Source organism: Alligator mississippiensis, chromosome 10 (genome assembly GCF_030867095.1).
Source record: "Alligator mississippiensis isolate rAllMis1 chromosome 10, rAllMis1, whole genome shotgun sequence".
In the NCBI taxonomy this organism is placed as follows: domain Eukaryota; kingdom Metazoa; phylum Chordata; order Crocodylia; family Alligatoridae; genus Alligator; species Alligator mississippiensis.
This window is the reverse complement of record NC_081833.1, coordinates 27775149-28057957: the sequence shown is the minus strand read 5'-3', so window position 1 is coordinate 28057957 and position 282809 is coordinate 27775149. Positions and strand designations below refer to the sequence as shown.

The following is a 282809-nucleotide window of genomic DNA, read 5'->3' as shown; positions in this document are numbered from 1 at the left end:
GCTCATGGCCACCCACACTGCATTCCAGGGCTAGATGCAAGAGATGCTGCAATCAAACCAGCAAGCCCACCCAGCTGAGCTGGAGCAGCTGCAAGCAAAGCTACAGGGCCTGCAGCAGGAGCTGGATGTTGGCTACAAGAAGAACAAGGAGACCGTGGTACAGCTGCAGCAGCAAGTGGTTGCAGTTGAGATGCAGGGGCTGGACCTGGAGCACTGGCTACAGCAGTGCCGGGCTCTGAAGAAGGAGGTAGGGAGTCCCTGGGCTCCAGGACACTAAGCAAAGGGTGGGGGCAGGGAAGGGGTTCCACCGGGGAAGCACCCCATGGATGGGCAGTACAGGGATTGCAGGCCTCATTGTGGGCACTGGCCAGAGCCTCCCAGTGCCACTGCAGCCTGTGACTTGACCTCCCAGCTGTCATGTGGCACCCACAGATGCTGTACTATGAGGAACTTGGCCAGGAGCAGGAGCAGCTCCGGGCGATGTGGGAGTGCCTGACCACTGATGAGAGCAAGAGCAGCACCAAGGAGAGCAGCCTGGACCTGGGTCAGAAGGACCAGGCCTCATTGAGCCAGGCCAGCACGCTGGAGGGCTGGGTGCAGAGTCTGGAGCAGGACCTCCAGGATGCCAGGATCCAGGTGAGTGTTGGGCCCCCTCCCTCACCTCCTCCCTTGCCCCTGCCTCTGCAGCATTGTCCACAGTCTCCTTCATGCCTATTCCTGCCAGACAGAGAATGACCTCTTGGCCACAGCAGTGGGGACAGTGAAATGCTGCAGTTGGGAGAGCTGCTGGATGAGATTTCAGGCACCAGGTGCCTTCCCTGGGTCACTAAACCCAGAGGTCTCCTGAGGATGGTACTTGATGCCAAAAACAGGTTTCCAAACCATGCACCTATTCCGATAACAGATACCACTAAACAGTGGTGACGCATAGAGGGTGCATGGGGGCTCACATGCACCCCCTGAGAGCGCTAGTGCACCCCCTGACCAGCCACGCTTGCCACTTAGGTAATGGGCAGGGGGGGGGGGAGGGCGGCAGGCAGGAGCACTGGTGTCCCCACTGCAAGCACCGGCTGATCATTGCAGCCGCTCCCAGAAGTGGCCACAGCCGCTCCCAGAAACAGCTGCAGCAATCGCCCACAGTGATTGACCATTGTGGGATTGGCTGTGGTGGTCTCCCCAGGTCAATGGGACTGGTCACAGGGGGGCACCAGTTGCCAATGCCACTAAATCTTTCACCTTGGGCCTATCCTGGATTCCATCACTTCAGCCCTACCACATCACTCCAGCATGCTCCTCTGAGTCACAGCACGATGAGGGTCTGGCTCTGGGGTCATGCTGTGGCCACTGGCTGGTGCATCTCAGTTTACTGCACACTGACCATGTCATGGGCTTGTCCTCTTTCACATACTAATCCTTGTTTTTCAGTCTGGGCCTGTCCCAGAACGCAGCTCATCTGTGAGATGATAGTGATGCCCAGCACCCAGAGGCTTGGGATGCTAGGACTCTCCAACATAGGCATGTGCAGATGAGGCCAGGCAGTGGAGGGCATAGGGGCATGGGATGCAGTACAGGACTGTATGGGTGGAGACGGGGCTAAGGTGGAAGAGGCTGTGGGGTTGGGAATGCATGAGCTCAGCAAGACTCAGTCCCCCTTGCGTAGGCTGTCCAGTGGCATGAGGAGTGGCTGTGGCAGGCCCAGGAGGAGCTGGTGCAGACCTGCAGTGCCCTGGAGGAGGAGGGCTGGGCGGTGGAGCAGCAGCATGTGTCAGACCAGAGTCTGGAGGCCAGCATGAAGCAGGCGCAGCAGGAGGAGGAGCAGAATGAAGTGGCTCGTGCCGCCCAGTGTGAGGAGCTCCAGGAACTGCAGCAGAGCCTACAGGACACCCAGCAACGCCTGCAACAGGCTGGTGAGGAGCCATGCTACTGGGCCTGCCTTGGGACAGCAAGGGGCATGCCCCAGCCCAACCCAGTGCAACCCTGGGGGGATTGCCACATCACACGTCATTGGTGGCTTCCCCACAGTGGGGCCTGGCACCCTCTGACCCCAGTGCAGGGAGAGGCCTGAAGCCCAACCCTATCAAGACACCACAGGACCTGTTGTCAACCCCCTCACCCCCACAGGACAGATCCTCCATAGGCATCACCCATTAGCTCACTGGCACACTGTGGGGTGGGAAAGGGCTGGCCTGGGCCCATGTACCACACTCCCTACCTCCCCTCTGCTCATGACCCTAGGATGTGTCACCATGAGCAGGTCCCTCTCCTGCCTGTGAGCACAGCAAAGCCTGGGCCAGGATGGTGTGCACACCTCCCACATCTACCATACAACACCCTCTCAGCCTTGCCCCAGGCCCAGCACCCTGCCAGCCTGGGCAGGGAGCAGGTCTTCCCTGGCCATGCACTGGGCCAGCGTGTGTCCCTCCAGTCACCAAACCCACATTCTGCTCACTGCACACACATGTACACAGACGCGTGCCATTCCCTGCCCTCCAACAACCAGGCCCAGGCTGCAGTGCATTGAACCCTGCACATCCCCATCCTTGTGCACCATTGTTCTCAAGGGCCTGACAGACTCAGAGCTGGGGCTGGCACTGTAGCTGGGCCAAGACAGGGGCAGGGCAGGGCAGGGCAAGGGCTGGGTACCTACTGTGAGCATGTCCCATCTGGATCCTGCTCCACAGCCCAGGAGCTGGTGCAGCAGGAGGAACTGGTGTTGCTGACCCAGAGCAGCCTGCAGAGTGTGCAGAAGCTACTGAGTGAGCGCGTGGCCGAGGTTGAGCAGCATAAGCAGGCTGGCAGGAAGTTGGAGGCAGACCTGCGGGTACTACAGGACCAGGTGGTCAGCAGTGAACAGGAGGCCAAGAACAGCAGGTGGGGGCTTTGGGGCTCTGCCCTCCCCACTAGAGAAAGGTGGGGAGTCTGTAGCCCCTGAAGAAGGTACGCCTGAAGTTGGTGGTGTCTTGCTTCCTTGGGAGGGGGAATGAAGTGCTGCTGCTGCCTCCTATCCACCCAAACACCAGTCAGCAATTGAATGGGTTGCATCCAGACCAGGCCCTGTTTCCAGGGCTCAGCATGCAGGGATGTGACTGAGGAACATTGCAGGAAAAGACCTGCTTCCTCACTGAGCCTGCACATGGGCCTCAGCAGCCCATGTGGGAGGTGGGGGCTGCACACCAATGCATGTCTGGGTGCTACCTACATCCTGCCTTTCCCAGGTTGTGCTGGGTGCTAGAGGTCCAGCACTGCCCTGTCACCCCCAGGAAGCTGCTCAAGCACCTGAAAGTGGAGCTGAGCCACTGGAAGGAGAAGCACCAAGTGGCGATGCAGCAGAGCCTGCAACACCAGCACACTGCAGCCGTGACTGAACTTAAGCTGGAGAGCAGCCAGGAGCAAGCACGAGGTCTACAGCAGAAGGTGTGCACCTTGCCTGGCATGTGCATGTGGCCCATGCACCCTCCCCTCCCAACACACTCACACACCCCAGCTCCAGGGGGATGATAGCACCAGCATCTACTGCACCAGAGTTGGGCTTGGGTGCCTGTAAGGGAATGGCGTGCCCACCTAAAGGGCCACAGCCAGGCACCCGCAGGCTTCCTGCCATGTGCAGCGGTGTGGATGCCCAGTCTGGGACCAGGACTCCAGGTCTGGCCTCTGCCTGCAGCTGCAGGTATAGGAGGTGGCTGTGCTACTCTTTTGTGTTCCCAGTGTCTCCCCCTCCCCCAACTTTCTACTGGGTAGCGGGGGTTGTAGACAAGTTTGCATGGGGCTGGAGTGGGTATGAAGGGAGCAGGGGCTCACCAGGAAAGGCTCCCTAGTGCAGCAAGCTGGGTGTCTGCATGTGCTTAGCAAGCCTGGCTTGGCAGAGGTTGTTCCCTCCACCCTTCCTATGCTGTCACCACAGCCCAGCTGCAGTGCTGGGCCCCAATCACCCTGCTGTCACCCTAGCACTGATCCTGCCATTGCAGGGCATCCAGGGGCAACACAAGTAGGTGGGGAGTAACATCCCCACCACTGCCTGCCTGTTCCCCCATCTCCTCTCTCTTCCTGCTCCCTGACTCCCAGCCACATGTTTTGAGCAGGTCTATGACTTGAAGGGGCAGTCGGAGGAGCTGAGTAGCCAGGTGCAGCGCTGGCAGCAGCGGCACCAGGACAGGGCCCAGGCACTGGTGCAGCGGGACGAGGACCTAGTCATCTGCAAGGTGGAGCTGGCCACACTGCGCGAGAAGCTGCATGGAGTAGTGGAACAGGTAAGTACTGCCCTCCACACAGTGTAGGGAGCAGCCCCCCCCGGCCCAACTGAGCCCGGCCACACACGACCTCCAGGGCCACTGTCCCAGACCTTGTACAAGTCCAAGGGGTCTGATGACAAGGGGCTTGCCCTTATAATACCCCCTCCCTTGGCTTCCTTGGCAGAGAGATGTCCTACAGCGTGAGGTAAACCTGTTGCGGCAGAAATTCATGGCTTCCAGTGCTGAGGTAGGATCTGTGCACACACCGACAGACAGACACACTCATTCCCTGCAGAGAAATGGCCATGGACGTGGGGAAGCATGGCTGGGGGTGGTTGCTCCATTGTTTTCCACCATAGGTCTCTCTGCCCCTCCCGCTAAGGCAATGGCAGAGAAAATACAGCCTGCAGAGTCATTTGGCCCTGCCCACGGTGGGTCCCTCGGCCTCACTGGGTGGTGCTGGGGCACCCCCATCCTGTGACAGCCTGCAGCTCACCCTGGGATGCCCACACAGCAGCAGCAGCCCCCAGCCCCACCGGCTTGGTGTCCAGTGGAGTGGAGTGGCACAGGGGCAGCAGGAGTCCCAGTGAGGGTGCTGCATCTGGGGCCAGGGCCACGGGCCACTCTCCCTGGAGCTTGGCCCCGGCCCCAGATGCAGCTCTCCATCCTGCTGCATGTGCTCTCAATGGAGACTGGCCCCTAGCCCTGTCCCTGGATACAGCACCCTTAACTGGGGCTCCTGCCACTACTGCTGCCCCCATGCTGTGCCGCTCGGCACCACTCCACCCCATACCTAACTGGCAGGGCTGGAGACTGTTGCTGCTGTGCAGGCATCCTGGGATGAGCTGTGGGCTGGTATGGGGCAGCAGTGTCCCAGCACCACCCGCCTTCCCCAGCCCTGGCCTGGTTCTGGATGCTGCAAGTCCATGAAAGGACCAGGTCTGCTCCCCTCTCTCTCCTGCCTGCAGGCTACGTGCCCCAGGCCAGGAGAGGGGACAGAATAGGGGAGAGGGAGGAAGGCTCAGTTCCCTTCACTTGGCAAACTCAGCCATTACACATGACTGTCCCCTGCCCTTGCCTCCCCTGCTTAGCCCCCCAAACCTCCTCTGCAGGGTTCACAGCCCTCCTCTGCCCCCTGTGGGTGCTTTAATCTGCTCCCTGCATGCCCCTGCCTGTGGAACTTGCACCCACCCATCTCACTCCCGAACACTGTTGCCTGGGGCCCCATCCTGCATAGGGAGTTTTAATGAGTTGTTGTGCAAGGGGGTAGGGTGGCAACCTGGCCCACAATGGCTCAACAAAACAGTATACATGACCCTCAGGCCCAAATAATTACCCACCCCTGTGCCCACCCCATTGGAGGCCACCACCATTGCCCTCCCAAGGCCCAGGCTGTGGTACAGAAACTGCTCCTACTGTACCCCTATCACTTGGCTGACCCATGACAAAGTGCCAGGGCTCATTGCAGATAGTAAGGGCTCTTGGCCACCTGCCAGCCCTGGTGCCCAAAGGGCTGTGCTGCTTCCCTTGTAGATGGAAGCCCTGCGCTCCTCGCTGAGAGCAGCACACTCTGACAGCTGCCGGCTGCGCCATGAGAATGAGCTGGTGTTGGCCAACTTTAGTCAGTGGGCAAAGGAGCAGATGTGAGTGAGTGGGAGGGAGGGGCTGGTAAAGCCTGGCACCCATGATACCCAGCACCAGTAACAGCAGGAGCTGGGCTGGTCTGGGCTCCCCACTACTCTCAGCCCAGGGGAGACAGATTATGCTTCCTCTCTGTGCTTTGGTTTCAGGCAAGTGAATGAGAGGCTGGGGCAGAAAATCCGGGAGCAGATCAAACAGGTTGCTCAGCTTACCGGGGAGAAGGTGTAAGCAACAATTGCCCTGCTCGGTGGAGCAGTCAGACCCCTACAGGGAGGGGCCATTCGCCAAGCCTCAGCATCATGAAAGTGCTTCACCCTACAGCCACAGGGTGGGGTCTCTGCCATATGGTCTGTACAGCCTCATGTGCACAGAACAGGGGAACAGTGGGAGCTGCCCTGGAGCAGGGCCTGCCCAACCCCCACAGACTGGATCTCCTGGCACGTGCCCTCCCCTACATCAGGGCTGTGGCCCCAGGTTTGCCAGCACACAGCTCCTGCAGCACCCATGGCACTTGCCAGCTGCAGGGGAATGGAGCCAGACATGGGTCCTGCTGCAAGTGTCATGGGACCTACTTGGCAGGGCTGTGCCCCCTGCCTGAGGGAGGAGGGCAGCCCACAGCCCAAGCAGCATCCCCTTTCCCTCTGTCCATGGCTCAGTCCCACCTCTGCCTGCCCTTCCCACAGCCATCTGCAGGAGGAGCTGACCCGTCTGCACCAGGAGAACAGACATCTGAAGGCCAAGAGAGAGCAGCAGCACAGCGAGTGGGACGCAGGCGGCAGGGGATCCATGTGCAGATGTTCACATACTCAACAGTGTCCTGTGAAGGGGGAGCCCTGTTAGGCCAACCTCAGCCAAATGTCTAGCCTTCTCCTCTCTCCCCTCCACACCCACCTGCCTGCTCACCTTTGGCTCAGCCACCTGATAGAAGTAGGCAGCTCAGATGCACTTGTGGATGCTGTCTCCATCAGTGCCATAGGAGGACAAGCTCATACGCTGCTGCACCAGAATGTACTTCAGCTCTGGGCTGGTGGTGGTGGGAGAGAAAGAGTTTCTCATAGGTTGCAGTGACTCAGGCATCCCAAAGACTGGGTTACATTAGGTAGACTCAGGATGGTAGAGGCAGCTGCAGTTCATTCACTGAGCATGCCCTGATCTCCCTGCCTGGCAACCACGTGGCTTGGCTGGATATGAATAGCATTTTGGTCAGCAAAGTCGTGAGAGAAAAGCAGTTTCTTAGTAAAGTCAAAGAAATGCACACAGCACGGCCACACAATTAACCAGGAAAATACTTCAGGGCTGGAGAATATTACTCACACCAAGAGACTAAGGGAGTGTACCTGTTTAGCATATCAAACAAAAGATCCAACAGTAACAAGATCACAGAGTGGATCTACATGTGTGCTTTAATGTGCAGCAGCCTATTTTACTGCTCATTAAAGTGTCACATAAGAAAACATGCTAAGAAGCTAGTATGCAATAAAATAGGCTACTGTGCATTAAATATCACTTAAAAGCCATGGACGTTTGTTACTGTGCATTAAGGCAGCCTAATGTGCATTTGTTTAATACCTCACGCTGAAGGTGCTAAATTCAATGCACATTAGGAAAAGCACTTTAAGGCATGTGTAGACATACCCACAGAGTATAAATATTTTCATGGGGCAGAATACCAAGTGCTCAGGGGCTCTTTGCTCTAGTGAAGAAAGGCAGAATTACAACCAATGGCTGGAACCTGAAGCCACATAAATTCAAGTTAAAAATTAAGCACAAACTTTTAATTGTGTGGGAGATTCACTATCACTGGGGTGGATGGCCAAGCAGCTAAGGTGTCTTGGTACAATTCCAGAGGACTTGTGCTGAAGGACACTCTCATACATCACCATTACCAATGGGTACCTGACCTTTCAAGTGAATGGATGTGACACTAGGAACATTGTTCTCTTGTGTGCCATTGAACGTAGAAACTGTCATGTCTTAATCACAGCAGCCCAATGGGCTGTTTGATTTGGGAGGACCTGGGACCTGTTCCACCATGAGAACAAACCCCCAAGGAAAGTAATGGATTGTCCATCTCTTGGTGTCTTCACTTATAGGCTGGATATCTATCTGGAAGAGATAGTTTAGCCACATATGAGAGCACAGGTTCAGTGCAAAGAACGGACTACCTGATGGTCTCCTTCACAGGAGCCATCACAGTGCCCATGTGGTTGCCTCCAGGAAGAGCATTCAGATCTTCCTGCTCCTGATAGTCCTGTAAAAGGGCTCCCCAGTGAACTTTTCCTCTGATTAAGGATGCTACAAATGTTATTCTAGTGGCTGGATGCTCCACAGTGGTGAGAACAGAAGACGGCGGCTTTGACAGGGCTTCTGATGACTTCTCCCTGCATCAGCAGGAGCTACCTGAAGGGGATAAGGCAGTTCTCTTCAGTTCTTTCTGCAATACTTGTCATTTGTCCCGCAGCTTAAGTCCCTGTTACTTTTCCTTGCAAGCCAACCCAGGGCAGGTTGGAAATGCTGCAACTAGAACCTAATGCTTCCCCCTACAGGTCCCCGGTACTCCTGTTTCCCAGAGTGATGTGGGGCTGCAGTTTACTCCTGGGAGCTGGTTCTATGCTCTGGGGATCTGTATCTTTTCAGCTCCCAACATTCACGCTTCTCTGCCAAGTCAATGCTGCATGCAATGCAGTATTTATTGCAGCAGCATGGTTAGCTGTAGCAGCTATGTTTGCACCTGTCTACAAAAGTAACACCCAGGGCTGCTTCCTCGGCTACCTCCTCTCAGTTACACTACTGGAGGTGAAGGCGTTAGACTTCCCTGTACTGTTTTTCCTGCACTCACTGCTAAACTGTTTTTGAAATCCACATTGGAGGAAAAGATTAATCTTCCATGGGACTCAGGAATGAGATGCAAAGTGTTTTCTAATGATCAGAGCAGAGACTGAGAATCAGGTTGCTTAGACTCTATCCCTAGTTTTACGTCTGCTTTGCTGGGTAACTTGGGCAGGATACATCATGACAACTCTCAAAGCTTTGGTGCCACAGCTGTGGAATGGACTATCCACAGCACTCTGGGCTATCGGGAGGTGCATTGTACTATCATGCAGTAGAATTCTGATGTCTGTACATGAAAGACAGCAGGAGAAGTACACACACTCACTCACACTGAGGCAATGACCCACCATTCCTGTTTGGAAGGAAATAGATGGTGGTCAAGTTTTGTTTTTTATCCCAAACTTGGTCAACTCCTAGACTGCATCAAAGCTTAGACCAGTGCTGACAGCAGCTGGAGTGCAAACTCTGCCTGCCCCATTGCTACTAGGTCAGGGAGGGCAGCCAGCCTATGAGATGCCTTTGCAGCATCCATGGACAGAGCAGCAAGATCCCTAAAATTTACTATTCAGTTGCCTTGATATGGGCTGGACTCTACACAGGTTCTCACTCACTATGCCTGGTTAATAGGAAGCCAACTCCTCTGGACAATCTTCACCACCACAGGGCAACAGAATACCTATAGACTCAACTGTTGCTAAAGCTTCCTGCTAATCACCCTCATCACATCCCCACTGTTGGCAAATTATTTATGACCCAGATAACTTATTCCAGGCGGACCCAAACACTCAGCTTTATATTTTCTAGTTTCATAATTCCTTGCCTCAGGAGATTAAATCAAGCTAATTGGGGTAGAACCTCGAGATGGAAGAAGTTGATGGCTATAAGTCTTATAAAGCTGAGAAAACTACTGACTCACCCCAACAACCTCAGACACACCCTTCACACCTGGAAATACATCAGTGAGGCAGCTTGGAGCGTCTTCTTCTGCTCCAAGTCTAGAGCACTCAGAGTCCAGTGTGTCTGAGAGCAGCCACTGCTGGATTCGTCTCACTGGTGAACTGCATTTTGAATGCATCTGCAGGCACAGGCAGGTTGGGCAAACTTGAGTATGTTGGTGCTGGGTATGGCAACCTCCATGTTGTAGACAAGTCCTTAAAGACTTCTTGGGACCCTGGGTCTTGACATTCCCATGAAGACTTTCCCCTATCCAAAATCACATAGTATCAATCCTGGTATCAACCAAGGCCCTCCAAACCATGGGTATAGCTACTTTTTCTTAATGTGGATCACCTTTACCGCTACTATAGCTAAATGACTCCCAGGGCCCACTCACACACCTCTCCCTGAGGGGAAAAAAAAAATGTTTTCTGTTTGGTAAAAGGGGTTTTCTGTAAGGTAAATGTTCAAAAGGGCATTGGGGCAAGGCTGCAGTCCATGTTAACCACAGCTATTTGAACCTGCCTGGCAGTTCGGTTAACACTCCAAATGTTAACTCAAAAGAAAACTTCTCAAGTTGCTCACCACGCAAGCATCTGCTGTCACCAAAGGGTTCATTCCCACTACTGTGAGGAAATACACATCAATGCTTAACAGCCCTTTGCTGGAGGTTGTAGTCTCATAGAAAGGAAATTCTCCCCCTCCTCTGGGTAGTGATTGTTAGCACTGCATTCATGACCCAGATACATTGCTCCAGCAGGACCCAAACCCTCAGACCAACCACGACTTCTTTAATTTGATAATAGGCAAATGTTATTGATACACAGTGATAGCAGATAAGAGCAATGCAGGCAAAGCAAAGAAAATAACACCCCTAAATTTACATTTACCAGTTCCAGGGAGAGGGAAGGTGTAGCTGACCAGTATGCGAGCTTTACCCTGTGGTTTGGGGAGCGCCCTCAACCTCCAAGGCTGCTGACATCTGACATTCAAAAAAACAAACAAACCCCTCAACAAAAAAACCCACAGGGTAAAGCTCACATACGATCTATAAAAGCTCCAGTTTCCCCTGCCTCAGCTACCAGGAGTCCCTGCATTTCTGAAGATGAGGGTATCAGACTTCCTGCTGCTTCTGTTGCCCCTCTTTGGAAGGAGCTCAAGTAAAGCAAGTGTTTCTTCTGCTAAAAGACTTTAAAATAAGTTTGTGTGTTTTTTAACTTGAGCTGATTGTTGGGAACTGATCATTTATTACACATGAAATGTTTCATAAAATGTTGGTCATTTGATGAAATACACACAGGATTGGTTCAAGCTTCTGAGGATGCATGCTTCAAGTGTCCACAGCTTGGTGTTGCCCCACCATGCAGAGTTCTCCTACCTGTGGCCCCCAGGGCTTCCAGAGTCAGGTGCAGCCAGCTGTGCAGACTGTCCCAGGGTTAGGGTCCAGGTGCTTTCAGAAACTACAGCTCTAAGGCACTCACTCCTATGACAGTGCTTCCAGACTGCTGGAAAATCCTGAGGCATGGGTCTAACTGGGGCTTGATTCACTGCTATGCAGCAGGATGGTTGAAAACCCTGAGCACTCAGGGTTTATAGGTCTGTATGAGGGACACTGGAAGCCCTGAGAATCCCAACTGGGGCTAGGGCTCCCAGGGTCTATGACCCCTGGGCATCCATCTCAAGAGGAGAGTTCAGAGCTCAGTTCTCCCCTGGGCTGCTAGTTTTCCAGGCCAACTGAGTGTCTGCTACCCTGGGCAGCCCAGACAGCCCGCTGATCTGGGAGCCTGGAAGACTATTTTCAGTTCCAGGCCAGTCAGAATTGTATTGCTGTCCTGGAGCCACAGGTTTCAGTGGCTGTTGGGTCCAGGGAAGATTACTGCATTTGGAAACACCAAGCACTGCTAATGTTTCTTTTTGAGATCTCCAGGTCGGGGGAAATTTCAAAATATAGGGCTTCCCTCCAAATGATGCTGCAAACCATCCAAGCTACTTGTGAACCAGACAGCCTTAATTTCAGTCTGTTCTGCACTTAACCTCCCTGAGGCACTGGGGAAGGATTCAGTACCACACTTCATGAAAAGTTCTTGATGTGGCAATAAGCTTTTCCTCTTGTACTTGAACTACACCTACACCACATGGCCAATGTACAGGCAACCCCGCTTAGCGCTCTTAATTGGTTCCTGAAAAACTGAATGTTAAGAGAAACGAGCATTAAGTGAAACTGAAAGCATTTGACAACCCAAGATAGCAACCGTCATTGTTTATAATGACCCAAGATGGCGGCCGTGAGCGCTATAACAAAACTCGCTGAGCGCTAAGTGAAATCAGGTATCAATTTAAAATGAGCGTTATAGCAAAATAGCACTAAGTGAAATGGCGTTAAGCGGAGGTTGCCTGTAGTCTAAATCCATAGCCATGATAACATACACTTTCTTTTCAAATAATTTCAAAGACTTTTCTGTTACCTTTGGGAGCTGAGGAAGATCAGGAAGGGGACAAGCACAGGGCCAGATAGGACATAATCTAGCATGGCAGCAACAGGTCCTGGAACAGATGAAGCTAACCAGCACCCCATTAGCCCATGTCCACAGGCACTATGCTCAGGGTTCCCCCTGGCATCTACTCTCAAGCCCTTAGCCTGAGGCAGACCTGAGAGCAGCTGCTGGATTTGAACTGCGTTTAAACTTGGAGCAGCCTCACTGTCAAACTTCCAGGTGTGGAAGTGGGCTGTAGCCTCTGTAACCACTTAAGTCTCAGAAGTACTCTTATCTAGAAGAGAGATCTGATCTTGAGGCCACATGCCTTGTCTACCCTGGGCAAGGGGGCTCTGTTGAAGACCTCAGTCTATCTTGTGTTTAGTTCATGATGCTGCTGCTGTGGATGGCAGTATGGAGCAAAACTGCCTCAGCCTCCAAGGAGACACTAGATCAGAAGTGTCCAACTGGTAGCTCTTGGGCTGCATGCAGCCTGCAAAGCATTAAGATGTAGCACCCAGACTCCCACCTAGCCACTGTTGCCCCTATTGCTCTGGCTGCAGCAGCACCCAGGGTCTTGGGGATCCCCCTCTCCCCACAAGTTCTGCTGCTTTACCCTTTGCCAAAAGGTGGGTATACGTGGTGCAGCACAGCCTGTGCTTCTAGGGAAGCCGGCAGCCCAGCATGCCAGTGCAGTGCAGTGCCATAAGAGCCTGCAGGGAGCTGAATGGGAGACAGGGGCCAACACAGCACAGGGGAGTGCCTCCTCACCCACCCCCACATGGTGCAGCAGGGTGGGGGAGCATCCCCTTGTGCATAATAGAGGTGGGGGCACCTGTACACACATGACCCCCTCTAGTGTTGCCCCTGCAGTGTGTGGTCACTGCTAGGGTGGCCTACGCAGGCATGTGGCCCCTGACTGCTTTGAAGTTAGACCGTCCTACTTTAGATGGCAAAGTTCTTGGGCTATGAGCCACCTGTTTGGGATGTGGACAAATGGAGGACTTGTAGACCACACTGATCCCAGACTTTTCATCTTTTTGGCTCTTTCCCTCAAGCTAACAAGTCCATATACATGGCTTTTTCATATATTTTTCAGCTCTCAATTGCACAGAGGTACCGGGGTCCTTAAAGCAGATTGATGCCAGCAATGGGCAAGTGTTAGGAGTGAACAGCGGAGACAATATTTACACACTATATGGAAACACTTAGGTTCAGCTGCCGGGATCCCTGCAGCATGTCACAGTGGGCCCTGCTGGAGTCTGGGGCGTAAACAAGGTTAACATTTACAAGCTGGTGGGTGGCACCTGGCAGCAGGTCTCAGGTATGGTATGAAATTGGATATGTCCCAAGGAGATGGTCAGTAGGATCCCTGTCAGGATTCTGTGCCTGATTTCAAATTCTTGCCCCAGACTACCAGGACGCCAGTCCAAGAGGCCCAGCCTTCCTCACCCCAATAGGTGGGTTTGTCATCACAGCCTGATCTGCAGGCCACTGCTCCAGCTCCCTTCTTTGTGTTTCTTTGAATCCCCTCTAGTTTGTTGACCTCTCTCTGGTTAATGGGTTGTAGTGCTTGGTCCCCAAGCAGCCAATTGCCACCACCAGCACAAGTGCCACCAGCACTTCTCTCAGGGGGGTCACAGCCAATCTCAGGGGACGCATGTGCATCCGTGTGCACCCCCTACGCGTCGCCAGTGGTGAGCATTTCACTCTATCTGGCCTGGCAGAGCAGACTGGCATTCTGAAGATGGGTAGTGCTCTCACTGTGTTGTCAGGATAAGATAAAGGAGGTAGGCAAGTGAGAAGAAAATCTCTCTTTCCACTTCGCTAGTCACCAACCCAGTTCTGTCAAACAGGGGTCAAGTCTCTGGCTAGGGGCTGGTAGTTCTGCCCTGATCACCACATACCCCACTATCTCAAATCAGAGCAATGAGATAAGTACTGCATCCCTGCTAAACTGCACCCAGGTGCAAAAGACATCTTTTCATCCACAGCCCTTCATTCCTTTCTCTTGTTCTCAACCTCCTTCAATAAATTATTCCCCTCCTTCCTCCCCCCACAGGGGACTTACTCACCCTTCATGAGCACCTGACACTCTCAGAAATGTTTGTCCTCGGAAGAGCTCCTACATGTTCTCTTTGGACTCAGGGTAAATTTCCATGGGGGCACAAACCAAATAGAAAGTTCCACCCAACTAATGTCAGTTTCTACTGGAAAAGTGCAAGTCTGTCTCCTGAAAAGTTTTCTTTCTACCTCACATCTGTCCCAAGCTGTGCCGCTCCCACCCTACGCTTCACTCACTACTGTAGTCCTCTCTGTTTAGGGCAAGGGTGGTCAACCTGCAGCACAGATGCCATAAGCAGCCTTTGTGGCATGCAGCATATCAGGGAGGGAACAAATGGTACGGTAGCAGATAAAGTGAGAAGCAGAAAGCAGAGCAGGAGAGCAGGAAGGTGAAGGGGACTGGAGTGGCACTAAGGAAGGTGGCAGGGCTAATTTGCGGCATGTCTGCCAAAAGGTTTAGCCCTACTGGTTTAGAATATCGGTTCCCAACTTTCCTGGACCGGGGGCAGCCTCCATAAACTTCTGAGAATCGAGTGGCACCCAATTTCAGAAACTAGTTTATATATTACAGTGCTTACCCCCTTGCAGAGGGACTGGCCTGGCAGTGACAAACCTGAGCCTGCGTTTACCTGTGCCCGTCCTCACATCTCACTTATCTCCTCACACCCTGGGACAGCTTTGAAGGATCCTGTGGCAGTGCTGTGCCCCCGCCCCAACCTCACTGGCTGGGAACATGACCCAGAGAAACAGCCTGACACACCTGTGCCGGTTTATTGCTCTAACTAGTAATACCCGGCAACTGCTTCAACTCCCTTGCTCTCCCCCTTGCTAGCAAGGCGCCTGACTGGTAGGTTAGAAAAAGCCCTGAGCAGAGGGAAGAGCAAGATGGCTCCGAGCCCGGGTCACTTTTCAGACATCACAGCTGCGTCTTTCTTGGGGCTGAGGTCGCGGCTCCTGGCTTGGGAGCTGCGCAGCGCCAGGCTGGCCGAGGCCGCGCTTGCCAGGTTCCTGGTCCGCTGCCCCACCAGCTCCAGGAGCCTCCCAAACTTGTCAGCCTCCCTCCTCCAGCGGGACGTCTTCCTCTGCTGCTCATCCACGAACTTCTTCCTCAGGTGCTCGTGGAAGTGGCTTGTCTTCCTACTTCGCTGCTCCAAGTGCTTCGCCTTTGGGACAATGGGGCCGGGCGCTGAGCGCAGGCGGCCGGGCCGGACCGGGCCGGGCCGGGGCAGCGGGGAGGCCCCGGGGGCCGGTTACCTCGAGGTCCTGCAGGCGCTGCGCGCTCGCGTTGTCGCGGATGATGACCGTGGAGATGCGGCTCTTGGGCAGGAACCGCCGCGCCGCCGCCTCGCTGCCCGCGAACACGCTGCAAGAAACGGGACGGAGGAGCCGGGAGGTGCGCGCCCGCCCGGGAGCACGTGCGGGAGCGGGGCGGGGCGGGGCGGACCTGAACACGGCGATGACGGGGCTGCCGCGGGGCTGGAAGAAGGTGACGCGAGGCCGCGCGACCTTGCGCTCCTCCATGCTGCAGCGGGGCCTCCCGCTCCCCTCCCCGGGCTGCGCGTCACAATGCCCGCAGGGACGTCACAATGCCCACGGGGGCGGCGCTGGCGACAGACAACGGGGATTGTCCCTGCGCGGACGCCGTGGCCGTTGCCCCGGAAACCGCGTGGCGTGGGGCCGAGCTGGGCGCGAGGGGCGGGGCGAGGTGAGTGTGGGGCCAGGCTCCGCCCCTGCCGCCGGGTGCTGGCTGACGCGCACGTGTGGCCGCGCGAGGAGACGCGCCGCGTGGGGGCCCCGGTGCGCATGCGCCCGGCGGGTGAGGGCGGCGAGGCGGGGCCGGGGCCGGTTCGGCTCGGAAGCCCCTGGAGGCGGCGCCTGCTCTGGGCTCCTGCGGCCTCGCGAGGGGCGGTTGTCTCTGCTTTCTCCAGTGAAACAGCGAAGATGCAGCCCTCGGCCGGAGCTGGCTGCTCACGTCTGCCTTCATGAGTGGGGCCTTCGGAGCCATCCCCATCTTGTTGAGGCAACCGTCGGGATACGGCCTGTCCCGCATCACCGCGAGCTTGTACCTGGGCAATGGCACCGCTGCCAATAACAAGCTCCTGCTCTTCGCCAATCAGATCAGCACCGTCATCAACGTGTCTGTGGAGGTGGCAAACACTTTCCACCCGCACATTCAGTACCTGCACGCCCCGATCGCCGACAGCCCTGCTTTCCGTATCTGCGATTACTTTGACCCCGTGGCGGACAGGATCCACGCTGTGGACGTGCAGCAAGGCCGAACGCTGCTGCACTGCGCTGCGGGGATCAGCAGGTCGGCCGCCCTGTGCCTGGCCTATCTGATGAAGTACCGCTCCATGTCTCTGGTGAACGCCCACGCCTGGGTCAAGTCTTGCCGCCCCGTTATCAGACCCAACTATGGGTTCTGGGAACAGCTCATCCAGTACGAGTATAAACTGTTTGGTACAAACACAGTCCGCATGATCAGCTCTCCGCTGGGAATGATCCCCGATCTCTATGCGGACGAAGTGAGGATAACCGTAGCCTTCTGACCATAGCTGGCTTTACAACATCCGGTCAAGGAGCCCCGAAGGAAAACTAATCATTGACATCTAGATCATGCTTGGAACTTGGAAAATAAACTCATTAGACCAGCAAGGGCTGCAGCCTAGAGCTCCCTGCTGCTGCTAAAAATAGAGGAGATTAGCTGATAAGGAGTAGGCTTTGGGTTTTTAATATAAATAAAACCAACAAAATGTAATCTATGCAGTTAGAGGTTCACCTGTCAGTCGTTTTGGGCTCTGGCGGGAGCTTTGGGAGCTGTGTTAAAGCTACAGCCTGTGTTTAGAAAGTGTCCTTTTATCCCCATGTAGCCAGATGTTGGCAGGCTCCAGCTCTGTGTTCTGCAGTGGATACCAGCTGCAACTCAGTGTCTGGAAAGTTGCCAACAGTATTGTTTTTCTGAATTAGATTCTGATGTGGTCTGACAAACTGCCCCCAGACCCCTTCTCATTGCTGCACTGCACAGATCCTAGGAATGGAGCAAGTCACTGCATCCCACATCACAGAGATGTAAGGAGTCCTTTCCTTTTCTGATATTATCCCCTCCTCTTATTACCTCCAACTCTTTTGCTTGAGGACAGCTGAGCTGATCTCCCTTCAGAGAGAGCCGTACCATTTAGGGAAGGTGCTGTTCAAGACCCTGATTTCTCCCATACCTGTAACTTCTCCTTAAGGTGCTTCCTTTGCAGCAGTGCCATCCTTCAAAGGGAAAAAGGAAGCCAGGGTGTTGTAGGGATGGTGATGATTACCTGAAGATCAGCACCCATCCTAAAAATGAGAGGCCTGATTCCCTGAGATTCTGGGCACTTAGCTCAGCAGCTGTCAGGACCAGACCCTATATTTTTAATGTTTATCACTGCACAGTGAATTCATCAGGCCATTGCTCTGGTTGTTTTGGCTTGGACCATGACAGGTGCTGTTTCTGTTGGTAATTATTTGGTTTAGCATCTGAGACTTGGGATGGCATGGAGTACCTCCTTGTTTTTAAAGGGAAGATCTGTTTAGTCTCAAGACCTGAGAGTTGTTACAGAAAATGAAGGACACCATGTCCACTACAAGACCTCTCTAACCTGGCTAGTGAAGGTCTTTCACAGCTTCCTGTAAGTATCAGAAGTGTAACCTTATGTCTACTTGTTTCCAACACAGACTTTAACCATGCTCTTGAACTGTATAACAGCTCTGCTGCAGGGCAAGGCAGAAGCATGGGTCAGGGACACTGTCTAGTCTTATTCAAGGTGCTGAAGCTTGTGCATCTTGGAGACTGTAACAAGGGGCCTTCTCGGGTCCGATTTCCCAGTAGCCCACCCACCTGTTTCTGGGCTAACCACCCACCTTCTCGTCTGCCACACCTTGTAATTAATTATTTAATTGATGTTAATAAAGCAGGAGGTGCCCATTTCTTGCCCTGATGCCAGGGAGGTGCTATCTGCAGTTCTGTTCCTCCCCTACACCACAGCCCAAGCCTCGCAGATGGCCTCCAGATGTTATCAATATCACCAGCCCTGCACTGGGCCCCAGTATCCTGCTCTTTGAACCCCACCTGTATCCCTCCATTCAGGCATCCTATTCTGCCTTCATTCCAGGCTACATAGCTCCCTGAGCTGCTTCCCCCTTATGGGTGTAGTCCCCCGGGACCTTTGGCTCACTGCCAAAGGTCAGTCAGAACCCCAGGCCCTCAGCTCTTGGGCATCCCTCATGGTGGGCCCCCGGCCCTTCGACCCTTCCGGTCCTGGCCTCAGCATGGACCAGTCAGGGGATGGGGGGATGTCAAGACAGGTTAAGAGTCTATGGCCCTACTCTCTCTCTCTCTCTGGGGTCCACCTTCTAGACCCTACAAAGGGGGTAACCCATCCAGTTATGGGGGCTAGGGGTTAAGGCACCCTAACCCGCTTTTCACCAGGGTGGTAACTGGCCTGCATTTCCTGGGGGCTCACGCACCACTGAGAGCCCCACCAGGCCACCCACTCCTGTGCAGTTTTAGGTTGTACCCAGGACCAGGAGCCTCCTGACCATCCCCTACAGCTCCTCCCTTACCTCAGGAGATGTTGTTGCCTTGCCTCCCAGTAGCAAAATGCCCTGTTTTATGGGCAGCCCTGAACCTAAAATGGCTGCCCTCATCAGGCACCTGCTGGCTGCTGTCTTCTGGCCCTTGAAGTGGCAGGCACAAACTGCCCTGCCACAGAGACCTTTGACATTTCAGTCCTATTTGATTGACGTATAGCTGATCCACACATGAAATTCTTGCAGTGGTGCAAAATTACTATGCCACCTCCTATGATAACACTGTTGCAGTGCAGCGGTTAGTCCTCCAGTGTAATCCTGCAGTTCCCCTGCCCACCCAGGAAAGATAGTTCAGGCCAATCTGGTGAGCTATCTGCATGCAGGTCTAAGAGCAGCCAAGACAATAGGAACAGAGCTGGTCTCAGCCCACTGCATGTCTCAGCTTTTCAGCTCTTGCCTTGTTTTCCCAGCAGCCAATCCCATGTGCAGCAATAAGGAATGCTACAATGATCCAATTCAAACTTTAAGACCATTATAGAATGTACGTTTAAATGTTTGGTAAGGATTTCGCTACATCGCACACACAAATTGATGGTTAATCTACAGATACCCCCTTTAGGGTGAGGAGAATGTCACTGCAGTCTGCTTTTGGCTTCAACAGTATCATCCACACTGCTGAGATCTGAATATAGGAAGACAGACCAGGGCATGTGTTAGTGAAATGCACAGCACAGCTGGCCTTCCCCTGCATAGACCCAGGCAAATTTACTGCCTTCCTTGTATGTCACAGGTCAGCTGGGGACTGTGAGAGTATCAGCCCCTGGACTGTTTGGTTCGGGATTGAGGAGGCAGAGTTCGAGAGTGAAGCAATGGTAAATTTATTATAGCTTACACGCACACAACAGTTAACAGAAAGATAAATGCAATAAGCAGATAATACAGTATTAGAGAGCTAATAGTAAATAATAACAACAGATAAGAACAACAGATAGATAGATCAATCTGTCGTAGGCCAGCTGGGCACTGCGAGGGTATCAGCCACTGGGCTGTTTAAAACAACAGCTAGACAGACATGGGTTGGCAACTTATCGATAGTCCCTCAATGCCAGGTGCGCGTCAGGTGATTCCAGCGAAGTCAGGCGTCCCAGATTGACACTGTCAGAGGGATTACCAGGGATGATCTCTTGATCAGGATCCAATCCTCACTCACACCGGGAGTCCGGGTCCGGGCTTGGAAAAGTAACTACTGTCCTGTTCCCTCCTTCCTGCTGGTCACCTGACGCACGCGCTTTTTATACTTAGTCTTATGCTAATCTGTTAGCTTTGGAGCCACTCACAATCTTGCCCTATAGCTGTTACCATATGGGATTAAAAAGTGTTAAAAATTATTATAAAAGGTTACTACCCAAACTTGGGTTTATCCAATAAGCAAATTACAACGTAGCATTTTCAGGTCTGAAATTAACATTACTCCACCTAAATCCAACCCCTTTAGATCTCTCTGACTATGCTTTTTGAGACATGCTTTCCTGGAATGTGCTGGGTATGCCAGGCGGTTGAATCCAATTTTTATCATCAAGGCTGAATTCTGAGCAAAAAACTGTTAGGTTAGCTAATCTTACAGCTATAGCTTTGTTTTTGAGGTCTAGTCAGTTTCACAAACAGTTACAAGTTACATTTGCGGGTTACAAACTTACAAGCTTTTTATTAGACAAAAATTCCAAATGCCTCTAAGAAGCACATATTTATTGCCTATTAATGTCTTTGGTTCTGGCCGTCACACTCATAGTAAGCCAGCTTCACTCATCCCTGCTGAATAGCAGACCAGCCATTGGTTCATCCACTGTATGAGGTGAAAGAAAGTCAGGAAACTCAGCAGGCTGTATGGAGGAGTCTAAGGAGATGTCGTCTACCTGAGCCCCAACAGCTCTGATCTCTGTATCCTAAAGGAAGACTGTTCAACCATGATACAAAACCAGCAAAGTCACCAAACAAGCAAGATAATTACACTTCATTCATCTTCCAGCCAAACAGCTGCTGACTCCTACCGCAGTGTCTACAGGCATGATGGCAGAGCACGTAACAGGCTTAGGCCCCCACTAGGACACAAACAGCTTTTCATGCAACCATAGCACCACTCAAAACGCACAACAGGCCAAACCATCATGTGAATAGTTGTAACTCACTCTATTGTAGACATAATGCTCTTGCTGCAGGAAGCAGTACTAGATCCAGCAATCTTGAGGCCCTGCAACACTGCCAATGAGTACTTTAAGTCCATGTAGGACAGAGTGCTCCTTGCACAAGCTATCTGGTGTGGATGCTAAGAACCAAGCAGTTCCGTTAGCAATAATATCATCTTTGATGGAGATATACCCTAAGGGCATGTCCCTACAAGCGTGCATATACAGGGGCATGCATTTCCCATGGGACAAATAGCAGTGGCATATATTTATGCCATTACTATTTGTCCCCCAGGCACACCCCTGCTTCTGTGCTCTGGTGCGTGGCAAAGGAACCTGTATGGGATAGGGAGGCTGGGACCAGCACCTGTGCTAACTCCAGCATCCTTACCTAGGGTCCTGTGGGCATTCTGGGGCAGCAGTGCACTGAGGCAGCTGCTCAGAGCCTAGCTGGCAGCCAGATTGTGGCTCCTGCTGGCCAGCACTGGTTTGTAGTGGTGCACACTGCTGCCACATGTGCCATGCTACTTTTTTAGCAGCAACTTTTTTTTTGACAATGAGATCTCCTGGTGTCAAAAAAAGGCGGCATTGCAAATTAGCAGTGCAGCACACAGGTTAACATGCGCCATATGTAGATTGTGGCATCTCAAAAGGCTTTGAGGCACTGCAAACCACACTTGCATGCTTGTGGGGATGTGCCCTAAGAGGTCACCATGTTTTAACTGTCCCTCAAGGCAGCCATAGAATCAGGCCCTCACGTGTGGTGTTTTCCTGAGTAGTTTGCCAGATAGCTACACTGAGAAAGAGAGCAGCTGCCTAGCTTCTGTGCTCATGTAGGAGAAGGCTTCGTTATTTTAGAACTAGGGAAGATATGTCCAAGAGATAGGAGTCTAGGCTTCTTGGATGTGGGAAGAGAGGCAGCTGGAAGGGTCTGAATTTCCTGAAAAAGGCTGGCAAATGAAATAGGGATTACTTGATTGAACATCATCTTTCATGTCACAGAGCTGAATTCTAACAATGTGCCACCAAACCTTGCCAGGCAGCTATTCACAGGAATAACTTATGGACAATTGAGTCCCACTGCATACAATGATAGAGAGTAGAGCACCTCTCATTTTAATAGCAAAGTTATGTTAAGCCACAGGATTCAGCTTGATCTACCAGTTCAGCAGCAGTTGACAGCAGCAGGTAAACTAATAACAGCATAGGTCCATGAATACTGAGTTCTATTAACTGATCATCAGTGGGCACATCTACACGAGATACTTATTGCACAATAGACTAATGTACTGCACAGTAGAGTGTCATTGTCTACACATGTATGGCATTTACTGCGCAGTAAATCAGTCTACTGTGCAGTTAGCTAGTAGCTGTAAATACAGGTACTAGATTAACTGTGCAGTAGTTACCGCACAGTAGCACTCATGTAGACACTGACTGGGAGTTTGCTCCCAGTCAGCCACGCCAGCAGGGGGCCAAAGGGGCAGGGGAGTTCTCTGTCCTTGGTTCTGATCTTTCTAAGCTCTGGGACTGAGCAGGGGGTTGGGCTAGATGACCCCAAGGTCCCTTCCAACCCTAACTTTGTATGATTTTCTGATTTCATAGAAAGCACCAGCTCTCAGATTTGTATCACAGCATCTAATGAAGTGAGCTCTTGTTTTAAATATCTTATGCATCTCTGATTTAGTTAATCTAAGGTTCATCTCTATCCTGCTTCCAGCTCACACATGTCATGCAAAGCTCCCAGTTTCTGGTGAATATTGAAAAGTCTTTGCCATGAGGCAGAACAAGGATATATGGTAACCTGACCATATCACTGCTAGACATAGTGATTATTCCCATTGTCCTTTGATATGTATGGATTATACAACAATGACTACATTGACAGAAATTGCTCATAGACATGCCACTGTATGCTGGACTCCTGCTAATATTCATTAGCTAAGCACATTCGGTTATTGGAAGGGAAACCTCTTAAGAATCATCCTGGTACTGTAGAAAATACTGACAGTGTATTAGTCCTCATCCCCCTGTTTACCTGTGGCAGGTTAGAATGATTTTGGTGTCTTTCGGCAATCTGCTTTGCAGTTGTGCCGCAGGGTTGAGTGTTCAATTTTAAGAATTGGTTAGACAGGGACTTAAATGGGATGATTTAAATAGAGATAATGCTGCTTTGAGCAGGAGTTAAAGCGGATGACCTTTTGAGGTCTCTTGTAGCCCTACTTTTGCTCTGATTTCTATGAGGTAATCAAGAATTTATTTGTTCTCCCATAAAAGGAGGTACCAGCATAATGCTATAAGCATCCCTGTACTATCCGGTGGATGGGTCATAAAGCCACTACAGTGAATTGTCTGCAGCGGAGGCTGAACCTGGATAAGCCACAGTCTTCTGCTACTAGCAACAACCAGTAAAAGTATGGGTCAGTGAATGATGCAACACTGTAGGTTGGTCCACAACAAAGCTGTCCCAAATACCAGGTGGATTAACACTACCCAGAACATAAGATGCCCAAGTCTCAGATGTTGTGTGCCCAGAAAGAAATTGTGATGTTTGAACAGAGCATCTTGAAGTTCTCATGTCATTGTCCAAAACAAAGAAGTATATTAGCAGAGCCTATGATAGTCCAGTGTGTGTTAATAACCACGTTCATAGATTCATAGATTCATAGATGTTAGGGTCGGAAGGGACCTCAATAGATCATCAAGTCCGACCCCCTGCATAAGCAGGAAAGAGTGCTGGGTCTAAATGACCCCAGCTAGATACTCGTCTAACCTCCTCTTGAAGACCCCCAGGGTAGGGGAGAGCACCACCTCCCTTGGGAGCCCGTTCCAGACCTTGGCCACTCGAACTGTGAAGAAGTTCTTCCTAATGTCCAGTCTAAATCTGCTCTCTGCTAGCTTGTGGCCATTGTTTCTTGTAACCCCCGGGGGCGCCTTGGTGAATAAATCCTCACCAATTCCCTTCTGTGCCCCCGTGATGAACTTATAGGCAGCCACAAGGTCGCCTCTCAACCTTCTCTTGCGGAGGCTGAAAAGGTCCAGTTTCTCTAGTCTCTCCTCGTAGGGCTTGGTCTGCAGGCCCTTGACCATACGAGTTGCCCTTCGCTGTACCCTCTCCAGGTTATCTGCATCCTTCTTGAAGTGTGGCGCCCAGAATTGCACGCAGTACTCCAACTGCGGTCTGACCAACGCCCTATAGAGGGGAAGTATCACCTCCCTGGACCTATTTGTCATGCATCTGCTGATGCACGATAAAGTGCCATTGGCTTTTCTGATGGCTTCGTCACACTGCCGACTCATGTTCAACTTGGAGTCCACTAGGACTCCAAGATCCCTTTCCACCTCTGTGCCACCCAGCAGGTCATTCCCTAGGCTGTAGGTGTGCTGGACATTTTTCCTCCCTAGGTGCAGCACTTTGCATTTCTCCTTGTTGAACTGCATCCTGTTGTTTTCTGCCCACTTGTCCAGCCTATCCAGGTCTGCCTGCAGCTGTTCCCTGCCCTCCGGCATGTCCACTTCTCCCCATAGCTTTGTGTCATCTGCAAACTTGGACAGAGTACATTTCACTCCCACGTCCAAGTCGCTGATGAAGACATTAAAGAGTATCGGTCCAAGGACCGAACCCTGCGGGACCCCACTGCCCACACCCTTCCAGGTCGAGACCGACCCATCTACCACGACTCTCTGGGTGCGACCCTCTAGCCAATTCGCCACCCACCGGACTGTGCAGTCATCCACATCACAGCCTCTTAATTTGTTCACCAGTATGGGGTGGGATACTGTATCGAAGGCCTTCCTGAAGTCCAGGTATACGACATCCACCCCTCCTCCTGTGTCCAGGCGTTTCGTAACCTGGTCATAGAAAGAGACTAGGTTGGTCAGGCACGATCTGCCCGCCACAAACCCATGCTGGTTTCCCCTCAGCATAATTTGCCCTGCCGGGCTCTCACAAATGTGAGCCTTGATAATTTTTTCAAATACTTTACCAAGGATGGAGGTGAGACTGACCGGCCTATAGTTGCCCGGGTCCTCCTTCCTCCCCTTTTTGAAAATGGGGACCACGTTAGCCCTTTTCCAGTCCTCCGGGACTTGGCCCGTGCGCCACGAGCATTCGAATATTCCCACCAGTGGCTCTGCAATGACGTCGGCCAGTGCCTTCAGCACCCTCGGATGGAGCCCATCCGGGCCTGCCGACTTAAAGGCATCCAGTTCTTCCAAGTGACTCTGCACCACCTCAGGATCTACGCATGGAAGTCTGGCGTCTTGCTGCTGCCTCTCTACAACCCCAGTGAGAGACTTGTCGTGTCCCTCGCTTAGGAACACTGAGGCAAAGAACTCGTTGAGGAGTTCAGCCTTGTCCCCTCTATCTGTCACCAATTGCTTCTGCCCATTTAGCAGGGGTCCTATTCCTCCCTGGGCCTTCCTTTTACTCCCTATGTATCTAAAAAACAATTTCTTGTTGTCCTTTACTTGGGTTGCCATCCTCAGCTCCATGGTAGCTTTGGCCCGCCTAACTGCCTCCCTACAAGCACGAGCAGAGGAGGTATATTCATCTTTAGTGATCTCACCCTGTTTCCACTTTTTATGTGCTCCCCTTTTGGCCCTTAGGCTGCCCTGGATTTCTCTGGTCAGCCATGGAAGCCTCCTGGCCCCTTTCCCTCTTTTGCCTCGCTCGGGGATCGTCTTGCTTTGTGCCCAAAGGATCGTTTCCTTTAGGCACAGCCACCCTTCTTGGGCACCCATCCCATCAAAACTCCTACTCTGCAGTGCTTCCTTGACTAATCGCCTGAGTGCAATGAGATCAGCTTTCCTAAAGTCTAGCACTTTCACCCTACTAGTTACCTTACCCACTCGCCGTCTTATGTTGAATTCTATCATAAGGTGATCACTGTCTCCCAGATAGCTACCGATTTGGAGGTCCCCTATCATGTCATCTCCCGTTGCCAATACCAGATCCAGTATGGCATTCCCCCTAGTGGGACCATACACCTCCTGTGTCAGGTGGAGGTCCTGTACACAAGTTAGAAACCTGCGTGAGCGATGGGACCTTGCTGTCTGCGTCTCCCAGCAGATGTCCGGGTAGTTTAGGTCCCCCATGACTACCGCCTCTTTAGCTTTTATGGTCTCCGAGAGTTGCCTCAGGAGCCCCGCATCTATTTCTTCCCCTTGGTGTGGGGGTCTGTAACAGACCCCTACCACCAAATCCCTTTCTCCTTGCCCCCCATGTAGCCTAACCCACAATCCTTCTACTTCCTCAGCCTCGGATTCTGTCTTGATGAGGGTTGATGTATATTGCTCACTGACATAAAGTGCAACCCCCCCCCCTTTCTTCCCTGACCTGTCCTTTCTGTACAATCTATAGCCCTCAATATGTACCGCCCAGTCATGGGATGAATCCCACCAGGTCTCTGTTAGCCCCACTAAGTCATAGGTGTTTAGTGCAAGCAGGAGCGCTAGTTCATCCTGCTTGTTCCCCATGCTCCTAGCATTAGTATATAGGCACTTGAGCCCTGCGACTGGCGCCTTTGCTGCCCCCCTGCTCCCAGTCCCATGGGGCCCATTGTTTCTTACCTTCTTGTTCCTTACCTGTTCTGTTGTGCTGGCCTCCCCATGGCTTTCAGGTTCCCAATGTTCTCCTTCTTCAGGCTGGGCTGTCCTTGTGGGTGCCACATGGTTTGGTGGTCCACAGCTTCCCCTGCCCTCGTACTCCCCTCCCCCCGACGAGCCTAGTTTAAAGCCCGCCGGAGGAGATCCGCCAACCTAGAAGAAAACACACGCTTACCTTTGGGGGACAGGTGAAGCCCATCCCAGCTGAGCATGTCCCTCGTCGTGATGTGCGGGTCATGGTCCAGGAAGCTGAAGCCTGCCTCGAGACACCACTGCCGAAGCCGCCAGTTGGTCTCTCTGATGCAGGAGTGACAGGATCAAATGTACTTTCTTTACTGAGAACCAGAAGATTCTTGTGAAAGCACTGAAGGCTCAGGCAGAGAGCCAGAAATCTAACTTAATCTATTTGTCTGTAATCTACCTGCCTAATAAATGAAAATTCATCTTTAAAAAAGGGCAACTACTCACTGAGAGAGCCAAGTCCGGTAATCAGAGCTTTATCATGTCTCATCAGTTTTTCAAAGCCACTGAACCACCACTAGAGGGAAACAAAGTGCCGTGCTGAGTCCCTGATCCCAAGTCAATTTTTCACAGCAGGGATTCATTAGGTCCAGAATCCTGGCCATTTTGCAATTGTACAGTTGCATTCTGCCCCTTAAAAATTCTCCTTACAGTTTCCATTGAAGACCTTGTGGACTCTCTATCCTGAGACTGGTGGTGTTTTAGATGATTGAACTGGCTGCTGTCATATTCCACCCAAAAAGAATATGTTTTGGGTACTGTGGGCATGTCTATGCAAGACACTTTTCTGCACGGTAGAGCAGTTTACTGTATAGTAAGCATCCATATCTACACGTGCAGACACTTACTATTCAGTAAACCACTCATTACAAGTAAATTTGCTTCCTGCGAATGTTGCCCTGTGGGGTCAGGCCAACTGTCAGGATCTCAATATTGCGCTGTTAGACAGGAGAGTGTGACACAATTGCACATATACAAACACACAAATCAATTGGATGCATACACACAACACACTAACAACTCAGGCACATACACATCCAAACTAGCCTAAGCACATGCATACCTATCACCAATCCAAGCACATACACTATACACCCCAAAAGTTAGACACAAATCAATTGTCCATACCTGCACACTCAATACACATACCCAGATCACTAATTCATATATCATGCACACAATGACATACATACATATATATACACACACACACACTCACCAGTTCACACACATACAGCCCACCTACACATAGGTAAGTTTCTAACTTGGATGGTATGGTATGTATGTGTGTGCTTGGGGTACCTAGGATACTTGGGGGAAGGTTAAGGTGAGAAAGAGAAAGAGTTAAAGTGCAGGGAGTGAAAGTTGCCAGAACTGGGATTAGAACTGGTGAACTAGCAAGAAGCTGGCTGAGGAACTGAGGTTTGGGGTTACTTAAGATCAAGTGGCCCCAGGGTTACTTGAGGTCACTGGTGCAAGGGGGGGAAAGCCTGGTGGCAAGGAGGAGACAGCCAGGAAAGAGAGAGAGAGAGAAACCTGGGAGCTTGGGGCTGAGAACTGAGGCAGACAGCTGACATATTGGGGGGCGGGGCAGATAAGTGGTGGCAAGAAGGACACAGCCAGGAAAGAAGCTGAGGCAGAAACCTGGTTGCTCAGGGGAAAAGGCAGTGGGGATAAGACAGTGGCAAAGAAACAGTGGGTTTGGAGGCAGAGAGGAGCTCAGGACACTTGTTGGAGGTGGCAGCAAGACAGAAGCAGGAAAGGGAGAAATGAGACAGAAGTTAGAGGGGCAAGGAGCAGAGATTGGAGCAGGGCTGAACCATAGTAAAGCAAAACCCAACTCAGGGGTCCAAATAACAGGTTTATTAAACAGACAACATGCTATGCAGCCCCATGAAGTTATTGGTTCACACACACACACACATACACACACACACACACACGCACTCACAATGGCATCAGGAGAAAAAGACTCAGTGGAAGGGTTGGAGTCCAGGTAGGGAAGAGAAGCACAGTCCAAGTCCTTGGTTGAAGAGGGGGTGGGGGTGATAGCTACCTATCTAGGCTGGAAAGGGGTCTTTGTCTAGCAGGTGTTGTCCAGAGGGGGGCTGCCAGCAGGGCCTCTAGGTGGAAAGGTGGTGTGGCATGGTGCTGGTCCAGATGGAGAGGGCGTCCCAAGGAGTCAGTCTTCACTACCCCTTTTTATGGGGCAGACTACCTCTGATCTCCTATGGGGAGGGCCTGTCCAGGCAAGGTCAGTCCTGTTCCAGAGGGTTCCAGGTGTTCTTAGTGAGCATGTGCAGCCTTGGCACAATGGTGGGTTGCCTCGTCTTTTGTTTCTTGAATGCTAAGGGTGGTTCCAATGGCTGGGTTGTTGGTCCAGGTATTGGTGTTGATGGTTCGGTCATTCAGAGGGAGTGATTTTTAGACCTACTGCCATTGTCTCTCAAGCACCCTCATTCATCCCCTTTCATTCAGGAACCAAGTTATATAGGAGAGACAGTGTGAGTCATAGGTTACACAACCAGGCCTGGGGTTAAGATGGAGGCTTGACATTACAAGATGGAAACTTGACATGACTTATGCTAACTTACATAGGCCTAAAACAGTAATCACACAATATAAAAGCAGTAAAAAATCAATACAAAAATAATAATTATCACTTATAAAACAGTGGATATCTACATCAAAATAGCAGGGCACTTATTTGCAAAGAGGGGAGAGAAAAATAAAACTTACTACCTAAAATAAAATGTTAAAGCTTATCCTGCATCTTAGCTTACTTATACTTATCTATAGGGAGTAGAGAGGGAGAGAAAAAGTCAGAAATGGTTGGGGAAGGGGAGGGAGTGCATTTTAAAATAAAAAAAAAACAACTGGGGGTTTTGCTACAAGTAGCAAATTTACTTGTGATTAGTAACTGTGCAGTAGAGCACATGTAGATGCTGACCAGGAGCAAATTTGCTCTCTGTCAACCCTGCTACTAGGGGGGCCAGCCTCAGGCTAGCCCCAGGGCCCCAGGGCTGGGATCCTTTCCTGCCCCAAGGCAGGGCCAGCTCTATGCCTGCCTCAGCCTCAGGCCCTTAAAACCTTTCAGGGATGCTGGAGCCCAGGGGCACATGTTGGCAGCCTGTGGCCACTGCTGGCCACCATGTCCCCCAGGGCAGGCCATAGGGCAGCTGCAGCAGGCTGCCTGTACCCTGGCGCTGCTCACTGGCACCACAGTGTCACATGACTGTCAGGGCCACGCCGTCCAGCCCCACAGGGTGCTGCAGGCACTTGCCAGGTCTGGCAGCACCCAGACTCACCTGCAGCCAGCTTCTGGCCACCTGGGCCAGCTCCAGCTGGCTGCAGGTGACCTGCAGCAGCCTGCCCTGACCCTGCAGCTGCTGCCTGGCACCAGCTCATTGTGCTGTGCCCCTGCTCTGGGTGCTGCAGGCAGCTGCCCAGGCCCAGCAGTCCTGGGGCTGCTGCTCGAGGCCCAGTAAGCCATCAAGGGAACCATACTGATGTCCTCCCCAGCACCACATATTACTTCCCGGGACCCCAACTGGTCCCAGGAAGAGACTACAGGCCAGATTGTACTGTGGAGTGTGGCTAAGGTTCTCAGTTTGTACAGGATGGGTGCTCCAACACCCATATTTAGGAGGGGCTGTCAGACCGTTTGTGGGAACACGGGCACGACTGGTCAGTGCACCAGTGCTGCATAAAGGTCAAGGCCTTGCAGGCACAATGGGTCACAGTCACCAACCACAACCTCCGGTCAGGGGCTGCCTACAAGTCCATGCCCTTCATGTGGACACTGGACAACATTCTTGTGCCCCAGGACCCTGGCCACAGCCATGCCATCTATTCAAGCACGGGCGGCCTGCTCAAGCCTCTGTTACAGCCTTGCAGGGGTTTAGGTTGTAGCCGTGTTGGTCTAAGGACATAGGCAGACAAGGTTCCTTGGGTGAATTTGATATCTTTTATTAGACCAACCCAAACAGTTGGAGAAAAGTTATTAAGCAAGCTTTCAGGTTCAAAAACCCTTCGTCAGGTTGTTACAGCCTGGCACCCTTGGTGATGCATCACTGGGGGAGGGCCCCTTGGGCTGCCAGGAGCCCATCCCACTGAGCTCCCTGCCCCCAGCGTTGTCCAGCAACTCTGGGAGCCCAAGCCAATGCTTGCCCCACTAGCTCAGTGGCCTCAGCCCGGCTCACAAGGCCAAGACAGCCATGGCACCACTGGCTGCCTGCAGCAGCAGCTCCTCCTCAGAGGGGGCCCCTGCCCAGGCAGTCTGACGCCGCACCTCTGTGACCCAGGACACTGCCGGGAACTACATGCCCTCGCCACCAGTGGGGACTGACCTGGGCCATGGCATGGCAGCCCCACCCACCTGGGTGAAAGGCCCTTCCCACCCCGGCCCCGGCCCCGGCCCCGGCCTCTGCCCCTGCCCCAGCCCCCCGGCTCCAGATGAACTCCCCTGGTCCCCAGGATCCCCCCCACAGCATACAGGGAGGTGGGAGACAGTGCAAAACTTTACTGAGCAGCCTGTGCCTCCACAGCTAGGTGAGCACGGGCCTCTCACATGCCAAGAAATGCATCCATACCGTTGGCAATATTCTCCTCAGCTGTGGGAGGCAGGGATGTGTAGCACAGCCACAGGTAGCCTCCAGGTGGTGGAGGTTGCAGGGCAGCATGGGCTTGCCCACCACATTGAAGCTCAGGGTCCCTTGCCAGGTGCACAGTTGTGCCTGGGGCACCATGGCCATCAGCAGCAGCAGGGCATAGTGGGTCAGGCACCCTTCAGTCTGCACAAACAGCTCCCCATGCTGTGCCTAGGACACTCGCAGCAAGGGTATGCTCAGAGTGCAGAACCAGTCGGGGAGAGGGGGGTTGGCCCCAGGGCGCCTCCCTGGAGAGGCTCCCTGTGGAGAGGGCAGGGGCACTTGCAGCTCCACATCCCAGTCAGCCCTGAGCCCCATGTTCCCCAAGCCCAGGTGCCATGGGCTTGGTGGCAGCACAGGAGACAAGCTGGCCTGCAGGGGAATGGCCTTGGAGCCACAGCAGCTAGGAATGGGTTGGGGGAGGCAGACTGCCTGTAGTCAGCACCCAGTGGCCTGCCTGCCCCTAGGAAGAGAGCAGGGATGTGGGGCTCACCCGGTGGCTGCCTGGTCCTGGTCCTGCCCGGCCAACTTACCATGGCCCATGGGCACCCGCATACGCGTGACTGCCAATCTGTGGCCTGGTACAAAGCATCTTATCTCAGAAATATTGCAAATTCTCACAAACAGACTCTTTTTTCTGGCTTTGAAGGTCCTGCAGCTGCACACAGGGGCTAAGCACCAGTTGGCAGGTGGGATAGCAGCTTAGGGTCACCACCAGCCTCAACTGAGGGCCTGCGGATGCCCCAGCTAAGGCAGAGGAGGACCCAGAACCAGACCCTCCTGCTGGACCACCTGGTTACTGCATCCAAGGAGCAGCTGATGGACTCACGGGCTTGGCGGGTGGAGGATGTCACCCAGCAGGACACGTGGTGGGTGGAAAATGTGGCCTGCAAGAAGGCGCAGGAGCCGCTTAAGGAAGCCAGGGATTGGGTGGAGTGGGAGTTCTGGGAGAGGCTTCTGGCCTTGGAGGGGTGCCACAATGAGGCCCTGCAATGGCAGGCTGTGCTGGTGGCCAGGGCAGCAGAGACCATGGAGGAGGACCACCAGGTGCTGGACACCATCCTGGCTCTGGTGGTCACTTTTGTGCTGCCTGCTGCCCTGCTGCCAGCTGCAGCACCACTTGCTCCCTGGCAGCTACTCGCCATCCAGCAGCAGGCCCCACCATGGGCCTGGGCAGAGGTACAACACTAACTCCAGCAGCATAAAGCCCATGCCTCTGCCCCCACGCTGGGTTCCCCAGCACTCAGCCCCTAATCTGGGCCCAGTCCCGCTACTCGTCTCAGATCCATGCAGCCATGGAGCAGGAGCTGCCCACAGCAGGGCCAGCACCATATGCAGGCTCTGCTGGCCCTGGCCACTGGCTGCAGGAGGGGGAAGATGGGAGCGCCGGGAAAGCAGTGGCTGCCGTTGCCCCTGGGCAAGCCTCCCACCTGCCAGACCTGCTGCAGCATGCACACCCACAGAGGAACAGCCAGAGGCCAGGGTGCTGGGCACCTGTCCCCGACCTCTGCCCCCTAGTGCCCCTACCCTGGGAGGACACACACAATCACAACCATAAAAATAGTTCACATGGGAAAAAGATGTTTTATTGGTGGTGGGTGGGGTGGGTTGTAGAGGGGTACTGTGGGGAGGGAGGGAGGGAGGGTGGAATGGGTTCTGTGCTTGGGGAGGGAAGGGGGGGTCGGTTTCTGTGAGGGGAATAAACTGCTTTTCAGAGAACTTTCTGCAGTGAGCATGATGCTGGGGGTGCATGATGGGGTGAGGGTCTGTGGGTAGCTGTCCAGGTGAGCTACAGCAGGAAGTGCAGGAGGAGGTGGTCAGCCAGTGCCTCTCACACCCGGTGCTATGGCTCCGTGACAGGTGTGTGGCTCACTTGGGGCTTTGGCAGGGGGGATTGCCACTGTTGCTGCTGCCGCAGCTGATGCTCCCAATGCCAGGCGACCCCTGCCCACTGCACCACCTCCTCCTCCCAGGCCTCCTCCTCCCTGGACCTCGCAGATGTTATGCTGCACACAGGCTGTGATGACCCATGGGATGTTGGCCTCAGCAACCTGGAGGTGGGTGGTGAGGATGTGCCAGCATCCCTTTAGCTGGCCAAAGGTGCACTCCACCAGGGTGCGGGTCTGGCCCAGGTACCTATTGAAGAGGGCCTGCCAGGGGTTCAGCTGGCCAGTGTAGGGCAGCATGAGCCAGGGGAAGACGGGCTGGGTGGGGTTCCCAATGAGATGGGGCAGGACCATACCCAGCTGGAAGTCTAGCACCCCCAGTGCAAAGTGCCTGCTGTCCACTAGAGCTGGCAGGGCAGAGTTGAGGAACATGTGGGAATCGTGGGCACTGCCTGCCCAGCTGGCACTCAAGTTTGTGAAAGTGCCATGGTGGTCGACAATGGCCTGGAGCATGATAGAACGGATGCCCCGCCAGCTGTAGTAAGGGAGGTCACTTAGTAGGGCAGGCAGGTGACAGGGATGTGGGTTCTGTCCAGGGCCCTGATGCACTGGGGGAATCCCAGGGCACAGAGCCCTGCCATCAACACCAGGGGGTCATGAATACAGAGCAGTGTATGTCCCAGCATGTCCTGGATGACACTGCACACCTCCAGGAAGGCCTCCCCAGTGGTGGCCTTGCCCACACCAAAGAGGTGGCTGACATAGCGGAGGCTGGTGTGTGTGGCCACTTTGAGCAGGGTGACAGCCAGCCAGGTGTCCTCAGGGAGGGGCTGCCACATGGTGGTGTCCTGCAGGTGTGGGTGGAGCTGCTCCAGGAGCTCCTGGAGGTGGCCCAGGTCATCTGAAATGGCTCCAGCCACTGCTCGTCATCCCAGGCATTCTGAAAGACATGCAGCCACCAGTCCTGGCTGGCTTAGGGGGCCCACAGTTGGTGGGGCTGGAAGCCCAGAAAGGCATGGACAGCCCCAGCAGTTGCGTTCAGGAATGTACTGGCAGTGCCCCTGCCAGGGTCCGGCTGGCAGGACAGAGTCTAGGCGGCAGCTGTGTGGCGGTGTCAGGGGGCCTAGGAAAGAGCGGTGAGCCCAGCCAGGTAGGTGCTGCACACAGGAGAGTCAGCAGGGCCCATACTGCCCTGGGACAGCCAGGCCAGTGCACAGGCAAGCAGGAGCCTGGGGTACTGGGCATTGCTGCCAGGGATGGGAGGTGGGGCAGCCATAGTGTGGGGAGGCAGAGGCTGCAGCAAGAGATCCACTGCATGCTGCCCCTGGCATGCTGCTCCCAGCCAGAAACACAGCTGGCCAGGGAGCAGAGAGTGGAGCTGCCTTTTAAAGATGGCTGGTGGCCACAGACAGCTGCAGCGGGAGCCTCCAGCTCTCCCTAGTGGCAACAGGGACCTTGAGCAGGGTTGCAGGGAGCAAAAGCAATTTCCTGCTATGAACAGCAAATCTGCACCCACATACCTACATGTGTAGATGAGTTTACTCTTGAGTAGTTTACTTGAGAGTAAACTGCTTCCGGATTATTTGCATGTGTAGATGCACCCTGTCTGGCCCTTCAGGTGGAGAGGCACTCTACGTAGGGACAATAATTATCTTTACCACCACAGAGCAACAGAATAACTACAACCACCATCATCCAGAGGAGTTGGCCTCCTATTAGCCAGGCATAGTAAATGAGAACCTGAGAAGAGTCCATCCCATCCCAAGGCAACTGAATAATAAATCTTAGGGATCTTGCTGTTCTATCCATGTATGCTGCAAAAGCATCACATAGGCCTTCTGCCCTCCCTGACCTAATAGCAATGGGGCAGTCAGTTTGCACTCCAGCCTTGATGAAGTCTAGGAACTGACCAAGTTTGTCTGGAATAAAAAATCAAAACTTGACCACTGTATATTTCCCTCCAAACAGGAATGGCGGGTCATTGCCTCAGTGTGAGTGAGTGTGTGTACTTCTCCTGCTGCCTTTCATGTACAGACATCAGAATTCTACTGCATGATAGTACAATGCACCTCCCGATAGCTCAGAATCATGAATGCCTGGGGACTCCTGAGACTGGGGGGGCACCATGGTGGTGAGCGGGGACCGCCCTCAGCCGCCGGTGTAGATGTCAGCAGCGGTGAGCAGCAAGTGGGGACTGCCCTCAGCCACTGACAGCAGTGTGGGTGTTGGCAGCGGTGTTGGCGGTGGGGGGGAGGGGTGGCGAGTGGCAAGTGGGGACCACCCACAGACGCTTCCAGCTGCGTTAACGGTGAGGGCAGGGGGGCCAGGTGTGAGTGGCAACTGCTCGTAGAACCCAGCAGCGGCTTCAGTGGTGGCCAAACTCAGAGGGGGCACATGCCCCCCCCCCCCCCCCCCCACACACACACACGTCGTGTATGCCCAGAGTGCTGTAGATAGTCCGTTCCACAGCTGTAGCACCAGAGCTTTGAGAGCCGTCATGATGTATCCTGCACAAGTTACACAACAAAACAGACATAAAACTAGGGATAGAGTCCAAGCAACCTGATTCCCAGTCCCTGTTCTGATCATTGGAAGACACTTTGCATCTCACTCCTGAGTCCCAAGGAAATTCATCTTTTCTTCCAATGTGGATTTCAAAAACAGTTTAGCAGTGAGTGCAGGAAAAACAGTACAAGGAAGTCTGATGCCTTCACCTCCAGTAGTGTAACTGAGAGGAAGCAGCCAAGGAAACAGCCTTGGGTGTCACCTTTGTAGGCAGCTGCAAAAATAGCTGCCACAGCTAACCATGCTGCTGCAATAAATACTGACAGGCAGTGCTGTCACATGCACTACAACTGCTCCAGGTACAGAGCTGCCCTGCTCTGCATGCTGGCCTGCACAGAAGTAGAGGTACAGGAGTGGAGCAGGGGGCATTGTTTTTCTGAAAAGCCTGTGCCCTATGTGGGACATACGCAGATCACACTGGAGAGGCACGTCCTCTGTAGCGGGCCTGTTGGGCAGCACTGTGACACTGCAGAAGCAGTTTTGCTGCTCTTGAATAAGCTGTGGTTAGCAAGATGGAACTGAGCTAGTGACTGACCACCTCAGCTCAGTGACAGGCCCTGGAGAAGGCAGTATCTCTTTACAGACTGCTCAGCCTGGACTAGATCAGAGATAGTGTGGGGTTGGTTTGTTCTCTGTCCAGGACTTGTGGCAGGGGCAGAGACACCCCTGGCCCTGTCCACTCCTCAAATTGGTGGCAGGAAAGAGTGAGGGTTAAGACTTGTAAGTAGTGTATGAAAGGCCCAAGGTGTCTCATTTCCTTGCGGACATCTTGCAGGCACTGAATCAGTTAAACTATCTCCACATCCATCTGTCCTGGTGGCCTGAAGAGGAGGGCACATTCAGCACTGACCTGGCAGCGGAGCATAAATGTTGGGAGCTGAAAAGATACAGATCCCCAGAGCATAGAACCAGCTCCCAGGAGTGAACTGCAGCCCCAAACCACTCCAGGAAACAGGAGTACCAGGGACTTGCAGGGGGAAGCATTAGGCTCCAGCTGCAGCATCTCCAACCTGCCCTGGGTTGGCTTGCAAGGGGGTAACAGAGTACAGGGAGTACAAAGTAACAGGGATTTCAGCAGCGGGACAAATGACAAGTATTGCAGAAGGAACTGAAGAGAACTGCCTTATCCCCTTCCAGCAGCTCCTGCTGATGCAGGGAGAAGTCATCAGAAGCCCTGTCAAAGCTGCAGTCATCTGTTCTCACCACTGTGCAGCATCCAGCCACTAGAATAACATTTGTAGCATAGGCAACATCCTTAATCAGAGGAACAATTCACTGGGCAGCCCTTTTACAGGACTATCAGGAGCAGGAAGATCTGAATGCTCTTCCTGGAGGCAACCACATGGGCATTGTGATGGCTCCTGTGAGGGAGACCATCAGGTAGTTCATTCTTTCAATTGAACCTGTGCTCTCATACGTGGCTAAGCCATCTCTTCCAGATAGATATCCAGCCTGTAAGTGAAGACACCAAAAGATGGACAATCCATTACTTCCCTTGGGGGTTTGTTCTCATGGTGGAACAGGTCCCAGGTCCTCCCAAATCAAACAGCCCATTGGGCTGCTGTGATTAAGGCATGACAGTTTCTACATTCAATGGCACACAAGAGAACAATGTTCCTAGTGTCACATCCATTCACTTGAAGGGTCAGGTACCCATTGGTAATGGTGATGTATGAGAGTATCCTTCAGCACAAGTCCTCTGGAATTGTACCAAGACACCTTAGCTGCTTGGCCATCCACCCCAGTGATAGTGAATCTCCCACACAATTAAAAGTTTGTTTCTAATTTTTAACTTAAATTTGTCTGGCTTCAGGTTCCAGCCATTGGTTGTAATTCTGCGTTATCTTCACTAAAGAGCCCCTGAGCACTTGGTATTCTGCCCCATGAAAATATTTATACTCTGTGGGCGCTCCTACACATTCATTAATGTGCTGTATTACTGGGCATTAATTTTAGTACTTAGTTAACCAAGTACTAAATCAATGAGCAGTAACTCACACTACTGCACAGTAGCACTGGCGCCTGGGTTTCAGATGCTTACTGTGCAGTAGTGTATCAGGATGTTTTTTGTCCAGCACACTACTGCGCAGTGTTATTAGGCTACTGGTGCAGTTAGCATCTCATGTGGACGCACCATGTGGGTGCATCTACACATGCATTAATGCGCTTTTCCTAATGCACATTAAATTTAGTACCTCTGGGCATTTATATGCATACTTTTCTGTCCCACAACACACCAGAGATCCACTGCTTTGGAACAGACTCAATTAAGCAAGTCTGCTCTTCATGCAAGCTGAGGCAAACTGTGCTGCTCTGCTTGCAGTTGTATAAGCAGTGAAATATGGGTGGGCGTGCAGAAAATGGTGGTGGTGCACTTTGGAACTAATGCACCCCCAATGTGATTTAATTCAAAAGTGCACCATTGCCATTTTCACAGCATTGATGCGTGTTCACTGATGCGTACTTTGCATCATTTTTTCACCAGTCCCAAGGGACGGCCCTGCTCAATACAGTATGGGATGACCTGGGCAAGGGAGAATTGTTACCCTTCATCAGTGTTGACCATGTCAAGGAACACCTTGAGAGGCTGGACACCTTCAAGTCAGCTGGCCCAGACAGCTTATACCCCAGGGTACTTAAGGAGCTGGCAAGCATCATAGCTCTGCCACTGGCACAGATCTTCGAGAACTCGTGGTGATCAGGTGAAGTGCCCGAAGATTGGAAGAAGGCCAATGTGGTGCCTATCTTCAAAAAAGGGAGGAAAGTAGATCCAGGGAACTACAGGCCCATCAGCCTGACCTCTATCCTGGGGAAGATCTTGGAAAAAATCATCAAAGAGACCATTCTTGACAAACTGACTGAAGGCAACTTCCTGAGAGACAGCCAGCATGAGTTTGTTGTGGTAGGGCTTGCCTGATCAATCTCATCTCCTTCTATGACCAGATGACATATCACCTGGACAAGGGAGAAAAGATTGATGTCATATATCTTGATTTTAAAAAAGCTTTCCATCTGGTATCCCATGATCATCTCATGGAAAAATTGGCCAACTGTGGCCTCGGCTACATCACAGTCCGCTGGCTGGGGAATTGGCTCCGAGGTCAGACCCAGAGAGCGGTAGTTGATGGAAGTCAATCATTGTGGTACGCTATGACCAATGGGGTCCTCCAAGGCTCCGTTCTTGGGCCTGATCTTTTCAACATCTTCATTAATGATGTGGACATTGGTATCAGAAGCAGACTGGCCAAGTTCGCTGGTGTCCCCAAACTTTGGGGTAAAGCGTTCACACTGGAGGACAGGATGGTGATCCAGGCCAAACTTGACAAGCTCAGAAAATGGGCAGATGACAACCTGATGGCCTTCAATATTGAAAAATGCAAGGTACTTCACCTTGGGAAGAAAAACCCGCATTATGCTTATAGGCTCGGCAGTGCTACGCTTGCTAGCACCACGGCCGAGAGGGACTTGGTGGTCATGATTAACCACAAGATGAATATGAGCCATCAATGTGATGTTGCAGCTGGCAAAGCGAGCAGAACTCTGGCTTGCATCCACAGATGCTTCTCATGCAAATCCCAGGATGTGATCCTCCCGCTGTACTTGGCCTTGGTGAGGCCGCAGCTGGAGTACTGCATCCAATTCTGGGCTCCACAATTTTAAAAGGATGTGGAGAAGCTTGAGAGAGTCCAGAGGAGAGCCACTTGCATGATCAGAGGGCAGGAAAACAGGCCTTATGATGAAAGCCTGAGAGCTATGGGACTCTTCAGCCTGGAAAAATGCAGGCTCAGGGGGGACCTGGTGGCTGCCTATAAGTACATAAGGGGTGTACATCAGGATTTGGGGGAATGCCTGTTCCCCAGAGCGCCCCAAAGGATGACAAGGTTAAATGGTCACAAACTCCTCCAAGACCATTTCAGGTTGGACATAAGGAAAAACTTCTTTACTATCCAAGCCCCCAACACCTGGAACAGACTGCCTCCAGAGGTGGTGCAAGCACCTATTCTGAACTCCTTTAAGAATCAATTGGATGTTTATCTTGCTGGGATCCTTTGAACCCAGCTGACTTCCTGCCCCTGGGGCAGGGGGCTGGACTCGATGATCTTCTGAGGTCCCTTCCAGCCCTAATGTCTATGAAATCTATGAAATTTTGCCACTTATACAACTACAAGCATTGCAGCGCTGGGCACCTTTCAAAAATGCCTCTAGTGTGAGGTACTAAACAAATGTATATTAAGCTGTCTTAATGCACAGTAGCAAATGTGCATGGTTTTTAAGTGACACTTAATGTGCAGTAGTCTATTTTCTGTGCATTAGCGTAATAGTTTTTTTACGTGACACTTTAATGTGCAGTAAATAGGCTACTGCCCATTAAACCACGCGTATAGATGTGCCCTGTGATCCTGTTACTACTGGATCTTTTGTTTGATATGCTAAACAGATGAGCGCTCTCAGTCTCATGCTGTGAGTTATGTTCTCCAATCCTGAAGTATTTTCCTGGTTAATTGTGGTGCCATGCTATGTGGGTTCCTTTGGTTCCACTAGGAGGCTGCTTTTCTCTCACCACTTTGCTGACCAAAATGCTATTCATATCCAGCCAAGCCACATGGCTGCCAGGCAGGGAGAATCAGGGCATGCTCAATGAATTAATTGCAGCTGCCTCTATCATCCTGAGTCTAACTAATGTAACCCAGTCTTTGGGATGTCTGAGTCACTGCAACCTATGAGAAACTGTTTCCTTCCCACCACTAGCAGCAAACAAATCACAAGAGATCATAGCCTGAAAGTGCCCAGATCCTTAGTCCAGCACTTAGTGTCCTGTTGGCCTCCATATCAGTTTGGCTAGCACAAAGTCCTCCCAAATAGAGAATCACAGCCCACTCAGCCCCCAAGAGCACCCTTATCCCCAGACACAAGGCTAATTCTGCACATCCTCCACAGAAGCTTCAGACTTGAGAGGGGAATACATGGGTCAGAGAAGTGCAGATTAAGGAAGCAGGAGGGAACATGGTGAAGGGGGATCTGTGCTCTGTCCATTCTGCACTGCTGCAAAGCCCTGTAGGAGCCAGATGTGTGCCAGCCCCCACTGCCACCAAAGAACAGGCAACCAGACTAGGCCTGCCCTGTCCCAGCCCCTATGAGCAGAGTTCAGAAGGACCTGTCAGCAGAGACCCCAATTCTAGCAAATGACTCAGGGTGACCACCTAGCCTGGAGGTACCAGCCCCAACTTCCCTTGTCTCTTTAAAGAACTCTCTGAACAGGCCCCTCCTAAGTGAACAGCAGGTGAGGCTTACCTTCATATTCCCTTGGATTCCATGTTATGAGGAATTCATGCCATAATCCATGTTGTCAGCTGCTGCAGCTGTATTGTGAGTCTCATTATACTCCCAAGTGGATCCCCTGAGTAAAGCTCCAGCTCCTGGAGTCACAAGAATATGGGAGAGTCTTCGCTTTCCATTCAAAAAGAAGGAAGTCCTCACTACTGCAGGTAATAGCTGTGGTAATCTGATTCCTAAAGGCTCCAGTACCAAGTAGAAAGAATGCAGCAGCTCTCCTCTCTGCTCACAAAGCCCCTGGGAGGGGCAGAAAACTGGAGTCACTCACCATGTGTATCTGGCATAAGTCTGAGCCCTAAGCATCATTCATGCAAGTTAACCTCTGTCCCGTGGGTCAGACGTAAATATGTGTGTGTGTGTCTGCTTCTCCTGCCAGCTCCCACTGGGGGCTCAGATTTACCCCAGGGAAAATCCCAGGTTCCAAATACTTCTATAAACCAGAGAAATGCTAGCCAAGTCCCTTTAAGGAGCAGGGAGAGAAAAGTGGCCTCAGTGGACTGGGAACCCACTAGTGGCAGCATGTGAACCTCCCCCCACCCATAGCGCAGAGCAGAACATTTGCTGATGGTCAGAGTCACTCGATCAAAGGCTAATCAGACAGGTTAATAGCTAGGGACTAATTAAGTGGGTGAAGCAAGGCATAAATGTGTGAATCTCCATTGCCACAAATGACCAGCACAGTCACAGACTCACACTAAGGTGGGTTCATCCCCCTGTGCAGTGCAGACCTGGTCCTGCTCCTGGTGACTGAAGCTCAGATCCCTGCTCACAGTAAACATCAGCAAACCAGGACTTTAAGGAGTTAATATTTCCTGCTGCCCTGCTTGTAAACAGTGCAAACTTCATGCACAAAGTGCAACAGGACTGGAAAACAGCCCATCCAGCTGGCTTGGCCCAGACAGTAGGACCCCTGGAACATGTACTGTGTAGTCTGCTGCTGTTTGAGAAAGATTTGGTACTCCCTGAATCGCATCCAGACACTTCATAGAAAATGTGGAAACCTACTCCATAAACGGAGAATCAAAGAGAGTCTGGGTTGTGACTGTGGTGCAATTTTCAGATGGCACAACACATTGTGAATGACTGCTCGATAATCATTTAATGGCCATCTAAAATCGATCTATGCAGCTACCCCTAAAGAAGTCAAATGGTTATCAAATTTAGATATTAAATCTATAAATTTTGTAATCCTAAAATGTCATACGAAAGAAGTGTTTGGGTTTGTCTCGATTACCACAGAAGAGCAGTTTGGCTTCCCCTGCTGGTTTGGGACAAACCCAGACATTCAGGCTGTAGATTGAGCTGCGCATAGGCAATAGCAGGGAGCACATGGGGAGTGGAGTGCTCTTGTGCCCTGTGGCTTTAAGCTTGACCTAGAGCCACCGCAACTGGTCATGCAGAGCGGGAGGCCTGAGGACTGCTTCCTGCGAGCTGCACTATACCATGGCTGCACTGAGCACAGGGGTTCAGGGGTTCCCAAAATGGATCCTCCAGGAAAAAATGGTTGCTTCAACCCTGCCATTAGGAATTGCTGTCCTGATGTCTTCTACCTGGAGGTCAATTCCTCCCCTTCAGTACTACCCACTCTGGAGCGCACCCCTTCTCCTTCCCTGTGCATCTCCCTCTCCCAGGGATATTCCCTTCTTGGTGTTCTCCTTTGTATCTCTTCACCCAGGGGACACTGATCTTCTCTTGCTTCCCTGTCAGCCCAGAGCTCCATAGGCTGCCCCTCCTCAGAAAACCCAACTCTATTTTCATTTCTTAGAGTCACCCAAGGAAAGCAGACTAGAGTACAATAAAAATAGAGCTTTATTTGAGGACAGGTGCAGTCAGAGCTGCCCTTTGGCCCCAGGCAAGGCCCAGCCTGCTGGCATAGGACCCCCAACACACCAACACTACAAGCCTTTTCACCAAAATCATTTTGCATGTTACTCAGAGTCATGGTTCTGGCTGGAGTCCCACTGCAGAGCACTGCTACCAAGGAAAGAATGGCTGAAAAGGGCAGAGGGATTTCCTCATGGGCTATGTGTATCTGCACACACACTATATGCATGAATGTGATCCTGCTTGCTGTTGTGTTTATTCTGGAGTGTGTGTTGTGTGCATGTGCATTCTGGCAATTATGAGTTAGTGCTGGGGGGATGCATGAGGATGCACTGCAGGGGAGCATACCTGTGTGTGTGTGCTAGCAGTGGTGTGCAAGTATACACTTAGGGGAGGGAGCACACATCAGTGTGCGCTCTGGTGCTGACAGATGTGTGTGAACTGTGGGGGACCATGTGTGTGTGTCTGTATGTCTAGACAGTGTGTGTGTGCGCAAATCTGGGGTGGGGGGGCCACCTCTGTGCTTGTCTTGCTGCTGGTGTGTGTGCACACATGTGCAATCTGGGTGTGTTGGCATTTTAGCACTGTTATGTACCCTCTGGAGGAGTGCATGCATGTTAGTGCTGGCATGTGAATGGACACTTGTGATAGAGAACATCGGCCTGTGTATACCCATGTGCATGGGTACATGCACGTACATACACTGGGCCCTAAATCCATCACAGTTGGCAGCTCTGAACCAACCAGTAAGCTAAAAGACTCAGTTTTGAGATGCTCTTGGAAGCCTGCCAGGCACAGGCTCTTTAGGGAGAGTCCACTGGGGCAGGGAAGCAATCTCTCCCATAGCATGTCAGGGGTTCTGCCCCAAGCCTGCGACAGCCATATCTCAGAATAAGGAAATGCAGCGGGCACAGTCCAGGTGAATCAGTCGGTCATTATAAGGTGAATCAATGTGTTTTTAACCCACAAGAAAACAGTTCTTGGGGAGCTCAGGACTGATGCTAACTGGTTGGCTTGTATCAATAAAACAGATGCACAGCCCTAATCAGCTGCATGTTTAGAGAACGCTAGCAACAGCATTCATGCTTCTGAAGTTCTCCTCACAATAGTCTCAGGCTGTGCCTGTACAGGAGAAAGCTCACCACAGACTCTAGGGCTTAGGAACAGGACTTGCAGCAGCCCGTAATCAAGGCTGGTCCCCAATGAGTTCACTCAGACTCAAAGGAGACCTGCTGAACAGAGACACAAAACTTAATACACGATTTGATAAAAAGTGCTCTCTTATACACACACTCATACACACATCGACACACAAAAAAGCAAAGCTCACACGTGCGTACTTACACACACTTCAGTAGGTCTGATATGCTCCATTGAGCAGAGGGCAATAGTGATCTCTCACACTCACACACACACACACTTCTGATATACTCCATCCAGCGGAGCTCAGTAGCGAAGACAAATATAAACACATTCCTATAGGGAAGAATTTCTGACACCCCCATCAGTAGAAAACCCCAGCACATACATATATGCACGTACACACAAATGGGCCAGATGTGCTTTCTCTAACAGAGAACAATACAGTAGTGCCTGGATTCTCCACAGGGTTAGGTTCCTTAGCTCCCTGTGAAGAAGAGGATTTGTGAAGCATTCAGGTACAGATAGAGCCACAGCAAACAGCTGTGTGGGACCACTGAGGTGCTCTAGTTGTTCACTGTGACTTTTATTTCAAAGAATGCAGTATCTCCAATCAGCTGTGTGGGATCCTGGATGTGCTCCTGCTGACTGAAGTGAAAGTCAGAGCAAACAGCTGAAAAGCTTGTCTTTAATTTGGCAAACTGCTGTAAACTAAGTTGGCTGTAAGCCACCCAGAAAAGAATGATCCAGCTCTACTGTAATTAGCATGCATGTATGTATGCATGTACACATACACATAGGAAGAGTGCTTACATTTCCATCAGTAGAAAACCATAGTACATATAGGCATACATATATGCCTACATTCAGAGACAGACAAGCCTGCATACTTCTGCTGTAATCTATTCAGGAGCACTCAGAAGAGAAAGCACAAATACAGACACACAGATGCAAACACACCTAAATTACTGCTATCCGGCATAGGACAATAGTGAACTTGTGCACACACACAAATGCTTTCCCCTCACATTCCCTTCCCAGAAAAGTTCTGACATTTTCATCAGTAGAAAACCATAGCATATAAACACAGCAAAGTGTCTGATACACTTCAACATCAGAGGATACTTGTAAATACACATGTACATGTGCTTGTACACACCCATATACTTGGATATGAAATCCTCCATCCACTAAACAGCATCAAGAAAGCATGCACACATTTGTCAACACACACACACACACCAGAGAATGCACTGCATTCTGTAATGCATACCCCCTATAGAGTGCAGTGCCAGTTACACACACACACACACACACACACACACCAGAGAGTGCATTGCATTCTGTAAACTTTCCTGGCCAATTTGTAGAGGGTCACTATGCACCAGCCAAGGATTCAGTCTGGTTTCATCTGCCCCCTGCCTAACCTTGCATGCCAGTATCCAGCTATGAGGTCACAATTGTGGTACATAAACATCCCCACAAGGGTGAGTCCAATGCCAATATAGCTGACCCCACTCAGGTGACTGCCAAAAAGAAGCCACGAAAGCACCAGGTTCCCCACCACATTGAAGTTGCCCAAGACATGAATGGTGAGGGCAGAGGTCAGTGAGATGACGTAGAAGCTGGTCAGGTTGTAGAGGACAGAGCCCAGACAGCTGAGCAGGATACAGGCCCAGAGGGCACTGTCATATTGCAGTGAGCCATCCCAGGCAGGTCCCACTTCCAGCACCAGAGCTGCCAGGAAAAGGATGCAAAAGCTGGGCAGGGACATCAGGCAGAGCAAGGTAATGGAGTCCAGCTTCTCGTCCTGCAACAGGGTACCTGGATGAAGACAGACACAGTCAGACAGCAAGGGATGCAAGCCTGGAGGGTGGTGAGGGAAACCAGAGGCCTTTCAACCAGCAAACAGGGGAAGGTAGACAGACACTTGCCAACAAGCTCAACCTAGTAGTGGGAAGTAAAACAGTCGTCAGGACCCCTGCTCACCACCACTTACCCTGCCTAAGACAACACCAGGACATCACACCAATATTCATATCATAGCATATTACACACAAAAACTTGCACAGCCATACAACTGACATGTTAGTGCTGGTATTTACTTACTAAGTCATGCTTGGCATCATGCACAACTTGAAATGTGACTATGCAATGCTCACACAGATACACAATCACTCATATCACCTCATGCAATGATATACATGAAGCATACTCACAATACACTAGTATCTTTATAACACAGGGCAGGTTTTCAAGGGTTCAACATCCCAATGAAAATCAGATTCTCAAGAGTACTCACCTCTCAACAGCTCTGTTTCGCTATATTTGTGCTCAAGCTTTCCAGAAGCCTGAACACTTTGGACAGTCCACCCCACCTTGTACAGCCATCACGCACAACATTCAATCCTTTTCTGTTCCATTATTAGGCCAATACCTTATGTAACCATGCCAAGAGGCAGCTAATGGCCAGCTAATGGTCAGAGCAACTGTTCCAGACCCCAGCACTGCTCTGGGGATCAAATTCTTTTCCAATGGGAAATAGACGGCAAAGAGATCAGAACAGAAATGGAATATTGCACAGAGCTCTATGGTCTGATACTCTCATTCAGCAATGAAAGGGTTAAGATGAAGCACCCAGTGCAATACCTACAAGGACATGAAGCATCAGTCGATGCAATTCAGGTCCTTTGCCACTTCTGTTCTATGTGAGCTAGGACTGTGAATGCAGAAACTGGGTGGAGCACTGGAAGAGCATGGGGGGTGTTACAGGGTGGGAATGGAGAAAGTCTGGTGGTTTGGAGCGAAGTTGTAGGAAGGAAAGTCCACAGGGACCTGGAGGCCCCAGGAGGTGGAGAGATCTCACTGGGAATCTTAAGGCTCTGAGGAGAAAAGCTTGCCTGTGGGCTGAACCCTTTCAAGGATATGGGGAGGATTTAATTCAGAACATGAGCAGAAGATGACTTCTCTTCACTAATCTACCGGCTGTCACAAGTACTTTGGGAGACTGCTTTTAAGACCCTCCAGATTTCCCACACAGTTTGGCAAAGCTCAAGGTCAACATTTCAAAAGCTATGTTAGAACCATCCTGCTGGGTTCGCAGTGCCTCTGGCTGGCACATATTGTCCTGTCCCCTCTAGCATGCCCCAAAGTGGCTCTCAATGCAACATGGAACCATGCTGAAACTAAGATGCTTTCACAGCCTTGCACCCAGGACAATATGCTGCAGTCCGTACGTCCTCCCCTGCCCCCACCCGTGACAAACCAACACCACCAGAATCGCTGGCATTTCCCAGATGTGAAACATGAGCAGATACCACACCAAGACCCAGAACTTGTGTGGGGGCACTGATACTTCCCCACAGGGGAAGCAGCTTCCTTGATTTGGGTTAACGGAACTGTTTGAACAAAAGCGAGAAAATGGGCTGAGAGAAGGGGGATGAAAAGGTGGGGACACCTCTCTACAGTGAATGGGGCTTTGTCCCAGGAAAAGCAAACAGTAAAACACAGCCCTCTACAAGTAATAATGTCCCAGTAACACGACCTTGGCCCACAAACAAGACTGTGGGGTGAGCAGCTGGTAAAGTGCCAATTCCCCAGATGCAAACAAGTTGCCCTAGGCTGATGGGGTCTCAGACTAACACCCAGGACACAGACTCTAAGTTCTTCATAGATTTCATAGATTTCATAGACATTAGGGCTGGAAGGGACCTTGGAAGATCGAGTCCAGCCCCCCGCCCAAAGGGCAGGACGTCAGCTGGGGTCATAGGATCCCAGCAAGATAAGCATCCAGTTTCATCTTGAAGGTGTTCAATGAAGGCGCTTGAACAACCTCCGGCGGCAGGCTGTTCCAGACCTTGGGGGCTCGGACAGTAAAGAAATTCTTCCTTATGTCCAGCCTGAAACGATCTTGTAGTAGTTTGTGACCATTCGTCCTCGTCATCCCTTGGGGCGCTCTGGTGAACAAACGTTCCCCTGGATACTGATGGTCACCCCTGATAAACTTATAGGTGGCCATCAGATCACTCCTGAGTTTGCGCTTTTCCAGGCTAAAGAGCCCCAGGGCTCTCAGCCTGTCATCGTAGGGTCTGCTTCCCTGACCCCGATCATGCGCGTGGCTCTTCTCTGGACTCTCTCAAGCCTTCTTACTTAAGCCTGCAAGCTCTTTGGGACATGGACTGTCTTTTTGCTTCTCTAGTGCCTGGTACTATGGGGGCCTGGTTCACAATAAGGATCTCAGATGCTTCCACAGTAAAAACAATAATTAAAGGGGGGGGGGAGAGGGATGGACAGAAGGAGGACAAAGGAACTTTGGCAGTCTGGGCAGCACCTTGCTTGGGGGGGGGGGCAACAGGAATTTCTGGCAGCTTTGATTTTTTTCTATGAAACTGGAGATGTGAAAGGCCCCTTTCACCCATGTTCTTGGGCCAGTGAAGAATCCCAGCCACAAGTTGTTTCCCGGCCTGTTTTTCAATGGCTCAACGTTAGGAGTTCTTACTGGGACTTAAAAGTAGAGGCAGGCTAGCTACTAGGTCAGATTCCAGTACACAGCTTATGCCATGAAACACTGCCTTGGCAAGACCCCAAGAAGTGACACACCCTGCAAAAAAGGTTTGGTCTGGAGAAAAGGAAAAATTTCCTTTTGAGTAAAAAATAAACACTGGCATCTCTCTGATGTTTGCTGCCAAGGACAATTCGGCCTGAGAAGCCCTTTGTCAGATTGTGTCACAGGCTGTTTCTGCTCTTACACCACCCTCCTGGCATGCAGGGCCAGGGAATTTCCTTCCAACAGGGGTAGGGAAAAAAAACTGCACGGCTCAGGGGATAAACGATGGATTGTGAAAACCTCCCCTGCAGGTAGTAACAGCTGACTAGTGCTAGTAGCTAGTAACAGTTGACTACTGCTGGGTAAAATGGGTTTGGTAGGTCTCACTCCATCCCCTAGGAAAGTGGTGCTGTAGTCAGGCTTTTGGTCGTGTGAGAAAACTGAGGATCCATGGCACTCTCTCTGGGTAAAGGGATGAAGAATGGTGGCAGAGAAGATGGTTGACGTGGTGCCAACGTGGCCCTCTCAGCGGGGATTCAGTCTGTAGTATTACACCCCTTCTCTTACTTAGCGCCCAGAAAGAAGCTTACCTGTGACCAGGAGAGGACAGCCTTATCCTTTAGCATCATTCACAGCCTTTTGATAGCACCCTGAACCCCAGTCCCTTGCAACCTGCTATGGAGAGAGCAACTTTCTGGTCAAGGTGCAACCCCCTCTGGTCTAGCGCCGACGCGGCCCATCGGCACTGCCCGCATCTGGTGACAGGAGGTGCTCTGGCCGGCGAGAGCAGCCTGGCGGGAGGCAGCTGGCACGTGGGCACTGGGGGCCTGCAGACCCGAGCCAGGGGCCCACGAGTAGCGGCGCCCCCGCAGCAGGACCGGGCCCTGGAGGGCGACGCTGGGGGTGGGGGCGCCGGGCACTTACTTTGCTGTATGGACTTGAGCGCCCGGAGGCAGGTGGCGGCCAGGAGGAAGCAGCAGCCGGGCCGGCTGAAGTGCACCTCGCTGAGGAGGCTGACGGAGGCGCCCAGGCAGATGGGCCCCATGGCGGCGTACTGCAGCGGGTGGTGGCAGGTGCCCCGCAGGCCGCGGGACAGCGCCAGGGTGAAGAGCGGCGTGGTGGTGTAGACCAGCTGCGCCAGGTCCAGCTGCACGTAGTGCAGGCCCAGGTTGCCGCAGGCCAGGCTGGCACAGAAGGTCAGGCTCAGCAGGTAGAGCCGGGCCGGGGCCGGGGCGGGCGCCGGGGCCCCGCACCGCCCGCCCCGCAGCCGCAGGCGCAGCCAGAGCCGGCCCAGCGGGCGCCCCACGGCCACGGCCGCCAGCATGTGCAGCGCCGACAGCAGCAGCGGGCAGCGGAACCGGTGCACGGCGAAGATCCACTTGTTGAGGCCGGACATGGCGGCGCCGGCGGCCAGCCACAGCAGCACGGCCAGCGGCAGCGGCGGCGGCGCGCCCGGCCCCCCGCGGCCCGCCCCGCCCGCGCTCATCGCCGCCTCATGGCCCGGCCCCGGCCCCGGCCCCGGCGCGGGCGTCCGGCGGGAGCGGCGTCGGGCGCCGGCTGCCCCCCGTCTCCCGCCCCCCGCTGCGGCTGCGACTGCGGCGCCGGCTCCGGCTCCGGCTGCAGGCGGTGCCCGGGCCACGTGCGGCTCCTCCCGCCGGGCGGGGCCCCGGCGCGTCACCGCTCCCCATGGCAACTCGGCCGCGGCGTTGCGTCACGGGGGGCGGAGCGGGGCGTCGTTCCATCACCTCGTGCACCTCGTGTCCCCGAGCAGGGCGGGCAGGCGCGTGGTGTCGTCATCCCAGCGGGCAGTGACGGCGCCCCCTTCCACCGCCGCGTGACCCCGTTACTTCGTGACGTCACCCTGCCACGACTCAAGGTGTTTCTGATGTGGAACCGTGGGGGATGCGGGCGGGCGAGTGGGCACCCGTCCCAGCCCGTCTCAGCGCCGGCAGCCGGAGCCGCGCTGGCCTGGCAGCAGCCACCAGAGCCGGGGCCGTGGGGGGGCAGCTGAGACTCTGCCCTGTCCCACCCGGCCTCCAGCGGGCAGCGGAGCATCCTGCCCCGCGGCCGGGCGCTGAAGGAGCTCGCGGCACCGCTATGGGCACCACGCGCGATCTCTGGGACAGGCCTGTCCACGATGAGGCGGGGAGCAGTGGGAGATGGTACCCAGGAGCAGGAAGGACGGGGTTTGGAGGCACTGGCCACATCTACCTGGACCGTTGCTAGTGCCCAGTCGGTCACACACAAGGCACGCGGTACAAAAGTGCAAAATGATTGCACGGTAACCAGGGTTACTGCGCGGCAGCGTTGCCAAACAGCTTTTAGCATCATCGAACTGCGAGGTGGCTCATTACTACTTGTGCTTTGTGCCACCCCAGTGCTACTGCGCGGTAGTAACGAGTCACTGCACAGTCAGCACCTTGTGTAGACGCAGCCACTGGGTACAAGACAAGCCTCTGGCAGAGCTCCAAGTTGTGCTGCTGTTCAAGTAGGGGCAGGGGGGCAGGGACGAAGAGCTCTGCTGTTCAAACCTCAGTTTTGTTTCAGCTCAATGGAGAGAAACAGATGCAGACTTATGCCCTGTCTAAGCTAGAAAGTTGTACCGCTTTAACCACCAGGGCATAATTTCGCTGGTTGATCCAGGGATGCCGCTGTGCTGGTGTATATATAGATGCTTTGTGGCTGTTAGCTGGTATGGGAAAAGGCAGTTAGCCATATCTGTAGAAGACCCCTCTATGCCTGTAAAACTGCCAAACTAAGGGGGAGGAGGATGCACTGCTTGAACTCCGCTGGTACAACTATCCAAAATAGTTACGTAGTGCGCGCGCACAGTCCCACTCGGGGCAATGCTCACGTGCTCTACTGACATTCTGGCTCCTGGCCCTTCCACCTTCCAAGATGAGGTGCAAATTGCCATGCTTCTTGGTGTCTTACTCTCCAACCAAACCATAAAGTCCAGGGTAAACAAAACATCCAACAGCCATTGATCCCATGCTGAGTCTTCCCTCTTCCATCAGTGTATGTCCTCACAGGGCTCTAGCCCCACCATGGGCTCAGCAGTACAAAACAGATTTCCCCTCACACTGCAGTGTGTTGGCCTGATTTTAAGAATCAGTAGCTCAATTGTGGGCATGGTGCAATATCCCTAAAATGACCAATCATAATACGTCCAGTCAATAACTTGGAGACCTTTATTGACTCATCGTAGCGGCATATGACATTTAGCAAGCAAGCAAAGGCTCTCACCATACACTGTGCCCCAGAGATGCACACAGGAAGATGGACATCTGGCCAACACGTGATAGTCTTCTCTTGTTTATTCTTGTTTGAAGATAGTAGTCTCTTGCTTCAGTTTGTGGTGGTCTCACCTGCAGGAAGTTGCCGAGTGATGAACATACCCTCCCTTTGTTCCTCTCAAGTGTTGTACATTTAGTCCATTCATTATGCACCTAGCTAGTGCTCATTCATTGGTGGTCTGGTCTGAACTACCTTGTCCAGCCAATGGAGGTACTGTCCATGTGCATTTCATGCACCAGGTGTCTGGTAAGATGTGGCCATACAGTTGGAATCTTCCCATCCCCAGTTGGGACTTTTAGGTACCAGGACAGGTTAATTCCTGCAGTTGCACTCATCTTTTGAATGCATGGAAGATGGGTCTACTTCTCTTCACAAGGCTCATTAGACACTCTTTCCTCCCCCAAAAAGACATCTCTGGGTGCTTGTACATGTGACAGGGGTTTAGTCCTCATCATGGTTTCATTCTGTGCCCCCTAAATTGAAACAGTGGGTTTTCATCTTTTTCACCACTGTGTAGATGTGGCCACTCAGAAATCTCGTAAAATACTCAGTGCACTATTCACAGTAAATTACAGCAGGGGGCACCGCATAGCAATCCACCCCCCTGATCTCTTTGTACTAAATTACAGCAGGGGGCGCCTATAGCTCACAGCATGCTGATATGTACAGAGCACCAAAAGTTGTGCTGTTTCATTAATTAGATCATTTAATTGCCATTTGATTACTTTCATTAATTTAATTAATTTTTACATATATTTTTACACATTTATTTTACTTTTTTCACCAATATTTTAATATTTTAATTCTCATTTTATTTTTATTCTTTTCATTCCTATCTTTATCTTTATTCTCACCTTGGCTTTTGAATAGGGTCATTAGCATATAACAGTCATGCTCTTTAAATTTAAATTCCTAAGCTATACAGCTCAGGTTCCTATTAACCAGTGGTTCCCAACCTTTTTTTACTGTGCCCTGCTGCTGGGAGCGGAGTGCAGCGGCGGTGGCCCAGAGGTGGGAGTGCAGGCAGGGGCAGGGGAGCTCCCGGCACGTGGCACAGCTCATCCTTTGTGTGCGGCATTGCCCCCACGACCTTCATTTAGGTCACAACCTGAGGTTGGGAACCGCTGCTTTTAGCATCCCTCCTGTAAAAACATGATGGCGCAGGAAACCCATGATCCACTCAGGGCTGCAGATAATACCCCATTTAGTGGAACAATTACTAGACCTGTCAGAGCCGATTTGGATCACTGCCTTGACACAGTGGAACTTTCCAGCACAAGGCACGGTAAGGCAGGGGAATTCTCGGCATGGTGAAGAGTTCCGGCGTGGATAGAGTTCCCGCCGAGGATATGCAGATTTGCATAACACGATTGGCCGACGTTAAATTATTCCCACGTGGCAGCTGGCAATTGGCTCGCTAGCCGTATAAAAGGTTGGGGCGTTTCCGCCCTAGTTGGAGAACTCCGCGATTCCCCCTGGAGTGGAACTCCGGCAGTTTGGTCACCTGCCAACGACTCCCCGTCATCGAAGCCTTACGACGTATCCTCCGTGTTGCATGCCCGAGTTAGACCCAAGCTACCCGGTCTACAAGAGCTCCTCGATTAGCGACTAGAGATTAGAATTGTTGCAACTACGATTGAAGTGTGAAGTCACTTCTTGCCTGCGCTGTATACGACTCTACAGTGTAAGTAAAACCATCTCTGTTTTTTCCAACTGATACGTGTCCCATCTGTGCCTAATTCCACTCTGGTGATAGAGAGTACCCATCTGCCCGTCACGGGATCGCAGCTGCAACCCCAGCTAGCGTTCCCGATCCTCGGTCCCCTCTCGGCCCCCGCATGGCGTCACGAACAGGATCAGTGGGATCAGGATTAGGATCGATAGGATTGGAGCCAGGATTTGGGAAAGATCTAATGGAGCAGGAGCTAGTGAGAAGTTGCCCCTGGCGTAGCGGGAGATGCCAGGTGGCCAGCTCTGAGGAACTAGGCGCCCACATCGCATATTACCAGGCGGGCGGAGTGGTTGAGAGGTTTATCGATGGCTACCTTTCACTGAAGGAAAAAGGAGAAGAAGCATCAGAAGTATGGGAGGCACATCTGCACCCCGAGGCGTTCGGGTGTGTGATGGGCAGCGAGAGAGTCCTGCCAGGCCCCGGGAGAGAGGGAACACCGCACCCCTTGCCAAATGGGGATTGGGCGATGTGAGCCCGGCTCTCAGCCAACAGTTCGCTTGCTGCGTGCAGCTCACACAGGAGGGTGAAGAGCTGACGACGGCTAACCGATTCAGCCCCCCGCTGGATACGTGTGTAGCCCCGAGGGATAGAAAAGAGAGAATGTTGGATGTGTTGTTCCATGCTGTGACAACTTTGCTGCGGAAGAATGCAGACCTGGAAGCCCGACTGCTCACGGCCGTTCCGGTGGCACGAGAAGCGGCAGAGGAGAGAAGCCCTGAGTCGACGCCACTCCGAGATGGCGCCGAGGAAGGAGCGAGCTGCCTGGAACTGGAAGAGAAGGGAGGAGCTTCGAGAGAATCAGCGGGAACCCGGCCGGCGACCCCGCCCACCGACGCGACATCGCTTCTGGCAGCCCCGCCTCCTTTCCACGGGGAGGGGGCAGTGAGCGGAGGACATCCGTCCCTCTCCACGGATGCAGCAGCAGCCTTGACAGCGGCTACGTGTTCTGCAGCAGCAAGCAGCCGAGTGAGGGAGACAATCTATGCTACCCATTACACTAGAACCTGGACTGAGCTACAGGAACTGTGCAAAGAGTCGAGGATCAAGCCCGATGAGACCTTGGCTGTATGGTTAGGATGTCTGGTCGTGGAGTTTGGATCCGACCTGCTTGATCTGGAGGAGGCTAGTTTCTTCTCTTGACAAGCCTCGTGGAGTGGAGGACACGCCACCGATATAGATTGGCTAACATATAATACTTACTGGCCTGTTCTGCTCCCAGCACTCGTTGCGGGTCAAGTGGATCACAAGCCCCATGTCTGGCACGAGGGTCGTCTGGCGAGGATCAGTGCAGAGCAGATCATACTGGCGGTGATAGGAAGCTCGTACGGTTCCTGAAACCCCAGGGAGCACGCGCTGGGACTGACACCGACCCAGCAGCAGAGACCGTGGCTGCATCGCCACCTATGAAACCCTGGAACTGTTCCAGTGACTTTTGGCAGCGTGGAGGCTTGTGTTGAGGTGTATGGAGGGAGAAACACCACCGTCCTTCAAGTCCTCCTCAACCCGTTAGCTGGCCAACCGGCCTGCAACCTTCTGCGACAGCTTCCACGATTGCAAGCGCTCATGAAGTCAGACACAGGGACTTCGAATGACCCAGAGCGAGTGTGGCAACCGCTGCAGAGGACGAGAGAGGAGAGGATTATGTTTGGTTTCCTGTTACACCACTCCAGACTCACGAAGCAACAGCTGCGGATCCTGGGAGACGAGGGTCAATGGCAGTTGGCCCAAGAGCTGGGTTTCCAGTGTCTGAAGGATCTAGATGGCTACTCCGGAACGTCCTCATCGTGTTAGGACAAGACCATGCAGCGTCCATGTGTGGATCGTCATTCATGACAGTGTATCTGCGGGCGTGCAAGAGCTGTCCGGAGCTGAGTCGGGTTTGAGCACCTATGTCATGTGCTTGAAGGAGATTGGGGAACCAAGAGAAGAGATCTGATTACCTCTCCATATGGATAGTGTTATATAGGTTGATTAACAGTGTCTAAGAATTCTTCTTTCTACAGGTTTACCCGAGGTTCAAGATACGTGTCAGAAGCGGATCCAGAGACAGAAAGACGCAGAGGTCGTCTGACGTGTGACTCCACTATGACACCTATTGAACTCCTCATGATTGAACTTTTTGTGACCAATATATTGATGTGTATATGTATGTGTGTTGGTTACTATTTGGTTCGATCCGTAGAGGACGAACTACTGTCGTTGTATACTTTTGTATATAGCCAGTTATCTTTAGAAAGGAGCGATAATTTGGACAGAGTGCACGTGCTTCAAGTCCCAGCTGTGTCTTTGGCAAGGGGGCATGTCAGAGCTGATTTGGATCAGTGCCTCGACACAGTGGAACTTTCCAGCACAAGGCACGGTAAGGCAGGGGAATTCTCGGCATGGTGAAGAGTTCCGGCGTCGATAGAGTTCCCGCCGAGGATATGCAGATTTGCATAACACGATTGGCCGACGTTAAATTATTCCCACGTGGCGGCTGGCAATTGGCTCACTAGCCGTATAAAAGGTTAGGGGCGTTTCCGCCCTAGTTGGAGAACTCCACGATTCCCCCTGGAGTGGAACTCTGGCAGTTTGATCACCTGCCAATGACTCCCCGTCGTCGAAACCTTACGACGTATCCTCCGTGTTGCATGCCCGAGTTAGACCCAAGCTACCGGTCTACAAGAGCTCCTCGATTAGAATTGTTGCAACTACGATTGAAGTGTGAAGTCACTTCTTGCCTGCGCTGTATACGACTCTACAGTGTAAGTAAAACCATCTCTGTTTTTTCCAACTGATACGTGTCCCGTCTCTGCCTAATTCCGCTCCGGTGATAGAGAGTACCCATCTGCCCGTCACGGGATCGCAGTTGCAACCCCAGCTAGCATTCCCGAGGATTCCCGATCCTCGGTCCCCTCTCGGCCCCCACAGACCCACCACGAAGTATCAACCAAGCAAGTACCTCCAACCCAGTAGGAACTGGGGAAGAAAGGTGGGTGTGAGATCCCCATGTCCTTTTTATGAATAGGTCCCATTAGCACATCGAGAGCTGTGCCAGGCATTGAGGTGCCAGAAGCAACAAGTAAAATTACAGTCCCAATTGTCCACAGTCTCCAAACGCCCTGTTTTTCCGTGACATATGTTTAGCAAAAAAGAAAGGGGGTGCTGGGCAGAACACTGAAATGACCAAACCATGAATTTAGGGTTGGCAAATAGCAGGAGATTAGCCTTAATGGCACTACCAGCCCTGCTCTTTGCATCTCAATTCCTATGTATCCCTGGTACCACCCCTCCTGTACACCCTTGGGGTGTTCGATGACCCAAGAAACTAGGGCTGTGCAAAATTTCAGCAGCTGTTTCATTTTGGGGGTGTTTTGGCCTGTTTCCGCGCCCAAAACACCAAATCCGAAACAAAATGGAAGGCTCCAAAACATCTGCGAAACTAAGCTGGCAGGGCACTGTTGGTGCCTGCCACTTTAAGGGCTGAGTCAAGCAGCCAGCAGGTGCTTGATCGTGGTGGCCATTTTAGAACCGTGGCTGCCTATATACACAGAGCAGTTTGGTGCTGGCAGACAGGCAGAAACATTGCCTGGCTGATCTGCTGAATGGAATATCTGTAGGTAGGAGCAGGAGGCTCTTGGTCCTGGGCATGACCTAAAACTGCACCCTGCTGGGATTGGGTGGTCTGGTGGGGCTCTCAGTGACACGGGAGCCCCCAGGAAATCCCGGGCCAGTTACCACCCTGGTGGAAGGTGGGTTGGGGTGCCTCAATAACCCCTAGCCCCCACATCATTGTGGGTAGAAGTTGGGGCCAGGTGTGGCTACGGCCATCTGAGCCTCCACCGAGGAGGGAAACCCCATAGCCCCAGTAAGGGGGCAGAGATGTGGAGCCTCAGTGAAGGGGGGAAACCAGAGGGCTGGGAGCCGTGTGTGTGTTGGAATTTGCAAATATGTCTGGTGCTTGCAGTCGTGTATTGTCTTGCATCTATGGGGATGGGCGCGCTGAGCCCTCTCTTACTGCTGCTTTTTTGGGGGGGACAAGATCTTTGGCCATCAACACCTTTTTTTTTCCAATTCCTGTTGCCACATCCACTAGAAGTGCAGACACCAGCATGAACCGAAACTGAGCGAATGTGTGAGCACCACCACAGGCAGCGATGGTCAAGAGAAGTGATGATGGAGGCGTGGGCGGTGGCCTCTGAATTATGAATATGGACCACAAATGATTTGCAGGGTGAAATCTGCAAAATATTCCAAAAAATTGAAGACAAAGAGGCAGCAGCTCACTGGGACATCATGGCCAGCACAATAAAATTCCTTGACCAGGCTGACAAGTTGTGTCAGCATGCCAAGTGGAGCTGGTGGCAAGAAGGAAAGTTTAGACAAGAGTTCCTTAAATAAATTACCCTGGCCCCCATTCATAAGCAAAGCCTCCCCCACCCCGGAGCTCCATAGAGACCCCTATCTGTGATCAGCCCTACACAGTGATAACTTCAGTGACAGGCACTGTGCTTACAGGGTGAGGGGCACCCCTCCTCTAGCCAGACAAGGAGAACACCAAGATACACAACTGAGCAACAGGTATGCACCTCTTGCTGCCCCAGCAGAGCCTGCTGAGTTGCCGGCCCCCACAGGCAACATGGGCCCAACTGCAACTCCCGCCCCTGCTCTCCCCAAGACAAAACGTAAGGTGTTTGTTGTGGGAGACTCCCTCCGGAGGGGGACGGAGGGGCCAATCTGCCACCCTGACCCCTTAGCCCGGCAAGTCTGCTGCTTCCCAGGGGCCCGCATCCGGGACATTGCGGAGAGGATCCCCAGGCTCCTCAAACCCACAGACCGCTATCCCATGCTCCTTATTCATGTGGGCACCAATGACACGGCTCGGAGCACTCCCAGCCAGGTCATGAGGTGCTACAGGGATTTGGGAGCGGGGCTTAAGGGTCTGGGGGCACAGGTGGTGTTCTCGTCGATCCTCCCAGTCTCAGGCTATGGGCTGAGAAGGGACAGGAGGATCTATGTGGTCAACCAAAGACTGCGGCGCTGGTGTCGTCAGGAAGGCTTTGGCTTTCATGACCACAGCCCGCTCTTTGGCGAGAGAGGCAGCGAGCTGCTGGGAAGAAATGGTTTCCACCTCTCTCCCCTAGGGAGGAGGCTCTTCTCAGCTAGACTGGCTGACCTGCTCCACCGGGCTTTAAACTAAGCCCGCTGGGGGACAGGGGCACGACCGCCACTGCTGGCCCGCTGAGCAAATCTTGCAAAGCCAGCGGATCATGGCACTCAAGGGAGCCCGCCCCAGCCCCAGCCCTGGTAAAATCTGTGGGCAAGGAAGGAGCCCCCCAGGGGGCGCTTGCCTGCCTGTACACAAATGCCAGGAGCTTGGGGAATAAGCAGGAGGAGCTCATCCTCCTGCTCAGTGCAAACAATTACGATGTCATAGGGATCACGGAGACCTGGTGGGACTCCACCCATGACTGGACCACGGGGATAGATGGCTATACCCTGTACAGGAGGGATCGTGTAGAGAAAAGGGGCGGGGGTGTAGCTCTCTATGTTAAAGAAAGCTACGCGTCCCTGCAAGCCGATATTGGCGACCAGGGTGGACGGCTGGAGACCCTCTGGGTTAAAATCCGTGGGGAACACGGCACAGGGGACACAATGGTGGGAGTCTATTACAGACCTCCCACCCAAAGTCCTGAGCTAGACCAGGAGTTTGCCCAGGAACTGGCTGAGGCAGCTTGCTCCAGGACCATGGTTGTCATGGGTGACTTCAATTACCCAGACATCTCGTGGGAGGATCGCTCAGCAAAATCTGAGTGGTCGCAGAGCTTCCTCTCGTGCGTGGATGACCTCTACCTGACTCAAGAAGTCTATGGGCCAACGAGAGGCAAAACGCTGCTCGACCTGGTGCTGGCTACTGGGGAGGACCTAGTCGGTGACCTAGTGATCGATGGGAAGCTGGGTGACAGCGACCACGAGCTGATCACCTTCACCATCCGCCGAAAAGCTGGCAAGTCGGTCAGCAACACGCAAGTCCTTGACTTCAGGAAAGCCGACTTTGACAAGCTCAGGAGGCTTGTCAGTGAGGCCCTAAGGGACTGTGACCGCAGGGAGAGGGGAGTTCAAGAAGAGTGGTTGCTCCTCAAGGGAGCGATCCTCCATGCACAAACTAAGTCTATTCCATCTCAGAGGAAAGGCAGCAAGAGGGCACAGCAGCCCCCCTGGCTCTCCAGGGACCTAGCAGACCTCCTGAGGCTAAAAAGAAAGGCCTACAAAGGATGGAGGATGGGAGTCACCTCCAAGGAGGATTATTCTGCACTGGTCCGGTCCTGTAGGGAGCAGACCAGGAAAGCCAAGGCTGCAACTGAACTCCAGCTAGCTTTGAGCATCAAGGACAATAAAAAGTCCTTTTTCAGATATGTGGGGAGCCGGAGGAAAAGCAGGGGCAACGTTGGACCCCTGCTGAACCAGATGGGGCAACTGACAACTGACACCCAGGAAAAAGCCAACCTATTAAATAGGTACTTTGCGTCGGTCTTTCATCAGCCCCATGGGACGCCCGTGCCCGCTACAGGGCCGGGAAGTCCGGGTGAGGGTGATCCCCTGCCCTCCATTAATGCTGACTTTGTGAAGGAACATCTTGAGAAGCTGGATACCTTCAAGTCAGCCGGCCCTGACAATCTTCACCCCAGGGTACTCAAGGAGCTGGCGAGCATCATAGCCCAGCCTCTAGCGCGGATCTTTGAAAACTCTTGGCGCTCTGGTGTAGTGCCCGAAGACTGGAAGAAGGCCAATGTGGTGCCTATCTTCAAGAAAGGGAGGAAAGTGGATCCGGCTAACTATAGGCCCATCAGCCTGACTTCTATCCCGGGGAAGATCTTAGAAAAGTTTATTAAGGAGGCCATCCTTAATGGACTGGCCGACGCCAACATCTTAAGGGATAGCCAGCACGGGTTTGTTGCGGGTAGGTCTTGCTTGACCAATCTCATTTCCTTCTACGACCAGGTGACCTATCACCTGGACAAGGGAGATGAGATTGATGTCATATATCTTGACTTCAAAAAAGCCTTCGATCTGGTGTCCCATGATCGTCTCTTGGAGAAACTGGCCAATTGTCGCCTTGGGTCCCCCACGATCCACTGGCTGGAAAATTGGCTCCGGGGTCGGACCCAGAGGGTAGTAATTGATGGAAGTCACTCATCGTGGTGTCCTGTGACCAGTGGGGTCCCCCAGGGCTCTGTCCTTGGACCCATACTGTTCAACATCTTCATTAACGATGTGGACACTGGAGTCAGAAGCGGACTGGCCACGTTCGCCGATGACACCAAACTTTGGGGCAAAGCATCCACACCAGAAGACAGGCGGGTGATCCAGGCTGACCTGGACAGGCTCAGCAAGTGGGCGGATGAGAATCTGATGGTGTTCAACGCCGATAAATGCAAGGTTCTCCACCTTGGGAGGAAAAACCCGCAGCATCCTTATAGGCTGGGCAGTGCTATGTTGGTTAGCACTATGGAAGAAAGAGACTTGGGGGTCATCATTGACCACAAGATGAACATGAGCCTGCAATGCGATGCTGCGGCTAGTAAAGCGACCAAAATGCTGGCTTGCATCCATAGATGCTTCTCAAGCAAATCCCGGGACGTCATTCTCCCCCTGTACTCGGCCTTAGTGAGGCCGCAGCTGGAGTACTGCGTCCAGTTTTGGGCTCCACAATTCAAAAAGGATGTGGAGAAGCTTGAGAGAGTCCAGAGAAGAGCCACGCGCATGATCAGGGGTCAGGGAAGCAGACCCTACGATGACAGGCTGAGAGCCCTGGGGCTCTTTAGCCTGGAAAAGCGCAGGCTCAGGGGTGATCTGATGGCCACCTACAAGTTTATCAGGAGTGATCACCAGTATCTAGGGGAACGTTTGTTCACCAGAGTGCCCCAAGGGATGACGAGGACGAATGGTCACAAACTACTACAAGATCGTTTCAGGCTGGACATAAGGAAGAATTTCTTTACTGTCCGAGCCCCCAAGGTCTGGAACAGCCTGCCGCCGGAGGTTGTTCAAGCACCTTCATTGAACACCTTCAAGATGAAACTGGATGCTTATCTTGCTGGGATCCTATGACCCCAGCTGACGTCCTGCCCTTTGGGCGGGGGGCTGGACTCGATGATCTTCCAAGGTCCCTTCCAGCCCTAATGTCTATGAAATCTATGAAATCTATGAAAATACTTTGGGGACCAAGGGTGAGACAGGGGGCAGGGGAGGAAAGGGCATGGGGGAAAGCACCAATGAGGAGTGATGGGTTTTTAACTGTTAGTGAATACCACTACGCTTTAGGGATGAAGGGGGAGGGGGCGGGGGAGATGAGACAGAGGGTGCATGAGGGGGTGGAAGAGCCAGTGACAGGTGATGGGTTTTTAGCTGTTCGTCCTTTGCTGATCCTTCTATAGCAAATCATGGGAATGGGCATTGTCTTCCAGCTTTTTTTCTGTTCTGCTTTGGTTTACTGAACAACATTTCTTTGTTGAAATTAAAATGAATTTTCATCCATGTCTGTCTGCTGATAAGGGAAGGATTGTGGAGGCATGGCCCACCCGCACTCCCCCTGGCCCCAGATTGCATGCCAACTGCACACAGAGAGGTGGGAAGGAAAATCTAATTTTTTTCTTGAGCTGCCCATGTGCTTACAGTTGAGTGGGCACTGGCCTCTCACACACTGAGGAAGGTGTTGATGCCAGCAACCATGTCCTTCTCAGCAGCAGGGGACAGGGACACGTAGCACTGGGACAGGTAGCCATCCAACCAGCAGCAGGGGTTGTTTGGCAGTCCACACTTGCCCCCTGCACTGTTGTAGCTCATAGTCCCAAACTATGACCTCAGGTGTGCCCAGGCCACCAGCAGGAGCAGGGCATAGTGCCTTTGGCACCCCTCCACCTGCACAAACAGATCTTCATGCACTGCACAAAGAACACACTGCAGGGGCATGTTCGGGGTGCAGCAGTGGCATGGTGGGGGCCCTGCCCTGCTATGCCTCCCCAGGGAGGCCCCCCATGGGGAAGATGGGGGTGCAGCAAGCCCCTTGCCCCAGTCTTCCAGGAGCCCTGTGCACCACAAGCCTGACCGCCATTGGCTGTGAGGCAGCATGGCAGTGGCAGAGCAGCTGGTCTGCAGGGAGAAAGCAGGGGAAGTGAGGTCTGTTGCTGTGGCAACTGGGAAAGGGGAAAGGTAGACAGGTTGCCTGTGGTCAGCACACAGTGGGCTGGTGGCCCCAGAGCAGGGATGTGTGACTTGGCTGGAGGCCACCTGGGTGAAGCCCTGCCTGCCCAGACAGTTAACCATGTTCCCTGGGCACCTGCAGACTGTCAACCTCCAATCTGATGTCAGGCAGTAGAGAGCTGCTTGTGCAGAGCATCTTATCACTGCAATGTTGCAAATTTGCACAAAAGGCTTCTGTCTCTTGCCTGTGCAGGGCCAACATCTGGACACAGTAGAAAGGCTGCAGGGCCCTAAGGGAGTGCTGCCTCAGGGTTGCCTGGTGCCACCCACCACTGAAGCCACCCAGGTGCATCGGCTGTGCCAGCAGCACTCCAGAGACTGGACCCTTCTGCTCCAGCAGCAAGTGGCCATCCATGGATGGCCAGTGACAGCCACTGTAATTGGGGCTGCTGCGCTGCACACACAACATTTCCTCTGAGCACATGCAACTCTCCATCATTTCCCGGGCAGCCCACCCAAGGGAGAAGCTTGGCGGGGTGGGGGCGGTCAAGGCCTGGGCTTTTATTATTTTGACCATAGAAAGAAACAACAGACAAACTAAGGCCACTTGGTGGTGGGATGGCTCAGAATTTGGCTCAGGTGGAGAGAGCTAATTGCACGGGTCCTCTGACCGCATCAAGCTAACCAGGGGTCAACAAATAAGTTCCCCCCAACTGCCTACAAGCTAGCAATACCCCCCTCCTTAAACAGATAACATGAAGTGAAAAATCCAACAAAGCAAATTGAAACCTTTATTTATAAATAACAAATTTAAAAAAGGAAACAAACCAAAGAACAACTCTTGTAAGTTAGCAATTCATAAGTACTACGAATAACTATGAATTACTGTAACTGTGCATGAATCATGAAAAAACACAATTACAATAATGGTGCAATTACTAGAACGATTACTATAACGGCCCACTTACTATAACAGCGCATGATTCATGAAAAAAAAATCAATTCTACCTAAAAGAACCTGGCCCTAGAGTCAATTTTCATGCTGAGCTTGACAGAACTATCAGATTGCAGAGCTGGGATCCATGTCTGCTGTTGCTGCTTCCTGGCTGGTGTAGGTGCAGGGGCTGGTGCAGCACTGGGGCTGACGACCACCAGGCATAGAATCGTTAGCAACATGCCTGTCAGTATTTGCCAGTCCTGCCATGTCTCAGAATGCTTCCTGCACTCAGCCCGGTTCCTTTCAAGTTGGACACCCATGACGAACCTGCCTGACCAGCTCGCACAGCCACTGCTTGCATTCCCTGGGGGCAAACACCAGCCTGTCAGTTCAAGCATTGGCTGCAGCCTGTCTTGCTTGGTTGCCTGTGTGTCTTTGGTGACAGCATTGGAATCGGAACTGAAAATCCAGAAATGTGAAAAATAGAGTGAATTAAGGACACTTGCTGCTCTAAAAAGACGCACTCGGAGAATCTTGCGAATGAAAAAGAAGCAGTCGGACAAAAAGGACCATGAAGGGATGCCTGGCCACAGGGGATTAAAGGCCCAGAGTGGTGGTAAATGAGTGCAATCCTGCTGCAAACAAACTGATGCAAATAAGTTCCCCTCCCGCACTTCACTTCCCAGCCTAGCCTAATCCTAACTGCAGCTGTCAGTTCAGATGACAGGTAAGGATAAGGCTCCCCAGGGCTTCACATACCAGGTGTGGATGTCGAGCTCCTTGGTCTATCCTTGGGAGAACTGGCAGGTGACATGACCCAAACTTTTTCACCTTCTTCTCTCTGGAGTCCCCGTGAGTTGCAGCCATGGTTGGTGAAGTGTGTCCACAGGCAAAGACATGTCAGAGGCCTCAGTCCCTCAGTGTTCATGCCAAGCCAGTACCTCTGTTAGCAGCTGGAGGTACCTGTAGTGGGCCACATCACAATGGGGTGCCCTGCTGCTGCGCTCTAGTGACATCACTGCGGAAGGCACCCTGCAGAGGTCTTGTTTTGACCTGACATTGTAGTGTGGTCCTGCTGTGCCCCCGCTCTGCCATTCTCCTTGCAACATCAAGGTAGATGTGCCAGTTGGCACACAGGCTGTAGATGAACTGGTGCATGACCTCAAGGCCTCCCAGCACCCACACCAGGCTCTTTATTTTGGTGAATGTCCACTTGGACTTAGACCTAGACTTACGCACCCCAGTCCACTCTGTTCTGCCCTGACCATCAGACATCTCAAATCCATAAGGGGTACCCTGGAGAGTTGTGCACTTAATTTATAAGTCTTGAGGTGACCTGGCCAAGAGAAGTTCACCCCCTCCCTGACCCAGTAGTGTCTGGGTGAAGTTAGGACAGCAAACATGCTCTGCCACTGTTGCAACTTTTGGCACCAGACAGAGGGGTTCACCTGGGATATTTTGGGGCCAGGCTGGGTCAAGCCGGGGCGGGAGGGGGGGGAGGGCAGGGCTCTGGCTGCCCCCATAGCAACTCTGTATATCTTATGTTGTGCATCTTATGCACGCTTGTTCTGGATGCTATGGAACAGTGTGTCAAGACACCACTCCAAGCGGGACATGATCTGAGCTGCTGAGCATTTGAGAAATAGCCAGTGAGGGAATTAATGGTTGGAGAAGTCACCTGCTATTCATAAAGTGGCCCCGCTTTAAGCTCATGATCGGGTTCAATGAACCCCACTTGTTGGGTTCCTGTAAAAGCAGCAGGTGAGTAAATCAATGGCATTATGGGAGACAATCAAGCTGCGGGCAGCCGAAAAGGGATGTTTTAGAGGTGGAGGGTGGGGGGCCACAGAGGACCTGCTCCCAGAAAGACTTGTTTCCTGTAACTGCCCCTCCTCTAAAACTGGTGGTTTTGGCTTCCCAGACAGGAAGGGAATTTTGGGGACCCATTAACCTCCTGTTAGGTGGTAAATGCTCAGTGTAGGCTTAGGGCCTTTGGGATACCACACCCAGTGAAATGAGAAACAACAAGCACTGATAGGTTTGTTTCAATTATTTGTTTAATAAAAGTAATAAAGAGGTCAGAGGAAGATTGATTCATGTTGGACTCTGGAGCTATCTATTCCTGGTGCCCTAAAACAGTCATTACACACGAATACCTGCAAATGTATTGTGAAGGTGCTGATCGCAGGGAGGCAGTGCGGCTTTGCAGGGAGCAGATAGCCCGGTCAGCACTGGGGCAGGGGAGCAGGACTGCTGCTTGGCTGGATCCATGCAAAGGCTGCATCTCAAACCTGGCCCTCCTCTGTGCCCCTTCCCCTTACCATGTCTGCCCTCCCTTCCCCTCCTCCCTCCCCAGGCTTCTGTCTCCAGGTCCCCACACCAGGAAGTTGAAGAAGAAGGGGAAAGGACAAGTGGTTGCGGACTGCTTTCACTGCCGAGCAGCTGCAGAGACTCAAGGCGGAGTTCCAGGCCAACCACTATTAGTAATATTATTATTCCCAGGGAAGGAAAATAAAGTACACACTGACGCAAAGGACTTACCAATGCAAAGGGACACATGGAGGGGGACCTGGACAAGTGCTATTTAAAATCAAATCTATTGTCTATCCATAGTATAAGGACTCCAATGAAAATATATTATGAACACTTACAAAAATTATCTCTATATATCCAAACCGCATATGACCTTGTATATATTTAATTTCAGGTAAGAAATATGTGTAGCGAGCTCTTTTGCTGAACAGCTTCTCTCTCTTTTCTTTTCCTTTCTTTTGTGTGTTTGGTTTTTCTTTTTCCTTCTGTTCATTTTCACTGCTCTGGTTCTTCTGTCTCTTGTTTTGAAGTAAATGTCTGACTCTCTTGACCTTTTATTTTATTTTTCCATGTGAATCTGTCTTTTTTTTCCAAGGGGAAAAAAAATCTGATCCACAGACTGTGAGACTGACCCCACCACTGCAACCAAAGATTTTATTATGTTCAGAAATCTGTAGTCTGAAATAAAGTGTAGACTGTGTTCAGGATACAGGCTGCTTGTCATTATTTTTTGGTTTAAGACCTATGTGACACCATTTTCCATTGGCTTGATGAATTGTTGTTGTTTTAAATTGATTAGCACAGCAATTAGTGCAACATTCCCTCCGCTTAAAAAGTGCTAATTAATTTTTAGCTTCAAATCCAACCCCTCAAAAGTGGCAAGTGTCTCCAAAAAAAAAAAAATTCTTCTTTTTAACTAGCTAAACCATGGTTTAAAAAAAAAAAAAAGGAGGGGGGGGGACCCTTATCAAATCCGTCAGCAACTCCTGGAAAATGGGAAAGCTTCTGGATATTTGTAAGGTTCCAGCCTGCGTTGGGGGGGAGAAAATCCCTCAGCTTCTGTTGCTCACAGGAGAACAAAAGCTTTTACAATGAGCTCTTCTGTGAGCAGCCTCAGATCTCCTGCAAGGCTATGATGATGCAAATTACCTTAGACAGAAAGGGCAGCAGCAGGATCTCAGGTCTGACCAGAGAAGCGGGGAGCCCACCTCCATCTGCTTTCTTCTCAGAGGAGGCTGAGAACTCCCCTCCCCCACCCCGCATCCCACCCAGAGGCCGGATGATGGTGGGGACGGCACTGTATTCTGGGAACTGTAGCTCTACCTTGCAGCGGCCATGTTGAAAATGAAGGGAGAGAGGAAATGTAAAAAACCCACGCAGACGGAGCCCCTGGGGCCCGCAGCCCCCTGCCGGCCCACAGCCCCTGCCCCCAGCTCTGCCAGTGCCCCTCACTCCTGACTAGGGTGACAGTCCAGTTTTCTGGTCCTCTGTCCTCTGCCAGACGCCTTTATGTCTTCTCTTTTTCACCGCTTAACAGCACCCCGCCCCCGACACCACCGCAGCTCTCTGCGGGAGTTCCCCGCTGCCACGTGCCCGCCACTGCCACCCCCTGCCACCCTACTCCCGACCCGCAGCCCCCTGTCCCCCAGCTCTGCCAGTGTCCCTCCTGCCCTGTAGCAGCCCCAGCCTCTGCCCCTGCCCTGGCCAAGTATCAGGGATTTTGCTTTACTGGCCAGTGGGAGCAGGGGCAGGGCCATCCAAGCTGCAATGGTATTTGGCTCCCCCTGCTGGAATTTGTGGGGAATGACACACGGAAATTAAGTTGTTCAAGAGACTGTTGTGCAAACACAAGCGCATCGCACCAAATTAACCCGGGTTAAAATTTTAAAGGCGGGGTAAATTAATGAGGACTAAACGTCATGTCATGTACAAACACCCAATGAGAACTAATTTAAAACCCCTGAAACTCACATACATGTAAAGTGCAACACCATTAAGCCACACAAAGGGGAATTTTCTTCACATGTGCATCGTCTCAGCATCATGTGTACAAGCACCCTCTATCTTTGGACTGTGTGAGAACTGCCTTGTTACAAAGCTGCTCCCCTGCTAGGCCATGAGAGCCTGATTTTGCTTTATAGCACACTAGTTAGCCGCACTTATATTGAATATATTGAATGATGGGCAATGAGCATTAAATAAGCACTACAATTCTAACAATTTGAAATTTGAGCCATCACCTTGAAGTCTTAGCCTGGACCATTACACCCACATATCTGTTCTCAAGGTTGACCCATCCTGCTTTCAGGCCACAGCTAGAGGTGTTCTTTCATTAGGTCTTCTAGTTACCTCTGTATTGGGCTCTGTCAGCTGCTTTTGCCTTACTCTGGGACTTTCCCAGATACAGATCTAGGTACAGATCTGACTTAATGTTCCTTTTTGTGTCTCCTGTTTCTAACTGATCTGGCTCTCCCTTCTAGGAAACACCAGATCCAACCACTGACTAAACCCACCACTTAGGTTGCAAATATCTGGCTACAGATGGATGAGTTCAATTCCCTTAAATGGGCAGACCACCCTGTAACACCACCCTTCAGTTTAATCAAATGTCCCCTTGTTCTATGTTATGAGATAGAAACAACAAAAGGTCACACTCTCCCTTCCCTAGCCTATTCGTTATTGCATATGCTTAGGTTTTTTTGGAGTCCTCTTACAAGAACAAAATAATGCCAAATCCTGTAATTAAAAAAAGAAGATAGCCTGGAAAGGTCATCAAGGGGTCATATAGTGAGTCCAACCTCCTACGCTGCTTATCAAGTTTACCTAGACTATCGCCAACAGATGTCCGGTTGTTTTAAATCTCCAATGACAGGGATTCATTCACAATTCTCCCTATTTAACCTGTTTCAGTGCTTCACTATCTTCATAGTTAGAGTTGTTTTTCCTAATATCGAACCCAAATCTTCTCTTCAGAAAATTAAGCTGATTTTTTCTTGTTCTTTCCTCAGCAGTTTGGAGAACAATTGATCCCTGACTCTTTATAACAATCTTTTACATACTGGAGGACTGCTATCATTCTACCCAAACCTAGCTTCTTCAACCTTTCTTCATGAGTCAGGATTTCTCAACTTCTTAACTTTCTTGTTGTTCTCACTGGGATTCCCTCCAGTTTGTTTGTACCTTTCTTACAGTATGGAGCCCAAAAATGGACATAGGTGAAGGTCTGTCCACCCCGCTCCCCCCCAACCCCAAGTAGAAGAGAATAATCACGACTCCCATGTCTGACGTGACACTCCTGTTAATACATCCCGAAATGAGACTTGCCTTTCTTCAACAGCATCGCTGTGCTGAGTTGTATTTAGTAAGTGATTTGATATCACCCTTGGAGCTTTTCCTGCAGTACTGCTACAGCACCAGTTATTCCTTTTGTTTTTGGATTTGTGCCTTTGACTTCTCCTTCCTATGTGTAACACTTTGCACTTGTCCTTACTGAATTTCTTCCTGTCCATTTCAGACCATCTCTTTCTAATTTGTCAAGATAATTCGGAATTTGAATCACACTCTCTGAAGTGCTTGAAATTCTCCTATCTTGGTATAATCTGCATGTGCTGACTCTCTATTTCATGGTTCAAATCATTAATTAAAATACTGATTGGGCCTTTGCTCAGGACAGCTCGTTGTGGGATTCCACCCAAATTGCTCTTCCTGTTTGACAGAAAACGTGATAACTATTCCTTGAAAGTGATTTTTCAACTGGTTGTCCACTCATCTTTGAGGAATTTCATCTAGGCTGGGACTGGCAACATACAGCCTGCAGGCAAGAGCCAACCCATAAAGGATTTCATCCAGTCTGCAAGGTTGGGATGTTGGCAGCAATTTTGGTGCCTGATTACACATGAATGGGAATATCAGTGGCAACTTGATGGCTGGGTGAATTGGCAGCATTAAGCAGAAGCACAATGGAAACACAAGGACCAGCAGGCAGGTTGGAAACTGCAGCCCACGTTCGAAGTGAGGTGTGCTACTTTGTGCTCCTAAAACATTGCCAATTCCTGATCTAAACCATCTTTCCTTAGTTTGCTGATGAAAATGTGATGCAGGACAGGGTCAGTCATTGTACTAAAGTTGAGTCATCCCACCCACTACTTCTTTATTTACTAGGCCAGTTATCTGATCAAAGAAAGGAATTAGACTGGTTTGACCTGATTTGTTCTTGACAAATCCATACGGGCTGTTTTTTTATCATCTTTCCCTCTATGTATTTATGGGTTGTTTAATAAGTTCAAGCCTTTCAGGACATTGAAGTTAGGTGGCCTGGCCCATAATTCCTTCTTTTCCCTCTATTTAAATCTTTGTACTGTGTTTACCTGTCTCCAGTCCTAGCATGTCCCCTAGGAGTTTTCAGAGATACTCACTACTTTGGCTAGTTTCTTATATATTCTAGGATGAATTTAATCATGTCCAGCCACCACCATAATTAATCTAAATGTTCTTTAATCTGTTCTTTCCCTAGTCTGGCCTGCACATTTATCTCTTTGTTTAACTAACTCTGTTAAGTATCTGGTCAAAATTAGCTTTATTATTGTGAAGACTGGAGCAAGGAAGCCATCAAATACTTCAGCCTTCTCTGTACCATCTGTTACTTACTCTTCTTCTCACTAAACGAGCCTAGCCTCTTCTTTGTTTTCCTCTTGCTTCTAGCATATTTGTAAAGCCCTTTCTTGAGTGCTTCAGCATTTAGGTGAGAAAAGTACCTTAAGGAGACCAGTCCAGTGTGCTATTTTTGTTCCATTGATGATTCCTTGAGCAAAATATGTCTGTGAATGTATGTAGCAGCCTCACTGTCAATCCAGTGCAGTGCCCAATACAACATTGGAACTCTCCTAGTTTAGGCCTAGCCCAGCTATAGAGCTATATGATATTGTATACCAGGGCATATATAATACAAATCCATGCAGATAAAGCACCTTCCTCTAAGCCAGGGGTTGGCAACCCCCAGCACACATGCCACAGCATGGCATGTGAAGCCATTTTGCTCAGCATACCACAGCTGGCCCCGGCTCTGGGCAGGCCCCTGCCACTTGCCATAGAGCCCAGACCAGTCACAGCATATGGTGGGGAGGCTACAAGACCTACTGCTAGCAGCCCAGACTCCATGGTGGATAGCAAGGGCCTGCCCAGAGCCCAGGCTACTTGCAGCAGGCAGCTGCACTGGGATCCAGAGCCCTGGCCTGGCTTGTTGCTGGCAGTGGCTGCACACACACATAAGGAAGCATGGCCAGAGAAGGGGCCGGGGCTGCTCTGCCAGAAGGATTGGGCCCCTGGCAGCTTCCCCGCCATCTGCCCCTGGCATGCCAACATCTTCCAAGTCAAGGTTGCAAGGTTTTTTGGCACTTGGTCCAAAAGTGTTGCCCACCCCTGCTCACCAACCCAGAAATATGAGATCTCATATCCCTGTTTGACCATCACAGACTTTTTGCATCAGAGCCTGTATAAAAAACCTGCTCTTGCAAAGGCCAGCACATTCTACCATGCAAACTTCTCCCTCCATGGAAAAAATTCTAAGCTTCACTCATCCAGGCCTAACCTTTGCTCCTGCCTCTCAAGGTCTTCCCCCGACGTCTTGCTTGCCACACCTTTGATGCCGTTGATGAAAAGGGGAGGCTGCCTTAGAAGCTGGCGAGCTCTAGATGCTATTTCTTAGTCCTTTTTTCCTACTCCAGGGGCTCACCCTGGTCCACTTGGCTTGGAGTTCAGACCCCAACATCCGAAAGTCTGTCTCACCCCAAACTAATGTTGGGCCCCTTGGACCCCAAACTTTGTCTGAGCTTCAGCCTGTCTTGCCTCAGCCTCTTTTCCCTCTAGCTGAGGCCCCCCCCAGCCCAGATGCACTGGTTTGGGCCCTGACTCTCCAGGCCTCAGCCTTGCAGCAGAGGGTACCTACCCCGTACCCTACTCATGGCCTCCCCCATGCCTACAGACACTCCCAGTCCTCCAGTTATTCAACAAACGTTCACCACCTCTCTTAACGACATCTGCCAGGTCTCCCATCTTCATATGGATCACTTTGGCTCATGCCCCAGATGCACAGATTGGGTTTTCCGCCCCCGCCATTGTGTCCAAGTAACAGGGCTTGGGTCCCTTGTTACACATGTCTACAGAAGAGAAGAGAAAAAGCCTTCTCTCTCCAGCTTCATTTACATAAATTACAGGCGACCCTTGCCATACGCGGGGGATACGCTCTTATATCGCCCACAAATGGCAAAATCCATGAATAAGACACCACGTTCATGAACGCAGTCTGTATTCATGAACGCAGTGCCCCTGGCAGCTGGGGGGGGCACAGTTCCAGCGGCAATGGTGGGAGCACAGTGGTGGGAGCCCAGCGGCGGGAGCCCAGCAGCAGCAAGCACAGAGCTCCTGAGGAGCTCCTGTAAGTGTATAAAGTGTACTTAAAATGCGGGTTCAACATTTGCGAATATTTTAAACCGCGACTAGCAAGGGTTTCCTGTACAATATTACTTACCTATCAGGTTCCCTATTGAGTTTTGTAGCTTTGACTGGAATGTGTTTATATTTTGATTGTATAAAATCCAATAGCAATAATATGCTACGAAGTAATGTCCTGCACAACTAATAATATCTTGCAAACACCTCACTGAAGTGAGAACTGCAATTATTATTAAAGAATATGAGCTAGCAAGAATGGATCAATCTCATGTAGAGATAGTGGACATCATTAATACAGTTCAAGAACTTCAAGGGGAGAGCAGTGGGGCTGTGTTTATCCAGCATCAGAAGAATGGGGTTCTGTCTTAGGTGCTGAATGGTCTTCCCTGGGTAGCAGGGATGCCTTCCAAGAATCTGGTTTACTTTTGTTTCATGCCCTCCCTCCCCGCCACCAGAGATAGGAACTAGGGCTGTGTGAAGCTTCAGTCCCTGATTTGATTTGGCGGAGATTCAGCCCGATTCGGAGGCCAAATCTCCAAATCTGAATCGAATCAGAGGACCCTTTAATCTCTCCGAACTGAACTGGAACCCTCCGAATGGATTCAGAAAGATCCAGTGATTTGGACATAGACACAACTTTAAATGTTTTTTCTACATACCTCTAGGTAGCAGGCGGCTCGTGAATGCTGTGATGCAAGGGTGCATGGAGTGTCCCACAGAAGCACAGGGGGCTCCCCAGCATGCTCAGCAGCAGACCCAGAAGTGGATCAGAAGCACTTCCGACCCACTTCCAGGTCCACTGGAGAGTGTGCAGGGGGGGCCCCGCACTCCTTGGCTTAGCAACCAGTGCCTTCTGGATCTAGGGGGGCACCCAGGGTTCCCCCGCAGCCAATCACAGAGCCAGGGGGGCACAAGGGGGCCCCCCAGTGCACTCCCTGGCAGACCTGGAAGTGGACCAGAAGTACTTCCAGTCCACTTCTGGGTTCACCACTGAGCACGCAGGGCCCTCCCCACCCCCATGCCCCTGTGGGATGCTCCATCCACCCCAGCATCACAGCATTCACAAGCCACGCGTGGTACCTTGAGGTATGTAGAAAAAACATTTAAAGCTGTGTCTATGTCTGAATTGCTGATTTTCTGAATCAGCATCAAATCTTCAGATTCGGATTTGGCTGAATCGAACCAGGGATAGTGATCCAAATCAATTAATTGATTCACTGTCCCCGATTCGGGCCAAATCTGAATTGAATAGGGCCCATTTCATACATCCCTAGAAGGAACAATCATTATTTGGAGCTGGGGGAGGCTGACTCTGGTTTCGAGTCACTGATCTGAGTGGCTCGATTTCTTCTAGGGAAATACGGAGATGTTTTTCATGCTTCTTTTGTTTTTTCTGCCATTTCCTAAATAAAAACTTCCATGGGTGCATATTTAAGTGCCTGTGAATAAGAAAGAATCACTTGCAGAGGATCCTAGAGAAATTACATTTTAATGTCCCCAGCTATGAATAGAAGCATAGGTCTGGATGAGGGCTCGAGTCACTTCTACTTGTATTTATTAAAAGAGCCCCATGACAGACTGACCTCAGCCCTCATGGCTGTCACTAGCCTTGACTAGCTTTGACACAGGAGGCAGTACTGGGGAAGCGTGAGAACAGTGCACTAGAATTCATGCCCAGTAATTTGGTGCACAATGACCTGACTTCCTAAGGTCAGCATGGACTGAGCTGGTGGACAAGGCTTATGTTTGCTGCCACTACACCTGTTAAGGGCCAAGGTCTGGAAATCTGGAGAGTATCCATAAATGATGCAATGCCATGATTTTTGTATTGCTGATGTGCATTTTCTTATTTACATAAATGACAGTCAGCTATAAATCTGCAATACAAAAAGAGTGGGCACAGACACAGAGCCAATCTTAAGGGTGGGCAACATGATCGGTGGGAGCACCACACACACGTGAGCAGCCCATGCTACAGCAGTGCTCTCCCCCTGCCCCACCCCACCCCAGCCAATCCTTGCCCCAGGCAAGAGGAGCCATGCCCAGCTCAGCCTGTCCCCCTCTTCCAGCCCCTGCTCAGGAGGAACTGGGCCAAGCACATGTGGAAGGGGAGGGAGGGAGGGAGGCCTGTTCCAGTCCACCTGCCTTGCCTCCTTGCCTGCAGCAGTGCCACTAACTTGAGGCAGGGAGCACCAAAATACAAGTTCACCCAGGATGCCATTTTCCCTAAGGGCTGCTCGGCACACAGAGACAGTCAACACCATCTCTATACCCCCAAAGCTGTGCAGGAAAAACTCTTTCCCCACTCAGGGTCTAGGATCCAGGCAGGGGGCCCTCCCCACCTCCTACTCCCTTGCCACAGGACTTTGGGGAAAAAATACAGAGAGAAGTCAATCCAAGCTTCCAGCCAGTTGGAGCAGCAGTGGAAACCACCATAGCACAGACTGTGGCCATGCCCAGCACTACCTGCATTTCGACTAGCTTTTTCTGCTTGGTGCTGAATAGCTGCTTGCTGTAACCCTTTCCCTCCCACTCCCACATGGTTTCTTTGCCTCAGCTTCCCTCCAACCTTCCCCTCTTGCTAAGCCACCCTTGCCCAATTCCTCTCATCCTACCTTCTGTTCAACAGCTCCTCACACTTCCCTTTTATTGCCATTTAGCTGAGCCTGCCTTACAAAATCCCTCTAAAAGACACACAAAACCAACAAACACAACAAAATAGACCCACTGGTGGTTCTCACTTTGTGCACTTTCTGCTGGTGTGTTCTTGTTCCTTCCTTTCCCCTGTGTACAGGTGGATTATCAGCTCTTGGGGATGGGTCTCTTTGCTGCTCTGTGTTGATGCAGCAGTTAGCAAAGCAAGATGGGACTCCCAGGCACTACTATAATAAACACACTTATGACTAGTCAAGTACTGGATGGAGCAGGTGAGGAGAAGTGGCCAGGTCTACGGGACTCTAGCCAGCCTTGTGTGCTTGACTCAAGTAGCCACCTGGAGCACTGAGGCCAGAGATGACACAAACTGAAGCAGTTACAGGCAGTTTCAAGCCTTGAGTCAAGTTGTTCAGAGCATGAGCTGTGATGAGAGTGTAGATTCATTGGATCTGGGGCATACAAGGACTATTTTTGCTATCCGCCCCAGGAAAATGGATTTACTGTACAGGGATCCCCTGAAGATCACTGTTCTCTGCAGCACTGGGCCGTGCTCAAGAAGCAAGCCCCTCTGTCTCCCAACTGCTCTAGCTGCTGCACTCACCTCACTGGGCCAACTAGCCCAATCAGTCTGGAGCCCAAGGCTTCCTAGTGCTGTCTGACTACAGAATGGTGGTACACACTGCCCCCAAAGGGTATTTTCTTCTCCGTTTGTCCCTTCTGAAGTGATTTGACTGACTCTCCTCATTGTGCTGGCCCTCTGTCCCATATGCTCAGACTGTGCTTGTCCAAGACTTGCTGTATACACTTCCCTTTCAGCAGGAGCACATCACTTGGTAGGCATCAGCCTGGGTGTAAAAGAGATATAATCAACACACATCTGTGCCCAGTGAAGAGGCCTCTACTCTGACATGCTTGCAATAGCCAAAGTTCAGGTCAGCATGATCTATTTGACTGCGTATGCAGATAACATTGGCAACAACTGCATTGATATGAACTAGATTGTTTCAGTCTGCAGAGCTGTGGTAAGGGGTCTGCAAGGCTCCTGGTAGAGATACAGGCCACTAAGACAATGAGTTGAAATAGAAATGCTTTTAATTAAAAACAACTAAAATATGCTTTGGTTGATAAACGTTTTTCAGATGCAATCACCACCCATTTGTGGACACTGTTTATCTGGGGGTTGCTATGTCAGAGGTGGACAGAGGAGAGGAAGCTTTACTGCCATGACCACCATCCATCCCCATTGCTTCCTTGTTTTGGGAATCACCAAGAGACCCATGGACAGAACTTCATCATCCAACCCTGAACTGCTTCTGAAGCAGGAGGGAACATCTGACATCACCATCTGCTCTGCCTAGAACATGAGACCTCTAGGTTCCTGCTCTGACCCTTTCCCCCATCTCACTTTACTTCATTACTTTATTTCTTCTCTTCCCCAGCTCTTTTTCTTGCCTTCAGTTTAATTAGAGTCTAGTTGGCTGAACTAGACTACAGCTTTCACAACACAATTGTGAACCTATGAACAAAGAGGCAGCTGAATGTACAGCTCAGGGCATCACTAAGCTGTGCGCCAGGGCAGAGAAGGGCTGTTCAGAACTTGTGTTGTGCCCATGTTTCATGTTTTCCATTTAGCAGCAAGGCTGCAAGTGAGAGTCAGCACCACAGACAGAAACTCATCATTTCCCCCTCAATGTTCTTTTCTGTCCCCTTCTGTGTATCTGCCTGCAGGGAAACAGGATGAGAATCCACTGGCAGCAGCTCCACCCCAGCTCAACTAGTTTCTCTCTTTTCTCCTTAGAATCAGAGAAGTAGGGTCAGAAGGGACTTTGTAGATCTTCAGGTCCGACCCCCTGCCTGGGCAGGAGGAAAACTGGGCTCAATTGACCCCAGACAGGTAGGCATCAAGCCACTTCTTAAAAACCCCCAGGGTAGGAGCCAGCACCACTTCACTTGGAAGTTGGTTCCAGATCCTAGCCGCCCTAACTGTGAAGTAGTTCTTACGGATGTCTAATCTAAACCTACTCTCCAACAACTTGTGGCCATTATTCCTTGTTATCCTGGGGGGCGCTAGGGGAAACAAGGTCTCCCCCAAACCCTTCTGGTCCCCCCTAGTGAGTTTATAGATGGTCACCAGGTCCCCCCTCAGCCTTCTCTTGTGAAGGCTGAACAGGTTCAGGTCCCGAAGCCTCTCAGTGTAGTAGGTCTGCCCTGCTGTCCCCGGATCATGTGGGTGGCCTTCCTCTAGACCCTCTCAATGTTGTCCACATCCCTCTTGAAGTGGGGTGCCCAGAACTGGATACAGTACTCCAGCTGTGGCCTGACCAGTTTCGCGTAGAGGGGAAGGATCACCTCCTTGGACCTACCTGAGATGCACCTGTGGATGCACGATAAGATCTGGTTAGCCCTGCCGGCTGTGACCTCGCATTGTTGGCCCATGTTCATCTTGGAGTCAATGATGACTCCAAGATCCCTTTCTGCCTCCGTGCTCTCAAGAAGGGAGTTTCCCATCTTATAAGTGTGCTGCCAGTTACTACTGCCCAAGTGCAGCACCCTGCACTTGTCCGTATTGAAACGCATCCTGTTTTTGTTAGCCCACCCCTGCAACCTATCCAGGTCTTGCTGCAGACTTTCCCTCCCTACTAGCATGCCCACCTCACCCCAAATTTTGGTATCATCAGGAAATTTAAACAGGTTGCTTTTCACCCCGTCGTCCAAATCGCCGATAAAGAAATTGAACAGCGCGGGCCCAAGGACTGAGCCCTGGGGGACTTCACTGCCCACTTCCCCCCAGGTCGAATATGACCTGTCCACCACCACCCTCTGAGTACAACCCTTCAACCAATTTGCAATCCTTTAATGGCAGCTAATTTCACCTGAAACACTGTCATGCAAGGGGTGTGTAAAATACTGTATAGTGAAAGGGAGCAAGGCATATCAAAAGAAAAGCCTTACTCAATACTGTTTCAAATGCCACAGCTGTTTTTCCTTCTCTTTCTCAATTTCTAATAACATTTTTAGAATATTGTTAACAGAAATTGTTGCAAGCAATGACTTGACTAAAACTCAGAATACACTCAGGAAATATAACCAGGAACAAGGGGCCTATTAACATTTCATCCCTTATGGGCTTCAAGGTGCCTTATTTTCAACACAGCAGTGGATTCACAGAGATGACAAGAGGTGTGTCTCCTAAAGTCCATGGCTGCATCCTTTTGAAAGTGGTATGTCATTCAGATGCGTCTTTAGATTACAATGAAGCTGGGATCTGTCAGGTCCCTGCTCTGTGCCCCAAAGCAAGTTGGGGCACCTTCGGGCTCTGCTGAACAGCTCGGAGGCCACATCCATTTTGCCTCCCTGCCAAACTCAGGACCAATGCTGAGAAAAGACCCCTATCCACTCCCTTCTACTCTGCCTATGCCTGAGTCCAGCAATTATTGGAAGCAGACAGCTCAGAGGAGTGCTGAGCATGAGCTCAAGATTCAGGTGTAGATAGAACAGGAGCAAATGGGGCAACACTATTTTCTTCGAAGTCCTGGGCTGAGCAGGAAAGCAGTACAGATATGGCTTGTGAGTCCCCACAATGAAGGAGGTGCTCACTGCACCTGGCTGGCTAGGCCTACAAGCAGCCCAGTGGGGCTTAGTAAGGACAGGTTTCTATTTAAGCCAGCACTCACTCCCAAGTAAAGCTGCCTATGAAAATAATAATTCAACCATGGGAGGGACACAGACAGCTCTATACACTGCTCAGCAGGGGATCCTGTTCCAGCTGAGTACATAAGGGAGGGGATATTTTAACTGGCCCTGTACTTCTACATGGAGGCCAGGGTCATCACTCTTAGTGGAGCTCAGGGGACAGTAGGACACATACAAGGAGTAATCACACTGGAGAAGACACCTATGCATTGCAGTCAGGGAGCACTGCAAATTTCCACACGTAGTCCAAGTGACAAACTACAAGGCAAGATATCCAATCAAGTTTTAATTATCTCAGATACAAATGTCAGAAGCAGGAAAGGGCTGTCTCCCTCAATACAGGGTCTGGCTTCCCATACACTGCTCTCTGACTAGCAGGGATCCCAGATAAATCAAGCAAATAACTGATTTACAGCAGTGATTGCCACTTCCAGAAGTAGGGTGGTAGGGGGAGCAGAGGCTTGGCTCACAGCAACTGAAACACTGAGCTATGCAGTTCCCAAAGAAACTCCAGAACTCTGCTCCCATCAGGGCTTTGGGAAAGTGTGTGGAGCAAAGACAGGGGAGAGAGAGAAGATGTCAGCCGGGGGGTTGCAGACACACAGGCTGATCTTGGAAGCACTCTAGATGGCTCCAGCATTCAGTGTTAAAGCTACATTAGAATACTATGATTAGTGAGGTCTTTGGCCTTGTAGTCATAATAAAGGCTTTTCATTCACACTAAACCTGGTGTTCACCCTGCACTTGTGTGATCAGTCTCCATGGAATTAAACACGTCTGATCCACAAGAGAACAGCTCCTCAGTGTGAGGGACCTTGCCCTTATGACCTGCCCCCCTCTTTCTCTATCCCATGTTATGCACTTTGATCGGTCCCAGGGATCACTTGCTGACATACTGCCCTTACCAGCTGAGAACCCATGCTTCTAGGGTCCAGAGAGACATGTACAGGGACTACACTGTGACTCAGCAAGGGCAGAAGCCAGCTGAAAGGCAGGTGGCTGGCCTTCTACTGATGGCTGAGCTTGAGGATGATGGACTCTCCGTCCTGAGGCCTGTAATCAGAGACACCTGCAAAACAAAACAGCTAAGTGAAAGCCTGTGAGCAAGACAGGTGAGGCAGGTTACAATGTGAAGGACTTGTGCAGTGCAAGGAGGTTAGGAACAAAGTGCACTCTTAGACACAGCTGGTGTCCCCAGGGGTTTGAGATTATTCCTGGTGCATGGGCTGCATGGGGCTTCCTGCTAATCAAGAAGGGATGAGCATTCAGCAAAACCAGGACTTGCTCTCCAGGGTCTCTGCAGCTCTCACTGGAGGCGTAACCAACGGATCAATGAGAAATTCCACACTGCCTATTTTTTTAAAAATTCTCCTCAAATACCAGATCTAATGCCTGCTCTAGCTGGTTGTGAACCAGTGCTGCATACAGCATGGATCCCAGAGCAGCCAGAATGGGCACTGCAGGTGGTGCAGTCTGGACGAGGGCATGTAGCGTAGGTGCCAGATCAGCTGGAATGAACACTGTGTTGTGCATGATATCTGTCCTGGCTAGATTGTGCCACAGTTCACATCCCACAGAGCACTCGATCCAGCTGGTCCAAGACCCATACTGCAAGTGGTACTACCAGGCTGGTCAGGCACTACAGCCCCAGCAAAGGTGCTCATTTGGTCATCTAAGCCCTTCCTGTCTGCCACAAGTCTGGCATGCTTTCCTAAGGTGCAGCAACGGGCTAGCCATGCTCCATAAGCTTCCCTCTGAGCTGCTCTCTAAGAGTATGATGGCAGCCAGCTACCAGCTATCTATGCAGAGCTGAATGACCTGCTTCACATCCACACCCATGGGTAAACTTAACAAATCCCCTAATGGGGATAATACTGTGTTGTGAGCCTGTCTTCAGGTAGGGCAGCCCAAGTGTTGTCAAGAGCAGAATGTGCTCATAATATGTAAACCAGACTAGACTGGCTTAGCAGCACTGTCAGGAGTAGAACAGCCACCGAGCCCTTGCCCTGATCTCTCTAAATGTGCCAACATGGCTGCTAGCCATGGCCTTGCCTAGCCCTCCCTACTTCTGTGCCAAACACTACCTCAACAGATTGCCTGGCTTGCTGACACCAGTAACTGGATTTCAGACATTTTGCAGAGGCAGCCATGACAGCACAAGGGGCCAGATGTGGGAACAGCAGGCCCCAGTGGACCAGATTGGCTGAGGAACAAGCTGCCATTTTTATACCCTTGCTGTAGGCCAGAACTGCATTTTAGCATGGTGAGCCCTGAGGCACCTGCACATGGGCTTCATGGGCTTCATGCAGTCCTTAAATACAGGCTAAATACTGCTTTAAGGGATGCAGCTTTCACTGGGGCCAGTTAAAGCTGAACCTTCAGCCTGAATTTGGCCCATGGGTGTTGTGCCATACATAGAAAAGCCTTTTCCAGAAGTTGGCTGGAACCACTAGGAAAAAAGCTCGGCACCAGCCCCCTGGGAAGGGCTGTGCATTCCCAACTGAGTCTTTCCAGCAGGTTCCTTTTCTATAGCACTCCCTAGTCCGCTGCATCAGAGCTCTACTCCTCCTCCCCTTTCAATGCATGTGATCCTGGGAGCATATCTGGATCCCATGTTCCACAGAGAAGCCTTGAGTGAAACACAGCAGCAGCTTTGGCAAGTCCCGGGGTACAGGGGTGGGGGAGCCACCAGTACACAAAGTACTGGCAGATGCTGAGCTGGTCCCCAGATATTGTGCTCCCACAACTCACCTTTTTCCAGACTGGTGTCTGGGGCCTTGAGAAGCTGCCAATAGCTCCTCTCTGCATCCTTGGCTTCTATCCCCATCACTGTGGTTAACATTGGGCCTTGCAGGGTGCTCCTGGTTTCAAACCTAATATTGAAGGAAATGGAGAAGAGGGAAAATGACTCTGTGAGGCAGAGTGAGGAGTACAATCAGCCTCCTAAGGTTAGGTAATTCCATGGAACAGGGCAGGAGAAAGAACAATTACTTGTATTTCACTTTAGCTCAGGAAGCAACAATGCATGGGCATATGGCCATGACAGTGTCTATGGTCATGTGTGCTAACAGCACTACACGGAGGGGATCCTAAGCCAGGGAAAGGGTCTGTAAGGGAGTTTTCTGTACCAGCAGCAGCAGCAGCATGTGAGGGGCTGGACATCAGGACCCACTTTAAGTGCCTTGATCCATGTGCACTGAGTTTCATAGATTTCATAGATATTTGGGGTTGGAAGGGACCTCTATAGATCATCGAGTCCAACCCCCTGCCCTGGGCAGGAAAGCATGCTGGGGTCAGATGACCCCAGCCAGGTGTTTGTTGAGTCCCCTCTTAAAGACCTCCAAGGTAGGGGAGAACATCACCTCCCTTGGAAGCTCATTCCAGACTCTGGTAACCCTTACTGTAAAGAAGTTCTTTGTAATGTCTGGTGTAAATCTGCTCTCTGTCAGTTTGTGGCTGCTATTTCTAGTTACTCCAAGAGGTGCCTTGGTAAACAGAGTATCTCCTATACCTTGCTGCCCCCCTCTCCCCTGACAAATTTGTAGATGGCCACAAATTTGTAGAGTTTGCCTGTGAACAATGCTTCTCTGGCACACAACAGATGAGTTGGCTTGCTCAAGAAGAGAGAAACTGAGGCAGGGTATTATACTGGGCTGTGGCCTCCCTGTCACAACCCTCTTAGCAACACCTATAAGCAAAACTCCCCTCCCAGGCTGCCCATTATGGAACTACACAGTGTGATTTCACAGACGGGTCACTCCACTGCAAGGGGCATCCTTGAAATGTTTTAGGAACACAACAGACACTTGGTGACACTAGAGAAGTGGCTTTCAAACTGTGAGACACGCTCCCCTGGGGTGAGGGGTGAAGGAATGATGGGGTGGCAGAGCACCATGGTCTACAGGGATCAGAAAATGGTAGGATTACCCTTGCAGGCTGGCAGTGTTCCAGCCTGCAAGGGGCTGCTGGAAGTGGGAACCAAGTGGCCAGGAAATATAGCTGGGCAGCCTGGACAGCAGCTCCCTGCAGGTAAATCTATGGAGGGGGAGAAAGGGAGCACAGAAGGAGGCAGGGCAGATCAAGGCCTTTACAGTGAGGGAGGGAGTGGGGCAGGGACGGGGGGTGCTGCCCAGCCAGGGTGATGCAAGGGGCCAGTGTTGAGACAGCCACAGGTGGCTCATCGAGGGGACAGGGGGCTTGCGCCCCCCAGATTTGTGCATGGGACAGAGGTGGATGCTGGCTGCGCACTGCAGGCACAGAGCTCCCTGCCCTGCTGCTCTCCTCCCGGGGGCCCCATGCTGGCCACGCCACCACGTCAAGGCGCCCCTGCCCACCCAGCAGCAGCGGGGGTGGCAGCAGTGGTATGGAACTGTGGCCCCTGATGCTGTCAGGCAGGCAAGGGATGTGCGGCCAGCATGAGGCTCCTGAGGGAAAGGCAGCAGAGTGGGGAGCCTTAGCCCACAGCAGGCAGCCAGCATCCACCCCTGCTCCACTCAGCTCTCATTCAGCCATGGCAGTGACAGGGGAGAGCCCTGGGAAGCAGGCATGTGTCTTGCCTTCCCCTTTTGAAAAGGTGGTCCCCCTAAATGCAGCTTACTCTGCTAGTGAGTCTGATATTTTTCATACTACTATAAGGTTAAAATGCATTGGTACTTATTGCCAAAAGATACTCCTTCAAAACAAGAGGCAGAAGCTGAAATGGCTAAAGTCGATACTGAGAGTTAAGCTTATGAAAGCATAATTTTGCATGTCTGTTTTTGTCTGGGTTGGGGAAGGGAAGGCCATAACAAAATTGTAAAAATTGTAAGTGGGGCTCAGCTCAAAAAATTTGAAAACTGCTGCACAAGAACTGCTGATGGGCTGCCTTCCAAATCCAAACCACCAGGGGTTAGGAAGCCAAACACTGTTATAACCACTGAACTCTGAGTATGCTTGGCACTTGCTTGATTACAAAATGCTTTACCTGGGTGGGAAGGTACCATTGTTTCCAGGTTACAGACAGGGGACACTGAGGCATGGAAAAAGGGAAATAGTTTGCCGAAAAGAAAGTACAAAATCAGTAGCAAAGCCAAGACTAGAACTCTGGAAGTCTGACTTACAGGCCTGTGTGCCACAACCCTGCTATTAGTCTGGGGTGTTGTTCAGGGGGTGAAGAGGCCTCCTAAAGATTGCCTGCTAGTAGCACTGTTGGAAGACCTGGCCTGAACCACTCCCCCCACCTTTAGGCACAGGACTTCGTAGTTCCAAGCCTGTCCTGGACCTCCCACACCCTGCTAGTCTGTTCTCTGCATGCATAAGATGCTCTCACGTGAACAGCTTGGAGCCCTGGTTCTGAGCCTTTCCCAGCACATCCAGGAGGGAAGATCCAGAAGGCACCTGGATGGAATGGTTGTACAGTTCTTCATGGCTTGAAGGGTGCTGCACAGATAGCTGGATAGTGAATATGCTATGCTCCAGGGCAGTCACACTGGATTCAGGGCATTTAACGTGCTGCTGCAAAGTGTCTGCAAAAGGGAGAGAGGCTGAGGAACCAATAGCCAAACAGGCTCTCAGGTACATCTTGCTCCCACAACCCTTCCTCCTTTCCCAGACTTTGCTTGCTGCTCTTCTCCTTGGATTCCCCCTTCTTTTCTCAGAGGGCGCCTCTACTGCAGTGACTAAAAGCCTCATTTCCCTTCCTTCAAATGGGATCTGCCACTGGGACCAGTAATGCAATCCCATAAACTCCCTCCCCTTCCCCCTAGCATCCCAGTCCTCCCTCTCCCCTCCCCCCCGCAACCACTTACCTCTCTCTGCCTGGCACCCCATGGTGGCAATGTCCAGGTAGCTTTTGCCATGCAGAACAGGCAGAAGTTGAGACATCATCATAAGGTTATCATGGTTATGTTCCAGGGTCCCAAGGAGGGCATTCATGCCTCTAGAACACTCAGACTTCTTATTGCTCATCCCAGTAGCAACCAAGACCTAGTGAGCAGGATTAAGTTGAAAGGAAGGAGGCCTTGTTTCAAATAGGTGTCCATTAAGATTTTTATCTTCCCTGCTTCAAACCCAAATGCAGGGTGCATTTGGTGAACAAGAAGTTGTATGGAGGCCATATGTACCAGGGCTGAGTGAAGATGGAGATGCTACAGGACTAAACACTGCAGGAGAAACAGTCCCAGCTGCAGCAACCACAGGCAAAGCAACCACTCCCCTTTGCAAAAGCCAACTGGTAGCATCTACTCTATTTGCTTCTGCAGAAACAAGGCCAGAAAGTGGGGCCACCATAGCCCACAATGGTTACATGCAGAGGGCAGGATATAGCAAGAACCCCAGGGCTAAGCAGCTTGCTACAATATGATGTGTGGCTGTAGGTAGCAAGGAGGCAGAGGCTGTTCTGTTTCAGAATCATTGCATAGCTCAAATGAGCCAAGTTTGTTGCTAAACAAGGAGCGGTGCTGCCATTACAAGAATGTTGTAAAAAAAATGGAAGCCCAGGTTTTAGAGACATGTTCAAGTAGCATTTAATTCTCCTTCTGCAGCACTGGCAGCCCAGAGAAATTGGCCTCCTGCCAGTGTGTCAACAAAGCAACAAGCAAACCTGACCAGCCTCATTTTTCTATCAAAGCAAAGCAGATGTGATGAGTGAACAGACTGCATAAAACCAAGGCAATGACATTTGCTGGCCCTAGTTTATAGGTGTGGAGGCCAAATTCCAACACAGGATCATTTTCCCTCCTCCCCCAAGTTTAATCAAAATTGTTTGCTTTCTGCCCTAAATGACTGAGGCTTGGCATTTTTGAAGAGTAGCTGCCTTCTATCTGAGAGGAGACTACCTTTCAGTGAAAGAGACCTGCCTAGATAGCACACATGCACATCAGAGAGAATTCCACTGAATCCAAACATCAGGAGAAGATCAGAACCAGGCCCTATGCTTTTAAGAGGGCAGAGTCTTACCAAAAGAATCTATACCATTCTTATATGCCAATCATGCAGCAGAGGTCACTTAATGAACAGATGACTTCTATAATAAAGCCACTATAAAGCAGGTATGCTATGGTTGCATCCATACTGCCCTGAGAAGCTGCCAGATCTAAGATCCTGCAGCCCAAGAAGAAGATTCGCATGCCTTAAAGATCCAAACTCCCCACCTGCATGGCCAGTGGGCTGCTGAAGATATTGCCAAAGGTGCCTTCAGGAGTCTGAGCCTGAAGGATCTTCTTCTTCACACTCTGGACAGCCTGCAGCAATGCTGACACTATGCTGCGTGTGTACAGCCTGGATTGCTTCAGGCAGTGAAAAGCCAAACCAGCCATGGCCTCTGTGTCTGAATGAGAAAGGACAGAAGGGGTTACAAGGAGAACACTTATATATCAATTGAGAGCATTCTATCAGGTTGACTTTTATGGAGCAACATCCATTTGCATCAGCTGTGAAGCTGGCCCTGGTTGGTTAGAGCATAAAGCCGAGAACAGGAGAAGACATCTTTCTCATGGGTTGATCTGAATTGCGTGAAGCAGATTTCTTCCTCCAAATGGAAGTAGCCCTGGTCCCCAGAGGTGCAAACACTGTGCTAGCTCTGATAGCACTAAAAAGCAGGAGCTTACATGGAGGATGGGGTGGGAACACTCACCCACAGAGAGTTTAGTGCCATGTGTGAACTTGTTGTGCATCTCAGCATTTATGAGCTTCTGGATCACATGTGTGTCAATCTTCTTGCCATGAACACACAAAGCCAGAACACCCAAGCTGTACTGGTAGTAATTGGTGATGGGGTGACCTTTCTCTTCTGGACCTGGAAGCAGGAGATAAGAATCAGGATCAAAAAGCAGTATACATTTCCTGCCGCCTCCCACCGGATATCTCACTAGCAATCCTTCCCTGCACTGTGGGAATCAGACACAAAGATTCAGGACCACAGACTGCACCCTTCCTCAGGGAGCAGAGGGACAAGCAGATAATCCAAGCAGCCACCACCCCTGCTGCCCTACAGAATGTGATGGGCAGATAACAGCTTTGTGATGTTCCCAGGGAACATCTTCATGGTGAGGACTCCTGCAGGGACATTCTCCCCAAGCCCAAGCTTGGAGAATTTGAGTGAGTGGAGTGGAGAATTTGATTCTACTTCATGCCATGGCCTGGGGCCTACTTCTACTTCAAGCCATGGCCTGGGGTACAGTGCTAAGAAGACTTTCACTGATACTACAGGTCTTGCAAGCAGGTTCCTGCCCCTCTCTGCAGTAACCCTTAGTGACAGCCCTGAGCAATACCCTCTTACCTATCTGCTCCTTCTCCTTATGCAGGTCATGCTTCAGCCGTGTCACAAGCCGCTTCATCTCACGTGTCTTCATGTCCTGGCAGGCAGCTCTCAGTGCTAGAAGGTACAGAGCCAAGTGACCAGTCTTGGGCTGCACCTGCTGGCCAGCTGGCAAGAAGCTGATGGGACAACACAAGCCAAGAATTCATCACCGAATCCTTTCCCTTCCTACATGTACATTTCCCACCCCAACTCTCCACCTGGCACAGCTGCATCCAAAGGGGCTGATTTTAGGACATGGATTTCCACATGTCCTTAACAAAAGCTGGATAGTTTGATTGATCACAGGCTTGTTTTTTTGTATATATTATAAAGACCTTAAATACATCCAGTCAGCAGCACAGGCAATGCCTAAATGTAGTGAGTCACAGGCCTAGGAAATTAAGGTTCCAAACAGTGAGTCAAGACACTAAGGGTTGCAGATTTTTGTATACTAGATCAAAAACCTCTCTGATTAACTGCCTTCCCAACCTGATCAACTCCTGGGTAAGTGCAGCCAATCAGAGCCCTCCCTCTCTTCTGGATGCTATCCACAGAAGTGTGGGGGAGCAAGGCAGCTCAAGAAGGCTCTGCTTTCCCTTTCCTTCTGAGAAATTAGGGGTGTCACTTCCTCCAGTCCTTCCTTGTCCCTGCAACACCAGCCATGGGACAAGACCCCACTAGAGCCCCCTCAGGCCTGGAAAAGGGGGAGAAACCAGAAGCAGCAGAGGACAAAACAGATGGGGGTAAAATTAATTTCTAGGGAGAGGATGGAAAGGTATGGGACTGATGATACATACCCAACCTTTTCTAGATCACTTTTAGCACTGGCAACATGCTAATTAGCAGAGAGCCACGCTTAACTGGATGTGTCTGCATGAGATGCTACGTTTCTGTAGCAACAAGCTATGGTGATGTAGCATTGGTGGGCACAAACCATGACACCAATGCTACTGCATAGTAGCAATGAGCTACTGCTCAGCAGGTCATTGCTACTGTGCAGTAGGGTTTGAAACAACCTGTGTGCTGCCCAGACTGAACAGTATCGGTGGTTACTGAGCAGTTGGGCACTCGTGTGGATGCTCCCACAGAGCTGTAAGTAATGAGTTTTGTGCCCTGAGCAAAACTCCCCCATGCCTGGGGCTGGGTGGAGAGCTGTTGAATGCTGGGGTGGGGAGGAGGGTGGTCTTACATGCCCTAGGGGGTCCCTGCACTTGGCTCCTCCAGCTGGGGAGCAAAGGGCTGGTTCTGCCCAGCTCCTCTGGCAGGGCAGTGAAAGGCGGCTCCAGCCCAATTCATATGGCCATGCAGTGCCTCAGCAAAGACTGGGGTGGGGGGCAGATAGCACCATTGCAGTACTCCCTCTAAGTTAGTATCCAAGGTTGGTGCCTCTCTCTGTGCCTGCTCCCCCCACAGTTACACTACTGACGCCTAACTCCTACTACTCAGTTACTTTCTTTGGAACATCTACATCACCGGTGCACCAGATGCTGAGGTACATTTGGAAGACATTTAGTCCTCTTTGAAAGGATAACATGACAGGCAGGAAAGCAGGGGAGCTACTGAGCCAGGTGGGAAGGGGAGAGTGGTGAGTGACCCGAGTAGGGCCTATGGGAAATCACCCCAGAATTGTTCCTGGAAATGGTGAAAAACAGAAGTGACCTGCTTCTTGTTCTAATGCTGCTGCTAGGATTTGATCTGCATTGAACATACCTTTTCTCCTTGGCTTGGAAGGCATTCTTCAGCCTATGGAAATACTGGGCCTCCTTCTTCAAGTTGTGGTCACTGGACAGGCGAAGGGCCATGTACACACTGGGGTTCAGCTCTTTGGATAGGTCTTCAGTTACGCTCATGAGTCTCCTGTTCAGGCACCCGATGAGATCAGAATTCATCCTTGGGATTTCTATTATAAACCAACAAGGAAGAAATAGAAGAGAAAACGAATACCATATGTAGAATAAAGGGGAGAATGCTGCATGAGTGAGATAGCAAGTATGCAGTGCCTAGAAATGATCACCCGTAGAGCTTTAAGAGCTGTACAGAGGGAAGTTAGAGACACCATCCCCATCTTATATAGGGGAAACTGAGACACAGAGAGGAGGGAAAGACTCATCCAAAGCCCAAGAGCCAATCACAACAGAACCTGAAAAAAATTGAGGCCTATTGGAAAGGAGGATAGTGCCCTGTCCATTGCTTCTTGTATATTAATATTAATAGAAGGAGTTTTCCAGGAGATAGGGTGTTTTTGTAGTGTATAAGATGTGATTTGGAAACTAATGCTAGGTGATTAAAGGTCCAAAGAGTTTCTGTGATGTTGTGACAGCAATTTGGATTTTGGAAGGCAATGGATTGGTACAGAGAAGTGGGATCCTTTGTGTCCCTTGGCAAGAGGCCAAAGAGATAGCTAGCTTCACTCCATGGAAAAAACGGGCCTGATCACAGCAAAGAGGTACGAAGGACAAGGAGTGCCCAGGAACAGCTGTCTAGCTCCCCTCTAGCACTGATGCCTCTCAACGGAGCAGTGGAGTTGAAGAAGAATAGTATCGTAGTGCTGACAGGTGAATTCCAACCCAAATGCAGTTAGGGAAAATCAGAAATTTGGGAGGTTCAGTTCAATTTCTACTAGCTAGATGTCCTCCTCAATCAGAGGCTATCATTAGGGGTGCACCAATAGATATTCTTGGGTCAATACCGATGGCCGATTTTTAATGAGTTATATCAGCTGATACTGATCCAATAGCTGATATGCAGCCCTGCAGTGTGGAGAGCAGCAACCAGCTGGTAAGTCTGTTGTAGGACAAGGAGTGAAGGGAGAGAAGGGGCTTGGGGGGGGCAGATCAAGACCCCCGCGATAAAGGAGGGAGTGGGGCTAGGGCAGGGGCAGGCGCTCCCCAGCTGTGGCAGGGCAGAGCGGGGGGTGGAGCCACAGCTTGTGTGGAGGGTTTGGGGTGGGGGGATGGCTCCTGCCACTGAGTGCACCCCGGGAGGGCACAGAGGAGCGTATGCCCCTGGATCTACACATGGGGAGAGGGTGGGCTGCTGCTGTGGGCCGGGATGGCGCCAGGCTTTTCCCAGCAGGGGGCGGGGCTGGGCTGGGCTGGGCTGTGCTCAGGATGCACAGTGGCGGTGCAGGGAGGGGAGCTACAGCAAATTTTGAGCTGGCTCTAGCCTCCCCAAGCCTGCCTCCCAGCACTACCACCGCCTGCCCAGAGTGCAGCGCAGCCCAGCCCAGCCCAGCCCCCTGCCAGGAAGAGCCCAGAGTCTCCCCAGCCCCACCCCACAGCAGCAGCCCACCCTTGCCCCACATGCACATAAAGGGGCAGACGCCCCACAGTGTCCTCTCAGGGTGTGCATAGCGGCAGGAGCTGCCCACCTGTGCACCCTGGATGAGCCATGGCTCTGTCCTGCACTCTGCCCCACCCCAGCTGGGCAGCGCCTGCCCCAGCCCCACTCCCTCCCTCACCGTGGGGGCCTCGATCTGCCTCCCCATGCCCCTTCCCTTACCCACAACAAACTAACTGGCTGGACTTGGCTGCTCTTCATGCTGCCGGGCTGCGCTCCTGACCACCTGCATGCTGTGCTGCAGCTGTGCACATGCATGTGGCATTTATCAGCCACTTTATCGGCTACATGAGCCAAAAAAAGCTGATTGCCAATACTCTCAATTTTCCTCATATCACTGCCGATCTGATATGGGACCAATGTATCAGTGCACCTCGAGCCATTGTAACTGTCACTAATGAACACCCATGCTGGTAGTCTCAGCAAGAGCAACCAAAAAACATAAGGACATGGTGATCAAGGCTGAGATCCTGGTACCAATGAAGTCAGAGCTGAATTCCACTTCAGGCAATCCTTTCAGGTCAGAATTTAAGCACTGAAGTGGGTTAGGCAGGCATTGCCACAGCCAGTGCTGTGCCTGCTCCTGGGACTACAGGATGCTCACTACCCACCACCCATTCAGGCTCGCACAGTGTACCTATTACCCTGGACCTGGAGCACTCTTGACCACTAATAGGAAAATCCTAAGAAGGCTCAGAAGAAAACCGTCAGTGGACCAGGAAATGAAGAGGAAATAGAAACCAAGATAGGAATATACAACCTCTAAATAGGTGCAACTTGAGGGAAGAGGGTAGGATCATAGAGTGCCTATACACATGCTCTGGGGTGGGGAGGGGGGCATTTTAATTAATCATAGTAATCCTGAGAGCCACTGCAACTAAAATGCCCACAGCATCTCATGTATTCAGCGTCCCATGTATCAAAATGAAGGTGGGGGCACTTTGTATTGTAGCCGTGGAATGTGAGAAGTAGTATTTGTTTGGCGCTATTTTTTATTAGATCAGCCACATAATTGGGAGATGTTGGAAGAGAGAAACAGAAACAAGGGCAATTCTGCCCTGCCACTTCATACAATCACATCCAACACACTCGAACTGCAGACTTCCTTGACCAAGGGCTGCTAATAGGTTAGGTTAGGCACCAGTAAGGAAGTCCCAACATGCCCTTAGCCAAGAGCATATTGTTTGGCATTTATACAGTGCCCTCCACAGAGAATCCCACAGTGCTTTATGAGATTTAAATCATGCCTCCCACTGCTGAAAGAAGGCACCTCTGGGGGGGAAGGCAGCAACTGTTTCACAACATGTAGCTATGCTGCACAACAGTTCAAAGTAGAAGCTGAACACCACCAATGGCAATTTTGGGCATATAGTTACTCATCCAGGAATTTGGTCAGGATACCAGGATAACACCTGATTCTCCAGCACTGCCTGAGATCTTTAATGTCTGCAAGCAACCATCAGTTCTGTCTTAAGTCTCCTTTGTGAACAAATCCTTTCAGCCTTGCAGTGCTCTCCAGCCAGCGCTGTGCTGGGGCATTGCTTCAGTGCAGATTTGCAGAGAATTCCCATTATTGTACCACCAATATTCAGTGGCCACCCTGTGGATAATTATTAATGAAGAAGAGTAAGATGCCGCCACTCACCCATATACAGGTCTTGATAGATGTGTGTATGGAGTTGTTGCGGGGGGCGGGCAAATAAAAGTGAAACTGAGGTAGGCAGGCACCTTTACAATTGTAGAAGGGAAATGTGTGTAGAAGGCTTCTGTACTCACCACAGAGCTGGACAGGGAGGACCAAGGCACAGAAGAGGAAAAAGATCCTCAGCCTTCTGGGTTCCATGTTCATGGTAGAAATGGAAGCTGCAACTGGGGCTCAAGCTCAGAGACCAGGCGCTCACTTGCTTAGCTGCTGCAGTGCTGAGCCATTTCCTTTGAGGTCACTGATTAAAACAGGGCAATGTTGCAAGAGGATCTTTTCCACAGGTTCAGGAGCTGGGTCAGCAGAAACAAAAAGGACTTCAGTCGCATATGAAGCAAAAGGAAACTCAGTTATTAAAGCTTCCAGGGGCTGGGAGCAAAAAAAGGAGGGGCAGCTGCTTTCCTTTCCTGTTTCCTCTTGCTGGACCCTCCTGTTGAAGGCAGGCCAGCTAATTTACCCGAGCATGCAAATCAGCACAGCTATCCGCTCTGCCTTTCTAAAGGATGGCGTGCAGCCTACTCCAGCTAGCTAAAAACCTCCAGCCTGGCTCTGGCTAGTGACACAATAATTAATTAGGCTATACAATGTACACCAACACAAAAAGGAGGGGTAATAATTAATCGTATTAAGGAGCAACAAACAATAATCAACAAGATTAACATAATATCTGATATCAATGAGACAATATACAACCAACAAATCCAATAAAACTCAGTACAGGAACCACTCTACCCCTGCAAGGGTGCTAAAGAGCAACTTTTCTCTCCCACACTGACAACATTTGCACAGACTATCAGCTGCTCGCACAAGGGAACAGTGAGGCATACGTAGGGGAATCTGGGCCACTCCAGCCCTCACCCACTCCACTCTCATCCACTTCCACACAGTTCAATGTTGACCTTTGTGTGCCCTAGCCCTCAGGTACAACCACTCACACTGACCCTCCTCAGTCAGGCACACTAGCTCACTAGCTCTGGACCACGCAGCACACAGATGAGATCGGTCCCCCTGAACCCTCACTCAATCTGCACCCACGCGCCAAACCCTCCTCAACTCTAACAGCCTCTGATCCCATCCACTGCAATCGGGTACCGGCTCACTGGCCTTTGGCCTCCCAGGCCCTCCAGCTACACTCAGCTGTACACACCTGCAAAGCACACACACACAACCCCTGGACTGGAGACAGATCAGTCTCTCAGATCTGCCCCTTTTATACCCAGTATGATTGGCATATGATTGGCAATATGATTGGCAGGTGCCAATCATTTTGACAACCAGTCATCCAACAGTGCACTCCACACTCTGTACTACACACGGCCCTCTCAACCTATGCACATGACACCTGGTTGTCACCCAAAAGTATCAACTTATTTTACCTCATGAGCCTCCTTGCTCAAATAGAGGCACAAACCCGCATGCTCACAAGTCTAAAATAGGTTCTCTCTCACCAAAGGTGAAAAAATGTACCTCCCCTGCTCTAGTAAGCAGGCTGGGATGTGGTGACTTGAGCATCTACATGCCCACATGTCTGACTTTTCTGAGGATGTATGTCAAGAAGTGCTTATGCAGCCAGGACATCTTCTCCAGGCAGAGCTGAGCACAGTGACCTGTCAGGGACTTGCATCTCTTTCTCCCAGACAAATGAGAGCAAAGCTATGCTGGAACAAATAATAAATTCACCTAAACATGGAGTTATGGGGAGAGCAACACTAGTCATCAATGTGGATTGAACTTGGTTAAGAGTTTGACTGAAAAAGGGGCAATTAAAAAAATCAATGTGTATCGTTTACATTTTTTTCCTTAAAAGAAACCCTTTTGCTTAAGTTGGTTTTAAGTGTCTGGAAACTAAACTAAATATTTCAATTTGAGTCAACCAACATGTTCCAGGTTGACACAACTTTTATTTTTTTTTGGTAGAAAGTACAACCCCCTCCACCCTCCCAAAAAAGTGCTTTGGTTCAACTCAGCTCCATTCTCTCTCTGATTTTTTGGGTTCAATCACTGAACCAAAATATCCATTACCCACTTGTTTCTATTCATGGTTGTGTCAAATCCACCCTGGCATAACTCCACCTTCTTCAAAGGCAGGAGCAGGCAATTATTTTGGGCAGAGGGCTGCTTACTGAGTTTTGGCAAGCTATTAAGGACCCCATGGGTAGCCCCACCCCTTGACAGGTGCCCTGCCCCTGGTCGCCATCTTATGACTAGAAGCCCTGCTAACCCCTGACCTTTGCCACCAGAAGTCCCTCCCCTTATCCCCAGAAGTACTCCGTTCAGTAAGCGGTTTTGCCAACTCGGAACCAAAAAATACCAAATTATAATAAAAAAAGCAAACATCTAAAACATTCATTAATTTGATTTCAAAAAATATTTTTGTCTTGGTTTACGTGTGTTTGTGTAGTGTACACAGAGGTGATTGTATATAACAGCTTAAAATGAAGTCTTACTCTCTACTGTGCCTGTAAGGGGCACAGTAGAGGCCCAAAGCAGGGTGGAATTAGGGCTAGAGGGCCAGCGGAGGTGAGCCAAGGGCTGGAGTCCTGGAAGTTAAATCCTGTATGGTGGACTGGGGCTAGAAGGCTCAGCTAGAAAACAGGGGCAGAGGCCAGGGAGGTTAAGGGCCCAACAAGAACATAGAGGCCTGAGGAAGCATGACACTGGACTGGGACTAAGTGCTCACTACAATGATAAATTGGTATTGGTAACATCTGCAAAGCATGGGAACAGCTGTAGAGGAGGTTGGAGGTCGTGAATAGTCATTAAGGCTACATGTGCCTTGAGAGTTCATAGACACTGCCCATAAGGCACCTAAGATGAGGGCTAGCCAACAGAGGTATAGAAGGGGGTAAGTGGTTCCCCAGGATGCTGGACAGCCTCTCAACAATTAATTTCTGCCAAGAAACATCAAAGGTATGGCCGAATGAGGAGAAAGGAGAACCCAGGAACCAGTTAGACAGGGGTCCAAAGGCCACTAGGGGGCACTACTGTCTCTTGACCTCACCCTGCAATAGGGGCTCTACAGATTAATTAGGGAAAGGGGAAACATCAAGGAGAATAAAGGGCATTTGTCAGCACGAATTACACTGGGGCTTTTATACAACAACCATTGCACTGCTGTCCTCTCTCTACCCAGGCCCCTTAGGAGTTGCTACGAAGGGTACAGAAGCAGAAAGATTCTATAGGCAGTCAAGATTCTTTGGGTAAATGTGATATTGTTTCTTAGACCAACTAAATAGTTGGAAAAATTGTTCTTTACAAGCTTTCGGGCACAAACACCCTTCAGGCACAAGGACAGTTTGTTGTTTCTTTGTTTGAGGTTCTATAAGGGCATACCTTCCCAGAGAGCTGACTCAGGGTATATTTTGGAAGGACTTCCATGCTGTCTGGATTTCTCAGGGATCCCCCAGACCTTCAAAACCTGGAGACTCTCTCCTTGTGGGAAAGCCCAGGCTACTTCCCCTCCTCCAGCAAACTTTCTCCTCCTGATGACATAAAGCTGCAGGGACTCGAGATTCCCCAGACTCTAGGTAGACTTTCCTTCTCTTGGGAGTTTTTTTAGTAAGACTAAATGACAAAGCCCCCAGCCACTGAAAACATTGAGAGATTCAGGATGTGTGAAATGTGTAAACAACTACATGTGCTCTGTATGTACCAGTCCAGAGCACACTGGGTGGTTTATAGACCTCAGAATAGGTAGGAAACAAACAACCAAACAACCTGTCCTCTAAACTAAAGAGGAAACAAGAGGCAAAAGCTACAGTCAAGATCAGATTCAGATCCTCCCTGAAAATGCTGGCTGCTGCTACTTGGATAAAAGCCTGTGAGATTTTAATCCGGAATAATTCTATGCAACAATGCAGCAGTTCCCCTTTTGTTTATAGGATTTCTCTCCCTCTAAATTCTTCAGCCAGAATTAGCTTTATGAAAAGGAAGCTGGCACACTTGCCCCACATACTTACTCTGTAAATTAGCGGCCAGCAAATTAGATCCTGGAAGCTGCTCAATGGCTGGCCAATGGCTTTCTCTTTCTGTCTTGTTTATCAGTGCCAGTCATGTGACTAGTCCAGCTGCTGAAGTCAGCTCCGGTTTTTTTGGTGATTATGTCAGGAAGTTTAAAGTCACAGGTTGCAAGAATTCATGCATACAGAGTGTGGGGCTCAACAGTGATAAAAGTCTGAAATTGGGCAACGCTCAGGACTTAATTATGAATAAAATCAAAAGAAAACAGCTCGGTGCAACTTCAGCTCTGACCCCTTGTGCTTGCTCATCCAAATACAACCCATCCTGCAGGGCCATAGACCAGGCATGGGTGCTACAGCACCCTGAGGTGTCCTGAGATCCTTTTAAGGGTGAATATTAGCATTGTTAGGTGTGCAGACAATACGCATAGATCATAAGATAAAACCCAGGATTTCAAATAGGAATACAGAGTGTCAAAAATGTTGTAACCTGTTGTGGTCGTTCTGAGTTCTTTGCAACACAAGAATTGCTCAATTTTTCTTTCATTATCAAGAAACAAGTGAAAGTTAAGAACCGGTGTTTTCTGAAGGGTGTTTGAATCCAACAAGGGGACTCTTGAGTCTAAAAAGTTTAAGCACCACTGCTGTGGATTGTTATTCCTGCAGGTCCCTGGCCTCAGTAAGGGCTGAACTGTACAAGGTGTTGAACTTTCCTCACTGGCAATGAGCATCTTCACTTTGCACTGATTTTGATGGGGAGTTCAGACAAAAGATGAAGTGCTCAGTGCCTAGATTGAATAGTACAGAATGAATGGGGCAGCTGGTCTAGAATTACTTTCAGCCCTCCTATTTTAATGAACGGATGTCTGCCTCTTCCTTGGCACACAAAGACCCCAGATCTGTCCTATTCTGTGTAAGTCCTCTGTCTGGATTTATAGTGCCATAGGGAGAGGAGAGGAATGTTGGAGCAATTCAGACACCAGGACACCTGCCTCAGAGAGGGGGATTTCTTAAGCTATTATGGATCTGTCAGACAGCAAAAGCCCAGTTGCACACTTGGACAGAGGGAGAGGGTGGTAAAGATGATCAGCTCTGCCACTGACCTGCTGTGTGACCGTGAGCAAGTCATTTCACCTGTCTGTGCCTCTGTTTCCTCTACCATCTTTTGCCTGTCTCCAGTCATTAGGACTAGAAACTTAAGGGGAGAAGTGAGGAAAACATTGAGATTCTGTTGCAATCACCTGTCTCCAGAAGTTGGGATTTCAAGTAAAACACAAGCCATTTCAGGACTAATGATCAGTTCATGACCAGTGCCATTGCTGGGACTATAGTGCTGAGAATGGTTCTTCCTTCCCCTTGCTCCCCTAAAACCTTTCTTTTGAGGGTATTGTTTCCCCTGGAAGAGCCAGCTGTTACATCAGACAGGGGCCTAAGTCATTCAAGCAAACACCAAGACACCAGCCAAACAAAACAGGAAGGAAAGGAGTAGTGCTATACAGCATTCTAGGAAGAGCTCACTGCTCTTGTAGAGATAAGAGAGAGTACATACAAGTTACATAAGAGCACTTAGCAGGGATCCTGGTTTTCACTGATAAAAAAAATCCCCAATATTCAGGTTTAAAAAGTAACCCAAAATCCACATTTTTCTGTGATTAAAATGAAATGCCACTAATATATATACACTAGCCAACTGCCCATCAAGAATGACGGGGGAAGCAGGCAGGGACAGAGCCCCGGTCCCGCTCCATCTGGGCCCACTTCCCCTTCCCTCCTGCTGCTTGAGGCCCGGGGGTGGGGGAAGAGGCCCGCTCCTTCCCTTCCCCAGCCACTGCTGTGGCCCAGTTGGCCCAGGCCCGCTATTCCTCACCCCCTCAGTGGGCTGGCTTTTTTCCTGCTCCGGCCTGCTCCCCCCACCCCACGCTGGGCCCAGCCCACTCCCCCCCCCATGTTACCTGCAGAGCAGGGGAAGGAGGGGGTGAGGGCCCCCCCTTCTTGTCCACTCTGTTGCTGCCACCTCCAGGGAGCAGGATGGGCGGGGGGGCTAGGCCAGGTGCCATGGCCTTATCCCCCCAGCTCTGTCCCCTATGTCCCCACCATCATGGCGGCGGGCTGCCTTCTGTCAGAACATGTCTTCATGCTCTGATTGGCTCCAATCAGAGCATGAATAAAGCATCACAGACAGACAGATGGACAGACTTAGGCTTTTATAATATTAGAACACAAGCAGTCCTCAGACTTACGACACAATTGGTTCCTGAAAACCACATCTTAAGTTAAAATGTAACTCGGAACCGATTTTCCCATTGGAAACAATATTATAAATGGAGGATTGGTTTCTGAACCAAGGTCTGATACCCTATTTTCACCAAAAATAACCCAGAATTTTGTACTCAATCAATTATAGATGAGTAAAATAGCTACATTAATGTAGTTATATTGTAAATAGTGATCATATTGATTTAGAAGGACTTCTTTGAGGAGACTTTGCTGGACGTTTTGAAAGACTCTTGGTTGGACTTTTTGAAGGGTTCTTGGTTGGAGTCTTCTCAGGAGTCTTGGCCGCAGGTTTTTCTGGAGTCTTGTCTGCTTTCTTAGCGTGTCCAATGAAGTTTGGGCAGATGTTCTCCAGGGAGATGAGCGACACAGCGAAATTGTTCGCTGGCATGGCTTGGCATCAGATCAAGTGCTGTAAAGTCAAAACTGATGTCAGAAAGTTGAAACAGGGTGTCAATTTATAAACGCTGTAAGTGCAAAACGTTGTAACTCGAAATGTAAGTCGAGGACTGCCTGTATACTTCTTTAAATCTGAAAATTGGGGATTTTTTTGTCAGAGAAAACCACAACCCCTGGTGGTTAGACAAAAAGGACTGGGGTGAGGGTGGGAACTCTGCACTCTTCCCTTGCCTGTCAGTTTGCAAGTGCTTTTTGGAAGAAAAAGGAAAACAGGGCAACTGACATGGGCAGGAGGCTGGGATACCACTAAGGCCCCTGCCAGACAAGCAGGTTAAAGGTGCCATGGGATCTGATAGGTGATCCACACAACTGCACTTCCTGCCACGCAGCACATGTATAGCAGGAGACATGATTGTGTCAGATCCCATCGCTCCTTATTGGTGGTTCACCGAGAGCCTGAGACCGCCATCCTGGGCCCCGCCTACACCAGCAAGTAGCAAGCTCCCACGGCTGGGAGCCCCCTCAGCTGACGGGCCTCTCGGCCACGGGAGTTCATGGTGCACCGCCATGGCTGGGAGTCCATCAGCTGAAGGTGCCCCAGCCACGTGGTCCATCAATGGCACGCTAGGGACCAGCCACAGAGGTACCGCAGCTTTTCTTGCTCCCCGTTTTCTGCCCGTGGATTTGCCCCGGAGCAGGGCAGCGGCGTCTGGCCCCATCCTCACGCGCAGAGCGCTGGGCCCGCCTGGAGCAAAGCCCAATGCCTCGGGGCAGCGGACACCACGGATCAACCCCCCGCGCCCGCTCGCCCGCCCGCGGCTGAGCCTGAGCCTGAGCCGCAAACCCGCGAAAGCAGCGGCGCCAGCCCGGCCACTGACGTCACCCTGCCCTGAAGCCGCATCCGTAAATCCCGGCATGCACTGCGCCCCTGCTGCCTCTGCATCCTGGCATGCACTGCGGCTGCCCTAGTGTATCCCAACGTGCCTAGCGCCAGCTCCCTTTGCAAGGCGGCAGGCCCTGAGCCTGTCTTGCCCGCGCCTGCGGCGCCCCCGGCCGCCCTCGGCAGCTGCCCCCGGCTGCCGGGAGAGGTAGCAGGCGCTGCGCTGCGCGAAGGGCCCAGGCGGGCTCGTGGCACCCGGGCAGGCACTAGGGCGGGCAGCCGCGGGGGCCTGGCGCGGGGGCGGGGCCCGCTCGGAGCGTTCCACGTGGGTAGCAGCAGCGGCGGCGCGGGGCCATGGGCGGCCTCGAGAAGAAGAAGGTACCGGGAGAGGACAGGGGAGGGGACGAGGGCGGTGGCGGCGGCTCGGGGCAGGCCTCTCCCCCGCGCTCGGTTTCTTTCGAAGCGGCCTGAGGCTGTGCGGGGCTTGGCTGCCCCCGGCGGGCGCACCGGCCGCGGGCCGGAGGCTCAGGTCGCGCCCCGGCTTCCGCGGCGGCCTCGCACCCGGCGGCCCGGGACTGGCAGCGGCCCGCGAACTGTTGCCTGCGGAGGCAGCTCTTCTCCGAGGGGCTCCGCAGCACGTGCCGGGCCGCTCGCCCGCCCGCCGCCTCCCGCCCGGGGTCGTGATTCAGCGCAAGGAAACGGCCGCCCCGAGTCGCTGACGGGTCTTTGTGCTTGTTCCTCCCAAGTACGAGCGGGGTTCAGCCACCAACTACATCACCAGGAACAAGGCCCGGAAGAAACTGCAGCTGAGCCTCGCAGACTTCAGGTAAGAAAAGGGGAGGGGGGTTGCCCTGTGAGCTTGGCTGTCCAGGTTGTCTGTCTGCCTTGGAGGCTGAATTGCTCTATTCAGAGGCAATATGATTTGCAGTAGGGGCAGCTGAACGAGCCTCTCGTGCGTGTGCTGTAGTTCTCCCTCACAGGGGCTTGCCTCCAGGGATGAAAAAATAAGGTACTTGTGTTACTTATTAGATCCATGGGCATTGTCCATTGCACCCGTTGTATTCGATTTGTTGAGGTTGGCGGTGTACAGAGTTCCTGTTAATCAAACGAAAGCAACTCTTCTTGATCACTACCTTTAGGCCTGATATAGCCCTGCTACAGTGAAGTGTGAGCACCTTCTTCCCTTTCGGTTTTCAAACCAACTATTGTGTGCTCTCTGAAATCTGTATACCTGCTCGAATTGTCTTGAACGTTGTTTGCTAAGTGCACTGGGTAGGATTAGTGTTTCGATTTTGGAATTCTCTGAACAAGGTGTTTTCAGGATAGAGACCTGTTGAAATTAACATGCTGAAATCAGACATTTTTTTAAAAAACAGTTCCTTTCCACAAATACCCAAAATATGGATTGTAGTTCTGAACTTCCCCCAGTCAGTGTCTTGTATAGAGCTGATGTCAGCTAGTGCAGAGCAGCTTCTGTTACTCTGAGGAGGCAAGATTATAGAGCAGGGGCAGGCAATTATTTCAGACAGAGGGCGGCTTACTGAGTCTTGGCAAGCTGTCAAGTGTAGTGTGGGTAGTCCCGCCCATTCCCTGGTGCCCTGCCCCCTGATCACCATCTTGTGACTAAGTCCTGCCCCTTAACCCCTGACCTTTGCCACCAGAAGTCCCTCCCCTTGCCCCAGTAAGTACTCCTTTCAGAAATAGGTTTTGTCATCTCGGTACCAGAAAAATACCAAATTATATTTAAAAAATTAATTAATTTGATTTCAAAAAATATTTTTCTCCTGATTTACATGCGTTTGTGTTGTGTACATGGAGCTGATTGCACAATAGCTTAAAACGAAGTCTCACTCTTGTATGTTGTGGGGGAGTACAGGAGTGGGAGGCATGCGGGGTAGGGGTATAGGTTTGTGGGGGACTGTGAAGGTGGGGGGAAGGGGTGGGTGTTCTGGGGGGGTGTGGGGGTATAGGTGTGGGATGAGGGAGCCCATGGGCTGTGGGTGGGTATGGGGTTTGTGGGGGGATGTGTGTGAGGGGAAGGTGAGTGGGAGGAGTATGGGGGTCTGCGTGTATGGGGTGTGTGTGGGTACATGTGTATGGTGGGGTGTTTGTGTGGGACTCACCCTGTGAACACGAATGCCCACACACACACTCCTGCTCCTGGCCCCGGTACTTGGAGTGGTGGGCAGGAAAGCAGGGAAATAGCAGCTACAGGTGGGGGGAAGGGGCAGCAAGAGGGCATGCAAGAGCACAGCAACAGCTGGCCAGGAGTGCAGGCCTGTGCCGGTGCCCCAGGGCCAGCACTGGCGGGGCCCAGAACGGGACAGTAGGAGTATGACACCCCTGGCCCCTCCTCTAGCAGAGCTGGTGCCGGACCCTGCACACCTGCCACCTCCCTCTGGACCCTGCTGGCCCTGGGGCACCAGTGCAGGCCCTCCCTCCCACCCAGCTGTCACTGAGCTTCCACTTGCTGCCATTTCCCTGCTTTTTTGCTGGCTGCCGGCTGCTCCAGCACCCTGTGACTCCCAGCTTCATGGCTGGACTACGGGACTCGGCAGGAGCTGCCTGGCCCCAAGGACTGAGGCGATTGCCCGTGGTCCTCCCCTGCCTCCCCCTTCTTCCCCTTATCGCAATTTCCCTCTGGCACAGGGAGGCAGCAACAGCCTCAGGGACCCAGACCAGAAGGCTCTGCTAAGCACAAGGCTTCTGGCTAGGTGCGGGCTGGGCGTATTGTGTGGGCCTTGCTTTTGGGCTGCCAAGTCCTGCCTGGCGCGCCCCTCCCCTCTGGGTCCTACTGCCCCATGTTCTATCCTCTTTGACAGGCAGCCAGGAGCAGATAGATAGTAATTTTCTAAACTTTTTAGGGGCTCCACGGGCCAGATAGAATGGGCTGGCATGCTGGATCCGGCCTGCAGCCATGTTTTGCCCATCCCTGCTATAGAGTCTGGAAGCATGCCTGATGTCAGTCACAGTGTAGCATAGGGCAGTGTGCTGTAGACACTAGATTTTAACAGCATTTTAAAAATGATGCCTGGTTATACAACTACCCTCTGCCTGTGACAAGAATGTTTTTACTTCTGAGCAATGAGCGATGCATCTATTCTGAAAGGGGCGGGGACTATTTTTGAGAAGTTAGAGGTATGAATTAGCAGTTTATTGTTATAAATCCTGCTATAGGCAGATCACATCAGGCCCAGAAATCGCTCCTATGTCAGTTCCGCTTGTTATAGGGGCTTTTCACTGTTCAAAAAGTAACAGGAATAAAACAGCTAATTTAGAATGCACGTTTCATACTGTACACTGGACTTGAGGGCTTGGGGTGCCCCTTCAGGTCCCATGTTTCTCTGAACCATTCTGCTGCTCTGTGTGGGGCTTTTGTGTGGATCATCTTAGGCCTGCTTGAGGGAATTTCCCAAGCCAGTGCTTTCAAATCAACTGTGGCCAGGGTGGATTTGATTTAAAACAAATCACAATTTAAATTGCTAGTCAGGAAGCCTTGGTTTAATCATTGTTTTCTACAAAAAGTGCATTCTTGTTGTGTTATCCTTTATTTACTTCTTGAAACTTTACACTTTTAGAGAAAGGTAAGGGCTTGACTGTGTGTACACAAACTTGCAGAGGCAGTTGGGCTGATGGGTAGGTAATCAGGGCTGTTATCTCTCATCTCCCTATACTGCTGTTAACAAGGATGTTACCTCTGAAGACACAAATCCACAGTTTGCTTGGTTTCAGTTCTCACAGAGATGCTTAATGAGATCTTCTAGGCTGAGCACTGAGTCCCATTGAGCAGAGTGGTTTTCTTTAATCTTTACTAATCTATAAAGTAACCTCTGGGGACCCCTAATATAGTCCATGGCCTGTGTGGCCTATTTATAAAACTTTTCTAAAAAGGTTACATGAATATATTGTTTCAAATAGTATATAATTAGAAGTTATAATCCCTGTTCTATGATGATATCTTTGTACTTTAGCGTGTGTTTATATTAAAGTTATCTTTATGTAGGTTTATTTTTTTTCTAAAAACATCTTAACAAAAACAATAAAAGACTATTAAATGCAAAAAATCTGATTTTAAATAAAAAAAAATCTGATTTTTTTTAATTGTTGATTTGTCCACACTGTGGCCCACACACATGCTGAGGTTGCAAAGTGGAGTATGTGTGACTTTACCTCAAAGTTAGAAAAGGTACACACAAATCTAAGTTTAGCTGCTTCTCCATTTTGGCAGCCCTATGCAACCTTAACTCTGTGTTCAAGTTTTAGGGCATCTAGATAACTTGCAACAGTTGTTTGCTCAATTGGCATAGTAAACTCTGGCAGCTACTGGCCTGCAACAGCTTAAAGGGGGAAAGCTTTGTATCCTGTTAGTAAGCGTGTGAGCCATCCAGTACCTCTGGATTTGAGGTATTTTGCATCTCATCTGTTTGTTTGTTACAGGCGGCTGTGTATCCTGAAGGGGGTTTACCCTCATGAGCCAAAGCATAAGAAGAAAGTAAACAAAGGGTCCACAGCAGCACGGACTTTCTACCTCCTCAAAGACATCAAATTTCTTCTCCATGAGCCCATCATTAACAAGTTCCGGGACTATAAGGTACTCTATGCAGCAAGGAGCAGTTAGACACTGTAGCTTATGTTCATCTTGCATAGAGTCATGTATCTGTTATTTCAAAGCTGTGTTCACTCTAAGAAACAGCTTTCCTGTCACCCTGCAGCATCTGCACCCTGCAGATTATTGGTTTACCTTGCCTGTCTTAACAGCAGGGTATAGCTGCTGCCCCCACTTCTCTCCGTTGTGCATATTCCTGACCCACTGGATCTTGAGGCTGCTTCCGTGATGGGGAGACTGTGGTTTAGATATTGAATAGGAGCTGCCAGACACTAGCTGCTCTAGCAGGGTGCTTAGTTTGACCTCATAAAGAGGGTGGTTGATGTAAAAACTCTGGGCATCAGGCATTCCTGGTGCAGAAGGTGTATTGCTCTGAATCTTTGTGCTTGGTAATGTGCCATATCACTTTGTTTTACAAAATCATGAGCAGGAAGAAATCCAAAAGTAAAAAAACCAAGTAGGCTTTTATAGATAATGAAATATTAGCAGGGTTCATTTGGGGCTTTTGGCTCACTTGCTATGGAGAGTTGAACAGGTTAGTATTGTCCAGCGACCACGGTATTCAAATGAGATCCAGGACTCCTGAATTCTCTTCCCAGCTCTCCTACCAACTCTTGTGTTATCTTAAGCAAGTACTCCTCAAACTTTCTGCCTTATCTGTGTAGATTACTGGGATGGTCTGAGTGGAACCAGTAGTGGGACCTGTTTTTTGCAGGGATATCTTAACCCGTACATGACCTTTGAGAGGGGACCATTGGCCCACCCCATGATGTTGCTGGAAGTATATTGGATCTGGGCACATCATCTCACTAATGCCACTCTCTTTTGAACCCCTTCCTCGCCCCAGTAACCAGAAACGTGTTTGGTGCAGGAAGCAGTTACATGGTCCCAGTTCCTAATATTTGTCCTCATGGGATGGGTTTCCCTCCCTGGAGCTGACCAGATCTCTGTCTCTCTCAGGTGTTTGTCCGGAAGCTTCGGAAGGCATATGGGAAAAGTGAATGGAACACAGTGGAGCGGCTGAAGGATAACAAGCCCAGCTACAAACTTGACCACATTGTTAAGGAGAGGTGAGGAGGGGGCTGGGGCACTGATCACATCCTGACCAGTGCTGCATGGCAAACAAAGCAACCAAACTGTATGGTTACAAACATGGAAGAGTTGTTCTCATTTGTAAGAACACATCACAGCATTTGGCTGAACTGGACATCTTTACACCCTGCTGTTGTAGGGTCTGTTGAAGCCTTCAGTGCCCGAGGCATGCCAGACAGCCTCTTGCAAGCTTCCAGACTTGCAATTGTACCTCCTATAACCAACACATTCAGAGTTTCCAATAAGTTATGTCACTGACTTACAAATGTTTAGAAATAGTTGCCTATGAGCTGAACTCGGAGACAGTTATTTGTTGCAGCAAAACAGTGGGGAGTAGTCACTGGACTCAGGAAGCATTCCTAGCCCTCCAAGTGGTTGTATGCTATGTAGTGAGATATAACAGCTCACCTGCTTTCCTTATAGCCCTTGGCAGACATTTGACATAAGGCATAATAATTGTGTCTTAAATAGTAACCGGCCACATGTTCTTGCAATCAGTTGTGTAATAAAATGGGGCATAAGCCACAATTTATTCAACAAAATGTATGCCCATTGTCCCTTAAATTGAACATGTGGCAGTGTCTGTTCCTCCCTGTGCCTCCCTTCCCCAAATGTAGTCTGATGCCAGCTGTCTGGCAGGGCTCTTGAACTGGCCCCAGTGCTGTCCTGATACTGGAATGCGCAATCAGCTGATTCAGTCTCATCCCTGGGACCGCGCTGGAGCCTTGTACCATCTCTGGTGAGGTCCTGGAGCTGGAACAGCCCTGGGACTACACAGAAAGCTGGATGCTGGGGAATCAATTTTCTGGTACAGGGTCATGATCCTGGGCTCCCCCTGCACTGGCAAATGGTAATGGTGCAATTGGGTAGTAAACATTGCATTTACTGCTATGCATGTGTGACATGTCAGAAGGTATGATTGTTAGGATTGGGGAACAGATCCCATCACACTATTAAGTGAACATGGGCCAAGGGCCCATGTCAGGGATCCTGCCCAGAGCCAGGTTTGGAGGGGTGTTGATCTTGAAGATGTATCTGATGTACCCCATTCCCATGTTGACAGTAATGAATCCAAAGGATGTGTTCACTGTTGTACCATCATCCCCACAGGGCCTATAGTCCCTGCCATGAAGATCTTACACTTAAAAAAAACAAACAAACACCCGGTGGATGGAGGGGAGGAAGCAGAACCAAACTAGGACCTAGATCTCCTCACTCGTATTGGGGACCAAGTCCATGCTGCCTCCCATTTATCTTGGCTTTTAAACTGTAGAAGCTTTGTTGCAGGGTTTGGCAGAGTGCCTTAAGCAGAGACAAACATCCCAGTGCTGTAGACCATGTTTCTGAAAAGATAGTTGGGCACTGATAGATGCAGTTAAGTGTCTGTTTCTATAAATCCCATCTTTCAGTCTCTCTCTCTCGGCTCTGCATTCCAGTGCTATTCTAACCCAATACCCTCATATCTGTGCTGAACTGGCAGTAATGCCTGCACCTTTGGAGACCAGTTGTTCATTGCATAGCTTATAGCAAGTGTAGCATTACCTTTAATAATGCTAAAGTATAGATGCGGGGGGTGGAAGTGTTCCCAGCCAGTCCTAGTTGGGTGCGTAGGTATAAAATATGTTGCAAGCAGGGCATGAAGCCAGGGCATTGCTAGCATGTTAGCAAAAATCGGGTGACTGAGCAATTTAAAGGGTCATGCATTAGTCTCATGCTAACAAACCTGTTAAATGCCTTGGTCTCATTCCCTGCTTTGTTTTTGTTTTTTCATTTTTGCCACAAGTTTGGTATTGTGAACAGCTGTACCTGGTCACTGAACCTACCTGAACTTCCCCAGGGTGGATGTCAACCTCTCCAATCCTCACTGGAGGGTGCTGTTTCCCTGCAGGTCCTAAGTGGCATTGTTGGCATTAGGTGCTACTTTTGACAATGATGAAATCTGGTTTGGGGTTGGCTACTCACTACAGTGGTTCCAAGATGCCAGATCCTGTCCCAGTGCTGGTTCATGTTGGCCACTCAGTGGCCATAAGGTGGCACTGGTTTTGTAGTTCCAGTGCAGTCTGGGTTTTGAGTGATGCCACTCTTGGCAGGTTAATGGGTGTTGCTATTTGGTGCTCCTTCCTGTTCTCACTGGGGTCTTCCATGGTGGCTGCAGGTACCCAACATTCATTGATGCCCTGCGGGATCTGGATGATGTACTTTCCATGTGTTTCCTCTTTGCCACCTTTCCACGGACAGGCAAATGCCACGTGCAGACAATTCAGCTGTGTCGCCGCCTCACTGTGGAGTTCCTCAACTATGTCATTGCCTCCCGCTGCCTGCGTAAGGTAAGAGCCTGTCCATCCATCACAGGGCCCTCTTCCATCGGGGGGGGGAGTGTCCAGGATGCGATGCAGGGATCTCCCCATAGCTCTCTGACCTCACCTGTCTGCTGGAGGCTCTCTTGCGTGGATAAGTATGCAATTAGGGGAAAAGTGGGGAGTATTTGCTTCCTGAGCAATGTTTGCACTAAGGTCACAATTACACTTGCAGCTTCAGGCTGCCCTGGCTTCCCAACCTGCCAGTCATCTCCACTAACCTTCCCTGCCCTGTAGTGTGCTCAGAATCCACTCGGCCACTGCTGGCAGTCTTGCAGTTTTTGAACCCTGTCTCCTGTCTCAACTGCTCACAGTTGGGGTGGAATGATGCAATGAAATTACTGCTCACTGGGTGTGTCTACACTTGCAGTTAATGCACCTGAATTTTCTGTGCAGAAAATTCAAGTGCATTTAACTGCGCCCCCGCACACATCTGAATGTGTGCCCTTTAGAAGCACATTTGCTCCCAACAGCAGCTGGTCAGCCTAGGGCTGCTCCTGCCCTACTGTGCATCCTGCAGCAACCAGGGGGAGCTCTAGGGTCTCCTGTGTACCAACCTCACATTGGCAAGGAGTATGGGGGCTGGTCCCAATCTCTGCAGCATGAGGGGAGAGTCCTGGCTGCCGGGTAGCTGCCTCCTAGTGATGTGGAGATTGGGACAGGTTCCAATCTCCACGTGGCTGGGAGGCAGCTGGGACAGCTCTCCTGACCTTGTGGAGATCGGGACAGGCCTAGATCTCCATGTGGCTGGCAGGCAGTGTCCTGTTGAGCTGGAACAGCTCTCCCCACCTCTTGTGCCCCCTGCTGCCTAGGATGGCCAGGAGCAATCTGCTCCCGATCAGTGTCTACATATGCACGTTTCACTGATTTCTAGTACCTGTAAAGTACAGTGCAGGTACTAGAAAACGGCACATTAGACTAATCTACTGCAAAGTAATTGATGAACACATGTAGGCTAGTGTTTAGATTAGATTAGTCTAATGCACAATAAAGCAGCTCTTGTAGATGCACCCACTGTTACAGTTGTGAACTCAATTTTGATTGGTTTTCAGTACAGGTCAGACAAGGCCAAGTACTCAGGGCCTCCCTCTGCCATCCTATTCCAGAGAACCCTGAGAGCTGGAGGTGGAGGTTCTGGTGCTTGCCCAGGTCAGGGGACAGAGGTCATGCTAGGTCTAGGGATAGTGGCCCAATTCTGGTTATGGCTGCTTCTCAGTGACTCCTGGTGACCTGGGCTAGCTGTCTTCCCACTCTGGAGTGCCCTGGCAGCTGGGAGCAGGAGGCAGAGATACAGGATGGGGACACCATGTGTATACATGCGAGATGAGAAGGGTACCTCAGGTACATGCTGCTGGGGTACATCTGAGCAGCAGTGGCTAGCAGGGAAAGTAGCCAACTTGGCATTATATGGGAGGGGAGCTGTTCCTGTTGGTTGTGAGGTGGAGAAGTGGGTAAGGAGCTCAGGAGGGAGTTGCCCTGGGATTGGCACCACAGCTTTTGCTGTGGCTGTTTCATGCCACATTTTATAGCATGAGTATCACAGAATGCTTTTGCATTTTGAGAGGTCTGTTGTTTCATCCCTTGTTGGAGCCAAGCACAGTGGGAATTTATTCTTCTTCTTGAAGAGAAGCCATTTTAGGAATTTGTCTCTCCACTACCTGTCCCGGTTGTGCAGCTGCTCCAAAGTTATATAGATTGGAGATGAGTAACTTGTGGCCAGGGGCAGCTCTTGTGATTCGCTATAAGTAGCACAGTACATACAGGGGGCAGGGTGGTGTGCAAGACATCTTGTGTAGCAGGGAGAAAACTGCAGCTCATTCTTATGCTTTGGAAATGGGCACTTCAGGTAGCTAGCAGTTAATCTGTATCAGGCTCATGCCATTTACAGATTTGATGGGCACTGAGTGCATGATTGCACTGGGTTTGAAGGGTCTGCAGCTGGATTGGTTGTTACATGGGAAATGCATTGCTGTCAGACCCAGCTGCAGTCTATTCCAGCTACCTGACAAGTTGCCACTTTTATGAGTGCCTGTACTGCCCTTTCTCTGACCTCTCTCTGTTTGGTCTCCTGCCAGGTGTTCCTCTCCATCAAAGGGATCTATTACCAAGCAGAGGTGATGGGGCAGCTCATCACGTGGATCACCCCATATGCCTTTGCCCATGATGTGAGTCAGCTCTGCTCAAGTCTCCTATCTCTGTCCACACTTCTTACAATGCCTGTAAACGAGTGAGGCAGCATCCCAATCCTTCAGTTCTGCTGGTATTTTGTAGGGGGAGGTACGGGGAAGGGGGCAAATTGTTCTGGAGCTTATCATAGTTAAGCTGTTCCATGTGGGCCACTGTGTACTCAGCAGTGTCAGGGCACTGGAAACTCGGGCTATACAGCCTGAAGATAAACAGTCATCTGAAAGTGGCCATCGCCCTGCCTCTGTCACATCCTGTGTCCTGTGCTGGCTGGTGGCTCCTGGTGCCTGGCTGTGCCAGTATCCCCAGCTCATCCTCATGAGTTGTGAATAATGAATCTTACCAAGTTCCAAGAAGTAATTAAAGATTAACCTGAGCAAAGGGGTGGGTGGTTGTGAGCAAGTTGACAGGAGAATGTACAGCCTTTGCCAGCTCAGGTCAAAGGGATCTGGGAGTGTTCTCATCTCAGGGTCTCCGTTCACTTCCTAGCAGTATGTGTCCCTGTGAGATGGTATAGGCAGCCTCAGCACAGAAGGTCATGGAAGACTGCACGGCCCTCTAGAGCTGAGATCTGTTAGTAGGGCTATGCTAGGAAAGCTTGTGCCAGCTCTGGGAGTGCTGTGTGATAGTAAACTTGCTGAGGTATAAGTGGGAGAGGGCTGGATGGGACCTCCTGGGTCATAGAGTCTAATTCTTACTGTACAGCCTGGCTGCCTGAGACTAATCCCTGTTATAAACATACCAAGTTTTGTCTTAAATCTTGGTAGGTATTATGCTCCTGTGGGAGGTTGTTTTAGAGCAGGGGCAGGCAATTATTTTCGGCGGAAGGCCACTTACACAGTTTTGGCAAGCCACTGAGGGGGAGGAGCCACTTCACCTTCCCTCTTCTCCCCACGGCTGCCCCCCCCCCCTCCCCCCAGCCAAGCCTCAGTTTCTGCCCTGCTGCTGCTCAGCCTGAATGGGCAAACCTGGACTGGTGCTGGGGCCCAGACTCAGCAGCAGCAGTGCAGGAGAAAAACTTTTACTCAGCATGGGGGGGAAAGTGGCTTCTTTCTCCTGCTGCCAGCACTTCCTGGTGCAGCTGCTCAGAGCCCACGTGAGGTTGCCCTGTGTCTGCTTTGCACTGCCACCACTGCCCCATGGGGCAGCCCAGAAGCAGGGGTGACTCAGCAGAGAGCAGGAAGTGGAGAGTGGCTGCACCAGGAAGTTCCAGGAGGGGGAGGGGCTGCTTTTCCCCCCCCCATGCTGAGCAGTGTCTCTAGTGAGTTATGGAATAGAGAAAATCCCACACAACTTACTGATTCGTTTGATGCACTGGCTGGGGGAGTAGTTAGTTGATTGCACGATTTCACAATGATTACACTCTTAATTCATACAACACAATTTTATTTTAAAATTCTTTGCTACACATATAACACTGCTTAGCTTTAAGAAATACCACAGACATTAAGAACACAATAACTACATATATCAGAAACAATGCTCCAAATGTACTTCCTTAAAACAATTACAATTACAACTCAAAGTTAAATTTGAGTCAATACTATTATTTTCATAATATACTTACAATCCTAGAATTCCGAGAAGCCAAACATCTAGATATGCTTTCATTCCTCAGTAGTACAATTTAATGGGTTGGCCTCCAGTAGTATGGTTCAATGGGCTGGCCTCGGCAATATGGTTCAATGGACTGGCCTCAATACTGATGGGACTAAGTCCCCTTCCTTCAGTCCCTTTCGGGTGCTCCGCAGCTTCAGTGTGAACTAAGAGATTCGTGTTCACGGAGAGGGTGGTTCATGTGATCAGTCTGATCCGGCCTATACTTGCGATTCTTCCTTCGTTGTTCTGCAAGTGAGGTTACCTCCAAATTGGGACAGTAGGTTACAGTTTTTATTGAGTGAGTTGCTGTCTTGGGCCCCTCCTACCCAAACCTGTCACTACTCCCAAATTTGGGCTCAGATCTTACTTAACAGATTATTTTGCTTGGTAATTAGTTTCTTTTCTTGACCATTTTAATTACTTTGGGGAACTTCCTTTCTTTCCAGTCTTTTAAAAGTCTCCTAGGGTTTTGATTTCTCGGAATGTTGGATGTTTGCTTAAGGATCATTTTTAGGTTAACTTTATTAAAGGTCTCTAAAGATAAAATTCAAGAGTTAAGACTTTGAGCAAAGTCAGGACCTTCCGCAAGTAGACCAAAACAATGGCCTAGATAAGAAGATAAATCTTGTCTTCTTCCTAAACTGGCTAATGGGCAACTATTGAATGAACAAACATTCAAACTATTACATTCAATATGACAGGCAGCAGTTTGTCCCATGCTGTCACTGCTCAGCCCAGACAGGTGAGCACAGAATCACAGCTGTATGCACTGTCCCCACCTGTACTGCAGGGCTGAGGCAGAGAGGACTGGGAGTGAGTGAGCACACAGGAGCACAGTAACAGCCAGTTGGGAGCGTGGGGTCCGCGCTGGTATCCCAGGGCCAGCACCAGTGGGGCCAAGAGCAGGGTGGCAGGAGCACGAGGTCCCAGCTGGCAGGGGCTCTAGAGCCAGGTCAGCTCCCCTGTCCCTGCTGGCGCAGCCCAGCCCAGCTCCATTGACCCCTATCAGCCTGTGCTCTTGCTGCCCCACTCTGGGCCCCACCAGTGCTAGGCCTGGGGCACCAGTGTGGGTCCCACATGCCTGCTCACTTCCACTCCCCACTGTCCTGCCTTCCCACCGGCCGCTCCTGCATGGGGGGGCTGGGGACAGGCTGTGCTGCCCTTACCACCTCCTTCCACTAGCCACTCCTGCGCCAGACCCGGAGCTCTGCCACAGCTCTACCGCAGCTCTTTAAAGGAGAAAATCCACTAACAAACCTGGATCCCTGTTTGTCAGTATACACAGCATTAACATGATAAAGCACAAGCAACATCTATTTTTTTTTTAAAAAGTACGCAAAATATGATCTACTTTTAAAGTTTGTTTGTGACCCATTCATATATTCGTGTGACCCACTTTTGAGCTGCAACCCATAAGTTGAGAAACGCTGTTGCAGGGCACCTGTTCTCTGGACTTCAAGAGGGAGTACTCTACAAACTCTTATGTCCTTTGAAAAATGTCACATGATGCTTTCTGGGCAGTCTGTAGGGCCCCTTTTCCCTCCTGCATCAGTTGTGCCAAGATGTTCCTACTACCTTCAGTGTGCTTCAGATTGGGCTCCAAGTCAAGACATCTGCCCCGATCCCCCTCTTTTGGAACATCAGATGCTCTCTGTAATCCAGATCCTGCAGCTAGTGGGTACCACATGGGGTAGTGGACTCTAGTAAATGTGGCAGGGATCCTTCAGTAAATAACTGTAGTTGTGTCACTAGTCTCTGAGATGCAAATGCAAAAGGTTGCATGGCCCTTCTGTTCTTGGCCTGCTCTGCATTCTTTACCATAGCCCCCTTCTTCAGCTACCAATTTGTTCAACTTATTGGCTCAATGTTATCAAAGCCAAAGGAACTGTTAATTCCTCCCTTGTTTGCTCTCTTACCTAATACGGGCAAGGGAACTTCACCCTTGTTCCTTTTAATCAGGATTATAATTTTTGACTGAGCTAGAGCATTTCTTGGAAGAAATTGCTTTTGTTCCTTCACGATATCTCTTGGAGGTCTGGGTGGCTCCTCTTCATGGGGAAGTCTCTCTCTGCCTGTGGCTGTCCCTCTTGCTAAGTTATTTACCGACAGAGCTGCTGGGCCCTGACAACCTGTTTTCTGTCCTTCCAACTAATTGGAAATTTCTGACCATTGTGTGGGCCCCTGACACTCCCTCCTGAGTCTTCCAAGAGCCCTGGAAACTGAAAAGCAAACAGCCACTGGGGTACCTGTCCAGCTCTCTCTATCCCTACCTAAGGGCTTTGACCAAAGCAGTTTCTCTTGGTCCACTGCTTCCCCCTTACAGGTGTCTGTAACACATTCCAGTGCAGGTGTTGATAAATTGATCATATGGACAGATGAACAGTTACACTGTTTTAAGGCCAGGGTACTTAGTTTTTGAGCACACATCAGCTGACCTCTTTTTGTGTGTCCACCTCTACCCTACAGTAAGTGAAGATAAATTGTAACAGCTCATTCGGAGGTCAGCCCACCCTGCTTTAATACCCACTTACTGCAGGAGAGGAGCAGACAGGAGATTTAACTGACTTGTGCTAGATCCTCTTCTCCCCATTGCCCTCCTCCCTCCCTCTAACTTCTAAATGGTATTGTTGTTCACGTGTGTGCGCCCTGTCCTTCACTGAGTAGAACTGGGTAGTCTTGCCTGTTAGTCCCATCTTTCAGAACATGTTTGAACTAGGGCTAGGATGTTCTAGAAAATCTTCTTCCTGCATGCATTGAACCATCTTTTGTGGATATCAGAAAGTTCCAGCCCTTGTTCCTGGGCTGCTCCATGTGCCTCCCAGGGCAACATGTGAGGGATAGGCAGTGCTCTTTGGGGACACCTTGCTGTAACCCACTGTGCCTCCCTCTTCCCTACTAGGGAATTGGGTAGGCAGGGCTGCAGGCTCACTTCCTGTCAGCCCCTGGGCATCTCCTCCCAAGGTAATGACCTCTCCATGGTTCATGCTCTGATCTATTTGCACCTTTTAATAAGTAGGTGAGAAATTGCAGGTCTTGAGCACAGAGGCAGCTCGTGTAAACATTGAGTGGGTAATTGTGCGAGACAGGCCTGCAGGATGGATGGAGGCAAAGGGTGCACTTAACCTGGAGTTTCCTGCCGTTGCCTGGAAACTGAGCTTTCTTGGTTAAATGTGCTGGGGGCTGCTTTCACCACAGAGAAGGCTGGAACTGGCCTGCTGCCTGGGTAGAGGGATATGGCCTGACTTCTCCTCCTGCTTTCAGAAGTAGCGCTAGGCATGTGCCAGGAAGAGGTTTTATTGGAGCAGGGACTGTTGTTATTTTCATTGTACCTCAGTTTCCTCATCTGCACACAGATTCCAACCCCAGGTCAAGCAGCAAGTTACTGACAGCTGTAGAGTCCCAAGTGTCCTGTGGCCTCCCCACTAGGCCAGGTTGCCTTCCTGCTAGAGACCTGACCTCTTTTTCCCCCAGGCCAACTGGTGGTATAGAAAGGTGCCTGGGCTCCTGAACCCTGGGGAGTAACAGGTGGGCTGTGGGCTGGTTATTCCTGCTCTCTATGTCCAAACTGATTTCTTGCGTCTCCCCTAGCACCCAACAGATGTGGACTACAGGGTCATGGCAACCTTCACGGAGTTCTACACCACCTTGCTGGGCTTTGTCAATTTTCGCCTCTACCAGTCTCTCAACCTACACTACCCCCCAAAGGTGAGGTAGGCAAGGCTCTTGAGGGGCTTGCCAGGCTGTCTCCCTGGAGCCAGGGGAAAGCTTGTCCTCACTTCTGGCCTGGTCATTCTGTTCTGCAAGGGATGACCTGCGCTTGCTCCTGATCTTGGTCTCTTTCCTCCTCCTTGGCTTTGTAGCATTGAGGAAGCAGCCTGCCCTTGCTTGTATTTCACCCAGTGGGTGGCCCTTTCTGGCTGGGGAAGGGAAGAGCCAGAATGGGTTCAGGAACTGTTGCTAGATTTTGGAAAAGGAGGGGGCTCTGTGTCCATCTTCACTGTTCCCTCTTTTTAGATTGAAGGCCAGGCTGAGGTGGAGCTGAAGCCCAAAGAAGGGGAGGCCTATGCCCTGAACTCTGAGAGCTACATGGAGGTGAGGCGCCCTGCAATCCTATGAGTAGGGACCTACCAAAATCATGATTTCACATTTTTTGTGGAAAACGCAAAAAATGGCAGGCTCCATGAGTCTGGCAGGTTCAATTTAAAATTTAATAAAATAAAAAACTTACTGGCAAGCAAAGGAAGGGGTGAGAAGCCCTGCAGTCTTTGAGCATGAGGGGTGGGGGAACTGCTGCAAACACCCACCCTGGGGTCCATGGAGCCCTGAGCTGGGTCATTACCAGTGGCAGGTGTGCATGCCTAACAAGCTTGGGGCTCCATGTAAGCAGCTGCACTGGAGTTCATCCTGCCTCAGCTGGCTTGGGCTGTGGCCTGGCCCCTGCCACCACCCATGGAGCCTGGGCTGGCTGTGGTGGGGAGGCTGCAAACAGCAGCACTGGGGTACAGGGAGCCCTGGCCTGCCTCATTGCTGGCAGCAGGTGCATGTACACCTCCAGGCAGATGGCAGGCAAGGGGCTGGAGCTGCACTGCACCTGCTGCTGTCAACAAGCTAGGCCAGGTCTCTGTAGACCTGGTGCAGCCACTTGCAGCCTCCCATCTGCCTGCCACGGCTGGCCTAGGCCCCAGTGCAGCTGCTTGCTGCCTCCCTGCTTGGGGATGGTTAATTACCTTGATTAAGCCCAGGGAAGCCATTAATAACACATGGATTAATGGCTTCCCCTAGCTTAATCAGGATAATTAAGCTGTGGTTTCAAGCTCTCTGCCAATCTGCAGGGAGGGGTGTGACTGCCAGGGCCCCTTGGTCAATTAGAGCCATGAGGGAGGTTGCCTTGCTCATCCTACAAAAAGACTGCCCAGCTGCCTCCTTGAGTTCTGAAGACCCCTACTTTTGAGAGCTATGTTTGGAATCTGCTGGCCCCCTGGAACTGAAAGCAGCCACCCTAGCATCCAGAACACAGGTCCTTCCCTAGTGCTTCCAGCACTGCTTGTGTGCTGCACTGTCTCTTGTTCCATTTCCTTAATTGGGTACTCCCAGGGGTGACTTGCAGGTGCTGCTCATACTGCTGGCTGCTCCAGTCCCTCTGGATAGGCTGAGGTAGGCTTCTGAGCTCTGTTCCCTGATGCATTCTGGGGTAATTTAGTTCATCCTGGGCAAGGAAATAATAATTTAGAAAGAAGCCCCTCCACTCCCAGTGCTGCACACCTGATTGTAAGTACATTGTATATTTGGGGGTGGGGTTTCAAAGCATTTTGTAAAGCAGGACCTCCGGTGGCAGCCAGTACAGGAGTACCTTTCCATTTCTAGGATCTTAACCCTTCCTCTGAGAGCTGCCTTATTCCTTTCTCAGAAAGACAGTCCTGTTCCCCCACCACTACCGTTGCATGCACTTCCTCTGTTTCTTCCTCCATACATACACACACCCACACACCAAAGCACCTGTGCAAAAGATTAATTTCTCTTCTCCCTTCCTGCAGAAACTCTCTGCTCTGAGCGCCAGCCTGGCCCGGGTGGTTGCCCCAAACCTAGAGGATGAAGTGGAAATAGATGAATTCCCTGTGGATGGGGTAAGAGCTGGTGTCAACTCAGACATGTGGAACATGTTGTGGGGACTGCATTATTTCATTTGCAGTAGTTTCCTGCAGTCCTTGAGGACTGGCAGGATGCAGCCGAGGGAGGTAAGAAGCGTACCAGACACTGCTCACTATGAGTATACAGGATGATGCACCTGCTACCCAGGCTGAAGACCGAGATTAACAGCGGGAGGGCACTTGCTCCACTGGCTCCTTTCTCAGTTTCTGGGGAAAGTGGAGGCAACGGGGAGTTCTTGCAAGGAGAGGGAAATGTGACAGCAGAAGCAACCCTAATGGCACGTTGCTTTGAACAGGAGAGTGCAGAGCATGAGGAGGCAAGGAGAAAAGAACAGGAGTCCTTGGAGAAGCAAAAGAAGTTGTTTGAGGGGCTGCGGTTCTTCCTAAACAGGGAGGTGCCTCGGGAGCCCCTGGCCTTCATCATCCGGTATGTATAAATTGGGCACTGTCTGCTCCTGCTTGCTGGTATGTGCAGGAGGTGCAGTGGTTTGTGGAGTTGGCGACTCCAGAATTAGCTGTCAAGGGGGAACAGTATTAATGATGGGGGAAGTCACTGAGCCTGAGCAATGAGAAGTCCTTAGAGGAGCCATTTAACCATAAAAAGAGAATTATTTTGTACAGTGCAGGGGTAGGCAATTATTTGGGCCTGTGGGCCACATGGGCAACTTTAGGGAGCTGTTGCAAGCCAGGCCAGCACCCTGCCCTCTCCTCTTTCTCCCTTCCTCCTTCCCCCCCTTCCCCAACAGCTCATCAGACCTTCCTATGTGAGAGAGGGCTGTGGACAGGAGCAGGAGCTGGCATGGATGTGGGCAGCAGGTTCAGCTTCTGGCCTGCCCTTCCACCCCAAGGAGGGGCTCAGGCATATGCCCTGATCCCCAGCAGTAACCTGTTGGCTGTATCCTCAGCTGATACCGGCACCTGCCCTGCTTCTGGCATGCAGGGAGCTCCCATAAGGTGTGGGGATGTGCTGTAGGTACGGGATGGTTTAGGGAGGGGAAGACTGAGAGAAGCTGCCCTGCCCACAATGAGTGGTGGCAGCTGGTGCTAGGCAAAAGCAGGACCCAGTAGCAGGCATGCTTGCCACTGCTGGGTCCCTCCTGACTGCAGCTGCCCAGAGCCTACACTGGGGCTGTCTTGTGGCTCCTCCCTTCCACCACCACCACCCTGCGTCACTTCCAGGCCACCCTGTAGCAGCTTATGGTGGGCAGAACCACCTCTGTCTCCCCCTCCCAAAATGTCCCACACCTACAGCACATCCCCTCAGCTTACATCAGCTCCCAGCCAACATGCTAGAAGCAGTGCTAGGCAGGCACTGGCATCAGCTGTGGACGCTGCCTGTAGGTTCCTGCTCGGGATCGGGACATCTGCCTCATGCCAGCTGCAGTCCCAAGCAGTTGCCCCAGTCCCCAGCAAGAACCTGCAAGTAGTGTCCACAGCTGATCCTGGCTTGCATCTGGCACTGCTTCTGACACATGGGTTGAGAGCTGGTGTAAATTGCATTTGGGGCCAAGACATGCCTGCCTGTCCGGCTTGATGCAGCAGCCAGAGCCACTGGCTCCCCACAGGCCAGATCCTGTGACTTTGTGTCCGCCATCCTGCAGGCCAGGTACAATTAGTTGGCCAGGCTGAATCCAGTCCATGGGCCATATTTTGTCCACATCTGGTCTAGCGCATGTATGAAGCAGTCCTCCTAAGACTATGGTGACTGGGATTCCTAGGAACAGCCTTGAAGCTCAGGTATGGATATGAAATTGGAGGAAAAAGTACTTTGGGCCCAGCTGACCAGGGCTTTTGTATTCCTCTTTGGCCTTGGTCACAAGGCAGCAGGACATTGTTTGTGTTCTTGCTTCTCTGGGATGTTAAGGTTCACTTGTCTTTAGCCTTCGGGACTATTACAACCCTCAGTGACCATGATGTACAACAAATGCCAGGCCCTTGTCTGTCCCATGCTGCATTCTGTCCCTTGTCCCAAGACTGGTTCTGATTACAGCTCACCAGATGAATTTTTCAGGAGGTGTTCCTTGTTGGCAGGTGTTTTGGGGGTGAAGTGTCTTGGGACAAGTCCGTATGCATTGGAGCCACCTATGATGTGACAGACCCAACCATCACCCACCAGATAGTTGACCGGCCCAACCTAGAGAAGCAGGTCATTAGCAGGTGAGCACTTTTGTCAACTTACTGGCCTGGATGTGGTAGTATCTTCTGCATGAATGATCAGGAGGTTCCATTGACTGTTTCCACTTGGAAGCTGGTGAAGATCCCATCCAGCTCCACCCTAGTGCTCTGAGAAGTTGTGCCTTGATGTTCCACTCCCTTCAGTGCACTTTGGATTGGGCCCCAAGTGAAGGCATGTATCCCTATCCCCTTCTCTTGGAACATCAGTTGCTCACTCTGCTCCATATCCTGCAGATGCCAAATACAGGAAATGCAGCTGTTTTCCATCCCCCATCGAACTCCTAGTGGCTTGGCCATCTCTTTGACAATGCTCTCTATTCTCTCTGTAGGTATTATCTCCAGCCACAGTGGGTGTTCGATTCAGTCAATGCTAAGATGTGCCTCCCAGTGGCTGACTACTTTCCTGGTGTACTATTGCCCCCACACCTCTCCCCCTTTGTCACAGAGAAGGATGGGGACTATATCCCACCAGAGAAGCTGAAGCTTCTGGCCTTGCAGAGGGGAGAGAATCCAGGTAATGGCAGGACCCATGCCCCAGAATCTGTCCAGAGTCCATCTAACCAGCTTTCCCACCTCTTGCAACCTCTGCCATCCATGCTGAGTTAATTCATGTACTACCACTCGTATCCCCATCTTGGGTCACCTCTGAGTGCTGGGGGGGGGGGGGGTCTTAGCCAACTTGTACTATGTTACCTTGTAACAGCAGCATGTGTAGATCAGGGGTGGGCAATTATTTTGAGCGGAGAGTCGCTTACTGAGTTTTGGCAAGTCATTGAGGGCCACATGACAGGCAGCCAGGGGCAGATAAATATTTATTTTCCAATTTTTTTAGGGGCCTTTGGGCTGGATAGAATTGCCTGGTGTGCTGCATCTGGCCCACGGGCCACATTTTGCCCACCCCGAAGTAAATTCATATACTTCCCACAGAATCTGCCTTCAGTGGTAACACTGCTTCCTTGCCTTTCACAGAGGAGGAGGAGGAAGAAGAGGAAGAGGAGGAGGGTGGTGAAGAAGATGATGACGGCTCAGAAGAGGAAGATGACTCTGAAAAGGAAGAGGAGGAGAAACTGAAGCGGATGGAAGAGCAGAAAACTCAGGGAAAGGTATTGTGGCTGGCTTTGGAGTTGGTTGAACCTTGTAGGGGGTGTCTTCATTGCTGGGAAGATGCATCTTCAGCTCTTATCTGTGCTGCCCTCATGCTTCTTTCTTACTTGATGGCCTGTTTCAGAATTCAGCTTACTGAATGTATTCTGTTCTGTGCCCCCAGTCTCAGCTCTGCATAACTCTGAGAAACACTCTTGTCTTGGGCCCAAGCTCTTCCCTGGTTGATTTGTCTAACCAAGGTCTCTTCCTCAATGGGGATGGGGTGAGAGTAGAATATGGCCTCCTGCCTCTAGTATCTGAAAGGGCTAAAACAATCCAGGCTGAGGCTTGAAGCTTAGCCAGAATATTCACTGAGGGCCAGGTCCCAGCCATTTAAATCCAGATCAGTCCTCTTGAGCTTCATAAAGTTTATCACCCACTGAATTTTTGTGTGTGCATGTTATCTCATGCTCATAAGTGAGATCAAGGGAGTGTATTATCAGCCCCACTCTGCTTTATCTGTGGAAGATACAAGTCTATTATAGCTCTGGCTTGAGAAGCTTTGGTCTTTTAGCTTAGGCTATAGTCACTCATGCTTTTAGCTCTGTAGTTTAACAATTGGGGACTGCAAGCCAGGGAAGGGCACAGACACTGTCTGAAGAAGCTTGAAGGGACCCACAGTCACAGATCAATGCAATGCCAAGGCAGAGCATCTAAAATTCTTGGAGCCAGTACTGGCACTGCTGGGTATGTGCTCTGTTTTCCATGACTTTCTGCAGTTAAATATGTGTCTGGAATGCACAAATCATAACACTTTTGCTGTTGGAATCTGCTCAGACAGTTTCTGCCTTAATGTTAGGTGAGCTTTTTTGTGTGTGTGAGGCTGGATGCCTGCCTTTCACTCCAGCTGTTTCCTAGTTCACGCTCTGCTCAGCTGATCCATGCTCGGCAGTCAGACCCTTTAGGGTAGGGCCATGCTGCTGTTTGTTTTGCGGAATTTGAGCTGGGCCATCTTCACGGGGAAGGGTATGAGTCTATCCCTGTGGACACACCTGGTATATGTGCTGTGCCCTTTTTCCCCACTGGCCCGGTTTGCATGGAGCTTTGCAGTACAATGCAGAAAGGAAATGGTTGTCTTCTTAGTTGTCTGTAGAAGGTCACTCTGTAACCCTGGGCTTATTGGGCCTCTCCTGCTCTCCTAGAAACTCCCTGTGAAGGTGACAGTAGGCACAGTGCGGCTGGAGGACAAGCAGCGACGGGTGCAAGAGGAACAGAACGAGGAGAAACGTCTTGCCATCATGATGATGAAGAAGAAGGAGAAATACCTGTACCAGAAAATAATGTTTGGCAAGAAACGCAAAGTCCGAGAGGTACCAGAGCCAATGTTCCCTTCCCAAGGACAGGAGTACCAGACACTCGCCCCTTGGTTTCTGGAGCCAGGGCATTGAATCTTAAAACCCTCAGCCAGCTCTCACCTCCTGGAGTACACTCTGAAGAGATGAGTTACCCATCACATAGATGGGAGCACTGTACTCTGATTGGGTGGGACTGACATAACACTGGGACTGGGGTTAGTTCACAAACGACTCTTCTTTCTGCATATTGAACATTGCAGAAAGGCTGGGCAATCTCCACCCTTTTGGTAAGGGCATCATCTCTGTAACAAGGGGGAGGCTGAGGCATTGAGATGTTTGGTGCAGGTCCACTGGTCATGATAGGAACAGAGTTCCTGACTCCCAGCCTCAATCAGTCCATGAGGCTGTGCTGTTTCTGGTGTATACAGAATGGAAGTGGTAAATTTATAGGTAGGAGTCATGTACAAGGGTTGCACAGTTAGACTTGGGCCTCCATAGCATAAGGTACTGAAGTGATTGGAGATTTTCCTGCTATATTCCTCCCCTTCTGCCCACTTAGCATTAAACTTTATGCCCCTGTGTACTGTGCTTTGTTTTGGCCCTTGTTTGGCCTCAAGGTTCTGCTGGCATGTCTGAACCCCCTGTTGTGGAGGGCTGTAGACATGCCTGTACTTCCCCACAATATCTCGGCCCCACTGTCTCTATCAGTTCCTTTTAGAGGGCAGCAGTTGACAGATGCTTTGTACCACGGGGAGCAGAGTTGATGAGATTATTCCCCTGATGTGGTCATGGGGTACCCTTCTCAAGGTCTGAGAGCCTCTGTCCGTGGCACATACCATCCTCCACTGTCAGACTAACCTAGAGAGTGATTTACTTGATGCTACTTAAGTTTTCTGGACAAGCAGCAAGCTGTTCCCCACCCAGAGCAAGGGGGATGCTTTGGGTCTAAGTCAGTCAACCTCAAATGCTGGAGGAACTACGATTTGGGTCCATCTCCAGGTTTGCTATAGCAGAAGGAGCTGCCAAGAGTGTAGGGGTTGGGAGAAGAGGAGACAACAGTGTTTGGAGATTAATTTTGAAGGGCTTCCCATCCTTTTCTTTCCCCAACAGGCAAACAAACTCGCTGAAAAGAGGAAAGCTCATGATGCCACCTTGAAACTGGAAAAGAAGAAAACCAAGAAGGCACGACGGGAGTGATGGGGCTGCTGAGCTTCCTTGGGGGCAGAACCAGACATTCGCAAGACTGGCATGCCCCCTTAGCCTATTGAGGCTTGCTTTCTGGACTGTACCTCATGCTTGCTTGAGGAGAGGCTGCATCCCATGCAGGCCATCAGTGTCTGTGTGAGGTTGACCCTCAGCTTTGTCTTGGGAGGGGAAAAACTGAGTTAAAGCATATTTCTTCCCCTTCTCCCCCGTGCCCCCCAAATTCTTCTGGGTTACTTTACAGGGGGGCTGTGATACTGTTTTGAATCTGCTTCCCAAGCTTGGGTGGCATCAAGCCAAGTGGTGAGGCAGACCCTAGGTGGAGAATGTCCTCCCTAGAAAGCATTGGTTGTCTCCTACCTTCTTTTCTCTTTTTCCATTGTGCATGGTGAGAGTCCACTGTGATATGTCTTGAAAGAGAAAAGGGCTCTCATATGATAAGGGGAGCAGGGGATTTCTCCCTGACTTCTCAAATCCAGGGCACAGAAAGGAGAAGCAGGCAGACCCTAGATGCTGCAGCAGTACAATTTAAGACGGCCAAAAGGTCACCGTGGAGAAGCTGAGCAGTGTATTAAATGAGAGAAGGCGTACACATCCTGCCACGGGGTTTTTTGTATACATAAAAGGCTAAAAAACGTGTGAAGGGGGTGAGCTGGCTCAAACCAGGCATTGGGGCCCTTTCAATAGGAACTTGTGGCAGGTGCTGTCAGAAGTAGGTGTGTGTGTGTCTGTGTGTGTGTGTCTGTGTCTGTGTGGAACTCCAGGGACCTTTGCCTGGGAAAACTGCCCCTTCACCTCCCTTGCTCTGAGTGAGTCTCCCCCAAAGACTGGGGTACTGTACATGGCTTATATTTTATTGTCCTTAATTAAAAAAGAATTTTCCTAGCTTGCTGTCTCTGGTCTGTTCCTTCTGTACATCTGAGTACTCTGTCTCCTGTGAACTAGCCACATGGCTGCATCCTGCAGGACACTTTCTGCACAAGGAGGAAGGGGTCAAACTTGGATTGAGGGGCATTAAACCAAATCAGTCCCCACCATGTTGCAGTTTTCTGTTAAGGGTGTGGGTATGATATCAGCTCCTGTGTATTATGCTCTTGTGAGGGAAACCGTTTTCTCTATAAACTTAACAGGACCCAGGTGGTGGGTTTTTTTGTTATTATTTTAGTGGGGATGTGCACTAGATGCTAATGAGGCCCTTGCAAAGTCTGCTCTATAGGTGGTTTCACCTGTGATCTAATCCTCTGTTTCCTCGTGCCCCTGCAAAGGGATGGTGGTCTGGTAAATGATTCTTGGAAGCAGTGGTGTTCAGTTGGGTCTAATAGCCAAGTGTTCACCTTGGTGATGGTATGTTAGGTTGTTTAACTGTGGATTTAATGGTTTTGAAAGCAAAGTAGTAAAGAGCTGACTACAGCTAGGAAAGCTCTTAACCCTTTGTGCTGGATCAAGCAGCTCTGCACTTGGACATCCACAGTATTTCAGGGGTGCCCATTAACGAGCTTTTTGAAGGAGTGTGTCAGTCTTCAATACTTACCCCCTCAGACCTGTGAGCTGTGGCAGGGTTGTTGCACTTATTTTGCAGCTGGGGACTTGAGCTCCAGAGAGACTGAGTTACTTGGCCAGGGTCTCATGGCGAGGCTCAACAAAGCATAGATTTGAACTAGCATTTCCTAAATTGTAAGTCAATCATCATTCATGTTCAACACACTCACCATTTGAGAGCTGAGCCAATAGGAGCTCAAGAAGAAAAAGTTGGATCCAGTCCTGTGAGCTGAGTGATGTAGGGCTGAGAGTTGTTAATATGAAAGTTGCACCCATTGCATTGTGATGAGCTATAGTTTCCTGGTCGTGTGTTTGTGGTTTTGTTTTTTTGGCACTAGATTGATGCTCTCCAGAACTATGAATGGTTGCTGGCACATTGGAGTAAATCCCCACAGGAATGCATCTTATCTGAGATGTCTCCCAAGGTTATTCTCAGCTGAAGAAAGGTGAACTGTTAGGATACATGGCCAGTTGCCTGCTCTGAACTCCATATTCTGTCCCAGTACATAAGCATTTGGAGAGAGAGTTTGATATGACTAAAATGCCCCATGGTCTGAGTTACAACTGACACGTATTTCAGTTCTATTTACTGTGTGGGCTGTTCCTAAGCTCTGCTCCTCTTCCTACAGCATTTTTTCCCAGCTATTTAGGAGGACCCCCAAGGGGAACTTGTTTCAGGTTATTCAGGGCCAAAACCCCAGGTGGCCTGTCCAACCTGAGACAAGTTGAGTGACAACTGCCATGAATCTCTTTTCAGTCATTGTGCCAACTGCATGGTTGTTTTAGTCATTACAAGATTGCCCAACTGTAAAGAAAAGTAGTGCAGTGGGAAGGGGCAACTTGGAAGTGGAACAGCAGACTAGAGGAAAAACAGGACAGTGGTGGATAATGCAATGTGAATGTGAAAACCCAGTGCAAAGGGAGGCAGGCAGGGTGCTTTACATTTCTGTCAAGCTATTCAGCACCACTTCTAGCTTGATTCTGGGTGGGGCTATCCCACCCACAGGCCTTAAGACCAGAATGAAACCCCATGCAGACCTTGAACCCCTGAAGTGGCTAAGTGCTGATCCCATGCAATGAGTTGGGACAGCACCCCCAAGGCTTGGGTACATTAGCAAGCTACACAAAACTGCCTTAAGGGGAGTGGGACTGGGGGTGGGCCCCACAACCCTCTCAAATGACTCTAGTGCTTGACCCCACTCTCAGCTTGGGCAAATCCATTCATTTCAGATTGAAGGCCTTAAGGGAAGGCAGTGGAGACCTAAGAAGCTTAATTATTGTCTCCCAAAATAACCATCAGTACTTAACTGTGTGGAGAAATAGCACCATCTCCCAGCTTGGGCTTCCCAAAGGACTTAAGGGAATCTGCAGAAGCTCCCCAGCCTCAGCATGCTGTCAGCCCATATGGCCATCAGTGCTTGACACCTTATCAGGCCAGGCAGCACCACCTCCAAACCAAGGGTGCTTGACAGTTGGTACTTGCCAGCTAGTCCCAACTCCAGCAAGAGTTTGTCATCGCAGTACCATCTGGCTGAAGGTCATTGCTGACCAAGGGCTGGAGAGAGCAAAATTGCAGCCGGATCCCTTATTCAGAACATAAAGACCCACACCATTTGCCCTGAGCATGTGGCACTTCAGTACTGCATGGCATCAGTTATAGCTGGAGGCTGACCAGAAAAAAGAGGTCTGTATTATGAATGCTCCCAAACGTTAATGAGGTTATAGGTCCCCAGTTCTCCCAGGACTGCATATTTTTCAAATGTACACATTTCCCTGCCCTCTTGAAAAATGCTGCCTTGGGCAGTTCCAAGGAGTTTGTCTCTGTAGTCATTGCTACCGAGCAACATGAAGCAGTGGCAGTGGGGTGTTACAGGAGCTGTGCCTAGCAGAGACCATGGCAATTATTTTTTAAGACATTTCTCCCCCTTCCCTCCCCCCCCCCCCCCCCCCCCCCCCCAGGAGCCTTTTTTTAAAATGAAACAAATCTGCAGAAAACTGCTTGGGCTGGGCTGTTTTGTTTTTTTTTTTTTAATCCAAATTTGTAGTGCATTTTGGATTTGGTAGCTCTTTCCTCATTTTCCTTTGTTTTCCCTTCTTGCCCTCTTTCCTATTTTTGCAAGTCTATTTTCTTTTCCAAAAAAAAGTGGAGAAATCAAGAAAACATTTAAGAGAAAGCAAGCAAATGAAAAACGCCCCAAGAGCAGACGTATGGTGAATGCAGTGAACAAAAGTAGCGCTTCCCAGCTGCGCTGCCTGCCTCTATCCTCCCACCCAAGCCTTTTCTGACCGACTCCAAGTCACGTCAGCTGAGGTTTGATGTAGAGGACTTAGGCGGGGGGGTGGCAGATCTGATCCAAATGTCAGGAGCTGTGGGAAGAGGCTTTTGCCCTGAAACAGGCTTTTGTGTGACGAGATTCAGATGAAGCCAGGGGATGGGAGAAGGAAGGGTAAGGTTGAGAGAGCACATGGAAAGCAAGGAGTTCAAACCCTGGCACCCAGGCCTTCCTCTGATGGTGGGTGCAGGGTCGCAGCGCACTTGGTGGCAGCACCTGCTCGGCGGGGTAGTGGCTCTTGGCCAGGCAGGGCAGGGTTCATGCCATGAGGCCGAAGGGCCCTGCACGGGCCGCCCTTGGGCAGGCAGCTCTGAGGCAGCTGGGCAGGGAGACGCCTAGTGGTGAAGCCATCCCGGCTCTGGGAGCCTGCTCCCAGCTTCCTCAGCGCCGCGTCCCTGAGGCACCTGCCCCGTCTCAGCACCTTGTTGCTGGTCCCTGGACAGGCTCGGGCCTGGCTGGGGCGGTGGAGCTGCCTCTGCACCCCGGTAGGCACCTTGGGGCAGCGCTGGGGCCGGGGCTGGGGCCGGGGGCTCCTGCAGGGAGGCTGAGCCGGGTCCTGCAGCCCCTTCCTTGCAGGGGGCCGAGGGGCCTAAGCTGGTGCTGCCCCTAATGGCCAGGGCAGGGCCAGCGACTGTGCGGGCCACGGGGACTTGCAGAGAGCCGGCAATGTCACCCTAGCTGGTCGTGGCGGGGCCGGCCCGGACCCTGCCAGCCCCAAGAACGGCCCAGCCTTGTTCCCCCGGGCGCTCCCCGCAGGCCCCGCAAGGCGGTCATTGTGCCGAAGGGCCTTTATTTTCAAGCGCTGGTTTTAATAGCCGGGTCGCAGTCGCAGGAGCCCCCGCGGCGCCCGGACAGCCAGCCCAGCGCTCTCCAGAGCCTGCCCGGTGCCAAGGCAGGGGTGGCCCGCAGCTTGCAGGAGGCGCTCCCAGCGAAAACAAATGCCCCAAAGCTCGGGGTTGTAAGTGGTCCCACTATAATCGACAGGGATCCTGGTTTTATCAGGGAAAAAACAAACAAACTCTAATTTTTGGATTTAAAAAAATAACTCAAAATCCACATTTTTCCGTGATTAAAATGAAATGCCGCTAATATATAAATCTATATATGTGGATTTTGAGTTACTTTTTTAACTCTGAAAATTGGGGATTTTTTTTATCAGAGAAAAGCAGGATCCCTAATAGTCAATGGGGGGCCCTTCCTGGATTTGCCAATCAACAACAGGTGGGGTGTGAGCCCCGCGGGCCAGGGGAGGTATGCGCAGTAAGGAATTAAACTTTTGTTTTGGGGTTTTTTGCTTTATGTTCCAAGTTTCCAGAAGCGTTTGTGCCAAGTATAAAGCCAAGGGTGGACTGATGGGTAAAGTGAAGCTAGATCCTGGGGAAGGGCTGCTGCTGCTCAATCCTGGCTCTGGGTAGGATTAGGATTGTGGGAAGTTTACAGACCTCTGTAAGCAGTGTCAGGAGCTGTATGTAGGGGTGGATCAAACCGTCACACTGCTATAAACTCGTGAAACTCAACTCATCGTGCGTATTGTTAGGGTCATTCACAGACCATCCATAGAGCCCATCAATAATCAAAGGGCATGAGGAATGACTGTCCCTTTAAGATGCTCCACAATGCTCTCCTTTAGTCATTAGAGAAAACTCAGTAAATCCTATAAATTCACAGCCCTACCTCCCCTTAACAATGTGATAGGTGAGGGGGTTCTTAGCTTTGATTTTTCTGCTGCTTAGTCACTTTTTAGGTGGAAAAAAATACATTGGACTGGCATTTTCCAGCTTGTTTCTCACCTGGAGGGGAAGGGGGGACCTGTGTGTGTTGGGGGTGGGGTGGGCATTGAGGGGCTGGAGAGAAGGTACTAGACACTATACAAACACAGCTTGTCCTGCAGAGTTTACAGTTTAAATTGACATGACAAACAAAGGGAGGATGGGAAGCAGAAGTGTAAGCAGAAGGGTAGGAGCAGGAACAGAACCATTCCTGGGGACATCCTGGAACATGGATGGAATTTGGTTGTGTTCATCTAGCACGCACATTTCTGGGAGCAGGGATGGTATCGGTTCTACCAACACCTAGCAAATCGCCATGCGAATTCACGTCCTTGGTTTTGTGGAATAAGCTTAAATGGTTCAGAAGCTATTAGGCAGACATGGTTCCTTGGGTAAATCCAATCTCTTTTATTAGACCAACTCAAATAGTTGGAAAAATTCTTCTTTTCAAGCTTTTGGGAACAGATACCCTTCATCAGGCAGAGGAAGCAATTATTTACTTTGTCCCCTGGCCTATCATCCCTACTTCTGCTGTACAGCCCTCAGGGTGCCAACTGCTTGTTTACTGGATAATAGTCTTAAAGGATTTGAAGGAATTTCTTCCTACAGAGTAAGAAACTTGCAATTTTTTACAGAAGATGTAGTGGACAGAACTGTGGAAGAGAGTTCAATAAAAAGGAGCACTGCAGGAACTGGTAGTTGTCTGACTTACAAAAGGTGACTGCTCTGGGCAGTGACGGGGGTGGGGTAACATTCGGATTAAACAGCACAACCACGTAAAAACTCCTTGGATGTCACAGGTCATGTTCCTTTTCCTGCAGATCTTTCAGTCTTGGGGCTGTGATTCCCTTCAGGCTGCTTTGCCCATTTTCATTCCTTGAGGGATGGCGGTATTTCAAACTGGCTTAAGTCTGGTTACCAGCCTCTAAAGCCTATTGATATCAGTGCATTTCTATAATCGAGTCAATGGCTCCTAGGTAACGTGTGCTACAGTGATGGGGATAGTAGTCCTTACATGTTGGAGATTTTCTTGGCTACTAGAACAGGGGAATTCAACTGTCTGGTGACTTTCAGGATCATTTTGGCTCCAGGCAGTTGTCACTTCTGACCCATCACAAAAGTTTGGAATCCAAGTTTTTAAATATATAGCAAATAACACTTTCCATCCATTGGTCTCATTAGCTTTGCAGAGGTGGAATAAGAATTATTTCCATTTGCAGATGGAGCAACTAAGGCACTGAACAACAAAGTAACCCATGCACATTCAGGCAGCCAATCAGCAGGAGTATTAAAACTAGAACTCATTAATAGCTTCTGGTACCTTTGGCATTATTTTCTTCTGAAGAGAAAAATAGTCATGATCAGGGATCCTGGTTTTCTCTCTCAAAACAAAAAAATCCTCAATTTTCAGATTTAAAAAAGTAACCCCAAATCCACATTTTTCCATGATTAAAATGAATTCTTTCTCTCTCTCTCTCTCTCTCTCTATATATATAGATATAGATAAATAAATTGGAGATTTTTTTTATTAGAGAAAACCAAGATCCCTGGTGATGAACTTGTAGTTTGGTCACAAAATAATACCATTCGACAGCCGTTAGTAGGAAAGAGTAGGATTCATACCAATGGCTTGGTTGAAGTTGCAGCAAAGTAGGTTTAGATTGGATATCAGGGAAAATGTCTTCGCTGTTAGAACAGTGAGGCAGTGGAACAGGCTATCTAGAGAAGTCATGGACTCACCATCATTGGATGTGTTTGAGGAGAGGTTGGACAGCCACTGGTTGGGGATGATCTAGGTGTAGCTATATCTGTGTGTTATTATGGATATTTCTCATGCTTATGGCCTTTACTGGTTGCTGTGTGGGGCCAGGAGGGAATTCTGCGCACACACACCCTCTCCTTGCTGCTATATGTGTCAAGGGTTTTTTAAAGCCTCTCTCAGAGACATTGGATGTTGGCTGAAGCAAAGGCTGTGATATACCACTGCTCCTGGAGGTTCCTGGCTAGAAAGTCTTGTTCCTCCATTCCAGGTGAGACTGGTGAGACTGATTGACATATTTGAGGTCAGGAAGGAATTTACCCCATAACCAGATTGGTATAGACTGAGGGGTTTTTTTTACCTTCCTCTGTAGCAGGGGGCATGGCCCTCCACCTGAGATCTCTTGGATATGTATTAACAACCTTTTATAGAGGCAGGATGTCGGCTGCTGTGGGTCCCCTGCTTTCCCTGAGCCATGTTAAGGTGTTATGTCTTGTGTTGTGTCAGGGTTGACTGTAGTTTTACTAAGAGGTTAGATTATGAATTTGTATAGAATGATTTGGTTAGGGATGAACCTGCTTCAGGCAAGGGGTTGGACTAGATGACCTCTGAGGTAGGGCTGTGCGAGGCTTTGGACAGAGCTTCGGATCTGGAGAAGCTTCGGACTCTTCGGCGTCTGAAGCAGCATGTCCAGATCAAAGCGCAGGCTTCTTTAGGCTTTCCAAAGTGGTTCGGAGCTTCCGAAGCGCTTTAGAAAAGCTTTGGAGCCGCTTCGGAGATCCAGCCATAGGGTATAATGGGGAAACAATGAAATATCTATAACTTTTGTTGTTTTATGTCTGGTTTGGATGAAATTTTCAGAGATTGTAGCCTCTGCTGAGGGCATGAAGTGTGCCAGGTTTCAATAAGATCAGTGTAGGGGTTCAGGGGGAACTGCTCCCCAAATTCTTGAAAGCAAAACTCATGTCACATGTATGTGTTACATCACAGGGGGGTGAAAACTGCAGGGATGGTGGCCCTTGCTGATGCCACAAATCCTGCCAAGTTTCAAGAAGATCAGTGCAGAAGTTTGGGGGAAACTGCACCTCAAGCTGCAGACAAGCAAAACTCATGACATGGGTGACACTGTGTGTGTTAAGGGGCAGCAGGGAGAAAGCTGCAGGGATGGTAGCCCCTGCTGCGGCCACAAAGCATGCCAGCTGTCAAGAAGATTGGTGCAGGGCTTCTGGGTTCTGGGGCCCTGCACCTCTGGCTGCTGACAGGCAAAACTCGTGACATGGGTGCTTGTGCAGCTGACTTTGTCTGCCTTGGGGCGGCAGGGAGGGGAGACAGTGCTGCAGGCCTGGCTGCTAAGCTGCTGTGTTACCAGTTACCAATCAATCATGATTCACTCAGGGACCAGCTCAATATACAGTAGCTAACTAATGTAACCAGTTAATTACCATCAATTAACACCTACAAAAGCAGAGACTAAAGAGAGGAAATAATCAATACAGACAATCAACTGCCCCAAGCCACGGTTTCCCATGTTTTTCTCCTTTAAAGGAGAATCCATTTTTTTAAGTTTGTTGATCCATTTTTTAAATTTGTTTATGACCCTTTCATATATTCTTGTGACCCACTTTTGGGTTGCAACCCACAGGTTGATAAATGCTGCCTTAGGTGACCTTGGGCAGGTTTCCTAACAGTCCTAGGCTCAGGTTACTCAGCTGTGGGTACATCTACATGTGTGCATTTACTGTGCAGTAACCAAAATGACTGTACAGTATGAGCGCACCTCTACACTTGCACACCCATACTGTGCAGTAAGTATGGCAACTTATACCAACTTGAGCATAAATTTGATACCTGCATCATGCAGGTATCAAATTTACAATCAATTAGTCAATTACTTACTGTGCAGTAACTCATGTGTAGACACTTTACTGCATAGTAACACTATGTGTGTAGACTGATTTGGGATTAACTTTATAGATTTCATAAATTTCATAGACATTAGGGCTGGAAGGGACTTTGGAAGATCATCGAGTCCAGCCCCCTGACCCATGGGCAGGAAGTCAGCTGCTGTCAAAGGATCCCAGCAAGATAAATGTCCAAATGTCTCTTAAAGGAGTCCAGAGTAGGTGCTTGCACCACCTTTGGCTGCAGTCTGTTCCAGGCCTTGGGGGCTCAGACAGTAAAGAAGTTCCTCCTTATGTCCAGCCTGAAACGGTCTTGGAGGAGTTTGTGACCGTTTGACTTTGTCATCCCATGGGGCGCTCTGGTGAACAGGCATTCCCCCAGATCCTGATGTACACCCCTTATATACTTATAGTCCCAAGTCAGTCCACACACAGTGTTAATGCTCTTTAATGCCTGCATGTGCAGACACTGGCCTATTCCCACTTACTGCAGAGTTATTTCCTGCCCAGTAAACTTAAGCTGGCATCAATACATGTGTAGACATTGCCTGTATGATGGAGATAAAGATAGCGACCTCCTTTGTAAAGTATTTGGGATCTAATGATAAACTATTTTAAGAGTTGAGTGTTATCTTTACCAGTGTGCCTCCAATGCATTTGCTTTGAGGTAGAACAAGTATATGATGAGTGGCAGATGAGTCTCTTACTGTGGGATAGTGGTTTACAGGAGGGTGTGGACTGCCTGCCTGTAAAGGATGATCCCATTTCATTATCATGTTTAACTTTAAAATCCTTTTCTTAGTTTCTAGCTCTTGGAAAAGTTTCCCAGGCAGGATCAGGTGTGGTTGTGCAGCTTGCTTGATGCCCATTTTCAAGGTAAATTCTTCATTCCCATCTTCAGTTGAAGGCAGTGTTTCCTATCCCATCAAACTTTAGGAAATCACAGTGGCAAATCTAGAGTGTTGCACAAGGGTATTGTCATTCCTAAGAGACTTATATACATGAAGTCAGAGAATGATAAAAGTTTCCCCATGATGCCTCTGTTGTGAATGGACTAATGTGTCAACCAGGAGCCAGTTTAAGGGGAAAAAAGGTGATGCAGTTTTTCCAAGTCTACCAATAAACTCTGCCTACCTGAGTGACAAAGTGAGGCTGTTTACAGTAGATTGCACAGCTCTTCTCAATATAATTGAACAATCTTTGGGCTCTATTGGCCTCCGAGCCTTTTCTTGAAGCCTGAATATATACCTAAGTTACTTAGAATTGATTGCTTCTTTACTGGGGAAAAATAAATGGCACCTTCTATCCGCACCACACTTGGCACCTGAATGAGATGTCATTTAAAATAAGCTGTGGAGATCTGTGATTCTCCCTGTCCTTTCTTATCTGCACTGTTAACACTATTGTCAGATAAATCATTATCACTGAGCACGTCTACATGAGATGCATGAACTGGGATGCTGATCCTGCTGCACAGTAGTAACCATCTACTATGCAATAGGGTCAGTCCTGTGTGCCACCAGGACTGCACAGTAATGGTGGTGACTGCACAGTCATTTAGTACTCGTAGATGTAGATGTGCCCACTGTGTAATTGGGTTAACATCTCATGATTGGGGTAGTTTATACTTCTTGGAGCTCTGGTCCCAGGCTCTCTGCAGACTCAGGCAGAGTCTGTGCAAGAAATTAATGTTTGTGAGGCTTTTTTCCATAACCATAGTCATAAGAGGCTCATCTTTTTTTCCATTGAAAGTTAAGGTGGAGCTGTGCAATGGGAGCAGGATCCTTCTGAGACCAGAAGTCCTCCCCGCCCCCGTGCTAGTAAGATTGGTGGAAATCAGTAGTGTTGGGTGTGGAATTGATAGGACTATTTGGGATTAAATTGTTGGAGGCAGGAGTGGAAGGAGTATTTCTGATTTCTGTGAGGCAACATAGGAGCTGGGTTACAAATAGTCTCACACAGGTTTCTAAATTAAGATTCTGGAGAACAAAGCACTTCAGAGATATGGAAGCCTGCTAACTGCTTCATAGCCCTACTTTAGTTAATTAAAACTGCTTCATGGTGACAGGAATCAGGGGTTTTGGGAGCAGGGTTCTCAGTCAAGAGTGCTTGATATACTTTGTTGTCCTCCAGCAGCATGACCACATGATTAAGTGCTAAAACACTAAACACTTTTGAACCTCCATTGCTGCTGCATATGACACTGTAGCCTGGTGCTCTGCTGTACCAGCAGACTGCTAAGACCTGGGACATTCTGCTAGGCTTGATTCTGTCACACTGAGCATCGTGGCAGGGGTAAACTCTGCATTCGCCACTTTTAGCCAGTTTCCTGTTCAGCAGAGCCAGCTCCTCCCCATACCTCTCTTGCAGAGGGAAGCTGCACTGGTTGGCTAGTGGAGGCAGCCAGAGGTCCAGCAAGTATCTAGTTTCCTGCAAAATAGAGTAGAGACCTAGTTGCCATAAGCTAGACAGAGTGCAGGACAATGTCAGTGCTTTTCCTATACCAGGCAGCATGGACCAATATAAAGCTCCTCTGCTTCACACTACACATCCTTTAAAGTCTCTGTCTTGGCAGCTCATAGCTACTTTTTTCAGTTTTGTGGGCTGCTCCCTCTCTGACCCCTGAACAGAGGGAAGTAGGAGGTGGTGGCCAGCCAATCTGATCAGAAATACAAAGGCAGAGCACACAAACTTGCTGTGCCTCTCCCCCTTCCTTCTTATGAATAAAGGCCCTGGCAGCAGAACTGAGTCACTGGCATGTGCCTGGAATTCTCCCCATTCCAGAGCTGGCCTGCGGCGGGATGGTGGGAGGGCCCGCTCAGCAAGAGCGAGACTCAGGCCCTTCTAAGCAATTTGAAGTATTGGGGGCTGTTTTCTGCTGTTCTAAATCCAGTGTTTGGTAGGAAGGACACTGAACTAGCAGCTGAGAGCCAAAGGAACTGATGAGGTAGTGGTTAGGTGTCAGACTGATATAGGACCTGGCTTCCTCTTTCACACTTGACTGACAGAGATGCTTCAGAAGAAGGTGTTAATCCTCCATACTGGACAGTTATGTACTATCTTGCCAAGGGGAGCATTAGCTTCCTTACCCCCTAGATTGCTCCTGCAGCCATACAGCTGAGGGCAAGCAAAACCTCTGGGCTTGGGCCTGCATGTAGGATGCCCACCAAAGGATTTGGAAGCATCTGAAGCCCCAGGCAGGGGTGGAGGATGCTTGCCGGTAGCAGGGCCACATATGGTTCTTTAATGACTCATGGATTTGGAATTGATTTGGTTGATTCGACTTGGGACACAAAAAATTTTCCTTAAAAAACAAACAAACAACCCCTGCCCCCAGCAATTAACATTTGCTCATGCCCTGAAGCGTAAAAGTTGATCACTCTTCCATATTTTTATCTGAACTAAAATGACAGTGGATGTTCTTATTCTAATCAATATAATTCTCTCTGAATGCTGCTAAACCGGGGGTGGGAAAAATGCAACCCGTGGGCTGGATGCGGCCTGCCAGGCCATACTATCCAGCCTGCGGGGCCCCTAATAAAGTTAGAAAATGAATATTTATCTGCTCCTGGCTGCCTGCCATGTAGCCCTCGATGGCTTGCCAAAACTCCATCCGAAATAATTGCCCACCCCTGTGCTAAACGCATGACTTCAGCGATATCCTGTGGCATTGAGTTCCACAGGTTAGCATTGCACTGATCATAAATGAGGGAAACAGGGTTACACAGGAGGCAGACAGACAGGACTTTGCTATGCTCCACAATTCTAGTGGATTATGGAAAAGTGCCATAGTAAAGTGGGGAGAGGCAAATTCAGTCCCAGAGCCAAATTCCAGCAAAGCCTAGATCTAAAGCCAAGCCTGCATGAGGGTTGCCTTAAAGTTGAACCTAACTTGGCGTAGGCTTAGTCCCTGTAAGACGGACCTGAGCCACAGAGGTTGGATCTGCCCTGTGGCTCATCCAGGAGTTTTAGCAGGGGATAATTCTGGATGGAGTCAGGTTTTTGGCTGCAATCTCCCAGTACATGATGCTGAACAATCCTTTTGAAGCAATCTGTGAGGACTCCCTTTGTTGAATATGACATTCAAATATTGAGAAATTTCCCAGGGCACAAAAGCTGTTCTGCTGTTCCAAATCCAGTGTTTGACAAAGGGGACACTGAACTAGCAGCTGGGAGCCAAAAGAACTTGAGCCCTGTAATTCAGACATCAGTGGGCACTTATATATGATATGTGTTTAGATACACGTTACGAAATGGCACCAAAAATCACTGGCTGTAATATATGCAGGCTCCAAAACTTTTTACAGTGTGTAATTCCTATCATTGCAGTATTGATAGAGATGTACAGGTTCATATTTGTCAGAAAACATAATGCCTTGGTATGCATAAGGCTTGGAAAAGGGATTTGTACAACTTGAGTCCAAAAATTGAAGATATGGGTGTTGTAGAGCAAAGTACCAGGAAGGGGTGGTGGGACACAGAGGGTACACAGGGGGTTCCAAGCATACAAGATGGCGTGGGAGAGAGACATCATGGATTTCAAAGGACATAAGAAGAGGGTGAGAAGCAAGCTGCAAAGCAAGCAAATGCACAAGGCTCCCATTGCTCTAGCAGTGCTCACTTCATCTGAGCTTGACCCCTAGAGCTCTGGGGCAGGGCACAGCAGTCCTTGGGTACAAAGATCCAAGGTGTTGTCCCCTTTAAAAGCAGCAGCCTGTCTTTCAAGCAGATGGGAAGGAGCCAGGCCTGGTGCTGGGTGCACAATGGCCCTATTCTGCCCTGTGGGGGTAGGGTGATGTTAGGCAGTCCCAGTGGATGGGAGCAGGGTTCCACTGCGCTGTGGACGGAAAGAGCATTCGCAAGTCTCCCCTTTCAGCTCCAGTTATGCTGCTTGCTGGAAACAAAGGAGCCTGTGGGCTGCTCTGGTCCCCAGCTCCCCACGAGGTGCTGCCAGCAAAGGGATGGTTTGTTTCCTCTGAACAAAACCCTGTCTTCATGCTTCTTAGTCAGCTTGCACTGCAGGAGCAGCCATAGTCCCTCCTCCCTGTGCAGGCCTACAGGCAGCTCCCAGGCCAGGTCTGGGCTGAATCGTTAGTGAACTGGGGCCATGCCAGTCAAACACAGGCCTGGAAGAGGCAACTTTCAGCTCATGATCTCAACCAGTCCCCAGCAGGAAAAGGCAGGGAAGGATTTTACACTAACCTCCCTGCAAGCATGTCTTGTTTCAGGTAAGGCAGATCTAACAACTGAGCCAGAAAACTTTGCAGCGCTAACAGTGCTGGTCTATGAAATGTGTGGGTACAAGGATGCAGGGTCACGAAAAGAGACATGCTATGATTGTTATGAACATAAAGGGGACTGTTTTATGAGGCTTCAGGGCACAGACAGATCCTATAGTTCTCTTGAGGTGCCTGATATCACCACGTGAAGTCCTGGCCTGGACTTAGCTATTATGGAAGGGACTTCTGACTATGCACTAGGGCAAATTGCAAGAGGACCATTTAGAAGGGAAAGGGTAATATGTAATGATAAACAATTGATTTAAAGCATCTATATGTAGCAAGAGAGCAAATGATTAGATCCCAAGGATAAAAATAGTGTCAGTGCATAGGTGGCACTCAGTGTCTGCCCTACATGACATGTAAACAGTTGGTGCCTGACTGAGACTTATACCTAGATGAAGAGGAACTGGTTAAAGCTGAACCTGGTGGCTAGGCACAGACATTCAAAAAGCCTGAGCCTAAATTGATTCAGTTTTTGCAGGTTAGTCTAACCTGGCTAGGCTGAACCAGTTTGTAACTGGATAGACATTCTCTCTGAACTGAGGAAATTCAGCGACATGCCTGCAGTGGCTCAGGCTAGAAGCCAGGGGGCACTAGAGCAACCCTCCCTTCTATTGCACAGTGCTGAGCTGGGGGTGTATAGCCAGGCTGGGCAGGATGTTCTGATTAAGGAGATCTGTCTGCACCATCCCAGGCTTTTCTACCCGCTGCTCAAGCCCCCATCCCCCTGCTAGCACTCTGAGGCAAGGGGGGAGGGTGCAGTTTATGCAGCTGTTGATGATATGGAGCTTTTCAATTTCCCTCCCTGCTTCTTTATACTGTCTGCAGCAAACTGACCCAGGAGCAAGCCAGCAGGGGGCTGATAACAATGCTCATCACCCAATCAGCAAAAACAATAGCCTCTCTCCATTACTTCAAACTCTTCTTAAACAGCTTACCAGCTGACCTGTTGATTCACTCCAAACAGCCCACTGTTCTGTCTGCCTGTCCCAGTTAAATTGGCCACACACACACACACACACACACACACACATGGTGCACACCCTGCATTAGCTAGCATACCACATGCCTAGGGTCCAGGGGGCTGGGGTCCCTGTTGTGGGACATGGGAGGGAGGGGAAGGATTTCCTGCATGAGCAGCAAGGTCAGGGTAGGGCAGGGCAAAGCCAGGCAGACCCTGCTGTGTCTGCAAGTCTCTGCCAGAGCTCCAGCCAGGGAGCTCTGCTGTGGAGCAGAGAGCCCAACCCAGCCCAGAGAGCATGTTGGGATGCTGGGGGTGTCTGGTTTATTTTAAACCAGCAAGGGGTCTGGGACAGACACTGGTTAAACCTGTTTGAACCAAATCAGTTAAATCTGATACTACATTCAACCAGGTTTATCTCAAACCAGTTTCAGTCATTTTCAGACTGGTTTATGTGCACTGAACATCTGTTCTGTTACAGGTTTAAACCAGTTTCTGATCACTTACACTGGTTTATGTGTAATGTCTGTCCCTAGCCAGTAAGTCTGAGGCAATGCTGGTAGGAGGAGGGAAGCTCTGTATAGACTTCCCCTCTCCTACTCCAACCCCTAATTTTGAGGGCACTGGCCTGCTGGCTGCAAATTCAGTTGTTCTCTTGAGATCCTTCCAGAAGCTCTGTGCTACTGGCTCCCCAAATACAAGGGCAGCACAAAATGCCAGCACTTCCCTCTGTGCCTGGCCAAACTACCACATCCCATCCTGTTAGACCCAGTCCTGGCCACAGTGAACTGCACAATTGGAATCTCCCAGCTCATCTGTTGCCAGCTAATCTCAGATAATCTCTTTGGTTTAGGCTCCCCACAGTATCTCTTCACACACCAGCTTTGATTTCAGAGGCATGAAAAGATGTGTTTTCACTACAGGATAACTAAAGCAGAAATTTAGTCAGGTCAGTCATAATGCAGGTGTAGTGCAGGCCTGTTTCATGAAGATTTAAAGTGGGAAGGCTAGTGTGTGTTCATTATCCACAGTAAAAATAACCAGCCTTTTTTGTAGTGAAGACAGCCATAGACAACATGAACCACAGTCCACTTTGCTTGCCCTACCACACTCCTAAAATAATTCCATGGTCTTTCAAAAAACACAGGAGAGTTTGCCCCTGTGTTTGCTACTGTGAGTTGAATGACCTGAGAAGGACTAAGATACTGAAGTGATTAAGGCCATAAAGGTCTAGCTAAATAAATTGATAACATGGAGTTGGGGATTAGTGAAAGGGAAAAGTTGACTGAGGAGCAAGAGGGATGTGTGATATGATGGAAAAGGAGGGGGCAGTCTGAGCAGGATTGCTGTGAAATGGCAAGCTGTCACTCAGTGAGGGAATGGGGCTGAGCAGGGACTAATTATGCTGTGAACAGTATCTTGTATAGATAAGGCTAAGTCTCAGAGTTCAGGTCCAAATCTCAGCTCCTCTTAAGATGAAAGCAGCAAGATTGCCCCTGCTCACCTCACTTTTCTAGGCAACAGCTTGGCCTCACATTTTGTGAATCTGTGCCCTGGAGGTAACATTTGGTGCCAGTCGGGGGAGGTTCAAGTGCTCACACTGGGCCATATCCAAAGCTTACTGAAATCACAAGAAAGACTCCTATTAACTTCCAGGGGCTTTTTTTGAGTAGCCTCCTACATGGTCTGAATTCACTTCATATCCCTTGGCAAATAAAAATCCCTTCCTGGCCAATGGATCATTGCAGGGTAGAGGCACACCTTATAACCTAACTAAATCTGACATTTATGTTTTAATGAGAAGCTACAGACAGGTTTTCTGTCTCCCTCTTCTCAAATCCTGCTGGCTAGAACTCACCTTGATTTCTTTCCCCTCCCACTGTTTATCTCAGCTGTTCTATAAACTTTACCCTTGCTCATTGCTGCTCCTGGAGGTGGGAGCCTGCAGACATCCCAGCCATGCAGTGCTGTCCGCCTTTGGTGAATTAAGGTTGGGGCTTCCCTTATAAGCCACCAGTGGGAACACTTCCTGTAGTCAAATGGGACCCGATCCCAAAGCTGGTCACTCCACAATGAAGCCCCTACTCCACAATGAGCCTGCCTTGAGCTCCCAATCATGGCTGTTTTAGTTATGTGCATTGGTCCCTGGGCTCCTGTTGCAGTTGGTTGGCTGGGGAGTGCTGGATTTTTCTGCACTTAGCAGGAGAGGCGGGGAAGGCGTGCAAGGTCCCGATGACAATGTCTTTGTTGATGTCAGTGCTGCAGATGGACACAAACAGTTCTCTTGTTCACCGCCCTGGAAGGGAGGGTTGTGAATGAGCTCTCTGTGCTGCCTTGAAGTGGGAGGAGAGATGGAGACAAGGAGCTAGCTAGGGTGGCAGTGAAAGCTCACTCCCCGAACTTTTTCTCTCTGGGACCTGGTGGGAGTTTCCAGTCCTAGCTCCCAACCTGGGAGGAGAGATCTCAGAGATAGCTAGCACGCATAGGAAGAAAATATCTCCCCTGACGCTCCAGAATCTCAAGCTGGCAGCATGGCCCAGGCATGGAGAGAATGTCATCGGGAAGACAGTAGTGACTTCTAGAGAGGGACAAACTGCCTTGTAAGAGCTGGCACTGTTTGAACTGCCCAGGGGGTGACTATTCCATGTCGGAGCAGCATCCCAAAGCCATTTCTGTGCAGTCTGATCCGACTGTGCCCTGGAGAGGAGAGAAGCGGAAGAGGAAGGTTTGCACAGAACTTAAGCGAAGAAAAAGGTGAAGCTTGGGGAAATTTGATGGGAGATCTGCTGCAGAGGGGAATGTGTTTCAGTGTGTGTATGTGCATCTGTGCAGGGCAGGTGGTATGCGTGCGTGCAGAGAATTCTGTTCATGAATAGTCAAACAAGGGCATTGGGTTGTTTGAAAATCAAGGACTGTGTACATGTGACTACTAGTGGGTTGGTTTGGAGGAGAAAGAGGGGCTGTGTGTAAGTGAGAGTGTTTGTTGTGGGGCAAGGGTGAGCCCGTATAGCTATAGCACAGTGTGTCTGAATGTGTTTGTCTAAAATGGGGTAGTAGAGTTTCTGCGTGCATGTGTGAGGGATAGAGCTTGTCTTTAGGAGTGCAGAAATAGGTGACACTGTAAGAGAAATTTAGTGTATCTGTAGGGCAGCTGTGGAATAGAAATTCTGTATGGGTGTTGAGGGGAGAGGCATGTGCAGGGTAACTGAAAGCCCTTGTATTCCTCTTAGATATGTAACCATCTGCAGGTGAATGTCATTAAGGGCAGACTTTCTGGGGGGACTGTTAGAGAAGCAGTATCTGTAGAGGTGGACAGGAGCTGCTGGAGCAATGCTGTCGTTGGAGGTTGCTGTGGGACTATGCTTTCTTCAGGGAAATAGCAGTCTGAGGGAGAGAGAGGGTGTTGGGGATACCTTCTCTACGATGGGCCACTGTTATACTCTACTTAGGGGGTTGAAACATCCATAGTAAAACTGACAGCCAAGCACACTCCAGCTAACAGGGGAGCCACAGGGAACAGGTGCTTTTCTTTACTTCCTGGCCTCTGGGATGCATTAATTATTAATCCACTCATCTAAAGCAAAGTCAATACTGAGGCTGGGCCAAGAAAGGCAATCACCAGAGTGTTTGCTAAAAACATCCCAAAAGACCTCAAACTTGGAGGAAGGAGGAAACTCCCACCAGCATCCCTGGGAACAGGGGGAAGGCTGTACCCTGTTCAGTGTAAATGGATTTGGGATTAGAGAACTTTCCTGCAGACGAATTGCTGTCCTGAACAGTCTAACTGCTAACTGGGATGGGGCACAGCAGGATAGTTTAGTCTCTGTAAATCCTAGGACTTTTGGAGCTGAAGATCTGATTTTCTCTTCAGATGTCACCATTAACTCTATTATAGTTTGGATTTAGCATCATCTTCCAATGTTTGTGGCCAAGCCTAGGAGGAGGGGAAATGTGAAACTCACTGTTATGTTTTCACTGGCTTTAGCAAGTGTAAGGTAAATTGTAAATAAACCAAGTAAGGGCAAATGAATTTGAAACTGAGACGAGTTTTGCTGTGAAATGCAGCCATATAACAAAGACCTCCTGCCCACTTAACCAGTCTGTTCCCTAAATGATTCAGACTTACATTTGCTGACTTCAGTGGAAGAAAGAATTTTTGGACCTTGTGTTGCATTTTAGTTCCACAAAGCTACACAATTCTAGTGCATGCATCATCAACTGCAACTGGGTTTTAGTCACAGAATTAGCTATTTGGTTACTGAAAACAAAGGTGTCACTGAGGATGTAATCTGGTCTAAAGGATTTTAATTAGTAATGAACAGGGAGGAAACAGCGCAACTTCATTCCCAGATCTCAGGCCCCATTTGCAAGGCTGAGAGTCAGAAACTGACGTTCTGATACTGAGAGGTACTAAAAACACGATATTTCACAGTACCCAGTATAGGGACCCTTCTCTGAGAAGACTGTTAGTGGCAGAAGGAAGGTGCCTGATGTAGACACTAACCTTGACAATACCTTGCACCTCTGATGTTTTGCTTTCTAACCTGTCAGTGTTTTGCAGTCCCTCTGTAAGAAAGTGGGAAGGAGTAAATTTTCCATGGCATCCAGTCCATTGATGTCATAGTCCATTTGTGCTCTCTTCGCTCACTTCAAAGCTACTGGTCAGGAACAACAAGGCTCTAAGCCTGGTTCAGACACGCTAATGTGCATCAGTTTAAATATATAGGTGTGTTTTAGGATGAATCAGTTTAGCAAAGCCCTTTGTAAATACACTTGTACAGATTTAAATTTGTCTTACCTCAGTTTAATGTAATTTGGTTTTCAACTGACTTGGTCACCATCAGCCATTTTTAAACTTAAGAATGTGCATATGGCTTTGTCTTGTATTAACTTACGTTGTTTAGAACCTGATTCAGTTAAACAAGTGCAACTTTATGTGTAGATAATGACCGTAATGAGGGTAGCTGGACTACTGGGACTTTTGCACAGGAGGCTGCATACGTGTGGGGCAGCATTTAATGGTTGCTGAAGTTGCTTTCTTTCTACTGCTGAAAAGAGTGATTTATCCTTGTTTAGCAACAGAAAACCTTCTGCTTGCTCAAGGCTCTTTCTGTTCACCTAGATAGTTTCTGCATAGCAATGGAGACACCGTTATGGACACTCATGCAGTGGTGGTGACTTTTTCCAAGCCACTTTGTTTCTTCAAAGAAAGTCTCAGTGTTCCCAAACCAAGCTGTAATAGCAGTCCCTTAAATTCCGGTAGCATTCCTAGAGCCCTTTACAGACTACAGTATATAAGGAAGTCCTTCCCCCACCACTGGGTGATGGTAAGGAGCAGTATGTTGATGGAATTGCTATTTTTTGGCTGAGCTGTGAAACCAAAGTCCAGACTGTTAGTGGACTTTAAAGGTTCCAACTCACACGATAGCCTTTGTCCGGGCCAGTTTCCAGCTCCAGCGTTGTTATATTCTACTGTCCTGTAAGATTCCTCTGAAATCTTGACAGAATATAGGATTTTATATCTCAAATTGTTGTTAAGTACTTTGGGAGTCTGTTAGTCAGCTGCCATGTTCCAACCCAGAGGTGGCTACATGTCAGTGCTGAGTGAAGTGATCCCTTCTTTATGCTCCTTGAGGAGAAAAGGTGCTATGAGAACTTAGACAGTCATCCTGCCATTACTGCCATACTTGAACATAACTAAAGGGAATGTTCCCTAGAGAGACTATTCATCTTCGTTCTCTTCTCTACTAGATCCATCCATTGACAGTCGCCTTGAGAGTAGGGTTTGAGGGTCCTTTGGTGCATCTCAGTGGGCCATAGGGAGAGTCAACTGGTTGCCTGATGCAATAACACTGAGCCTGAATCTGTGAGGTTTGCTCAGTGTTGGGGTGTTATACTTTCAAGCTGTAAGACAAGGGGCAATCATCTATAGTGCAGCTACTCCAGGGACAACTTCCTCATTTACCATGTGGATTCCTAATGCTGCCATCCCTTAGTATCTGAGTCATTTTTTTTATCCTGTAGCCTCCCTCTGCCTGTGATGGGGCTGAAACCCAAAGGTGTTAAATGGTGATGAATCCAGTGGCAAATGGGATGTGTCTCTCTCTTATGCCCCAGAGAAGACCATCTTTCCTGCAGCAAGCCTAAGAAACCCGAGGTCGTTCTCCTCACCCTCAGGGCCATTCTGCCAGATAAAGAGTTCTGATAAAGCATCAACTTTGTCCTGAATGACTCTGAAGAAGCAGGTCATTATAAAGGTTATAGCTGCTGCTGCCAGGCTGATGGTAATGTGTTCAGCTTTCCAAACCTCAGGCTCAGGTACAAAGGCTGTCAGTATTATTCAAGGGCAGAAGGGCAGCAGAAGGGGCATGGGTGAGAGCAGTAGCCTTGTGGGAGGTCTATCTCAGCAGACAATGTCAATAAAGGAGCTGCCCCTCACATCTCCTCCCCTCGCCTTTAGTTGGTATCCGGTTCCAAACTATTTCTATGGGCCAGTCTCAGTGGAAAAGAAGCAGATGGCTGTACTGGAGACACTGAGCTGCAGTGTCGGGTGTCAGGGATAAGGGCGTCCTGTTACCAGCCTCTGTCCTCAACATCAGGATCTATTTACATTTTCCATTCATTATTCATTGAAATGGGAATTTCAGCTGCATAATGCCATCAGCACGGAGCAGCACCCAGCCCTCTCCCCTCCTTTAACAGAGAAAATGAAAAAGAGAGACAGACATCTTACATGATGGGAATCTCAAATGATATAGTCAGGGCACTGCTGAGAGGAAGGTCACCTGGCAAAGCCCCTGCTGATACAGGCAGGGCACTACTGTTGGAAGCTTACATAGGTGGAAAAAGTTACCATATTTACTGGATTAGAAGATGAGGGGTTTTTCCCCCATTTAACGTGGGGGAAAAAGCCCCTCACCTTACAATTGAGTACAAGGAAGCATGGGCTGGGGCTGGGGCCAGGCTAGAACAGCAGTGCTGTCTCTGTGCCACTTCTACAGGGTGGGTTGGAGCCATGCTCTGTGCCCTGGACTGCAGCAGGGATGGAGCCTGCCATTGTGAAGCAAAGGTAAGGTGGGTGGGGAGAGGAGAGGGGTTGAGGGGCAGACAAGAGTGGAGAGATTTCGGAGGGGGAGATGGCAGAAAGGGGGACAGGGACCTGAGGCTGCAGGTGGCAGAAATGGTGTGGAGAAGGGAGGAGGGGGGAAATGGGAAGGAGGAATTGGGGCAACCTGAGATTGCAAAGGAGGTAGACACAATAGTGGGGAAAGGGGACAGGGGACAGGCAGTAGGAGGCAAGTTGCCTGTCTCTCTCACCATTTGCCCCACTGCTTCCACACTACCTGCCCCATTACTGCCCCCTGCCTGCCCTACTACATGCTCCCCTACTGCCTCTCCCACTGTCTGTCCCCCAGCACCACCATCTGTCCCCCACCATTACTGACCCCCTCATCACCTTTGCCCCCAAACCTGCAGTAGTGGGGGGGGGGGGGGATGATGACACATTTAAGATGATCCTTCAATAATTAGATTTCATACATGGAAAATTATAATAAATGTATATTTTTTTGTGTGTAGAATTTAATTATTGCGGGGTTGTCTTGTATTCAGCATCATCTTATATGTGGATAAATATGGTATTGTCCTTGACAACATCCTTAAAGATAACTCATGAAAAATTTTAAATATTGGAGCTGTGCTCTTTTTTGTTTCTGTGTGATGGAGAAAGAGGAGCCTGGGGTTCTTGTTTGGTTTTTACTGTTTTTTTTTTTAATTCTATACCTTAGAAATCACCGGGAGAGTAAAGCTGAATCTTGCTAACTTTAAGCAGAGAACTCCTGAAGGTCCCAGAACATTTGTATTGCCTGCTTTTGTTCCCCGGGTTGAAAAGTGTTGTTTGGTAACAAAGGTGTCTTCTCATTAGATACAGGCATTTTAAGTGTTAAATACTGAAAGCTGATTCTGCCACATTTTGTCCCTTTCTGCCACATTTTGTGAGAATAGTAAAAAGGGGCCTTACAAGGGTCAGAACTAGCCCTGGGATATACTGACATAAAGGACACTTTGCTGGCAAAAAGCTGCTACCACACCTTTGTGCTATGTCCATTCCCAGCTGTTTCTGCAGGGGTCAGCCAGAGCTGGGAAGGCAGAGCAGTGGTAGACTAAGGGAAGAAAAGGGGGTGGCCAAGGTATGCCATGTTCCAGCTATTCTTCCCCTGCTGGTGCCCACAGGGGCCCCTAGGAAGTAGAGCCTAAATTGACCTGAAATGGCTCCCAAACGCCCTGAGAATATGGGGAGCACAAACAACAGACTTGGGCTATAAGAGGTGCAAACATTGGACTGAAACTCTCCCCCTCTTTCTCTCAGCTTCAGTCTCCTGTGATGATATAGGTTGCCTGGAAGCATCATGATGATGGGTGCCATAGAGCCACCAGTGGTAGGGAGACACTTTCCCTACAGTAGGCATCCATAGAGTCTTCTAACACAAGCAGCCTGGATTTCAAATGCAATAAGCAGAATACAGACCCCTCTCTGGCCATCTTTCTCTCCCTAAAATAAACACGAGGTGCACAAGCCCTCCTGCCGGTCCCTCTTTTATCCCCTAGGAGAGTTCTTTCCTCTTGCCCACTGCTGACACTTTTCAGTTCTGTTTTTGATTTCACAGTGATCCCTGTTCAGGGCTCCTCTAGATTCTCTTTGAATAATTTGATCTGCCTCTTAGATGGCCCTTCAGATCTCTGGCACCTCCCCACCTCCACCCAGTTGGTCCTGCCAATGTCTGTTCTGGATCTCAGCATATCTGTGAGCAGCTGTCCTGCTACTGCTGCAGGGCCCTGGGTAGCATGTCTCCTTGTCCTGACACAGAGGACAGCATTGCTGCAATGCAGTTACTACACCATAGCAAGTAGCTTCAGTCTCAGTGAGTGTCAGGTACCGGATTCGTCCATCCCTTCTGTTCCCCTGGGCTTCCAGACAGCTGATCTATTGCAAGTTGTGGCTGATGGTTTGCAGGTGCTGTATCCTTTTTAACTTCCCTCTGTTCCCGGCTGACTGCCTCTGAATTTCCTGGACAAATTGTGGGGGTAGGAGAGACAGGTACGGGGTTCTGTGTTTTGCAGGAAGGACCATATGCACCATGTATATAAGGGAGATGGGAAGGATTAACATCTGTTTGGGCACAAGGCCAAGCACGTTCCTGTGTCTTCATGTACCATGGAATAACAGTGCAGCAGGGAGCTTCCCCTGAGGGAGAAAGGGAGGCAGGGTTCACGGGGGCATGAGCAATGAAGAAGCCCTTTTTTACAGCTGATGAAAAAGTCAAATGTACCACACTATTTCATAATGCTGCTCTGGGCAATGCCCCTCTGTTCTATCCTGCCCTTTGCTGAAGTGAACTAGACATGTTCAAGTATGTGTGCATATCCCCCTTCTAGACTGAATCAGATGTGTTTGCATGTAGTGCTGTATCTCTTTATATCTGCTGCATACAGTAGACCTATTTAGATGCATTTCTGTGCCCCATGGCCCTTGGTAGATGGATTCAGGTTCATTTTGTGCACATGTGTGTGCATGTGAGTGATACTGCCTCCTGTTGGGTGGAATCATTCAGAGGCCTAGGAAATCCTGATTTGTAGATTTTACCTCTAACTGTAGTGCCTAGTACCAACTAACAGACCTACCCTACATAATTATAGCCTACATAAATTATTAACCACCACAACATCTTGTCACAAAGAATTCTGTAAATTAATTACGTCATGCAATAAAATCTGTCCCTTTGTTCGTTTTAAACCTGGGTGAAGCTTAAGTCATAGAGAGTGTCTGTGATTAGATATGTTTATTGACAGGGTATGTGCATGAAGAGCTCCTTGGTAAAAAGATAAACTGAAGAAATTAGTTTTATACTTAGCGGTAATGATTAGGGGTCTTTACAAATTACTCTTTCCCAAAGCTATAAAAGACTTCATGCAGCTGTGGAATAGCTCCTGTCTCATTCCCCTGGCATCAGCTGATCTGCACCATATATACATCTTGTAGTCTGCACATTATATTAGTTGCAGAAATAGAAAAACTACCCTTCAGCCATCATCCAAAAGCAGCAGGGCCCTGTGGTACTAAATCCTCTGGAAATTCAGCTGAAGTTTTAAAGTACAGCAAGAGAAGACACCCTCAGATCCAGCAAGCTATTCCTGACTCTCTTACTTCATTGAAAAAATAAGTACAGACATTGCTTTTCGTTGCCTTTTTTGCTACCTTACAATTTGTTATGGCAGCACAAAAGCCAAGCAAATAGATGTTCACATTCCTTGTTACACCACAAATGTCCAAAATTTGTGGCCCAGACAAAGATGGTAACAGTTTGTGCCACTATGTAGCAACAGATGTCTATTTGCTTTATGGTGCAAGAGCACTGGCAGCCCAGAGCTTCCCATGGTCTTCAGCTGTGCTGGGCAGGTGTTCCAGGGGCTTGAGTGGCCCAAGCTTGCATGCTTTAGGAGTTTCCATGCAAAATAGGGCCCCTCAAGCCCTGGGAGTGCCTGCCCTGCTTTCCTCTCCTATAGAGATATGCCCTGGACAATCTCAGAGTGTGTCTCTATAAAAGAAAGCCGAGGTTTCGCATTTACAGAGATGCACCCTCCAGAAAGAACTCTTACATTCCTTAGCTTTCCCCAGCTTCAACTTCTGCCTTCTCCAAAACACAGCCCCTTTTAACAGGCTATATATGGCCTTTACACAATCTTTTTAGTGATTCAAAGGGATCCCCGATCACTAAAATAACAGCTTCTTTAAAGGAAAGCAGGTCAGTGAGTGTTACGGGGGGAATGTGGGGCATTGACTACTATACAAAAATGAAGGTTTGAAGTTCAGGATTGATCAGAAGAAAACAAAGGTGGGTTTATATCTCACTTGCTGCCATGTAGTACTGACTGTCCTACAGAGCTACTAAAACGTGTCATCTCCCAGAGGATTATTGTAACCTTTGGTACGATTTAGGTGGCAATGAAGGTTTTCATTACAAACTATTTTCCAGCCTATAATCTAAGTGGACCAGAGACACAGCAACTCTCAGTTCGATCACCCATGTGACATGCTGCCTGGAGTCTGGAGCAGAAAAACAGGATCATGTAGTTCCTCAAATGCTCAGTTGGATCCCAGGTCACTGTGACTATGTATATCAGGGGAACACCCAGTGGGTGAATTAAGACAAAGGTGATCTGGACCCAGTCCAACCCCCTCCACCATGGCTCAGACTGTTCACAGCATTCCTAGCTCCTTGCCCCACTGTAAGTTACCTCCTATTACTCTGTCCCTGTGGAAACCCTGAAACTCTCAGACAGTAAACCTGTATGATAGAATACAGGATTATAAGATAGGGAAAGCGGAATGATATTTGACTTCATAACAGCAAATTTCAACCAATTCAGAGAAGTGCTATGTAAGGTCCAGTAGATGGACTGAAGGAAGAAGGGGTCCAGGAGGGCTGGCAGTTTCTAAAGGGCACAGTACTGGAAGTTCAACAAGAAACTATTCTGACATGATGGAAACCCAAAAAGAAAGGCAGGAGACCAACATAACAACATAAGGAGCTTCTTGGATGCCTCAGAATCAAAAGGAAAATATACAGGCAATAAAAGGAAGAGCATGTCACTAAGGCGCATACCAGGAAATAGCAAGAATTTGCAGAGACAAAATCACGAAAGTAAAGGTACAAAAGCCCTGAGGTAAGTGGGGAAGTGGGTGACCTGGAGGAAGAACAAACAGCAGAGGCCTTCTCATTCTGCCCAAGAAAAGAAGGCAATTGGCTAGTTACCTCAGGTGTCTGTACACAAATACATAGAGCCTGGGAAGCAAGCAGGAAGAACTGGAAGTCCTTGCACAGTCACCAGACTATGACATGATTGGAATAACAGACACTTGGTGGGATAGCTCACATGACTGGAGCACTGTGATGGATGGGTATAAACTGTGCAGGAAAGTCAGACTGGGGGGGGAAGAGGAGGAGGAGTTGCACTGTATGTAAAAGAGCTGTATGATTCCTCAGAGCTCCAGTATGAAACTGGAGATAGGCCTGTCTCCGGGCTAGGGTCAGAGGGGAGAGCAACAAGGGTGATGTTGTGGTGGGGGTCTGCTATAGACTGCCAGACCAGGAAGATGAGATGGATGAGGCTTTCTTCAAACAAGTTGTGTAAGTTTCCAGATCACAGGCCCTGGTTCTCATGGGGTACTTCAATCAGCCTGACATCTCCTGGATTGGCGACATGTAGGAGGTGCACACGGGTGCACGTGTACCCCCTGAGATCAGCTGTGCACCCCCTGGAAGCACCAGCTGTGAAACCCAAACTGCCGAGGGAAGTGCACTTCTGGTTTTCCCACTGGCCAGCGGTCACTGCCCCCCTGGTCGGCAATCCACCACTGGGGGACCCTCCCCCCCATTGGCAGTCTGGTGCTCCCTCAGACTCAGGAGGCACCAGTTGCCCATGATCTCCTGGAAGGGCAATTCAGCAGTACACAGGCAATCCAGGAAGTTTTTGGAGAGTGTTGGGGACAACACCCTGGTGCAAGTGTTGGAGAGGCCAACTGGGGGCTGTGCTCTTCTTGACCTGCTGCTCATAAACAGGGAAGAATTGGTGGGGAATGTAGTAGTGGATGGCAACTTGGGCAACAGTGACCACAAGAGGATTAAGTTCAGGATCCTGGGGAAAGGAAGGAAGGAAGGAGAGCAGCAGTTTAAGGACCTTGGACTTCAGAAAAGCAGACTTTGACTTGCTCAGAGAACTGTTAGGCAGGATCCCCTCGGAGTCCTGTCTGAGGGGGAAAGGAGTCCAGGAGACCTAGTTGTATTTTAAAGAAACCTTACTGAGGATGCAGAAACAAATCATCCCAATGCTCAGAAAGACTAGAAAATAGGCAGAATATCAGCTTGGCTTAGCAGGGAACTCTTGAATAAGTTAAACCACAAAAAGGAAGCTTATAAGTAAAAACTTGGACAAATGACTAGGGAAGAGTATAAGAGTATTGCTCAGGTATGAAATCAGAAAGCACAGTTGGAGTTTCAGCTAGCAAGGGATGTAAAGGGTAACGAGAAGGAGTTCTACAAGCATGTCAACAACAAGAAAGATTAGGGAAAGTATGGGTCCCTTACTGAATGGGGGAGGCAACCTAATGACAGATTATGTGGAAAAGGCAGAAGTGCTCAATGCCTTTTTACCTTAGCCTTCAAAGGCAAGGGAAGCAAAGGCTCCCAGACTACTGCACCTGGCAGCACAGTTTGGGAAGGACGTGAGCAGCCAACTGTGGCAAAATAACAGGTTAGGGACTAAAACGCTGGATTTGCACAAGTCAAAAGGGCCGGATGTGATGCACCTGAGGGTGCTGAGGGAGGTGGTTGATGTGATTGCAGAGCTGCTAGCCATTATCTTTGAAAAATTGTGGCCATCAGGATAGGTCCTGGGGATGACTGGAAAAGGGTAAATATAGTGCCCATCTTAAAGAAAGGGAAGGAGTATCTGGGGAAATACAGGCCATTCAACCTCACCTCAGTCCCTGGAAAAATCATGGAGCAGGTTCTCTAGGAATCCATTTCTAAGCAGTTGAAGAAGGAGGTGAGTAGAAGCAGCATGGATTCACCGAGGGCGAGTCAAGTCTGACCAACCTGATTGCCTTCTATGATGAGATGATTGGCTCTGTGGATATAGGGAGAGCAATGGATGTGATATACCCTGTTTTTAGCAAGGCTTTTGATGCAGTCACCATAACATTTTCTCAAGCAAGCTGTGGAAGTACAGGTTGAATGAATGAACTGTAAGGTGGCTAGAAAACTGGCTGGATTGTCGAGTTCAAAGGGTAGTAGTCAATGGCTCAATATCTAGTTGGCAGCCAATATCAAGTGGAATGCCCCAGGGGTTGATTCTGGAGTTGGTTTTATTCAATATTTTCATCAACGACCTGGAAGATTGGATGGAGTGTACCCTCAGCAGGTTTACAGACGACACCAAGCTGAGGCAAAGTAGTAGATACGCTGGAAGGTAAGGCTAGGATTCAGAGAGACTTTGACAAATTGAGAGATTGGACCAAAAGAAATTTCATGATGGTCAACAAGGAAATGTGCAAAGTCCTGCACTTAGGATGGAGCAATCCCATGTACTGCTACAGAATGGGGACCTACTGGCTAAACAGCAGCTCTGCAGAAGAGGACCTGGAGGTTACAGTGGACAGGTTGTGGAATCTCCATCCTTAGAGGCTTTAAAGACCTGGCTAGACAAAACCTTGACTGGGATGATGTAGTTGGGGATGGTCCTGCTTTGAGCAGGTGGTTGGACTAGATAACCTCCTGATGTCCCGCTCATCCCTAATTTTCTATGATTCTATGACTATGAAAATGAGTTACACCTTGGAAGGGAAGTTAAAGACAACAAAAAGGGATTCTATAGATATGTTGTACAGAAAAAAATACTTTGCCTTGGTTTCCTCATAGAATAAGTGGCCACCAGGCAACTAACAAAAATTATATAGATAAAGAAGGAGAAAGATGAAGAGACATGACAACTAAAGAGAGTATCCAAGTCCTTTAGGGAAAAAGGAGGACCTGGGGAATTGTAGACCAGTCAGCCTGACTTCAAAACATGGAAAGTTACTGGAGCCAGTTGTAAAGAAGTCACTTGCGAACACCTGGAGGAGGCAGAAGGGTCCCAGCATGACATACTAGCAGGTAGGGTAGGTTTGTTAAGAACAAGCCTTGCCAAACCAACTTGATCTGCTTCTTTGGCAAAGTAACTAATTGGGTGGATGAAGGGAATGCAGTGGACGTACTATACTTGATCTTTAGTAAGGCTTTGATAAAGTCCTATGTGGCATTCTCACAAGTAAACTGGAGAAATGTGGGCTAGATAAAAATTACTATAAGGTAGATACATAATTGGCTCAGTAGCTTCAAGCAAGGATAATTATAAATGGATTGGTGTCTGAATGACAGAAGGTTTCAAGCATGGTTTTATAGGGGTCTGTCCTGGACCCAGTGCTCTTTAATATATTTATTAAAGATTTGTATGCCAGAATAGAGAGCTAATTTATTTGTAGCCTTATCAGTTTTGCAGTTGACATGAAACTGGTAAGGACTGTCAACAATGGATAACAGGGGTAAAATTCAAAAGGAACTCAATGGATTCAAGATCTGGACTGGAGACCACAGAAGGAGGTTTAGGGCAGACATGCAAGGTGCTACGCTTAAGGAAGAATAATCAAATGCACAGTTACAGAACAGGAGATAATTATCCATTGATAATTGAGAAGAAGGTTCTGGGGGTTTTGGTGCAGCACAGACTCAACATGATACAGCAATGTGACCAGTCACAAAAAAAGCAAATGTAATTTTGGGCTGCATTGGCACTGTAAGACACAGGAGGTAATATGCCACTCAGTCCTGGTTAGGCCTCATCTAGAATATTGTGTGCAGTTCTGGGCTTTTCATTTTAAGAAGGATGTGGAGGAGTGGGCAAGGTTCACAGGCAGGTGACCAAAATGATAACAGAATTGGCAGGCAAGCCTTATACAGTAAGATTGAAAGAGCTCGGTATGTTTAGTTTGGCAAACATTTAAGGGGGAACAGGTTAGCAGTTTTCAAATATTTGAAAGGCTGCCATTAGGAAGTAGAAGAACAACTGTTCCCCCTTGCCTCAGAGGTAAGAGCATGAAGCAGTTGTTTTAAATAGCAGAAAAGTTGATTTAGAGAAGATATCAGGAAAACTTCTGTACTCTTTTTAGAACAGTAAAACAATAGAATGGACTGGCCAGGGATATTTTAGAAATTCTTCATTGGAAGTTTTCAAGAGGAGGCTGGATAGCCATTTGGGTAAGGATGAATTGGGATTAGTTCATCCTGCATTTGTGCAGGGGGCTGGACTAGATGACCCTGAAGTGCTTTCCAACCTTATGATTCTATGGTTTTTATTGCATGGATCCTGGAATCTAGACTCTTTGGGCCCAAGGAGTCTTCACTGAACCCTTAATCCACTCTTACGTGGAAGTGTCCCTGGAGAATTATATTAGTAATATACAAGTGTGCAATAATGCTGAGTATTGTGCTCTACGGTTACATCTTGACTAAGAGTTGCTCACTCAATCATCATCCTCTCTTCCACCATTTCAGTTTCTACAGCAGCTGCACTGGGCACATGGCATCTTTGTTCTGACCATCCCAGCACCAACCATGCCTAATGGGACTGACATGCTTTCTATAACTACAGTGTTCTTTTGCATTTTTTCTGTCTGAGTTTCTAGTCCTTTCTCTCATCCTTAACAGCAGCCTAACCAAGTTGTTCTTAGAGTTTCTTTGGTGTGAGGAGGGGCTACTATCACCTGAAAAAAAAGTACTTGAGAAGCTGTGGGAATTACTACAGAGTTCGCAAGCTCTGCAGGAGGCCTGGCAGGCACTAGCCAGCCCAACAACTGAGACTCACCAGTTAGGAAGCATACAGTTGCTATTTCTAGTTTCTTTAAATTGTTTTGTTGCCATCTGCTTGTTTAGATGGTATGTTAGACACCCAAGCAGCCAGGGAATGGCTTGACCAGCTCAGAAAGATGACCTGGTGAAGGGACCCAGCATGACCTCATCAGCAGTGGGCACTGGTGACAGAGGGTTCCAACAGAAGAGAATGGGTGTGCTGCTTGGAAAACTGCCTGTGATCTCATCCTACCTGGTATTTCAAGGGAATCCTTTGGGACCAGGCTGCTATAATGCCACTGGGTAGGATCACTGTTGAAACTTCAAGCCAGGTATGATGGGGAGAGGAGGGGTTCTGTGATCCTCCAAATAATGTGACTAATTTTAAAGCTGTATTTGAGCATGTCCATGTTCTAAGATTTCTCAGAACAATGCACCAAGGTTTGCTTAAAATGCCACAATGAAAAGTCCCAGATCTTTGTGAAAGCTCCTATCTCTTATTCTGTGTTGTACAGTATCCAGCACAATGGGATCATGATTCTCATTGAGACTTTGAGCTTCAATTTAAAAATAAAAAGAAGAAGCAGAAGGTGCTTATTTTAGAGGCTTTTTATCCCAAAAGCTCAAACTACCCAAATATTATATATGAAAATTGACTATATCACATGTTCAATGTAACAGGGGCCAAGACTCCTGTCACTTTAAGAAGGGAGAACAGCTGGCTTTGCAGCAAAGGAGGACAGGCTGGCCATCAATCAACCCAAAGTGGAAACCCCTGTGTGTGGCTGGGAAGCCACAGGACAGTAAGAGACATGAGTGCCTGAGGCCAAGTGGGCAGTCTGCCCCTGCATGCTGCAGAGAGGAACTCCTAGGAGAGTGGGGATGCTGGAAACTGCCAGGCAGGCACCCAAGCCACTCAAGGGAGCTGAGATGAGAGGGCTCCAAGGGAGGTATGGCTTGTGGGCAACATTAACGCTGGGTTAGGACAACTTTTAGTTGTGAAGCAGCTCGCTTGCATTTATGTTATATAGAGGTGATGCTTCCCCTCTATGCGGCACTGGTCAGGCCACAGCTGGAGTAGTGTGTCCAATTCTGGGCGCCGCAATTCAAGAGGAATGTGGATAACCTTGACAGGGTCCAGAGGAGGGCCACTCATATGGTTAGAGGCCTGCTGGGAAGGCCCTATGAGGAAAGGCTGAGGGACCTGGACCTCTTCAGCCTCTGCAAGAGAAGGCTGCGGGGGGATCTTGTGGCAGCATACAAATTCTCCGGAGGAGGGGGAAGGGCACCTGTGAAGAGCACCCTTTGGAATAATGAGAAACACTGGCCACAAAGGGAGGAGATTTAGGTTGGGCATCAGGAAGAACTTCTTTACGGTAAGGGTTGCCAGAACCTGGAATGGGCTCCCAAGGGAGGTGGTGCTTTCCCTACCGTGGGGGTCTTCAAGAAGAGACTGGACAAGCACCTGGCTGAGGTCACACAACCCCAGCACTTTTTCCTGCCACTGGCACGGGGTCCGACTCGATGATCCATTGAGGTCCCTTTCGACCCTAGCATCTGTGAATCTATGAATCTATGTTATGTTTTGACTTGGATACCAGAGGACTGGGTTGTGGCTATGGGGGAGGTGTGGAGGCCACAGAGCAGGGCCTGGTCAGGGACCCAGGGGGCTGAGGCTTACACAGAGAGAGCAGCCTGGTTTGGGGGCCAGGGGCCCAGACCACATGAGTATGAGAAGGGGCTGAGGCCCAGGAGCCAAGGTACCCCAAAGTGCTGGGGCCTAGGCCAAGGGGCAGTGGACCTGGGCTGAGCGGAGCAGCCAGAATTAAAGGGCCAAGGCTGAGAAGGCTGAGGTTCAGGCAGAAGTTCAAGGCTGGAGGGCCAAAAGCTACATTGGGACAAGGGGGCTGCCTCCATATGAACATGGCATGGGTATGTTTACAGGGAAGGATGGAGCCACAAATACAGCCCATAATGCAACTAGTACCCTGAGGCACTGATATAGCCAGAGGCCACAACTTAGTGTCTGAGGGACAAGACTGGGCCCAGCCAGGTACAAAAGGTACCAGCCAGCCAGAGCCAACAAAGGCAGCCTTAACATCAGAGTACTTCCATCAAAGCACAGCAGGCAAGAAGAGGGAGGGTACCCCACGGAGCCAGAGTGGTGGGAGCAGGAATCATGTAGCCACCAGGGGTGTCACGGCCACCCTTGGAGCGTGGTCCTGCGAAGTGTAGATCAGGAATGCCATATTATGTCATAATCTGCATATTATTTACATTCCTGGCAACTCCTTCAATTGTGGTCATTCTCCAGGGAAGGAGTTAATGCATTACCAGTGAAATAAGAGGCAACAGGAGACAGTGGTTAACATAGGTCACAGGGGATCACTTCTGGTGTCTACTCCTTATTGGGGGCATGAAAATGGTCCAGTGAATACAAGAAGATTAAGCTTACCAGGCTCTGGTAATGAGTTTATCTATGGGTTTAGAGAAGTGACACCTTTTCCCCACTCCCCAGTGCTGCAGCTTTCCTACTGTAAAATGCAAACAATGGTGTTTTGAGATACATGGATGGGAGAGACAGAGAAAAGAATTATTAAAATAATAAGTTCAAACAGAACTAAGACATACTCTGTGAAGCTATCTCCATCTGCCAAAAGTACTCTTTCATTTTCTCTATCCTCTCCCCCATCACAGTCCCTTGTGTCCTTTGCTCTGTCTTAGGTCTCATTATCTGAGCACCATAGGGCACGTCTACACATTGCCCTATGGCAACGGAGCAACGTGCTACATTGCCGTACAGCGCATTACGGCAGTGTAGTGATCACGTGGGTTTACATGTGGGTATAGTGCGCTGCTACAGTGACGTAGAAACAGACATCATCAAACTGAAGAGGATCTACTTTATTGGGTAAATCATATGCTGCCCCTTGTCCCACATCAGGCAGGGGTCTGATGCAGGACAAGGGGCAATATGTTCCCCTTGCCAGGGGATTCTCCACGTTACTTGCTGCCCCACATCTCCTTGCTGGGACCCATGCTGACCATCCTTCTGCATGAAGCACAGGTCAGCATGGATCTTGGCAAGGAGGCAAAGGGTGGTGTGGAAGGCAGGGAATTCCTGGCACCTGTGCCTCCATGCTAGGACCTGCACCAGATGCTGTGCCAACCCATGTTTCACATGGAGGCATGGGTTGGCACAGGATGGTGCAGAGGCATGGAGTGGCACAGGAGCTGGAGAATCCCCAACACCCATACTTCCACACCAGGACCCGCACTACCCCATGCTTCATGTAGAGGAACGGGTCAGTGCAGGTCCCAGCCTCTGTAGAAAACACAGCTCAGCACAGGACCCAGCACAAGTCCCAGCATGGGGCTTCAGGAATTCCTCAGTTCCTGTGTCACCCCATACCCCCAGGAGTCTATCTCCAGAACTGGGGAACTCCAGGCTTTCCCCACTTAAGGAGAGACACCCCCAGCGTCTCCCAGATGTATCTCCTTAAACAGGGAACCCTGGGCTTTCCTCACTTATGGAGAGATGCCTGGGAGATCCCAGGGATATGTCTCCATAAGCAGGGAAACCCTGGCTTTCCCTGCTTACTGAGACACTAACTAGGATTTCCCAGGGCACATCTCTGTAAAAGAGAAAAGATGGACAGGCACTCCAGGGGCTTGAGGGGCCCAATCCTGCTCAGGATTTCCCAGGAGGGGTTGTGTGCAGGATCGGGCTCTGGCTGCCCCTATTCTCCCACCGCCAAGCAAAGAAATGTTTGCTGCAATAAAACAGCACAGTCTATTACCGTTTCTGTCACGGCCACAAATTTTGGGTATTTGTGGCATGACAACAGATGTCTATTTGCTTGCCCTTTGTGCTTCTATAAAAAAAATTATGGTGGCACAAAGGTGAAGAAAGGCAAAGACTATTTCCACCCTTACCTGGCAGGCTTGCGCTCTGACTATGGGGCCCTCTGCCTGTTTGAACCAGCTTGTGGACTCCTCAGTTCTGGAAACTCCTCTTTCTATGTTTGTGTACAGTACTGTTTTCATCTGTGGAACCAGACTAGCAGCATCAGACCTCCACAGCTTTTATTCCCAGGGCTGTTTCAAGCCTTGTCATTTATCCACCCACATTTCCTTTGTCCTGTTCGCTTCTCCCTCTCCCATACTCTCAGTCAGTCAATCTGTCTGTCTCTGCTCAGATGACAAGGTTGCTACTGAAGGCTTCTCTGCTTGCCATGCTAACTCCACTTCTCTTTGGGACTTGCAGGTGACCGCGATGCTGCACCAGACGAAACACTGGAGGTCCATGTGTAAGGGACTTGTCCTGGGAACCCTCCTGACCAGCTTCATGCTGCTGCTATACTCCTATGCCATTCCACCTCTGCAAGTCAGCATAACAGAGTGAGTCCATATCTGTTCTTCCACTAGAACAGCTTGTCCTCAAGACATACCAAACTGATGCAGAAATGCTTTCTTCAGGATGGAACACAGCAAAGGTGGTCCTCACCCATAAGAATGTTCTTGCTGAGGCCAAAAGGATTTGTGAGGCTCAGGGATATCCAGGGGTCAAAAAAACCCATGGAAAAAGAATGGAGCAGCATACACACAGGCAGCACACCCTTGCAGTGCAGAGAATACCTGACTGTGTGGTATGTGGTGCTGCAGATGTGTTTGGACATGCCCTGAGAGTCTGGCCGTGCCCTGAGAGTCTAAGACCAGCGCTGAATGCAGTGACTAAGGTATCTCAAACAAAAGTATGATTTATTTTAGCTGTGGGAGCTAAACATTTTGAATAGTGGCTCTCAACATTTTCATCTGTTGCAAAAAAACACCACAACAGATCAGAATGTTTTTGATACTCTGGATTCCCCTTTGAAATCTCTGGGTTTAGAATGTGTAGGTGTCTGCACTAGGGCTGTGTGAAGCTTTAGTCCCTGATTCGATTTGGTAGCCGAATCTCCTAATCCAAATCGAATCAGAGGACCGTTTAATCTCTCTGAATCAAATCAGAACCCTCTGAATCAATTTGGAGAGATTCGGAAAGATTCGGAGATTTGGACATAGATACAGTTTTAAATGTTTTTTTTACACACCTCTAGGTAGCAGGCGGCTTGTGAATGCTGCAATGCTGGGGCGCATAGAGTGTCCCACAGGAGCATGAGGGGCTCCCCAACATGCTCAGCAGCAGACCCAGAAATGGACCAGAAGCACTTCCGGTCCACTTCTGGATCTGCCAGAGAGTGCATGGGGGGCCCCTCCTGCACCCTGTCCAGCTCGGCAACTGGTGCTTCCTGGGTCGGGGGGGGGGGGGGGCATCCGGGGTCCCCCTGCAGCTGATCGCTGGGCCGGGGGAGCACGGGGGGTGCTCCTCCAGCATGCTCCCCAGCAGACCCAGAAGTACTTCCGGTCCACTTCTGGGTTCACCACCAAGCAAGTAGAGGGCCCCCCCGCACTGCTGTGGGATGTCCCATGCACCCTAGCATCGCAGCATTCACAAGTCATGCCTGCTACCTCAAGGTATGTAGAAAAAACATTTAAAGCTGTCTCTGTGTCCAAATCACTGATTCTCTGAATCAGCATCGAATCTTCAGATTTGGATTCAGCCAAATCAAATCAGAGACAGTGATCTGAATCAACTAATCAAATCACTGTCCCTGATTTGGGCTGAATCCAACATGAATCAAATAGGGCCTGCTTCGCACACCCCTAGTCTACACCCCTAATGGTGCTAATATTGAGAATCACTGATTTAGAGAAAAAATATTTTAAAGCAGCAAACAGTCCATGCTCATGTCCATCTTACCTAAAGAAAGATGCCAGTGTGGCAGTAGGGACCTAGCCATGCCCAGCTTCTTCAATGACTTTAGTCATTGGTCAATGTTCTGATCCCTGAACACATCCCAAGCAAATAGGTGTTTCTATCTTGACAATGTCCCTTTTTAAACTGTACAGTCCTTTTGATCATTTTGTCTTCTGGGGTCTTGTTCATTCCAGCATTATCTTATAATAATTTGTAAGTGCTTTTCAAAGGCTAGCTTATCTTGAGCCAGTTTTTCTTGTTGCTTGTTTTTCCTTGCAGTCCATCTCATACCAAATCACAGTAAGAGCAAAATCCTATTTTCCTTTATGAGTCTAAGTGGCATATACTCAGCCACAAAATTATAGTTTTGGCATGTGCATGCAATTTGTAGTTCAGGTCCAGGTACACAAGCCTGTGTACACCCACTGATTATACTCAATGGGGTCATGCTCTGTCTGGGCAGCTCACTGCAAAATGGGATCGCCCAGGTATGTGAATAAGGCTGCGTAAGTCCCAAAGTTATAGCTGCAACAGAAGAACCATGACTACCAGGTGTTAGATTGAGGAGGTCAGAGATGGGCTGGAATTTACATTTCCTGCTTCCTACAAAAATATTTTAACTTCCAGGTCACACGCTAGTCATTACCCAGACCCTTTTCAAACCCTCCTTTTCAAGCTGGTCCCCCCAGCAGCTAAGAAAAGGCGTTATGTGGAGCCAGAAGGAGAAGCATAAGCCAGAGGATGTGTATCTTGTATCTAGGCGATTCTGTTTGGCTGCAGAGTAAAATTGACTCCCAAACTGTGCACAGGTATCAAAGCCTGCAGTTCCATGGTCGTGCCTGTGCATACAAAATAAAATGCAGCCCTAAAGTGCCTGTTAAAGTCAGCATCCAGTATCCAAATATGTAGCAAACATGGAGCTGCTATGTCATAAATGGCTTGTTGACAGTTCTTGAAGAAAGGGACTAGAAAGGCCATGGAGATGGAGCTCCCCTTATCCTTAAATGTAGATCCGCTATAGCAAAGTTGAGCCCCCCTTTTTGCAAAGCAGTGAGGCAAGGGAGATTTGCTTTGCTGCATCTGCCCATAGCCATGCTTGTAATGGGCCATTCTACTCTGAGAGTGCCCCTTCCTGGAAGGGTGAAAAACGAGTTCAGTTTCTGTGGACTGAGTAGTTCAGTGCCCAGTCTCCCTAAGTAGTCCTGTTGTTCTTGACAAAGGGGCTATTAGTGTCAGTCACGATAGAGGCAATTGGATGTGAACACTTGTGGTCTGGAACTGGATTGAGACTTATCTGTCTCATTTCATAGAAGACCAGCATCCAGACCATACCTACAAGAGCATAGAGGTAGCACCTTCCATCACATATGCTGATGGCAATGTGCTCCCCAGCCTTGGACATTTTAAGTTTATTACTGCGATTTGCCTTCATGAAATCTTTTTCTGCAGAAAACCCTTTGTACTCAGTACAAGGTACTGGATCTTTGTAATGGAAAGGGATCTGGGAAGGGAAAGCGCACTTGGATATCACTGAAAGTCTGTAATGGTTAAACCTCCATGCTCCTGCATTATCACAGAAGACAATCCCCTTCAATTCCTAGGGTAAATGGAGGAACCTGTAGAAGAAGTGTATTAAATCCAATCAGAAACACTGTTGCAAACCCAGGGAGAAATACTCCTTTCATGACATAGACCCAGACCCCCATCCCCTAATAAATTGGTAGGAAGAGGAGAGATGAGATTGCTATATCCGCAGGGTTTACAGGGGCCGTGTCACTGTACCTTTTCCATCCTCAAACCTTCAATGACAATACCCCTATCTCAAATTGAGTTGTGACCTCAAAAAGAAGAAGTTTCAGAGGCTCTGTGAAGTCCCCTGTGGATCTTGCTATTGCTGTTGATTCTGTGTGGAAGGCATTCAAGTACTATAGTGATGGGCAGCAGGATAAAACTCTTAAGATAGACAGACAGACAGATGAACAGTGAGTAAGTATGGAGATGATGAAACTCAAGTGACAGTTTGCTGCCATCTACAGATTAAAATTGGTGAAGAGCTAGGATATAAAATCAAACAATGTCAGCTATTGTGATTTCACAAAGCAAAGAGAGGTAAAGTGAAGGAGCCATATTTTGATCCCTGTTACACAGTAGAAATGGAATAACATCAGAGAAATCCTCTCTGACTTAACTGCAATTAGTTTGCTTTACTGCAGCATCGACGGCAGATGCTGGCCTAAGGCTGTAGGATTAGCTGAACAGATGAACAACTAGTTTCATCTATGACTGTGACTTTAGTTTGGTTGTAACTAAAAGCAGACTTTAGTTTACTGCATTTGTGCAAAGTTTATTAGTTCTGTGGAAACTGTATTCCTCAGGAATTGGGAGTCCAGGACAGTAATCACTAAAGTGATTACTGTCTGGTGGCTATCCAGTGGCCTACATTACAGTGTATTGATCTGTCAAGTTTCTGTTCAGCAGGTGGCCTCATCACTATTGGTGTGCTTGTTGGCAGTGATAGCAAAGAGGCTAAGGGCTAAATGGGCCACATACTATAGAGAAAGATCCTGTACAAACACCGAAGGAAATTTTCAGCTCTTCATCATGAAGCTGATCACTGCAGTAGCAAGGGATAGGGTATTCAAGAAAGTTTGTGATAACAAACACTCTCTGGACTATACCTGTTCAGGACTGTCAAGCCAGCACTGCTCACCAGAGCTGAATTCCCTTGGAAATGTGCATCCATTCTCTGCAAGGTCTTTGTGGTTAATCATAGTGGGACTGTAGTGTGAGATCAAAGCCAGTCTGTAGGTCCAACCCTTACAGATGTGCCTTTTGTTTTCTTTCCTCCAGGATTCCTATCCCCTATTCCTGCTCTTCTTACCCTACCCAGGCCCGGATGCCAGTCACAGCAAATGGCACCCACAGTTCCCCAGGCCAGGCATGCCTGCCAAAGTTTGATGTCATGTTCATGAAGACGCACAAGACAGCCAGCAGCACCATCCTCAACATCCTCTTCCGCTTTGGTGAGAAGCACCGCCTCAAATTTGCATTCCCCAATGGCCGCAATGACTTCTACTACCCATCCTACTTTGAGCGGAGCCAGGTGCAAGACTACCACCCTGGCATGTGCTTCAACATCATCTGCAACCATATGCGGTTCCACTACCAGGAGGTACGCAAGCTCTTGCCTGCTGACACCATCTTCCTGACAGTGCTACGGGACCCTGCCTACCTCTTTGAGTCTTCCTTCCACTACTTTGGCCATGTCATCCCCCTCACTTGGAAGCTGTTGGGTGAGGACAAGCTAGCAGAATTCCTCCGCGACCCCTGGCATTACTATGACCCCAATGGGTTCAATGCTCACTACCTCCTGAATCTGCTCTTCTTTGATCTAGGCTATGACAACAACATGAATGCCAACAGCCCTCTGGTGGACCAGTACATCCAAGAGATAGACCAGCGCTTCCATCTGGTCATGCTGCTGGAGTACTTTGATGAGTCTCTGGTGCTGCTGAAGGACCTTCTGTGCTGGGAGCTGGAGGACATCCTCTACTTCAAGCTCAATGCCCGCAAGGACTCCACTGTCTCCAAGCTGACAAATGAGCTCTATGAGAAGGCCACCTCCTGGAACCTCATTGATGCAAAGCTTTATCACTATTTCAACACCACTTTTTGGCACAAAGTAGATGCCTATGGGCGGGAACGGATGGCAAAGGATGTGGCTGAGCTGCAGCAAAAGAATGAGAAGATGAAGAGCATCTGCATTGATGGGGGCCACCCAGTGGATGCCAATGCTATCCAGGAGTCATCCATGCAACCATGGCAACCACTGGGGGAGAAATCAATCCTGGGCTACAACTTGAAGAAGAAGATCAACAAAAAGCATCGAAAGCTGTGCCGCAAGATGCTAACCCCGGAGATCCAGTACTTGACTGACCTGGGTGTCAACCTTTGGCTTACCAAACTCTGGAGTCATGTGCGGGAGTTCCTCAAGTGGTAACAAAGTGAAAGGCAGCCATCCCCTTCCCCTGCCTCTACTGCTCCATCCCCATTAAGGGAAGAACCAGGTGCTTTTGTTTTTGTTTCTTCTTTACATCCATTGGTTGGATATGGGACACAATGCATCACCGTGAGCAGGACTGGCTTGAGACTCCAACAGGGATCAGCAAGCTAGAGACTGACCCCCATCCTGAAGTTCTGGCTACCCTGGGAAGTATGGTTAGAGACCCATGTGGGTGGGAGTAATAAAAGCAGCTGCCACCCTTCTACCTAGTACCCTACCACCAACTCTCTTGATCCTGCCTTGGTCAACCAATTCCACTGTCTCTTTCCAAGAGCAAGTTCAGGGCACAGGGAAGGCAGAGAGAGAAGATCTGGGCTGCAGTGTTGAGTCTAACTGTCTAAGTTTGCATTAGCTAAGTGCAGGCCCTAAAAAAGAAAGAACAGGACACAGAACATTGTAACAAGTTACATGTTACTCATCATTTGTGGTTTTCTGTTCAAGGGAGCTTTTTCTTATTTCTATTTGAAAGAGTTGGAGGCAGTATTTGTGACAGTTGGATCCCTGTCTGTACCCTAAACATGTATTAATAGTAATAGATTGGCCACAGAGCACACAGGAGACAAGCTGTCAGTCATACAAGGCTTACAAATATGTGTGCCTGACAGCTATGGCTGTGTGTTTCAGCCTAGTGATGTATGTATGATTCTCCAGGTATGTGTTTTATGCATGCAAGCTTTACTCTGGCTACTAGAATTGTTCGTGCAATACATTGCAATGTGTAAAGGAATTTCGTTGTGTGAATGAGAGACTGATACAGTACATGGTATAGTCAGGGTGAGTGTGTGGAAAATATATTACAGGAAGCACTGGTGTCAGTATATTTGGCCAATATGTTTACCAGTGTTTGAGGCTGTAAGTATGAGATTTGCATTACAGTCCATTAAGAAGTGTGTGTGTGAAGACCAGTTTGGGTGTATTTGATGGGTAAAAGTAGTATATTACAGTGCTTATTGACATCTTGATATGTGTCACTGTGTGTGCTTGTTGTCAGGTATGTATATACGTCTATGTGTATTGGAAAGGAATCGACATATGACTAGCATTATGTATTGCTCTATATGTTACATTATAGTGAGTATCAATACCTCTAGGTTTGTAATTGTGGGTGATCTAAGACTGATCTGTGACAGTGACTGGTGCTATGCATGTGACTGATCTGTTATTGAGTGTGTTCATGCCTGTATATGTGAATCTGACCTGCCCGTTTATCTGTATGTCTGTTTAGAACTGCACAAGTCACACGCTGGTTCATGTAAGAGATGACACTCGATATTTTCAGTCCATTCTAAAGACTGAAATTTGCACTGATTCACTCTAGCCTATAGACTGTCAGTTCCATGTGGCCTGTATATAGTCTATGCATGGTGGTCAAGATAATTCCATATGCTGACTATTATCTGCATCACAAATCAACTGACCACGATAACTAAGACTTTCAAACTGCACTGATTCAGACCATTTCTTTGTGAATGAAATAGCGCCAACGTGGACTGCCTTTAGATACATTAAGATGGTTAGTGGGTCATATTTAATCAAACTGGTTCTCCCATAGCACTGATTTTGAGCAGTCTGTCTATGATATATGCCACATTGAGTGGTCTTTATTACTAGCTCAGGCTACTACTAGTCCATACGCCTCGTGTTTTTATGGAGTTCACTGTGCTCATGCAGTCTGTACTTGGCCATAAGTCACTATGACATATTATTGACTAGTAGCTAGCAAAATAACTTTCATTTGAGTTTTGAGAATGTTTATAAAAATAAAAGCACAAACCTTGTGTAGGTTTTTTTGTGATCCTAGAGTTCATAAACAGACTGGCAGATTTAAACCAAAACAGCAGATATAGCAGAAGTCCAGTGGGCCACCTTTGTCAGCCAAGTCTCAGCCTTCAGCAGCTCTTGCCTCTGAAGGTTTCACTGCAGAGATGTGGGAGGAAAAAGCTGCTCATCAGGGGTATATTCATACCACTTGTGCAACACTCCCAGGAAACCCCCCTGCCTACTGCCTCCTGCTCCCATGTGCTGTTCCTTGAAAGAGGTAGTGAAGCCATGCTGAGAGCATCCCACACTGATGCTCTCAGGCATCCTAGAGAAGGAGTTCTTGAGAGCATGGTAATGGGTATACTCAGCCAGCTTCACATCCTTATTGATGGAATAGACACACACAGAATGGGAAGGGGGTGCTTTGGTGGCACTCTTGGGGATATTGTCAAAGCAGTGTAGACATACTGTGACAGAACCTTAGTTGAAAGCTCCTATGTCTTAATTTGTAGGTTAGTACTTTTCTAATCTAATCCTTAGCTCCAGTCAAGATGTGTGTATAGTATTCACTGGGCCTGTGTGGTCTCATGGCTCTGAGCTGCCCGTCTTCCCATTAGATCATGGCAGTTCAGGCCTTGCTGCCTAATTCTCTCCCCACCTGCCACCCTCAAATCCAATGGTCTCACCAGTTAGAAGGCCCCGTGGTGCCACTCCCCAAAGAGGAGATGCTAGACATAAACTTCGGGATCTGGTGAGAATTGGTGTGGACACAGGGAGGACCTTGTAAAGAGGATGGGGGAGGGAGGGTTTTTCCCTTGCCTTCTTTTCTTGCTTTCATACTTCTTTGAGGGGGAAAGAGCCCAGGAGGGGCAAAAGGGAACAGGAAACAAGCTTTCAGTGGCTGCCAATCTAATGATCATTATAAGTGCTAGTTGCTAGCACCACATCCTCTGTACCTCTGTAGCACAACAGGATGGTGCCAAAGAGCAGTGGCATCCAACAAGTAAAAAATAATATTACGATAATGCAAGTGCATATTAGCCTGACAAGGGACAGGGTTGAGTATGGCAGCACCAGGAACTATCACAAAAGTCTTAGGAGGGAGCCAGGAAAAGGAGAAAGAAAGAGCAGGCACTAAACAGCAGGGAGGGCTTCCAGGACAGTGCAGGTAGAGCCAGAGAGCTGTGAATCTCTGGGCTATACAAGGCATGTGGCCTAGCTGGGGGGGGAATGACATCCCAGCCATACCTGGAAGTGCAGCCAAGCTCAAGAGAAGCAAAAAAGGGAAAGCCATTGCCTCTGGGGTGAAGAGGGAATGTTCCTTGCAGCCTCAGGGAACACTATACCTGCTGGTTGGTTTGGCTGGGACAGTTAAGGGAAGGATTTTGGAGCCACCAACTGGTGTTGATTTCCTATGAATACAGAAGAGAGGAATGTGCACTAGTCCACAGTTCACTTGTCTCTAGACACACTGGAGTTTGTGAAGGAAGCAGCTGAGGACTCCCTCAGGCACAGCCAGTGAGGTAGGGGAGAGACAGGAATAATATTAGGGCTTTTCAGCGAAGGGAGAACACACCTGTTTCACCTGAGAGAGGTCATTGCCTTTGCAGTCCAGGCTTGTTGGCCTATTCCTCACCTTCAAGAGGAGCTGGGGTGGTAACACAGCCTGACTTTCTTGCTTTTTCAGCACTGATCATCCAAGGGCCCAGGTGGAAGGTTCTGAAGTGACAGGAGGATGAGTTAGAACGAGTCAAGAGCGAAAGGCCTGTCTCTCCCCAGCTTCATGCTGAGCTGCCAGCAGCTGGGTCCCCCTCAGAAGCTACAGCTCTTGGGTGCTTTAGTGCTCACATTGCAGGTATTAATGTGGTGGTTTATGGCATATGTGTAAGGAGCTGGCTACAGATGACTGGACGCTGGGGTAGGGTGGTAAGTAGGTAACTGCCTGCAACTCATGTCCTAGGTTCATACTTGCACCAGAGTGAGAGGCTTCCATATAGACAGACCCTTCCAAACACAGGGCTAGCAGGGGAGGTGAGGGTGAGAGGAGGCAGTTTGATCTAACAATGAGTCTTGAATCCCGCTTTGAGCTGACTTCATGAAGCAGCGGTTGGATTTCAACATCTCTGTCCTGTCCCTCCCATCATTAGCTGTCAGCAGTACTTCCAGGGTTGTGCAAAGCCTGGATAACCAAGGGCCTGAGGATTATACCTAATCAATGGACAATGGAGCCAACTGCAACTCCTCCTCAGGGATGGCCTATGCTTATAGGAATTCCCTGGATGCACTCCATTATCTTTAAACTGCTTGGATGAGGCATGCATGCTGGGATCCATGCTTTGCATGGGTAGCCTGTCCTTTTGAAAGAGGATGGGGGCCCTAGCCTTGCTGTTGAGTGTGATGAGCAGTATCTAGCAGCCTTTCATTTAAAGGGCAGCGCTTACCTCTTCTCCTTGCCACAGCCAAGCGTGTCCCATTAATATTCCTTGGTGCATGCGTTTAACATTCTACTCTGTTTGTAAAGATGAGAAATAAAATAATTATAATTTTGTAAGATAACTATACTGTATATTTGACAGTTTTTAATATAAGAACCATTTAGCTGTTCTCGCTCCAGTCTCTTTCTTTCTGCCTGGATGTCAGGAGGGGCCTCTTCACCCCAGCAGGAGGGGACAGATACTGTGAGGGCAGCAGCCTCTTGGGACAGAGTTTCCCTGCTCCACTTGGTGTGTCTTTCTCTATACATGGAGAGGGAAGATCAGATGCAGTTGCCTGGTCCTGACCTCTCCTGCTTATGTACATCCTTGTAAGGGAATCCCACATGAGCTGATAGGATGGAGGGGGTTCCCTTAGTCCTGCATCATAAACAACAGTGTTCTTCTATTTCTGCTGCAGCCGCAACATAAAGACTGTTTTGGCTGAGTTTTCCCCTCCCTAACTTTCCCTTCATGTGTCCCCCTGCTGAAGTCCAGCCCAGCAATTCCCCCTTCTTGTTCCTAATTCTGGGATCTATTGCTAACTCCCCTTGCAATGGACAGTCTCTTAGACTCTCGCTGTTGGGCTCTTCCAACAATTCTCCTATGCAGGCAGAGGTGAAATAGCTTTCCCTCTGGCACTCCTGCCCACCCTCCTGCTCTGACGATGTTTTACTGACCCTGCTCTGAGGTTCCCAACTGGTCTGCAGTGCCAGCAAAATTCGGCTCACGAGCCACATCCAGCCCACCAAGTGATTTCAAAGCGGGCACCTCTCTGCCCTCCGGGCAGTAGGCATGGGCTGCAGGGGCAGCTCCGGCTCTGGTTACTAGGCTAACAACACCCCCTACCTTCCCCCACATTGTGCAGGGCCCACCCCACCCCCAGCCCTAAGGCAGAGGGCGCTGGAGACAGAAAGCTTCTGCCAGGTGAGGCTTCTACCCCGCAACCCTGGCCATTTGCAGAGGAGGCAACCCAGTCCCTAGCAAGAGTCAAAGTGCAGGTATAGGTCTGACCCGGCTGTGCTGGGGACTCACGTTCTGGGGAAGGGGGCTGGGCTCCGCTGTGTGCCACCACGTGCAGTAAGCCTGGCCACACAGCTGCACATTTTGGACTCAGGTCAGGAGCCATGGGTGATCTGGACCTGTCTAGGCCAGGCCCTAATAGGGATGCAGGCACTGCTAAGTGTCCTGCTCTGTCTCCACTGCTGATGGTTGACATGGGGATCAGGGCAACATGACCCTGCCTGAGAGGGTCTGAATGTGCAGGAAGGGGGAGCTGATCCACTCCCCTTGTCAAGCAAATTCAAAGCCAGGCACTTAGCAGTGCAGGTGCCAACCAAGGAGAGTTAATCAGCTTCCTCCACTCAGTTTCGCAGGTGCTGGGTGGGAGAGATGATCAGTTCCCCACACTCAGCAAGTTCAAAGCATGCATGGCCACCAGGCACATGGCTTTGATCTTACTAAGTGGGGGGAATGACTGACTTTCCCATGTCTGGCACTTGCAGAACCATGGGCCTGACAGTGCCATGCAGGGCTGCATCATGTGCAGCTTGCAACTTTCCCTAAAATCCAGTCCTCAAGCTCATGCATTCTGCCATGCCCATGTAGCACAGCAGGGTGCATGACTTTTGGGTTCCAGGATCAGATCCCATCATGTCATTAAGTTATTGTCTGCCAAGGCCCAAGGGCTTATATCACCAAATGAAGTAAACTCCCTTTCTAAAACCTGTTATCCCCTAGAGCAGGAACGTCAAACTCATGAGGCTGCATAAACCCATTCCAAATCATGGCAGTTCTTGAGGGCTGAACTACAGTGCCAGGGTGAGTAGCAGTGACATTAACTCTCTGTATACTGTTCCTGCTGGCACAGTGACTCTGGCAGCCATAGGAGTTCACGCTGCTGTTGCTTGCCCTGCTGCTACCAGATTGTGTCCCCACTGGGGATCTTGGCCTGAAAATTTGGTGGTTGGGCAGATAAATGGCAGCATTAACTCCCTGCAGCAGCCAGAGGTGCTAGGTTGGCAGGATCAGCATCCACAAGGTTAATGACACTGATACTTACCTTGCTGTGCAGAATTGCATCCCCAATGGAGATCCCAAACAGGAAATTTGGCAGCAGGGCAAGTAACTGCAGTGTTAACCTCCAGAGTGCTGCCCTTGTCAACACAGCAGTGCTGGCTGTTCCAGGGGTTAGCACCGCTGCCTCTTACCCCAATACCAAATTTCCAGCCCTGCAAGCTGCATTTGGAGGTGGGTTTTCCAGGCCTTGTGGGAAGCCTTGTGGGCTGGATGTCCCACCACCATGGGTCACATCTGGCTCACGAGCCAGATATTTGATGCCCCTGCCTTAGAAGATCTGAGCGTTGATAAAGAATAATGCTTGTGCAGTGCTTTTTAGTCCAGGCAGCTTAAACATGTTTCAGTGGTGGGCCACTATTATTGCTCCTGCTTTGCAGATGAAGAAACTACAGCACTGAGAGTAGAATAGACTTGATCAGAATCATGCAACAGGTCAGTGGCAGACCAGAGACCTGAGTCCCATTCAGAATTGGGCCCTATCCAGAGTAGCTGTGCAGAGAATCAAGGGCTTTGTTCTACAAATTTTCATATGCTTAATGTTAAGCACATGTGCAAGGGCAGAGTGAAGCTCTAAAATAGGTCACTGCTGCAGCTAAAGCTCCAAGATCTAATAATCAATCCAGGTTGCCTTGCAGCTACTTTGCTTTTGCAGAGCATGCTGGGAGTCTGTCAGCAGCAGGGCAGCAACGTGCAGGAGGCAGGGTCTGTATGTGAAGTGGGTTAGTTGCATGTGGTGCTGGCACTGCTAGTCACTTTTACTATAGTCAGGGACTTTCCAGTCCTGCAGCTGCTGTTAATACCCAACATGTAAAGATCGCTATACATCCTAATCACCTCACAGCCTCTTTAAGTGGGATGCATACTCCCTACCGCTGAAACATGGCAGCACATCAGCCTTGTTGTCAGAGAGGAAGTGAAGCCTGCCTCCTCTGGAAGAAACCGGGAGGGATTTCAGGAAGGCAGAATGTGGGGATACCTTCCTGGTGACGTTTGTTCAGGATACCAGGGCTATTGTGCTCAGAATTTGGATTTTAATTACTCCCGACTGCCAGGACATCTCTTTTGTGGAACCCTGAAAAAGCAGCACCTCCTGATGTATCAGCCCAGTAGGGGGCTGCACTTACAAGTTTTGCTGGCATAGATGTATAGGTCAACAAAGTATGGGTTGATAAAGAATAATGCTTATGTACCCCTGTTCCCCACCCCTCATCACTATAACTATATAAGCACCAGCCACAGTGTGGATGCAGTTGTACTGGCACAAATTCCTTTTGCCAGAAGAGCCTCTCCTGCTTAGGGAAGAGGTATAAGCTTCATCTCCACAAGGAAGTTTTTCAGGTTCATCTCTAGCAGCAAACCCATTTCAATGTGGATAAAGCCTTCCACACCGGAGGGCAGAGAAAGTCTCACATCAAGATACTTATTCTGCTGCTTCCACTTGCTCGTTAATATTTACCAATGGAGTCCAAGAGCCCTACTCAGGATCAGGCCCCATGGCAGTGCTAGCATTACATTCAGCTCACCCACTTGGTGCACAGACCCCACTACCTGCATATTGCTGCCTTACTGGGGACAGACTCCCAGCATGCTCTGCAAAGGATATATAGCTGCAAAGAAATTGCAACCAAGGGCCTCAGTTCTGCAAACTGCTGTGTGGCAGCAAATCTAGACAGTGCCTGGAGCCCCACTGACTTCCTTTAGGCATCTGAAAGCCTAGCTAGCTCCCTAGAGCCTAACCCAGTGGGGCATATCTGCAGGGGACTCACCTGCCTGTTCTCTGGTGTCATGGGAGAAAACTCCTCAGTGTCCGTTGTCTAGCTGGCTTAGAGACCAGACAACACGGGTGAAGGGTTAACTGCAGTTTATTTACTCGAGTAAAGACCATAAAACAGCAAAGAGGCAAAATGGCCCCGACTTAAGGGTGGGGCTGTCTTTTATACATTTTCTAACAAAGAAAACTACAAGGTTATTGAATATGCAATACTTATGGTAATCATCTCCTTACATGGTGCATTACAAATCTCAGTACTTTTCCAGAAGAAAAAAGTTAGTGTTATCTTACACATTCCAATCTGTTTTCCTGTACTCCGCTGTACCATCTTCTTCCCTCTGGGCCCCCCTTATCTTATCTCACTCCTAGCTGCAGCTGGTACTCAGTACACAGACTTAATTTCTGCTTTTTTCTAACAAAATGGTTAAGGCACTTGACATAAGAAAATGGCTGGCTTAACTATCATTCTGTCTTGTGGTCAGCAACATTGCTAGGCCACAAGTCATGCCTTGTGTTTAGCTACAAAGCTAATACTATTTAATAATCTAAATTATTGTTAACCTAACAGTATGCTATAGAAAACTATTTTATTTCAGGGTAAAAACAAACTTGCCCATCACACTGGGCTTGGTTTAGCAGGGGCGGGGTTTGCAGCAAACAATAGGATTTGCTTATGAGTGGGAACTGGAAGCTGCTCTGTCAACTGGGCCGGGATCTTTCCTGATTGAAACAAATGAGGAATTCCTAGCACCTGTGCTGGCTGCTGGGCTCAGCAGGTCTTGACTGGGAGGGTTGTGGAGTATAAGTAACTGGCACTGATCACAGAGGTTGTCTATCAGAAGATATAGATCTATAATTTTTTCTGAGAATATATGTTCCTGTATTAGGACAGTGAGTCTGGCATCATGGGGCTGTGGAAAGAGTTACTGGTGGTACTTGCTTGGAGTTCAGTGTTTGCTGCTCAGAGAGGTAAGTTCCCTATCTGGGGAGTTCCTGTAGCTCTGAGCTGGGGTCTAGTGTTTTGTAGCAAAAGTGCTTGAAAAACCTCAAAACTGGCTCAAAATTCAAAACCATTTACAAAAAAAAAAAAAAGACAAAAAAACCCTGCTATCTGGGCTTCTGCCCTTTGTGTATGTTCTTGGGTCATGTTTTTTTGGTTTCCTGTGAATGAGAGGTCTGTCTCATGAAAATCCAAATTCCAGACCTGGTCTTTCTATAAAACCATCAAATATTGTAAGTCTTCACCTAAAACAACTGGAGCTGGCAACACTGCATACTCCTTCCCTATAGAAGCTGTTTGCTTTGACCATGTACTTCTGTTCTTAACTGTTAAGCATCTAGATATAGAAACCTAATGTATGAGTAACTCCTGGGCTATTTCTAAAACCTGACTTCCCACACCCCTTTCTGTAACAGACTAATTTCAGTAGGACTGGAACACTTCCTTGCTGTGAGGTGTCCACTTCAGGACCCTGCCCTAATGTAGCCTGGAAAGAATAATTGCAAGGGATCCTAGTTTTCTCCATTTTTAAAAATAGCCAATTTTCTGATTAACGCCCCCACCCCTGTATTTTTCTGCAATTAAAACAAAATGCCACTCTATAGAGAGGTATCAGTTAAATGCAATGTTTTATCAATTTTATAACTACAACTTTGGAAGCCTACCAGTGCCTCAGTCACTATAATAAAATTAAATTATAAATGCCTATAAACTTAGGCATTTGATTTTGGGTTTTTTATCATGGAAAATCAGAGCTCCCCTTGCCCCCAAGACATGAGTCCAGCTGCAGCTGCCCTCTTTCCCCCAACTGCTCTGTGCCGCTGAGCAGCTCTGATATGTATCTGGTGCCCTGCCCATGCCACTGCCCCTCACTCCCCACCCCACCCCTGCTGGAGGGGGGGCCCCCGGCTGCCAGGCCTACAGGGCCAGGGACCTGGGTCCAGGCCCCGGCTGCTGCTCATGGGAGGTGACAGCCACTGGGGAGAAGCAAAATGTGGACCCTGGCTTCCCCTCCCCCACAGGTGACATGGCTGGGTAAAGCCTGGGGGAGCAGGGGGAGCTGTGGGCTCTTGGCTCCCTGCCCTGCTGCCTGCCCCTGGGGGCCTCCACAGCCTGGCAGGTGGGACCCATTGTGGCAGGGCAGAACAGCAGCTGGGAGCCCTGTGCTGCCATGGTGAGATGCCCCCTGCCTACCTGGCAGCAGTGGGGGACACAACTCAGTGCTGCCACCCCCACTGCTTCTGGGTGGGCAGGGGATGCCTCACCATGATGGTGTGAGGCTCCTGGCAGTGGCACTGAGCCTCCCTGCCCTGCCATGCCATGCGGGTCCCACCTGCTGGGCTGCAGAGGCCCCCAAAGGGAGGGCAGCAGGGCAGGGAGTCCCAAGCTTGCAGCTGCCAGCCTGTATCTACCCCTACCCTATGCACAAATCTGGGGAGCATGTGTACCCCCTCTCCCAGTAAGTGTGCACAGTGGCAGGGAGCCCGCACCTTCACCACCCCTGGATGAGCTTCCTGTGGCTCTATCCCTCTCCCCACTTGGGCCCTACAGCTGTGCATTCCCACCCTGGGCCCCAGGCACACCCCCAGCCCTGCTGAACTCACTCCCCCACCATATTGATGGAGAAAGGGGGGGAAAGGAAACCAAAAAAAAGGCCGGGGGGGGGGAGAGCAAAGCACCCTGTTATAAATAGCCTAGAGAATGGGATTAGATAGTTTTGGGGAGATGGAATGTACATAAGCATTTTTGCCAGCTCACAAGACCGCATCTTCCTGTAGGCAGAAGGAGTGTGTCCAATTACTCTGTATCCTATGAGTGCAATAAAACCAGCATCCACCTGACCATACACCTGAACCCCCAGGGAGCTGGCCTCATGCTTGATCCACAATTCCTGCATCTGGGCAGCTGCCCCTACTCTATCATCAACATCCAACAGGGCCTTCTGCACTTTCAGTATGACCTGAAGGACTGCAATTTCTCACAGCTGGTGAGTCTGGTAGCTCCTTAGATGAGCAGAGGCCTTGAGCTTCACCTTTGCTTGGAGTTGTGGGCTCTTCAAATGCCTCTAGAAAGTAGCTTCTCTTTCTAGTTTGGGGAGTGCATGAGGGTGGAAATGCTATCTGACAGAGCAGCTGTAATAGGAAAACTCCTACAGCTATTTGCTGGGCTAGAAGTGAGAAAGGAGCAAAGGCTCTGATCCTTAAAGGGATTTTAGGCACCAAACTTGCACAGATTTTTAACAGGAGTGATATGCTTAAATACATGGAGGATCTGGGCCTCACCAATATCTCCCACTGAGATGATCATTTAGATTTACTATCTGAATGCTCCTTTCTGTACTATTGCTTTAAATGTGGAGTGAGAAATTCATGGTCCTGGAACCATAAGGACAGAGTAAGTTGTCTAGTATCCATGGAAGAGAAATATTAACTGCTTGAGAGACCTGTGCAGTTTAGCCCCTGTTGAGTCTTTCTTTCTGTCTTTCTTTCTGTCTTTCTTTCTGTCTTTCTTTCTGTCTTTCTTTCTGTCTTTCTTTCTGTCTTTCTTTCTGTCTTTTGTTGATAAGTCAGTGACCAATGTCTGTCTTACCAAGGCAAGGGCTGATCAGCAATGTTTCTGGATGTAGTTCATCAGGAGTGCAAACACACTCCTGTGAAGAATTTTAGCCCTCAGTCTGTGGCCTGGAGGAGAAAGTGGGAACACGATTGCTCTAATTTCCATTTTCCCTGATCCCTACAGACTTCTGGGAATGTGCTTGAGCACTTCACCGACCTGGCCTATAGGCCCCTCTCTGGGAGAGGCAGATACTACGCCACCTCCTTCACTGAAAGAATAAACTGCACTGATTATGAGTAAGTTGCCAGCACTTGAGCTTACTAGTATGATGCCTAAGTGAAAATCCCCAAATTACCGTGAGCTCCACTAATGAGAAATTAGTCCTTCACAAGCATGAGTAGTGATACAAGCTGGATAAGGGAAGACTTAAACCAGCTGATGTAGGTGACCTATTTCTTTGACTGCTGAAGGAGATGCTAACCAGTAGGCCAAAGCTGTACTAGTTGGCAGAACTACTCTTGGGTTTTGGTCATGTACTAAACTTGCTTTAAATCCCAGGATGTAAAAAAGAATCTGGCAGCAGTTCCTTGTATGCTGCATGGCTTTGGGAAAGAAAGGTAATCTAACCATTCTAGCATGGCTCAAGGATAGGCTGGCAAGCTGGCCTTACTCAGTTCAGGATTCTTCTAGTTTCTGTGCCTGTTAGACTTAGAATTTCTGAAGGGTAAATTCTTGCTAACTCCTACCAACTTTCTAATAATGTATTTCTTCCTAGTGCAAAATCCTTGACTCGTACAAATATATCCTCAGTTACTGGTCAGCTGTCTGCCTCCAGTGTACTGATGTTCAAGGTGATGCTAATGAACGGTAAGACTACTCTTACTGAAAGGCTGGGTGCTACCATCAGATTTCCCCATGATCTCTAGTGCACAGAGCCACCCTAACTGAGCTGCCTGTTTCCAACACTATTAAACAGTGTCCTAAAACTAGACCTAATTTACCCCCTCTTAAGGTGGTGTGGGTGCTGCCACTTCTTTTGTAGAAGACTCATGAAACCGACCCGAGACTTTCTTCCTCTGTCACTTGTCTTGTCTTCAGCCTTGCACTCAGGGCACTGGGTTTGTTAGTTTTCTTTTTTGCCTAAAAAAAAAAAAATCCTCCCACTCTGGTAACATCCAGGAGGGACTACCTTTTTGTGATAACTTATCATAGGAGTTAGAGGGAAAGAGCTGAAGAGCTTGCTAGCTATCTTGGCAGGCATTCATGAGCCTAATACTGGAGAACACTAATTTTCCTTCCCCAAAAGACTCTACATACATTTGCAAAAGGCTTTGACTACTTGGAAGTCTCATTCTGTGACATGTATCACAAGCAGCCTGTGAAATGATCTTTAAATACAAAATCCTGTTTCCTTGCAGGGGACTTCAGTGCCCCTTCAGACTCCCCAGTCTTTCCCCTGGGCTCTCAGATTCATATAGAGTTTGCTGTACAGAGTTTCTTCCACCAGCCTCTGCAGATTTTTGTGGATGAGTGCATGGCCACCACAACCGCAGAACTCCACAGATCTCCCAGGAGCTACAGCATTATTGCAAACCACGGGTAACTATCTGCTGCTCAGGCAACTCATGAAATCTGTTTAGCTTGGAAACTGTAGAGTTCAGGCAATCACATGAGCATCTTGACTGAATATGTTTAATATCTGAAGGCTCCTAAATAACTTCTACTGATCAAATATTTATTTCAGACCTGCCTCCTGCCTTAACTAATAAGGTGTAGCTTATTGGCAAATGAAGATGATAGAAGGCAGGTGGTTGGCTTGATCACTGGCAGCCATAGGTGCACTAAATTTAGACCCCCCCCCCCCCCCCCCAATGGCATCACTACTGTAGGTTAACTTGCTGAAACCTTGGGTAGACACTGCTCAGAAATAGTTCACTCACTTTGAACACAGTTTCAACAACTTAAAGACTTTGTGTGAGAGAGAGAGAGAACAGCCAAGTAGATCAGGGCCAAACAATTATTGTCTATTCAGATGCAATTGCTGTGGCCTTGATTTGATTTATCCAGCCTTTCTGTTTCAGGTGTTTTGTGGAAGGTAAAGTGTCAAACTCCCATTTTCTGCCCAGAAAGGCTCCTGAAGCTATCAGTCTTTCCCTGCAGGCTTTTGGATTTGTTGGTGTGGACTCAGATGTAAGTAACTCGCATCCTGAGATGCCGCTTCTGGTGTCGAGACGTCTTGTAGAAAAAATGTATAAGTACCTGGATCAACTTGAATTATACCGGAGATGTTTCTAGCCAGGACTATTTAAAGCTAGTCTCTGGCTGCAACTACTATAGGTCTACACAGAAAAAAATTTTTGCAGCTTTTTATTGTACCATCTAGTTTAGTAATCTATCATCGCCAAACTAAGAAATGTGTGGTCCTGTCTGTATGAGAAATCTCCTGCTGTCCAAAACTCTAGTGAAAGAGGGCTGAGTCATTGGCTCCTCTCTGTCATAGTCCTCCCATAGTTTGTAGCAGTGTAACTTACCTCCCAAGATGCTTCCCTCAGGAAACGGCAGGAGCTTCACACAGTCTATCCTTTGACATGGCATCAGACATAGCATTAATCATCTGGTACGTGAGCCCCCACTAGGCAGTAGTCTGGGAGCCCCACAAGTCTTCTGACTGGCAAGAAGCATAGGTTCATAATGGATCTAATGCAGTCACCAATTCAAAGACTTTACATGGGTATCTGCCACATCCACCTCTGTTACTAGAACCCAGAGACTCATAGCTGCTGTTTAAAAGAGACCCATGTTTAAATGAAGTCTCCTTGTTTTTCCCCAAGTATGCATCTATGGAGCCTGTTCCTTTCTAATTGGTAGTTAAGCCATCTCTTTCCCTTTCCCCTGCTTTGCAGATCTATCTTCACTGCCAGGTGCTGGTCTGGGACCCCCAAGTGCTCATGCACCCCACTAGGAAGGCCTGCTCATTCCACAGGGACACAAATAGGTAAGGGCTGTTGTGGGAGGAGGAACATCAACTGAATGACCTGCGTTTCAAGAAAGTGTTAAAAGAAGCTTGAACATAGTCTGTTCTGCATGGCAAGCTTGAACAGAGTCTGTCCCACGTGGCATGTTGGCATGCCTCAGGTGCACTCTTCTGCTGGTAACAAAGTGGTTTTGCCCACCTGAGCCCACGATAACTTTGGTCCACTTGCTCTTCTGTCTGATATTGGCTGTCATAAGGGCTAAAGGTGAATGCGTTCCAGGTTTATTAGCTTTGGAAGTGTTTAAAAACCCTTTTCAGGATTGCCTAACTGCAAATGTTTGGTTTGGAGCTGGCTAGTGAATTTTATATGGCTTCAGATGTACTACCAACCTTACTTGTTCCAAGCATGACAGTAACCCGTATCTAACTGGAATGGATCAATATATCCAATCAAGATTGGACGTATAACTTTTGGACATTTGAGAGAGAGTGTGAAAATGATTGACATGATGTAAAGATACAGTGCCTCTAAATCTTTGCAATGGAAGGCATTATTCCCAGGCCTTATTATATAAGGGTTATTTGTTGGAATAAGCTTAACAAAACCAAGTTCAAGGTTCAGTCATAAAAGCAACCAGCAAAGCTAAGTCTTGGTTGAGGGTGAGGGACAAAATTCCTCCCATTTTACCATGAGAAGTCTTGTAACTCTTCCAAATCCTTTCTTCACAAGTAAGAATGCTCCCATTTGTATTTGCAATCCATGCTTTCTCCACTTTACTTGCAAGAGCACACCCCTGTTGCATCAAGTTTCAAGTCTCTTTCATTCTGCTCTAAACAGCCAACATACCAGCTACTGCTAAAAGCAAAGAATTGATTTTTATTTATTTATTTTTCTCTCAGACTTTGTGAAAGATTCTTAAATTGAGAGATGCCTGGGAACTGAGCAGGCAGACCTAGCAATACCCTGAGACTTGCCTCCTCTCCTTTGCTTTAAGACATCTAATCTTCACTCGGTCCTTTCCTACTGCTCCCATCTAACAGGTGGGAACTCCTGGATAATCCTATTCTAAGTAACATGTGTGGTTGCTGTGACTCTCTCTGCCAAGAAACAGGCTTGCGCCACAAGAGAGCCCTAGAAGGTAAGGACTCCTTTTGACCTGAGGTCTATGGCACTATGGGGGAGATGGTGTCCTATCAAGATTTAGCAGCTTGAACATGGCAACTAAGGTTCAGAGAAATAGAGTGGAGACTTCTCCCTTCTCAGCCCCTCACCTCCAAACATGCAGCTCTTCTGTGGTCTCTGAGTGAGAAGCTTTTTGCCTTCAAATATGACTCCTGTAGTCTAGCATCTTGACTCCAATATCTTGGATAACTGTCACTTAAAGCATATGTATCACTCTTGCTCCAATCCTTCACTAGGGCAAAGCAAATGATCTGGGATGGGTGGGTGGTGCTGGTTTTGTTTTTTTCCCCCCCCCCCCACCAATTATCCACCTAATGGCAGACTGCAGCTGGCTAGCTGGTCATTCTGCAGATAAAAAGCACTTGAAACCTGTGTAGGGCAGCCCTGGGCAAGGCAGAAGTGTTTTGTAGTACTTTCACTGCCTACAGGAGAAGCCTGCTTTTCAGGCTTGAAGAATACAGCCTTTTGTTCACAGCTGTTGAGAAACTTTCAGGTTTGTCTTTTATCCTAAGACTCTACAGAGAAAGGGGGGCTTATCCATGCTGTTGTACTTGGGCCCTTGAAGATCCAGAAACCAGCTCCAAAGACCGGAAGCTACAAATGGCTCTCTTGCAGTCAACCGTTATAAAGGTAACTATCTTCACTTAATTTTGTGACTTGGAGCTTCGACTTGATGGAATTAGGGTGTCTGGAGTATAGTGAGGAAGGGTTAATATGTCCTCTTCTAGCTGGTGACTTGCTGCCTGTAAAGCTAGGAGTTGTCGGCTGAGCGTTTACCAAATTGGGAAGTAGAGAGGAGAAACATTCATGTGAACTGCCTGCCTCCTTGTTCAAGAGAATTCTCCATCTAATTGCTGAAAAGATGGGATATATGAACTGTAGCCACAATCCCTCCAGATATGCCTCCTCTCACTGACCTGTATTCTTGGTCTCAATACCTTAATTTGAAATGCTGTGGGTGTCTGGCTCTCCTATGGAGAGGTGCTGCCTTTGCCCACATATTGCCTTCAAGTCTCTTGGCACACAGCCTTAACAGGCAGCTGAGAGCCTTGACCTACCAAAAAGTACACTAGAGTAGTATCCTTCCATGAAGACAGAAGGCTGTTTTTTCAAGTTGTACTAGCCAGTTAATATGATGTTTCTCACAGACAGGCCGTCAGGTGCTTCACCTGTGAGAGCTCTAGGGTAAAAGTAGTAAGAATTAATTGCCTTGACATGCTCCTAGAGTGGGGAGGGATGGTGGGAGAAGCCCTTGCCTTGGGTTGACTAGGCCTTATGGGTTTAATTAATCTGTGCATGAAACCTGTACCCAAGCTATGTGCATATAAAAGCAGTGTTCAGCAAGGAACCCTCACCATATAAGAGGCAGAGGTTGGGGTAGAGATGTACTAGTTGATGGCCTTCTGCCTGATTTTTTTTCAGCCAAACATGACTAACTACCTTTTTTCTATCTTATATTGGAAGGGAAGGGCCTTGGATTACTAAATTGCCACAGGTATGGCTGCTTCTTGAAACTTTCCCCCACCTCCTGTCTTGCAGCTATTGGTGTCCTGCTTATGGTTTCAGTGCTAGTGGTGCTGTGCCTGGGCTTCTTCCTCCACAGTGGCTGCTGCTCCAGAATCAAGCTGGCTGAGGACTCGTGCTCTGAGGGACTAATTACAGAAGAAGCAGATGGTGCAAGCGTTTAGTACAGATGTGCAATGAGTCAAAATTGTGGGTTTGTTTGTTTTGGCTTGGGGTTTTTTGTTTGGAAGCTTTAAAAAAAAAAAAAAAAGTTTGGAGAATAAGTCGTATACATACACACAATCTGTGATCTGTCTTGGCTTCTGCTGGGTGGGATGGGGGAGCACCAAGTATCAGGAGGCATCTCTGTAGTTAACCTTGTCTCGCAGTAGCTGCCTTGAATACAGAGCTGTCCAACTTCTGAATGGCCAGGGACTGTGCCCATGACCCTTCCTGCTTTCCTCCCCCTACCTTCCCACCTTCCCTGAGGCAGGGGGAGGAAGTAAAAGCTTGAGGAGGGAAGGGGAGGCCAGAGACCCTGATGGCAACCACAGGAGAGCATTGTGGAGAGCTGTGCCTGGAGTTGTATATTTGACAGCCCTATTCTCCCACCTGCCTACAGCCTGACTGTACTGATTGCATCCGATCTCAGAAGCTAAGCAGGCCCAGGCCCAATACCTGGATGGGAGACCGCCTGGGAGTCCTGGGTGCTGTAGGCTGCCTGCCCTTCCTGCCAGGGGTGGGGGGTCAGACACGATGATCCATTGTAGTCCCTTCTGACTCTACAATCTATGAATCTTTTTTTTTTTTTTTTTTTTTTAATACATGCTGAGCCATGGAAAGCATAGAAGCTGTCATATCCAGCAGCTTAACTTTAACACTAAGCTCTTCTGAAACTCCTTTTTTTAATAGTGTCTAAGGCCCTGTCAACAAAAGGAGTTCCCCTTTCCCCTGGGGTAGGACACTACCTTCCACGTGAAGAAATCAGGGCTGGGTCAGTGATTCTTCTGGTCTAGAAGTCATGCCTTTGCCTTGTCACACTTAGTATGCAGCCAGTGGGCTAGGATTCACTCAGTCACTCTGCAGCCTGTTTTAAGTAGCAGACAATTAAATTACACTGCCTTGCCCCTGCCCTTAATTCAGAAGCCTGAGCTGGCAGGCTTCTGCAGCACAAAATCACTCTCGCTACAGTAATGTCTTGCATTCACTTACAGCCTGCTCTGACAGTCACTGTTAAGGAGTAGTAGAAGTTGGATTCTCTAATCTGGAAATGAATCTGAAGTGCAACTGTAGATCAGCTGAACCTTCTCCTGTGTTCTCCCAAAAGAGCATGAGAGAATTTAAGGTACTATAGCTTCATACTAGCAACTTCAAGTAGAAGTCAGACTACTCTTGATTACACATCCCTCCTTGAGGCTGGGTAAGAAAAGCATGAAAATGATTCCTCCCTTTAAAACAAATCCCTCTTCTCCCAATGTTTGCTAGTACTTGTGACCTGGAGAAATATAGCTGTTTCCCAGCTCTGTTAGGAGCCTTATCTGCTCTCATGGTAGTTCAGAAGCCAGCTTCTGAGTTCACAACCTCATGTTAAAATGATGCTGCAAAAAAGTTGGTCCTGTTCCAGAGTCAAGCAGAGATGTTATTTCTGCTGACTAAAACCATCTTGCTATTTACCATCTTGGCTACTTGGAACAAACCCACCTCTGTTTGTTAACAGGCAACTGGGTCCTGTCTAAGCTTGAAACACTCTGCATTTACCAGCAAGAGAGCTGGACTAGTCTTCCCTGTGCTGGAATTCCAGCTTGCAGTCTGCTGGCAGCTGATTGTAAGTACCCTGCTGGTTTTAAGTTCCCTTGGTACAGGCTTGCATGGAGCAGCAGGCACTTAAGCAATGTTCTGGTAATCAAGGCAAGGCAGGGTTTCTAGCCTCTAGTGACACTGCACTGGTGTTGACAGGAGTTGGAAATATTTGAAAAACACCTTTAACATAGACAAAGATCTCTTGAGAAGGACACCAGGTGACTTTTAACTGTTATACAAGGCCAAGGGCTGTCATTTGTGTTCCCCTGGACCTGAGATCCTTAGAAGTATTTCTAAAAGTGTCTTTCTACTTCCTGGCAGACAAGGTTCTTTGGGTAAATGTGGTATCTTTTATTAGCCCAACCAAATAGTTTGGGGGGGGGGGGGGGGATTCTTAGCAAGCTTTTGGGTTTAAAAACCCTTCATCAGGCTGAAGAAGCATCTGTAGTTGGTATGTTCTCTTCCTGGATGGAATGAATAGTAAAGAGGCCAGATGCTGGTATGCATGCAAGAAAGGCAGTCGGTGAATGTTGTAAATTTTGAGGAGTCAGTGGGTGAAAGACAGGCTGGGGGGGAGGGGGAATAAATGAACCATTTACCTGCTACAGTCATCGCCACCCTGCCTGTCTCTCACCAAATATGTATGAACTTGACTCTGCCTATGTGCCTTTGGAATTTCTCTTCCTTGCTACTTAACAAAATCTGCAGATTCAGACACAGTAACTTCCCACTGCTCTGCCATGTTACAAGATGTACCCAGTCTCATGGGGATACTTTAATAGCACAGTCCATTGTTAAGTTCAAAGCATCATGCCCATCTTGGTAGAAACTGCTCTTACACCAGAACTGCAAAAGACCAGCTTCAGTTGGTACTGTCTGCAAAAGGGGAGAATAAGGCCTGCAATGGCAAAGTCACTGTAGAGCAAGCTGCTCCTTCAGGAGTATTTTGTACAGCCCTGTGAGGTCCGTCAGCTCAAACAACATCTGGTCCCTCTTTTCTCTAGATGTTTCTCCTTTCTAGAGTATCTGTAGCTCAAGAAGATGCACTTGCACAATTCTGTGATGACTTGGCATGTAGTTTGAGAGCACAAAGGGACAGAATCACAGGAGTATGGATTTGGCTTTTTTCTCTATCCTTTAACTAAGGAAGCAGACAAAAGAGAGCCAGGGTGATAGGAATCGGCAGCCACAACTCCAAAATCAACAGCTACATCCCACAGCATCTGCTGTAATTTCCTAGTCCAAATGCAATGTCCCAAGCCTTCAGGTTTTGTCCTGTGGGGACAACTGGCAGATGGGGCCAGTTGTATAATTATAGAAGAAAAGGGTTGGAAGGGACCACAGAAAGTCACATAGTTCCACCTTCCTGCTCAAATCCGCATCATGACTATTTAAAGTATCTCATTTTACTATCTGTCTAACAGGGATGGGCAATTATTTCAGGCGGATGGCCACTTCCTGAGTTTTTTGGCAAGCTGTCAAGGGCTGTGTGGGTAGCCCTGCCCCTTGACAGGTTCCCTGCCCCCTGGTCACTGTCTTGGGACCAGAAGTCCTGCCCTGACCTTTGCTGCAAGCAGTCCCCCCCTTGCCCCAGGAAGTACTCCTTTCAGAAATGTGTTTTGCCATCTCAGTACCAGAAAAATACCAAATTTATAAAAAGCAAACATCTACAACATTCATTAATTTGATATATATTTTTTTTAATCTTTATCCTGATTTACATGGTTGTGTAGTGTACGCAGAAGGGATTGCACAATAGCTTAAAATGAAGTCTTATTTTTGTATATTGGGGGATATAGGTTTGTGGGGGGGGGGGTCTCTGGGAATAGGTGTGGGGTGAGGGAGCACGTGGGTGTGTATGGGGTTTGTGGGGGGCTGTTGTGGGTGGGCCCCACATGCCTGCTTGCTGCCCCTTCCCCCCCCTGCCTGTAGCTGCCATTTCCCCACTTTCCTACTGGCTCCCACCTGCATGGCTGGACTACAGGACGCAGCAGGAGCTGCCTGGCCCCAAGGACTGAGGCGATTGCCCATGGTCCTCCCCTCCCTCCCTCCCCCGCAGTGCTCTTATCTCAACTTCCCTCTCAGGCGCAGGGAGGCAGGAACAACCCCAGGGACCCAGGCCAGAAAGCTCTGCCAAGCACAAGGCTTCTGGCTGGGGATGGGCTAGGGCCAGGCAGGCCTTGCTTCTGGGCTGCTGAATCCTGCCTGGCTGCCCCTGGGTCCTACTACCCCCATGTCCTGTCATCTTTGACGGGCAACCAGGAGCAGATAAATATTCAATTTTCTAAATTTTCTAGAGGCCCCACAAGCCAGATAGAATGGGCTGGCGGGCCGGATCCAGCCCATGGGCTGTATTTTGCCCGCCCCTAGTCTAACAAAATAAGCTGCTTTGTATCAAACAGAATATTTTTCAGACTTTTCTCAGAAGGGATGGATGGGTTGCTTTATTGCTACCATATTTTTCTGTGTATGATCATGGTGTGAGATGTTTCAGTACCTGTTGCTTACCAACTGCAAATTCTAGGTTGGCCAGAAATTGTAAACTTAAAAGAAGGGCCTGCCCCTGGATTTGTGCTATTGACAGACTTTGCTGTAAGGTGTTTTCAAACAGGAACATGATTGTTATACTTGTTGGGGTCCTTTCCTTCATAAGAGGCAGTGCTGGATCTGCAATGTGGGCATGTAATGTGGGAATGTTTGGACCTTTGTTCATTTTTTGAGTTCAGTGAGAGAACAATAAGGACCCCAAGGTGTTATAGACATACTTCTCCTTTACGAAACAAAACAAGTTTGTTTGGTTTTTTTCATGCAACCCTTCCCCCACAAGTTTTAAAGGAATAGTAAATCAATAAAATGTGTTTCAAATTTCAAATACCACTAGTGCTTTTATTGGCTCTTTAAGTGACTTAGTGCTGGAATTTATCCAAGCAATAGGTGCTGTAATTACATGAATATGCAAGTATATACCCTCACTGGGATATTCAAAGACCATCCGAACAATATTGAGAGTATTGCCATGGGCTTGCTAAGGGATTATCTTCTTGGCAGTGTGTGTGTGTGTGTGTGTGTGTGTGTGTGTGTGTGTGTGTGTGTGTCAGTGTATTTACTGAAGGAACTAAAGACACAAGGACATAATTAATCCAAATCTCAGTGCCAGAAAAATGCAGGTATCCAAACTTTTAAAGTTTTGTGCCCTGGGGAAATAACATATATAGGCTTTTAACTATTTCAAGACATCAAGCACCTAGACTAGTACAAAATGACTGCATTCTCACCAGGGATCCTGGTTTACTCTGATTTTTAAAAATTGCCAATTTTTGGTTAGAAAAACTAACCCTAAATCCACATTTTTTCCATGGTTTTAAAACCATCTCTCTCTCTCTCTCTCTCATATAGCACCTATTGCTTGTTTTATATATACTACGTGGGCCCTACGCATGCTAATCAAAACAGGAAATAAACATCTAAGCAAACAGCTTCTAAACTTTGTCATATTGAGATATTTTTCTCTGAAATGCTTTAATTCTGAATACATAAGTTTGCTTCATAGTTGGTCGGGTCGGAAGGGACTGAGCAGATCATCAAATCCGACCCCCTGCCACGGCAGGAAAAAGTACTGGGGTTAAATGACCCAGGCAAGGTGTTCATCTAGCCTCCTTAAAGACCCCCAGGGTATGAAACCTGGCTGGGCACTGGATAGCCCTGTCACATGGAGTCATTTAAAAATAATGTTAATGGGAATTTTGAAAAGTAAATTTATTTCAAGCCTAAAAACTAAATGTTTTATTTTGAAAAGTTCGATAGTAAACATCTCATAGTTTAGGAAGTGGTTTATTCCAAAACAAAATGTTGGTTAAATTTACATGTATGGTATTTGTGAAACTGGTGTCCAAGGGTCTTATGCAAAAAAATCTGTACCTCTAGCTGTTCTAAGGCAGGCTTCCCTGGAAGGAGAATTGCACAGCTTAAACAGCAACTGCCAAATGAAATGAGAACAACCACCCAGGCTTTGACATGGAGATGGTGGGTGGTACCTGGAAAAGAGAAGGTGCAAGGGAAAGAGGACACCATCTGGACTCACCAGTACTCTTTTCTCATTGGAGATAAATTTTATTTTAAATACACTTCTGCCCAAGCTATGGTTGCTCCATACCCTGGTAGATGAACAGGAGCTAAACAGACATCACCAGAAAAGGTTGTGTTAATAAAGTGCATGAACAATATCCCTGCATAACCTCTCTACAATTTCCCAGCTACATTTTATCACCTGTTGACATTCCCTTCTCTGTTTTTTTCCTTCACCTACCCGTCTCACACCTATTAACTCCTATCCCCTTTGATCTTCCCTGCTGTACATTTGCATTTTCACAGGCCTGTATTTTGCATATTGGCTTAAGCTCTTATTTTACCCTAGAGAGAAGGTAAGACCAGTAGATTCTCCCTATGCCTGAAGAAAGGTGCTTGTGCCTGAAAGCTTGCAAAGAATTATTTTTCCAACTATTCAGTTAGCCTAATAAAAGATGCCATATTTACCCAAATAACCTTGTCTGCCTATAAAGCTGAATGAGTGTATGACCACTGAGTTTGGGTTGTAAAACAGAATAGCATTGATTTCAGTGGACTGAACAAGAGGACATCAAGTGGCTGTTGGTTAAAGGGCAGCCAAGAAGGCTTATTTGCCTGAGCTGTTCTTAGTTCCTCCCTTCACCAGAGGGAAGGGGAGCTGAGTAGCTGTGGGGAGAAAAGCATGGGTTTTCTCTCCAAAAGGACACAAGTCCCTCATATTGAGGCCTCTGTGGGTGGATGAAATGGGATGAGGTCATATGGGAAGGCAACACACTTCTTGCCAACAAGAAAGAACATTCTTCAGAGATGCTCAGCTGCTTTGGTGATGGGCACAGTGTAAAAACCTGCTGTAAACAAAACCCTGAGACACACAATTGGCACAGCAGTGGGCAGCCACAGTGTAGGGGGAGGTGAGTACTAGCCATATGGTTCATGATCCAGCAGTGGAGTTGGGGGCAGTGAGGTCAGTAAGAAGCATCAAGATGGAGCATACACCCATTTGCTCTATGGGTGTGTACCAAAAAATCCCAGCTCCTTCCTGTCCCACTTGCTTGCAACCATGCTACAAATGCACATACATATAATTTCTGCTGAGGAAATCTCTCTCCCATTGTTACTTCTGGAGGATAGAGAATGCTTGGGCCACTGTGCTGTTACATGAATAATTAAACAATATACCCCCCTACTTAAATTTGCTGAGCGTGGCTCCTTATTGTTCCCCCCCCCCGCTCCCTCGGCTATCTTGACCATTCAGCAAGAAAGAACATAGATTTTCCTTCCAGGTATCTCTCCTACCACAGTGTATCTTGTACTTAGCTTGGGCTGCTCTCTCCTTTAATCCCTGTCTCCAAGTTTGGATCTACCTGGTCCCGAGTAGTCGGTGACCAGCTGTTGCAGTAAGAAAGAAACAGGAGGTAAAGACTCAAGTGGAGGTTGCTCTTGAGCAACCAACATCACATTCTGCAGCAACTCACTTACCACAGAGGGATGTGGGCTACCAAGTTGGAGAGGCATCATTCTGGGATATAGAGGGCTTTGTCCCAGTAGGGCCTAGATCAGTGGACAGACCAGGTGGAAGAAACCCATTGCCAGGAGTTCCAGAGATTGCCAGGACCTCACAGGCTGGATGGGCCAAGAGACAAGAGCACTTTGATGAGACCACTTATATTTTCATTGTGAACTGGCTTTTTTTTTTGCATGAAACACTTGTTTGGGCCACCATCAGAGGATGGACGGAAGGGAAATTAACAGGAATGAACAGTTCTAATGAGAGACCCCAAACCTTCTCCCCGAGCCTGATCCAGACCTTTCCTGAGATTTGAAGGCCACCCATTGGTTTCCCTTTCCCCATTGTTCCATCTGTAGAGTGGCATCACCACCAGGGTAGGGACCGTGTCTTCCTATGTGGCTCCTAGCACCATGGAGCCCGTCTCAGCAGGTGGTAGCATCTGGGTACTTCAGTAATCCAGAACTCTGTCACTGAACAGCTGGTTGCCCTTAGAGAATAAGCAGTTCTGCTGGAAGCAAGAGACTCAGGAAACCCAATGGGCAAGACAGAATCTAGGTCAGAGCAATCTGAAAGCAGGGCTGGACAGAAATCCTCACATTTCAGTGCTGGACGCAAGCATAATCATTAAGCATTTGTCAGCTAACTGGAAGGGGAAAACTCCCCTCAGCACATTACTATATCCCTGAATCCTCATGCCTTGAAGGCTGTGCTCCACTAAAGGTTTTGCTTCTATAGCCCTTATTTCTGCAGTGGTGCTAGTGGGGCCCATTTCTAGGTAAAGATGAAATCACTAGCAGATGAGCCTACAAACATGCCCATGCACCACCTTGGTCACAGCAAAACTTGCAGGTGTGCCCAGTCTCACAGGAAACCTTTATGAGCTCCCCCAGGTGCTTATCTAGGTAAGCTGCCCAATGAAGAGGCAGAGCGCTTGGGCTGAAACAGGCTCAGGTGGGTCTTGTTTACTCTTGCCAGGCCTGCTGTGAGGCTTATTTAAAGGGGTTTGGCCAATGTAACTCTGACTTTTCTGTTTTCTAGAATGGGTTTTTGTGGAGTTGTCCTGTTGGCTAGCCTCTGGGTAGCAGTGCTTGGGGTACCTGGTAAGTTGTAGCTTGTACCCATGTTTTTAGGGTATTAGACTGTTACTAGAAGTTGTTTAAAATGGTGTTTGGATATTTGCTTGTTATCTTTTGTATAAATCAGTTCTTGTCTGATGCTATGGGGTTTTCGTGGTAAAGATTAACCATTGTCCTAGCTGTGCATACTTGCTTTTGTTCCTTGTCTGCCTCTGACACTCCCTGTCTGGACTCTTCTGTCTGATGGGAGACTTACTCTTTGCTTAGTTTATCTGACTAGAAACTGTCAGGAATGCTTTTGCTCTATGTAGTCTCTTGGACAAGACTCAGTTTAACCTTCAACACTTCTGTGGAATGGAACTACTAGGGCTGTCTGTCTAATGCAATGAGTCATAAAGCCTGTACTCTCTAATGTGTAGTGTGCCCTCTAAAAATGTGCCCCATTTTGGGCACTTTCCATTGCTTGGAGTCTAAGTCAATGCCCTACATGGGATAAGGGTTGGGTCTATGAGTAGGTATCTGGGGCAGTGCTTCCACAAGGACCTTCCTATAAGGCTGCAAGGCTGGCAAAGGAGGAACTACTATATCCTGCTGTTTAAAGGTGCTGGGAGAAACCACTTCCTCCATAAGTAGCTCTTACACACTGAGATGATGTACTATGAGATCTACATTGCATTAGGTGGCTAAGATGAGACGCTGAATAAATCCACCCATTTTTCGTCAAGTGACCATGTGCTAGAATTCTAATGCCAAAGAAATATGACCTAAAGGCCAGTTTGTATATAGTAGTATGAGGCACAGCAGCAAGACGGCATACTGCACAATCCAGTGTTTTCTTGAAGGGATCTCCCTAAAGATTGGGGGGGAGGGGAAGACTAGGGGTAGAGCTTGCTTCTGGTATTGTCTACCTGCTTTGGCTATTCATGAGCCTGATCTAATAACCTAAAATAACCAATTCTGAAGTTGCTTTATTTAGCTTCTAGTGTGCCTGGAACAAGACTCCAATATTTTTCTTGGCAACTGTGAGGGCTACAAACTATCTCTAAGCAAAAGTTGAGACTTCTTTCAGCCATGTGACTCCAGAAAAACCACCTACTATGAAACTTTTCAACAAAAACATGACTTGACCTGACTCTAGTGTTCTCTGCTTGCTTCTTCCTTAAGGCTATTATTGTGACTGTTCAATAAGCTGGCTCTTGGGGAGTGGGGGGAAAATGTTGTTCTTGTTGGCTGCATGCCCACAAAGGCCACACTTGGCCCATAGCATAGCTACAGATCTACCCAGACTACAGTCTGTCTGCCTACTGTACAGAAAATTTCCCCTCTTACAGTTGAAGCTTGTGTGACTACCTCCCTGTTATGTGGTAACTTGAACTTAGGCTACAATGCTTTGCTCTGCCATGATCGTGCATTGTCTACCCCAAGAATCTAGAAATTGAGTGCCTTCAAGGCTTCTCTATGCTTGGTCTCTCCCTACTGGGCAGAGTGAGGATGGTTAACATGCCCTTTGAAGGGGAGAGGTAGCTTGATAACTACATGCAGAGAATTTCCTATCTGGGTCAAGGAAATAACCAAATGTGCTCTCTTCTCTAGTTACCTGGGAGCTGGTATCCACACGATGGAATGGCTCCTCTTACTCCACTACAGCAGTTCCTAGTGCCACAGATCCTGGTCTGCAGAATGCCACTAAATTGTCTACAAAGATGAGTTTGTTCCAGAAGGCCCTGAATGGTGAGAACTAGAACTGTTCTGTCTTTCAGGAAAGACACTTCTGATGCTAGATGTTACTACCTGGAGTTCTCCCATCTGCAACAATATCCTAAGAGCTAACTGTGCTGGGAGTCATAACCATCCTCTTTCCAGCTGAGGATAGGGCAGGGATGCTTTGAAAGCTAGGTGTGCACTTCTATAACCAAGCAAGAGGGGTGGGGGTGAACCTGCTTTTCCATTAAATAAACTACTTGGTCAAGTAGCCAGATTTTCCCCCCCCCAGCCCCTACCAGTCAGCTGCTAACATGTGACCTAGTTCACTTCTTGTAGCATCATTCCTCTTGCCCCAGCACCTGAATAAGTGACTTGGCTCTTGAAGAGGGATAGCAGGATTCCAAGGCTCTGGAGACATCGGAAGCTCCCAGTAATGTGCTTACTCTGCAGCATGTCCCAGCAGAGATGCCCTGCTTGCATGCTCCAAACCTAGAAATACCTTAGTGAGCCTGCTCCATGGTAAGATGTGGCCTCAGAAACTGCACCCAGAGGAAGAGGAGCTATCCCAAGGCATGCCTGGGATGCAAAGAAATCAGGAATCTCACTGGGCAGGAATCCTAGCTCTAACTTAGCAAGGCAGACTGCATCTCTTGTGCGTCTGAGGCCCAAATTGGAGAATGACTCCAAGTTAGTTGGTCCTTTGCACAACAAATGAAGGCTCCTGTGGGCCAAGTTGCTCCTTCCTTGGTGTTTCTAATTAACCTATCTTCTAACTAGTTCCAGCTACATTCCCTTATTCATGAAGGGGAGGTATAAATGTGTCTAGTCCTGGAGCCATTGTTATCATGCTGGGGCTAGCTCTTCAGTGTGGGTCAATACTAAAGTGTCCACCTAATGCATAGGTCAAAACCAGTATGCGATCAAAGACTGCAAGCAAAAGCATTAGATGGAAGGTTTATTTTCTGTCTTTGTTTCCCAGTAACAAAAGGACAGCAGTGGAACAAATGCAGCAGTTCAGAACAGAGCAAAAGTTCCACAGCTGTCACTATTAGCGCAACAAGGTAGCGGAGATGAAGAACATGGAAGGACTAATATGCTCTTTGGCGGGCAAGAGCATCTCCTGGCTTCAGCTATGGAAGGCTCATGTTCCGTAGTACAAACAAATGTTGAATGTTTTGGGGTGAGCATGGGGAAGTAGCCCCTCCCTTAGGGGCAAGTCATTCATACCATTCCCTTCCAGTCTCTGCCCACTGCTGGAGAAGAGATCAAACTGGAAGCCTAACACTGCTGTTCAATGTAGAAAGGAGGCTCCAGTTACCTTCTCCTAAAATGTCGTGGGTCTAAAATCCCACCATGGACTGATTCCTCTAGCTCAACAGCAGGGTGGACTGTAGGTTCTGTGAGTGCTTTAAGGCTGGTAACTTTTTAATTGGTTTCAGTCAACTTGTGCTTCTCTAGAAAAAGGGATTTATTCTTCATTGATTATTAAATACAATGAAGGGGTTTTCTTCTTTTATTGCTAATGAGCTGTACCCTCTGTCTAACTAAATCAACTTCTTGATAGAAGCTCATGGATTTGGCTTATTTCCATTATTTGAAATACTTCAGAAATGTTGGGTTATTAGGCCTTAAGTGTGTGTATATGTGGATTTTTTTGGTTGGGGGAAGGAATTTAGGGGGATTAGCGGTTTTTTGGTGGGGATATTATCTGTAAAATTTTTCTCTCCTCTTTCCCTGGTCCCATCCTGCACTACAGTGAGTTTGACCACTGCCCTCTCAGCCTCCTCCAAAACAACAGAGACTTCTGCCCCTTCAGGATCCTCTAGTACCAGAGTGACTAGCCCTTCCCTGACAGTGGTACAAGCTGCTTCCCATTTCCTGCAAAGTGTCTATTCCATGAAGTCTGCGAGGATGAACTTCACCCTGAGAATCCTGAACAGTAAGAGCTTTCTGATCTTGGGCCTCTGAGGCAGATTGGGTGTGGGGGACAAAACTGTACCTTAAACTTGATTCTGTCTTGTTTGGCCCTGCGAGATATTGTTGGTCCCTCTTGACTAGTACTCCTGTAGTGTGTAGTACTCTCCTGCTTATGAACAGAACATTCTCCTGGATGTTCTCATCTAGATTAGCTTCTTCATGACCACTTCTCAGCTAGTGGTGCCCACACTTGGGCGGGGGAGGGGGAGATGCCTAATTGCCTACTTATGTAGCTTCTTGTCCAGAGTCCAAGTTCCTTTTGAAGACCACTTGGGGCCAAATGACTCAGATGTGCTTGGCACACCATGCAGTCAAGAGTTGTAGTATAAACTGATTTTTGTAATGCAAATTGAGGGTGTCAAATATACAGCCTGTAGGCTGGATCTGGCCGCTGGAGCCCCATAATCTGGCCCCCAGTGTTGCCCCACTGACTCGCATGCTGTGCCATGACAAACTAGGCCAGTGCTACCTGTGGTGCACATCGGGACTGACATCCTGAACTGTGCCACCTGCAGTATTCACTGGGACTGTGCTGGATTAAGCTTGTAGGCAGGGAGGCTGTGGACCTGATCCAGCCTGTGTGCCAGCCTCATGCCACTTGTCTGGCCCATGGGGTCAGATGAATCTGGCACCCTTGCCCTAAATGTGGAGAACAGCAATACCTAGTCCAGTTGCTCTGGAGAGCAGAAGAGGTGACTGACACAGGTTACTAAACAAAGTGTTTTGTGGCAAACTGCCGATTCAAGATGCAAGCTCCCCACCTCAGTGCCCTACCGTATGGAGATGGGCTTGTATGTGTAATAGTTCATTTCCTGAGAAATCAGACCTATGGGACACTGACTTGTGCTGAGTGGATAAGTTAAGTATGGGGGATCTGTTTCAAGTGCTCCATCTTTGCTGGGGACAAGTGGAGGACAGTAACTCAATCTCCCCTCTTCTACCCACAGAGGACTTCAATATTGTAGACAAGACCCCGGTGTTCAGAACTGGATCTCCCATTCATATTGAGGCCAGAGTGGCAGCCAATCCAAATGTCTCCCCAAAGATCTATGTGGATGAGTGCTATGGAGCCCATTCAAAGCATCTGAGCCATTCCAGGAGGGTTTATGTGATTGTGAATAACCGTGGGTCAGTGGAAGTGAGGCGGGGAGGGTGTTGAAGAAAAGAGGTTACTGCATGAGATGTGTGTTTTTGTTTTTTGTTTTTTTTTGTCTTAAGGGCAAGAAGACCCAGCATGGTCTGAGCTGGCCAGGCTTGTGGTAGATGGCTGCCCCCAGCTGCTGGATTCATATAGTACTAGGGCTGGGCCATTAGCTCTTGCCTGTAGGCAGAACTTGAGCACTGGTTCTGGCAGTGTTCTTGCTGTAGTCCTCAGTGTCAGAAGGATTCAGTGGATCTTAAGATGATGAAAGCTGGTACTCCCCTAATCTCATCAGACTGCTGTACAGACAGCTAGTCTGTATATACATGTATAAACTATTTTGGGGAGGGTCTCCTTCCTTCAGTAAGGATTCCAGGTTCCTTATCATATGCACTCTTGGGTTAGGATGTGGGCAGAGGAGTTTTGTCTCTCTAACCTTAATGTAGCTGTGAATCACTATGGTACTGGTACCTGGGAGGAGGCAGCAGGAATGGTTGCAGCTGGCCCTTTTGTCAGCAACATGCAGTTGGCACCCACAACACTTACATGGGTGGGGAGGGCAGAAGCTTTCCTTTCCCATCATCACATGGGGATGAAGGCCTAGGGAAGTAAATGGGTGAAGTGCATCTAGTGTAAACTCAGGGTGGCTCTTGTCTCTTCCAGGTGTCTGTATGGTGGCAAGTCTGGGAACGTTTCTGTCTGGCATAGACAAGCGGACTCTGCGCTGCAGTTCATTATACCAGCTTTTTTGCTGGGGGAGGAACCAGAGGAGGAGGTGAGGTCCCTCAACTGGACAGGTGAACTTTTTAAGCAATTGAATGTGCTCCCAAGCAGAGCATGATTTAAGGGACAGAGGGAGGAGAGCAGAAGTTCTTCCAAGGCTCTACCTCCTCCAATGCCTCCAATTTTGAAGTAGGAGTGTCCACTAGCTGGTAATGGATTGACAGGAAGATGTCGGAGTCAGGATAGCAGAAGGAGCATCTACCTGCTAGCATATGGCTGTGGCAGCTGAGGCAATACCTGAATAGAGGGTGCTATATAAATGGGGCTCTGCCTGGCCCAGTCTCCCATTGTCTTCGAGATGAGGAGCTGCTGCCTAAGTTGTCTTGAGCACCTCTTCTCTGGTAAGCATCCAGGCTTCCACAGCTCCTGTGGCTCTGGGTGCTCCAGTGCCCATCTAGTCCTCTGTCTTGCCATGTGAAAATGGTGGATGGCCCTTCCTGGCTTACACTTTAGTATGGTGACACTGACCCCCCCCCCCCCCCCCCTTGTTACCTAGGCAGGGAGCTGCCTGTGGCTATGCAACTGAGGAAGATGTCAACTTTGAAAGGCTTGTGGTATCCAGACTTGGAAGTGCTAGTCTGAAACTTTAAGTCTATTCTCGTACTAGGCTTCCTCTTGGTTGAAGGAGCTTTAGTTGCTTAGTGGGATCACCAAGGCTGAAGCACTAATTCTCCAGTAATCCAAAAGTACCAGCTTCTTGAAGTACTTCCTCGGAGCTCATGTCTGCATCAGCCTTGTTCTGCTTCCCCAGTGACTTCACCTCCCTTTCAGCCTCCTTGCTGTGCAGATATAGTAGCTGACACCCATGCCCTGTCCAGTTAGGCTGGGTAATTCTCCATGCCAGAGACATGAGCTTAAACTTAAGGCTGCTTAGTCCTATATGAATTCCTATCTTGTTGCCACTAAACTTCTCCTGTAGTAACTGTTTGAATTCAATTTTGGCTGTATTTAATAACAACAAAAGCAATCTGTTTTCTCCTCTTGACAGATCTATGTCCACTGCCTGCTGACTGCCTGGGGCCAAAGAACCCTCTCAAGACATGTCAAGAAATCCTGCTACTACAACACTGCCTCTTCCAGGTTAGCTCAACTCTTAGAAGCTATTTGAAGCTGAAACAAAAGTGCTTGTCACTGGTGAGGGTGTTCTTGGGAAAGGAACAGAGGCTGGTGTTTTGTTATAGCCTTGCCAGTAGGAAGCTGCTTGAACACAAATATTTAGGAATGACAAGCTGGAACTTGTGTGAGAGGGGGGAGTATTTTTAAATGGGAACCACCATGGCTTGGCTCATTTGCTTTCCTTCAACCCCTTTTGCTTGCTTGTCCACAATGGTGCCAAATGGCTGAGGTGTTAACAAGGGGTCTGGTCCCTCTTCAGTAGTAGCTTTCCATGGAGTTCAGAGGTCAAGTTGCCACATGGAAACTTCCATCACAGCTGGCAATCACTAGAAAACTCTGCAGAGAAGCTATAATGTGAATGGGGGAGGGTGGGTGCATACCTCTAGGGTTGACCTGCAGGTGTGGGTCAGCAATAGTTTGAGGGACTTTTTTCTAGTTCCCCTTGGACTCTGCACTGGTGTCCTTGCTGGTGACCATCCTCCCTCTCTTCCACTTCAGCTGGCAAAACCTGGAGGATTCATCTCAGAATGACCTGTGTAACTGCTGTGACAGTCACTGCCCCTTTGACTTCTCCCCAGAAGAACAAGGTACTGGGACACTACATCCACTCTGTTTTGTGCACCCACAAGTTCTGCCTCCCTTGGTGAGCACAGGCAGCTGTGGTGATGTGTTCCTGTAGGCTCTAGATTCCTGGCTGTAGAAGTAGTACTCTCATTACTGGTGGCAATTCTAGGAGACCCTGACCTGGGGCAGGTAGGGTATAGACACGGTGCCCCTACGCTTGTCTAGGGATGGTTGGAGGAGAACATAGCATCTTATTCTCTGTTGTAGTGGGCTGTATTACACTGCTGCTGCTGTCCCTCCCACAAGACTGGTATAATGTTAAGGAAACTTGCTCTTAACTGTTTTCCAGGGGGCTTTGCAATTTCTTAGTTGGGAAGAGTGGCCATAGAACAACCACTCGCTGATGCTCCTGCTTTGGAGATAATACTCCTTTGGACTGGCTGTCCAACACTTAATACATCCATGTCCTTAACAAAGGTTCTGGAAGGCATCAAGTCACCTAGCCAGAGGTGACTAACCTAATTTTTTTTTTTTCAGTGCACCTGTGAGGTGGGTATTGGGGACAACCTGCAGGTGACAAGATGGTGAAACCTGTAGGCTGGGTCTTGCAGTTGCCCTCTGGCTCCGTGGGCTACCTCTAAGTAATGAGAGGCTTGAAAGGTAGATACAAAAGTCTGTATCCTTCTTGCCTAGAGTTTCCAGGTGAAGGGATGCTCCATAGAAAAACGGTTGGTCCCTTGACAGTGCACAAGGAAGAGGCTCCATGGTATGAAGGTGAGTGTAAAATAGACTTAATGGAGTCCGCACTGGGAGGTGCGAGTGATCCTGGATTAGATTCCAGAGCCTTTCTGATGATCAAGACTGCCCTACTTTCAGGATATAAGGGTTTTGGTGCTGCAAGCTCCCTCTTTATAGTCTTCTGCTTGTGTGGGAATTCCCACACACAAGTAGCTCACATAGTTCCAGGGGCATCTTCTGTTCAACTGGGCCTAGAAGCCAATCCTGAGTCTTTCTCTCCCCTTAGCACAATGCCGCACCATGAAGAAGCTCGTGCTGGCGGCGATAGCCTTTGTGGGCAGCTGTCTACTTGCAGCCCTCCTTGTAGGAGGGGTCATTGCTTTGGGCCTGGCCTTGTTCCATTCATACCATCACAGTAAGGTGCCAAGACTGAGGAGGAAGAGGAAGCCATATCCTTATCATGAAGAGCTGCAGACAGTAGTGGGTGCCCTTGTGCCCTCAGAGAAGATTGAGAAGGAAAAGAGAGAATTAAATGCAGAGTATTCTAACCTAAAGACTGAAGAATTGGAGCAGGAGTAACCAACTCCTGCAAGCCACAATAAATACTTTATTTCTATACAGCTTACTACTTGTTTGTCTTCACTTCAGTCAGCTTAGTTCAGCCAGCAATAGAAGTGGGCTTCCTTGACCTCCTCCATCAGGGCAAAACGATGTGCAGCCCCTGGCTCTAAAGAGACTTCTTTGAGAAGAGGGACATTGATGTTCAGTGAGTCAGAATGGGGCTTGAACTCTAGCTGCATTTTAATTAAGTATATTACTTTCCTGCCTTCCTCCCTCCCTCCTCTACTCTGTGTCTCAGACCATGAAAGAAGTACTTGAGGGCCAATCCAGTAAAAGACTGGGTCACTGCAGGACTGAACAATCTGAAATGCTTAGTCTATGCATCTAGTATATTTCATATCCATGATCACATGCTATATGGGTGTCCCAGAACAGGCTTCAAAAGAACTAGCACAGGGAACAGGTGTTTCACAAGTCCAATCTGTAAACCAGTGAATATCAGTCAAGGTGCATGCAGCATCCTGGGGTACTGCATCTGCTGGGGGAAGAGAGGGGCGGGGGATTTTATGATGCTGGCAATACTGCTGCTAGGTGAAACTCCTCCATTTTCGCCCCCCCTCCCCACTGTTTTCAGGAGGTACTAAAGCTGAAATGAGGCAGAAAGGTGCACTACCTGCATCCTTATGTTACTACTGCAGCTCTTCCCTGACAAGGCATGTGGGACAGTTCTACTGGGTGGCAGCAGCATCTGGTTCTACTGTGCTTTTCTGGTTTAGTCCTGCTGTAGCAGAAATGGCTTGTCTGCCTACAAAATGTAATGCAGGCAGTGTCTTTGTTACAGCTGATTCTCAGTTTGGCTCTAATGTACCCCCTGAAGAGCTGCATCTTATAGCTCCACCTACTTTGCTTGCCTCTGTTTCCTGAGGATATTATGTTTGGTCAGGTATGGAAGAACTGCAGCCAGAGCATATGCTCCTGCTAGATTTGCTTCTGCAGGTGTGTGGTGCTGTTCCACCTGGCTGTGGTAGTGGGGTGAATATGATCTCATAATGATGTAGTTCAACTGACAACAAACATCACAATTCAACTTATAAATTAATAGTATAACATTTAGCAGTCGGTATACCAATTAACACACTTAAAACATTTTTAAAAAACACATAAGAGGGCTGCCTTGGTTCTATAGGGGTTGAGAACCAGTGTTGTAAGGGGGGATTTAAAATCCTGCCCTTGCTGAGCCCTAAGTGAACCTATGCACCTAGGATTTGGACAGGGATCCTGGGGTCTGGCACCTCCAAATTCTCCAAGAGTGGAGCAGGGCTTCTTCTAAGCAGTAAATGCCTCCCAATGGTGTAATGATCTGACTAGAGGGTCTGCTGGAGGGCATTGAAACCTGGATCTCCAGCTCTCAGACTGCCTTCTACTTGACTCTTCTGAGTAGACCTATCTGTGCCTCCAGTTGAGCTCTTGCATTTCTAGCGAGAGTTTCAATTTGTGAGACCTGATGGTGAAGACTCCTACTTTGAAGGGTGAGCTCCTCTGCTCCAGTCCCTGCTTGTGGGTCTTTGTTACACGGTGACTGTGGGGTGGTGGGGAAGGTTCCTCTTATGTAAAAATGCACAAGCAGCTGCTGGATCATAGGAGTACATGACTTCTAGAGGGTACTGAACTACTCGGACTAGGGCATTTCCAGGCACTTGCAAAAACTGTTTGAGGACCCCCTGAACTCAAGGCATGGGAGAGGGGAGCTGTAGAGTTCCTGTATCTCCAGGGTTAGACAGCTGACCAGGACATGAAAAGACTCCAATTTGTCACAGGCAAAGCAGGGGAACAAGGGCACTGACAGTGTCCTTCCAATGTCAGGACAGGAACTAGCTGTTAAAAGACTCAAGAGATCCAAGGAAGAGGACCATGTACCCTGCCACAGAGCAAGGCAAAACCCTCCATCCACCCAATCTGGGCAATAGGACTGATTCTGAGAAGAGGAGCAAGAACCTCTAAGCCAGAGACCTCCAGGTTTTAGTCCCAGCAGCAGGAACACACACCAGGTAAAATTCCCAGCTTTAGCTGCAGTCAACACCCAAAGCTTCTGAGGAAGCCAGAAAAAGACCTCTAGACACCTGTAGCTACAAGGAAGGGGAAAAATGCTTGCCTGGCCCCACGTGGTAACCAGCAAAGCCCAGAAGCGTGGGAAAAAAGCAAACATCTCTTACTCTACACTGCAACCTGGAGCAGCAAACACATACCCTGAAATATCTTAACTGTAAAACTCAGAGAAGTGCTGCAACTTCTGTGTTATGATGGGCGGTGTGTTTGTCTGTGTTGTGCATATACTTGCACTGCCATCCTATAACTAGAATCCTGACCCAGCTAAACATACCTATGACTGATTACACCCAAGTGAAGTGATAACCAAAGGGGTGGGTCAGCAGTAGCCTTCCTGCCTATTAGTCTTATGTGCAGGAATTCGGGTTTTCTGGTTCCTATGGGAAAATGGGGAAAAACCACAGATTTTTCCCTTTTACCTGATAAAAACATGGATTGTTTTGTGTTAACAGAGATGCATGCAGATTTTGCTCTTTTACAAAAACTCTTTGAAGCTGGCAGAGTTCCAGCCTGCAAGGGGCTGGGGGGAGTGGGAGTAGGGTGGTCAGGCAGGGGGCACCATGTGCACATGCACGCTCACATGTGTATGCGGCCATTAGGCAGCCTGGAGAGCAGCTCCTGCAGTTAAGTCAGGGGGGGCACTGCCCAGGGCAGGGGTTTGGGGCCCAGGGCCGTAATGCACAGCCACAAAGCCCCAGAGGGGAGCGGGACAGGGCTGCAGAGCAGCTGGTCCAGGGGATGCAGGGAGGGGAGGGGGCAGCTCCCTACCACTGTGCACACTCCTGGGGGAACAAGGGGTCATGTGCCTCCCAGATCTGTGTGCAGGGGCAGGCTGCTCACTGTGGGCTTGGGCTCCCTGCCCCACTGCCCTCCCCCTGAGCCTCTGTGGCCCGGCAGGTGAGACCCGGCATGACAGGACAGAGCGGGGTCAGGCAAGGAAGCTTGTTGCCTCTTCTGTGAGCACTGTGCTGCCCTTGTGGGGCACCCCCTGCCCATCTCAGGGTCCTGCCGTGCTGGGTCCCACCCGCCAGGCCACAGAGGCCCCGGGGGGGAGGGCAGTAGGACAGGGAGCCAGAACCCAAGCCCGCAGCAGGCAGCCTGTAACCACCCTACACACAGATCTGTGAGGCACATGCCCCTCCTGCCCCCTGGGAATACACACAGCAGTGGAGAGCCAGCCCCTCCTTTCCAAAGCCTGCAACAGGCAGCCTGCACCTGCCCCCTACCACAGGCTCCACTCCTGCCGTGCCATCCTGGGGGAGAGCCAGGCTCCACACTCTGCTTCCCGCTCAGGCTGCAGCAACCAGGCTCGGGCACTGCTGCGGAGGGCAGGGGGCTGCAGACCCTGGCTCTCTAGCCCTGGCAGCTGGGAGCTCCCCCCAGAAGGGCTGGGGGGCAGGGGGCAAGGGGTACCAGTAGGGCTGTGGGAGAGAGGGGCCTGGACCTGCATCCTAATGAGCTATGGGGGCAGGGGGAGCTCTGATTTTCCATGACAAAAAACCCCAAATCAAATAACAAAATGTATAGGTACTTAGAATTTATTTTACTACAGTGATTGAGGCACCAGTAGGCTTCCAAGTTGCTTTAAAATTGTAAATACAGGAAACCCTCACTATTTGCAGTTTCGGCATTTGCGGTTTCAAATATTCGTGAATGCCGAACCCGCGTTTTAAATACGCTTCATATACTTACAGGAGCTCTTCAGGAGCTCCAGGTTTGCTGCCACTGGGCTCCTGCTGCTGCCACACTCCCGCCGTCACTGCTGGAGCTGTCCTACACCCCCCCCCAGCACTGCTTTCATGAATGCAGTGTCTGATTTGCGGATTTTGCCATTTGCAGGGGATATGAGAACATATCCCCTGTGAATGGCGAGGGTCGCCTGTATATTAATAAAACATTGTGTTCAATTGATACCTATATATATAATGGTGCTTAATTTTAATCGTGGATTTTGGGGCTTTTAATCAGAGAATTTGTGATTTATCAGGGAAAACCAGGATCCCTGCTTATGAACTGGACTTGGGATAAGGGCCAAGCCACTAAGGTTAAAGTTGGTATCCTATGGCTTCGCCACTTCAGTGCTCCAGTCCTGGCTTGTTATGGTCTGCATTTTGTATTTGGCTCCCCAATTCCTTAGCCTGGAAGGTGAGAGGCCCTGCCTTGCTTTACTATGAGGGAGGAAACAGTAAACACTAACTGGCTTGTTTTTGCCCTTGGCTGGAGTGCACTACAGGATGCAGGAATGCACTGCAAAAAGTAAGTTACGTGTTCTTTTATGTTGCATAAAAATGGAGCATGCTCAGATTTAAAACAATTTATTATGAACACCTGGAAGAAACAGTGAAGGGCTGTACCTTACAGCAGATCACCTGATCGATCACACTGGACTCAAGTAGAATAAAATGGCTTATAATACAGCATGGGCTTAATTCAGCTAACTCTCAGGAAGGGCATCACAGTAAACAGATTTCTCAGTGGTGCAAGTCTGTCAATGATCCAAGGCTTCCTATCACTTACAGCAGACTCTATCACCCTGGGCTGACCTGCAACCCCATGGCACCATTGTTTTGGTATAGATTGCAATTTTTCCCTGTGCCATGCCTAAAACAAGGCCACTGAGGACTAAGAATCAGCTCTCAACTCCCATGCTGTCCAAGCAAGCACAGGATTCCATCATCAAGTGAGATGCACCAGCTCCTAAGAACTCAGGCCTGGTGCTAATGCCTTTTCAAAGAGTGGTGAGCCTGAGCAGTGGAAGGGCTGTTCAAACCCCACTCCTGCCCTGCCACACTGTCACAGTAGGTTGGTTTATCTGGACTTAAATATAGTTGGACAAGTAAGGAGGCACAGTGCTGTCAAGGAAGGCTGGCCCTGCTTCAGCAGGTAGGATAGGGGAGAGTGCATCATGAGGAAGGGGGAGTTTCTTCAGTGCTGTACAGTTTGCGAAGGCTGGAGTCCATCAGAAAATCCACTGACCTGAAGAGACAGAGACAGACTGGTTACAGGGAGTAGACAGGAGCCATGGGTCAGTGTAGGACACTGTGAAAGGCTCTGTGCACCTGCCTTCATAATGTCACCATACTCCTCAATGGTATGGCCCATGGCGGTACCCCCTCTTGCTGTGATCCTGGTCACCTCCCTCCTATTTGGGATCAGGTGTTTACAGCCCTCTAGCCCCTCTGCTGCAGTGGGACAGATGGGTAGGCAAATGCAGCTGGTAGTGGGACCAGTTTTGAGATGATACACTTAAAACTGCAGTTCTTAGAGTCATGATTACGTGACACTTCTTTAATGAAAAGGATGTCTCCAGCCCTCCGTAGCTATGAAGAAAAGCCTGAGATTGTGTGACAGCAGCACCCTGGAATGGGCAAAAATAAAGCTGGGGTCATTTCTAAAACATATCATTATTTTAGGAGTTTGATCCCTGATTTTTTAGAGGCCTGGGACTGGCAAACAGGAATGCAAAAGGGACAGGCTACCAGAGCTCCATGAATAAGAATCAGCAGAGAGGGCTGCTGCCTTAGAAGCACAGACAATTAGGGTTGGAAGGGATCTCAGGAGGTCATCTAGTTTAACCCCCTCCTCAAAAGCAGGACCATCCAGCCAGGGCTTTGTCGAGCCTTAAAAGCTTCCAAGGATGGGGATTCTCCCACCTCTCTAGGTAACCTGTTTCAGTGCTTCACCACCCTCCTAGTGAGAAAAAATGTCTTACTATCCAACTTAAACCTCCCTTGCTGCAACTGGAGACCATTGCTCCTTGTTCTGTCATCTGTCACTACTAAGAACAGTTTAGCTCCATCTTGGAACCACCCTTCAGGTACTTGAAGGCTGCTGTCAAATCCTCCTCAATGTTCTTTTCTCCAGACTAAATAAGCAGTTCTCTCAGCCTCTCATCAGAAATCATATGTCCCAGCCCTCTAACCACTTCCGCTGCTCTTTCTCCACTGAACTTTCTCCAACTTGTCCACATCCTTTCTACAGGGGGGCCCAAAACTGGACACAGCACTCCACATGTGGCATCACCAGTGTTGAATAGAGTGGCATAATTACTTCCCTCAATCTGCTGGTAGTGCTCCTACTAATGCAGCCCAGTATGCTGTTAGCTTTCTTGGCAACAAGGGCACACTGCTGACTCATATCCAGTTAATTGTCCACTGTAACCCCCAGGTCCTTTTCTGTAGAGTTGCTGTTTAGCCCATCAGTCCCCAGGCTGTAGCAGTGCATAGGATTCTTCCATCCTAAGTATAGGAGACTTTGCATTTATCTTTGTTGAACCTCATGAGATTTCTTTTGGTCCAATCCTCCAATTTGTCTAGGTTACTCTGAATCCTAGCCCTACCCTCCAGTGTATGTACTACACCCTTCAGCTTGGTATCATCTGTGAACTTGCTGAGGGTGCAATCCATCTCATCTTCCAAATCGTTAATGAAGATATTGAACAAAACTGGCCCCAGGACCAACCCTTGGGGAACTCCACTTGATACTGGCTGCCAGCTAGACACTGAGTCATTGATAACTACCCACTGAGCCCAACAATCCAGCTAGTTTTCTATTGACCTTGCAGTCCATTCATCCAACACCTACTTCCTTAGCTTGCTTACAAAAATGCTGTGGGAGACAGTATCAAAAGCCTTGCTAAAGTCAAAGTATATTATGTCTACTGCATTCCTCACATCCAAAGAGTCAGTTATCTCATCATAGAAGGCAATCCGGTTAGTCAGGTATGACTTGCCCCTGGTGAACCCATGCTGACTGTTCCTAATCACCTTCTTCTCCTCCAAGTGTTTAGAAATGGATTCCTTGAGAACCTGCTCCATGATTTTTCCAGAGACTGAAGTGAGGCTGACTGGTCTGTAGTTCCCTAAATCCACCTTCTTCCCTTTCTTAAAGATAGACACTATATTTGCCCTTTTCCAATCATCTGGGACCTCCCCTGATTGCCACGATTTTTTGAAGATAATGGCCAGTGTCTCTGCAAATACATCAGCCAACTCCCTCAGCACCCTCCGATGCACTGCATCCGGCCCTGTGAACTTGTACACATCCAGCTTTTCTAAATAGTCCCTAACCTGTTCTTTCACCACTGCTGGCTGCTCACCTTGTCCCAAACTGTGCTGCCTGGTGCAGTAGTCTGGGAGCTGACCTTGCCTATGAAGACAGAGGTAAAAAAGGCATTGAGTACTTCTGCCTTTTCTTCATCGTCTGTCACTAGGTTGCCTCCCCTATTCAGTAAGGGACCCACATTTTCCCTGACCTTCCTCTTATTGCTGACATACTTGTAGGAACCCTTCTTGTTACCCTTCAGGTCCCTTGCTAGCTGCAACTCCAATTGTGCTTTGGCCTTCCTGACTTCATCCCTGCCTGCCTGAGCAATGCTCTTATACTCTTCCCTAATTGTTTGTCCAAGCTTCCAGTTCTTGTAAGATTCCTTTTTGTGTTTAAAATCACTGAAGAGTTCTCTGCTAAACCAAGCTGGTTGCTTGTTACATTTGCTATTCTTTCTGCACATCAGGAAGTTTGTTCTTGCACCCTCAGTAAGGTCTTACCCAAGCCATCTGCTCTAGTAGGGTTCAAAATGACCCTCATACAATAGTTTTGGCTCTTTGCAAGGCACCAAGTTTCCTGGAGTAGGTCTTCGTGGGTGACTGGTGCCTTCTGAGACTGAGGGAGCACAGTTCGTGGGCGGCAGCATCAGCAGTGCACAGCGACTGCCTGCTGATGCCAGCGGTGGCAGGGAAGGGTGGCGAGCTGAGACCACCTGGCTTCTGGCAGTGGAGGCAGGGCAGCGACCACCCACAGAAGCCGGCAGCAGCACCAGCAGCAGGGGGTGGTGAGAAGCGACCACCTGCAGAAGCCAGTGGTGGTGTTGGCCAATTGAGGCAGGGCACGTGCCCCCCCATGCCCTCCCTACCAGATGCCTACGCCTGTATTAAGGCCATGGGCAGGGTTTTGCTGGATTGAGAACTATTAGCTTTCTCTGTCTCAGCTGGGAAGATGAGGGGAGGGGGCAAACAATGGCGAGTGTGCCATTAGAGATGATAAATGACAGCTTGTGAGTGTGGGGCAATGGAGCACCCCAGCAGTATGTGCACACACCACAGGACTAGCTATTTCTGCTGTGCCATGTAATGAACGGGCAGTCTGGGTTCTATAGACAAGGACTTACTTGATTCATGGTTTTATGGATCTCACAGAAACCGCAAAAAACAACAAAAAAACCTCTTAATAAAAATAAAATACTGGGTCTCCAGTGGGAGCCAGTAGTCTACATTGCTGGGAGCAGAAGGTGCTGGCTGGTGTGATAGCACAAAGGGCAGCAAAAATGGTGACTGCCCCCTTGTCCTTCCTCCCCCCAGTGGGGCCACTCTGACAGTCAGCATTGAGTGTGGCACAAAGGGCAGCCAGCAATCAAGATGGTGGCTATCCCCTTGTCCTTCCTCTCCACCCATCAGCATTGAGGAGTGGGGCCACTGTGAAAGGCTATGAAATCAGCTCTGTGCACCATGAGCAGGATGCAAAAAACCCTCTGTTTTGTGGCGATTTAAGCAGGTCCCCATCTGTGGCACTGAGGTGCCTTTCCATGGGAGTTGGGTGCCCAGCTACCTTAGGCATCAGAAAACCCTAGCCCTGATTCCAGAGCTGGAATGAAACAAACCCCAGAAGTGGTTGGACCTTAACTCTGGGACCATTTGACTCCACAGCTGGCCCTGGATCTGGCCCATCTCCTAGGTGACACTTTCTTCTAACCAACCCATCTGGAAGCCTCTGGTGGGAGTGCAGAAAAGCAGAATGCCTCCTCCTCCTCCACCTAGCAAACCACAGTGGGGCCTGACAGTAGCAGGGAGCAGAATCTACACTGCTATGACACCAGGTGCATGTCACCAAATGATGGGGCTGAAGCTTGCTTTGATTCTGCGAAGTGCTGGGCTCCACCCACCTCCATTCCTTCCAGAGCAGGGTGTGAGTGCTCAGCATCCTGCCTGCAAAGCCCTGCAAAGGGTTCTGGCTGTAGGCAATGCTGAGCTGGCAGCCCCAGAGCTGCTGACAGGGTCAATGGCACAAAGGGTGATAAAAAGCCCAAGTCAGCAGCAATCAGAGAACCTTAAACACCTCAGGACACCCAATGTTTTCTAGAAAAGTCACATGGGACAGAGGATGCTACTGACTGAGCAGGACTCTTACTTCAGTATTTGTGTTACAAAAGCACTTAGAAAATGCAAGTGGTGAGATCAGAATCTACTGTGCTAGACACCAGGCAGACATGTGAGAAGGTCAGCTCCTGTTTCAAACAGCTCACACTCTGCAGAGACCAAGGGAAAACTGAAAGAAAGTGACCTGCCTGAAGGCATTCAGTTCAGTGGCAGAGCCTAGAATAGCACTTCAGTCTCCTGCTTCCAGGCCACTGCCTGATCCACTAGGCCAGGGCTGTCCAACTAGCAGCTTATGTGCTGTATGTGGCCTGCAAGGGGTTAAGTTGTGGCCCCCAAGCTCCTGCTTCACCATTGCTTCCCTTATTGCTCCAGCTGCCCCAGTCCCAGGGGACATGGCAGTGTGGTGCAGGGGGAGTGGAGTGGAGGCATAGGCAACTGGTAGGGGCGGCATGGGGGGGGGAGGAGGCAAGATTGACCACCACCGGCTTCTGTAGGTAGTCACCGCTTGCCATCCCTTCCCCCCGCTTTCTGCAGGCAGTCGCCGCTTCCCACACCACCGCCACTGCCCACAAACTGTGCCCCACCCAGTCTCAGGAGGCACCAGTCACCCATGAGTAGAGGATAAGTCCAGGACACTTGTGTCCATGGTGCAGCATTGGTAGGAGATGCCCAAGCAGTGTAGTGGCAGGCAGGAGGTGCCTGCACAGGTAGGGAGCAGCAGTGAAGTTGGGGGTGAGGAGCTCATCCGTATGGATGCACAGTGCAGCAGCTGTGCGGGGAGTGCCTGCCCCGGTGTGTGGTACAGCAGCAGGGGCATCTGAATGGCCCAGGGCTTGCCAAAGTATGATCTGGTGTGGTCTGCACAGCATTGTGGCTCTTACTGGTGTGGCCTGTGGGGTGTGCAGCCCCTAACTGCTTGGAAACTGAGCTGCTTTGCACTAGGCTACACTGCCTCCCACATGCCTTTGTTTTAAAAGTAAAGTTAAATTAACAGGACATTTGAGAATTTGTGAGCAACCAAGGCAAGCCTCTGGGCACTGGACTTATGCTAACATCAAGAAACACTGGGATGGGACAGGTCCACCTGCAAGGAAACCCTTCCTATTTCCTGCATTCGCTGGGCTAAGATCCCAGTTGCCTCTAGGCCAGTGTCTAACCAGCTGACTTCACTGTCTTGGAACAGACACTGCATTTGTCCCTGGACAAGCTGTGCTTGTGTGTGTCTAACAGGGGCCCTATTCGGGGCTGATCTACCAATGCCCTGCCCACCTGTTCTGGGCCAACTGCCCGCCTTCTTTCCTGCCATGCTTTGTTGTTAATTAATTAAGTTGTTGATTAGGTGAGAGGCTGCCCATTTCTTGCCGTGATGCCAGGGGTCATTATCTGCAGCTCCGTTCCTCCCCTACACCACAGCCCAAGCCTCGCAGATGACATCCAGAGCTGTTAATGTCACCGGCCCCACACTGGGCCCCAGAATCCTCCCAATCAGACCCCAACTAGACTCCTCTCCTCAGGTGGCATACTCCGCCTTCAGTTTGGGCTGCCTAGCTCCATGACCTGCTCCCCCTTACGGGTGTGATCCCCCGGCACCTTTGGCCACACAGGCCCTGGCCCACCTCCAGCCCAGTCGAAACCTCAGGCCCTCGGCTCTGAGCGTCCCTCGCGGTGGGCCCCTGACCCTTCGACCCTTCCGGTCCTGGCCCCAGCATGGACCAGTCCAGTCGGGAGATCCCAACTCAGGCTTCTGAGTCTATCGCCCCACTCTCACTCCTGGAGCCACCTTCTGAACCCTACTAGCAGGTAACCCACCCAGTTGTGGGAGCTGAGGTTATTAAGGCGCCCCAATCCACCTTTCACCAGGGTGGTAACTGGCCTGGCATTTCCTGGGGGTTCCCGCACCACTGAGAGCCCCACCAGGCCACCCACTCCCGGCAGGGTGCAGTTTTAGGTCGTTCCCAGGACCAGGAGCCTCCTGACCATCCTCTACAGCTCCTCCCTGAGCTCCAGGTGTTCCAAGCAGCCTTCCAGCCAGGCGAAGTTACTGCCTGGCCTGCCAGCAGCAAACCGCTCTGTTTATATAGAGGATCAGAGATCTAAAATGGCCACCACAACCAAGCACCTGTGGGCTGCTTGCTGAGCCCTTAAAGTGGCAGGCACACACAGTGCCCTGTCACAGTGTCCCAGAACAGAAATGTCCCGGGATTGGCCTGTACACACATCACCCTTCTACTCAGTTTGGTGAGTGGTTGAATGAACTACCACTGTTCTGCCACTTATTCCATGAGTTAACCGTTCAGAAAGACTTTGTGATGTCTCAGGAAAAAATCTACTTATGAACATTGTTAGGATTTACCCTGGGACAATGAACATGGACATAGCCCAGAAAATGCAGGAAAGCTGAACAACCGCACTTTGTTCCCAAGAAAAAATCATTTATGACACCCAGTGTTTGGTTCTACCTTACCTGTCAATGGGTTTAACAATGAAGGGGATGGCAGAGAGACCGATAGCTGTAGTCGTCCACTTCCGGACTGAGACTGGCCACCGGGTCATGGTGCCCAAGAGGTAGAGGGAGGCAGCACAGATGCGGTTAATCGTGAAGCCAGGGATGGCCACGGAAGCCAGAGACTGCCATATAAAGGTGTCCACCACAGCCACAGCCACCCGTGCTCTCTTCCCTGAGCTGTGCTCATGAGCCTGTGAAAGCAACCACAGCAAGAGATGTCAGGAAAATGTACCTGGAGGGACAGACAGAACAGGGTGAGCAGGGTTGCGGGGTAAACACTGAGGAGGAAGAGACGAGGATATACAAAGAGTTTTAGTTCAGAGTGCAAAAAGGAACTGACCATAGAGATGAGGGCAAAAGAGAACACATGTACCATGAAATGTGTGTGCACATACATCTGCAGATGGTTGCATGTACATACATGCAACCGGTGAACATTTGTGTGTACACAGGTGTGGGTGTGTGTTCATCATGCAGGTCTGGATGCACTGGCTTCAGTGGGTGAGCTGGTGCTCCCATAAAGTCTGCAGGATATAAACAAACACAAAGCTCCAGCTGTCCCTAGGGCAGGGCATCAAGGCTAAGGACCATGGAGCAGAGCTCAGGGGCTCTGCTGGGCAGTACAACAACTCACACAGAGGAAGGCACAAAGCCAGGGCTCTGGCAATTGGAAACCACAGCCTCGAGCAATCAGTCTTTCACCTGGTTGTGGCTGGGATCCTACTCAACTGATCTGTGCCTTGCTTCATCTGTGCTTCCCAGGCCCCTGGCTACTGTGGGAAACAAGTCAACACCAGCCTGCTCTTTTCCTCTGCCTCATCACTTCAGGCAACATGTCAGTGGGGCACACACCCTTCTGCACTCCTGGAAGCATGACTGCTAAGTCCTAGACAGCTGGATTTGCTGACAGTCCCTGCACCCCACACCCAAATGCTCTGGCACAGGTGCATTATGAAATATTTGGCACTGGCTGCAGATATACACAGGTCGGACGATTTGTTCCAAAATGCAAGATGAGACGGACCTCAAGGGTGAGCGGAAGACTGAAAGAAAGGACTGATGCAGCCTGGATGACCCTGAAAGACTGCACATGCTAGCAGTGCAGTGACTGCAAGCCTCCTTCCACCTCCTCCAGGGGACAAGTGCATAGCCAACATCACCACAACTCAGAGACCTGCAAACAAGAATCTGCCTGAAACTTGTTTCAGGTGAAGCAGGGGGAGAAATAAAGCACAGCGGCCCAGGGGACCATGCAGCAGAAGTCCACAGGACTGAGCATGTCTGCGTTGAAGGGAGATCACTCCTGGGCTGGGAGGCAGAGGACAGCACCTGGTACCTGAGCAGAAACAGACTCTCTGGCAGAGGAGAGCAAGCTAGGGCAGGATGTCAGTGGGAATGGAGCCAGTGTAGGAACCAGCATGGCCCCCGCACAATGGAGGCATAGCAGGGCAGCTGGGGCCAGGGCAGTGCACCGGGCAGCGTGCATGGGGAGCACCCAGCTGCAGCAACAGCTATTTCTGGGCCCCTCCCCGCACGAGGCACCTGCCCCCGACTTACATTGCTGAGCAGGAGGAAGCCTTTCTCCGTGGAGCTCGGAGCCCCCCGCACGCAGGCACCACCCCTGCTCTCCCCCACCCCAGGCCGGCCAGGCCCCGAGACAGGCTGGCGCTCTTGCCCCTCTCTGAGGTCGTGGGCGCGCCACGTGTCCCCAGCCAGACGTCCCCTTGCAGCGCCCCTCCTCCCTGGGGAGCAGCAGAGGGGGCAGGAGGTTTGGGGGCACTCACCACTGCCGCTCTCTTTCCCTTGTCAATGGCATCGACGGTCACGTAGGTGGTGGCCACGCCGTAGGTGCTCCAGACCAGCCAGACGGGCACGATGGCTCGGAAGGACTCTCCCACCTCGTTGGCGTAGCCTGCGGGCAGCGGGGCGCGGGGGTTACAGCGGGGCCCGCCGGGACCGGGCCTCGCGGAGCTGCCGCCCGCCCACGGCTCGCGCGGGCCCCCGGCCGGGCACCAGCCCTAGGGGCGCTGCGCCCCGGCCCGGCCCGGCCCCCGGGGCAGGCGGAGGTGACCTTGGCAGGGACCGCCCGACCCCCGGCGCGGGGCTCACCCAGGTACCGCAGCCACGAGTCCCGCAGCGGGTCGCGGGCCGCGGGCGGAGCTGCCTCGGCCGAGCCCATGGCGCCGCGGCCGCAGGTCCGGGCCGCGCGGGAGCAGCGGCAACTTCCCGTCCTCGCCTGGCCTCGCCCCGCCGGGCGGGGGGGCAGGGAGAGGCGGCGCCGGGCCGGTGGCTCCGAGACTGCAGCGGAGCCCCGCGCAGGTCGCAGCCGCGCCGCCACGGGCAGGGACTCGGCGCCTCCAGGTCCGCGCGGCCCGCGTGCGTGCGGGAAGGCCGCCGCCCTGCAGCGCCCGCTCCGGCGCGGCCTGCAAGCAGCAGGGGTGCTGTTGCCGAGGTGGGAACTGTGCACTGGGCACGAGAGAGGGGTGCCGCAGCCCCCTGATGTGTCCGATCTGGGCAGTGCCCAGGGGCAGCCGGCCGGTCTGCGCCAATCCTGCCTTCACCAGCGGCTCCAGCGGCTCCGGCCCATCGCAGCCTGGGGAGCCAGGCGGGTGCCTCAGCTCAGCCCTGTAGGGGAGATGCCAGCCGGCATCATGCTGGGCTCATGCCCGCAGCGCCAGGCCTGCCCGCAGGTCACCCACCACGCGTCCTTTTGGCCGGGAGTCCCAAGGCAGGCGGCTACAGGAGTTACACGATGACACCTGAAGAAATGGTTCCAGAAATGGCTTTATTGAGAGTTTACAGGTTTTCTTCTTCCCAGTTGCTGTCCCTGTGAGCTCGGGTCCCCCATTAGGCGGTGCTGTTGCGAGCAGAGTAGATCCGCAATCTACCGGCTGGTTTTTAAAGGCAACCAACGCCACGCACAGCACTAGCACCTCCTGGAGTCAATGGCACCTGCTACTTCCCACTAGGAGGCCATATTTTCAGCACTTGGAACTGTTTGGGCTGAAATTTCCCACGCCAAGTTTCTGGCAAGGCCTTTTATTTTTTTCCAGTTGCAGCCCAAACCGTCCAGCTATTTTTGAGAGTGACCTTGGGAGACAATACATTTTCTAGCCCATGAGCATGTGGTTAAAGACTGTCACATACAGGCACAGGTGAGCTGAATGAAGATTTATAGGCAACTACAATTCTGGCATTTCCCGATTTCTGATCTTGCTGCCTGACTAATGTAGCCTGGGATGTGGGCAGCACTGGAGCAGCGCGGGGCGGTAAGGGCACAGCCAGCTTTCAGACTAAGCTGTGGGTGGTGTAGCTGATTTGCTATAAAGTTGCCAGCCTCTGCAACAATCACGACCCTTGTTCTGGAGACACCGTAGCCCCTGGCAAACCCACCAGACCCCTGCAGAAGAGTGGTGCTGGCCTCCTGTCCTGTGGGCTGGGCGACTAGCACAGGCCTGACCTGCCCAGCGTTGCCAGGTCTACATTAATTGTCATAGTTGTACGACAGTTTTAACTGTTGTACTATTATTGATTGTACATCGTACAAGTGTTCAAAATGTATATTCTGCCCGACAACTGACTCCCCAGCTCAGCCCCTGGCTTCTTTACTTTTCGTTCCATCCAGGAAGGGCACACATCAACTGCTGAAACTTCCTTAGCCTGACGAAGGGTTTTTGAACTCAAAAGCTTGCTTAATAACTATTCTCCAACTATTTGGGTTGGCCTAATAAAAGATATCATTCACCCAAGGAACCTTGTCTGCCTATGTCCTTAGACCAACACGGCTACAACCTACACCCCTGCAAAATCTACCATAATTTTTGAAGCAGCTAACTGATGCAGCCTATGCAAAACCCACGTCACTCTCAGAGAGCCTTAGCCGACTTTTGGGTTTGCAGTTGACACTTTCTTATAAGCACTTGCCTCAAAATAAAGAAATGCTTAAACTTTGATGACCCACTTCTCACTCACTGGCAATCACAGCCAGCAATATAAATAAAAATTTGCATACTTATTTGCATATTCTTTCAGTATACAATAGGTTTTTTTCCAGCAAATATGATAATTTTGAGCTTCCAGTACAATAATTTCATATTTAAGACCTGGCAACGCTGAGGCCACTGGCCACCTGTGGGCTTGAGCTACAGCCCAGGTCCTGCCAGGGCTGCAGCTCAGCCCGGGCACCAGCAGTCCTGGCTTGTGGGGCTGCACTGCCTGGCGCCTGTACCTGTGCCCCTGGGGCTGGGCACTGGGCAGCAGGGCATGGCAGCAGCACTGACTGGGCAGCCATGGGAGCCACAGGCCGGGCCTCACAGCTCCGTGGGCCAGAAGCCAAGCACTACTGGCCTCACAGCTCTGCAGGGCAGAAGCTGAGCACCATGCTCTACACCACGCCAATCCCCCGCCTCTTGCCACCATCCCAGAAGGCCAAGGTCTCTGGTCCAAGATTGGCCTGAGCAGTCCACGGGCCCCTCTGGTGCTGGCTCCACTCCCTTGTTTCCCACCAGAGGCCTCCGCTCCCCTGTGCCCTGGCAGGGCAGGGGAGGGTGGACTGCACTGCTGGGCACGTGCACAGCTGCACAACACCATGCTGCTTCCTGCTGGGGCACCGGGTAGTGACTCTAGGGCAGTGAGGCAGGACCACAACTCTCCGCTCCTCCAGGCCCACGCCAGCCCAAAGGGCTCAGCCTGCTGTGCTGCCCAGCCCTGCACCATGTTGCTTCCATCCCAAGTAAAGGTGTCTGTGGCTTGTCCCAGCCCTAAGTGTTATGGCAGGTAGGGGGGGAGGGGAAGTCATGCCAGGCACCTCCACATGGGGGGACCGCTGTGCAGTACCCACCCATGTTCCAGCTGCTGCAGAGGCCCCTGCACCTGTGCCAAAGCCTCAGCAGTGGCAGCCACCCCTGTGGGCCCTGGTCCCAGTGTGGGCGGCTTGGCCCAGCCACGAAGCTGCTACCCCCACACAGTGGAGCAGGGGATGGGTGGGTAGCACCCCCACAGTGACAAGGCAGGCGTGGGTTTCATCCGTTGACTCCCCGCCCACGAGTAGCAGACACAATTCCCACTCGCGCAGATGGACTGATGCACCAGGTTGTATCCCTCATATGGCCCCCAAGCATGGTCAAGGCCAGGCACAGACCAGGTGGTACAGTCTAGGCCGTGTAGCCCCGCAGTGTGGGCCAGCGCATATGATCACTATTTTCCTCTGATTATCTGTGACGTTGAAACCAAAAAACAAGAAGTGCCGCATCATTTCCAGAGAGCTGCAATAGTGCTGCTGCTTCAGGACTTGATCTCAGCATGGGCTGAATTTGTCCTTCATGAAATCCACCTGCTCCCCCATTACAGTCAGTGCTTTCCCATGTTCACGCTGCTTGGATCATCAAGAGGCATCCTAGAAAAGCCATAACTGGGCAAGGCAATAATCCCTTCCTTTTGTCTCTCCACGATCTGTTCTGCATTTGGTCTGAACTGGCCATTTTCCTGTGTCTCATGGGGATCCCAGAACATACTGTGCAAACTGCATGCAAGTCATCCAGTTGCTTTTGGCAGATGACCCATCTTGGTTCCCTGCTACAGTTGGCTTGCTGGTAGGGGTGAGCAGCAGGCTCTTGCCTTGGACATTTCCACCTGTTCCATTTGCTCGCCTAAGACAGCACATCATCTGCTTCCCAGTTGACTCTTAATGCCCCTGCATAGGTTTGTCTCTATCTGGTCTCCAGGTTCTTCTCTCCTACAGCTGGAGCTCCAGTCAGGCAGGTGAGGGGGGTGTGCAAGTCAGCCAGGTGGGCTGTTTTCCCAACCAGCATACAATCATATTGCACATAACTGCTCTAGCATAGGGAGCCCCTGTCTTTTCCTCAGGGAGCCAGTAGAGTTGGGGTGTCACGTGGGAAAAAGGATTCTGACTTATAATTTGTAGGGTCCCAAGCAGAAGGTAGGCTGCTTACTGGGGATGGAGGTACATGGCAAGAGATCAGGTTATCCTCTGAGTGTCCAGGCCCTCTAGAAGCTCAGGGGCCTGTGTGCTTATGACCAGCCCTTGTAAGTGCATGGAACAGGGGGTGTAAAGTAAATTCTCATGTGTAGCAGTTCTGATGCAAAGGGGGACACAGGCCAAATAAGCCATTATTCCACAAACTGTCTCCCTCTATGTTTGGGCTCTGCGCTCCTGCACTCCCACTCTGTTGTACTTTTCTTGACCACCCCTCTTTTTAGGCTGCCCAACTCCCTTCCAGCTGACTGGACTTTATCCAGCCCCTCACAAGTCTTATCTTGGGACAGACTGAGCCATAAAGAGAGAGGGTATGTAGTGCTGGCCTCTGGGATGCTCTCATGTTCTTAGAGAATGTTAAATACAAATGTTAATGAGCATGGCAGTGAATTACTCAGACAAGCCGCAGTGAGATGAGAGGAGAGGCCTTCTGCCCTCTAGCAGACATCTGTGTTGCAATGGACCAGCAAGACTGCCACCCCATGGGTGTTTTCACCATGCACAGAGGTGTGAGTGCAGCTCACCTTGGCTAGCTTTACTCTAGTTATCTCAGGTACTAACATCAGTGATGACACGATGCCGTAGACTTTAGTGTTAGCCAACTACCTGAGTAAGTCTCACTTGGGCTTGTACAGCCTACAGGGTGCTGGAGCTTCACTGCTACCAGTATCTGAGCTACCTAGACTAAAGCCAGATTGGGTATGTCAGTACATGCTGCACACACCCCTCCAGACTGCAGCACAGAGGTACCCATAGAGACTTGCTGCTGCAGTCATCTCTCACCTGTTACACTTCATACTACTGGAGGAGAGATGCCTCTGACACGCTCCTGCCTGCTCATGCCCCTATTTTCAGCTCAGTCAAGTGCATAAAGTAGGATCCTCCTACCAGATGGTGGTGGGGGGAAAACTTAAACTTAAAACAAATGGCTTCCTTCCTGAATGCCTTCCATGACTTCAGCACACCTACCTAGCCCAGGTGCTTAAAGATCAGGCTTCCTCTAAGGGACCAGGTAACCTGACAGTCACTCAGTGGATTGGCAACCTGACCTGGCACTAGTCTGGGGACAGAGAGCAAGATCAGAAATACTAGCCGTGAAGAGGCTGCCCTCACACTGGTAGAGGCTCCACTAGGTTCATTCTATGCAGCTCCAAGGCAGATGGGGAGCCTGCATCCCTGCAAAGCCCATTCCCCATTCTCTGCAAACAACCCCCTGTACCTAAACAAGCCAGGACCTACCCCACTCACGCAGGGCAAAGGAGCACTCCAGAGAAGCTGCTGCATGTTCTAATGGCCCCTGGCAAAAGTTCTCTAGAGAATGGCTCCCATCCCAGTTCTTAATAGAAACTGGCAGGGTGGGTCTGGGGGAAAGCAATGGTTTTCTGATAGGGAAAGGACTGGGAGCAGGGCTGGGAATCAGAGAGAGGGAAGCAGGTCTTTACAGGCAGTCATAACTAGGCATTGTTGAGGGCCACCTCATTTATCTTCTCTCCCAGCTGCTCGATCTGTTCTTCTGATTTCTTGTCTGGCAGCAAGACCTCCACTGTGTAGCTGACCTTCTTGGCATGGAGGTAGCTATAGGTGTTGTCAAACCGCAGCACATCTGCAGAGAGGGAGACAGAGGAGTTAGTAACCATGCAGGGTGAAGGCAAAATCCTGCGTTCCAAGGGAGCTGCTTTGAGTCTGCCCAGCACTGCCCCCACGCGGGGAGAAGCCAGGCTGCATGTGCTCATGTCAGCGCCCCACTGATCCTGGCTAGATGGAACCAAATCCATTTTGTGTATGATTATTCTGGCCTCTGATGGCTTGGGGGGGGGGGGGGGGGTATCTCAGGGAGGACTAAGCTTACTGAAGTGGCCTGAATAACCTACAAATTGTAATTAAATAGTTCCACAGTGGTGTTTTGTACCTGGCCATTTACAGAGATTACATAAACGTTCCAGAAGTCTGAAATTGCCCTGCATTGGAGAATGGGTTCCACAAAGCTGCTGCTAGAAATCCTGCAGAGCAGCAAAATACAAGGATGGGGTTTCGGGTTTGACTGGCTAAGTTTGTTCCATGGCAGATACAAAGATCTGGCAGGTTCTGGAGTGCAGTGTTTGCTATCTTGTACACCAGGGGTTTTCAACCTATTTTGGCTGGTGTACCCCTGGTGGCAGGTTGAGAAGCAGGGAGTCCCCTGGACGGTGGATGAGCAGGGGCAGGCAGTTCCCTGGAGGCTGATCAACGAAGTGGAGGGGGGCGTCCTCCATGCGCAGCAGTGCAACCAGAAACACCAGCGGCAAAACTAGAAGTGCCACCGGCAAAACCAGAAGTGTCCCCACTTCTCCACGCCATGCCGTGTACCCCCTAGGACCTTCCCAAGTGCCCCCACGAGTACGCATACCCCTAGTTGAGAGCCCCTGTCATATACAATTGGATCTGGTCTTTAGGGTTAGTCAGATTTAGACATCCAGCTTCATCCTTGCAAAGCTAGCCATTCCTTCCTGAGCCTGTGTCAAGTGGTGCTAACACCATATTGTGAGCACAGCACCTGTTCAGCCAGGCTCAGAATGGGACCTGGGTATGTCAGGGCAGAGCCCAGCATGCAGGGTGATACTTCCAGCTGTCCAAGGCACTCACAGTAGGAGGGAAGCTCAGTGCCCTGATGTAAAAGTAACACATTCTTTTCTCTGTTTCTTTCCAGTGTACCCTGGGAGGGGACAGGCAAGGCACTCTGAGCCCCAGACACCTTGTTCTGGCAGATTCAGGAAGGATGCTGCTGCTGCTGAGAAGTGGGACAGGGTAAGAGAGCCACTTACAGATACCAGGTGTGGAGCAGGTGAGGGAGCCATCCTCAGGCACCATGTGTGCATTGTAGCGCTGGGTGGGGTGCACTTCTGTCATGTCACCAGCACGCTGCCGTTCCCCAATTTTAGTCTTCAGATAGACCCCAAAGCCCACGTCGGACCCATCTGACATGAACTGCCACCTGCAGGGAGGTACATGGGCTTCAGTTGCACAGGGCTTCTGTAGTGGCCCTAGGGTCCCTGTCCATGCATCTCAATATCACCCTGCAACCAGTTGAGCTGATCCAGACCTGGGTATCCCCCACCCAGTTGCACAGGGGTCTAACCCACCCATAATCACTCCCCCACAACATCCCCCCGCAATCAGTGGGGCTCATCCTGACCTCAACATCACTCCTAAGCAGTTGGTCTGATCTGCACCTGGTTAACCCTGGACCTTGTACATGCACATGTGTTTGGTCAGGCTCAGGCCTCAACCCACCTCTACCTCTCCTACACTCTCAGTTGCCCTCACACTGTCACTCTTAACTGCTCCCCTGGAGAAAGTCCCACACATTTCTTTTCTGAGCCCCAGCATTGCTGGTAGCTCAGTTCCATGAGGTCTGGCTGCTCCAAGCCAGCTCTCCCTACCTGAGGACACAGCCTGGGAAGAGGATCTCGTACTCCACCTGATGGGAGGAGCCCCGGTTCACCACCACTGAGTGCTCGTACTTCTGTGTCACCTGGTTCCGCACATAGTACGTCTTGGGGATATCACCGCCGTAGTTGATCTGGAACAAGGCAAGACACAGGCTCTGATCACAAGATCTTAGCCCACCTGTTGCCCTCCTCCTTTGCCTCTGCTGCCATTAGATACCTTTGCCTCTGCCCGTTAGATTCCCTGGTTGCTGACTGCTAGACAGTATCTTTGATCTTGCCAGTACAGTATCAGAGCCTTGCTGTAACTGTCTGGCCAGGGAGTTGCACTTCCAGCTAGAAACCAGCTGTCTGCCACTCCAATGCACAAGTGAGGGGCACAGCATTCAGGACAGGGTCACTGTAGACTGTGGACATGGTCAGTGACTGACAGAGCACATTGAGAGGTGCAGACAATGAACCTAGCAAAAGCCTGAGTCATGTATGATATATGCTTAAGCTGGTATACAATCAACAATTTATAAGCTTGCATTTAACTCATAAGCAGTAGCCTGGGAAAGTAGAGTAAGAATTTGTTTATCAAGCCACTAATATTAGACTAGGTCAAGAATGAATAACTGCTTTTCAAAAAAGTGTGTAAGGGCAGCTAAAAGTAACAACTGATGTTTTGCCTTTTGATACTAATTGAGTTGTACATAGCTAGAATCCTATTGCAATAGTACTATGTCTTTGTTAACCTGTTGTCAACCTTGGCCACTTTCAAAGCACTTCTGCTAAGTTACAGAAGTGTGGCTAAAGCAGGCCACAAACCCTGCTCCAGAGTGAACCTTTGCAAATATTACAATGGGCCTAGTCAGCAAACTAAAAGAAACAGAATATGGCAAGTTGGTCTAATAAAAGGTATTATTTTGGATACAAGAGTTCTAGTTTTTTTGTATGTCTTTTTGTCTCAGATCAACACGGCTACTAAGTACACCCCTGACACATGGAAGATACCAAATTTTAGCCAACTTTGGATTTTAAACTGCACTGCAGAATAACAAGGAATTTTTTTTTTACTTCCCTGCCTGCTATCTGACACCTCCAGGGAAGGAATTCTACCTGATCAACACATCAAAGAGCTCAACACAGTTCACAAAGACACCCTCATGGACCCAGAGGGACAGCCTTCCATCTTCAGCTCCCTCTGTGCAAAAATGAAATTTATTTCCTACCTATGGGGACTTTTTACCATCTTGTACCATCTACACTTTTCCCAGAGCCTGACGAAGGGACTTTGATCCCAAAAGCTTGCAGAAAAAGACAATTTTCTTGCCATTTTCCAGTTGGTCTAATAAAAGGTATCATTTTGGAACCAAGAGTTCTAGTTTTTTGTATGTCTTTTTGTCTCAGACCAACACGGCTACCAAGTACACCCCTGAATATGGCAAGTTGCATTCCTAGATGGTGAGGGAAAGAGATAAGAAGTCCTCTCTCCCAGAAATATACTATTCACAAGGACATAGACCCCAGCTAATTGGCATCTTCCAAATCCATGGGAAAATAGTTCAATCCAGTTCCTAAAGTCTCAGTGAAACAAAGAAATCTGAACAACACCCATCAGAATATTTATTTAAATAAACCACATACAAATGTTGGGTGTAAACAGGGGAAATCTGGAGAAGATCTCAGCAAATTCAAGACAACCTGCTGCCAGCCTGCATGGCACCATCCTCCTCCATCCTGCATCTCCCCCAAGTGGTATAGGTGAGAATCTGTATTGTGCTGTTACAAGCAGCTACATAGAGACAAGTGCTTATTCTTATGCTTTGGGATATAATCAATAAAAGGTTGGGTTACAGACCTGTCTCTTTCCTCTTTTTCTGACTTCAGTGGTAGTAATACATGGCCTGCTAAGAAGGAATGGAGGATCATTGGGAAATGTGATTGTATCTTGATTTGGTTTACAAAAAGAGTAATCATTAAGGGAATTGCAAATTGTCCCTGAATTCTGTGTCTAAACTTGCAAAGGAGTCCTGATCATAGACAAGCTGTAGTCTTGTCTCTCAAAAGATCAAATGGTACTGGGTTTTTGGTAACATCGCCATACCTTGGTCTCACACTTGGGGTTTCCATCTGGGTCTGTACGAGTTCCTCCAAACTCCACAGGGATCTCCTCATGGTCGATGTACTTCTGCAAGACTTCCTTCCAGTTTGCTAACAGGAGAGAGAGAAGCAGCCAACTTACAGGAGTAGGAATCATAGCATCATAGAACCACAGAAAAGTAGGGCTGGAAGGGACCTTCAGAGATCATCTAGTCATCTAGGAGTGTCCTGTTATGCTCTGAACAGCATGCAAAAGTAACAGGAAGAGTTTCATTTTGATGCATTTCTAAGTAGTACTTGTTTCCTTTGAGGCCACTTTTGCAGCACTTCCCTATTTTTGGAGCACTTCAAAGGGCTTGAGTGTCTGTCCAGCTCCCCCTGTGAAGCACTTCAAAGGGATTTGAAGTACTTCAGATGTTACATCTGTCTGCACCCTCAGGATAAGGGCTGCGGGAAGTGGGGTAGAATCACAGGTGAGAATAGTGGTCACTTCCTCACAGTGCGCTATATCCTCCCACCCTGCATTCAAGCCCTAGCTGTTGGGGATGACAATACTCCTGGACAAAACAGTTGACCTAGTGAAGACAGGTTTGTGCCTAAGACATGCTTTTGGTACTAATACAAGTTGCTGAGACAAGGCGAGGAAGTCTGCAGAGAAATAATACTCCCTTTTTTGTGGGACCTTGCAATGGGATTGAAGTAGCAGAGGAAAATGGAACAAACAGGATGAAAAGAACAAGTCTGAACCTTTGGCAGCTGAGTAAATGCTGGCAGGAGTCCAGCACCAGGGCTCAAGAGGCTGAGATTGAAGAGGCAAGTCCCTGGCTGATGCTATCTAAGCCCCACATTGTTCCCAGTGCAATGTACATTCCAGGCAAAGGGCAATGCCCTGGTGGTTACTCTCCAGAGACAATTGGGTGCTATTGACAGCAAGACTGCTGCACAGAACAAACAAAATTAAAGGCAATGTTAGCTACAGGCAGCAGAAGCACTTTGTGCCTCCATAGCTGTTCTGGGTCTGAGCCAGCGATTGCCAACCAGGGTGCCACAGCATGCTGGGGTGCCTTGAGATTCTTTCAAGGTGCCTCAGGCTACAACACAATGTTACAACTGTTAACTGTGCAGACATGATTCACAGGGAATCCACAGTGTTTAAAAACTTTCTGCTCTGCTGTGGTCTTTCTGAGTTCTTTGAAACAGAAAAAATACTCTATTATTTTTCTGTAGTCAAAAAATGAGTGAAAACTAAGAGCAGGCATTTTCCAAGATGTGCCTTGAGTCTAACAAGGTTAAGAACCACTGGTTTTGTAGCAGAAAGCCCCCTTTTCCTCTTGTCTGCATTTGCTCTCCCCTCTGGATATGTTTCTCTTTTTCTACCTTTTCTTCTTTCCTCTCTCTCTCACTTTAAGATAAGGAATTGTGTTTTAAAATTTGTATGTGTGCATTTTGTATCTCCCCTTGTAGTTTGGTATTTTTATCTATACGTGTGCCATCGCATTTGTAGCTTATATTTTATACTCCTCAACTTTCAACTAAATGTGTTTAGTTTCATAAGTAAGTTATACATTGTAACAATGTTAACAAGGGCAGGAATCAAACTGTTCTTCCCTGTATCAGGCTGGCCCCTGAAAGAGGGAGTGAATCAGTGATTGAATGTGTAACACTGTAGCAGCAGGCAGCAATTAACACCTGGAAGCTGCAGATCAGCCAACAGAAGAACTCAATAGAAGACAATGTAACAACCGGGAAATCTCTAAAAGTCACTGATCAAGGGTTAGAAGCCCTGGCCTGAGTTAATCAATGCTGGGGACCAACTTTTGGGCTGAGTATCTCCAGATCAACTGCTCCCAGAGCCCTATTCAAAATTCATCAACAGACTCCCAAACCTGCACGTACATGCGGACGACCCCTGGGGCTGACGGATGCCGTCCAGTAGCCACCGAGGGGGGGAAGTTCCATGAGGGTCAATGACCCCTGGATTGGGCAAAGCTGAAAACTGGGGAGTCACCAAAGTCTGCCAAGGACAGATAAAAGGCAGTGAAAAGTGACCCTCAGGGGTGCCCGCTTGATCTCCAAGTCGACCAGACCTGTCCAGCCAGAAGGACCAGCCAACGACCCCCTTCTGGAAGATAACACCACGCTGAAAGAAGCCTCAACAACAGACTCCAGCGCTTGTAGGATAGGTATACCTGACTCTGTAGCCTGCTACTGTGTGTGTGTGTGTGTGTGTGTGTGTGTGTGTGTGTGTATGCGTATGCGTATGCGTGTGTGTGTGTGTGTGTGGGGACCAGCCCCAAGGTTTATGATTACAGTGTTTCAATCCGCCTAATAAACTAGAATTTTAAGGATCCCGAGTTGAACATTTGTAGCCAACAGTTTGAGTGCTTGGCTTCAGTGTCCACCTTACATCACAGTTTCGCATGCTGGCTGGGACTGAAATCCAGCTCCTATCAGGGAGCAAGCTGATGGGACACAGCCCCTTCCCCAGGGCACAGGTTTCCAGAATGAGAACAGGGAGAGACATAGGGTTGCTCTCTTTTACTAGTGAACTTTAGTGAAATAGGGAAGACAACACCATCAGTACAGTCCCCGTCTCTTGTTCTCAACTCCACTGTAAAATTTCTGCCCCCATCTTCCCTATCCCCAACCTGCCAATGTAAAGACTCAATATGCCCCTTCTCACATGCATCAAAAATCAACATCACATCATGTCTTACTACACAGAAGATGCTTCCAGACCAGAAGAGGAAGGAATCATGAGCCTACTGCTTAGGCATGGGACTAGGACTCAAGGATCTGCACTTGAGCCTAGCTCTGACCTTGGATAATTTGCATAATCACTCTGGGCCTTAGTCCCCTGCCCATACAATGGAGATAATAGTCCTTCCCTTCATCTGTCTTTCTTATATAAACTGTGAGCTCTTTGGGGTACAGACCATCTCCAGCTGTGTGTGTGCGCAGAGTCCAGACCACTGTGGGGCCCCCAGGTCCAATTGCCAAATAAGCCATGCTAAAAGACAAGACTGAGGTATGCAGCCAGGGGGGGTCTGTCTGATGTGGGCAGGATTCTGCTCCGTGAGGCCGCCCCACCAGCATCTTCCTGTTAAAACTCTAGAGGTTTTAACACTCAAGTTGGTTCCCACCCCTCTCCTGACCTGACACAAGTTTAATGGGGGTGAAATTAATGCAGGCTTTTGGTTTTCATTACTCTATGTAAGGGAAGAGAAGAGACACCGGTGGCAGAGAATAAGACGCGGGTTGGAAGGGTGCTTGCAAGCAGCCATCCCACACAGAGCCACAACGGGATCCTTCTTCTCCCGGTGTTTCCGGAGGGGAGGAGGAAGGAATGTGAGCTCCGCTATAAAGAGAGACTTGGAGCAGATAAGGGGGAACAACCAGAACTGGAAGTTCCTGAATCCAACAGAGTGAGACCAGGAATGGCTGAGAGCAATCCAGGAGGCTGCAAGGAAGGCTCTTCAGGGAGACAGCTCTAGTGAGAGAGCTGGCAGGGAAGAAGCCAAGACAAAGCAGCTTTCAGGTAAACTGAAGCCTCATCACAGCAGCCCAGGGAGGACTGAGAAGGAGGCACCGTAAAGACCTGAATAGAAGGACTGAGAAGGAGGTACCATAAAGACCTGAATAGAATAGAAGGACAGAGATAAGTTAACTTTGTTTTCTCCACCTGGGAAGAGGGGAAGAACCCTCCTAGACACAGAGCGATAGTGAAGAGTAACTATCTGCACATAAGCCGGGAGGCTGTTTAAACACAAGTCAGTTCATTTTCTAAAGCCCTGGTGGAGGCTAACCAGGACTAAGTTGGTAGTGACTTATTTGAGTCAGAGGCATACGAAAGACTCTGATAGACTCTGGCAGATTATATGGACTATAAGTTAACACCTGGTGGAACAGGAGAGGGTATAGGGGTTGGTGGAGCCCTCACTATACTAAGGCAGATAGAAGGACCAATTGTGCAAGAAGCTACATGCCCAGACATTACTTCTTTTCTCCCTTATCAGCAAGTCGTGGCAGGTGAGAGTGTGGGTGTGCAGAATATTGCATCAAGAAGGGTCCTGGTACTCTTCAGCCAGCTGGCTGAAGAGCAACAACTGCCTTAGTAGAAAAAAAAAGAAAAGGAAAACCTTACGGAGAAGGTGATAACCATCCGGGACTAACTGATTACTTAAATTGAGGCGAATCTGACATCAATTACACTTTAATGGTCATCAGGAATGGACACTCTACAGGAGTCAGTACCTTCAGTGGTGTGAATAGATCAGGCCAGGGAACAGGCTGTGGTCACTCAGTGACCATAGAGCAGCAGAGGGAGATCACAGCTGGTCTGGCAGGGCTTTTTTCAAAAAGGTAATCAGGAAGCTGAGAAGCAAACATGGGTCAAGATATCAAGGTGCCCCTGATCTACCTGCACATTTCCTTTTTACAGCAGCACACTAAAAGCTTACACATGTGTCCTGGTCACACAGAGGGTTCCTAAGACTTTACTGACCAAACACATGAACTGCTTTGGGGAGGACAGCATTGGCCACAACACTTTAGGACAGCAAGCAAAGAACTCTACAGGGGGATTTAGGAGGCAGAATGTAGCTATGGAAAATGAATTCAACCAAGGTACTTAGTTTCATTTATCAAAAAGAATCACAGAATTTGGTATGATCCACAGCAGCCCCAAATGTGCCTTTGTAAGCTGTCTAAGATACAGCACAGTGCTCCCTAGCATCACACCAAGCCATTGGTACCAGCAGTGAATCAAAAGGAAGACTGTCACCAGTTTTTTTATTGTAATAGTCTCCCATCCAACTGCTCATCAGACCTGGCTTTGCTTAGCTAACAGAACATAGCAAATGACTTTGAATAGGCTCATTTATTCTGCCCAGCACTGAAATAGCCATGAGACTTCTTCCTGCCCTCTAACTCTCCAGCTGGTGATACTAGAGCTGCAACTAGCCAATAGGAATCAATATTTTATGACATCACACTGCCAAACAGAGATTAGGTGACTGGATATTTTCTTCCTCTTACAGGAAGGCTCTGGGAAAGGGGTAGGTTCTACCTGCTGATCACTGTGGGGGGCAGGGACAGAGGGGAGGGGAAAGGCAGGAGCAGAGGGAGAAGATAAACTCACCTCCCAGGACCACAATCTTCTTGCGGGTGTCTTCACTCAGGAAGTGCTTGATAAGGTTGTAGGCCACAGGAAAGAGCTTGGGAGCTACAAAAGAGGCAGAAAGAAGGTGGTGACATGGGCCAGAAATCCTCCATGCCACGCTTGGCCCACTACCTCCGCTATTGGGCACCTTACGTATCCTAGTCCCAATCTCTAGCCTGGACCACCAGTGCTGCACCACAGAATGGAGAGAAGGTGACCAGGTAGAACTACAACGTTCATGGTCAATAGTGTGGTGCATCTCCTGGATTTAACCATGGCATCTCCAGCTGGGAGATAAACAACTGTGCTTCACCACCTGGGTGCCAGATCAATAAATCCGTGCCCGTGGTGGCAAAAATGCAGCATCTTCCAGTGGGTCTGCACAAATCAATGCCCAGAATGACTTTTCCTTATTTTTGTCATCTGAGGCAGACTCACAGATGCTGTGTGGCCCTCAAATGCATGTCTATGTTCTGCATGAGAATGCAAATGCATGTATGCCTGCACACAGAAAGGAACACTCCCCAAGGCACATCCTGCATGGGGTTACACCCACCTTTAATGATAAACAGGCGCTTCAGGGTCTCAGGGTAGTTCTCCTCAAACATGCCAAGGAACTGAAAATCAATAGAAGTTTTAGTCAGTTGGCGCAAGGTGGAAAAAGATCCCTCCACAGCCCCCATAAACCCCGGTACCATATGTCTGATCAGTACATATGGGGCTGTGCAGAACAGAGAGGAAAATGAATCCAGGGTGCTCCACCAGCCCATCCCCAAGTCAAAGTGAGAGAGCTGCAAGAAGACTTCAGTGATTTCAGTCAGCCCTTTCCCTCCTCCTGCTCCCCCTCTGACTTGGTCCAAGGCTTCTGCAACAAGGGACAATTGGTTTGTTTGCTTTAAACAGCAGTGCTCCATCTCTTCCACTACCAAATCTGAACTCCAAGTGTCCTACCTTGTGTCAGGAACACAGGACAACAGAATCAAAGACCCAAACCCAGCAATAAATGCAAGTAGAGGTCTATAACAAACAATCCAAATCACAGTTTCTCAGGAATGGGGAGTCATGCTGGGGACAGACTGTCAAAGAGCCCCAGCTCCTAGATATTTAAAAGGGCATTAAAACATAAACACAACTGACAAAATGCACATGGGAGCTGAAGATGGTTTTATGGGACACCTAGACACTAAGATACACTCCTTTTTACAGAGGGTAGTTCTTCCTCCAAAAGAATAACTCCATGGGATTAAAGCTTTTCATGCTTAATAACACAGCCTTGGAGGAAAACTAGATCTCATGATTTCTAAAGTAATTATATGATTTTGAGGGGAGGGGAGGGGGGCGGGGGCTGCCTTATGTCTTTGGAAAGCTTGAGATTAGTCAGTACACAAGGACATACTTGTTCAAAACCTCTTGTATTTGAACTACTGGTATGACCTGGTTCAACAGTTTATGACTTAGGTCAGCCACTACCATGAGAGGGACATCAAAATCATGATCTTTTTTAACAATAATAAAACATGTGGGGGTTTTTTATTCTTTTCTGGTCATTTTAAGCCTTTAAAGTTTGTGATTTTGAACTTGTCTTCCTTATGATAAGGGACAGAACCTCCTTTATTTTTTGTAAATAAAAGGCCTGGTTCTTATAAACATCCATGACTCCAGGAGATGAGACTTGAAAAAGTACCTAATATGGCCAGACATACCATGACATTGTAAGATCTGGTAATATGGCAAAACTGCCTAAAACTTCATGGATTTCAGAGAAGCAACCAAAGAAACCATGTATTGGCCTCTCAGACACTTAAACTTAGAAATTCAGATGGGACAGTTAATATACAAGACAAATTACTGATTTTTCCAGGAATTTCTTCTGAAACTATTTAATCCAGTAGTTCCAGGAAACAGTCAAACAGTCTCTTTAACCCAGTACTCAAAACCAGAAATGCCTTCATTGCAAACACCTAGTGTGGTATCTGTGAAAGCAGCAATATAAGAAATGATTCTGTAACATCCTCAATAAAAGGGCCTGCTCAACAGCAAAATCATCTCCAAGAGTCATTTTGGATTCTTTCCTGAGAAATGAATCCCCAATTACATATTCTCACTAACAAACAAGCAGGGAAGATATTTTTTGCCACTCTTTCCTGTCATTTAAATTGCTAGAAGAGGAGCTGGTCTGAAAGCATATGCTGTGAATTAATCCACACACCAAATCACCAAAGCAGGATGTGAACATGCAACACACAAACAGAGCTTATGTCCCCCTGTCCTCACCTCTCCATAGGCTTCAATGGCTGGCTTCCACAGATGCTTCAGGCTCAGCCCCTCGCAGTCAAAGATCATCATGACCATCTCAATCTTCTTGCCCAGCTAGAAGAATATAGAGTATGGAGCAGATTCAAACAGGCATCATTCCTGCCACCTTGTAACTCTTCCCAGACCTGGTCACCTGCAAGGCTCAATCACAGGGACACACACAACTATCTCTTTTTGCTGTGGGATGTGTTGTTTTCTCCTTTTTACTTCCAACTTACTTAACTGGGCCCTGATTTTCAGATAGTGGTGTGTGTGACTCAGTACGGGAAACTATCCTCCGCACTCCAGCATGGCCACATGGGACACAGCAAGAGGCCCTGCATCTTTCAGTTGGCCTTTAGAGATCACTCAGCTGTTTATGCAACACTGGGGTGGCAAAGCTCAAAGTCCTGGTCATGTTCCAAATTAGCCAATATTGCGCATCCTGCCTCCCCAGTTCCCACCACGAGTTTCAACCTCGACAACCTGCTTTGAGCAGTTCTGTCAGCTCACTGCACGATGTCAGGTTTCTCTGTGCTGTTAGACAGCTGTTGTCTTCTTTCTCCGAGGTGGTTGGTGGGCAAAAGGATCCTTGTAAATCAGCCTAGACTAAGTCCTCACAACCTAATCAAGTTGGGAGGCAGGTGTCTCTAAAGCCCCTAGCTAGGAGTTTTCTAGAACTGGAATTCAAGCTAAAATCCAGGCTCCTGCCCTGGAATAGGATCTCAAAGCTGGATGATAATGACTCACAAGCCAGCAGGGTTCTTACCTTCTGGCTTTGCCTATCACACTCCTGCAGCAGCCTTTGGCAGTCACGGAACTTGTATTTGATCAAATCTTGCTTGGAAGCTGAGAAGAACAGGCCTTTGGGATCCAGGGGCCCAATGATCTCATACCAAACAGGGCAGCCATCCTGGTCATACCCACACTGGCCTCCAGACAAGTACTTCTCGATAACCTGTTCAAAGCAGATACACAACCTGAGTCCCTCCCCTCGACCAGGCAGAGGTATGTCCAGGCCTAGTGTATACAGCAAAGCTTTGCCAGCAAAACTTCAGCGTGTTCAACTCAGAGCTCCCCAGTGACTGCCCTTTGGCCAGCACAATGACTACAACAGTCTTTGCCCAGCAGCCAGGTGAGGGGTCACAAAGACAATCCCATGCCTCCAGTGGTTTGCCATGGTCCTTTCAGCAGCTGGTGCCTTCCCCAGTGCTCTGGCAGTGGTGCATCTCCAAGCATAGCGCACAGATGTGCAGGTGCTTTGGCAACATGGCAGTAGTGGCTGCTGGCCACTGCCAGGACTTCCTGCTGCCAGAGTGGAGAAATGCAGACGTAGCTTTAGGGTTGTACCCAGAACAGGCCCAGAAACCCAGGTCATGATCTAGGGCAGTGTTTCTCAGCCTGTGGGCTGCAATCTAACAGTGGGTTGTGACAATATATGAAAGGGTCACAAACAAACTTTAAAAATGGATTCTCCTTTAAAGGAGAAAAACATGGGAACCAGTGCCTTTTCCCTTGCAGGCTGGCAGAGTTCCAGCTTGCAATGGGCTGCTTGGGGCCCCCCTTGCTCCACACACCCACCTTCTGCCCCACACACTGGGGGGCTAGTAGCAGGGGGCAGCAGGTTGGGAGTGAGGGGCACTGGGTAAGGACTGGCCATTGATGTTCACAAATGGGTCCTGGTGCAAAAAAGTTTGAGATCCACTGATCTAGGGGATGAGACCCCGAGGCAAGAGGCAGAGAGGAAATGCAGACTCACCTCTGGGGCCTTCCAGTTTTCAATGTTGTCAGCATCCATGACCTTTCTCACCTCAATGTGCTGTTAAAATAAACCAAAGGGGGCTGCTGACAATTTGGGAAACAGTTTGGGTCACTCACAGGTAGAACAGGGTCAGGAAATACAGAAGCTTGGACATCCATTTTTTTTTATTTTCAGCAAAAGCTGAGAGCACAGTACAATGTAGGGGGAGCCAGGTATGGGCCAGATAGCTACACAGGAGTGAAATATATAAGGATCAATGTAGAGTTCACAGCCTCTGCTTAAGAGGGTCTCAGATTGGGACAACAGGGGGTTGCAAGGCAGGACTGAGGGCATCAGCAGAAGTGGGAGAGGATTTGGATGTGAAACAGCAAGAGGATGAACAAGACCAATGAGAAGATGAGTGCTGGAGTAGGAGGTTGGGCTGCCGGAAATGAAGCAGTGGTGGCAGGGAAGGAACCTAGGCTGGTATAAAATAGAAAATAAGTAGTGTTCAATGACACAGATACCTTAAAGTCTTCTTGCATGAGTCAGACTGCAAGTTCCAGCTCCTGGCCAGGTATTATAGGGGTAATGGATAGATTTATGGATGACTGCAGAAATAGAGCATGCTTTGATCCTGTTTGGGAATGTGGGTCGGCAAGGCATATGCTGGGAAACCTGTGGACTGCGAGAAGCAGGGGGGAGGCAGAAAGCAGCAGGGACTGTAAAGGAGTCTCTTACCTTGCGGAGCATGGCCTCAGATTTCTGCAGGTCAAAACAGCGGGCTGCAACAGAACACGGAGATTACACTCAGCACAAACCTTATTCCTGCAATGCCCTTCTAAAAGTTGTGCTCCATAGAATTAGTGCTGGCTCAACAGCACTGGAGGCAGGTATACATGGCATCAGCAGGGCGAAGCTATCCTGCTCTGCTTTGACAGGGTTCCTTGCCTCCAAACCAGTGGGATCAATCACTAGGAGTCTATTTGATCCAAGGCTTCTCAGCTGAGGCCACCAAATGGGACCAAATAGGACCAAGGGGGCTAACAGTTTATTTTATGTGGACACCCACACATTGGGAACTGGGCTGAGAGTACCTGACTCATTGCACAGAGGCCATACCCAGGTGTCAGACCTGATAGCAATGCAGGAATGTGGCCTGGTGGATAGCACACCAAACTGGGGTTCAAACACTGGCCTTTTGGGTGAGCTTGGGCCAGTCACCACTCTTCCCTGCACCTTAGTTTCCTCACGTATAAAATAAGGATAATGTACTGATCTAATGAAAAATGCTATATGAATATTAGGTATGAATGTGATACAAAAGTGATGATGGTAAGAATGCACCTCAAACTGAAACCCCCTCTTTGTTCCCATTCTACAGGTACAGTAAAATCAGCAACATTTGTAAGTATGCAGCCTGAAAGTCTCCAGTGAGATTGTCCCTATACCATGGAGTGGAGAGTTGCATTGCTGATATGGAGGACAGACCAGACTTGGGCTCCTTCCCCCCCTAGAGGAAGGGCCAACCAGAGAGAAAAGATACACAAAGCTTTCCTCTGCTGTGGAAGTCAGGTCTGATGTGTACAAGGAAAAGGCAGGGCCATTTCTAAGCTGCTGGAGTACCATTTCATCACATGGAGGATGCATGCTATGGCCCTTTGTGCTTAACTGACTGATTGAGGAACTGCTTGCTAGGACCTCATAGGCCTTGGCTTTCAAATTACATTAAAAAAAAAAAAGAGGAAAACGTTCTAAAGTGACCAGTTCAATCCAGCCCACTGCCCTGCTCCCAGTCATGTCTCGATTGCCCACTAGGCTGATTTGCAATCATTTTTTGCATCTGTAATAACAGTGGCTTATATGTTGCTGAGTTTTAGAAAAACTTGTTTCACTCTTGAGGCTGGGGATCCAGAGACCCACCCATGCCTAGGAATGAGCTCTCTCCAGATGCAAACATCTAGAGGGAGGGGCAGTCATTTATTCTGTTTGTCATACCTTGCACAATAGAAGCTGACATGACTGGCATCCTCCAGATGTTACCACAGTAGAAATGTTACATAATGCTACCCCAACTCCCTGAATCTGCATGGGATTTAATCTGAGAATGGGCTGGGTCTCAGTTTGTATCTTAATCACAACAGCTCAGGTGAAATGCATAAATGTAACACATGACACCCTCAAAACATTCCAAAAATATTTGCTAGTTAAGTGCAGAGTGCCTCTGCTAGGTGCAGGGTATTAGCAGCCCCCATTTTACAGAAAGTGAAACTGAGGCACAGAGAGGACAGGTCAGGCAGTCCTGAGTCAGGAACAGAACTAAGGAGGTGCCTGATTCCCACATTAGGAGCATGTATGAGGTCAAATTAGTTAATATTTAGTTGTGAGTTTTGAAGAATAAGGGTGATATGGGGTTTCACAGAATTATCCGCTAACAGGTAACTGGAAGTAAAGGATGATTTCTCTATGAATTTGAGAATTTCTTTTCAAGGAAATCATCTCCAACCAGCACCATGATGGGTTCACTGAGAAGAAGACCTGAGTCAAACCCCAGTCATATTGGAGGGAGGGAAGGGTCTGTGGCCTTTGAGTGCATTCATCTCAACTTAGCTCAGTGGCCCTATAAGACATCCCTTTCTCCTTCAGTAGCTTAAGGTCCAAGAATTCTGGTGCTATCAGAGGGCCCTGGCATCTTTAGCATCAAGTGCACTTTTACTTGCCTCTTCTCCAATCTGAGCTCTTATCTTCTTTTTAAATCTGACAAGGAGAGTCTTCTGGGCAAGATCAAGTGGAGGAATCTGACCTAAGATAAATGTGGAAACAACCTACTCAAATCCACAGAGTGTTCCCCAGAGCAGTGCTGTCAACTGCCAACTCCTGTGACTTTTACCAGGAACTATATGATAATTTGGGGTTTATGTTCAAGTCCTAGCTACTTGAGTCAGGTGATTAGATGGAAATCTGCTTTCATTAATAGAAAGGAAATTGGCTTGAAATATTAAAACATGACACAAAAGACAAATAAAACTGACCTGAAATATATTTAAAAATCTCCCGGTTTTTAAGAAAATGTGTAATTTTTTAAAAAACTCTTGGAATCAGCAACAAAGGTGTAGGGGCCTAGGACTAGCAGTGCAGCATTTTCTAGTGCTCTTAAAGCCACAGTGACATGGTTTGATCTACACGGAAGGACTATGAATGTGACATTTGCCACCTCAGTTGCTATGCCAGGGATGGACAATGGGACCCTTGATGTAAGACTATGACCTGATACAACATGAACTCCTTGGCTCACATCCTCTGCAGAGTGGATCCACTCTAATATATGCTCACTGGTAGGAAATACTTGTATCCAAATGGATCCCCAGTGAGATTTTAGGATTGGGCCAAAGGCTTTAATTACTCAACCTGGAAGTGCTCTGCCCCCTTTTCAATGACACCATTGAGTGATTTTTGTAGTATGTAGGTTCCTAGCTTCAAGCACTCAGTGCAGGCTTTGGACTTCCTCTGTGGCCTGTTGCAGTGAAAGCTTGGAAACCTAAAGACCACAGGAAGGAAAGCAAAGGCAGGAAGGGTGGGAAGGCAAGTCAGTGGGAAACAGGTACCTGCTAGCTCTCAGTGCCATTGAAAAATCAACCCTTGCATCAGGCAACTCCAGCACAGACACCAGGTAGACTAGATACATGGGTCCTAGTTCTGAGACTTGTGTAAGGTGTGGGTGTCTGAACTGGTATTTCTGATCCCAGTCACTGTGAGTCCACTTAGCAGAAGTGTGGTTGGAAATGTTCCTGGGTCACACCCAGACACTGCTGTGAATTTTGGACTTTCCAAACCAGATAGGAGGGGGAAAGTGCAAGTGAGGGAGTTCTTTTGATAAAGGAGCTCACAGTCCACTGTATCCCCTGGAGCAGAGATAAGGCCCTTTGTTGCTCTGATATAGCCCCATCATTACAATCCCCTGCAGCCTCCCTGCAGTGCTGCTTTGAGGAGAGGGTGCTATCAGAAGCTGGTGTGGGGTGAGGAGGGGAGAGGTGTTTCAGATGCAAAAGCCCTTTGAGCCAACACAGCATTCTTTGCAGAGACATGTGGGATCACAGCCCAGGCCCAATCCCCCTGCTCTTCTCCCACAGGTATTGGCCCCACATCAACCCTGTCACTGCTGCTCTTTGTTCCTAGGAGGCAAAGATACCATAACTGCCATCCAGATTATGGTAGGTTTTTCCCTGGTCAGCTCTAGCTCTGGGGTATCCTCTTGGTGCTCCATGGACAGGATCAGAACTGGGGGTTCCCTTCCTTGGGACTGAAGCTCCATATAAGAACAGGAGCAAAGTCATAAAGATTCATGTACAGATGCTCAGAAAGCCAGACAGCCTCATGAGTAGATAAATAAAGCAGGATAAAGCAGGCTGGCTCTGGAAAAATAAGGCATCCAGCTCTCTCCAAGTATTTAACTTGATCAGCTCCAAGCTCCCTGCAGCAGGGCACTCTCAGCCCATAGCTCCATGGCCGATCTGTACAGCCACAGAAACCTCCATGGCATTCATCCTGAAGGATTCTGTGTAACCCAACACCACAGATGTTCTCCGCCTGACCTGCGCCAACAAAGAGGTGGTTTCTTCCCTCATGCCTCCCAATCCAGTTCCCACACCTGAACCACTTTCCTTTGCAACTGGACACCAGAAACCCTCTATCTGTTGGCAGTTTCTAATCCAGCTGCACTACCTATTCTGTCCTCCCACCTGTGGGATTTTCGTTGCTCTTTGTTCTCTGATTTAAAGCTGGGAAAGCAACTCACATAAATCCAACACACCTTCCCCCTCTGGCCAAGCTAGTTTGGGTCTGGTGCTGCCTCACTGTCTCTGAGCTCTAAGGCAAATACTGTCCAATGCCAGCTGTTGCTTTGAGGGACTTTTTCTGAACCTTCCAGTGCCTTCCACTCCCCTTGCAGTACTCATTGGGGCATGTCTCCACCGCTCCATCCGTTTGGGTTCCTCAAGGCATGGGAGGCCATCTCCATGCCCCCTCCAGCCCTGTTTTCTTTCCCACCTCCCCCAGTCCCCATTCTCACCTCGAAGCCATCGCAAGAGGTAACAGTCATCTTGATAAGGGAGGGAGGGCAGTACATCCTTGATGTTCTCACGGAACTGAGGAGAGAAGAGGAGCAAGGACAGTGTCAGAGTGGCGAGCATTAGCCAGGGATACCCTCCAAATCGATTTCCGAGGCATCTCAGTGTCCCACACAGATCTGTCTCAGTTCAGACTCAGGGCTTTTCATACAACCCCTGTCATTATATGTCCCCTCATTCAGGATCGTGGGATTCCCAGTGATGAGTCCAGACCTACAATTCAGCCTGATGTGGGACATAAATGAGGGGGCAGGGAGTGCACACAGCACTTCTCCGAGAAATCTGGGCATAGATAGGTCCTACATATACACGTCAGTCAAAGCAGGACCTCCCACAAACCTGACCACTCTCCTAGCTGTTTAATGTTCCCCCAGCTGACAAGGCTGGAAGTCAGAAAGTGACTATTCTGAGCAGGACAGTTCACCCATGCCCACACCCTTCCCTCTCATTTCCTCTCCCAGCTCCCCATTGTGGCTGTGCTCGTGGGGCCAGCAGAGAAGTGACTGCTCTCAGTCCCCCATTCTGAGCACCTGAGTGTCAACCAGAGGAGCCAAGAAGGGACCTTTCCAATTCCAGTATCCCTTTCACATCACACCCTGGATCAGAGGCAGAACAACAGAGCGCACGTGGGAGAGGTTTCCACCAAGGCAATATGCAACCTCCCTCTCTCCCGAGATCATGCCACAAGCAAAGGCACTGCAAAGATAGAAGCAATCCCTTGAATCCCACATCCCTGAGCTCGATACAGCATTATGCTCTCTCCAGTCTAGAATAACATGTCCTGGGGCAGCTCTCACACCATCTCCCTTCAGAGGCTTCTAGAGCCATGAGATCTCATTGTTTTTCGAGGAGGTCCTTTGCCCATTTCCATCTTGTGACTCCTAAATTGGTATTACTTCCATCCCTTCCTCCCCTATACTGCAACCTAACTAACACAATTGCCTTTGGTGCCTACTCTCCCCAGCCCCCTGACTCCTGGGATGGGCACTCCCTTCTCTATACCTGGGTGTTAATGTTTCAGCTCTATAACCTCTGTGGGGATTACAGTGTGCTGCAGACTGGACTGTGACGCCAGGGGGTGGGGTAGGGGGAGGGGGGGTTGAGCATGTCATTGATCTAGTGAAGCAGTTCCCAAACTCTGACAGATTGCACACCACCAATTTAAAATGATACAACCTTAAATACCACCAGCAAATTTCTGTCATATAAAGTAATTATAATAAATCTGTTAACACATACCACTAACAGTTTGTTTGCATACCACTGGTGGTACACATACCACAGATTGGGAACCACTGAGCTAGTGGATTGCCCTTTTCTGGTAACAATTCAAGGCCTGGCCCCAATCTACAAAGCCAGGAGCTAGTCGGAGTCCCAGATCCTTCAGAGACTGTCACCCTGCTGTACTAGGGGTCTTTTAGCTGGCAGAACAAAGGGGTCATTGAACTGCCCCTGGGGATGTCTCTTGCATAAGGGAGCTTCCCAGCCAGTGTAAAAGGCAAGGCCAGAGCACCGAGTACTGGCTTCTGCAGCGTGTGTTACCCAAGAGGTCAGATCAGGTAGTTGATCTTTTTCCTCCTGGCCTTTAACTATTGCTCCACAAGGCTGGTTTAATTGACACTAGAGACTAGGTAGGTCCTGACTGCCCTGAAATAAGGAGTGTGCAAAGTCAATTTGCAGACACACATCTCTCCCTTGGACTGCATGCAGAAATACAGAAAGAGAATGAGGGACTGCAGCTCCATCTGGTCACTAAGGTCACATGGGTACATTGCAACTAGGGGCGTGACTGATGCTTGTATAGACACAGCAGGATTAGCTCTAATCTTGTTATCTTGAGTACGATGGCAGCGTACCCAAACAAAGAAGTTGAGTGCACTGCATAAACCCAGCCAGGATCCTGAGTACATGCTCAACAGCTGAAGTCCATCCTTCACTGCTACTGGCATTAGCTTGATTAAAGTTATACTGGGTGTGCCTTCCTACATTGTAATCCCATCTCCCGACTGCAGTGCAGATGTACTCACAGAGAGCAGTACTCCTCTGGGACAGTGCAGATAGCAAAGTCCAGGACAAAGAGAAATGAGGGATCTTGAGTGTGGGAGGGTCTGGCTGTGCAGCAGATGTCTCCTGGAGATGAGCCCAACTCAAAGTCTGAGAACTCTCAGGTTCAGGGTTCCTGAAGGAAAGACATCCTCTCCGCATGAACTTTCTCACCAAACTTGCAGTCACCCCCATAGGTCTCACTCCAGAATAAATCACCATACAACCTTCCTAGAATCCCAGAAGGGAAAGGAGCCAAAGATGCCATGGAATTCATTAGAGACCCCCAGTACACCAGGCCAATTAGCCAGGCTGGCCTTTGGACAGTGCTGGGAGGGGAGCCAGGGAGAAGGATGCTCTGGAAGCTTTGCTGAGAAGGCCCTGCCCAGTGCCCACCTGTGGGAGGGAAGGCTTGTGCTGCTCACTTCCATTTGGCATGGCTGCACCAGAAGAGAGATGTGGACCAGTCCTAGAAGGTAGTCCTGAGGTAAAGCCTACCCATTTAGGAGTAATCATAAGAAGTCTAAACTCTAAATTAGAGTGGTTAGGGTTCCTGAAGGGAGCCTTCAGTGGGTCTGAGAAGGGCACATAGGCACTTAGAAGATTCATGCTTGAGGGGGTGTTTCTCTCCTTGGGTCAGCAAGGCTCATAATAAGCAATGGAGAGTGGATATGTGTTTGGTATATGAAATGGAAGGCGCTAATGGCTGGAAACTGCTACAGAAGCACCCCCTGGCATCAGTCTCAAAGACAGCAGGTTATGGATCAGTGGCCTGCACAGCACAGAGAATCTGTGCCACTGTGAAGAGCTGGGGAGGAACTGCTCACAGGTGACAGTTGTGCAAATTGCAGGAACCCTGAGCCTAAAGGAAGCCTGACTATCCCCTCTCCCCCTACACCAAAATCCAGGTGCTTCAGCTGTGATAAGGTAATGAATGGTGCACATCTCCCAGTGACATATAGTGACGGTCCTTCTCTCCTTAATGAAGTTGATTAGATAATAATGATCTGAAATAATGTGTGGTTAAACCCAGGATTAATTTATTCACACTGAGAACAACACCACAAAGCAATGTGCAAACCCAAGAAAAGATAAGAGCCTAGCAACCTGTGTGAGAAGCAGGGCAGGAGAGATTCCAAAAATCTGTTCTCAACAAACACCCTTCCCTTTTGTGTTATTCTGTATCAAACATGTCGCACGTGAAACTAAATATCAGGTCAAACCCTCTGCAAAGCATATGAAAGCACTTCCTGCTGTGCAAAACTGTCTATACTGTGCTTACGATACAAGTGCCTCTAAATTGACTGTCCCTCCAAAATATCTCCTTAGTTCTCCTCTAACATAAAAACAAGGGGACCCCTTGTGAAGGTAAAAAGTAACACATTTAAAACTAATAAGAGGAAATAATCTTTAAATGTACAAATGATCCCCTATTTCATTGTCATACAGTATGATAGAAGTACAAAGTTTGGTAGGGTTTGTCATATTGAATGAAATAGTTTGAATGTTTGTAAAGGTTGCCCATTAGCCAGTTTCAGGAAGAAGATAAGATTTATCTCCTTATCTAGTTCATTGTTTTGGGGACTATGTGCAAAAGATCCTGACTTCGCTTAAAGTCTTAATTTAAATTTCATCTTTTAGAAATCATTTACAAAGAGAGCAAATATCCTGAATTCCAAGAGATCAAACCCTGAGGCCTTTTGACCAGGTTGGTAAGAAAAGGGCATTTGCAGTGATATGGAAGTTTCCCAAAGGTAATTTAAAATGCTCAACAAAGGTAAAAGAATCTGTTGAGTAAGATCCGAGCCCAAATTTGGGAGCAGTGACATATATTGAGTAGGAGGAGCCCGCTGACGCCAACTTGCTCAATAAAAACGGTAACTTGCTGTCCCAATTTGGAGGTGACTATACTTGTAGAACAACGAAGGAAAAATCGCAAGTATAGCCCGGTTCAGACTGATCACCTGAAACCACCCTCTCCGTGAACACGAATCTCTTAGTTCACGCTGAAGCCGCGGAGCACCTGAAAAGGACTGAAGGAAGGGGACTTAGTCCTATCACTGCTGAGGCCAGCCATTGCTGAGCCCATTTCATTGAACCACACTACTGAGGCCAACCCATTGAATCGTACTACTGAGGAATGAAACCATATTTTGGTATTTGGCTTCTTGGAATTCTAGGATTGTAAGTATATTATGAAAAATAATAGTATTGATTCAAATTTAACTTTTAGTTGTAATTGTAGTTGTTTTTGTAACACTAATTCTTATAGTATTGTTTGGGAAGGAAGTGCATTCGGAGCATTGTTTCTGATATATGTAATTATTGTGTTTTTAATGTTTGTGGTGTTTATTAAAGCTAAGCAGTGTTATATACGTAGCAAAGAGTTTTAAAATAAAATTGTGTTGTATAAATTAAGTGTGTAATCATTGTGAAATCGTGCAATCAGTTAACTACTCCCCCAGCCAGTGCATCAAAACGAATCAGTAAATTGTGTGGGATTTTCTCTATTCCATAACCCACTAGAGACAGGGTTTTAAAGAAGGTAAAATATCTTTCCAAGGATAATATGAAACACTGCAGCTGTACTATATAGAATAAAGTGTATAAAAGAGATAAAGCTTCATGCATCAGGGCATAACCATAAAGACATACATTTGTGGTTGAGAAGATAAGGAAGCCTCCATTTTGACTTGTTATTCCCAAATAACCAGTTTTTAAAACTGATTTTGAGTGCTTGATTCAAGACAGGTTTTGAGTGACCACCACTTTAGCTGAAGTCATAGGAAGATACATGTGCCCAATATCTCTACAAAATGGACCCCCCTGCATCTCAGAGCTCATGACCTGGACCTTTGCAAATATGGTCTTCTTGCTTATATTTGGTGGGTTTTTACAGTTTCATCTGAAGTACACAGTCCTAGCTGCTGTCAAAGACAGACACTAGACAAGATGGACCTCAGGTCTGAGACCATCTGGTGGGTCCTATGTTCTACTACTGTTTCTCAAACCTTGTGATTTTATGCCCCACTGTAGGAAAATCAGGCACTCTCATGCCCCCTATTTCAGCTGCCATCACCACTTCTCTCACTACCAATTCTCTCAGCCATTGTCTCTGTTTCCCTGGCCTCCAGTTATCATTGGAATTGCCAGCAAGGGGAAGTGGTGGCTGAAGCAGGGGGGCATTAGAGTGGCTAAAGTAGGGGGCTGCTGCTAATGGCCACCATGATTCACAGGTGCTTCTCCAGGAACCTTTCATGCCCTTCCAGAGGGGAGGAAGTGTCCCAGTTTGGGAAACACTATTCTACTGGACTTCAATATAATGTCAAAGCCAACTGAACAACATGTAGAAATAAATATTAGGCTTGAATTTCCTCTGCCCCTTGTATAAGTACTAATACGTGTCCAAGGAGGTATGAAATGCTCCTTGCTCCTTTGCAGAATAGTTGATGATTCTGCATGGGGTAAGATTTGTGCTCTTGGCATCTAACATCAGAAACAATCCTTTTCATATTGGCTGCAACAGTCCTGTGAATCCAGTGAGCCTAGATTTGATAACCTCTCATTTCAATGGGAAAAGCAGTTGGTTGTCTCTGCATGCTGTTTCTAGGTGATAAATGATTGATAATCAACAAGTCTTTAGTGGAGATGTTGAATCTACTGTTGCTCAAAAGTGACTATCACTTGGCTTTGTTTACTTTATAGGCAGATAGCAGGCCCTGGATTTGTACCCCAACGATCAGTACTTTAAATGCAGGAAGGCAGGTTTCCCTGCCAGCCAACATCCTTCTCTTTCTTCTAACTTGAAGGTACATTAAAACTGACAAAAAGGGTTTTCAAGTAAGGTGTCATCAAAACAAACTAATGAGATGCAAACTAGAACCATTAACAGCTGGTTGCATCAGTACTCTCCAAACACTAATGAACTTCCTGCAGTTCCCTTGGAAAGAGAAATATAATTGTTCTTATGTTATAAATGGGGAGAGAGAAGCCTGGAGGTGAAGTGATTCACTGGTGTACCTTTGAGGAATCTGTGACACAAAGGGGAAAGCACATGTTCTCTTAGAAATCAGTCTCCTGTCCTGCCCATAAGGTTATCTTTATTCATTATATTCTATGTATTCCTTATAGTCTATTTAAACACCCATGGTAGATGTACCCTTTAAATGCAGTGGGGCCTGGTTCTTCACCTTGACTCTGGGTATCATTTCTACTGATATATGTGCTAGTAAAACTTCTATCAGATTGCTAGGTGAGTCACACCTATTGCAGCACTTACACTCACTCTGCACAGAGAAGGAAAGAAAAGGTTTGTTGGGCCAGAGAGGGAGAAAAGGGATAAAAGTGCATAGGAAGGAAGCAAGCAAGATTTAAAGGGAGAGAAGCACAGGATGCTGATAAAAGAAAGGACAAATGGATACAAAGAGCTACCCAAAAGAGGAAGAAGTCAAACTCCTTTCTGCTGCCTGGTATAGCAAGCATTAGCACAGAACCAGGGGCTGGGGAAGTCAGGAGAGGCTCCCCATCCTGGCCTCTTCCAGCAAGAGGTGCTGTAGGGCATAGTGTAGGAGTATTGGTTGTGCATATGCTCCAAGCCATTCTAGTGCAATCCTCCCTCTCAAGGGGAAGGAACCTTAGCTGAGAGCTTGACTGAGCTAAGACTACTTCAGCCTTGGCGTCAGAGGCCATGTTTACATAATACATTTACTATGGTGCGCTCAAACAGACAGTGCTGCTTATGGCGTTGAAGCTATGCCTGTTCCATATGATTAAAGCCCCTGAAGTTGGGAACAGTGTGGCTGTGTCTTGGGGGGCTTCAGGTGGGAGAACTGCTAAGGCTGAGTGACAGGCACATTAGTTTTACTATGTAGACATGGCTAAAGGCACCGCTGGGAGTGGGTCTGGCTGTGGGGGCTCCCAAGCTACTCCAGCCACAGTCTCTCCTGCAGGAGGCATCATGGGGAAGAGGGTAACGGTGCTGTGTACAGCAAAGACCTGCAGCCATTTGCTGTTCACCTTTTAAATACAGAAGCTGCTTTAGGAACAGTCACCAAGCTAATCAGCCTGCAAGGCACCTGCCTCCCGAGATTCATCCACCAGACACAGGCCATGAATGCTCCCCTTTGTGTCCAGTTCCTTCTGCTAGTCTCCAGGCAGCCACATTCCCCAGCTGAGATGCCAGCTCCACCACTTCTGGAGGATACATTAGACTGGGTTCCCTTTCCCCCACACTGCACATCAGGGTGCAGGGGGTGTGGGAGATGTGCTATCTACATTCACCCAGAAGCTAGCTCGCACAGCTGAGTGGGAGCTCATTAAAGACTTGGCAGTGCTGAGACAGCCAGCGTGATCATACTCCCATGAGCTGCCTAATCCTTTTCCAGCATCACCTCTGCTAATCAGCTGCCATTGATTCCCACAGGAGGCTTCTTTATGAATCACCTCCCAGGGTGCTCCGTGTACTATAACCCCACGGCTGCTGTCAAGTTCCTGGGGCATGGGAGAAGCCCCACGGGGACATGCTACATAAAGCTGGGTGCAGGAAAATTTTAAACTGAAATCTGCAGCCTGCAGGTGACATCAGGGAAAAAGCTTTCCTGGCAGCTTGGTGACAAGGACACCTCTTCTTCTTGTCCCCCCTCCCCCCCAATATCTGCCCCTGCTGAGAAATGGATGCAGTCCCCATCACTGCAGCATCTCAGCATCTCAAAAATAGAACAGCTGAGGAGAAAAATAAGAAGACGCTGCCTCTCCCCCCTTCTCCAGGTGAGGACAGCTTTTCAGAGAAATGCTGTGACAGAAACAACAGCACTGCTGAAAGACAGCAACCCTTCATACCAGATCTCACCTTGTCTAGTGCCTCCGCCTGCTTCGGGCTCAGATCCCCAACTCTTCCGCTCATGGTCTCTCCGCTGCTGATTAGCTGCTGGCTTCTGTCTGCAAGCTGAGCTGTCTTGCACAGTTCACGCCAAACTGGATGTCTCACTGCTAGGCTGCAAGCACCGCCTCTTAAAGGGGACGCCTCTCGAGCTGTCGCAGGCAGGCAAGAACCAGTTCTGCAGGAAGGAAAGGGCACTGTAGCTGGAGGGCACTGGCGGAGGTGCTGGACATGCAGCACCTGCCCCCATGAGTGCCTAACATGTTTTCCCCCCTTTAGTGTTCTGCGATAGTAGGTGGGACCTGGGTAGACTTCCAAGCCACTGGCCTTGGACTCTTGCTCGGTTGCAGAGTTTGCCCTCTCAGTTACTCACCTGACATAAGCACTAGTGAGGCTATAGGTTTTCACTGGGGGACAGTATTTGCACTGGAAAGAGGATATTTGACATCATGTTTTCATTTTATTCTTGTAGATCGAAATCATGAGTGCATCCAGAGCCAAAGCACAGACACCTCCCAGCGCGCCTGCAGGCTGACATGGGGTCAGGGTGAAAGATGGGGACCTCCCCCTCCTCAGACACAGAGCACCATGCAACCACTCTGCCCCAGGCCAGAATTCTCCCCTTTCCTTCCACTTACATCTTGCAGACATTGTTGTCCAGTTCCCTTTCTTCCTCTGTTGTCCAGTTTAGAAGTCTCTTTGAAGCCACCTTGCCATGCAGAATACCTCAACTCCCAGTGCCTGCAAATCAAAATAAAGGAAGCTACTCTAGTAGCAGGCACCAGGCAGGGTCTTGACTGTTAAATGATGGCTGAGCCAGAGCAGATGAGAATGATAGCAGCCACCTATCCCCTCCTCCCTAAATTTCTGAGGCCATTCAGGGAATGAACTAATCCCAAGCCTGAGCTAGAGCAACCAGAGGGCCACAGAGGTACCCATAAGGCCATTTAAAGGTTACGAATAGCTACAGCACAAGAGTACTTCTACCAATATAGATTGCAAGAGCTCTCTGGGACAGATACTGTCCAAACCAGGGTTCCTCGGTGCTACAAATGATAACTAAGCACTCTCTTCTTCAGTCATGTCCAGTGCTGGCTGCAAGGACAGTGCAAGAACTGTTCACCTGGCCCTGATATCAGGATATTAACAGATATCTTCCTCAAGGTGATTTGCTATGCGGCTCTATTATGCCTACAGAGGTGACATATGAGGGCCCTAGCCTTCTGAAGCTAGCCAGCAGCTTCCTAGCTAAGATACCAGGTGCAAGGGAAATGCTATTGTCAAGCAGGGGGAGGGGGAGGCAGAGACAAAGATGCAAGTAGCCTAGTGCCAGTACAGCTTCCCGGATGGAAGTGCTAATGGAGACTGGGCCTGGGTCTTGTTTACCTCCATGTTATATGATTCATTACTGCCTGACATGATTGCCAATCAGAGATGGAAATCATGCTGTGCTGGGCAGTGCCCACTCCCTTTGAAACTCTCCAACATAATCTGCTTAGTTTCTGCTTTATTCTACCTACTTCCCTCATGCCTAATGAATCCACAGTCCCTAGCCACCTACTAGGGGCATTTGTACACGACAGGGGTTTAATCCCCAAGATTTTATTCTATACCCCCTAAATTGAAATGGTGGGGCATAAAATAAAAACCTGAGGACTAAACCATTTAATTTTTTCCATCGCATTACAGTGAAGGGCCCAATCTTTTTTTTTTTTTTTTTTGTGAGAGCCGGAGCCTGCCCACGGCTGGGGGTGAGCTGCTGGCAGGCCAGGTGACCCCTGAGCTGTGGGGGGCCCCAGTCCTTCCCTCTGCAGTGGTAGAGTCCCCCAGGGCTGCCCAGGTGGGCTGCTAGCAAGACAGGGGTTGCCCCAGCTTGGAGGCAGCATCAGGCCCAATCCAACTCTTCCCTGACTCCAAGCTGGGGCAGCCCCTGGCCTGCTAGCATCCCACCTGGGTGGCCCTGGGGGGTGCTGCTGCTGTGGAGGGAAGGACTGGGGCCCCCCACAGCTCAGGGGCAACTCAGCCCACCAGCAGCTTCCCCCCCCTGCCGACTGCAGGACAGGCTCTCCTGTGGCCCTGGGTCAAGCTGACAGCTGCATTGTTGCAATTTTGCAAAATTGCAAACTAAACTACATCTGGATATAGTTTAGTTTGCAATGATGTAAAGTCATTTAAAACCCCCAAAAGTCTTGCACGTGCAAACTGCGGTGCCATTAAGCCACACACAGTGACATTTTCATTTTGTGTGCATGTTAATGGCATCACATGTTGAAGCATCCCTACACCCTACTTTTTCAAATCTTCCCTTAAAATCTTAATTCTTGCAGTATTGATCTCTTCCCTAATAACACCCTGGACATGAACAGCAGTCTCATTTCAGGTCTTGACATGTTTCATCCTTGTTTGCACAGCCTCTTTCAGCTCCTCGGGGCAGGGAACACACCCTGACCTGTTCCTGACGCACTCTGTATTTTTATAGTTCTCCATAAGGGAGCAGAGAAGTAGAAATTATGATTGCTGTGTTCCACCCATGATGCATCCACAGATTGCTTTGTAACCCTAAGAAAGTCACTTAGCAGATGTGCTTAAGTTTCTCCATACAGTTCTAGTGGGGGAGGTTGTCAATACAGCCAATCAGAAAGGGTATAAGAATTTTTGCACAAGTATTTCTGTGATAAAATTTGTGAATCTCAATATTTTTTCTTATTGACTCATTGGTAACTTGAATGGAAAACAGCAAAAATTGGGGGTTTTGAAGCACCGTGTCATTTTGTGATCTTTCCTGTTTATGTAGGCTGAGCTGGGCCCCATGATGAGTCCTACAGCTGCCCACTCTGATCCACTCTGAAGCCACTCTGTGGCTTTTGGTGAGAATTGAAAATCCCAAAGCCCCTCCTTTTAGTGAATATCAGACTTACCCACTTTCAGATTTTCACCAAAATAGAGTTTTGACCAATGTGGAGGAAGGGGGGACCCAGCTGGAGAGGAGGAATAAGAAGGAGCCTGGTGAGAGCTAGAAGGGGGGCAAAAGGCCTGGTTGAGAAGGCTGGCTACAACTCGCAGAGCTGACCAGAGTAAGAGGGAAAGGATGTGGCAGGTGGAAGGTGATTGGAATCAAAGTGAAAAAGCTTCAGCTGACCAGTGCGGGATGAGACTCACTAACTCTAACTTCAGCCCTGTGTGGTGACCTTCATAGCAGATGTTTAATTTTTAGTAGATAATTTGTTTTTTATCTATATTTTAAAAAATGGTATCTTCTGCAAGATTTTGTGTGTGCGGCCCTTGACAGCTCACCAAAACTCGTTAAGTGGCCCACCAACCCAAATAATTACCTGCCCCTGTCTTAACCTCACTGTAACCCTACAGCCACTGACTCACCCCTGTACAAATTGACTCTGCTGCCTGCCACAGGCCTCTGTGAGATGTCTATGAAATCATGGCTTCATCCCATATTCCAAGAAACTCTCATTTCTGCTACAGGCATCTGTGAGGTCACTGCCCACTCCTGTATCCTGAGTAACCAGATGATGATTCTAGCGGAAATTAGGATTTTGTCATTTTCATCAGTCAACTAGGCTTTACCCACTGATGCCTCTAATATTCCCTGAACATTTTTAACTTACTGGATGCAGCTTTCAAAAGTTATTGTGTTACATACCAATATACTAATAGAGAAATGTCTCTGAGGCAGCTGTAAGGCCTCATTTCACTTGATCAACTAGTATTTTTTGATAGCACAGAAGTTTCCAGATTTCCACAGAAGTTTTCCAGGGTTTGGCTCCCAGGGACACTCATAGAGCCACTATTTAACTTTGGGCAAGACACTTACTATCTATGCCTCAGTTTTTCCATTTGTTTCTAAGCTTGGGAGGGTTGTGAGGAGAGATCATCAACAGGAACAGAAACACTTTTGCAGATTGTTTTTATGTTGCTGCAAAATGCATCAATTTAAATTATTTTTAAGAAAAAAACTAACCATTCAATAAACTGGTTGGAAAAACAGCAAAAAAAGAGAAATCTGCTTTAAACAATTTCATGATGTCTATTTCTTGACATTTCAGAGTAGGGTTGCCATTGCCAACTCTGTTTGAATCTATTCCAGGAGGTTTCATCACATTATGCAATGACATTAATGAGTGATCTACTATACTGTACTCAGGAAGGCAAATGTACATTACTATTACATTTTAGAAACCCACTGGACTACTGGGTTAATTGGATTCAACATTTAATATTTATTTGAATGAATGTCCTAACATTGATCTCCTGGGTGACTCTCAGCAGTCTTCTGGAGATTATATCTAATTCCTGGAGACTCCAGGGCAATCGTGATGGGTTGGCAACCCTATTTCAGACTGTTTATTCAATAGTCCTGATGAGTTATTTGGTCTTAAATCTGACACTGCTTTTTGTTTTGGCTCTGCTTTATTGTTAGTGTTCCACAAGCTAATATATAGTAGATAACTGAGCCTTGAATTAGGCTAATGTCTCAGATATAGAGATAGGTATATCAAGAACACTTCTTGCTTGAGTTGCACTGTGCACACAGAATCACAAAATACTGTGATCCATGTGCCAGCACAGGATACTGACTATAGCACTGTGGATGTTCTTAAGAATCGGAGCAACTGTCCTCCTTGGCCTTGCTCACCTTTCTCCTGTTTTATGCGACTGACCTTCAGGGGATGGTTATAATGTAGAACACTCCTGTGGATGCTGTATTGCAAGTCAGTGGTATTTAAGCATCTAAATTGAGTTGAAACTCATGTTGATTGCAGTGGGAAACAGAGGGGATCAGCCCTCCTTCTCAGTTCAAAACCCTGATAGCAGCTTCTGAACAGGAACAAATTGCATTTGACCTTTACTTCTCTGCTGTGGAATGACCTAAAGCGAAGCAGAGGTGAACCAAGGGGTTGAAGTTATTGACCTGATCCAAAGCATATTAGAATCAATAGGAATCTTTTTGCTGACTTTGGTGGGCATTGGACCTGGTCCCAAACAGAGAAAAAGTAAGCTTGATTGTTGCATACAAATCTTGGGCTGGATTCCACATTGTGTGGGATCATGTGTGGGATCATGGACATATACACAATGAGGAGATGGAAAACACTGTCTGATTCTACTGTTTTCTGAGGTCACTACAGAAGACAGAAGAGAACCAGGCCTGATATGAACAACTACTCCTGCCAGTTACTACAGCAAATGGTATCATTACAAACGATCCTCTATCAACAGAATATTTAACGTCTACTAAACAACACCTTAACATGTCCATTAATCCCTGGACCGCAAGTTAATTGAGGTGAATTTGGAGTCAGTGAGATGTACAGACTTATGCAAATGGAAGATCCTGAGTTGCCTGAGCTCAGCCCTCCCCTAATTTATATCACATAAATGGTGTTAAGATTATAAATCACTAAAATAAAAGTTTGAGATGCAATAAATAATCCCTAGTCAGGGAAAAAATGTAAGGCCAGTTGGGCTGACCATGGTTGTGTCAGAGAGGGATGGCAAATTACTCACAGTGAACCCTTCTGTGCTCAGTCTCAGTCAATGGCTGCTGGTGTCTGCTATGGGGTAAGGGAATTTTCTGGGTTTGTCAAAATGGCTTAAACAATTTAGATGCTCAAATACCACTGACTTCCAATAGAGCATCCATAACAGCGTTCTACATTATAACCATCCTCTGAAGTTCAGTTGTATAAAAACAGGAGAAAGCTGAGCAAGGCCAAGAAGGACAGTTGCTCTGACTCGTAAGAACGTCCGCAATGCTATAGTCAGTATCCTGTGCTGGCACGTGGATCACAGTATTTTGGAGGTAGATTAATCAAATCTGCTCTGACCCAATGTAATTAGAGCATGTTGGAGCAGACATCCTGCACATCCACAGGCACCCCTACTGGTCCATGAGTCTCTGGGGTTGGACCAGTTTAGATGATTCACCATCCTGATGGGAGCATCAGAGGATAGGGATCTGCATAACCCCTTGGTTGTTATGGAGGCAATGAAGTCCTGTCCAAGCCCTGAAGTGCCAGCTTTATCATGGATGTTGAAGTCACCCAAGACAGTAAGTCTGGGTGTACTAAACACCATTTCCAAGACCGGCTCAGTTAACTCAGTCAGGGAATCTGCTGTGGAGTGTGGTGGTCGGTATACAAGCAGAATCCTCATTCTGTACCTGGTCTCAAGCATGAAGTAGACACAGTCCATGTTGGACAAGTTTGGCAGTGGATGTGTCCTATGGGCCAGATTTTCTTTGAAGATGACTGCCGCTCTGCCCCACTGACCTCCAATCCTAGTCGGGTGCTGCACTAAGTATCTAGCTGGGACCATCTAGCCAAACACTAGCCCAGAGGCCTAGTCCAGCCAGTTCTCAGTAATACCAGCAAGGTTGGCAGATGCATCCTGAATAAGATTAATAGATTCATAGAAGTTAGGGTCGGAAGGGACCTCAGTAGGTTATCAAGTCTGACTCCCTGTGCTGGGCAGGAAAGTGCGCTGGGATCAGACAACCCCAGCTAGGTGCTTGTCCAGTCTCTCTTGTAGGCCCCCAGGGTAGGGGAGAGCACCACCTCCCTTGGAAGCCCATTCCAGATTCTGGCAACCCTTACTGAGAAGAAGTTCTTTCTAATGTCCAACCTAAATCTGCTCTCCTTCAATTTGTGGCCATTGTTCCTAGTTACTCCAGGGGGTGCCCTAGTAAATAGAGCATCTCCTATTCCCTGCTGTCTTCCCCTGATGAATTTATAGGCAGCCACAAGATCCCCTCTCAGCTTTCTCTTGCGAAGGCTGAAGAGATCTAGGTTCCTCAGTCTCTCCTCATAGGGCCTTTCCTGCAGGCCTCTGACCATTCGAGTGGCCTCCTCTGAACCTTATCAGGATTCTCTGTATCCCTCTTGAAGTGTGGCACCCAAAACTGGACACAGTACTCCAACTGCAGCCTAACCAGTGCCACATAGAGGGGAAGCATCACCTCCCTGGTCCTGTTCGTCATGCATCTGCCAATGCATAATAAACTGCAGTTAGTCTTGTTGATCACTTTGTCATATTGACTACTCATATTCATCTTGGAGTCATCTATGATTCCAAGATCCCTTTCCACTGCTATGCTGTTCAGAAGGTCACCCCCCAGCCTGTAACTGTGTTAGTGGTTCTTTTTGCCCAGGTGAGCACTTTGTACTTGTCTTTGTTGAACTGTATCCTATTTCGTTCTGCCCATTTTTCCAACCTGTCCAGATCCATCTGGATCCATTCCCTAACCTCTGGTGTGTTAACTTTCCCCCATAATTTGTTATCATCTGCAAACTTGGACAGAGTGCTCTCTACGACCTTGTCCAAGTCACTGATGAAGACATTGAATAGCACCGGTCCAAGGACTGAGCCCAGCGGGACTCTGCTACCCACATCTTTCCAGGTCGATATTGACTCATCCACCACCACTCTCTGGGTGCAACCCCTAAGCCAATTTGCCACCCACCTGACTGTGTAATCATCTACATCACATCCTGTCAGTTTATTTATTAGAACAGAATGAGATACCGTATCAAAGGCCTTCTTAAAGTCTAAGTAGATGACATCTACCTCAACTCTTGCGTCTAAGCATTTTTTGACCTGATCATAAAAAGAAACAAGGTAAGTCAGGCAGGATCTACCTGCAATGAACCCATGCTGATTTCCTTGCAGCATTATTTCCCCTGCTGGGCTCCCACAAATGTAATCCTTAATGATTTTGTTCAGAGTTTTCCTAAGGATAGAGGTGAGACTAACTGGCCTATAGTTTCCCAGTTCCTCCCTCCTCCCCTTCTTGAAAATAAGGACCACACTTGCCCTTTTCCAGTCCTCTGGGACCTGACCGGGGTGCCACGAGTGCCCCTCCAAGTGCCCCTTCACTAAGCCTGTGCTAATAGTTGGTGGGCTGGTGCCCCTCCTGTGCATGAACAACGCGTGCCCCCCACTGCTGGGGTGGCACAGCGGTGGTGGCAGGAGTGCAGTGGTGGTGGTAGTGTGGCGGTGGTAAGCGAGGTTGCTCCTGCAGACTCCGCTGGTGCTGTTGGCAGCGGGGCGGGGCGAGTGCTGACCAAGAGTTGGCAACCACCCGCAGGCTGTTGGCAGTGCCTTTTTGTAGGGGGTGCACCACCACGCGCAGGGGGTGCATGTGCACCCACATGCACCCCCTATGTGTCACCCCTGCTCCTGTGTCTATCTACAGTCCAATTGGGAGATTTGTCTTGTTCTGTGTCTAGGAATGCAGATGCAAAGAACTCACTGTAACGCTCAGCTTTGTCCCCCCACTCTGTCACCAATTGCCCTAGTTTGTCCTGTAGGGGTCTTATGCTATCCTGCGCCTTCCTTTTGCTCCCTATATACCTGAAGACAGACTTTTTGTTGTCCTTAATTTTTGTTGCCAGCCTAAGTTCTAATTCTGCTTTGGTTTTCCTGATTCCCTGCAAGTGCAAGCCAGGGAGGTATACTCCTCCTTGGTAGCTACCCCGTTTCCACAGCCTGTGTCCCTCTTTTTTTGCCATTAGGCTTTCCTGTACTTCCCTGTTCAGCCAAGAGGGATTCTTGGCCCCTTTGCCCCCTATTGTGTGCAATGGGATTGTCTCCTTCTGTGCCTGTAGGATCGCTCCCTTGAGGAACGACCACCCTTCCTGGACCCCCATTTTGCCAATGCTCTTGAGCTTTAACACCTCACTAACTCATCTCCTGAGCACATTGAAGTTAGCCTTTCTGAAGTCTAGCACTTCAGCCCTGCTGGTTAGTTTGCCCACCCTTCGCCAGACAGTGAATTCAATCAATCAATGGTCACTATCCCCTCCCCCTTTTTCCCCACTCTATCCCATCTGTAGCCCTCAATGCCCACTGCCCAATCACGAGTAGGGTCCCACCAGGTTTCAGTTAGTCCAACCAAGTCGAAGTTGTTGCTTGTAAACAGGAGTACAAGTTCCTCCTGCTTGTTCCCCATGCTCCTAGCATTAGGGTAGAGACATTTAAGCCCCACAATGGGTGTCCTTGGTATCCCCCTGTCCTGATGTCTATCCTTAGTGCTTACCTTACTGCTTACCTGGACTGATCCAGTGCATTACTCATGGCTTGCTGATCCTAGGTTCTCCTTATCCTCTTCTTCTCCATCCCCTGACAAATCTAGTTTAAAGCCCATCAGAGGAGCCAACCTGTAAGAGAACAGACTTTTACCTTTAGAAGAGAGATGAAGACCATCTTGCCCCAGGATGCCTCTCTCATGGAAGTGCAGATCATGGTTGTAGAATCCAAAACCTGCATGATGGCACCAACTCTGGAGCCGCAAATGAAAGATGACTGCTGTTTTATTAATCACTGACCTTGAATTAATCAGTAACAGCCACAGATTGGGTTTGTCACTGACTGTGGCAGGGCACTTGGGATGCCTGCCACTTTAAGAGGTCAGGCAACCTGAGAAGTTGCTGGCAGGCGCAGGCCAGGGCTAACTGTAGTGGGGAGGGGAGGGTCAGCTGTCCCAGGGAGCCAGCAGATATAAGTCCAGGCCCAGAGAGAAGCTGGCAGTAACAGCTGGGGGCCTGCTGAGAGAACACCACCTCATCAGGATAGCTGCAGCTCTACAAGGCCAGCTTAGAGATAATGCCTGAAGCAGTCTGGACGTTTGTGGAGGAACTAAGAGAGGAGGACGTTCCTAGGGACACAGGAAGAGGTCTAGAGGTTGAGAGTGTGGGACCAGTGAGGGTCCAGGAACCCCAGAAGGGGGCTTTAGTAAGTGAAAGGAAACATCAGTGAGGATACCATCTGTGAGGCATGGGGAGGGACGGAGCCATGCAATTAACCCGTAAGGCAGGGACCACATGCACTTGGTGGTCATTTGGAAGACCAACTTAGGAAGCCCTTGGCAATCTTCCTCATTAAAATAACAATCATCAAGGCATGGTGGGTGACTATAAGGGGTGATTTCCCACAAAGTGAGGGCTGCAGGGACTCCAGGGGCTCCATGGCCACCCCTGGAGAGGTACCCTGCTGCACTGACTAGGACCCATAACGGGGTTCCCCTGCCGCATGTCTCTGCCTAGCACAACCTCAAAGGCATTGTTGCTGCCCCACTGGTTTCTCCCCTGATCTCACCACCTTCCTCAGACTCCTGGCAGATTCAGCCACATACCCAGCCCTGACCATCCCCCCTAATCCATGGACACCCTGATGAAATGGGAGGCAAGGGGGGGGCAGCCTGAGCCCACCATTTTTGGATCCTGATTCAACAGAGAGGCAAAGACAGAAAAGTTCCATCTTCCTCCAGCCTCCCCCCCACCATCTCCAGGGGTGTCCCCATTCTACTTCCCTTCTACCTCTCTGCGGCCCAGTCCTCCCTTTTACAGGGGGGCCAGACTCTATCCAACTCATTTGGCCTCCCCCAACACATGCATTATTTATACAGTTTAGTAGAATTAAGATGAGAAAATCAATAATCCCTTTTTTCCCTACCTCTGAAGGGTGACACCAAAGGGTGCCCTTGAGTGGTGCCCCAGAATGAGCCACAGGCTTTCAGATGCCTGCCAGTGGACTGAGGCCAGTCTCTGGCTCAGGTGGCCACACATTGCCCGAGTCTAATCCAGGCTTGCAGCTACCCTGGACTTGGATTGCAGAGTTCCTAGTCTTGGGGGACGGAGAAACAGGACACTGTTAGTGGCTTAAATGTAGCTTATTACTGAACCTTTTCCAATTTGTAAATTGTGAATGGCTGAAATTTAACTCAGTGTCTCTTAATGATCTTGCTAATCTGTCCCAAAGTCCTACCTTCTCCCTGCTCCTACTGCATTCTCTTCTATTTATACACTTAAGGAAAACAGAAGGCCTGTTAGGCTTGCAGGAAAGGAACCCCCTAGCAAGGTCTGAATATCTTCCTTATAGACAATAATCAATGTAGCTCTCATTGGGTGATGAAAGGTGTTAAATTGCTGAGCTGAAGGATTTCTTTTGGGAGCGATGGGAAGGCTGAGTTTTGTTCTGTGGTCTCTGATGTGAGCTGGCAACAAGCAAAAATAACTTTATTTTACTGGAATTCTGTGGCAGGATGAGGAAACCTCTTTTATTTAATCGTTTGAACCTATACAAACTCCATTACTATTGTATGGGCATCTCACAGTCCTCAGTATATTTCGGGGAGAGTAATGATCCCTGTTTTATGGACAGACACAAAGGCCTAGATCCTCAAAGATCTCACAACCCCTGCTGAAATCATAGGATTTTGGCCTGTAGGTAATTTGGAAGTCTGAGCATAAGTGATTTGACCTACATCACAGAAGAGAATTGAACGCTGGTTCCTGAGTCAAAGGTCAGCCTCCTAAGCACTGCATCCTGCTTTATCTCCAATCACATGCTGCTTACAGATGTGTAACTCCCCTCAACCCCCTTGCCCCCCAACACTTTTAAGCTTTAGCTGAAAGCACCAAAAAGCCCCACTGAAGCGTGCGATCTATACAGACACTGGGGAGCTGGGTCAAACTAACACACTTCCTCTTTCAGTAACATGCTGGTTTGTTTTTTTTCTTTTTTTCACATCTGCCAGCAGCCACAGTCTTTAATTGAATGATCCTTTCAGTGCTCTTCTGGAATCCCTGCATCTCTGAGTTTCGCTGCTGGGTGGAACCAAATATGGCTTAAATCCTGTCCACTCACACGTCTTTCCCAGTTACACCCATAGCATCACCCATGGCACTACTGAAGTCGGTACCCTAAGGTCAGCTCATCAGATGAAATGATCAGTGCAGTTTCCTAAGTGAAACTGTGGAGCTAAATCCTTTGGGCTCAGTTCTGATCTCAGTTACACCCGTTGAAGTCAACACCCAATTGAATCTGACCCTGTTGGGTTGTTGCACACTGTTGACTCTAATATGAAATGCTTAGTGGCAGGATATAGATTTCTTTTGGTCTCCAGCAGGATAAAAATAGTTTATGGTGCAGAGGTCTCCTGTTTCTGAGTGTAAAGAGCCGAGTTAACTGGATTGGTCATGGAAAGACAGTTCCAACTGAGCAATGATTGTTGATATGGTGTAACTGAGGAAACGGTGAGCTATCTGCACTATTAGAGATATACACACAAGAGTATTGCTCTCAGTGGGATTTTTATGCTACAGGACTCATGGTGAACTCTATCCAGGGCCGTTCCTGGGGAACGGGGGGGAGGGGCGACTGCCCTGGGGCCCCGCACTTTGAAGGGGCCCCACGGAGCCGGGCTGGCTTTGCGTCCAGCCGCTCGCCATCCCCCAGCCACCTCTACCATCATGTCCGGACCCTGCACAGGCTGATTTGCCCTGGGTCCCGCACCCTGCTACAGGTGTCTCTGACTCTATCCCATCTCTCCCTTGTGCATCCTATATGAGTAGTGCTGATAATTTTCAACTGCATGCTGTCACTGTACTTGGGAAAATATAAGAAAAGGGTGCTGTCCCTATCCCAAAGAACTGACAAACAAAAGTTCTGAACCTGCAAACACTTGCACAGATGAGTAACTTCACTTCGGTGAGCAGGCAGATTGACTTTTTAAGGAGGAAAGTACTTCTACATAGTATCTGTAGGACTGGACCCATAACAGACACACTCCACAAGGAGGACAGACAAGGAGCTTCAGCAAAGAGTAAATTCACCAAAAAAAAAGCAGCTTTGAGGTAACCAAACCTATTCATACATTTGAGTCAAAATTATGTTGCCAAAATAAATTCTTTTTACTTTTTTTTTGCAAAACAACAGTAAATAACCCAGAAGTTAAATGGAATGTTTCACTTTAGGTCAACTGAGGTTGTTCTACCAAAAAACAATCTTTTGGGTAATCCTGAAACAAACTGTTTCTTGTTTGGTTGCTTGGGTTTTTTCTTTGTTTTAGTTTGGTTTGGTTTCCCTTCATTTCACTAAGCGAGGGAAAAAGTCTGTTTTGAGTCAGTCTGAACCAAAGTATTTTTTGATTATTCAGTTTGACCTCTTAATCAGAAAATTAATTACTGTCACAGCTCCACTCAAAACATTGAGACTGACAAGGAAGTGCTTCTGTTAGGTTGTAGATTTATTAATTTTTGTGCAAGGGTCAGTGACAGTATTTTTATGAAATTGCTGTGTGTCATGTTGCTGATGTGAAATTTTGGACTAGGTTTTGCAATCACTCTGGCCAGGTACAGAAGTTACACTTATTGCATGGTAGGGCCCATAGAGCTCTGTAAAAATGGCAGATCCTGCTCTAGGATAACCCTGGATGGATGCAGTATCAGACTCCAGCGCTATAGGTTAGAGCACCGTAATGAACATCTCTACCATATCTCGTTGCAGTTCACAGTAGATTGCAGTCTGCCAACATCCCATGAAGCACTGCGGCACCTTACTCATTACCTACTGGTTGCAGGGCGGTGGTCTAGCCCAAGCCAGAGCTTGTGTGGTCTGCCTGAGCGCTAGGCCAGCTCTGTCCCTATTCCCACCCCTACCTCCAGGCTGTCACTGACAAGAGTCAGAGAAGCCTGTTTCCAAACCCCTCCCCACCTCTTGATTCCCCCAGCCAGCTATGAGCCACTGTCTGGTGTTACTGCTCAGTGTGCAGGTTCCTTCTACCCCATCTGGACATTTGTAAAGATTGCACCTCTTGATTAAGTGCTGTTTGCTGGACACCACATTCACATAGGGGGCTGTCCAAGATGTTCCTCTTTTACAGTATTGCTTTGAAGTGTCCATATCCAGATCTCGGTCTGTTCAGCTTGACCCATGCTTCTTTGTCAAGGTCGTGCCCAATGGAGGACTTGTTTGGCATTGGTATAAAATGCTGTGGGAATAGATTTCAGGCCAGATTGCTCTGAACAATCATTTCATTTCCATTCACCCCAACACTTATCTACATTTATCACAACACACAAGGCCACAGTACCTGGCCTGCCTGGGCTCTCCACAGGGCCAGAAACATGGCAGCAGTGGAGTAGTTAGGATCTGTTTTATGTCACTTGGTCTAATGCCCTTGAGTGTAGGGAATACACCTATGTGTGTGCAGGTTGTGCAGCCTGTTATGAGTCTCTGCACACTGTTAAGTACAGTGTCAAGCTCTTTAGTGAGATAACTTCTGGACCATACAGGAGCACAGTAATCTGCTGGGGCATATACCATTGCAACTGTGGTGGTTCTGCACACTTTGAAGTTGGCACTCCATGTCATGCTAGCTAAAGGTCTTATGGCAACTGCCCATGCAGACAGGGCCAGATTATGACATGCTGGGGCCCTAAGATATGTCAAGCTTAAGAGGCCCTATAGCATTACCAAAAAAAAGTGTATAATTCTAACTGAAAGGACAATGAAAATAGAAATATTAAAGCTTTATATTTGCATATATACATAGGTGAAGGTGCAACGAAAAACAAATAATCTAACTAAAACATATATCTTGCAATAAACCTATTTGCATTATGAAATACTTTCAAGTTAAAATCCTTTATGGTTTCTTAATTAGCATGTATGAACACTTTTAATTTACAACAACACAAGAGCAATTACACAGATCAGCACTTACTAAATGGAAGCGGCAATACTACCTGTACTGTGTTTAAAACATTTGCTTTTGTGATTTTTGGAGAGCAAGGTCATTGATGTCCTCAAATGATAAGCTACGAAGTTTATCACTTTCTATGAGCATAATGTTTAGTGCAGACAGCTTTTCTTGGAGCATTGTTGTTCGCAGTTCATTCTCGATCTTTTTCAGCCGGGAAAATGATCTTTCTCTTGAGCAGTTTGTTACCATTAGACTCAAAAAGAGCCACAATATTGCTTCTACATTAAGGAAAGCCAACTGAATCAACCAAAACTGAAATTTTTTTGGCAAATTTTTTGTACATGACAGCTCTTTTCTTCAAGTTGGTTTCAAGTCCAAAGAAGAGCCATGCGCATGATCAGAAGTCAGGAAACAGACTTTATGATGAGAGGCGGAGAGCTATGGGACTCTTCAGCCTGGAAAAGCGCAGGTTCAGGAGTGATCTGGTGGTCACCTATAAGTTTTTCAGGGGTGCTTACCAGGATCTGGGGGAACGTCTGTTCACCAGAGCGCCCCAAGGGGTGACAAGGTCAAACGGTCACAAACTCCTCCATGACCGTTTCAGGCTGGATGTAAGGAAGAACTTTACTGTCCGAGCCCCCAAGGTTTGGAATAGACTGCTGCCGGAGGTGGTTCAAGCACCTACTTTGAACACCTTCAAGAGACATTTGGATGTTTATCTTGCTGGGATCCTATGACCCCAGCTGACTTCCTGCCCCTGGGCCAGGGGCTGGACTTGATGATCTTCTGAGGTCCTTTCCAGCCCTAATGTCTATGAAATCTATGAAGGTGCATCCATCATAGGAATAAAGGATTTCACTCGAAACTTGTCTCTTGGAGAAAGCGCTTCATCAACATTAGGTGCATCACAATCATTGATTGTTTTTTTTTTCTCATTCTTTTCCTTTTACTCACACACTTGTAGTCTACATCAGGCAGATTTTCTTTTGCTTTGAGTTCAATTTCATCAAAACTTTCTCGGGTTTCTTTCAAGAAGTGATGTGTAAAGCTTTGCACATGTACTAAGTAGGGGTGCACCATTAGAGATTTTTTGGGCCGATACCGATAGCTGATATTTAAAGAGGCATATCAGCCGATACCGATCTAATGTCTGATACAGCTGCCATCAGGTGGTAAGCCTGGTGTGGTGGAAAGGGAGGCGGGTGGGAAGGGGCATGGGGGCGCAGATCAATGCCTCCTGCAGTGAGGGAGGCGGCAGGGGCCGGGGCAGGCGCTGCCCAGGTGGGGTGGTGGGAGGGGGTGGGACGGAGGCAGGGCTCATGGGGTGGGGTCAGCTCCTGCCACTGCTAAGTTCTGGTGTAGAGTCAACAGACGAACTGAAGTTTCCTGCTTTTCTCAAGTCATTCAAAATAGATCCTCTTACTTTCTTTGCCATAACCTGGATGAGTTCATCCCATATTGTTTCAGGCAAGTATGAATGCTTCCCAGATCCACTACTTCCATAATGTTTTATATGGTTAGCAAGAAATGGATCAAACTTAGCAATGAGTTCTATCAAGACAAGAAAGTTCCCATTAAGTGACAAGCCAAACTTTTCATTGCCTCCCCGCCCCCTAAAAGCTAATCCACGTTCTGCTAACATGCACACAACTGCAATAACACGTTCAAGTACATGCCTCCAGTACTCTTGCTCCTTTTTCATCTGTTCCTCCAGGTGTGAATCCAAGGTTAACCCACATTGCCTCATCAAATATGTAAGCAAAGCTGCTCTATGATCCTCAGAGTTCTCATGATTTTGAATTCCAACAGGGTTTCACCATCACTAAACCTATCACTAGCCAGTGCTGTCAGTGATGTTGAGAAGAGATGGCAGACAAAACAGTAAACACAACCGGTTACCACTCTCGATTATATTTTTCACCATTAACTTTCATTGAATGAAATAGACCATTTGAACAATCTCTAGTTTGGTTTTTGAATGACCACTTTGATTTCTCAAATGGGCTGTTCCAGTGTTGACACTCTGAGAGACCTTTCTGTATCCAGAATGAAATATCATCCTCAATCAAGACACCCCAAAGACCAAGATCATTGGACTTTGTGTATCTACTTTCTTCAGCTGGGATTTCAGGCTCTGTAACATTCTCAGGTGTAGTCGTCACGTTCACATCTATATCATCTATGCTAGTAGAAGAAGTGGATGCCTGTGGTTGCTGTGGTCCCGATTGACTCTCTTGAATACGAGGTCCCTCCTTTATTACAGTGAAATAACTGTCAACTTTTGGTAATTGTTTTAGCTGCCCTTCAATCAGCTGCTTCTTTTTTCTCTTCTGACATCCATTTTCAAAAGTCCCCTTCATTTTTAACAACCAATTATGTAAAACTTGAAACTTCGTATTACAGTATAATCTCAAGAATCCGGATATCAAATATCCGACATTCTCAAAAATCTGGCGCTTTCCCCAGCTGTTTCAGGACCAGCTGCCACTCCCCCCCGCCAGCTCGGAAGTGGTGGGGGAAGCTTGCACGTGGCTGCTGCCACTTTCATTAAGCACCCCGCGCCACTGCTCTTTGTGAGGCTGGTGCTCTGGAACCAGCCACCGCTCCCCTTTCCCCCCAGCTCCACAATCAGCTACAGTGCCGATTTAAGAAAAATGGCATTTTCAAATTTCTGGCACATGCTCAGTCCTAAGCACGCCAGATTTGTGGGTTTTACTGTTTGTTTTTTTTTGTATTTAGAGGCCCCTCATAATGTGAGGCCCTGTATTTTACTTAGCTTGTGCCTAAATCCTCCCCAGCATGCAGAGACTTTACTGCTGACCTTCTGAATATGATGTTTTTAAAGGAGTAATCTAATGTGACTCCTTGGTAAATTGGGGCATGCTCATGGGGAAGAACATAGTTCTCTACTCTGATATTTAGCGTGCTCTTGGCTCAACAATTGTTCACATGGAAAACGGGTACTGATTTATTGATGCTCCTCACTGACCTCGTGCCTTTCAAACACTCCCCCAACCCCACCCCCTGCTCCCAATCCCCACAATCCCCATGCTGCTGGCCTGGAATGAAGCAGAGGCGCCAGGTTTTGATCTCCTCTACTGTTTTGTGGGGGCTTATCAGTTTATGTTACATTGAGTGAGGTCATAAATGTGGGTAATTGGCAACAGATTGCACCATCCCTCAAGATCAGGGGTTACTTTCCTAAGAGAGCCCAGCATGTTTACCCGAACAGACCTTGGTATACACTGCATGCTTTTTTCAAGCCCCATAGCTAAAGTGTAACCAACAGGCAAAACTGGGCACCATTTGGCAGAGCAGCTATGAATGAGCTGCACTGCTAGTAAGATGCAGCAGGAAATGGGAATTCTTCCTAACAGCCCCCCTGCCGCCCCTTTCCTCCTGAAGAGCTGGAGAAGGCTCATGCCTCCAGGCCCTGAAGCTTTCCTTTCCCAGCCCTCCTGGCTCCCAGAACAGATAGAGAACCCAAACGTCTGGGTTTTCCCAGCTGTGACGTGGAACACAAGTGCTCTGTGCTGTGGTCAGCACTGGGTTGTAAAGAGCTGTATGGCTTCCAGCCCTGGGTGGGGGAAAAGGTCTGGACATGGGACTCACTAGAGGCCCCTTAGTGTCACCCTTGTCTTCAGACTCCACACTTGCACACGGGAGGCCTGGTCATGAAGCCTGAGATGCTGGATCCAGGATGGTTGCCTGGATACCTACAGAGCGCTGGAGATGTGTTCACAGATGATGCTGGCAGACAAGCTGCTTTGGGTAAAATGTGATATCTTTTATTAGGCCAACTAAATAATTGGAAAATTTGTTCTTTTCAAGATTTCGGGCACAAACACCCTTCTTCAGGCACAGAGAGAGTCTGTTGATGTTTTATGCTCCCCATGATGGAATAGAAGCCAATATGCAAAAGGCAGGTCTATGAAAATACAAATGCATGGCAGTAAGGATTAAAGGCAATGGAAGACAATAGGTGTGAGACAGGTGGAGGGGAAGGGGGAAATGCTGACCTGGTGATAGAATGTAGCTGGTAAAATGCAGACAGGTTACCTGGGGTTATCAGATGACCTGCAGGTTATAAAGTGCCTGTTACCAGGTCCCTTTGGCAGAGCCCCTGTTCGCCTGGTCAAACTCGCCTTCCATGCCTTGATGGGAGAAATTTAGAAATGAGACACAGGTGAAACAGTTCTTAAGGAATTAAAAAAGATTTTACTGAATAACAAGATGCATGGCAGCTACCCCTGCCAGTAACAGGATACAAATGTATGAACATGTCTTGAACTTATTATCTGTCCCCTTCCCTTCCCTCCAGTTTTCTTCTATCCCAAATGACTACTTCCACTCAATTAAAGACATCCCACTTTTTTCCTCAGATCAGTCCATCTTCTCTGCCTTTCCTGAGGAAGATGTCTCCTCCCGCACAGGTAAGTCTTTCCCAGAACACTCTTACCTCTTGTAGGTCTATGTGATCACTCACCCTGGGAACTAAGTCTCAGCAGTCTTCAGGTTTAGTCGGTCAAAGGCACTTGCTTTGTCTGCTGACACATGTCTTCTCCTCCTGGTTCCCTACTGGGGGTCGATTACTCTGTGGTGCCGCCTCTTATCTAAAGGTTTGCTCACCCAGCAGTAATCAGCCATGTGCTGTCACAGGTGTGTCTTGTTCGGGTTCATTGTCTCCAGTATCCCCAAGGTGGGGCCCATCTGAGATAATGCTTTCTTTAAGTAATAGGGATGCCATGATCCCTGTTACAGTGCCATAAATCCAATGTCTATATACAATCCATGATTTTTTCATATCCAGTAGATTTACAAAGTGAAGTTCATAGGCTTGTCTATCAAAGGTGTTTTCCTTTGAGGATTAGAACCAAAAGATTGGAGAGAGAGTGGTTGTCTTGTGAAAAGTCGGCACCCACAGGTAACTGGGTATTTTCGTCTTTGATAGATTTTTGGTGTGCGTTCATTCTTGTACGCAGTTGTTGTTTGGTTTCTCCTACGTAGTTTCCATCAGGGCATTTAGTGCATTGGATGAGACATATTACATTTCTGGAGGTGCAGGTATAAGATCTAGGAATAATGATGGTTCTGTTGTGGCATGTAGTTATTGTGGGAGTGGTGGAGATGTGTTGGTAGTTTTACATTTTTTGTCCCAGCATGGTCTGGATCCATTTGGTGTGCTTTGGACCATAGGAAGTTTGCTTCTGGTGATGAGGCTGGCAAGGTTTGGTGCTTGTTTAAAGGCTAGGATGGGTGGTTCTGGAAAGATTTCTTTAAGAACTGAGTCTTCTTCTAGTATGGGTTGAAATTCGTTGAGGATTTTCTGTATAGGTTCCAGGAAAGGATGGTTTGTCATAACTAATGGTATGCAATTCATGGGGATTTTCTTTTTGTCCTGCAGCAGTTCTTTATATGGTATCTGTGTGGCTCTTTCAAAAGAGTGGTCTATCTCTCCAGAATGTCCTTATTGAGTGAAAACCCTTTTGAGATTTGTGAGGTGACGATTGTAGGTGTTCTCCTCAGTGCAAATGTGGTGGTATCGGAGGGCTTGGCTGTATATTACAGCTTTCTTGGTGTGTTTAGGATGATTGCTCATTCTGGGTGGATCTGTATGTTGTTTCATGGGGTTCTTGTATATGGTGATTTGTATTTTGTTGTTTGCCCTTCACAGGTGAAGATTACCACAGCCAGTGGGGGTGGGGAGAAGAGAGAAAAGAAATGGGAAAGAATCAGGGGGGGAGAAAAGAGAAAAGGAGAAAAAAAGGAAAAAGGAAAGAAGAGAGAGTGGAAGGAGAAAGGAGCAGGGTGGGGGCTAGGTTGTGTGGGTACATAGGTGACTTATAAGCCTGATCTTTGCCTTGAACAATCTGCTGCAGCAGGGGCAGGAAAGCGATGAGGAGAAGGTACGAGAGGTTTTCATTTTCCTGGCCAGGTGTTTTTTCATTGCTTCTGCCGTGCGTTGCTGTTCAAAAGTCAGTGCTCCATTCTGGATTGATGACCTCCAGGATGGAAGATCACAAGCAATTTGCTCCCACGACTCCGGGTTGATGGTGAAATGCTTTAGGGATACCTTTAGGGTGTCCTTGTACCACTTCTTTGGTGCGCTGTGAGAGCATACTCCATTTGACAGTTTGCTGTAGAAGATTTTCTTTGGCAGGCGAGTGTTGGGCATTCTTGACAGGTGGCTGGCCCATCTTAGCTGTGCCTGTTTCAGTAGAGTGTGAATACTGGGAAGAGATGATCTTCCAAGCACCTCAGTATCCAGAATCTTGTCCTGCCACTTGATCTTTAGTATCTTTTGCAGGCAGCACAAGTGGAAGTGGTTTAGTTTCTTGACATGATGCTGGTAGATGATCCAGGTTTTGCAGCCATAAAAGAGGGTCGGGAGAATGATGGCTTTGTATACCTTCAGTTTCAATGACATTCCGATGCCTCTGCGGTCCCAGACCAACTTACGGAGGTTGCCAAAGGCCACACTGGCTTTCACCAGGCTCGCATTGACTTTGTTGTTGATGTGGACAATGAGAGAGCATGCTGCCTAGATAGACAGTAGGGCTGTGCAAAGCCTTGGGTGGTGATTCGATTCGGAGGAGATTCAGCCCGATGCGGTGGCCAAATCTCCGAATCCGAACTGAATCAGGGGACTAATTTAAAGGTCTGAATCGACTCAAAGCTCTCCGAATCTTTGGAACAGATTCAGAGAGCTTTAATGATTCAGGCAGTCCCTGGTGGCTGCAGCAGGGAGCTGCAGCTGACTCTGAGCTGGTAAGTACTAGAGGCAGGGGAGGGGGAGCTGAGAGAGGGGGGAGGGGACACTGCCAGCCCCCCTAGCCCTCCCAAACCCCCCAGTGGCTGCCCCTCCAACCCCAGCTCAGTACTGTAAAAAAAAGCCCCGGTGCTCACCAGGTGCTGCCGGGCAGGGGGGAGGCGATCCCCACTGTGTGGGGGGGCTCTTCACAAGCCCCCCGACCCCCTTCTCCCCCAGCCCACCCATGGGTGCCCCACCTGGGCTGGCTCTGGCCCTTTAAGAAAAAAAAACAGACAAGAAAAGCCCTGGGACTCACCTCTCCTGGTGTGGCCTCGGGGCTTTGGGGTGTTCGTGCAGAGCCCCCTCAAGGCATGGGGCAGTGCGGGGCACCGGGGATTGCCCCCTGCTGGCAGAAGCAGTGAGTCCTGGGGTTTTCTTGTTTGTTTTTTTTCTGGCTGGGGTGGGGTACCCGTGGGGGGGGGGGGCTGGGGGAGTGAGGGAGGGGGTCGGGGGGCTCGTGCAGAGCCCTCCCCATGCAGCATGGGGCAGTAAGGGGAAGCAAGGATCACTCCCCCCCCCCACCCAGCAGCACCTGGTGACCCGGGGCTTTTTTTTTAACAAGTGCTGGAGCTGGGGCAGCCATTGCCAGGCTGGGAGAGGGGCGGGGGATGGGTCTGGCCTGACTGATTTGGAGATTCGGAGATTCAGCAGCAGCCAAATCTCTGAGTCAGATTCGGCCTAATCGAATTGGGACAGTGATTTGAATCATCAAATCGAATCACTATTCCCTGAATTGGCCGAATCTGAATCCAAAGGGAATACTAGCCGCTTCACACAGGACTAATAGACAAACGTGTCAACCATTGACAGTTGTTGGCCTTTAACTGAGACGTGTGGTTCCTGGAGTGTTGCGCCAGTCACAGGTTGAAACATCACTTTGGTGGTCTTCGTGTTAATAGTGAGCCTGAAGTTGTTGCAGGCTGACAAGAATAAGTTCGTGGACCATTGCATGTCAGCCCGTGAGCCTGTGCATAACGCACAGTCATCAGCAAACAGGAAGTCGCAAAGCGTGGCTGTCTGGACTTCAGAGCTCGCTTGGAGCCTGCGCAGGTTGAAGATGTCTCCATCAAAACAGTACCTGATCCCCATATCAAGGTCATCATCTTGAAAGGCATCCAACAGCATGGCAGAGAATACCATGCTGAAGAGGGTAGGTGTGAGCACACAGCCCTGTTTGATGCCATTTGTGACTGGAAAGGGGTCAGAGCATTCTCCATTCACAAGGTTGCATGCCATCATGCTGTTGTGGAACTGTCAAACCATATTGATTAATTTTCCAGGGCATCCGTACTTCTTCATGATTTCCCAGAGGCCTTCATGGTTCACCACATCGAAGGCTTTAGTTAAGTCGATGAACGTGAGGAGAAGGTCAGCATTCTGTTCCTGGCACTTTTCTTGAAGCTGCTGGGCTGCAAACACCATGTCGGTGGTTCCATGTCCTTTTCTAAAGCCGCATTGGCTCTCATGCAGTAGGTTGTTTAGATGGTCGGTCAGCTGGTTGAAGAGGACTCTCGCGAGTATCTTGCTGGCACTTGAGAGGAGGGAGATGCCCTTGTGGTTGTCACAGAGTTGGTGATTTCCCTTCCTCTTGTACAGGTGGACAATGGAGGCAACCTTGAATTCTTGAGGGACTACCTCCTGTGCCTACATATTGCAGAAGATCTCGGTTAGTTACTCCATAAGGTTGTGACCACCTGGTCTGTAGACCTCCACTGGAATCACGTTGGCTCCAGGAACTTTGCCACTAGACATTTGTTGTATGGCCTTTTGGACTTCCGCGATCGTAGGCAGAGCTTCAAGCGAGGTGTTGATGGAGATTTGAGGCAGCTTGCGTATGGTATCCATATTGATGAAGGAGCTCCGATTGAGGATGACGCTGAAGTGTTCAGCCCATCTCTGGAGGATCTGGGCCTTGTCAGTTAGCAGTGTGGTCCTGTCAGCAGACAGCAGAGGGGAGGATCCGAGGACCTGCAGGCCATAGACAGCCTTTATGGCATCAAAGAACTTCTTTGCATTGTTTCGGTCAGCATAATGCTGGATCTCATCTGCTTTGTTCTTTAATCATGTGTCCTGCATCCCTCGCAACTTATGTTGAATGGTCTTCCGTATCGAGCTGTAGGCATATTGTGCTGATGCGATGCGGACTTATCATAGAGGTAGGTTCTGCGGAGACGTCGTTTCTCTTCCAGCAGTCATTGTATCTATTCATCACTTTCATCAAACCAATGTTGGTGTCTGCAAACACTTGGTCCCAGGGTCTCAAGAGATGGAGAGTGTATAGCTTCACAAAGCCACTTCCAGTTGGCTTCGATGGAGTCAGAATAGAGTGGTGTAATGTGAAGCTGATCTTTCAGATGGTTGACAAAGGACAGCCTGCTGCTGTCATTTATCAGCCCAGCAGTGTTGAGGCGCTTCTGTCCACTTCGTCCTTGTGGACGCCGGCTGGTTTGACTCATGATCTTTAGTGAGAAGATGATGAGCTGATGATCAGTCCAGCTTTCAGCGCTAAATATTGCTTTGGTTACATGAACATTGTGTCTGACCCTCCTTTGGACGATGATATAGTCGATAAGATGCCAGTGCTTGGAGCGATGGTGCATCCATGATGTTTTCTTCCGGTTGGGGAGATGGAACAGTAACCAGGAGCTCAAGTTCAGCACATAGTCTGAGCAGGAGAAGACCATTGCTATTGCAGCTTCCAATCCCATGCTTCCCAGTGACACCATCCCATGCTTGGGAGCATGAATGACTGCTGCCTTCTGAGACTGAGGGGGCACTATTTGTAGTTGGCAGTGAGCAGGGACGGCCCGCAGATGCCAGCAGTGGTGTCAGCGGTGACAAGTAGGGACCACCTGCAGACGCCAGCAGTGGTGTAGGTGGTGGGGGCGATGAGTGGCAAGCGGGGACCGCCTGCAGACGCCAGCAGTGATGTCAGCAGTGAGGGGGGGGGGTGGCAAGCAGCGACCACCCACAGAAGCTAGCAGCATCTTCAACAGCAGCCAATCTCGGGGGGGGGGGGGCAAGTGCCCCCCCATGCCCCCTATGCATCACCTATGCTTGGCAGTCAGAGCCAATCCTAGCATTGAAGTCGCCAAGGAGGATGAGACAGTCAGCCTTTGGTACAGCAGTGATCACAGAGTGGAGGTCATCAAAGGACTGGTTCTTGACTTCATTGGAGTTGGTCATGGTAGGGGGTGAATGCACTGAGGATAGTGGCGCACTTTTTGCCAAGCAGGGAGAGCTTGAGTACCATCAGTCGGTCATTCAGTCCCTTGGACAGATAGGTCAGCACCTTGATGAGACTGTTTTATAGAGCAGAGCTGACACCTGCTTCCTGTTTGGCTTCACTGCCATGACCACTCCAGAAGAATGTGTAACCAGCTTTTTCTTCTGTGAGCTACCCTTCATTGGGTAGACGAGTCTCACTGAAGGCAGCAATCTGGATGTTGTATCTGCTCAGTTTTCTCCCACTGAGGGCAGTTCTCCTTTCAGGTCTGTTGGTGTTTCCGTCGGTCAACGTATGTACATTCCACACACCCAGCTTGAGAGGAATCGACTTCTTTCCTTTTCAACCACTGTAGTGGGGTCCCCTGCCAGCCGTGATATGCTGGCCAGGGTGAGATGAAGCAGACAATGTTTGGGATACCTTTCCTAGCCCCTTTCTCATTCTAGAAGGTGAGCAGTGCAGTCCTGAATAGGGCTGCTCAGTCACTCAGGGGGCTGCGGAGTTCTTCTGCTTCTGTCTAATAGAAAGTGACCCAAAGCCCTGAGCCACCTGTGTGCATGTTTGTGGCTACAACTTCCAGTGTGTCCACACCTGCTGCTTCATCACTGGCCCATCACCACAGGGCTTGTGCTGGATGTGAGTTGTGCAGGATTTATATTTAAGTGAGGAAGAGTTGCACAGCATCAGCCTTACTCTCTTGTCCCATGGCACGGTGCTGTACCATCATCATGGCCATTGGACCATACAAGGGTCTCAGCTACCCAGTCAGCCTTTGCATGCTGAGATAGGCATGTCCCTATCTCCCCAGAGGTCTAAGACTGACTGGGTACCCTCACCTGGCTTGGCCCGCCCATGGAGGTGGTTTGCCAGGGTGTGGCCTCTGTCGTGTGCATAGAGCTACTTGGAGCCACAGGTGAGAGCTGAGTGCTGGTGAGGACCAACAGAGGAAGACTCACTCAGGCGAGCATGATGTACTCTTTTGCTGGAGGTGCTACCTCTCCCAGACACCCCAGGACCCCCCTGGTTTGCCTTTTACCATTCTGGGTATTGATCATAGTGTCTAAAAAGGAAATGTTGGTGCTGGAGTATTCAAGTGATAGTCTGATGCAGGGGTGATGATTATTGAATTTGTGATGGAAATCAATCAGGGATTGCAGGTTTTCAGTCCAAATGATGAAGATGTCATCTATATAAGTTAGGTATAGCATGGGTTTGATGCAGCTCTTGAGGAATTCTTCTTCCAGGCGGCCCATAAAAAGGGTGGCATATTGTGGGGCTGCTTTGGTGCTCATAGCTGTGCCCATGGTCTGGAGAAAACGTTGGTTATTGAAAGTAAAGTTATGCTTGAGGATGAAGTGTAAAAGTTCTGTAATATCTTTGGGTCTGTACTCTGAGTTGTAAGCTTGCTTTTGTAGATATGTAAGGCAAGCTTGGATGCCATCCTGGTGTGGCATGTTGGTATATAAGCTGGTAACATCCATGGTGGCTAGGAGGGTATTACTGGGAAGGTAGTCTATGTTTTTAAGTTTGCATAGAAAGTCTGTTGTGTCTTGGACAAAACTCTTGCTCTTTGGGTGACAAGGAGCTTTAGGATGGATTCGATTAAACCTGATATTTCCTCAGTTAGGCTTCCATGGTTGGATATTATAGGTCTGCCAGGGTTCCCTTGTTTGTGAATTTTAGGGAGAATGTAAAAAGTCCCTGGGTTGGGTAGTGAGGGGATCAAATTCTGTATTTTTTCTTTTAGTTTAGATGGAAATGATTTGATAGTAGTTTTGAGTTTTAAAGTGAAAACTGAAGTTGGATTTTCTTCTACTTTTTCATAGTAGGTGGTGTCAGAGTTGTCTGTTGGCTTCTTTTATGTGGTCTTCATGCTTAAAAATAACTATAGCTCCTTCCTTATCTGCAGGTTTTATCACTATTTGGTGGTTGGATCTTAGCGATTCTATGACCCTTCTCTCTGAGGGAGAGGTTGTTATGGTGTTGTTTGCTGATGATTATTTCATTCTTCATTCTTTCCCTGAAGCAGTCAATACAGCAGTCTAGGTTTGAATTTCATCCACAGTGAGGTGTGCAATCTGATGTTTTTTGGGTGGGTTTTTGGCATTAATCTTTTCCTCAATGTTGTGAAAGGATGAAGTATTGTTGAAAGTGGATTAATTTTGGTTGTGGAAATATTCCTTGAGACAGAGGCATCAGGAAAATTCTTCCAGGTCTCCACATTGTAGTATATTTTTAGGGTATTTTTCCAGATAGAAATTAAGGCCTTTAGAGAGGACAGATTTTTTAGCCTTGGTAAGTATGTGCATGGAGAGATTGATAATATTTGAGGGTTGGCTGGTTATTTCAGTTTTATTGAGTATGAGGTTGGAATGTTATATGGCAGGCCTTGAGGTCTTGAGAAGGCCTTAGGGGTATGCATGGGTAGGAACAGAGCTCCTCCATGCACAATCCAGTGTTGCCTGCCCAGCTGATCATGGGGGGTGGGGAGCAGGAGGAGTGGGGAAGCTCGCGTGCAGCGGCTACCACCACTCCGCATTCGGCTGTGCAGCACCCCCACACTCTGCGTCTGGCCGCCAGGGTACACTGATCCAAAAAGGTTGAAAACCCCTGTTATAATGGATTGGTGTTGTTTTTCTGACAGGTATTTTGTAGCTGGGATAGTTGTTCCTATAGTAATTGCTTCCATTTCTTCTTTTTATGTTGGATGGAAGTTGTAAATCTGTCGTAATCTTTTTGTATACGTTGTATAACATTTGGAAAGATATCCAGATTTATCTCTTTTAAGTTGTTGTAGCATGTTGTTGATTTCCTTCTTGAGCTGATCACTTTTGGAGTAGGTTGTGTAAAGGAGATGATTTCTAAGTTTTTCTAAAGTTCTCCTGCATAGTTTTGAAGCATATTTGGAGTTGTGTGTAATAGAAGATTGTAGATGTTCAGTCCTCTGGTAATGATGTGTTTTGTGCATAGGCTTGGAAAATATATGTTGCTGTTGAGTTCAGCTTTTTTCTTCTTCATGTTGTTAAGTTTCTATTTCAAACCACAAAATTCAATATCTTCCATGTTTCAAAGGTGTTGGTTGTAGCCATATTGGTCAAACACGTAGATGGTACTGGCAGCATGGGAACCAAAGGGGACCGCTGATATATGGAGTTGGAATAGATAGGTTGGCAACTGCTTGCACCTGCAGTGCCACGGCACTTGAATGAGCCATCCAGACCCAGGAACACACTGCAAAGGTGCAAGAACGAGGTCTATGGATGGCCAGCTGGTCTCGGAGGGAGGCTGCATATGCTGCTATGGAGCTGAGAGAGTTGCAGTGCCAGGATAAGGAGTATATGTCCAGGGTAAAAAATCACTTGGGATCCAGCTACAACTCCCCTGAATGGTGTCAGCACTACCTCCCACAGGGCGACCATGGCCCTCCTGGGCCAGAGTTGTGGGGCAGGCTTCCCCTCCCACTTCCCTCCCTCCTGGCATGCAGAACCCCAGCCTCTTCCCTGGGGCGACATGCCCAAGAGTCCCAAGGTGGGGGGAGGGGCCCATGGGGAAATGCTCAATACTGGGCATTGATTGGGAGATGCTGTGGGGGGCGGCCTGGAACAGGGCATATGGTGCATGTGAGCCACTGACATGTGGTCCGTGGAGCCAGGAAAGCATCTGGTGGGACCCACTTTGGACTGTGTGGCCCACAACATACCTTTTTGCTTGTTCGTTTTCATCTGATTTTTCCCAGGAGTAACATTTGTAAACAGCTTTAATCCGGAATCTGTACAAGATGCCCTCAAATGCATATGTAGCCCAGGTAACTTGGGTATATACTCACCTTCTCCAGTTGCAGGGGATTGTTAGCTGGCAGGTGTGGTGTGGGAGAACTGCAGACCACTCAGTTTCCCTCCGTCCCTATAGAACCAGTCCAGGACAGTCAGGGGACTTAACTATATACACACTTATTTACATTAACTTATCACAAGGAAAAGAAACATGGATATAAACATATATATATATATGATATCTAAATATATATATTTATAAGATATCTAAACAAATAACATAAACAATACTCTCTGGGTAAATGCCATAAAACCTTATACCAGTGCTCCAGATATAGGTAAGTCACAGGTAAGTATCTGACCTGAAACAGATAAACCCCAAAATAAACATAGATAGCCAACAGATAAACTACAGACAAGTATGGGTGAACAATAAATAAGCCACAAGTAAATACAAATAAACAACAGGTAAAATAAGAGCAACAGGGGTTCCAGCAGAGCCCTAGGACTTTACTCATCTACTAATTGACAAACATGAGAGTTCACAAAATATAAGGCATGGCATCATACCACTTATGGCACAAGACCCCAAAGATAAACTTAATCCCAAGGGGAAATCCTAATGCCCTTGGGCTTTTCGCAAGCCCTACGAGGAAGCTGGTAACTTCAGGGGGGCCCTCCCAGTGGGGCCTCCACTTTCAGGAGCCCTTAACTAACCAGGGGGGACTTCCCCTCCCCTCTGGGAATCCTCTTTTCCCTGCAACTCCCAGGCCTGGAGGGTGGCCCTCATCCTCTGCGCCAAGCTGCTCTCTCACCTGTGGTGGGCTTGGGGGGGAGGGGAGGGGTCACTGTCCCCTGGAACAGGGCTCCACTATGCAGGGCTTCTGGGGCCTCTGGCTCAGCCCTGTCTGAGGGCTCAGTAGCCTGAGCACCATCTGGGTCCCTGGACTCAGCCTTTTGCTATGGGCCAGAGGCCTGGGCTGCCTCTTGCAGCACCAGGCTTGGTCGGCTCCCAGACCCTCCATGCACCCTAGCTGCTGGAGCCGTCCACCGTTCCCCACTGTTGAAGTCTTCAGGGGCACTTCTGGGCTACTACTTCGCCCTGCTGAGCAGCTCTCCTCAGCTCTTCTAAGCCCCGCTCTTCTCTCTTCTCTGTCTCAGATGTGTTCCCCTCATGCTGAGCATGCAGCTCCTTTTATCCGCTCCAGGGCATGCAGCTCCTTTTATTTTCTCCTGGGCTCTACCCCTGAAGTCTTCTGGACCTGAGTGTTAAAGTCTTCAATCAGGTCCAGTGGGGGAAACTCCTCTCCCCCTTCTTTCAGGAAAGGAGCGTGACATAGCTTCTCTTGCTGCCTCCTGATTGGTGAATGGGCTCCACCAATCAAAACAGCAAGATTTCAAGCTTGGGACTTGACCCAAGCTCCAAAAGGCAAGCCTGCTACACATAAAAAAGTTATTATTTTCCTATTCTATTTACATTTCCAGCATCTGTAGGGGGTACTTGAAACCAGAGCAGATGCATCATTTTCAGAATGGAGAACAGGTGAAAAGGTTACGGTGCACTACCAGTGGTGGTGTCATAGGGGGAGTGCAGGAAGTGAGGGACCAGGCTTCCTGAGACCTGATGCCAAGGCTGGCATTGACTCAGCCGGCCTTCCAGGGCCAATCTGCTACTCCTGGCTGCTGGCAGTCACACGTATGTATGTGTCCATGTCCATGTGCACTTGAACAAGGTGGGAATAAAGCCAGACTTAGGTGCATAAGTCCACTTACACTCCTAATAAGTGAAATGGAATCTGGTCCTCAGTTTCTGAAACTTGGGTACAATTGCTCCTAGCAGGCTCGCACCTATTTATTTCAAGACTGCAGAACATACTAAGGGTAAATATTAAATAACATTCTTTCTGTCTCAGGTATTGCAATCTTTTCTCTCCTTTAGGTTCATTAATAGTTTATCACTTGTAACCATCTTTCTTTTTGGTTCAGCAACTTGTTATTGGTTGGAATTATAATGACCAGAATCCCATTATGCATCACTTGTATTGCATGGTTCTGTATTCACTTGCTGTATTCTAGGGTCAAGACTTTTATTAAAGTGTTCTTATAACCTTTCTTTTGGAGCCTTTGGTTTTGTTAGGACAGCCACTGTAGCCATTGCTGGAATATGGATCAATACAACCACCAATCAGTGTAAACACAAATCACACAGAGGATCAGCTAATAGCAGGAACCAAAGTAGGCTCCAGTGAATATGAAACTAGGTATACCATATGTGGCTTGCATGGAATTGTTGAGACAGTAACTTAATAGGTACCTCGCAAGTGAATTAATCAGACCAGTACCAGACATCAAAACAAAAATCAGAGTGCCTTGGCAAACAGGTGTCCCTGTCTAGTAGAAAGGTTGCACTAATTGGTGAGAACTAGAATACATATGCTTAAGCATGAAGTTATCTTGATCAGTGTATAAAAAGGGGCCTGGGAATACTTAATACCTTGTACTGGGCTTAGGGTTATGTTCATACCTGTACCAGGCTGGCAAATGACCTAACTGCTTCCCAGAACTCTAATAATTTCTGTTGCTCTTTGTTGGACTCTTTCCAATGTATTCACACTTTGAAGTGTGGCACCCAAAACTTAATAGTGAAGCCTCACTAGTGCCTGAGAGTAAAGAATCACTTCCCTTGACTTTCAAGTGATGTCACACTACTGCGACCTAGCCAGTCATTCCCCAGTCTATAACTGAGGAGGAGGAGGTTGCTCCATCCCAAGTGCAGGAATTTGCATTGGTCCTCATTGAATTTCATTCAATTAATTTTGGCCCATTTCTCCAGTTTATCATGATCATTTGAATATGCCTATTCTCCAGGAATTAGACACACAAGGAAGGTACCTTTTGTAGTGATGTTTCACAACCAGTTTTCATGGAATGTTTCTCTTTGCTTTCAGTAGCTGGTTTTCAGCTTGGCGTTATTGCTCTGAACAGCACTCTATCTCCCTATAATAAGCTACCTGGTATTATTAAGACACTGCAATTCAAATAATAAAAATATTATAAGTCAATATTATTATACATGTTAAGTAAAAACAAATGTAACCAAGATACCTGAGATACTGGAAGCCTTTGGAATGCTGATTATAAACATGTTTCTGCAGTTAGGCTTTCAAAGAATATAAAAATGTCCCCCACCATCTGTGGAGGTTCCATTTCTGATTTTGCTTAAAAAGAGTGAAAGTTTATCAGGGACAGAAGGAAGTGTTTTACCTGCAGTTTGCATTGCAATAGCACCCAATGGCATCACCCAAAGATCAGGGTGCTCTGAGTCTGACTTTTCTATAGGAGTTACGTGACCTACCTGCTTCTTCCACAGCCAGAGGGAGCAAAGGACATAAGGACACAGTCCCACACTGACTTCCTTATACCAAAACACCTGTAGGGTTAAGCTAAAAATAAAAGTGGTTTAAAAAATATTGCTAGAATTGTTTTGCTTAGAGAAATGCATTCTCATCCAAATAGAAAGGTTTTGCAGGAATGTGATTTGGCTGAGAAAAAAAAACTATTTTCTTTTGATAATATCAGATATTTCACTTTTGTTTTAAAAATAGATTTCCATTTTATATGTAACATTACATATACAATTTATTATTTCAAGGTAAAAGTTAAGGCAAAATGAACTGAAACAGCATTAAAATGTTCCAGATTGTTGGCTTTCAGGGATGCTTTGACAATTTAGATTTTCCTTTCAACAGCAGAAAAAAAAGGAAAAGAAAATGATAGACTTTCCTGTAAGGTGGAAGTTCTGGTTCCCAACCAGCAGTGGTAAATACCAGACTGATAGTATAGCTCAGCTGCCTCCCTGGGCCTCAGCACCTGGTAACTCCCTATTAGGTAACACTTTCTCATGCCTAATCCATATGCTTCCTGGTTCAATTTTCAGCAGCTCTTCTTCTCCTCATATTTCTAATCCTGAGGCTGCAATAAATTCCACCACCACCACTCCCCATTTTGTCTCTCGCTCTGTAAGTTTCTATCACTTACTCTCAAACTATGTCTATACCACCCCCGTGCCAAGCCAGGGAAACCAGCCCTGCCCACTCACCTCTGCTCCACCAGGCAATTCAGTGGAGTAGACAGGTTAGAGGGGTCCTGAGTACATACCTTGGCACTTCTCTGGCTTCTTGTCTTGAGAGAATTTGAGGACAGCAGTGAAGTGCATGCTCAGGATTTCTCTGAGCCGTCTACTCCACCTAATTGCCAGGCTTGGCAAGGGTGGAGTGGGAGTGCGTAGGTAAAGCTGTTTTGTCAACAGTGGTCCCAGGTTGCACAAGAAGGCAATATAAACATGGCTTCACAGGGTTTAAGCCTCTGATCCCTTAATCACTTTCCTACCCTTTAAGGGAGTCTCTCTAAGCAACATTTCTCAATTCAAGGGTGCATTTGAGAATCAAAGAGATTGTTAATATGGGGCTTCAGGGCATGCACATGGCTAAGAGTTGGGGACCCCAGAGAAGGGCCATACTCACTTCTCAGGCTGCAGCCTGAGGTTTAAGGCTTTGAGCTGAGATAGAGTTACTTATTTAACTCTAATCTGGCATTTCTAGATGACACAGGTGTTCAGCATATCTGGTTGATCTGAACATGAGCCTCCAGTGTGTTGCTATCATCAAAAGACTAATGTGATCTGTGGCTGCATAAACAGAAGAATATCAGGTAGGGACCGAGATGTGGGGTTACATCTGTTTTCAGTACTGGGATAATCAGTCTGGTTCAGGTGTCTATGTTTTAAAAAAGATGTTGACAAATTGGAGAGGTTTCAGAGAACAATGAGAGACTTACTGAAGGGGCAACTTAATCATTTCCCAGGATCTACAAAAAAGATATCTGATACCAAATAGCTTTTTAATTTCACAAAGTTTGGGCAAGATCCAATGATAGACATTTGAAGCTAGACACATTCAAACTAGAAATAAGACTCAATTTTTTAACACGGAGGATCAGGAGGGGGAGTGAGGTGCTGTAGGATGCAGCTGGTGCTCTCTAAATGCGTGCCCAGGACTAGTGTCCCATTCACCCTGCTCTAGTTATGCTACTGGGAGGGCAGTTAACCATTGGAATAGACTACCAAAGGACAGTATAGATTTGCCATCACATAATGCCTCTAAATTACAATGTGGGTCTTCCTTTCTGAAACATCCATTTCAGTTCACTCAGAAGTGGTTGGGCTCACGGCAGGAGCCACTGGAAATACTCTGGCCTGTGTTTTATGAACTTCAGCCTACATTTGTAGTGGTCCCTCTACCTCAGTGGCTCACAGCCTTTTTTTACTGTGACCCTAAATCTGGGTCGTGACCCCTACCTCTGCCCCGCCACTGACTCACTCATGCCCGATGACGCCAGCAGAGCCCGGGTCAGGCTGGGATTGTGGCAAAGTGGCAGCAAGAGCCCCGCAGGCGGGAGGGAAGGAGCGAGGGGCGGACCCCCCACGACCCTGATTTGGGTTGTGCCCAGAGGTTGGGAGCCACTGCTCTACCTAATCTATGAAACTACTACAACCAGAGCTTCAGTATTGATAGTGCATTGAGGACAGATTTTTTACAAAGAGCTAGTATAGATGGACATTTGCCAACTGGGCTAAGGGATTACTGTCAGCTGGGGCATAATTAAGTAGAGCTTATCTCAGCTCTAAGCACTAGCAGATGATACACACATGCATTCCTGCACATGTGCATATGCATAAACACACACATGCATGCACACATGCACACATGCACGCACACACACACACACACACACACACACACACACACACACACACAAACAGATCTGACACTGTGCAGCACTGGTCATTGATACACAGGTCCTCAAAGGCCAGTATAATACACACCTACCCACTTAAAATAAGCTTTTCTCAAGTTTCTAGGAGCCACAGATTGTTCACTTATTTATTTATTTATTTATTTATTTTGGTATTTTAAGGGGATCTTGAAATTTACTCCAAAAGGGCCATGTAATGTACAATTCATGAAGTCCCCTGCCACTCTGTGTAGCTTCACAAGCACAATTCCTTATTTTTCAAAATCTATTCCTCTCCCCTGCTTTTGTGTGAGAAAAGTGTATAACCCTCAGGGGAGGCTGGTTCGCCATATAATCACAACTGTTATGCTGCGGTTAGGGCTTGTCAAATATTTTTTGTCAAACTTTTGTAGATGACTTTTAATGAAAAATTCCTGCTTTCAGTGGAAAATGTTGATTTTTGGTGTGTGGGGAAGCTAAGTGGGGGCAGGGAGCAGGAGAGGAAAAATGAGTTCCTAAAACCTCAAACTGAATTTTTCACGGAAAATATAGGCAACATACCTTTTTGCTTGTTTATTTGTTTTCATCTGATTTTTCCCAGGAGTAACATTTGTAAACAGCTTTAATCCTGAACCTGTACAAGGTGCCCTCAAATGCATAAAAAAGTTATTGTTTTCCTATTCTATGTACATTTGCAGCATCTGTAGGGGGTACTTGAAAGCACAGTAGACACATCATTTTCAGAATGGAGAACAGGTGTAAAGGTTACGGTGCACTACTAGTGGTGGTGTAATAGGTGTAAAGCTTATGCTGCCTGTTTAATTAGCCATAAATAATAATGAATAAAGTGCAAGGTGCTCATCTATAGTGAAATCATAATCACTAATAACAGATCGTACAAGTTCCAGCTAAACTGATTCATACCCACAGCATCAGGAATAAAAATATGGAGTCTGTAGGAGTGGCAGGGCAGTCTTTGACCTCTCTGCTGAGATTGCCTGGGGGGGGGCAAAATGCGGCCTGCGGGCTGCATGCGGCCCGCGAGGCCATTCTATCCAGCCCGCGGGGCCCCTAAAAAAAATTTGAAAATTAAAATTTATCTGTCCTTGGTTCCTGTCAAAAATGACAGGAAAAAGGGGCAGTAGGACCCAGGGGAATCCTCGGCAGGCTCCTGCAACAGCAGGGTCCCCCCAGCCCCGCCCCCACAACTGGAAGCCCCAGCAGGGGCTTCTGGCCTGGGACCATGTGGCTGCCCCAGTGCAGGAAGTTCTGGTAAGGGGGGGGGGGGCCAGGGGAGGAGCTGGTGTGGAGCATGGGGAAAAGTGGCCCCTCCCCCGCCCCATGGCCTGCGCGCCCTGCTGCAGCCACTCGCAGCCCCTGCGGGGCTGTCCTGAGCAGGCACAGGCAGCCCCATGTGGGCTGTGACTGGCTGCGGCGTGGGGTGCTGGCCACAGGGCAGGGAAGGGGCCCCTTTCTCCCAGCTCAGCACCAGCTTGTAACCTGGCCCCGCACTGGCTCCGGGCTCGCCCATCGGGGCTGCACTGCGGTGGCAGCAGCTGCAGCCCTCCCCACTTGTCACACTGGGCAGTGTTTGCTGCTGCTGCTGCCCACCCGGAGCTTGCACTGTGGTAGGCTGTGGTGAGGCTGCCACCACTGCCTCTGGGCTGCCCAGCATGTGAGCTCTGGGTGGGTGACAGCAGCAAACACTGCCTGACGCGGCAAGCAGGGGGTCTCAGCTGCTGCTGCCACGGCACAGCCCTGGCGGGCGAGCCTGGAGTTGGTGGAGGGCCCAGGCTGGCAGCAGGGATGGGTTACAAGCTGGTGCTGAGCACGGGGAAAATGGCCCCTCGCCCTCCCCGTGGCCAGCGCTTTGCACTGCAACTGCTCGCAGCCTACGTGGGGCTGCCTGTCCCTGCTCAGGACAGCCCCGCACAGGCTGCAAGTGGCTGCAGCAGGAAGCACCAGCCACGGGGCGAGCGAGGGGCCACTTTTTCCTGCGCTCCGCAGCAGCTCCTTCCCTGCTGGTGAGCAGGGGGTCGGGGCTGTGCACTGCCCCCCGCCTGTACCATGGGGCTGGGGGGGCACTGGGAGTGAGTGGGCATGGGAGCACACAGCCCGCACCGGTGTCCTGGGGCCAGCACCAGCAGGGCCCAGAGCAGGGCGGCACGGGTACAGGGTCCTGGCCGGCAGGGGCTCTATGGAGCCAGGCCAGCTCACCCCTCTCCCTGCTGGTGCAGCCCAGCCCAGCTCCACAGACCCCTGACAGCCTGCACCCCACTCTGAGCCCCACCAGTGCTGGCCCTGGGACATTGGTCCCAAGACATTGGGACATTGGTCCCAAGATGGTGACCAGGGGTGGGGTACCCATGCGGCCCTCTTGCCAAAACTGGGTAAGCGGCCCTCCACCCAAAATAATTGCTTGCCCCTGCCTTAGGGCCAATTGCTATGGTGGCCTTTGTGATCTGTAAGCATTTGACTGAGGCCTGTCAAATTCATTGTACCCAATACCTAGATATGTCTGCACATCAGTGTAAAAAAAATCTTCTAATTGCTTCATAAATGATGAGCCCCTTAATATAAAAGGCATAACTGTCCCCAGCCCCTCAGGAGCAGTTGTGGGTATGAGGGCTTTCTGTCCCCACTCTTATGCCAGTAGACTAGGTGGTAGGTGGAGACTGGTTTTGTTACGTAGGAGGAGTTGAACGGTGAGCTTGGAAAATGTTGGTAGCTGGTTGATGGTACTTTTGTAACAAAAGGTTTTGGCAGTTGGGAAAGACAATATTGGAGATGACTGGGTTGCCTTGTACCTTCAGATCTGTTGGTCCTGAAACCCTAACTAGGGAATTTTGTGGCTCAGTTCTGCAGGCAGAGGGCAGCTGTCTTTATGCAGTCACCTTCCTTTTCCTCTTTTCATCCACTTAGCTGTAAGCAGTGACCTTTTCTGGAGTGAATCTTATTCCATTTAGATTAAACAAGAATAGCATCTGTTTACTACTTATGGGACGAGAAAGAATAAATCATAACGATGGTTTAGACAAGGTTGTTTGGGTAGATGTGATATCTTTTATTAGGTCAACTAAATAGTTGGAAAAAATGTTCTTTGTGAGCTTTTAGGCACAAACACCTTTCTTCAGGCATAGGGAGAATTTGTTGATGTGTGTGCGCCCTCCTGGATAGAATAGAAGCCCATATGCAAAATGCAGGTCTGTGAAAATGCAAATACATGGCAGTGAGGATCTGAGGGAATGGGAAGCAATAGGTGTGAGACAGGTAGGGAGGGAGGGGAGGAGGAATGTAGAACTGGTGATAGAAAGCAGCTGGTAAAATGCAGATGGGTTACCTGGGGCTATCAGATGGCAGGCAGATTATAATGTGCCATAAATCCAATGTCTACATTTAATCCATGATTTTTTTTTTATCCGCTCCAGTAGATTTATGAAGTGAAGTTTGTAGGCTCGTCTACGAAAGGTGTTTCTCTTTGAGGATTAGAACTGAGAGATGGGAGAGAAAGTGGTTGTCTTGTGAGAAGTCTACATGTACAGGTAACTGGGTATTTTTGTCTTTGACAAAAAGCACGCTTGCGCTCTTTGTTTGATATTCTGTGTTGTATGAAAGGGTTCTTAGAACAGTATGTTTTCTGTTTTCTTTTGAACATTTGAAACATCAGAAAGTCTAGTCTTGCCTGGCCATATTTGGTTTGGCCGGAGGTCTCAGATGCAGGCAGAGAGCACTTTTTGTTCTTGATTCAAGGGAGGGTTGTGTTGGGATGTTTCATAAAGGCAGCATTACCCCCTACTGTTTATTCAGATGTTTCTATCATCAGGGGATTAATGCAAACAAAGGACTGGAGTCTGCAAAGTGGCTGCTGAGTTCAGGTGTCCAGTTTGAGACACAGGTGCCAGATGTCCATATCAGTTAAGTAAAATTGGTGGTGCCATCTCTTTAGGGATACCTTGTATAAAAAAGCCCCAGTATGGCACAGAGGACATCTTTACACATGTTCCAGGGATGGGGGCACTTTAATTAAAGCTGCTCTAATTAAGGCTCCCGCAGTGTCTTGTGTGTTCAGCGTCCTGCGTTTCAAATGGCTGTGGGGGTGCTTTCACTAAAGCTCATTTGACAAGCTTT

At 49.0% G+C, this 282809-nt stretch overlaps 10 protein-coding genes and 3 long non-coding RNA genes across 16 annotated transcripts; 6 read left to right on the top strand and 7 right to left on the bottom strand.

Annotated features, from left to right (window-relative positions):
- Nucleotides 1-10414: 10414 nt before the first annotated feature.
- C10H5orf52 (chromosome 10 C5orf52 homolog) lies at nucleotides 10415-15703 on the bottom strand. The gene is made up of 2 exons (XM_019493792.2): nucleotides 15431-15703; nucleotides 10415-15339 (listed from the first exon to the last, which is right to left on the bottom strand). Exons 1-2 carry the CDS (start codon nucleotides 15695-15697, stop codon nucleotides 15079-15081), a joined length of 528 nt encoding a protein of 175 aa, XP_019349337.1. The 5' UTR covers nucleotides 15698-15703; the 3' UTR covers nucleotides 10415-15078.
- A 447-nt stretch (nucleotides 15704-16150) lies between these two features.
- Nucleotides 16151-18144, top strand: DUSP18 (dual specificity phosphatase 18). Its single transcript, XM_059713603.1, has one exon. The coding sequence runs from the start codon at nucleotides 16159-16161 to the stop codon at nucleotides 16723-16725; it is 567 nt and encodes a 188-aa protein (XP_059569586.1). The 5' UTR covers nucleotides 16151-16158; the 3' UTR covers nucleotides 16726-18144.
- Nucleotides 18145-42772: 24628 nt separating this feature from the next.
- SLC35E4 (solute carrier family 35 member E4) lies at nucleotides 42773-50117 on the bottom strand. Its single transcript, XM_006268938.4, has 2 exons — nucleotides 49416-50117; nucleotides 42773-45769 (listed from the first exon to the last, which is right to left on the bottom strand). Exons 1-2 carry the CDS (start codon nucleotides 49975-49977, stop codon nucleotides 45342-45344), a joined length of 990 nt encoding a protein of 329 aa, XP_006269000.4. The 5' UTR covers nucleotides 49978-50117; the 3' UTR covers nucleotides 42773-45341.
- Nucleotides 50118-63471: 13354 nt separating this feature from the next.
- Nucleotides 63472-67373, bottom strand: LOC109284645 (uncharacterized). Its single transcript, XR_002092182.2, has 2 exons — nucleotides 64400-67373; nucleotides 63472-64099 (listed from the first exon to the last, which is right to left on the bottom strand). It is a non-coding gene; the product is annotated as an uncharacterized LOC109284645 (long non-coding RNA).
- Nucleotides 67374-79017: 11644 nt separating this feature from the next.
- Nucleotides 79018-96137, bottom strand: TCN2 (transcobalamin 2). 2 transcript variants are annotated; one of them, XM_014593596.3, is made up of 10 exons: nucleotides 96030-96137; nucleotides 92145-92363; nucleotides 88740-88929; nucleotides 87009-87166; nucleotides 86364-86525; nucleotides 85882-86057; nucleotides 84538-84715; nucleotides 84060-84255; nucleotides 81503-81624; nucleotides 79018-79820 (listed from the first exon to the last, which is right to left on the bottom strand). In XM_014593596.3, exons 2-10 carry the CDS (start codon nucleotides 92215-92217, stop codon nucleotides 79759-79761), a joined length of 1317 nt encoding a protein of 438 aa, XP_014449082.1. In that variant the 5' UTR covers nucleotides 92218-92363; nucleotides 96030-96137; the 3' UTR covers nucleotides 79018-79758. The 2 variants fall into 2 exon arrangements, with proteins under 2 accessions (XP_014449082.1, XP_019349305.1); XM_019493760.2 differs by lacking the exon at nucleotides 96030-96137 and having other exon boundaries at nucleotides 92145-92443.
- Nucleotides 96138-98218: 2081 nt separating this feature from the next.
- On the bottom strand, nucleotides 98219-99539 carry LOC132243563 (uncharacterized). The gene is made up of 2 exons (XR_009455195.1): nucleotides 99350-99539; nucleotides 98219-98715 (listed from the first exon to the last, which is right to left on the bottom strand). It is a non-coding gene; the product is annotated as an uncharacterized LOC132243563 (long non-coding RNA).
- Nucleotides 99540-99701: 162 nt separating this feature from the next.
- Nucleotides 99702-123769, top strand: PES1 (pescadillo ribosomal biogenesis factor 1). Its single transcript, XM_014593592.3, has 15 exons — nucleotides 99702-99960; nucleotides 100329-100408; nucleotides 104020-104173; nucleotides 105149-105258; nucleotides 107436-107607; nucleotides 109713-109802; nucleotides 115009-115125; nucleotides 115435-115512; nucleotides 116955-117044; nucleotides 117365-117495; nucleotides 119100-119225; nucleotides 119573-119757; nucleotides 120213-120346; nucleotides 121529-121696; nucleotides 122792-123769. Exons 1-15 carry the CDS (start codon nucleotides 99937-99939, stop codon nucleotides 122876-122878), a joined length of 1746 nt encoding a protein of 581 aa, XP_014449078.1. The 5' UTR covers nucleotides 99702-99936; the 3' UTR covers nucleotides 122879-123769.
- Nucleotides 123770-140787: 17018 nt separating this feature from the next.
- Nucleotides 140788-169098, top strand: GAL3ST1 (galactose-3-O-sulfotransferase 1). The gene is made up of 3 exons (XM_006268926.4): nucleotides 140788-141182; nucleotides 159138-159271; nucleotides 163521-169098. The coding sequence occupies exons 2-3, from the start codon at nucleotides 159147-159149 to the stop codon at nucleotides 164668-164670; spliced, it is 1275 nt and encodes a 424-aa protein (XP_006268988.1). The 5' UTR covers nucleotides 140788-141182; nucleotides 159138-159146; the 3' UTR covers nucleotides 164671-169098.
- A 3514-nt stretch (nucleotides 169099-172612) lies between these two features.
- Nucleotides 172613-182770, top strand: LOC102564601 (zona pellucida sperm-binding protein 3). Of its 2 annotated transcripts, XM_014593577.3 has the most exons (11): nucleotides 172613-173784; nucleotides 175594-175802; nucleotides 176555-176667; nucleotides 177147-177238; nucleotides 177790-177970; nucleotides 178453-178561; nucleotides 179275-179366; nucleotides 180387-180484; nucleotides 181041-181158; nucleotides 181993-182023; nucleotides 182132-182770. In XM_014593577.3, exons 1-9 carry the CDS (start codon nucleotides 173721-173723, stop codon nucleotides 181154-181156), a joined length of 1074 nt encoding a protein of 357 aa, XP_014449063.1. In that variant the 5' UTR covers nucleotides 172613-173720; the 3' UTR covers nucleotides 181157-181158; nucleotides 181993-182023; nucleotides 182132-182770. The 2 variants fall into 2 exon arrangements, with proteins under 2 accessions (XP_014449063.1, XP_014449062.1); XM_014593576.3 differs by lacking the exon at nucleotides 181993-182023 and having other exon boundaries at nucleotides 172615-173784; nucleotides 182068-182770.
- A 518-nt stretch (nucleotides 182771-183288) lies between these two features.
- Nucleotides 183289-199130, top strand: LOC106737558 (zona pellucida sperm-binding protein 3). 2 transcript variants are annotated; one of them, XM_019493774.2, is made up of 11 exons: nucleotides 183289-183376; nucleotides 183749-183856; nucleotides 190445-190506; nucleotides 192076-192213; nucleotides 193943-194125; nucleotides 195111-195291; nucleotides 195968-196079; nucleotides 197076-197167; nucleotides 197702-197790; nucleotides 198461-198541; nucleotides 198792-199130. In XM_019493774.2, the coding sequence occupies exons 3-11, from the start codon at nucleotides 190446-190448 to the stop codon at nucleotides 199082-199084; spliced, it is 1230 nt and encodes a 409-aa protein (XP_019349319.1). In that variant the 5' UTR covers nucleotides 183289-183376; nucleotides 183749-183856; nucleotide 190445; the 3' UTR covers nucleotides 199085-199130. The 2 variants fall into 2 exon arrangements, with proteins under 2 accessions (XP_019349319.1, XP_059569585.1); XM_059713602.1 differs by lacking the exons at nucleotides 183289-183376; nucleotides 183749-183856 and adding an exon at nucleotides 190335-190357.
- Nucleotides 199131-203471: 4341 nt separating this feature from the next.
- On the bottom strand, nucleotides 203472-213200 carry MTFP1 (mitochondrial fission process 1). The gene is made up of 4 exons (XM_014593599.3): nucleotides 212939-213200; nucleotides 212614-212741; nucleotides 210788-211020; nucleotides 203472-204148 (listed from the first exon to the last, which is right to left on the bottom strand). The coding sequence occupies exons 1-4, from the start codon at nucleotides 213006-213008 to the stop codon at nucleotides 204076-204078; spliced, it is 504 nt and encodes a 167-aa protein (XP_014449085.1). The 5' UTR covers nucleotides 213009-213200; the 3' UTR covers nucleotides 203472-204075.
- On the top strand, nucleotides 212741-222089 carry LOC109284676 (uncharacterized). The gene is made up of 3 exons (XR_002092228.2): nucleotides 212741-212942; nucleotides 219511-219608; nucleotides 221203-222089. It is a non-coding gene; the product is annotated as an uncharacterized LOC109284676 (long non-coding RNA).
- Nucleotides 213596-244723, bottom strand: SEC14L2 (SEC14 like lipid binding 2). Its single transcript, XM_006268928.4, has 12 exons — nucleotides 244549-244723; nucleotides 236600-236675; nucleotides 232273-232316; nucleotides 231550-231609; nucleotides 230560-230748; nucleotides 229770-229865; nucleotides 228052-228112; nucleotides 227475-227558; nucleotides 222339-222445; nucleotides 220244-220383; nucleotides 219626-219795; nucleotides 213596-218427 (listed from the first exon to the last, which is right to left on the bottom strand). The coding sequence occupies exons 1-12, from the start codon at nucleotides 244600-244602 to the stop codon at nucleotides 218279-218281; spliced, it is 1230 nt and encodes a 409-aa protein (XP_006268990.1). The 5' UTR covers nucleotides 244603-244723; the 3' UTR covers nucleotides 213596-218278.
- Nucleotides 244724-282809: the final 38086 nt, after the last annotated feature.

Bases quoted from the DNA above. Each gene is read 5' to 3' on its own strand.
- TCN2 (XM_014593596.3), bottom strand. From the start codon at position 92,217: ATGAACATGGAACCCAGAAGGCTGAGGATCTTTTTCCTCTTCTGTGCC. The intron at 88,930-92,144 runs GTGAGTACAGAA...GGTTTATAATAG, and splicing joins CCTCCCTGTCCAGCTCTGTG to AAATCCCAAGGATGAATTCT. The intron at 87,167-88,739 runs GTATGTTCAATG...TTGTCCCATCAG, and splicing joins TTCCAAGCCAAGGAGAAAAG to CTTCTTGCCAGCTGGCCAGC.
- C10H5orf52 (XM_019493792.2), bottom strand. From the start codon at position 15,697: ATGGAGGAGCGCAAGGTCGCGCGGCCTCGCGTCACCTTCTTCCAGCCC. The intron at 15,340-15,430 runs GTAACCGGCCCC...ATTGTCCCAAAG, and splicing joins AGCGCCTGCAGGACCTCGAG to GCGAAGCACTTGGAGCAGCG.
- LOC106737558 (XM_019493774.2), top strand. From the start codon at position 190,446: ATGGGTTTTTGTGGAGTTGTCCTGTTGGCTAGCCTCTGGGTAGCAGTG. The intron at 197,168-197,701 runs GTTAGCTCAACT...CTTCCACTTCAG, and splicing joins TACAACACTGCCTCTTCCAG to CTGGCAAAACCTGGAGGATT. The intron at 197,791-198,460 runs GTACTGGGACAC...CTTCTTGCCTAG, and splicing joins CTTCTCCCCAGAAGAACAAG to AGTTTCCAGGTGAAGGGATG.
- SLC35E4 (XM_006268938.4), bottom strand. From the start codon at position 49,977: ATGAGCGCGGGCGGGGCGGGCCGCGGGGGGCCGGGCGCGCCGCCGCCG. The intron at 45,770-49,415 runs GTAAGTGCCCGG...GTCTTCATCCAG, and splicing joins GCTCAAGTCCATACAGCAAA to GTACCCTGTTGCAGGACGAG.
- DUSP18 (XM_059713603.1), top strand. From the start codon at position 16,159: ATGAGTGGGGCCTTCGGAGCCATCCCCATCTTGTTGAGGCAACCGTCG.
- MTFP1 (XM_014593599.3), bottom strand. From the start codon at position 213,008: ATGGGCTCGGCCGAGGCAGCTCCGCCCGCGGCCCGCGACCCGCTGCGG. The intron at 212,742-212,938 runs GTGAGCCCCGCG...CGCTGCCCGCAG, and splicing joins CTCGTGGCTGCGGTACCTGG to GCTACGCCAACGAGGTGGGA. The intron at 211,021-212,613 runs GTGAGTGCCCCC...TTGCTTTCACAG, and splicing joins AGGGAAAGAGAGCGGCAGTG to GCTCATGAGCACAGCTCAGG.
- SEC14L2 (XM_006268928.4), bottom strand. From the start codon at position 244,602: ATGAGCGGAAGAGTTGGGGATCTGAGCCCGAAGCAGGCGGAGGCACTA. The intron at 236,676-244,548 runs GTGAGATCTGGT...TTCTCTCCTCAG, and splicing joins AGGCGGAGGCACTAGACAAG to TTCCGTGAGAACATCAAGGA. The intron at 230,749-231,549 runs GTGAGTCTGCAT...TGCTTTGAACAG, and splicing joins AAAACTGGAAGGCCCCAGAG to GTTATCGAGAAGTACTTGTC.
- PES1 (XM_014593592.3), top strand. From the start codon at position 99,937: ATGGGCGGCCTCGAGAAGAAGAAG. The intron at 109,803-115,008 runs GTGAGTCAGCTC...CGTCTCCCCTAG, and splicing joins CATATGCCTTTGCCCATGAT to CACCCAACAGATGTGGACTA. The intron at 119,758-120,212 runs GTAATGGCAGGA...TGCCTTTCACAG, and splicing joins GCAGAGGGGAGAGAATCCAG to AGGAGGAGGAGGAAGAAGAG.
- LOC102564601 (XM_014593577.3), top strand. From the start codon at position 173,721: ATGGGGCTGTGGAAAGAGTTACTGGTGGTACTTGCTTGGAGTTCAGTG. The intron at 177,239-177,789 runs GTAAGACTACTC...GTTTCCTTGCAG, and splicing joins CAAGGTGATGCTAATGAACG to GGGACTTCAGTGCCCCTTCA. The intron at 178,562-179,274 runs GTAAGTAACTCG...CCTGCTTTGCAG, and splicing joins TTGTTGGTGTGGACTCAGAT to ATCTATCTTCACTGCCAGGT.
- GAL3ST1 (XM_006268926.4), top strand. From the start codon at position 159,147: ATGCTGCACCAGACGAAACACTGGAGGTCCATGTGTAAGGGACTTGTC. The intron at 159,272-163,520 runs GTGAGTCCATAT...TCTTTCCTCCAG, and splicing joins CTGCAAGTCAGCATAACAGA to GATTCCTATCCCCTATTCCT.